General features: G+C 45.2%; 12 protein-coding genes, 1 long non-coding RNA gene and 1 other non-coding gene across 46 annotated transcripts; 4 read left to right on the top strand and 10 right to left on the bottom strand.

Annotated features, from left to right (window-relative positions):
* Nucleotides 1-83,052: 83,052 nt before the first annotated feature.
* LOC128345714 (E3 ubiquitin-protein ligase TRIM7-like) lies at nt 83,053-107,581 on the bottom strand. Its single transcript, XM_053298099.1, has 7 exons — nt 104,156-107,581; nt 102,977-103,072; nt 101,065-101,295; nt 99,863-99,885; nt 91,886-92,004; nt 89,585-89,626; nt 83,053-84,061 (listed from the first exon to the last, which is right to left on the bottom strand). The coding sequence occupies exons 1-7, from the start codon at nt 104,576-104,578 to the stop codon at nt 83,550-83,552; spliced, it is 1,446 nt and encodes a 481-aa protein (XP_053154074.1). The 5' UTR covers nt 104,579-107,581; the 3' UTR covers nt 83,053-83,549.
* Nucleotides 101,240-113,601, top strand: LOC128345716 (uncharacterized). 2 transcript variants are annotated; one of them, XM_053298102.1, is made up of 2 exons: nt 101,240-101,354; nt 111,817-113,601. In XM_053298102.1, the coding sequence occupies exon 2, from the start codon at nt 112,039-112,041 to the stop codon at nt 113,059-113,061; it is 1,023 nt and encodes a 340-aa protein (XP_053154077.1). In that variant the 5' UTR covers nt 101,240-101,354; nt 111,817-112,038; the 3' UTR covers nt 113,062-113,601. The 2 variants fall into 2 exon arrangements, with proteins under 2 accessions (XP_053154077.1, XP_053154076.1); XM_053298101.1 differs by lacking the exon at nt 101,240-101,354 and adding an exon at nt 109,476-111,603.
* LOC128348334 (U2 spliceosomal RNA) lies at nt 108,814-109,006 on the bottom strand. Its single transcript, XR_008318084.1, has one exon. It is a non-coding gene; the product is annotated as a U2 spliceosomal RNA (small nuclear RNA).
* An 8,974-nt stretch (nt 113,602-122,575) lies between the features above and the next one.
* Nucleotides 122,576-125,185, bottom strand: LOC128345715 (uncharacterized). Its single transcript, XM_053298100.1, has 2 exons — nt 124,804-125,185; nt 122,576-124,280 (listed from the first exon to the last, which is right to left on the bottom strand). The coding sequence occupies exon 2, from the start codon at nt 124,215-124,217 to the stop codon at nt 122,898-122,900; it is 1,320 nt and encodes a 439-aa protein (XP_053154075.1). The 5' UTR covers nt 124,218-124,280; nt 124,804-125,185; the 3' UTR covers nt 122,576-122,897.
* Nucleotides 125,186-130,735: 5,550 nt separating this feature from the next.
* On the bottom strand, nt 130,736-136,081 carry LOC128343948 (H-2 class I histocompatibility antigen, Q9 alpha chain-like; the record flags this gene model as incomplete). The annotated part of the gene is made up of 4 exons (XM_053293386.1): nt 130,736-130,968; nt 131,674-131,949; nt 134,091-134,357; nt 136,066-136,081. Coding segments are annotated over 4 exons (792 nt in total), but the record flags the coding sequence as incomplete, so codon positions are not given.
* A 7,906-nt stretch (nt 136,082-143,987) lies between these two features.
* LOC128341993 (zinc finger protein RFP-like) lies at nt 143,988-158,918 on the bottom strand. 5 transcript variants are annotated; one of them, XM_053288749.1, is made up of 8 exons: nt 158,763-158,918; nt 155,641-156,172; nt 154,194-154,289; nt 151,180-151,413; nt 150,528-150,547; nt 149,405-149,520; nt 147,764-147,796; nt 143,988-144,876 (listed from the first exon to the last, which is right to left on the bottom strand). In XM_053288749.1, the coding sequence occupies exons 2-8, from the start codon at nt 156,046-156,048 to the stop codon at nt 144,359-144,361; spliced, it is 1,425 nt and encodes a 474-aa protein (XP_053144724.1). In that variant the 5' UTR covers nt 156,049-156,172; nt 158,763-158,918; the 3' UTR covers nt 143,988-144,358. The 5 variants fall into 5 exon arrangements, with proteins under 5 accessions (XP_053144724.1, XP_053144725.1, XP_053144728.1 ...); XM_053288750.1 differs by having other exon boundaries at nt 151,183-151,413; XM_053288753.1 differs by having other exon boundaries at nt 155,686-156,172.
* Nucleotides 158,919-161,409: 2,491 nt separating this feature from the next.
* Nucleotides 161,410-178,265, bottom strand: LOC128342392 (E3 ubiquitin-protein ligase TRIM7-like). Of its 5 annotated transcripts, none has more exons than XM_053289651.1 (8): nt 178,111-178,265; nt 174,951-175,464; nt 173,105-173,200; nt 171,864-172,094; nt 167,146-167,168; nt 164,488-164,597; nt 162,928-162,963; nt 161,410-162,274 (listed from the first exon to the last, which is right to left on the bottom strand). In XM_053289651.1, exons 2-8 carry the CDS (start codon nt 175,365-175,367, stop codon nt 161,751-161,753), a joined length of 1,437 nt encoding a protein of 478 aa, XP_053145626.1. In that variant the 5' UTR covers nt 175,368-175,464; nt 178,111-178,265; the 3' UTR covers nt 161,410-161,750. The 5 variants fall into 5 exon arrangements, with proteins under 5 accessions (XP_053145626.1, XP_053145627.1, XP_053145628.1 ...); XM_053289652.1 differs by lacking the exon at nt 178,111-178,265 and adding an exon at nt 177,971-178,107; XM_053289653.1 differs by lacking the exon at nt 178,111-178,265 and adding an exon at nt 177,971-178,086 and having other exon boundaries at nt 174,951-175,485.
* Nucleotides 178,266-182,226: 3,961 nt separating this feature from the next.
* Nucleotides 182,227-205,216, bottom strand: LOC128347799 (E3 ubiquitin-protein ligase TRIM7-like). Of its 8 annotated transcripts, none has more exons than XM_053302929.1 (8): nt 205,047-205,216; nt 195,896-196,406; nt 193,984-194,079; nt 192,586-192,813; nt 191,454-191,476; nt 188,174-188,289; nt 185,436-185,465; nt 182,227-183,192 (listed from the first exon to the last, which is right to left on the bottom strand). In XM_053302929.1, the coding sequence occupies exons 2-8, from the start codon at nt 196,307-196,309 to the stop codon at nt 182,678-182,680; spliced, it is 1,422 nt and encodes a 473-aa protein (XP_053158904.1). In that variant the 5' UTR covers nt 196,310-196,406; nt 205,047-205,216; the 3' UTR covers nt 182,227-182,677. The 8 variants fall into 8 exon arrangements, with proteins under 8 accessions (XP_053158904.1, XP_053158898.1, XP_053158899.1 ...); XM_053302923.1 differs by having other exon boundaries at nt 185,436-185,468; nt 205,047-205,215; XM_053302924.1 differs by lacking the exon at nt 205,047-205,216 and adding an exon at nt 203,391-203,471 and having other exon boundaries at nt 185,436-185,468.
* A 4,910-nt stretch (nt 205,217-210,126) lies between these two features.
* LOC128347800 (16 kDa beta-galactoside-binding lectin-like) lies at nt 210,127-215,886 on the top strand. Of its 2 annotated transcripts, none has more exons than XM_053302931.1 (4): nt 210,127-210,280; nt 210,506-210,585; nt 213,024-213,195; nt 215,672-215,886. In XM_053302931.1, the coding sequence occupies exons 1-4, from the start codon at nt 210,272-210,274 to the stop codon at nt 215,816-215,818; spliced, it is 408 nt and encodes a 135-aa protein (XP_053158906.1). In that variant the 5' UTR covers nt 210,127-210,271; the 3' UTR covers nt 215,819-215,886. The 2 variants fall into 2 exon arrangements, with proteins under 2 accessions (XP_053158906.1, XP_053158907.1); XM_053302932.1 differs by lacking the exon at nt 210,127-210,280 and adding an exon at nt 210,296-210,402.
* Nucleotides 215,887-217,300: 1,414 nt separating this feature from the next.
* Nucleotides 217,301-245,014, bottom strand: LOC128347412 (zinc finger protein 862-like). 9 transcript variants are annotated; one of them, XR_008317557.1, is made up of 9 exons: nt 244,677-245,013; nt 241,458-241,540; nt 238,038-238,164; nt 236,460-236,549; nt 234,123-234,308; nt 233,070-233,165; nt 227,879-227,926; nt 223,994-226,514; nt 217,301-220,437 (listed from the first exon to the last, which is right to left on the bottom strand). XR_008317557.1 is itself a non-coding variant. In XM_053301988.1 (9 exons), exons 3-9 carry the CDS (start codon nt 241,521-241,523, stop codon nt 224,425-224,427), a joined length of 2,703 nt encoding a protein of 900 aa, XP_053157963.1. In that variant the 5' UTR covers nt 241,524-241,540; nt 243,879-243,971; nt 244,677-244,718; the 3' UTR covers nt 220,704-224,424. The 9 variants fall into 9 exon arrangements, 7 of the variants coding, with proteins under 7 accessions (XP_053157963.1, XP_053157962.1, XP_053157961.1 ...); XR_008317556.1 differs by lacking the exon at nt 217,301-220,437 and adding an exon at nt 220,704-221,129; XM_053301988.1 differs by lacking the exon at nt 217,301-220,437 and adding an exon at nt 243,879-243,971 and having other exon boundaries at nt 220,704-226,514; nt 244,677-244,718.
* Nucleotides 244,392-246,608, top strand: LOC128347414 (uncharacterized). Its single transcript, XR_008317558.1, has 2 exons — nt 244,392-245,094; nt 246,336-246,608. It is a non-coding gene; the product is annotated as an uncharacterized LOC128347414 (long non-coding RNA).
* Nucleotides 246,609-250,917: 4,309 nt separating this feature from the next.
* Nucleotides 250,918-263,176, bottom strand: CSNK2B (casein kinase 2 beta). 5 transcript variants are annotated; one of them, XM_053297023.1, is made up of 8 exons: nt 263,039-263,176; nt 262,310-262,409; nt 260,081-260,163; nt 259,633-259,735; nt 255,120-255,235; nt 254,762-254,837; nt 251,938-252,127; nt 250,918-251,301 (listed from the first exon to the last, which is right to left on the bottom strand). In XM_053297023.1, exons 2-8 carry the CDS (start codon nt 262,368-262,370, stop codon nt 251,211-251,213), a joined length of 720 nt encoding a protein of 239 aa, XP_053152998.1. In that variant the 5' UTR covers nt 262,371-262,409; nt 263,039-263,176; the 3' UTR covers nt 250,918-251,210. The 5 variants fall into 5 exon arrangements, with proteins under 5 accessions (XP_053152998.1, XP_053152997.1, XP_053153002.1 ...); XM_053297022.1 differs by lacking the exon at nt 263,039-263,176 and adding an exon at nt 262,827-263,008; XM_053297027.1 differs by lacking the exons at nt 262,310-262,409; nt 263,039-263,176 and adding an exon at nt 261,923-262,235.
* An 88-nt stretch (nt 263,177-263,264) lies between these two features.
* GPANK1 (G-patch domain and ankyrin repeats 1) lies at nt 263,265-271,139 on the top strand. Of its 3 annotated transcripts, none has more exons than XM_053297020.1 (3): nt 263,265-263,752; nt 266,324-266,967; nt 269,612-271,139. In XM_053297020.1, exons 2-3 carry the CDS (start codon nt 266,381-266,383, stop codon nt 270,072-270,074), a joined length of 1,050 nt encoding a protein of 349 aa, XP_053152995.1. In that variant the 5' UTR covers nt 263,265-263,752; nt 266,324-266,380; the 3' UTR covers nt 270,075-271,139. The 3 variants fall into 3 exon arrangements, with proteins under 3 accessions (XP_053152995.1, XP_053152994.1, XP_053152996.1); XM_053297019.1 differs by having other exon boundaries at nt 263,265-263,768; XM_053297021.1 differs by lacking the exon at nt 263,265-263,752 and adding an exon at nt 265,040-265,291.
* A 5,347-nt stretch (nt 271,140-276,486) lies between these two features.
* On the bottom strand, nt 276,487-279,917 carry LOC128342531 (E3 SUMO-protein ligase ZBED1-like). Of its 2 annotated transcripts, none has more exons than XM_053289910.1 (2): nt 279,898-279,917; nt 276,487-278,978 (listed from the first exon to the last, which is right to left on the bottom strand). In XM_053289910.1, the coding sequence occupies exon 2, from the start codon at nt 278,610-278,612 to the stop codon at nt 277,044-277,046; it is 1,569 nt and encodes a 522-aa protein (XP_053145885.1). In that variant the 5' UTR covers nt 278,613-278,978; nt 279,898-279,917; the 3' UTR covers nt 276,487-277,043. The 2 variants fall into 2 exon arrangements, with proteins under 2 accessions (XP_053145885.1, XP_053145884.1); XM_053289909.1 differs by lacking the exon at nt 279,898-279,917 and adding an exon at nt 279,581-279,726.
* Nucleotides 279,918-285,216: the final 5,299 nt, after the last annotated feature.

Here is a 285,216-nt window from a genome sequence, read left to right as displayed (position 1 = left end):
CCTTGGGAATTTGGCCATTCATGTCAATATAGGTGAAAACAATGCCAGAATAGGGGCCCACCAGTACAAATTATTTTTAACAGCCTCTGTCAGAATAAAATCCTCCCCTGGAGCCTTCCCCAATCTTAACTGGGTGACTAAACTGTGGATCTCCAAAGCTGACACCGGAGCCCATGCTGAAGTATCCTCAATGGCACAGTCAGGGCTTCCACAACCAGCAGCTGGGTCTTTGTATCGGTCATCAAAATATTTCTCCCAGATCCCTGGGTGAAAGTGACAGTCCAAGTGGGTTGGACTGTAGCTGGGAGAGTGCTTTGTAAGACTCCAAAACATGGCAGAATCTTTGGATCTAATGGCCTGAATGAGACTCTTCCATATAGGAAGTTGCCTTATACCAAGTCATACCATGGTCCATCTAGCTCAGAATTGTCTACACAGACTGGCAGCGGCTTCTTGCTGGCAGCAAGGTTGCAGGCAGGAGCCCTATCAGCCCTATCGGGAGAGGCCAGGGAGGAAACTTGGAACTTCTGCATGTAAGCAGGCAGGTATGTGTTCGGGAAGGGGAGCCAAGATGGCGAACGGTTAACAGCTTGACTCACAAGCTCTTGCCCCAACCTGTCCCCCCTCCTGAGCATGCCATTCAGGGGGTTGCCTCTCCCTGGGGGGGGGGGTGGAATACCTTGCAACAGCCCTGCCAAAAAGAGTCTGGCTAATGATAGCGGAGGACGCATTGGAAAGAAGAAACAAACCAAGCTCAACTCCTTTCTCCCCTTATCAGAGGCAACAGCAGGAGATACATATGCTGTGAGTACCAAGAACAGATTTATGGCTCTAGGCATGGAGGCCCCCTCCCCCTCAGACAAAGAGGCTTCTTCATGCATGCTGGCTATTAAACAAGGTGCACCCAAGCTGTCTCAGAAGGCTGCTCTTAGTAGCTCCCCAGATCAGAGAGATAGTGACCAGATACCTTCCAGCCATGCATCCTGCCCCTCATCTGATCTGATCACTCAACAACTCAGCAACATTTGCATTATCTCAGCTGAAAGCCTGATAGCCATTCTTGGCCGGATAAATTTTATTATGGAAAAACTGGACAGTCTGAGGCAGGCTTTTGACCAATTAATAGCCCAGGAACATCACGGGGTTCAAAACTCCTCGGAACGTGTTGTCACTAACCCCCGACCAACCCCTCCCTACACTTCTGTCTCCACTTCATCATGTAAGATGACACCAGGCTTCTTGGGAAATAATTGCCAAACAAACTTTCAGTGTGTGTTTCAAAACAATAAGAGTGTCCTAGAAATTCCCCACAGTGCTCGTCATAGATGAACAAACCACAAGGAGATTACTCACTCTCTGTCCTACTTCTCAAACACACAATCAGAAAACATTGACTTAATCTTGTACTTCTTTCTGCCTGCTAGCCCACACTTCAGACGGCTATTCTTAACCTTTCAAAATGAGGAACTGGTGACAAAACTGATACGCTAGCTGGGTTGCTTACTTTCTTATGGATACAAACTTACTCATGTTTTTGCAGAGCTTGTAATTAGATATCTTCTATCCGGTCGAGAGGTAATAGGCATACCATTAAACCCATTAGCTTCAAGGACAATAAATCTTCTAGCCGTGACAAAGCCAAACAAGCCTCTACCAATCTGACTGGGGAATTCCAACAGCATAAAGCCATTCAAGATGAACTAAATTGCTTTAAAAATCAACTGCTTAAAGCAAAATATAATACTAAACCCCTGTTGGCTCTAACTTTGCAATCAGGACATGGAGAGAACATCACAATTACAGATTCAGACTATGACATGGATGTTCAACTCCCAAAAGCAAACTCAAACCACTCCAGAAGAAAATTGTCAGTACATTTGGCAGATCTATATTCAAGTACTGACAGTGGTAGTGAAACGGATGAGGAAGAGGGGCCTCCCATCAAGTCTGCCATCAACTGGAGTGACTGGCCTTCAGCCCTGCAGACACCTGGCATCACAGATAATGTGAAATCTTCCCCTGACATTGCAGTCCCACCTGAGTGCCCAGGTAAAACCCACCCTGGGGGGCAAAGTGCTTATGCCCCTCAACAGCCTTCAAGAACCCTCTCTCACACCTGCAATCCTCCAAAGTTATGAAACAGGCGAGGGACCTCTGCCAGGGATCACTGCCTTGCAAGAACTGCACCTTGGAATGCTACTTGCCAGTGGTCCACATTTTGACAAGATCACTGCTCTGCTGGTTTCAGGCAGCCTGTATGAGACAGCCACCTTGGGGAAACCACCTTGAGATTGTTTTTAATGAAAGGCGGTATATAAATCTAACTACTACTACTACTACTACAATAACCTCCATGCCCCCTCCCACATCACTCCACAACTTGATGAGTCACAATCCATCTTGGATGCCCCAGAGAGTTTGTCACATCCCCAGCTCCATTTGACCCCCAGCCTGAGCCACGATCAACTGGAGGAGAAGGCTCCTTCGGGGCAGTCATCACCTCAGAAACATCAACAGGTGCATTCATCCCTGGATGTAGGCCGATTGACAGAGGTAGGGGCCCCCACATTGCCCCCATTGATCTAGCACTTCTCTGTAACCAAACAGGACACCAATACACAAAGCGTGGTTCCAAGGACTCTCCTTGACAGCAACCCCCTCTCTGACACCTCTACCACGCTAACCTCTCCAGAAGGCTTGACTGCATCACAGGGACCACCAACCCAACCTGCAGAGATTTCTTGCCAGGGAGGACCGACACTCATAGTGGTGGGTGCCCAGGAACTTGTAAGTGCTCTATCTGCTATCTCCCCTCAGGATTTGTGCCTCCCACATCAATCCTGTGTGGATCCATCGACATAGCAGGATCCCCCCACACAGCCACTACTTTACAGCGCTACACAATGACATCCAATAGACCAGCGTAAAATCGGCCTCTTATCATGGAATGTGGCTGGCTGGAATTCCTCTCTCACAGACCCCTCCTCATTTGCCATGACATTATTCTGATCCAGGAATCCTGGACAACTGGGGAATTATTACTCAGTGGATTTTACTCCTATACAATTGGAGCTGTACCTGGGGCAGGCTGTGGCAGATGCAAAGGCGGCCTGGGTGTGCTTGTTGCTGCCTCTCTATGTGCATCCTCGAAACTACTTTCACTGTTCAAGCAATATTTTATGGCAGTTTTGATTCAATCCAGCCACTGCAAACTGTTGATAATTAATATTTATCTCCCCCTGCAATGGAGGAAGCTACAGGTCAGATCACTGTGGACTGAACTTGAAAACTACGTAGCAGATCTCCTCCTTTCCATTCCTAACGCATATATGGTGATGGGTGGCAATTTAAATACTAGGCTGAGTCCTGATGACCATACTTTATACACACAACAGAGGGCTTACCCACCCAGCCTCGAGGCAGATGGGCTCCCTCTTATTCACCTTTCAGAGGACCAAAGGTCAAATTATTTGGATCTCTGCCTGAGCCTAATGACTACCAGACTTAACCTCTTCATTTTGAATGGCTCGCTTGCAAATGACCATCCTGCCGAGTTCACCTATCTGGCCGGTTCCAGAATGAGCCTGCTTGGTTACTTTATCATCTCAGAAAACCTGCTCCCTCTGATGGAGAGATTTGAGATTACCCCCAAATTTGACAGTGATCATCTCCCCATCTCGCTCCTTCTAAAACCTTCCATTCATCAGTCCCACACAGAGAACCATTATAACCCCACCATATCCTTGGCGGGAGTGGAGGAGCATATTGCCATGACAAATGGTCACCACAACTGGACCAGGCACTGAGTGAGCTACTTGCCTCTGACCACCTGCAGTGTATTCAATCATCCCTACTAATTAATTACCCTGCTTGTGAGCCTTTGGAATCCTGCAATGCCCTAGTCCAGGAATTACAGCAGCTCCTCTCTCATAAGAACTGCAAGCCACATGCACAGTGTCATCAGGCCTCTAAACATTGGTTTTATAAGGACTGTGTTAACACCAAAAAAGCCCTTGCCAATACCTATCAAGCCTATAAATCTAGTTCTGGACTGTTGGCAGCGCAGAATCTCCTTCAGCAGAAAAGACAGTACAAACTTCTGCTAGCTTGTAAAAAAAAACAACCCCAAAAAAGGCACCATGAAAGATGCCTGGATGGGTCTCATTCAGGCTGTTAGATCCAAAGATTCTGCCATGATCTGGCATCTTATGAAGCATTCCCCAAGCCACGGTCCAAATTACTTGAACTGTCATATTCATCCAGGGATCTGGGAGAAATACTTCCATGACCTATACAAAGACCCTGCTGCTCATTGCAAAAGCCCCACCTGTGTCATTGAGGATACTCCAGCATGGGCTCCGGTGTAAACTTCAGAGATCCACAGTCTAGTCACCCAATTAAGACCGGGATGACTCCAGGTGAGGACCTTATTCCACTGGAGGCTACTAAGAATAATCTGGACTGGTGGGCCCCTATCCTGGCATCGCTCTTCACCTATATTGGCACCAATGGCTTAATTCCCAAGGGCTGGGGGGTAGTGACTATTGTCCTTATATTTAAAATGGGGCAAAAAAGATGACCCCGCCAATTACAGACACACCAGTTTGCTCAATACCATTAGCAAACTTTATGCGAGACACCTATACAGGAAACTTAGGAATTGGCTGGAACAGGAAAATCTTCTTGCTGAGAAACAAGCAGACTTCAGGGAAGGGCACTGAATCTATCGCACTATCTATCTGAAGGACGCACTATTTATCAATGCCTAGTTCTACAGCACCTTATCAGGAAATACTCCTGCAGGGTGACCTCTCTCTATGTCGCCTTCATTGATCTCAAGGCAGCATTCGACTCCATTTCACGTGTCAAATTATGGGAGAAGTTGGAAGCCTCCTCCATTGACCGGTGCCTGCTATACCTTCTTCACATCCTGCATGTAGACACATCACACAAAGTGTGATGTAGCCCCCAAGGCCACCTCACATGAGCTGTTACAACTCAGAAGGGTGTCAAACAAGGATGTCTCTTGCCCCACTCTTCAATTTCTACATTAACTCTATGGTGGGCCAGCTCAGCAACCCAGATTTCCACCCTCTACAGCTCTCTGGGAGAGACATTGCCATCCTGGTATATGTGGATCATGCAGCCATCCTCTCAAGGACTCCCATCAGCCTTAGAAGAGTTCTGAGGGCCTTAAGCTGCACTGCAGGGAGGACTGCCTGGAAATCAACGATCACAAAACTAAAATTATGGCCTTCACCAGGAGGCCCAAGATTTACTCTTGGTGGATTACGGGGCATAAGATCAAGCAGGTTTCATGCTTCAAATACTTGGGAGTAGTTTTTCATTCTGGTGGCTCTAGGAAAGCTCATGGAGAACATGTGGCCTTAAATGCCCAGAGAAGTTCCTCTGCCATTCTCAAATTCCTGCAGACAAGAGGAGGCCATTATGTACCTGCAGCTCTTGAACTGTTCACAGCCAAGTCACTAGCTCAGCTCCTCTATGGTGCTCAGTTGGGCCCCTTCCGCAGCATTGTAACTCTGCAACTTGTACAATCTAAATTCCTGTGGGCAGTGCTCCAAGTATCAAGATGTGTCTCCAGTGCCACTCTACTCCTGGAGACAGGCATGATCAAGCTGGAGGCTAGGGTGTGGGTGGCTTTTCTCTGTTATTGGCTCAGACTATCCTTCTGCCCAAATTGGCCTTGCCCCCCTAACCTTACACAACAATTACCAATCTAGCTGGATTCAGACAATTGAGACAAAAATAGCTACTCTAGGCCTTTCCCCCTTGCTCAGCATGGGCTGCGATCAGGCAAAAGCAACCATAAAGCAGTGCATTAGAGACATGAGCACCAAACCAATCTCAGCAGTGCCCCAAAATTTCATATCAGTGACAGGCTCAGACATTCTGCTTCTTCAGCAGCATACCTCACCCAACTGGAGGTCCCAAACCACATAAGGGCATTCACTTTGTCTCGCTATCATGGCCTCCCTTCAGCAGTGCTAGAAGGCCATTATAGAAGGACCCCATTTGCAAAGCGATTATGCCCCTGTGACCTAGGGCAGGTCAAAACTACTGAGCATATTCTCTTCTACTGCTCGTTCTATAGAGACATTCATGCCTCCCTCATCCTTCCATTGCTAAGCAAGTATCCAGGTCATCTGAGCCAATTCTACAGCTCCTTGCTACTCTCTGACTCTAAGCCTGCCACCACATATAGCATTGCTAGGTACTGTGCGGCTGTGATCAGCTTCCATCGGCGGATAACAGGCAGTGGGTCCTATCAGCCTTAATCTGAATCTTGGTGACTCTGGGCAGGCCTTGCAATTGCTCACATGCCTCCCTTTTTACTGCTCCTTCCAACCTCGGTCTGGCTGTTTTCTCGTTTTATTACTTAGGATTTTATATATTTCTGTCTTCTCATGTATTTTAAATTTATTACATCCATTTTTATGCCCCCCCACCCTTTATGCCTTTTATGCCTTTTTATGATTTTTACATTTTCTCAAGCGTTCAGGCCCTCATGCTTTTGGTGTACTGGCTACTATTTTAGGTTTTTTTAGTCCTTCTAATATTAGTATGTACTGTTTTATTTTTAGTCCTTCTAGTATTAATATGTACTATTTTATATGTAATTACTTTTAACGTGTAACCACCCTTATACTTTATGCTGGTCTATGACTGTAATACAGATTGATTTGATTCAGGTAGGTGCTCTTCCCAGAGCAGCCCCATCCCCTAAGGGGAAATCTTACACTGCTCAAATATGTAGTCACCCACTCAACTGCAGAACAGGGTGGATCCTGCCTTTCAAGGGACATTTTATGTTTGGTACCAGAAGATCAGCTCTCCTCCAACAAAGATGTATTGGACTTCAGAGGAGTAAATTTCTCAAAAATGAGAGGATTGGTAAAAAGGAAGCTGAAAGGAAATGTCAGGAGGGTCAAATCATTCCAGAAAGCATGGGACTTGTTCAAAACCACAATAATAGACACTCCGTTGGAATTTATACCAAAAAGGAAGAAAGGTGCCACCAAGTTCAGGAGGATTCTAGCTTGGCTAACAAGTAGAGTCCAGGAAGCTATAAAAATGTAGGAGACTTCCTGCAGAAAATGGAAGATAACTCAAGTGGAAGAGAACCCAAATGAAAAGAAATAAAGAAGAAGAGAACAGAAAGGAACATAAACTCTGGCAAAAGAAATACAAGGAGACAAAAAGGGATGCAAAGAGAAAGTTTGAGGAGCATAAAACTAGAAGTGTCAAGGGGAATAACAAAAACATATTTAAATGTACCAGAAGCAGAAAACCTGCCAGGGAGGTGGTTGAACCCCTAGATGATGCAGGTGTGAAAGTGATTGTTGAGCAGGACAAGCAGATTGCAGAGAAGCTGAATGAATTCGTTGCATCTGTCTTCAGGGCTGAGGTCCACTCTGGAACACAATTTCTCAGGCTTGGAGGCTGACGAACCGGGCCAATTTGAGGAGAAAAGAGAGGATGTTCTAAACTGTCATGATAAACCATGCTCTGTACTAGGGATGTGCACGGAACCATGGAGGTGTGGTCCGGCACTGGGGGAGTGTTGCTTTAAGGGGGGGTAGTACTTACCCCTCCTGCCACTCTTCCCCCCTTGCCGCCGATGGGTGCATGCGTGGCGCCAGCTTCTACTTGCTTTGGAGCTTTGCAGCCGATGGTGGGGGCAGGGGCGGCAGGGAGGAACCCTGCTGCCCCAAAAATGTTACCTTAAAGTCAAGTGCTGGAGGGGGAAGAGCGGTGGGAGGGGTAAGTACTACCTCCCCACCCTTAAAGCGACACTCCTCCCCCCTTGCCGGACCGCCAGACCGGCCAGATTCCAGACTGCTCTGGAGGCCTTTTGCATGGCTCCGGACTGGTCCGGGCACACCACTACTCTGTACCAGGGGACTGGAAGGTAGCTAATGTAACCCTAATTTCAAAAAGGGATCTGGGGTGGTGGGGATCTGGAAAATTACAGGCCAGTTAGCTTAACTTCTGTGTCGGGTAAATTGCACAGAAGACATACTTAAGAAAACATACTTAAGGACAAAATGATTAAACTTATAGAAGAATAGGCCGTGCTGAAAGAGAACCAGCATAGCTTCTGCAATGTCAGGTCTTGCTTCAATAACCTCTTGGAATTTTTTGAGAGTGTCAACAGGTATGTGGAACCAGTTGACATGGTATACTTGAACATCCAAAATGCATTTGACAAAATTTCCCACCACAGGCTCTTGAGTAAACTTAGCAGTTATGGGGTAAGGGAAAAGTTTTATGTTTTGATTGGTTACTGGTTGAAGGACAGGAAACAGAGGGCAGGAATAAATGAACAGTTTTCACAATACAGGGAAGTAAGAAGTGGGATTCCCCAAAGATCTCTATTGGAACCAGTGCTCTTTAACTTGTTCACAAATGATAGAGAAGTTGGGGTAAGCAGTGAAATGGCCAGATTGGCAGATGTCACCAAATGGTTGAGGGTAGTGAAATCCCAAAGAGAATGTGAGGAGCTCCAAAAGTATCTCTCCAAACTGGGGGAGTGGTCCAAAAAATGGCAAATGCAGTTCAGTGCTGGCAAGTGTAAAGTGATGCATACTGGGGCCAAAAAAACCTCAACTTCACACTGATAGGGTCTGAGCTGTCAGTGACTGACCAGGAAAGAGATCTTAGGATCATGGTGGACAATTGTTGAAAATGTTGACTCAGTGCACGACAGCTGTGAAAAAAGCCAAATCCATGCTAGGGATCATTAGGAAGGGGGTTGAAAATAAAAATGCTAATATTATAATGTCCTTAAACAAATCTGTGGTTCAATCACATTTGGAGTATCGCATGCAGTTCTGTAAAGAAGGACATGGTAGAACCGGAAAAGGTGCAGAAGGCGGCAACCAAGATGATCAGAGGCCTGGAGCACCTTCCTTATGAAGCAAGGCTACAGCATCTGGGGCTTTTTAGTTTGGAAAGGAGACAACTATGGGGAGACATGATCGAGGTGTACACAATTATGCGTGGAATAGAGAAAGTGGACAGAGAGAAATTTCTCTCCCCCTCTCACAACATTAGAACCAGGTGTCATCCCATGAAAGTGAAGCCTGGGACTTTTAGGACCCAAAAAAGGAAGTACTTTTTCACACTGTGCGTAATTAACCTATGGAATTCTCTGCCATTGGAAGTGGTTATAGCCATTGGCTTAAATAGCTTTAAAAGGGGCTTAGACAAATTCACGGAGGTCTAATGGCTACTTGTCTGAGGGCTATAGGCTACCTCCAGTCTCAGAGGCAGGATGCCTCCAAATACCAGTTGCAGGGGAGCAACAGCAAGTGAGAGGGCATGCCCTCATCTCTTGCCTGTGGGCTTCTCAGAGGCATCTGGTGGGCCACTGTGTAAGACAGGATGCTGGACTAGATGGGTCTTGGGCCTGATCCAGCAGGGCTGTTCTTATGTTTTTATGTTCTTATCCTTGTTTCCAAGGATTTGTTTCACAAATGTTCATATTCACAACACCAATACACTTGAGAATACACACTTGATGATAAATTTTAGATTTATCTATCTCTGAGGGGGAACAATACCTGCCATGGCTGTACCAGATGATCCTCCAACCTGTCTGCACCTCTCATCAATCTCCAGTACAGTCTGGATAAGTGCGCAGCATGGAGGGCCTGTGCCACAGCCTGGACACTGTTGTAAATACTGTAGCTATCTTGAGACAGAATTTGCTCTATCATATCTTGAGGTAAGGTCCCCGGTGTCTCTTCCTCTGTGCATCTTATCCAGTCTTTCTCAGGCAACCCTGGCTTTGCCTCTAAGCAATGAAATGCATTCTTCTCAAACCGTCTGATGACAGAATAATTTTGGGGCGAATTGTCATATACTGTTGCTTTGTGCGTCTGGATGAAGAAAGACAAAGAACCATGAAGGAACTGAGCATCAATTAAGCTGATGAACGACCTCAAGTTGTAGTCCTCCCAAACCGTTGCAATCCACACTTTCCCCAATATTGGTTCTTTTATTTCTCCACAGTACATTAGTAGTTCAAACATGGAACGTGATCCGTCCTGGTAAACAACTACATTGATTTTTCTGTCCATGAGAAATTGCATCCTTTTGTATGGATTATAAATATCAATATCGACGAGTTCTGGGATGTATTTTGAAAAGCCGATACAAAGACCGCTCCTGATGATTACAGGGGCAAAGGTGCTCAGGAATATTTCTCCATGGTCATTTTCTGGAGCAAGAAGACCAACCCATGTCCAATTGAAATGCAGGAGTAACTTGACAATCCCCAGGTAAGGGGGTTCCTGTTTGGGGACCATCCGGTAGAAAAATGGAAACCGAATTCTATCTTTTAAAGCAGCACTGATGAAACCATAATTGACCTAGTAGGGAAAGGAAAGAATAGCAGTTTCAGGCAGAAAGGCAGAATCGTGGCTGCCTGCCTCCCTAAGTATATTTGAAAATCTCTCCTTCAAACTCCCCTCACCCTTGTCCCTTCTTTGACACTTCTCCTAGCCAATGCGGGGTCAGTCACCCCTGGCATCACAAGATTTGAATGGAAAGGAACCAATCTGGAACCAAGGGGTAATCACCAGCCAATCACTGCACAATGTAAGCCACCAATCTGAAGCTTAAGATGGTGGGATTTTTTTTTTTTTTAATCCTAACATAAAATGGAGACAGCAAGAGAGATCACCACAAAATGGAGGTCTCAGTCAATTTTTTCAGGTCTCTATTCTGGCCGGTTTGTTTTGGACTCGAATTGGGCCAGCTAGTACAAAGACTATTTGTTTTGTCCACAAATCGCCCAAAACAGGTAGATTTAAGTACAAATTGTAAAAGCCATATCATGGAACAGTGCCCGGTGAACAAACAAATTTGTGGATATCTGTTTTGAACAGTATTCGGTGGGGGGGAATGATATTATTCTTTTGCAGGAGACATGGTGCCAGGATATTTCTACCTTCTATTTGTTGGGGTTTTGCTCATATGCCCTTCCAGCTGTTAAATTCCAGCTCTGTAGGGGTGGGGGACCAGTTAGGATGGTTTGCCCTCAGAGGCTTATGGGTCCTAATGGATTTTTGATTACTCTGAGGAAGTTTCCTGCTGAGAGATTGGATGATCCTATTGATGACCTGACCTTCCTCCTTCTGGTATGAGGAGATGGGACGGGTGTTTGACACAGTTGTGCCTAGGCTGAGCCAAGCGACTCCCTGATATACAGGTGAGTTGTGGACAATGAAGCAGGCTGATAGACACCTGATTGATTGATTGATTTGATTTGATTTCTATACTGCCCTTCCCAAAATGGCTCAGGGCAGTTTACATTAAAAACAACACTAAAATCAATTAACTGTTAAAACTGAAAACTGTAAAAACAACATAAAACCATTAAGGCAATTAAAACAGTTTTTTAAACCCTGAAAACCATGCTGAACCTTTATGGTTTAAAAACAGTTTTAAAACCCTGGAAGGCCAAGCCAAACAGAAAGATCTCAAGGGTTCTCTGGAAGGCCAATAATGAATTCAAACTTCTGATTTCTGCCGAGAGTGCATTCCACAACCCAGGAGCAGCCACAGAGAAGGCCCACCTCTGCGTCATTACCAGACGAACTGGTGGCTACTGGAGACGGACCTCCTCAGATGACCTTAACGTGCGGTGGGGATCATGTAGAAGAAGAGGGTGCTCTCTAAGATAATTGGGACCTAAGCTCTTCAGGGCTTTAAAGGTAATAACCAGCACTTTGTATTTTGCCCAGAAACATATCAGCAGCCAGTGCAGCTGTTTCAAAACAGACAAAATATGGTCTCTCTGAGTTGCCCCAGAGACCAATCTGGCTGCCACATTTTGAACTAACTGAAGTTTCTGAACTACATACAAAATAGTATGTACATAGAGCGCATTACGGTAGTCACGCCTGGAGGATACCAGCGGGTGCACCACTGTTTTGAGGTCGTCCTCTTCAACGAATGACAATCCTTGAAGGATGCACCTGTCGAATCAGCTGAAGCTGATAGAAAGCACTCCTGGCCATAGCCTCCACATGAGATACCAGGGTGAGGCCTGGGTCCAGGAGTACTCCCAAGCTGCGTACCTGTTCCTTCTAAGGGAGTAGTGATGTGCCCGGACCAGCCTGTAGGCCATTCTAGAGGCATCTGGACTGGTTCGGACATGGGTGGTTCGGGGTTCAGAGGGATTGGGATGGGGGGTTCCTTTAAGGGCGAGGGAGGGTTTACTTACCCCTCCTGCCACTTTCCCCCCTCCAGTGCACGTATTCTCTTTAGTAACCGGGGAGGCAGGATACCTCCCTGCCACTTTCCCCCCTCCAGCGCGCATATTCTCTTTAGTAATCGGGACGTAATCCCTTCCCCCACTTGGCTGCAAAAGGTTGCAAGAAGCCTTTTGCACATGCGCACATTGCGCGCACTTCATGTCTCCACGACGTGCACGTGCAGCCGCACACACACGTCGCAGAGACTGTTGTGGAGCAGGCTAGGGGATGTGGGGGTGTGTGGAGTGGCTATGGTCCATAAGGATACCATTTCCCTTACCAGGGCCCCTGTGCGACAGCTGAATTATTTTAAATGTGTCTTTCTATGGCTGGCAGCTAGGGATAGATTGGGGATTCTGTTGGTGTACCATCCACCCCGCTGCCCAACTGACTCCCTAACTGAGCTGATGGAGCTGGTCTTGGAGTTGGTGTTGGAGTCACCCAGACTTTTGGTTCTGAGTGACTTCAATATCCCTTGTGAGGCTGACTTGTCTGGTGCGGCTCAGGAGTTCGTAGTGGCCATGACAACTATGGGCCTATCCCAACTAGTTTCAGAACCAACTCATGTTGCCAGCCTTGAAGGGTTTTGATATTGGTCCTGCCAGCGATTCTTTCGATGCCCTGGTGGGAACCTGGAATAGGGAATTCACCAGGGCAGTAGACATGATCGCTCCTAAGCGTCCCTTCCAATCTGCTTTAAAAGCGGCCCCTTGGTATACAGAGGAGTTACGGGGTCTGAAGCAGCAAAGTAGGCGACTGGAGCACAAGTGGAGGAGAACTCAGCTTGAATGTGACAGGACACAGCATAGAGCCCATTTGAAGGTTTATGCTGAGGCAAAAAAACAATTCTGGTCTGCGTGCATTGCTTCTGTGGGTTCGGTCTGGCAGAGCTGTCCTGGGTTGTGTCAGGAATCTGTTAGCTCAGCTAACCCAACATGATTCTATAACCCCCTTCAGCACTCCCTCTGACAGTAACCAGAAAGCAGCAGTGAAACCAAATGAAGGAAAATAAAAGGCTCACAAAGCAATTAGTCAATGGATTAAGTCCCCTGAACTGAAACTAGGTACCCCCCTCTAACACTAACTGAGTAATAAGTGGAAGGAAAAGACAAAACAAGGAATGAAACAAGCAAAGAACACAGAACAAAGAATTAGGGGAACAATGCAGGAAAGTACAGACAAGGCAAACTGGGACACAGAAATGGTTGAAATTCAAGAGCACACTATCTGCAGCCAATGAAGTTGCAAACAGCATCAGAGCAAAGAGAGACTGTTGAATATATATGGCTCAAGAGAACCAGCAGCCAATCAGGCTTCCCTGAGTCAGCACTTTGGCTTTCTTTCTTGGGATCTCCTACACCTGCATGACTCCCACTGAGCCTGCCTCTTGAGATGTTGTCTCAAGACAGGTGAAATCCCAGGCTCTTCCCCATCAGAGATCATGTCTGGCAGCTGTTGCAAATCCTCAGCTCCAGAGTCTGGTTTCTCTGCCAAATCCTGTGGCTGTGCCTCTAAGCCCTCACTAGCTGGTAAGTCGTCCTGCTCTGACTCTTCTGAGTCAGAAGCCTGAGCCATGACAGGTTGTGAGGAGTTTGATTCAGGCTCCTTCCAATTCAAACCAATCCCTGGGGGCTTTGTTCTGCTGTGATGCTTTTAGTGGGTTCTTTGCATACAAGATCTCCTGTATTTGGGCCGACTTGGACTCCACTGTTTCTGCAGAGTCTATTAAGGTGGTGTCCAGCAATCCCTCTTGCAGTATTAGATTGGATCAGCTTCAATCTGTGATGCCTGATGATGTGGACAAGCTGCTTGGGGCGGTGCAGTCTACCACTTGCTCTCTGGATCCTTGCCCGACTTGGCTGCTTTTATCTAGCAGGGAGATTGTTGGGGATGGCTTAGTTAATATCATTAACTCATCACTGAGGGAGGATATGATGCCTCCTTGTTTGAAGGAGGCAATGATTAGACCACTTCTCAAGAAGCCTTCCCTAGATCCCTCAGTGATGGACAGTTATAGCCTGGTCCAATCTTCCAATCTTCCATGGTTGGGCAAGGTGATTGAGAGAGTGGTGGCTAACCAGCTCCAGACGGTTTTGGAGGAAACCGATTATCTAGACCCATTTCAAACTGGCTTTAGAGTGGGATATGGGGTTGAGTCTGCCTTGGTCAGCCTGATGACCTTTACCAGGGAATCGACAGAGGGAGTGTAACTCTTTTGGATCTCTCAGCAGCATTCAATACCATCGACCATGGTATCCTTCTGGATCGGTTGGGGGAATTGGGGATAGGAGACACTGTTTTGCAGTGGTACTGCTCCTATCTCTCAGGCAGATTCCAGATGGTGGAGCTTGGTGACAGTTCCTCTTTAAAATGAGAGCTATTATATGGAGTCCCTCAGGGCTCCATTCTGTCACCAATGCTTTTTAATATTTACATGAAACCGCTGGGTGAGGTCATCAGGAGATTTGGTGCAGGGTGTTATCAGAGTGCTGATGACACCCAAATCTGTTTCTCATCACCATCATCATCACCATCATCAGGAAATGGCATTCACTCCCTAAATGCCTGCCTACAGGCAGTAATGGGCTGGATGAGGGATAACAAATTGAGGCTGATTCCAAGCAAGACTGAGGTGCTCATTGTGGGGGATCAGAATTTGAGGGATGAGTTAGATCTTCCTGTGCTGGATGGGGTTACACTCCCCCAGAAGGAACAGGTATGCAGCTTGGGAGTGCTCTTGGATCCAGGCCTCACCATGGTATCTCAGGTGGAGGCTATGGCCAGGAGCGCTTTCTATCAGCTTCGGCTGATTCGACAGCTGTGTCCATTCCTTGAAGAGAATGATCTCAAAACAGTGGTGCATCAGCTGGTAATCTCCAGGCTTGACTACTGCAATGCGCTCTACATGGGGCTGCCTTTGTACATAGTTCGGAAACTTCAGTTAGTTCAAAATGTGGCAGCCAGATTGGTCTCTGGGGTAACCCAGAGAGACCATATTATGCCTGTCTTAAAACAGCTGCACTGGCTGCTGATATGTTTTATGAAATACAAAGTGCTGGTTATTACCTTTAAAGCTCTGGCTTGGGTCTGGGTTACCTTAGAGAGGGCCTTCTTCTGTATGATCCCTATCACTTGTTGAGGTCATCTGGAGAGGTCCGTCTCCAGTTACCACTGGTACATCCGATGGCAACTCAGAACCTGGCTTTTTCTGTAGCTGTTCCTGGTCTATGGAATGCACTCCCGGCAGATATCTGCAATTTAGGCTCACTGTCGGCCTTTAAAAGAGCCCTAAAATCCTATTTGTTTGGCCTGGCCTTTCAAGGCTTGTAAAGTGTTGGGTTTTTTAGAAGTATTTTAACTGGTTTTTAAATGGTTTTAATCATTTTTATTTGTTTTTATATTGTTTTAAGGATTGTATTTGAATTTGATTGATTGATTGATTTGTTTTGTATACCGCCCTTCCAAAATGTCTCCGGGCGGTGCAGGCAAAGGAAGGTCTTTCTTAAGTTGGACTGTTCAGTGACAAGCTCTGCTTAAGCCCCGGTTACATGTCACTCATTATTTGGAAGCATTTTTTGATTGGGCTTATAAGGTGACTATTCTTACAGTTACAGACACTGCCTTGGTCCCATTTTTTAGATGTTTTGTTGGACCTCTGTGAAGATTACCCCTAACAAGTGACATGTAACCAGGGCTTAAGCAGAGCTTGTCACTGAACAGTCCAACTTAAGAAAGACCTTCCTTTTCCTGCAGGTTAATCCAACAGCTAGTTGCAGGTAGGGATGTGCAAACTGATTCAGGTACAAATCGATTTGTACCCTAATCTAGCTGATTTGAGTGATTAGGAGACAAAACAAATCATTCCTGTGGTCCATTGGCTAGATTTTGGTACAAATCTAATCATGCCAGGTTTGATTTGAATTGAATCAAGATTTGTATCCCTCCTATTAATTCCCCCAGATTCCCAGCTTTCATTTTTTTAAAAACAAAGCTAAGCTCTAACCCTTGTAGAAGTGGAGTTATGGAGCAAAATGTGTGGTCACTATTTTTCAAGGATTTGGTGTATAATAACTTTCCCTCAGTGAATCACTATGAGGATTCATTACACATCTTCATTTATTTTATTCATTTTGACTATTTTTTCAACAGTGCCAGCTGTCAACTGCCATGTGCCAACTATACCCCACTGCCATCCGCAAGGCAGTGAGGTACTTCAGTTTATGTTCTAGGATTTTTTTCAAGTGTTTAGGTTCTTTGGTGTCTAATAACTTTTCCTCATAATGAATCCCTGTGAGAATTCATTACACACCAAAGAGTCTAAACACCTCAAAAATTCCTAAAGTATAAACTGAGTATCCAGTGGGTTGTGGGGTAGTTGGACCTTGGTATACCCCCACCTGCAAAGCAGTGGGGTCAAAATGAACAGAAGAAATGAAGCTGTGTAATGAAGATACCAAAGAATCTAAACACTTCAAAAATACCTAAAAATTAAACTAAGTACCACAGTGTGTGGGGTGTGTGTGTGTGTGTGTGTGTGTGTAGTTGGCACATGGCAGTTAACAGTTGGCACTATCCAATGATAGCCAAAATGAACAGAAGAAACGAAGGCATATAATGAATCCTCCTAGGGATTCATTATGAAGAAAAATTATTAAACACCAAAGAATTTAAACACTTCAATATTCCTAAAAAATTAAAATGAGTACCCCACTGCCTTGCAGTTTGTGGGGTGTAGTTGACACATGGCAGTTGACAATTGGCACTGTCCAGTGACAGTCAAAATGAAGAGAATAAATGAAGATGTGCAATGAATCCTCATAGGGATTCATTATGAGGAAAAGTTATTATACACCAAATAATCCAAACACTTGAAAAATACCATATTTTACGGAGTATAAGACGCACTTTTTTCCTTGAAAAATAACTGCCCAAATTCAGCTGTGTCTTGTACTCCGGGGAGAAGTTGGAAGTTGGGCTTGTCGGGAAAGAGAGCGGGGGAGGAGGAGGAAGAAGGGCAAGCAGGGAGGATTCACTTCCCACCTCCCTTCCTCTCTCACTGGGGCCAGCCGGGAGCATCCTAGTCAGCCCACCCGCCACCCCCTTCCCCAGGCTCCCTCCGGTTGCCGCTCCGATGCTTCTGCAGTGAGGGAGGCTGCTGCCTGCCGGCGGCCGTGATGAACAACAACCAGCGGCTGCCACCGCCGCAGGTCACCAACGTGGGCTCACTGCTGCTTACCCCGCAAGAGAACAAAAGCAAGAGGACAGAGCGGGGTGCGGTGGAAGGGCTTGGAGGGGAGATGGAGGGGAGGGGAGAAGGAAAGCTCAGAGAAGGAAAACTCAGAAGGAAAGCTCAGAGAAGGAAAACTCTTAAAAACTGGATTAAATTTAAGGTGCGTCGTATAGTCCGTAGCGTCTTAGAGTCCGTAAAATACGGTAATGAATGCACATTTTGCTCCATAACTCCATTTCTACAAGGGCCAGAGCTGAGCTTTTCTTTTCTTTCTTTCTTTTTAAAATAAAGATGGGGGTCCATTTTAGGGTTAGGATATGGCAACTTCGAATCCCCATTGTTTACCATTGCGGAAATGTTCAAAAGAAAAAACTAAAAAGAATCATTAAATATCAGCCATGTGTCCTACTGCCTTGAAATTTGGGTGGTAGGTGGCACCCATGGGGGCCTATCCATCACCCAGGTTTGGTGCCCCTGGGACCTTGTTAAGTGGTCCAAATCAGTCTTGATCTGAATTGAATCAAAGCAAATACAAATTGAATCTGGGGTGATTTGGACGGGGTTGATTTGGACACAAAATAAATCAGGGATGATTTGTTTTGGGCAGAAATCAAATAAAAAATCAATTTGTGCACATCCCTAGTCTCAGGGTCATCACCACATACCAGCCACCACATACCCTTTTCTCCACAGTCACCAGCCTTCCCTGCATCACAGGCAGAATCCCACTGGGATCGAGTGCTCTGCCTCAGCCAGCCTCTCCTACCCATGGAACAGCAGAAGGATCCACACACCTTCGCGATGATTCACCACAAACCCACAAGTCTTGGACAGAGTGTTTTTGGAAAAAGAAAAAACTACGCAAACCGCAAAGAATCCACATATCTTCACCAACTGAAACTCAACACAATTCTTGTGATCCACAATTCAAACACACACCCGGATCACAAACCAGCTTGGACATACAGTGCATTTGTAAGCGGGGGAAATTAAAACACCACCATATCCCCCTTACTTCACATTTCTCACCCAGACCTTCTGATTCAGTAAACCAACTTGAATATAGTGCATTTATTTAAAAATATGTTGTTGTTTATTGGAATGGTAATAGTTAGTCCCACTTTCACTACATAAGAACATAAAAACAGCCCTGCTAGATCAGGTCCAAGGCCCATCTAGTCCAGCATCCTGTTTCACACAGTGGCCCACCAGATGCCACTGGAAGCCTACAGGCAGGAGTTGAGGGCAGGCCCTCTCTCCTGCTGTTACTCCCCTGCAACTGTTATTCATAGGCATCCTGCCTTTGAGGCTGGAGGTGGCCTATAGCCCTCAGACTAGTAGTAGCCGATGATAGACCTCTCCTCCATGAAGTTATCCAAACCCCTCTTAAAGCCATCCAGGTTGTTGGCTGTCACCACATCTTGTGGAAGAGAATTCCACAAGTTGATTATGCATTGTGTGAAAAAGTACCTCTGTTTGGTGGTCCTAAATTTCCTGGCAATCCATTTCATGGGATGACTCCTGGTTCTAGTGTCATGTGAGAGGGAGAAGAATTTCTCTCTATCCACTTTCTCCACCCCATGCATGATTTTATAGACCTCTATCATGTCTCCCCGCAGTCGTCTTTTTTCTAAACTAAAAAGCCCCAGGTGTTGTAGCCTTGCCTTATAAGAAAGGTGCTCTAGGCCCCTAATCATCTTGGTTGCCCTCTTCTGCACCTTTTCCAGTTCTAAAATGTCCTTTTTAAGATGTGGTGACTAGAATTGTACGCAGTACTCCAAGTGTGGTCGCAACATAGTTTTGAATTAGGGCATTATAAATATTAGCCGTTCTATTTTCAATCCCCTTCCTAATGATCCCTAGCATGGAATTGGCCTTTTTCACAGCTGCTGCACACTGAGTCGACACTTTCAATGATGTGGAGGACTCTATGGACAGAGATGACTCTTTCTGGCAGCTTTAATGCAGTAGACAAAGAAAAATATTAAAAATCAATGGATTGGCCAATCTGCTTCACATCAAATACACAGAGCCTTCCCACTCTGCCCCATATCTATGCTCATTATTTAAAACCTATGCAAAATCCATCCTGGAAATATACAAAGGGGCTGGAATATAACCTACACAACCCCATAGTCCTACACACGCACCTTCATGGCTTCATAGTGGATGGCTCTGAATGAGGACAGGCAGTTACACAACACTCAGGAGGCAATAGTAACAGCAACATGGCAGCAGAAGGCCCGAGAGGAGACTCTTTTAGGATCTCAAAGCAGAAGCCTGTCAGTGTCAGTAGAAGAGGCATTGCAGCAAAGATCTCATGCTGCATGGACAAGCGGCACTGGCAGGCTCTGCTAAGTACTGCTGCTAGGTCACCCCAGCAGAACTGAGAGTGGGGTGGCCCAGCAGCAGCATGCAGCCTCTGCTACTTCCCTACCTGCCTGCCTTGTGCTGGAACACATTTGATTGGCAGCCAGGGAGGAAGGTAGGCTGCTGGAGGCAGCATGCACTGTGCACACATCAGCCACCCTTGCTAAACAGCTGGTGGTTCAGTTGGGGGTGGAGGGCTCTCTGTGCAGCATGGAACCCCCCAAGTGGCTGGGAGGTGAGCCAAAGATGGGCTAGAGATAGAGGAAGGGGGAGCTTAAGGAAACTGTGATTCTGCGATGCGTGTTCGTGAGCCAGGAAAGAGTTGGTCTTGTAGTAGCAAGCATGATGTCCCCTAGCTAAGCAGGGTCTTCCCTGGTTGCTGTTTGAGCACTGTAAGATATTCCCCTTAGGGTATGGAGCTGCTCTAGGAAGAGCAGAAGGTTCCAAGTTCCCTCCCTGGCATCTCCAAGATAGGACTGAGGGAGATTCCTGCCTGCAATCTTGGAGAAGCCGCTGCCAGTCTGTGAAGACAATACTGAACTAGATAGACCAATGGTCTGACTCAGTATATAGCAGCTTCCTATGTTCCTGTGGTGGGCATTCATGACTGTCCTGGGAGAATCAGGACATTTGGCAGGTATGTATTAACCCGAAACAAAGATGACTCTGAATTTAAGACACCAATAAAACGCAGAGGTTAACTACAGGTTATACCCGCATTTACTCAAAAGGAATAGGAATCTGAATTTAAGACAGCCTCCTGGTTTCTATCATCAGAAAACATGGGCGAAACCTAGTCTTGGATTCAGGTAAACACAATATGTACGCTCATCCAACCTTCACATCTGGTAAATGCTGAGGATTGGATTGCTTCAAAAAGTCTTTTTATGCAAAGGTGGCAATAGGGAAACATAAATATGTATGTCAACCATATACATTTTGAGAGACTAAAAGTGGAATTAGATGCAGCCTGTACCGCCACCTTCCTTATCCATACCTGTGGGATTTTGTAGCTGCTCAACATCATTGAAATCTGCGTAGCAATTTCAGAGTCAGCCCCTTCAAGAACAGCCATCAGGTTATGATGTCCTCCACAACTGTAGTTTGGAACATTCTTCTGTCCAGCAGACAACAGGTTTACCATGGCATCATAGGTCATTCTTGCTTCAAAATAGTTCTCATAGATGTTGTAGCCAATAGTGATGTTGGGCAGGAGCCTAGGATTCTGGTTGATTTCATGAATGGCAAATACGAAGGGCAGGATATGAAAGAAATAATAGTTTCCAGTACTGCAACAAAAATATGTGCATCACACATGTGGATATTCTATTCAATAATATCGTGTCAAGTTCCTGCTTCTCTCAGAAATGACCTGAATCCATTATGGGTAATAGGAACCTCTGGATTTTACTCCTTGGTGTATAATAATGCTAGCTCAGATTTATGGCCGGGATCACAATAACTAATTCCATCACGATGCCCATGTTCACCCCATGATATTTTACTTTAAGGTGAATTCAATTGCCTTTTTTAAAACAAAACCTAGGGCAGATGCCCACTCTAGTGCTGGGAAAGGTGAAAAACTTAAAGTGATAGAGTTTGAAAGTTGGAAGGAACCTCAGAGATCTTGTCCAACTCTAGTCCAAGCATCCCTAACAGATGGCCGTCTAGCCCCCACTTGTGAACCACTAGGGACGCTGAACTACCCGGCAAGGTAAACTGTTCCTCTGACATACAGAACCTATACTTAGGAAATGAAAAGTCTGGACCTTCAAACTTGCACGTGCATGTCCCTCACAGTTCTCACATTCCTCTTCTATAGATAATAGAAGCAATAGCAGTATGAAATAGGGATATGCAAACCGGTTCGAAATTGAGCCAGTTTACACTTGAACAGGCTTGGTTTGTCGGCTCGACCTCAAAGCCAAACCTCTTCGGCCGGTTTGGGCTTGGTTCAAGGAGGCAGGGGGCTTACCTTAGCAATACAACTGCTAAGGGAAGATCCCACCCCCCTGAACCAGGCCTGAATTGGTTTGATTTCAAGTCACACTGGGGGCCCTGTTTGAGAGGGCAAAGCTGAACAGGCCGAGTCTGGTTTGAATCTGTTTCAGATTAGAACTGAACAGGGCAAACCAGTTTTGTCCTCATCCTTAGTATGTGAGTCCTAACAGCACTGAAGATGTGAAGACAGAGTACGTTTTCCTCCTTCCAGCAACGGAACAGAGAGGTAGAAATCTTGATCCAAGATTTCCAGGGTTCTTCATACGTATATGAGCATGTGCATGCGTGTATGTATAAATAAAACACTGAGGTAGTTCATCTAAGCTAGGCCTGAAACTCCACAGCAACAAGTGCAAACTGAAGTATATCTAGAAGATCTTCAGTGAAACAAAACCCCCTCAAATACTCATGCTGCCAAATGTGTCTGTCTAGCTTAGCATCATGTTGAATGGCTGGCAACAGTTTCAGGTTTTCAGACAATCTGTTTTACAACACACCTGGAGATGCAAGGGAATGAATCTTCAGCGCTCAACATATGTAGCAGGTGCTCCAACACTGATCTATGAGCTCATCCACAACGCAAACACAATCAGCAACCTTTGCCATCTGAATAGAGACTTACACAGAATGTAGAGAGGAAACAGTGAGTTGGCTATTTCAACTAGAAATTGCCATTTCACCCAAACCCTGTTCTGGTCAAATGGCACGAAAGGTTTAAAACAGTTGCATGAGATAAATGTTAGTGATCTATCATAATGCTTTACTATGAACATGAACCTGACCAATATCAGCATGTGAAATGGCAGGATATAGACGGTAACATTATGCTCCTGCATTCCATCCCTTGGAAAAAATAATTGCCATCCCTTGCAAATCAGGCACATACAGAAAAGGGCAATTAGAATCAGGTAATCTAGCAACAAATATGCCACCATATGATTACTTACTGTGAAATTCTGGAAAAGGGAGGATCACGAAATTTGAACTCATCACTAATAATAGGTGCTGTAGCTGTGACCTCACTGATCTGATAATCTCCTGGCTTGTAATAATTAAATGTTTTGTCTCGATAGCTTATCAGACTTAATGGGAAGTTTGCCTTCTGCATCCCACTGAGAGCATGGGGCAGCAGCAAAAGCATTAGCAACAGCAGCAGTAGCAGTAGCAGCAGTTTCATTCTGGGTATGCCTGCAATCGTAACACTGAAACACACACCCCCTATCACTGATCACAACTGCAGATCCAATGAATCAGAAAGCAAGACCTCCAACTAGCCCATAGTTACAGTGACTTTAATCCTGTAAATGAGGTCCAGCCAAAACTGGTATTAAATGTCATAGGCTGGTTGTCAAACTGGCATCATCCCTGCATGATCTCAGCCCAGCTCCTCAGTGGTGCAAGAGGCTTTAATGCATCAGCCTTTTCAGATTTAGTTCCAGAGGTTGCTTGCTGCACATTGTTTTCAGGCCTGATATTTTTATTATTGATTTCAGGAATGATCTTTGGAAGGATCCTTTGTGTTTTGTCAAAAAGTAAATCATGATTTTGATAATTATATGGGGAAATAATGACTCTTGCAACATCCTCGATGCCCCATGTGCTCCATGCGCAGGTGTGCAACTAGAGAAAACATGTTTGTCAGACTCACAAGTTCTACTCTACCAACTTTTTTGAGTCAGCAAAGGGGCAGAGCTCTGAGGCTGAACTGACTTGTAATGCAGTTTACAGGCCAAAGCTCTTCATTTTGGAATCGTACGAATGATTACATAAGAGTCAAACCACTGATCTGCAGGGGCATATCTAGGGTAGGGCAGGCAGGGCACTTGCCCCGGGTGCCACTTGAAGGGGGGCGCCATCTTTAAAAATTAAGTTTTTAAAAAATGGCCACCAAAAACAAAATGGCCACTGTGCATGCTCAAATGGCCTCTGTAAGGCCCTAGGTCATGCCAGGCCTCGCAGATGCCATTTGAGCATGCACAGCAGCCATCTTGTTTTCAGCGGCTATTTTTTAAAAACAAAATTTATTTTTAAAAATGGCCACCGCACATGCTCAAATGGTGCCTGTGAAGCCTTAGAGGCCAGTGGGGGGAGGGGGAACATTTGCAGACCCCCCCCACACACACACACACAGCCTTTAGGAAACCCCTCGAAGTGGCTACAGGTAATTTTTTTAAAAAAAATTAATATAAGTCACTGTACAGATATTCAGTTTGGCACTATGTACAGAGACTCAGGGCTTGTGAATACTGAGCTGAAGCTTATGAGCTAGGATTGTATTCATTTACTCTTACTTTGCTTCTTGTGATAAACGAGTTAAATGTGATGTCTTAATAATATGGCTATTAATGGTGAGTTTGTCTTTGAATCAGTGTGAAATCCTTAGTATTAAGGCCCACTGGGAGTTTCTTGCTCTCTTTCTCTCATTTTAACTGTCTTTCTGAAAGACTAGAATATATTCCAAGCAGTGACACAGTTTACTCTGCATATCCTTTAATTATTTTCAGAGTATCTAGGAAAAGTCAAATTCTCCATTTATTTTTAAAACTTATGTAATAGTGATGCTACAATGCATAGTAAAGAATTAGACAGGCACTTCTGTTTAGTTTTCCAAGTACACCTCCACAGAGTATTTGGGTATTTCATGAGCCCCAGCATACTGAAATTTGTAGTTTTCCAGCATTTTTTGGTCTGGCTACGTCCACTGCTAAATAGTTTTTGAAATATTAAAAGATTAACGAGCTTGACTTGTATTTTTGAGCTGATGTTATGGTAAAGTTATCTGAAAGATGGGTGTCAGATGTTTCGACAGGGGGCGCAATTTCAGTGCTTGCCCTAGGCGCTATTTTCCCTAGCTACGCCTCTGCCGGCACAGCACCGGGAAAGAGGGCTGGAGGTTTCTCTGCCGAGGGCCCAGCTGCTTCCCTGCTGCCCCACGGAGGAAAGGAAGGCAGTCTGGGAGGAAACCCCACTTCTGAGCGCGGGGGTGGGGGGATGCAGCATGGTTGCGGCACTGATAGAGTCAGTTTCCAGCGGCTGCAGCAGCTTGCAAGGCGCTATGGGCGCCGGAGACGCAAACGGCAGCAGCAGCAGCCGGCATGAGAAGTGCTTGGGGCTGCTCACCACAATGAAAGGAAGGCAGTCTGGGAGGGCCATGTGGGGTTGCTGCTGCTGCTGGGGAAACCCCGGCGCCGAGGGTAGCGGGTGTGGGGGGATGCAGCATGGCTGCGGCACTGGCAGAGTTGGTTTCCAGTGGCTGCGGTGCTAGCAAGGCGCTATGGGCGCCAGGGACGCAAACGGCAGCAGCAGCCAGCACGGGAAGAGCTTGGGGCGGTTGCTCTCCACCAAGTTTGTGTCCCTCCTGCAAGAGGCCAAGGAAGGACGGCGTGCTCGTTTTGTCTTACATAGTGTCTTACATAGTGAGTGTATCAGCAGCCGCTTTCAGGTCGAGCAGTGCTCGACCTGAAAGCGGCTGCTGATACACTCGCTGTGAGACCAAAAAGGTGGATCTATGACATCACCAATGTTTTGGAAGGGATAGATCTCATTGAAAAAAAGTCAAAAACCCAGCATCCAGTGGAAAGTTGTAGGTGCTGGCTGCAATACAAAGGAAGTTGAGATAGACTGAAATATCTTGAAGCTGAAATTGAAGATCTGGAACTAAAAGGAAAGGAGCTGGATCAGCAGAAATTGTGGCTACAGCAAAGCATAAAAAATGTGAAAGAAGACTCCTCAAACAAAAGTTGTTCATATATTACCCCATGAAGGAGTCTGTGATCTCTTTGATGTGCAGATACTGAACTACTAGATTTGATGCAGCCAGATTGCCTCATCTACTTCTAACTATATATTTGTAGACTTAATTTCATAACGAAAGTATTTAAATAATGAATGTAAAACGTGTGTAATTCACAATGCGGGGTGTGCATTTGTTTGTTCCTTTGAACAGTTTCTAAAGTCAAACTGAAGTGCATTTTTAATGCTGTGCAGGGGGCTGGTACTCTCAAACATACAATAGCTTAGTACAGTTAATTGAAAGCCCCAGTTCATTATTTGATCCATAGGAACCAAAGTTTAATAGTGCCCTTACTTGCTTCCAGTAAAGTTATCTAGACTTGCCACTTGAAACAGATTACATATACTATTTAAATCTGGCCACCTGTAAATCCAACATTCATTGCAAAAACTTGTCCCAAGTCTTAACACCGTCACTGCCAATTGTAATATGATGGACATTGCCTAAGGGATGCCACATTGTCTCAGTGGTAGCATTTTTTTTCCGGAGTGCCTTCTTTGTTGGCGCGTTGGGTTTCTCTCCCCACCCCCCACTTTTTTAGGGCTTCTGGCATTTCATGTTCCTGGATCGGGGGGGGGGGGGGGTTTACGATTTGTGGTTCATGTGCGGGGGTGCCAGTGCTTGTACATTGGCGGGATTTTTTTGGAGAGTAACTATCCACTTCAAGCTTACAGCAGATGTTAGCAGATGGTCATTACAGCAGAGTAATAATAATTCCTTCAGAACTGCATCTTGATAAGAATGAAACATTTCCACAGTGTTCTCTGAGAGTTTGATTTTCCTAACTAATAATGAGCCCCTGGTGGCGCAGTGGTAAAACTGCCGCCCTGTAACCAGAAGGTTACAAGTTCGATCCTGACCAGGGGCTCAAGGTTGACTCAGCCTTCCATCCTTCCGAGGTCGGTAAAATGAGTACCCAGAATGTTGGGGGCAATATGCTATATCATTGTAAACCGCTTAGAGAGCTCCAGCTATAGAGCGGTATATAAAATGTAAGTGCTAAGTGCTGTAAGTGCTAATATTGTTGCTGACAATCTTTGTGATGATTACAAGGTTTATAGCTTTGTATTTCTACTTCTCTGAAGTGTACTCCATACAGGGATATATGATGCAAACATGAGAAGCTGGTGCATTTTCTGTTTCTGTAGCAAAGAAATTATCATCATTATTATTATTACATTTATATCCCTCTCTTCCTCCAAGGAGCCCAGAGTGGTGTACTACACACTTAGGTTTCTCCTCACAACACCCTGTGAATTAGGTTAGGCTGAGAGAGAAGTGACTGGCCCAGAGTCACCCAGCACGTCTCATGGCTGAATGGGGATTTGAACTCGGGTCTTCCCAGTCCTAGTCCAGCACTCTAACCACTACACCACGCTGGCTCTTCAGTTCAATTCAGTTGGCATTAGCTGCACAAACAAGATGCAGGTGTCTTGGTTGCAGGACTATATGATAAGACTCCTAGGATGTAGCTTATATATGATGGAGTCCTAGGATATAGCTTATAAAAGATGGAGAAGGGCATACATGTTGGGGTAATATATGAGGCAATATTATTGTAAAATACAAGTTTTCTGAAAGATGTGTGTCCAGATGTTTGGACGCGGGGGGGGCGCAATTTCAGTGCTTGCCCTAAGCGCCGTTTTCCCTAGTTACGCCTCTGCACCTTGGGCTGGGAAATGTTACGGGGATGGAAACGGGACAAGACCCGTGCCACCCACTCCCTCTGAACTATCTGCTTCACCAGAATTTCCTGCAGCCCTTTTGCAGAGGTTCTTTGCATGTGCCTCTGGGTGGAGGCGGGCTGACGGGTGGAGGAAGGGAAGACTCCCTCGCATTCTGTATTGCAACAACGGAAGGCAAATAGGCCAGCAAGAGGTGAAGGAACTGGCTCCCCCTCTTCCCCTATGATTAATACGATTTCTCCCCTTCCCTGTGGAGCAGATTCCCCAATCCGGAAAACCTAATGTGGATATGAGCAAGAAAGGGAAAAGGAGAGAAAGCACAGGTGTCACCTTTCCATCTAGTACAGCGTTGCACCTTTGGGTTATTGCCGTTAGCGGGAAAGGAGCAGGTGGCGAGGATCAGGATAAAGCCACTGCAGAGGAATAGCCCAGAGGGAGTGGGTGGCACGGGTCTTGCCCAAGAACATTTCTTTCTACCCCCTTTGTGAAATGAATTATCCATTTGTTGATCATAAACACAGGTCAGAAATGCTTAAAATAAACTTGCACACATTCTGAGAACTTATCATTGTTGTATTCCCAACAGATAGCCCTAATCTCTAAAGTTACTTACGTTCCTGAGTGGAGATTGTCCCTCCTGTATATGGAGCACAGTCATAGCAGCACACTGGCTCTCCTTTCTTAACCACCTTGACGTATCCAGGGCGACAGCTTTCTGTACATCTGGAATGAGGCAGGGTCTATGCATAAGATCAGGAAACATTGAGCATAATGTGTTAGGAGGTATTGTCTATGGAAATGAATCATAGAGTAGACTTAACTCAGTGGTATGTAGAAATCTTCATGCACAGCTGCATGGAAGGACAACACTTTGGTATGTATATAGTTTTTAGGGGTGTGCACAAATTGATTTTTTTTTTTCATTTTGATTTGTGCCCGAATTGAAACACCCCCAATTTGTTTTGGATCTGAATCTAACACACACACACGAATCACCCCTGATTTGATTTGTACCCGATTTTTTCTGAATCTGAATCAGAATTGATTCAGATTTTTTTTAAAGGGTCCCAGGGCCAAAAGAGTGGGGGTAGTGCACAATGGTTGGAAGTTACCACCCAAATTTCAAAGAAATTGGGCAAAGGGCTGATTTTTTAAAATAATTTTTTTGAAGTTTACATGTCTTTATGATTTTTCCCATAGGGAATAATGGGGATTCTAGCAAACATATAGCTTCACGTTGGGGGCACTGGGGTGGACCAGAATGGGGTGTGGTGGGTGGTAATGTCCAATGTGTGCAAGGAGGTTACCACCCAAATTTCAAAGGAACTGGGCAAAAAGATGATTTTTTACGAAGTTAACGCTTCTTTACGATTTTTTCCCATAGGGAATAATGCAGATTTCAACAGCCTTAGTTAGAACTCCCTGGCAGGGTGGAACCAGGGTGGCCCAGGGAGGGTTGTAGTGGGTGGTAGTGCCCAATGGGTGCTAGGAAGCTACCACCTAGATTCTTGTTCTTGGGCAAGACCCATGCCACCCACTCCCTCTGGGCTATTCCTCTGCAGTGGCTTTATCCCAATCCTCGCCACCTGCTCCTTTCCCGCTAACGGCAATAACTAGATACCACCTACCACCTAGGGCTGAATTATGAAGAATTACTGAATCTATCTTTGGGGCAGATTCGGGGCAGAAAGTGGGTTTCGGGGGCAGAAGAGTGGGTTGGGTGGTAGTGCCCCAATGGGTGCCTGTCACCACACACATTTCAAAGAAATTGGTTAAAGGGTTGATTTTTAAAGAATTAATGAAATCTGTGTGTCTTTAATTTTTTCCCCTCATAGGGAATAATGGGGGGGTTCAGCAGTCCTATAACTGCACTTGGGTGGGGCACTGGGTTAACCCAGAGTGAGTGGTGATGTAGTGCACATCAGGTGCCAACCACCCTCATACCCACAAGCCCATGGGGTATTGGGTTTTGTTGTTTCTGAGGTATTCTGAGTGTAGATTCTCTGGTAGCAGATGAGATTCACTGGCTATCTATATGTTTTTATGCGAAATTAATTGATGGATGGATGGATGGATGGATGGATGGATGGATGGATGGATGGATGGATGGATTAAGTGCTGTCAAGTCGGTGTTGACTCTTAGTGACCACATAGATAGATTCTCTCCAGAATGATCTGTCTTCAGCTTGGCCTTTGAGGTCTCTCAGTAGTGCATTCATTGCTGTCATAATTGAGTCCATCCACCTTAATGCTGTCTATCTTCTTCTTCTCTTTCCTTCAACTTCCCCCAGCATTATGGACATTTCAAGGGAGCTAGATTTTCGCATAATGTGTCCAACGTACGATAGTTTGAGCCTGCTCATTTGTGCCTCGAGTGGAAATTCTGGATCGATTTGTTCTATGATCCATTTGTTTGTTTTCCTGGCTGTCCATGGTATCCTCAAAAGTCTTCTCCAGCACCAAAGTTCAAAAGCCTCAATACTTTTTCTATCTTGTTTCTTCAAAGTCCAGCTTTCACACCCATAGAGTGTCATGGGGAAAAACATTGTCTAAACTATCCTAATCTTTGTAGGTATAGACACGTCACAGCATCTAAATATCCTTTCCAAGACCTTCATTGCAACCCTACCATGTGCTAGTCTGTGACACATCTCTTAACTGCTGGATCCTTTACTCTTGATGGTCGATCCCCCAAAGCAGAAGCTATCCACCACTTCAATGTCTTAATTATCAATTCTGAGACTGGTTGCTGTACCCGTTGTCATGAGTTTAGTCTTCTTTATATTTAGTCGTAATCCCATGTTCCGCCTGGACTGTGGCTTGCTGTCCTGTGTATAGGTTTCTCATGAGAACAATGAGATCTTCTCTGATGCCCATTTTCTTAAAGATATTCCACAACTTGACATGGTTGATGCAATGGAAGGCTTTTCTGTAGCCAATGAAGTACATGACTTCTTTCTGACATTCTTTGGCTTTCTCAATTATCCAGCGTGCATCAGCAATGATATCTCTTGTTCCTCGGCCTTTTCTGAAACCATCTCAAACATCTGGCATTTCCCTTTCTACGTAGGGCTCTTATCTGCATTGGATTATCCTGAGCATATTTTGCTACCATGTGAAATAAAGGATATTGTGCGATGGTTTGCGCGATCTGTTAAGTCTCCTTTCCTTGGGTATGTAAACTGACCTCTTCCAACCTGTTGGACACTGTTTCGTTCTCCAGATTTGATGGCATAGTTTGGTTAGAGCCTTGACTGATTCTTCTTCTGTTGCCTGCCATTTTTCTGTAGCTATTCCATCAATTCCTGTAGCCCTCCAACTTGTTAATGACCCGAGTGCTAATCTAACTGCATCTTCCAGTACTAGACGTTCTTGCAAGGAAGGAATATCTTAGGAACATAGGAACATAGGAAACTGCCATATACTGAGTCAGACCATTGGTCTATCTAGCTCAGTATTGTCTTCACAGACTGGCAGCGGCTTCTCCAAGGTTGCAGGCAGGAATCTCTCTCAGCCCTATCTTGGAGAAGCCAGGGAGGGAACTTGAAACCTTCTGCTCTCCCCAGAGTGGCTTCATCCCCTGAGGGGAATATCTTGCAGTGCTCACACTTCTAGTCTCCCATTTAGATGCAACCAGGGCAGACCCTGCTTAGCTATGGGGACAAGTCATGCTTGCTACCACAAGATCAGCTCTCCTCTCTTCTAGAGTGTCTTTGATGTTGATGTCCCTGCTGTACAGATCTTCAGTATATTCCTTCCATCTCTGTTTGATCTTCTCTGAATCAGTTATTATCTGTCCTTTGGCATCCCTTAACATATCAATTCGAGGTTGGAACTTCCTTCTGAGTTCAGAGATCTTTTGGAAAACTTTTCTTGTTTTTCTGTGTCTATTTCCACCCTCAGGGTTTTTACACAAGAACATAAGAACAACCCTGTTGGATCAGGGTCAAGGAGCATCTAGTCATAGGAAACATAGGAACATAGGAAACTGCCATATACTGAGTCAGACCACTGGTCTATCTAGCTCAGTATTGTCTTCACAGACTGGCAGTGGCTTCTCCAAGGTTGCAGGCAGGAATCTCTCTCAGCCCTATCTCGGAGAAGCCAGGGAGGGAACTTGAAACCTTCTGCTCTTCCCAGAGCGGCTTCATCCCCTGAGGGGAATATCTTGCAGTGCTCACACATCAAGTCTCCCATTCATATGCAACGAGGGCAGATCCTGCTTAGCTATGGGGACAAGTCATGCTTGCTACCATAAGACCAGCTCTCCTCTCCTGTTCAGCATCCTGTTTTGCACAGCATACTGTTCAGCATCCTGTATCGCACAGTAGCCCACCAGATGCTGCTGAAAGCCACAGGCACGAGTTGAGAGCATGCCCTCTCTCTTGATGTTACTCCCCCGCAACTGGTACTCAGAGGCATCCTGCCTTTGAAGCTGGAGGTGGCCTTTAGCCCTCCGACTAGTAGCCGATGATAGACCTCTCCTCCATGAAGTAATCCAAACCCCTCTTTAAGCCATCCGGGTTGTTGGCTGTCACCACATCTTGTGGAAGAGAATTCCACAAGTGGATTATGCATTGTGTGAAAAAGTACTTCCGTTTGTTGGTCCTAGATTTCCCGGCAATCAATTTCATGGGATGACCCCTGCTTCTAGTGTTATGGGAAAGCGAGAAGAATTTCTCTCTATCCACTTTCTCCACACCATGCATGATTTTATAGACCTCGAGCATGTCTCCCCGCAGTCGTCTTTTTTCTAAACTAAAAAGCCCCAGGTGTTGTAGCCTTGCCTCATAAGAAAGGTGCTCTAGGCCCCTGATCTTCTTGGTTGCCCACTTCTGCACTTTTTCCAGTTCTACAATGTCCTTTTTTAGATGTGGTGATCAGAATTGTACGTAGTACTCCAGGTGTGGGCGCACCATAGTTTTGTATAAAGGCATTAGAATATTAGCAGTTTTATTTTCAATCCCCTTCCTAATGATAATAAATTGGGCTTTTTCACAGCTGCCGCACATTGAGTTGACACTTTCAATGAGTTCTCCACTATGACCCCAAGATCCGTCTCCTGGTCAGTCACCAACAGCTCAGATCCCATCAGCATATACTTGAAGTTGGGGTTTTTCGTCCCAGTGTGCATCACTTTACACTTGCCAACAATGAAACACATTTGCCACTTTGTTGCCCATTCACCCAGTTTGGAGAGATCCTTTTGGAGCTCCTCACAATCCGTTTTGGAGTTCACTACCCAAAAGAATTTGGTATCATCTGCAAATTTGGCCACCTCGCTGCTTACCCCTGCTTCTAGATCATTTATGAATAAATTAAAAAGCACTGGTCCCAGTACAGATCCCCGGGGGACCCCACTTCTTACTTACTTCCATTGTGAAAACTCTCCATTTATGTCTACCCTCTGTTTCCTGTTCTTCAACCAGTTAGCAATCCATACATGTACTTGTCCGCCTTATCCCATGACTGCTAAGTTTCCTCAGGAGTCTTTGATGAGGAACTTTGTCAAAAGCTTTTTGGAAGTCCAGGTAGACTATGTCAACTGGATCACCTTGATCCACACACTTGTTGACACTCTCAAAGAACTCCAAAAGTTTGGTGAGGCAAAATTTACCTTTGCAGAAGCCATGCTGGTTCACTCCCAGCAGGGCCTGTTCTTCTATTTGCTTTACAATTTTATCCTTGAGGATGCTTTCCATCAATTTGCCTGGAATGGATGTTAAGCTAACTGGCCTGTAATTTCCTGGATCTCCCCTGGATCCCTTTTTGAAAATTGGTGTTACATTTGCTACTATCTAGTCCTCCGGTACAGAGCCTGATTTCAGGGATATGTTATATATCTTAGCAAGGAGGTTGGCAATTTCACATTTGAGTTCTTTGAGGACTCTTGGACGGATGCCATCCGGCCCTGGCAATTTGTTAGTTTTCAGTGTTTCCAAACAGTTTAGAACATCATCTCTTGTCACTTCTATCTGATTCAGTTCTTTAGCCTCCATCCCCAAAAAGCCTGGTTCAGGAAAAGATATATGCTTAGTATCCTCTGCCGTGAAGACAGACGCAAGGAAATCATTGAGCTTCTCTGCAACCTCTATATCCTCCTTAATAATCCCTTTCACGACAGATGTTGTTGTAGTACTGCTCGTTGTCTCTTCTAACAGCTCTCTGAAATTCCCTATTAAGTTCCTTCCTGAGGTCTTTATCTTTCTTGACTTTGGCTTCTCTTCTCTTCTTGGCCATTTCCACCATCTGTTCTGACATCCATTTTGCTTTCTTCTGTTTTTGATCTTTGGCAGTCTCTTTTCACATTTGTCCTTAACAACTTCTTTGATTTCATTCCACAGTTCCTCAGGTTCCCTATCAATGAGGTTCAGAACTTCAAAACAGTCCCTGATGTTCTCCTTGAAAATGGTGGGTACATTTTCAAGATCATATTGTAGAAGCTGGATAGCTTTGTTTTTCCACTTCAGCTTGACTTGGAACTTGCACATGAGCATTTTGTGACCTGTTCCACAATCGGCCCTCAGCCATATCTTTACTGTTAACATTGAGCTCTTCCACCTCTTTGCACCAATAATATAGTCAATTTGATTTCTGTGTACTCCATCTGGTAATGTCCATGTGTATAGGCGCCGCTTTGGTTTTTTGAGGTATGTGTTAGCAATGAAGAGATCATTGGCTTGGCAGAAACTAGTAAGTCCTTCTCCTGCTTCATTTCTATTTCCTAGGCCATACAGTCCGACTATGTTTTCCTCCTTACCATTTCTAACTTTGGCATTCCAGTCTGCAACCACCACCAGCACATCTTGCTTGCATGTTCTGTCAGTTTCAGACATTTAATTCACTGATGCCCAAGATGTCAATCTGTAGTCGATTCGTTTCATCTTTCACTGTGTTGAGCTTTCCCATATCCATGCTTCTTACGTTCCACGTTCACATTGTAATTGTCTTTACAGCTTCAGATTTTCTTTTCCTGCATCGCAACATCAGCTGCTAGATGTCCAAAAAACTTTAATCTAACCACGGTCATAAACACAGAGATCCTCAGCTCTTCCTCAGTAGCATGTTGAGTATCATTCGACCTGAGGAGCCCATCATCCAGCACTACATTTACAATCATTCTATTTTGTCTATCCATGTGATTTTCTTGGTAAAATACAGGTGTTGTTTACCATTGCCTTCTACCGCACAGTATGAAATGATGCCTTTGTTGTTGTCACTGAAGTGATGAGAGCTAGTCTTGTGGCAGAAAGCATGACGTCCCCTTAGCAAAGCAGCGTCTGCTCTGGTTGCAAATGAATGGGAGACTAGAAGAGTGAGCACTGTAAGATATTCCCCTCAGGGGATGGAGCCGCTGCTCTGGGAAGAGCAGAAGTTTTTAAGTTCCCTCGCTGGCTTCTCCAAGATAGAGCTGAGAGAGATTCCTGCCTGTAACCTTGGAGAAGCCACAGCCAATCTGTGAAGACAATACTGAGCTAGATAGACCAATAGTTTGATTCAGTATATGGCAGTTTCCTATGTTCCTATGTTCCTAAGTGATCGTCTGCCTCCAGCATCTTCCCATGTTGCTGCTGCCCAATATAGGTCACATTTGGGTAACCCTACTGGGAGTATACCTCCTGGAGTACTTCACTCATCCTTCCCAAGAAAACACACACATACACAGCATGATTAGGCAGCCTAGTAGGACTGCGGGGGGGGGGAGTTATGCAAAATATAAGGTGCAAAATACAAGGCACTTTCTTCTGCATGATCCACATTGGACATTAGGTTCATCTGAAGAGGTCTGTCTCCAGCTGCCACCAGCTTGTTGAGTGGCAGCTCAGGATTAAGCCTTCTCTGCAGCTACTCTTTGAATGTGGAATGCACCCACCACAGAAACCTGGGGCTTAACAACATTACTGGTCTTCAAGAGAGCCCTCAAAACTCACCATTTTAGTTTGGCCTTTCAGGGTCTTTAAATTGCTTTAAATTGCTTTAATTCTTTGGTTTTTCATTCTTTGATAGTTATTTGAATTGTTTGTTAATTGTTTGTTTGTTTGTTTTTATTGTAAGCCACCCAGAGCTGCTTTTTTTTGGGGGGGGGGTTGCATTTTAAATTTTTTATTGGCTTTTACAATAGCTTTACATTCAAATTACATTCATTTATTTAATTAAGTAAATATTGGCTTCCCGCTTACCTATCTGCGTGGTTCACGTTAACTATACATATAAACCATTGCTATAATAATTCAAAACATACATACACCACATTACTACTAGATTTTACCCAACCCAACCTGCTGTTCTTACTATATTTCAAACTCTGCTGAAAAGTCCATATTAGAAAAATAGTTCTTTAAGTAAAGTTAAAATGGTTCCCAATCTTCTTTGAAACATTCCAAATTTTCATCCCTTATAACATTCCAAATTTTCATCCCATCTCAGCATATTCTAAAAATTTTATCAACCAGTCTTCTTTTGAGGGAATTTTAGTGTCTTTCCATTTCTGCACATATACTATCCTAGTCGCCGTGGTTGCATACATAAAAATGTGAACTTTCTTCTGGAGAACATTCCTTGAGTTATTCCCAGCAGGAAGGATTCTGGCCTCTTAGGAAATGTCATTAAAAAAATTTCTTCAACTCATCGTATATCATATCCCAAAAAACCTTGTCTCCAGTACATTCAAGACTGTTCTCACATTGTCTCTTAGTTGCCTTTTTGGCAAAAAAAAACCTGCTTGATCTTCATGAATAAAAGTTCTTAGTACAACCTTCATTCTTCTTGCCAAAATGGCAGCAAAAAAAATCATAATCATTATTTAACAGTGAAATTGGCCTCTAATTCTTAACTTGCATTAAATCTTGATCCGGTTTTGGCATTACTGCAATGTTGGCATATTTCCAAGACTCTGACATATTCCCCTTTTGCAGAATATCATTCATCATCCATTGCAAAGGCTGTAATAGTTGATCTTTGAAAGATTTGTAATACAAAGCTGACAGACCATTGGGCCCTAGTGCTTTATTAACTTTACTTTGGTTTATTGCTTCCTTTATTTCCATTATTGATATCAGTGGATTCATAATTTCTATATGATCAGTTGTAAGCTGTGGAATATTTTGTGTCTTCAAGAATTTATCAACTTTTATATCCTCTACTTTATTTTCTTTATATAATTCAGAGTAATATCTGAAAAAATCCCCTTTTATTTCCCTTTCATCATAGGAAAGTTCATTTTTTGTAGATATCTTGGATATGTACTTATTCTTTTTCTCGCTTCTAATTTTCCAAGGCAATAACTTGCCTGATTTGTTTGTGTATGCAAACGATTTTTGCTTCACGTATTTTAAATTCCATTCAATTTCATTTAATACCAACATAGAGATCTGTTGCTGAAGCATTTTAATAATTTGAATAGTCTCTTGCTCGTCCTTCATCCATAAGAGTTCTCTTTCTTTTTTGGAAATCTCCATCAATAATCCCACTTTTTTCAATCCCCTTTGTTTTTTAAGGTATGCATTCTGTTGTATAAAAAAACCTCTCATAACTACTTTTCCTGCATCCCAAACTATCTTATTATCCATTCGATTCAAAATAATCCTTTAACTTCCATTTAGCTTTCTCCATAATTTCAGCTTTTTTCAACAAATATTCATTCAATCTCCAATGAAAGGATGTCATTCGAGTGTTCTTCCATTTAAAGGAAACTGCATTATGATCTGAAAAAGTTCTGGGCAAAATGTTCATTCTTTTCATACATGATGTGATAAATTTAGATGTCCAGACCATGTCTATCCTTGAGTGGGATTTATATTTTTTAGAAAAATAGGTATAAACCTTTGCATTAGAATTTTTAATTCTCCACAAATCATACAAATCCATATGTTCTGCTAAATCAAAAAAAGGCTTTTGGTAACCTGCCTTCTAAATTCCTTTTGGCCATATCGGATTTTCTATCCAAAGTTGTAGAGACGAACCCATTAAAATCTCCCAGTAGAACTAAGTTAGCATTCAATAATTCAGCCATCTTCTGTTCTAAATATTTATAGAATTCTACTTTTTTTCTGGTTGGGTGCATAAATGCCAATATCCAGAATGTTTGAGCCAATTCTACAGCTCCTCGCTGCTCTCTGACGCCAAGCCTGCCATCACATATAGCATCGCCAAGTACTGTGTGGCTGCGATCAGCATTTGTTGGCGGACGGTAGGTATTGAGTCCTATCAGCCTCAATCTGATCCCTGTTGATTCAGTGTGCGCCCTACAATTGCTCACTCAGTACTGATTCAATACAAAGACTTATGCTCCTCCCTTTTTTTCCACTGCTCCTCAGGGGCGTAACTATATTAGGGCAAGGGGAGACAGTTGTCTGGGGGCCCACTGCCTTGGGGCCCCCCCCGAGGCAAGTTACATGACTGACTCCCCCAGCTGCACACCTGCCCAGGCTTCCTTCAGATATATTCATCCTCCGAAATTGATGTGAGTGTTAAGACCTGGAGCTACAAGAACAGCATGTCTTTCTTTAGTACCATTATATGACTTGCATCATCCACAATTTACAAAACCTTTTTTTAAAAAAAGATTTTGGATGATGTTCTATTGTGGCATATATATATATATGCTTTTTGTTACCACTATTCAGCCTCATTTAAGATTTCTTTACTTCATGAGCTGAGCTTAAGGGGGGGGGCATTTTAAAATCTTGTCTCTGGGCCCACTCCAACCTTGCTATGCCCCTTCTTCTCCTTATAGACTGGCTGTTATCCAGTTTTATTATTCAGGCTTTTATGTATTTCTGTCCTCTCATGTCTTTTAATCTTTTTATTCCCCCCCCCCATGCCTTTTATGTACTTTTATGACTTATACTTTTTAGGTTTTTATGTCCTCATGCTTCTGGTGTACTTTTTACCATTTTTAGTACTTTTATTTATTTGTTTGTTTGTTTGATTGATTTTTTTTTTTTTTAGTATTAATATGTACCTTAAGTACCATTCTATACGAAATCACGTTTTATCTGCTCGCACTTTTAACATGTAATCACCCTTATACTTTATGCTGGTCTATGACCGTAGTAAAGACTGATTGATTGAGGTCATCTGGAGGAGTCCGTCTCCATTTACCACTGGTATGTCTGATGGCGACTCGCAACTGGGCCTTCTCTGTAGCTGCTCCTGGCCTATAGAATGCACTCCTGGCAGATATCAGCGGTTTAGGCTCGCTGCTGGCCTTTAAGAGAGCCATACATACATACATACATACATACATACTGTACTGAAGCACAGCACCATCACCAGTATCACACATGCACAGGAATTATGGCAGTACTGCAGATATTGATGTTCCACTTGGCAGTATTTTATTTTATTTTATTTTATTTATATTTATACTCCACTCTTCCTCCAAGGAGCCCAGAGCAGTGTACATGGTTATATTTACCCTCACAACAACCCTGTGAGGTTAGGCAGAGAGAGTCACCCACTGCATTTCATGGCTGAATGGGGATTTGAACTTTGGTCTCCCCAGTCCTAGTCCAACAATCTAACCACTACACAACGCTGGCTCACAGTATGTCAGTGGATATATTAAGAATCAGGTACCGTGTTCAGTTTTCATCATTAAATGCTCCTTTGTATTTAGATCAGGTCTTAGTACAATGATGTAGCATTTGGGAAGGAAGATGCAACCCAGTAAGCCCAGACTGGAGGCCAAGATGGAGAAGACCTGCACAGCCACCATGTATTTCCCCTTGGTGCTCAGGTAGGTGGGCACAAAGGACACCCACACACTGCAAAAGACCAACATGCTGAAGGTGATCAGCTTGGCCTCGTTGAAGGATCCAGGCAGCTTCCTGGCTAGGAAAGCCATCGTGAATGAGAGGGCCGTCAGGAAGCCCATGTAGCCAAGGGCAGCATAAAACATGACTACAGATCCTTCGTTGCATTGAAGGGTGATCTGCCCAACCTGGGTGTGCATGTCAGCATCTGGAAAGGGGGGAAAGATGCCCAGCCAGAGACCACAGATGCCCACTTGGACAATGGAACAGGACAAGACAATGGAGTTGGCCAGACTCTTCCCCAGCCATTTCCTCATCCTATTCCCTGGCTTGGTGGCCATGAATGCCACCACCACAGTGATGGTTTTGGCCAACACACAAGAGACAGCAAATGAGAAGATGATGCTGAAGGCAGTTTGTCGTAGGAGGCAGGACACCTTCCGGGGCTGACCAATGAACAGAAAGGTGGACAAAAAGGAGAGCAGGAGGGAGACCAGGAGCATGTAGGAGAGGTCACGGTTGTTGGCTTTGACGACTGGAGTGTCTAAATATTTAATGAAGATTCCTAAAACAATTGCTGTGCATAATGACAAGAACAGTGCAAGGCAAGCTAAGGTGATCCCCAAAGGTTTTTCGTAGGATAGGAAAGTTACAATTTTGGGGACACATTGATCATGGTCCTTGTTTGGATGCTGATCTTCTGGACACTTCTTGCAATGGTCTGCATCTGAAAGACATAAGAGTGGTTTTAGTGCTACTAACATCTACTTTACATACATCATAATTTAATAATCCATAAACCTTTAGGTGAAGATGAAATTTAAGATGTATTATGTTTTCACTTGTGTTCCAAAAAGCAAGGAAATAGCAAGTTAAGCTCCTCCATCTTAATTCTTATTTATTTTATTTATTATTTATTTATTTATTTCTCAAATGTGTATGCTGCCCCAAATGTCCTTCTCTGGATAACTTACAATAACACAAAAAGAAGCCAAAACACAAAAGTTAAAACCTTAAAACATTTTAAAACAACAATTAAATTTAAAAGCTTGGATGAAAAGGAAAGTCTTTAATGACTTTGTAAAAGTTGTGAGATGGGAAGGCTCTTATTTCAACATGGAGTGCATTCCAGAGTCTTGGGGCAGCAGCAGAGAAGGCTGATCTCTGTGTGGTGATCAGACGAGCTAGTGGCAGCTGCAGGCAGACCTCTCTGGATGATCTCAATAGGCAATGGGGCTCATGGAGAAGAAGACTTTCTCTTAGATACCCAGGGTCTGAACTGTTTAGGGCTTTATGGGTTATAACCAGTACCTTGTATTTTGCTCGGAAACCTATCTACATCCAGTGTAACTCTTTTAGTATAAGAGTAATACTGTCTCTTTCAAATGACCCAGAGATCAACCTGGCTGTAGCATTCTGTACCAATTGCAGTTTCCAGAATATGTACAAAGGCAGCCCCACATAGAGCTCATTGCAGTAGTCATATTTGGAGGTTACCAGCTTAAGTAACACTGTTGTGAAGTTGTTCATCTCAAGAAATGGACGCAGCTGGCGTATCAGCCAAAGCTGATAAAAAGCACCTCTGGCCACTCCTCAGCCTCGGACACCAGGGAGAGGTGTGAATCCAAGAGTACTCCCAGACTACATACTTGTTCCTTCTGGGGAAATGTGACCCCATGCAGAACTGGCAGATAAAAATCATCTCATGAGTTCCACCTGCACAATAAGTTCCTCTGTCTTATCTGGATTCAGTCTAAGTTTGTTATCCCTCATCCAGTCCATTACCACCTCCAAGCAGGCATTTATGCTTGCCTTCTGCTGATGAAGTTGACATGGAGAAATAGATTTTAGTGTCATCAGCATACTGATAACACCCTGCACCAAATCTTTCCCAGCAGTTTCACATAAATGTTAAAGAACATCAAAGACAATATAGAGCCTTGCGGGATACCATACAAAAGTTCAGATTTTGAAGAACAAAGGTCTCCAAGGGACACCATCTTGAATCTGCCCAAGAGGTAGGAGTGGAACCACTGCAAAGAAGTGCCTCCCACCCCCAACACCCTCAGATGCTCCAGAAGAATACTAGGGATGTGCAAACAGGTTCAACGTCAAAAGTATTCAATGTCTAACCAGTTTGGTTCAACCATTTGCAGGGAACCGAACCATCCCCTGTTTGATTCAACCCAGGACTGAACATACACCCCTACGCAATTGCCCTCTGTGTGGGGGAGGGGTAGAGTGGGTGCCAGACTGAACTGGCCCAGTCTGATCCGGGTCCGGCCCGAACTCAAACCGAACCGGACCAGCCGGTTCTGTGCACACCCCTAAAGGATACTATGGTTGATTATATCAAAAGCTGCTGAGAGATCCAAAAGGACGGACACAGTCACACTTCCTCTGTCAATTCCCAATTGGAGATCCATCAGGCCTACTAATGCAGTCTCCACCCCATAGCCTGCCCAAAAGCCACTCTGAAATGGATTTAGATAATCAGTTTCCTCCAAGACTGCACAGATTTGGGATGTCTCCAACCAATCATGGAAGTGTGGAGACAGGCCTATAGTTGCTCAGCTCTGAGGGCTCCAATGCAGGCTTCTTCAAATAATTGTCTCCTTAAGGCAAGGAGGCATCCTGCCCTCCTTCAGATAAGCAATTATAATCTCTATCATGCCTTCTACAACAACCTCCATGCCAGTTAGTATAAACCATGTTGGACAAGGGTCAAGAGAACAGGTGGTGGTCCCACCATTCCAAACAGGAATGGTCGGACCATTCCAAGCAACGTGTCCACATCCTTGGGAGACACAAACTGGAACTGATCCAGCCTAACCACACACAAGAGGAGTTACTGGACACCCCCGCATCAAACACTGCGGTAATTTTGGGACCCAAATCTAAGTCAGCCAGAATATGAGAAATTTTATCCACAAAGTACTCTTTAAACATGTCACAGCAGGTAATAGATGGTTCCAAATTCTGGTTCTAGAGATGAGAAGTATATAGTAGCACTCTCACAACCCTGAATAACTCCGCCAGACATGAACTTGCAGACCCAATACTGGCTAAAAAGAATAGCTTTCTTGCCACCCGTATTACCAGAGCATAGGTCTTCAAATGCACTCTATGTTGTAATCTGCCAGATTCGAATCGAGTCTTCCTCCATGCATGCTCCAGTCATCTACCTTGCCACTTCGGCCCCCATGGTTCTGTATAACAACGGGCCAGTTTTGAAGCTGGTCAGAGAGTAGCCTTGGTACCAATCATGTCTAGTGTCCTGGTGAGTTTGCTGTTCCAATTCTTCACCAGGGCATTCCTCACCAGCAGAGCCAGCACTAAATCCATCCAAGGCATTTTGGAATCCTGTTGGATCCAATAACCCTCTCAGGCAGCCCATCCTAATAGGTACCTTACCCCTGCAGAGAAAGGGTGAGAGTGTGAATCCAACCTTAACCTGTTGTGGTCTGTCCATGACAATGGGGAAATAACAGGAGTCCCCACCCACGGAATGCCAGACTATTCAGATGTAAATACCAGATCAAGCACATGACCAGGGAAAGCCTGGATCAAGCACATGATCATCAAGATGTGTCAGTCCCGAGACTACTTGGGATAGGCCCATAGTTGTCATGGTCACTATGAAATCCTGAGCTGCCCTAGAAAAATTGGTCCCAAAGTGAACATTGAAGTCCACCACAATCACAAGTCTGGGGGACTCCAATGCCAACTCTGAAACCAAGTCTGTGAGCTCAGTTAGGGATTCTGTTGGGCAGTAGGGTGATTGGTACATCAACAGAAGTCCCAATCTATCGATACAATCTGTCAGTACAATCTATGAATCAATCTCTAATCTAACTTTTGCACCATATGAATTGTAAAGAGTGTGTACAATCCAATATTGTACACAGTTGGCTTGATCAATGTGGCTCTATGCCCCCACACTTTGCTTTGGTCTTCCAGCTTGACATTGAATTGGGCAGGGATGCATCCTGGCAGGAACTCAGCACCTGCAACTTTCCCAACTACAAGCTAAAGATGTTCCTGATTAATTGCTACCTGATGTATCTCGACAAGGTAAAAGGATTCCTCAAAATGCCACCTATGTTGTCCATGTTCAAGCCAGAAATTCACAAATGCTGATGCACTGTGATCAGGGCTGTTGCTATGCCCCCAAAGGATCTGGAGCTGGGTCCAGACAGTTGCTTCCCTTCTTGCTTTTCAAATGCTGGGCAGCATGCTGTTTAGCTCCTCTGCTGCCATCCTTGAGGCAACGGAGGAGGTGAGGTATCAGGCAAGGCAGCAGGGGAGAACCAGGGCACCGCCCCAAACATTGAGGCCCTGGGCCCCTGGGACCCCCTAACAATTCCACTGACTGTGATACATCCACACTGCAGTGCATCCAGTTGTTGATGAATCCACAGCATTCCACAAATGGGCTGCTACATCAATAAGCAATTAATATTTTACACTGGATGTGCATTCTCACAGCATTCAGCTAGAATCTTCAAATAACTTGCATTGGATTCAATAGGCAGTTGCAGTTCTCAAACGTTGCCCAGATTGACACAAACAACAATATTCCCAATTTTAGTCACACAACTACTGCATGACACAGTTTAAGCTGAGAGAGAGACTGTCCCAAGATGAGTTGAAAAGTGCTTTTTAAAACCTCACAGATTTCTATGAAGTGATGTTTACTCATTCTTCATGAATAGTCTTTTCCTCTGTAGGGGGAAAGGGGACCATCACCTACCTTCCTGAGTGGAGATGGTGCCTCCCTTGCATGGAGCACAAGCATAGCAGCAAACTGGCTGTCCTTCCTTAACCAGTTTCACATATCCAGGCTGACAGCTCTTCACACATCTAGAATGAGGCAGATTCTAGGCATAGATATCAGAAACAAACAAAACACATTAGCAGGTTTTGTCTGTGGAAAGGAGGCCTAGATTTGGGTAGGACCCAATAGGACCTCACATCCCTGGCCTGCTTTTTTCAAACAGTGATGCCAAGATCCTTTTGAGGGCAGAAAACAAGATGTTCTCCTTTTTATCCACAGGAATGAATTACTTATATGACATTGGGGTCATTCACACAATCGAAAACTGGGTAAGACAAGTGTCCTATCCAGGTTTGGGAGCTGTGTGTGCTCCCGATCTTTGGTTGTGTGGAAGCATACCCACAAATACTTATTGATTGCTGAGTCCTCAGCCTGTCTCTGTTGTGAGTTTCCTACCTTGGCAGAATCTCACTCATACTTCACTGCTACATCTTTACCTACTTCAAGGACAATTTCACTCAGGCGTCTGCTGCATGCTCATCTTGTGAAGCAAGGCCTTCTTCTGTTTCCAACCATTCCAGGGATCCCTCTTATTTATTTATTTACTTACTTATTTATTTACTTATTTACTTATTTATTATTTCCCTGAGCCATTTTAGGAAGGGAGGTATAGAAATCAAATAAATAAATAAATAAATAAATCATAAATCATAAGCTGATTAGAAGTCAACTGAAGTTATTCAATGAATAAAGTGGAATCAATGGTTATCCCCACCTGGTTAAACCACCTGGGCCACACAATGGCATTCTGGTCAATGGTGAACATGATCTCTGTGGAGGCCAGTCTTTCTAGACTCCCAACTTTCATGCTGGCAATGGACAGATTAGGAAATGCCACCAAGTTCACAATATCAAAGTCAGCTGCTGCCAGGTCCCCATTCTCATCAAAATAAGCTCCATTCATGATGGAACTATTGTAAAAGTGGCTCAGAAAATGATGAAGCTAGAATGATATAGCAAATTTTACATTTGGAAAAAAGCAAACCAATGTGAGGTATCTCTCCTAGGCTTGTGCACACTCGCAATGCAATTGTTTTCGCATTCATCCTGGCACTTTGACATCTCCTGACATCCACCTTCCAGTTCCATATACTGTAAGCTACCCCAGCAAAGGAGGGGACCAGACTGAAGGAGCAGAGGGGCCTAATAGAGGTTAGTTTTTGTAGCAGCTGCCAGATCAGGAGCAGGAAGGGACTGGTGGAGCCAGGGATAGTTCTTTTGCCTGAATCTCATATAAGCAGGTCTTTCTATATCGACAATGTCTTCCTTAAGGGGCAGAGTCTAGAGAATAGACCTCAGCCAACAAAAAGCTGTTATAGATGAGTCCCCCAGGCCACCTTCATATGTAATATGGACCCACAGTTCCAAACCCGCCTCCCCTTGCTCTCCCCTCTGAATTTGGACATAACAGAGAGCGTCCTCTCTGCAATGTGCAGGCTTCCTTCTTGACTGAAGGACAACCCACCCAGCCAATCATGCCAGAGTTGAGGGAGGAGCTTCCTCCTTCTAGAGAATGCACCCTGCAGTACCACATTTGAAAGTACTGCAGGGCGCATCAGATATTGGGTGATGGTGATGAAACTCAGTACAACCCGAGGGTTCAGATTGGTGTGCTAAATCTAAGCCCTCAGTTTCATTGCTGTGCCAAGCCAGAATTTCCCACATTTGGAATGTCCACTGCCCATTCAACTGTGGTTCCACCTTATGTGCAAATGTGGCACCTTTTCAACAAGAGATAACAAGGTAACAAGAATCCCATTTCACCTTAAAAAGCTAAAGAGTACTTGTTGGTGGAGGGGTTTATGAATCTCTCGAGATGCAATTTCCTCAGATATGTTCAATAGGGGTGTGCACAAAATTGGTTTGCCTGGTTCGGTTTGAGTCTGAACTGGACTCGAACTGAACCAGGCATGTTCGGTTTTGTGCCCCCAAACAGAACCCTGCTCAGGATGAATTCAAGTTGGTTCGGAGGTTCTAAAAAAAGATTTAGGATTCACCGCCGGGTTCGGAGGGTGCTGCTGTAGTCGTACATGGGTCTTTGCCACCACCACCCCCTGCCTGCAAGGCTTCTGCTACTCTTCAAAGGGCTGTTTGTCCCATTTTTGACATCCATTCACTCCCTTTCAGAATTAACATGCTCCCCAGCTTCCTGCCATACACTACCTCTGGCCTTCCTCCACTGGCAGTGGCCATTTTGGAAGCTACCGTGCATGCGCCCTGGGCCATTTGCATGGCTGGGTCATGAACCAGGCCATGCATATGGCCAGGGTGCATGTGCGGCTGCCTCCAAAATGGCCACTGCCAGTGGAGGAAGGACTGGAAGGGCCTGAAAATGGGACAAAATGGCTCTTTGAAAAGTGTCACAAGGCCAGCAGGGAGATGGGGAGAGGGCAGAAACAGCCCGCAGACGCAGCAGAACCCATGGACCCAGTTGAGAGTCCTAAAAAGAGGTGGTCAAGCTGAACCAGGCCCAGTCCAGCTCGAGAGAGGGCCCACGAAAACATCCCAGTTTGATGGTAAACCAGCTTGACCTCAAACCGGTTCGCACATCCCTAATGTTCAATATTCATGACAACACTACTTCTGAAAACTTGAAGTCTCAACCTGCTTTTGAGCAATTGATCATCATTTTAGGTGTAATTAGCTATGAGAAAAAGGAAATACCTTCCACAATAGTGTCATTTGATGTTCCAGCCTGTCTGCACCTGCCATCCTCCTCCGATTCAGTCTGGATGAGTCTGCAGCATTTAGGGCACGTGCCACAGACTGGATAGTATTGTAAATTCTATAGCTGTCTTGAGATATGAATTCTTCTACTATATCCTTGGGCAAAGTTTTCAGTATCTCTTTCTCTGTGCATCTTATTCTGCCTTTCAGAGACAATTCAGGTTTGGAATAAAAACAATGAAATCCCTTCTCCCAAAGCAGTCCGTTGACATGAATTAATGCATCATAATTTTCACATATTTTCCTTTTTTGTGTTTGAATGGAGAAGGAGAAAGAACCATGGATGTGCTGGATATAAGATGGTTTGTAAAACAACCTCAAGCTGAGGTCCTCCAAAGCTGTTGCAATCCAGACTTTCCCAACAATTTGTTTTTTACGCCTTTCAGCACTTTTAAGCAGCCATAATAGAGGAAATACAGCATGAGTATCTATGTGATAAACAATCACATTGGCTTGTCTCTGAACTAGAAAGGAACTAATGTCAAAGAACAGTGTGGTCTTATCCAGCGCTGCAACAATTAGTGAGAAGGCAACGCAAATACCATTCCTGATGAGCACAGATGCAAATGTGTTCAGGAACTGTTCCCCAAAGTCACCCTCTGGAGCCAGGAGACCGATCCATGTCCATTTGAAATGCTGCAGAAGCTTGACAATCCCCTGGTAAGGCGGGTCTTGTTTTGGGACCATCCGATAGAAAAAAGGAAACTGAGCTTTATCTTTTACAGCACTGCTACGAAAATTGTAACTGATCTAATATGGAAAAGAAGAGATGGTTGTTTGTTTTGTTTCCGAAACCAATTTTGGAGATGTATTAACCTCACATTCAGAGGCATATCTAGGGAAAATAGTGCCTAGGGCAAGCACTGAAATTGTGCCCCCTGTCCAAACATCTGACACCCATCTTTCAGAAAACTTTACCATAATATCAGCTGAAAAAAACAAATCAAGCTCGTTAAACTTTTAATATTTCAAAAACTATTTAGCAGTGGACGTAGCCAGACCAAAAAAATGCTGGAAAACTACAAATTTCAGTATGCTGGGGCTTATGAAATACCCAAATATTATGTGGAGGTGTACTTGGAAAAACTAAATAGAAGTTCCTGTCTAATTCTCTGCTATGCATTGTAGCATCACGATTACATAAGTTTCAAAAATAAATGGAGAATTTGACTTTTCCCAGATACTCTGAAAATAATTAAAGGATATGCAGAGTAAACTGTGTCACTGCTTGGAATATATTCTAGTCTTTCAGAAAGACAGTTAAAATGAGAGAAAGAAAGCAAGAAACTCCCAGTGGGCCTTAATACTAAGGATTTCACACTGATTCAAAGACAAACTCACCATTAATAGCCATATTATTAAGACATCACATTTAACTCGCTTATCACAAGACGCAAAGTAAGAGCAAATGAATACAATCCTAGCTCATAAACTTCAGCTCAGTATTCACAAGCCCTGATTCCCTGTACATAGTGCCAATCCGAATATGTGTACAGTAACTTACATTATATTACAATTTTTTTAAAAAAAAATTACCTGTAGCCACTTCGGGGGACTTCCTAAAGGCTGTGGCGGGTCTGCAAAGGTTCCCCCTCCCCCGCTGGCCTCTAGGGCCTTACAGGGACCATTTGAGCATGTGCAGTGGTCATTTTTAAAAATATTTTTTTTAAAAAATGGCCGCTGAAAACAAAATGGCCACCACATTTGCTCAAATGGCCTCTGTGAGGCCCAGCATGGCCTAGGGCTTCACAGAGGCCATTTGAGCATGCCCAGTGGCCATTTTGTTTTTGGTGGCCATTTTTTTTAGTTTTTTAATTTTAAGAAATGGCGCCCCCCTCAAGTGGTGCCCGGGGCATGTGCCCTGCCTGCCACACCCTATATACACCCCTGCTCACATTATTCTTAAGTCACAGAATGTGTGTCATTACAGACACTGGGGCTATTCCCACGAGCAGCAGAAATCAGGCTAGGATAGCCTAGCCTGATTTTTGCTGCTCGTGTAAACCACCGGATTCGCAGGTGAGCCCGGTGGCTTACAAGCGACTAGCCCGCTTCTGTAGCTTGCTCCGCAAACAGTTTTTAAAATCGTGAGTAGCCGTGCAACAGCTCTGCACCATGGCTACTCATGAGTAGACTCCCGGCCGGGAGGCTGAAAAGCAGCCTCCAGGCTCGGCAGTTTCTCCAGTATGCCCTGCGCACTTGCACAGGGCATACTGGAACTTCCGGGGGCCACGCAGCCCCCGATCCTCCCAGCCCGTGCCAGATCTGTCACGGAGCCGGCAGTCGTGTGGGCGGCCAATCCGGCCACACAGGGCTACGACCCTGCTCATCTGCGGGTCTCAATGATTGTGAGACCCGCCTCATTCTGTGTTAGTGTGTAGTGACAATGTATGACAGTATGTGTGGCAATGTATGGTCTATATGGAAGACGCCTACAGTTTATTGCTCTCACTGTACCAGCATTCAAAGTGCAACTATGTGCTTTCCTCATTGGCATGAATACTAGCCATTCAGTACTATGGGGGAATATGAAGGGACATTGATGGATGTGGCTGAACGTGATCCCTCTTACTAGCACTGTGGAGGAATGAGGCCTAAACCTTCTTGTAAATCGGATTTTATGTAAATTGCCTTGCTGTTCACTGCATTAGGAAAGACTGTGCTGGGGTCAAAGATTTGTGGGTCCTGCTCTGTAGTTTCATTTTTGAGGGAGAACAGTGACAACTAACATTTTGGAAGGAAATGAAGGTTTGATTTTATTAGTTATGTTTTTGAAAATGGAGGGGATTTAAGTTATATTGATTGGATGATTTAGAAAAGTGGGAGGGATGTTTATGTATATAAACCCTGATTTCAGCAGAGTAGTAGTACAAGTTGGAGAAACAATTTGGAGTGTTAGAAAAAGTGTCCAAAGTATAGTCCAAGTAGGAAGAAGAAAGTGCAGAACTGAAGAGTTCAAGTGAAGGAATTGCTGGCACAGTCAGAGAGAGAATCCGAGCTAGGGCTGGAAAGAGCTGTGAAATCACTGACAAAGTAAAAACTCTCTGGAGCAGGGACATTCTGCTAATGAGGCAAAGGGAGGTGAATGTTCCCTGTCCCACAGCCTCTGAGGGACCCCACCCCCCCAGGGCAGTCCTTGCCCTCTCAGTTCTGCCATGCAGCATGCCTACAAGGGAGAGCAAAGGCAGCTGCCTGCCTGCCATATCTCTCCCTGCTTCCCCGTCCATGCAGCGTGCTTGCGCAAGAGTGCAGCTTGGAGCCCAAGGCTATGGAAGGAGGGAGAGAAGCAACCTCCCCCTCGGCAGCGAAGCTTCCACCTGCCTGGCAGGCTGAGATAGCTGAGAATAATTGTTTGGATCGCTGCTGAGCTCTGCCCTGCTGTTGAGGGAAGGGTATGGTTCTATCTGCCTTCTATTGCCCAGGCTGGACATGGAGGTGGAAGAAGGCGGGAGACACTACAAAGAAGTCAGGAAAACATAAGCCCCCACCCCACCCCGCTTTTGGTTTTTTGGCAATTGTGGAGAAGAGTTTCATGTTTGTGTGGGCATGGAGAATGGAGCACCCTCATGGAGATAGGGTCTGTCTTGTGTGTTTCATTTTTTGTACATGTCTTCTCTCTGTGCTTTCAAAACTCCTGAGCTATGCACAAGGAAGGCAAGAAAAAGTAAGCCCCTGCCCCATGTTTTTGCTTTTTGCAAATTGTGTAGCTTGGACTTCAGTTTGCAAACTGTCTCTCTTCAAAGGGGGAAGGGGGAAAGTTTCATGGGGGAGGGGCGTGGAGAATGGAGCACCCTCATGGAGATTGGATCTGTCTTGTGTATGTTTCAGGGTTTTTTACCAGTGACTGTTCTCTGTGCTTGCAAAACTCCAGAACTCTGCAAATGTCATGAAAAAGCAAAATCAGCAGAAGCAGGAGGGAAGCTGGGAGAGGGTGGGGGATGCCTTATTTCCAAATACTCCATTCAGCTAAGAGTGCAAGCTATAAGAGAGAGGCATGAGGGAGCAGCTAAGCAGCTCCTGCTTTTCTGAATGGTGGGTCTTTTTCCCACCCAGCGCCCAAGTTGCATGAAAAAACAACAAAAAGAGCCCCTGGTGGCGCAGTGGTAAAACTGCCGCCCTGTAACCAGAAGGTTACAAGTTCGATCCTGACCAGGGGCTCAAGGTTGACTCAGCCTTCCATCCTTCCGAGGTCGGTAAAATGAGTACCCAGAATGTTGGGGGCAATATGCTAAATCATTGTAAACCGCTTAGAGAGCTCCGGCTATAGAGCGGTATATAAATGTAAATGTAAGTGCGAAAAAATTCCAAGGTCTCCCCCATCCTCCCTCAAAAAAATCCATCACCTTGTTTTTTTACATCTTTATATTCTTGGAAATTCAGTTGTTTAATTATTGGATCCTTTAGAGACAGAGAGGGGATGGATACAGAATTATGCAGGCTGTGGGAATATGTTAAGTTGTGCGTTGAAATGTTTCTGCTAATGCATATTTGCATGAATATACTTATTTTATATTATTACATTCTTGTGAGTTCAGTTGCTGTTTGTGCCCTCAAGAACCCACGTGTGCCATGTTGTGTGTTTGTGTGTGTGCAAGAGGGGTGGAGATTCTTGACTTCCAAGTCAGTGTACACAGGATTGCAGGGTTTTTTAAATTATTTATTTATTATTTATGATTTATTACATTTATAAACCACCCCATCCAGAGGCCCTGGGCAGTGTACAACAACTTTTAAAAAGACATAAAAACACACAGTGCTAAAAACAATATAAAAACAATTCAAAAACAATTAAAACCATTTAAAACCGATTAAAATACTTTTTAAAAACAACACTTTATAAGCCTTGGAAGGCCAGGCCAAACAAATAAGTTTTTAGGGCTCTCTTAAAGGCCGACAGTGAGCCTAAACTGCAGATATCTGCCGGGAGTGCATTCCATAGACCAGGAGCAGCTACAGAAAAGGCCTGATTCTGAGTCGCCACCAGATATACCACTGGTAACTGGAGAAGGGCCTCTCCAGATGACCTCAATGAGCTATGGGGATCATACCGAAGAAGGCGCTCTCTAAGGTAGCCTGGACCCAAGCCAGAGCTTTAAAGGTAATCACTATTTCGCCCGGAAACATATCGACAGCCTGTGCAGCTGTTTTAAGATAGGCATAATATGGTCTCTCTTGGTTACCCCAGAGACCAATCTGGCTGTTGCATTTTGAACTAACTGAAGTTTCCGAACTACATACAAAGGCAGCCCCACGTAGAGCGCATTGCAGTAGTCGAGCCTGGAGGTTACCAGCTGATGCACCACTGTTTTGAGATCATTCTCTTCAAGGTATGAACGCAGCTGTCAAATCAGCTGAAGGTGATGGAAAGCGCTCCTGGCCATAGCCTCCACCTGAGATACCATGGTGAGGTCTGGATCCAAGAGCACTCCCAAGCTGCGTACTTGTTCCTTCTCGGGGAGTGCAACCCCATCCAGCACAGGAAGATCTAATTCATCCCTTAAATTCCAATCTCCCACAGTGAGCACCTCCATCTTTCTTGGATTCAGCTTCAGTTGCAGCTTCTTGCTTGGATTTCAGCTTCAATTATAAAAGTATGTCAGCACAAAGTCTCAGGTGGTGGTGATGTTTTGAAATAAGGGTCAAGGCTTTCAAACTGATTCACTTGGTGAGAACCTTAGATAGGAAAAACTCTGAAAGAACCACATCCAAGCACTGGTTTGCAGGATTGTTTGGATGTTTTAATTGTAAACCGCCTTGAGCCATTTTGGAAGGGCGGTATAAAAATTGAATAAATAAATAATAAATAAAAATGTTAAATTAATTTGCACTGCTCTTTTAAGGCATGTTATTTTACCATGGAAAACCTCTACTGTGAAAAGCCAATATACCTAAAATGCAGCATGTAATTTCTACAAGTTGCCTTTCCCATATTTTGCAAATTGTTTTGCTGGGTTGGAGAACAACCCCCCATCATTTGGTCCATATATCTTGGAGTGGATTCAGATGACAACTTGTGTTGTCTGTTAATCTGCTGCACTATATTACATGTGTCCTTAATGTTCTTCTGCAGCAGAGACATGGTTCCAGGAGAAAGAGAGGAAGGCAGCGAGGGGCCCATTTTAAAATCTTATCTCTGGGTCCACTCCAGCCTTGTTACGCCCCTGCTCTGGAGAGCTAAAATCATTTAGAAGCAAGAAGAAGCAGTCTGGGGTTGAACTCCCAGAACTGTGAAGGAGAACAGGACCTGAGGCTGAACAAGGATAGGCCAGGTTGCTGGAAAAGCAGAGGTGACTACAGAGGACTCTGAGCTAGGGTCCAGAGACTAGGGATGCAGAGGTGGGGTGTGACTGTGAGTCCAACTTTAACCAGATGGTGGTCCATCCATGACAATGGGGAAATCCTAGGAGTCACCAGCCACGGAATACCACCCTGATCAGAGTGAAAGATCAGATCAAGCGTGTGACCTGCAATATGCGTCAGTCCCAAGACACTTTGGGATAGGCCCATAGTTGTCATGGCCACTATGAACTCCTGAGCCGTCCCAGACAAATTGGTCCCAAAGTGGACATTGAAGTCCCACAGCACCACAAGCCTGGGAGACTCCAACGCCAAACCTGAGACCTAGTCTGTCAGCTCAGTTAGGGACTCCATTGGGCAGCAGGGTGATTGGTACACCAAGAAAAGTCCCAGTCTATCTCTGATCCTCAAACTTAGATACAGACATTCAATATGGTCAGACATTTTGACAGGGACCCTGGTCAGGGAGAGGTTATTCTTATAGAACACAGCCAATCCACCTCCCTGCCCACTTCCCCACATGTGCTCCTCAACAGAGTACCATGAAGGGAGAAGCTTGGGCCAGACGCGGCTGCCAGCCTCCCCGAACCAAGTCTCTGTAATACATACCAGATTGGCTGATTATTGTGAAAAGGATAGATCTATCTGTCTGTCTGTCTATACTGCCCAAAACCTATGTCTCTGGGCGGTTTACAAAAACAAACAAACAAACAAAACAAAATTAAAAGGTTAGAACATTACAATAATTTAAAATTTAAAACAATGTTAAAAACTATTAAAAGTATCTAATTAAAAGCTTGGGTGAACAAGTGTGTCTTAACTGACTTTTAAAAAGTCGTCAGAGATGGGAGGCTCTTATTTTGGCAGGGAGCACATTCCAAAACCTTGGGGCAGCAACGGAAAAGGCCTGTACCCAAGTAGCCACCAGACAAGCCGGTGGCAACTGCAAATGAACCTCTCCTGATGATCACATTGGGCAGTGATGTTCATGGTGACAGAATAACTATGACATAACAAAGGTGGTAGTTTTTGACTGTAGCAATATCAAACATAGGTGGTCTATTAATGCCCAGCAGATAGACCAATGCGCCTTGTTTAAGTATTGGGAGTATTTGGAAGTTTCCTTCAATAAGTTCCTCACATGGAAGGCACACCTCAATGTTGTTCTAGCATAAGTACATAGGAACATATGAAGCAACTGTTCAACATTCTGTGGGGCAAATCTGAATATTTTCTACTCTAAAGGGGGCCAGTTAATAGCCCCAGCACTTAAAAAATTTCAGGAAAAGGAGATATCACTGAGGTGTATGGTATTGAGAGACCTGTGGGTGGGAAGAGAAGGTTGTTGCTCAGTTGGAAATAGTCCAGAACAACTTCCTAAGGAAGATTTTGGGCCTCCCCCAGGGCATTCCTGCTGCCTACCTATGAATGGAGGTAAGGCTACCTTCAGTCTCCATCAGAGTTCATTTAGCATTGCTAAGGTACTTCAGGAAATAAGACAGCCTCCCAGAACATCATTTAATCAAAATCATGTTATTTATATTATATGGACAGGAATCAATGACCTAAATTTCTCTCTTAAGAACATAAGAACATAAAAACAGCCTAGCTGGATCAGGCCCAAGGCCCATCTAGTCCAGCATCCTGTTTCACACAGTGGCCCACCAGATGCCATTGGAAGCCACAGGCAGGAGTTGAGGGCATGCCCTCTCCCCAGCTGTTACTCCCCTACAACTGGTACTCAGAGTATTCAATAGTTGTACTCCCTGCATTTGGTGGGGGAACCTAGATCCTGGAGCAGAGAAAACAATAGAGATTGGATCCTTGAATGGGACTCTTGTAGAGATGCTGCTGTGGTACAGTTTTCAAAGTTTATATTTTGGTACCTCTATTGTATGAAACATAGAAGTTTCTTGCAGTAACTTGTTAATTTTACTCATATATCACTGAGGAAGACTATTGCAACTTCACACTTTCCAACTATGTCCACACCATATCTCGAAGGGAGTTTCTGCAAACATCCAGTGGAACAACACCTTTGTCCTTGTGGTGCTGGTAAAGTGGAGAATGTTATCCACTATGTCTTATATTGTTCCTTCTATGATAGGCACATAGGAACACAGCCAGGCTCTGGCACATAAAGCATCAAAATGTTCTTTGTGTGTGTGTGTGCAAGGCTTTACAGGGAAAGTGGGGTTGCAGTGATTCTGTTCTGTCTTTTATCCTGTGGGTGACCATTTGTTGGATTAGCTCATAGCAGAGTGGTTAGAGTGTTGGACTAGGACTGGGAAGACCTGAGTTTGAATCCCCATTCAACCATGAAACTCACTGGTTGACTCTGGGCCAGGCATGTGTCTCTCAGCCTAACCTACCTCACAGGGTTGTTGTAAGGATAAAACTAAGCATGTATACCACTCTGAGCTCCTCAGAGGAACAGTGGGATGTGTGTGTGTGTGTGTGTGTGTGTGTGTGTGAGAGAGAGAGAGAGAGAGGCTGCATGCTCATGAATATTCTCTCTCTCTCTCTCTCTCTCACACACACACACACACACACACACACACACACACACGAGCTAAGTAGCCTATGCAACCCATGGACCAAGGGCGAACCCCCACGGCCTTCCCCAGTTGGCTGGCCCTCTCATGAGAAGATTATCCCACCAGAAGCAAGCTGGCAGTGGAGCAGAAGTTTGGTTTGGGCTGCATAGGCTACTTAGCTAAGGTGCTACATCGCAACAGCATTGTAGGTCATGGCGGACAGACACCCCAGAATTCTTCATCCTCCCTCATATACATATTCCCTCCTAGGAAGTCCTCATGTTTGCTTGCCTGAGTAACAGGAAAACAGTGCCCTCTAACACACACACCAAATTGAGCTTTTGCAAGTGTGTTTGGGTGCAGGGCTTCTTGGGAGGCTGCAGTGCCATCACTGTCAGAAGTACTGGCATGGCATGGCATTTAAAGGGCATTTAAATGTCCTTTCCATGCCAAGGGCGGGCAGAACACTCTGAAAATGCATGATCTCACTTCGCACAAACACCCTGTGAGTGTGCAATCTAAAGGGAGACCAACAGATCACACCATAGGCAGATTACTGCATGGGCAATAGAGGCAATTGCCTATGGCCAGAGATGAACCTAGGCAATTTTGGAATCTGGATCTAAAGGCTTTTGGAGGCCCCCCCTCCCCTGCAAATTAAGCATCATCATGTTCCGCTGGGGGACCATACCACCCAGGACAAACTAAAAAGGATTTGGGGGCCCCCGGGGGCTGTGGAGGCCCTAGACTTTGGCCCCGAAGTCCAGGGGTAAGAGTGCCTCTGCCTACGGTGGCAAATCTTGGGGTGGGGGAAAGTTGAATCTTTCTCTTTTAAAAAAAACTTTAAAATTGCCACTCCAGTGGGCCCACTCGCCTCCCAAATCATGTTGGACACAGGGTGCTTCCTGCCTGGACAGCAGCGGAGATGGTGACCAGAGACTTCCTCAAAGGGCTTCCTTCCTCCCAAATGGCACAGGTTGGGCCAGTAGTACACTTTCCCCTCTGGCTAGTAGTACACTTTTCCCTCCAGCTGCAATGCATGAAGCCAGCAGCCACCTCGCTCTCACCCCGTCCTCCATCCCCCACTCCTTTAGTCATCCAGGCTTTTAACTGATATTGTTTTGATTGTTTTAATGTTGTGTTTAGAATATTGTTTTAAAATTTTAAATTGTTGTGTTTTAAATTTCTTGTTTTTGTTTTTAACTAATGTTTTACTTTTGTTATTATCTTGTAAACCACCCAGAGATGTAGGTTTTGGGCGGTATAAAAATATGTTAAATAAATAAATAAAATAGTAAAGTTCATGAACCACACACAGTCCCCTTCCTTGACAGCATGCTCAGACAGGGTGGCAAGGGGGAAGTCCTCCCTTTTTTCTTCTAAAAGCCACCGCAGCGACAGAATGGGGGGCAGCAAAGGCTGCGGGGTGTGGGGGAAGAGGGGAAAGTCCCCCCTTTTACATTAGAACATGGCTGTCTGCATGGTGGAATGCCCTTCCTCTTGCCTCATGCTGAGGGGAGGGTGATTTGTCTCAGCCCCCTAGCACACGGCCCCAGAAAGCCCCTGATTGGGCCTCAGTGTCTGGGGGCAGGGCTAAGGCTGCTGCTCCTGTGGCTCCCCGCCCCAAACACTCAGTTCAGCGTTTGATTCCCCACCCTTCCTTCCCTAGGATCAGAGCGGGTCTAGAGGCTGGTCGCCCTCCTGGGGGGCCGAGTAGGAATTTTTGGCTCCCAATGCATTGGCCATGTTTTGGGCTTTTCCACCTACTCAGTTCTGCTACCCTAGCATCAATGGTTAGTTAGTTAGGTCATGGCTTGGCAGGGACGATGCAGAATGGGTGGTAAGTAGATGGGATGGAACATCGGTGAGCACCCTCGGACAGTTAAAACGAGTGATTGGTCAATCACTCCCTTGTGGTTTGTGCAGCCCATGGAGGATGATTCACCATGAAACCTGCTTCAGGCCCTTAACATACCCATGGGCTGCGCGGTCCAGATTGGTGTGAAGACCTAGAAGGATCCAGGCCCCCTTGGGGGTTGGCCATGAAGGGGAGGGAGCAGGTTTTCCACCTGCTGCCATACTGAGCCAGGGTGTGTCACCCAAGCAAGGCTCAGATGAGGACGCAGTAGTCCAAACCTGTTCATTGCTAGGCCTCGCACTGTCTTGGGGAGGGGGGATTAACCCTATCCAGTCCGCTAAACCAATTATAGTTTATCAATAAAGATGTAGCCCTTTTTACCCATTACATTGTTGTCTGTGTCTTCTTGGGGCTGGGGGCTGGGGACAATGGGGCAGCAGTGGCTTCAAGTGGGGAGAGTTGTGGTGTGGAGGGAAATTCCACCATTTACCTTAAAGAAGCATCCACTGCCACTGCACAGAGGGGTGGCGAGGGAGAGCTCCTTCCAGCTCCCCTCCTCCTTCCCAAATGAGTGCATGCCCCCATTGCAGACCATTTCGGAGAGGTCCAAATAGGGTTGCAACGGAGGCGTGCACTCATTTGGGAGGGAGGAGGGGAGCTGGAAGGAGTTCTCCCTTGCCGCCCCTCTGAGCAGCAGCAGTAGTATAGAAAGCCAGCGGCCGGGGGTGTTCAGTCCAGTGCTAAACCAAACTAGAGGGGGTCAGTTCAACAGCGGACCATCGAACCATACATCGGATAAGGCCATCAAACCAAACATCATTCACACATCCCAAGTTGCCACCAGATGTGCCGGTGGTAACTAGAGATGGACCTCTCCAGATGACCTCAACATGCAATGAGGATCATACAGAAGAAGGTGCTCTCTAAGGTAACACAGACCTAAGCCATTCAGGGCTTTAAAGATGATAACCAGCACTTTGTACTTTTCCCAGAAACATATTGGCAGCCAATGCAACTGCTTGAGAACAGGCATAATATGGTCTCTCCGGGTTACCCCAGAGACCAGTCTGGCTGCTGCATTTTGAACTAACTGAAGTGTCCAAACTCTGTACAAAGGCAGCCGCTCATTGCAATAGTCAAGCCTGGAGGTTGCCAGCTGATATCTTTAAAAATATGTATATATATTTTATTTTAGAACCCCTGAACTGGCCGCAAGCCAGCCTGGGGTGTTTGGTACGACCTCGATCTGAATCAGGCCTGCTCCAGCTTGAAGGCGAGCCATCAAGCCAGACCAGATCGATGGCAAACTGGCTTGACCTTGAGCCAGTTTGCACACCCTAATTCTCATGTCGTGCCTAACCATTAAAGGCCATTCCATGCACTTTCACAGAAAAGGGTGCAAGATTCAGGAAGGAGAGGAAGGAAATTGTAACCAAAGGAATTGCAGATGGCCACATGACAAGAGGAAAAGGAAGCTAAAGCAGCCTCACCACCAGAAGCGTACCCAGACACAGAACAGATGTCCAAGACACAGAAACAAAGTTATCAATCCAATGGTGGGGCAAGAGGATTTGTCTGCCCAAATTCTGCAGGACTGCAGAGCAGAGGGAATTGATGCAGCCAGTTCAGAACCTGAACGCAAGGTCTGCTCAGAAGTAGAGAGCTGGGACCCTCTTAAGGCAGCAAGATACAACTCATGTGTTTCAGAATCTGAAGAACGGAGGAACAGCCTCTAACACAGGGCTGCACAACTCAAATGCCCTAGTGGGCCGGAACCATCCACAATGTGGAGTGCAGGGGCCGAGATCAAATTTTTAGCACATTATTACATTAAAATTTAAATTATTATATTAGTTACTTATGCATCTATCCCCCCGTCAATGGACCCATAGTTTTAACCAAGGATAGTGGTCAGAGAATAGGTGCTGTCCTTGTGCTCAGTGAGTGGGGCCTCTAGAGTGCATGTCAGCCCCAAACAAATGCCAAGTCCTCTCCTCTCCCTAAACTGTTGTTGCTTTCAGGCTGCAATGCTAGGCATACTTACATGGGAGTAAGCCTCACTGGGCACATCATGGAGCATATTTCTGAGAACGCATGCACAGGATGGCGCTATAGGCAGTTTCCAGCTCTTGTGTTGCTGCAGGATACCTGAGGGGCCAGTAAAATAGTCTCTGCGGGCCGAATCCTGCCCCCGGGCCTTATGTTGTGCAGGCCTGCTCTAACAGAACCTCAAGAGCAATTTAAGGGCCTGCGGACCCAGCTCAGAGGGAGGAATTCCTGGATATTCATTTGTTCTGGAAGTTTGCTGAAGCCAGAAAGATCCCAACGAAAGGCCTCGGTGAAACAAAGAGCTTGTGCATTGCCAGAGGCAACAAAGAGATTACAAGGATGCAAAGGTTTGCAGCAAAGATTTTTAGTGGTGAACCTCAGCTGCAAAACCTTGTTGAAATAGAATTTTGCAGTGCATGTTGAAGGAGATTTGGATGATCATCTCTTACATGTGAGTAAAGGATGTGCTGAGAACATGTCAGCATGTCCTTGAGTGATGTAGAAATTGACATGCTCGTGATGAGGCTTCAGCCTTATCCTATGTAAAAGTGGCATGGGTCTGAGGTTCATCTGAATTAGCCCAGTATCAAAGCCAATGAGAATCAAGTTTAGTCAAGAAGGAATCAAATATTGCCTCCAGAATTTGCCTTGTATTTGAGAAAGAGTCACAGTTTGACTCAAGAGGGTGATGTAGCCAAGGAAAGAGAAAGCAATGGACTTGGCCCACCAGAAGGATGTTCCAGACAAGAGCCTTAGACCCAACACACAGACCTGTGTGAAATAGACTTTGCCTACCAGAGAGACATTCCAGAAAAGACTCTTAAGCCCAATGAAGAGACTTGTGTCTCACCAATATATTTTGCATGCAGCACGCAGAAAGATTTCTTTCTTTCAGACTCCGCTTCAGAGTGCACTTTGATGAGGTTCCTGGGTACACAGAACAACATCTGTTGTATCACCATCCATTTGACAGTTCAGTACAAACACACAGAGAAGAGAGTCTGTCCCCCCCACACACAGAGGCCTAGCACTGCCCAAAAAGCCTGAAACATTGGTCAAGCCAAATTGCTAAGTTAATTATCAGGTTGGCCCTATCCTAGGGTTATACAGAAGCCAAAAAGTGGGACTGAACCTCAGAATAATGTTTACCTTTGTGAAGGTGTTGATCCTAATGAATATATGTTCTTACCTATGCTTTGTTGCAGTCAAAGCCCAAAGAGAGTGGATTTTATCTGAAGACAAAGAACTTCCCAGGGAACTTCATTCCCACCCACCCCCGGGGCAAGGTAGACTGTCACAGTGATCTTGTGAAGAAGGTGAACTTTGGGGAATAATCCACTTACCATTGAGAAGGAGTGTTGGATTGCAATCGCAAATGAGGGGTGGGGGGATTCCTCTGTTAATGGATTCTTAGCAAATCTGGGCTACACAGGCTCAGAGCTCTTGGTTTGGGAGGACTCCCAGTGCCCCAGACAACCAGAGATTCCTGAGTTAACCCTCTCCTACCCAGGAATCTCTGGTCATGAGAACAATCTTATAGGCTTCTCTATCTCCAAACAGCCATGCAGCCCAGCTAAGTTTTTCTTATTTTAAGTAAAGTGTCTTCGATTTATGAACTATGATTCTGAGTGGTTTCTTCAGAACCCAGCTCTGCTAAAAGCGTTTAATATTCAGACCAGCTCTACACTTGAAAACCTCTTAGCGTCTTGACTTGCTCTTGCACAACTGATGGTAATTTCAAGTGTAACTATGAGGAAAAGGAAATACCTGTCATGACAGTTTCATTGATGTTCCAGCCTGCCTGCACCTGCCATCCTCCTCCTATGAAGTCTGGATGAGTGTGCAGCATTTAGTAGGGATGTGCAAACAGGCTTGAAATTGAAATTGTTCGATGCCAAATTGGTTTGGTTCGAAGATTTGAGGGTTCGACGAGACTTTTTTAAAAAAATAACTTACCCCTTCCGGGGGGCTTCTCCAAGGTGGTGGGGGGGTCCACAGAGGTTCCCACTCCCCCCGCCGGCCTTCCTTCATTTAAAAATCGTCCGGTTTCAGGCATCTTCAGTGCTTTCCGGGCATATTCCCTGGGGTGGTGGCCTTTTTGGAGGCTGCTGCACCTGCGTAGTGGGACCATGTGTGGCCTGGGTCTTAATTTTTAAGGTCCATTGAACCCCCAAACTGAACTAGGAGGGGTTCGAAGGGGTCTAAAACCAAACTGGGTAGTGCAGTTCAAGTTCAGTTTGAACTCGAACCAGGCCAGGTGGTTTAGGCCATGTGCCACAGACGGGATAGTGTTGTAAATTCTGTAACTGTCTTGAGACAGAAATCTCTCTACAGCATATTGGGAAACTGTTCAGTGTCTCTTTCTCTATGTATCTTATGCTGCCTTTGACAGACAACTCAAGATTGGAATACAAACAATTAAATCCCTTTTCCCAAAGCATCATGATGACATCAAGTAATGCATCAGAACTGTCATGTTTTGTCCTTTTTTGTGTTTGGAATGAGAAGGAGAAAGAACAATGGATGTGCTGGATATCAGCTGGTCTGTAAAACAACCTCAAGGTGAGATCCTCTAAAGCTGTTGCAATCCAGACTTTCCCAACAATTTGTTTTCCCCACCTTTCAACTAACTGCAGCAGTGTTATTAGAATAAATAGAGCATGAATATCTATGTGATAAACAATCACATTGGCTTGTCTCTGCATTAGAAACTTAACAACATCATTGTCAATGTATTTTTCCAGCACTGAGAGCCTTTTGTAGAAAGTGACACAAAGACCATTCCTGATTAGCACAGATGTGAATGTGTTCAAGAATTGTTCCCCAAAGCCACTGTTTGGAACAAGGCGACCATTCCATGATCATTTGACATGCTGCAGAACCTTGACAATACCCAGATAAGGTGGATCTTGTTTTGGGACCATCTGATAGAAAAAAGGAAACTGAGCTTTATATTTTATAGCACCACTACGAAAACTGTAACAGATCTAGTATGGAAAAGAAGAGATTGGGGTTTATTTTATTTTTGAGACCAATTTCCAAATTGGCAAATAGGATTTTGGGTCCCTTCTCTGTATGGGCTTGCATGGATGGCCTGTGTGCTTGACTGCCTGAGAGCACCTAAACCCCCTGAGCAGAAACACTAGGTTAGTTTGGGGGTTCCCAAACTGTGGTCCTCCAAATGTTACTGAACTACAATAAGTTATGGCTGGGGGTGATGGGAGTTGCAGTTCAGCTAGTAGTGCTCTTTGGACTGAATATCCAGATAGAGATCTGGTCCACTTCAGGCTTGAGTGGCCTCCAAATGCTGACCTGGGGGTCCTCCAAATGCTGAGCAGCCTGACCAGGCCATGTCAGGTGGGTGAGCCTGCCGGTGCAACTTTCACAAGCGATGGCCAGGAAAGCAGTGACGGCTGTCTGCAGTGCTGCCTGCCCTGCCCAATACAGCCAGGCTCAACATGTGTGGGGGGGGCAGGGGGCAGCCAGGATGGCAAGAAGGGTGTCGAGCCAGCAAACAGCCCAGCCACTTCCACCCAGTCATTCAACTGTGCCTGCACGCACTGTGTGCATACATGTACACATAACACCGTCACTGGTGAGAAGGGAGGCAGGAGGAGTGCAAGTCGAGGCAGTAGTAGCCGTGGACAACTCAAGCCGGCAGGCTCAGCAGCTGCGTACCAGTAGGGAGAGAGGGAGGCGGCGGCATGTGGGGAGAAGAAATGTGGCTGCAACAGAAGCAACCAGCAGGAGTAGCAGAAAACCAGGGGACTTGGAAGAAGATTTTCTTCCTACCCAGCATATTTCTCCCCCTCTTCCCCCACTGCCCCTGCCATCTGAAGAGTTTCTTTACTGTGTTTCTCCCCAACTTTGCTGGAGTGGAGGTGAGGGAGGAAGAGGGGAGATTAGAAGCCTTGAAGGACTGTTTCTTTTCCATGTGATATTTGCAATGCAGGTCAGTGGGAAGTTGCTTGTTCAGAATTAATTCTAGTAGTAGTAGTAGTAGAAGAAGAAGAAGAAGAAGAAGAAGAAGAAGACCCGTCTTTCCCTGAGCATGTTGTGTTGTTAAAAATAATACATTGCAGCTTATCTGGTGGTAGTTCCTCCAAAAGGCCTCTAGGCAATGGCGTAACTATAATAGGGCAAGGGGAGACAGTTGTCTGGGGGGGCCCTGCCTTTCGGGGGGCCCCCAGAGGCAAGTCACATGACTGACTCCCCCAGCCGTGCACCCACCCAGGCTTCCTTCAGTTGTATTCATCCTCTGAAATTGATGTGAGTGTTAAGATCTGGAGCTACCAGAACAGCATGTCTTTCTGTAGTACCATTAAATGACTAGCATTGTCCACAATTCACAAAACCTTTTAAAAAATAATTTAGGATGATGTTCTATTGTGGCATACAGGAGATACACACACACACACACACACACACACACACACACACACACATTTTACTATGCTTTTTGTTACCACTATTTAGCCTCATTTAAGATTTCTTTACTTCATGAGATGAGCTTCAGTGGGGCGGGGGGCATTTTAAAATCTTGTCTCTGGGCCCACTCCACCTTGCTACGCTCCTGCCTCTAGGTCCAGGCTCCAAAATTACCTCTGAGTTCAGCAACATCTGGAGGACCACAGGTTGGGGCCCCCTGCTCTAGAGAGATTCCTGAGCGGCCACAGAACCTCTCAATAGAAACTGTGGGGAAACAGGCACTAAAGGTTTAACACACTTTCAAGCATGTCTGCAGAGCCTTGAGTTAGAGGTTCTGCTCTGGGAGGCATGGCTTTTACCCTCTGGGAAGATTCCAAAGGGCAACTGGGGAACAGCTGTGGGGCAGTTAAGGTGAGAGTTGCAGTGGGGGTTGGAAATAATATAGGTTGTGCTATGTCACAAGCCTGGTAGGGTAGGAAGTTGTGAGGTAAAATATATCTAATGGAAAATAGAGCTCAGGCAAGGACACAGTTTGGATCTGTAGTCTTATCTTCGAGTCTGTAGACTAATAGTTTCCATCTGTAGTTGGACGTGGAGAGAAGACTGAAAGAAGTAAGCAGCACTTATTCTGACCCCTTCAGAACAGCTGAGAAAGAGATAGGCAGGCTGGCAGGCACACAGACACTGACTGACATCTTGACTCATGATGCATGTGTGCAAACAGCATCTCTGAGCATGCAACCAGACCACCTGCTGCTCCATCCGCTCCATTACAAATGCATTCTTGCATGACAGGGCCAGTGGGCACTTCTCACAGAGTGCTCCCTTGCTCTCCCAAAGTCCCCTGTCACAGCAGAAACACATCACTGAAGGCAGTGGCATGTTTCTGCTGCAACCCCAGGCTTTGGGAGCACAAGAGAGCACTCTGGGAGAAGTACCTGCTTTCTCCATTGTGCAAAAACGCACATGTAAAGGGAACTGATAGAGCTGCAGGAGTGATCTCGCCGTACCACATGCTTCATTAGTCAAAAAGTCAGTATCTATAAGCTGCCCCTCATTCTGGATTTATTTCTCAGTGAAATCTGAGAAATAATGTAACAGCTAGTCAAAGGAATATCCTGTTACGTTTTGTATACACACAGCTTCTAAGGGAACTCCTGGTCCATGGTAGAAGGAAAGATCAACTCTAGGAGGGGGAAAGAATATGTAAGGGATTAGTTGTTTACTGTTAATGCTAGAGAGGTAACTGATTTTAATAGGGTAAAAGCACTAACCTTTTATGTGATTTCAAGAAAGTGCAATGGGGGAAAACAGTATAAATAATAGTATTTAAAAAAAATAGTTGGGTTTTTTAGTAAATAGTTTTTCTTTTCTTTCTTTGAAACCTCAAGAAACATTTGTAGTAAAATCAAAATGTTAAATCAATTTTACCACCATAACTGATTGTCTCCCCTTATGCCTACAGCCATGCCCCACTAATCAAACAAGAGAGAGAAGTGAACGGTGCTCAGGAAGTGGTGCAGTGGTAAAAACAGTAAGAGGAGTAAGAGTAACAGTAAGAGTAACAGTCGTTCCTTCCTTCCTTCCGAAAGACAACATGACTACGATCTGGTCAACTAGTGAAATTACACTTGTCGAATGTCTGCCTATCATGCAACTGTTAATAGTTCTGGGTCCTCTGGCACCATCCTCCCTTCCATCGCTGGCCTCTCTTTTTCATACCTATCTTGACCTCCCTAAAGAGATTGCAATGTGGAATGAGATACAGCTTGAATCACAGTCACCACCACCACTTATTCATACCAGTGGGATTTTGTAGATGCCCAACATGCTCAACATCTGGTTAGAGATTTCAGATTCAGCCCCTTCAATCACAGCCACCAAATTATTCCTTCTTCCACAAATGTAGTTGGCAACATCCTTCTGCCCAGGAGACAGCAAGTCTAGCATGGCATCATAGGTCATTTTTGCACTGAAATAGTTCTCATAGATATTGTAGCCAAGAGTGATGTTGGGTAAGAGTCTCGGATTCTGGCTGATCTCTTGAATAGCAAACAAGAAGGGCAGGAGATGCCATGAATGCATGCCTGCAACACTGGGACAAAAATGTGTGTGTCATGTTTTGTTCTTTCATTCAATGAAAACATGTCAAGCTCTTGCTTCTTTGGCTATAAAAGCCTTCCTAGACCATTGAGATCTCAGATTGCAGAACTATCTTCATGTTAACCCAGAGCCTGAAGCTCAGTCACTGTTCCCAACATTATGGCTATGCAAGCATGTATGGATGGGAGAGTTTTTTACTACAAGGTGAAAAGCCATTTACTTTTTGAACACACAAACGTGTACTCTCCAAAGCTCCAAAGTACATCTTTGGAAAGATGGACTCTCCAAAGCTGGTGGGTGTGCATGTGTGTGCATGTGCACACATTTATTCAATTACAAATAAACACCTAAAGAGGTTCTTGAAATGAGGGACATTGTTGCAAGAGGAAGAGAAGATTGCTCTTGGTGTTTGTAAGAGAATAGATTAGTTTTCCTGCGTTGAAATGAAAGGATGAGCTTTCCTATGTAGCCAGCCAGCACAGGAAATTCAAACTAATACAATAACAAAACGTATCAATACATCAAGTACTAATAAAATGCAATACAACTGACCAATAAAAAGACACAGATATTCACTGTGTCTGTAGAGCAAACCCAGGAAGATCCCATAAAGACTTAATGCCTACATCTCACACAATTCCTCTGCCTACATCTCACACAATTCAAAACATTCAGGGCATGATAGAGCCCCTGGTGGCGCAGTGGTAAAACTGCCGCCCTGTAACCAGAAGGTTACAAGTTCGATCCTGACCAGGGGCTCAAGGTTGACTCAGCCTTCCATCCTTCCGAGGTCGGTAAAATGAGTACCCAGAATGTTGGGGGGCAATATGCTAAATCATTGTAAACCGCTTAGAGAGCTTCCAGCTATAGAGCGGTATATAAATGTAAGTGCTATTGCTATTGCTATTGCTATGTCATAACAAGATTGTGTGCTCTTGTTATTTGGGTCTAGGTTGGGGACCACACAGAAAATCTCTGCGATCTGGTTTCAGCTCTCACATATAGCATTGCCTGCACCTTGTATAGATTTCCAGTTTTCTGCTGGATTCCTGTTCTCCTACCTAACGTTGTTATGGAAGAAGAAAAAGCAATGTGCAAGAGTTATCCTACTCAAGAAGGATCATACGTTGTATATGAACTATAGAAGCTAAGACCACATGCCCTCACCTCTTGCCCGTGGGCTCCCCAGAAGCATCTGGTGGGCCACTGTGTGAAACAGGATGCTGGACTAGATGGGCCTTGGGCCTGATCCAACAGGGCTGTTCTTATGTTCACATGCATTTCACAGTTGGAATGAACTTATTTTAGTTAGTTAGTTAGTTCGTTCGTTATTTGAATTATATGCCACCCTTCCAAAAATGGCTCAAAGTGGTTTACAACCAAATAAAAACAATTAAAATCAACTTCACCCTGTCCTCGCACCAAAAATGTGTGAGCAAATAAGTATCAAAATCAATAAAACAAATCAGAATCAATAAAGCTGAAACAATAACACAGAAGTAACAAAGCAGAATAAGGTGGTGTGGCAATAAATCCGTCATTACTACTTACGCAATAAAATTAGCAGTGGGAGGCTTGAAGAAAACGTATGGTCGAAATCTCATATTTGTGGTAGATGTGACCCCACTAATCACATAGTCTCCTGGCTTGTAATGATTAAATCTGTGTCCTCGATCGCTTACCAGACTTAATGGGCATTTTGCCTTCAGGGTCCCACAGAGCACATGGGGCAGCAGCAAAAGAATTAGCAACAACAGCAGCAGTTTCATTCTGAATATCCCTGCTATAGTCAGACTCTCACACACCCTGACTGGATCAGGAGAACTCGCTAATCAGAATCCAAATCTTCCCCCAAGATCACAGCTGCAGTGACTTTACTAATGTGAATAGGATCCAGGCAGAGCTTCTAAATCTCAGCCCAGCCTCTCAAAGGTGCAGACGGTATTTATGCACCAGCCTTTTCTGGCTTGGTACAAGAACACACTATGTTGCACATGATTATGATGTTTCTATGGCTTATTTCAAAGGCGATCCTGGAAGAATCCCTTGAGTATTGGCAAGGAGAAAGAGTCAATCACCATGATTTTGATAATTATAAGGAAAGAATCAGTCTTGCAATATCCTCATCTCTCTGTATGGCTCTATGAGCAGCTACGCAGCTGGAGAAAACATGTTTGTGAAGACACACTAGAGCTACTCAGTTAAATTTGGGGGTCCGTGAGTGTGCAGGTAGCAAGGCTGAACTGGCTTGCAGTGAAGAAATATCTCCCAAAATTCAGGACAAAACTATTCTATTAGTATTTACAAAGAGGCCTTATACTGAGTCCAGCCATTTATGTAGCCCACTAGAATCTACTCCATTTCTGAGGTGGACAGCTGGCACCTCCTGGGATAAGGCATCACCAATGACAGGTCATCAGAGCAGTTCTTCCTGCTTCTTGCACTTCAAGCTCCAGCTTCTCCAGCCGCAATCTGAGGACTTTAAGCTAGAGAACACAGCTTCAGGTCTCCCAGCCCCTTACTCTAGCCCTAACCTTAACCCAACCCGTGGCCCTGGAATGTCCCGGACACCACCATAAGCAACTGGAGTTTCCTGCCTAGGTCGGGGCATATTTCCTGCCCTACTTTCTCTGACTATCACATTCCCTGTATTATGAAACTGTAAACTAATTGGATAAGCATCATATTCTGTACGTATCATGGTACCTAACAAAGTATTAGAATTCAAGTGATGTAAAAGATAATACAGTTAAATCAATATAAAGTTAAATCAATAATCGTTTCCCCCATCTGGGTAAACCTCATGGATTAATGGATGACACTCAGGTCAATGGTGAACTTAATCTCAGGGGAGACCCATCTCTCCCGACTTCTAGTATTCACTCTAGCACAGGGATTTTCAACGTTGGGTCCCCAGACGTTATTGGACTTCAACTCCCATAATCCCCAACCAAAGGCCACTGGGTCTGGGGATTATGGGAGTTGAAGTCCAATAACATCTGAGGACCCAACATTGAGAGTCCCTGCCCTAGCATTACACTTATTGGAAAATTTCCAATTTCCAGTCTCAATGTACTGTTGGGGAGCCCCTTCGTTGCGTGAGAGGGAGAGGGCTTTGGAGTGTGTGTAGAGGGGCAATTCAGATGGACACCCTTCTCACACAGTTAAAGGATGCCCTAACAGCACATCAAGACATCCTGCAGTAACATCAGAGCAGGTGTGCAATCAACATGACTCTGCCCTGCTCACCTGTAGGGTCTGGCATTCATCTGAGCCAGCCCAATGGCTGACATCCTCCTGTTTAAATTATTCAACAGAAGTTCCTTTGAAATTAATAGGACAAATTAGTCCTACTAATTTCAATAGGACTTCCGTTGCATAATTAAGGATATCAGCTAATGGACCTGATGTCCATTCCTGTGTCTCCTTCTCACTCTACAATATTTTGGAGAAGTCTAGAGTGAGAGTCCTCAGATATATGTCGCATATTGCACCCTAAAGAGTTGTGACCCCTTCACTTGACAAAGATGAAGAGAATGGATGATCTCTAACAAAGAAGAGTGGGGGGAGACCCAAGATTTTCTCTTGTGTGTCTGAGCAGGAAAATAATGTGTAATACACAGAGATACAACACAGGGTACGAGCAGAAAAATCAGCCAAAATTACTGGTAGGCACAAAAACAAGAGGTTTAATTGACAGATGATGAATCAGAAAAACAACATCTCAGTCCAAAGCAGAGATTAAAAAAAGAAGAAGAAGTCTATGCATAAGGATGATTGGCAAGCACCATTCCTTTGAAAAGTAGGAGTAAAAAGGTAATCTCCAAATATGCATCGATTGCACAATAACTTCTGGAAAATAAGACTGCACCAAATAAGTATGTTATTTGGTTATTGTTATTCGCATAAGTATGCAGCAAAAGTGTATTCATTCCATAGATAGCCAGGAATTTCAGTTAAGCATATTAATTTGAACCCAGTGGGAATCGTTATGATGAAGTACTAAACGTAAATCATTAAATCAAATTGTCCTATAGCTGTTCCAGTGCCATTCGGCATTTACTTCCCTCACTCATGGCCAGATCCTGCAAACATGTATCTGAAGGAAAGGGAAACATATCCCAATACCATCATGAACTTCTATCTATCTATCTATCTATCTTTATTTATTTATTATATAACACCTGATATATACATCTCTAGGTGGTGTACAGAATTTAAAAACAATATAAAATCCACAGGTTAAAATCCACAAAACACAATAAAAAGAGCACAAAACAATTATTAAAATAACCCTTAAAATAACCCTGCCGGGCCGGGTAGACCAGGCCTCCGGCGATCGGAGGCCCGGTCTACCCGGCCTTTTCCCGGCGGGTAGACCGGGCCTCCGGCGTCCTTTGTGGTGCACGCATGCGCGCGCGCACAAAGCGCCTTCAGTCTTCTGGAGGCCTTGCTAACGAGAGGAGCTCCGTTCGGTAGCTCCTCTCGTTTACTTCAAGCATTGGGTAAGGACACACTCGGGCGGGCGGGCGGGCAGCTGGGAGGGAGGGCTGGCTGGCGGGTGGGCGACGGCAGGGGCACCCTTAATTGTTAATCTGCTCGGGGGGGCGGCGGTAGCGGCGGCGGGGGCAGCTGGTTTCCAGCGCCCCGCTTTTAAGTTAAATACGGGTGCTGGAGGGGGCCGAAGAGGCAGGAGGGGTAAGCAAGCCCTCCCGCCCTAAAAGAAAGGGCCCCCCGTCGGTGCCGGTCCGGACTGGGCCGGACCGTGCACATCCCTACTACCTTGATTCCACACAATCACTTCTCCCTCCTCTTACCTAGCTGTTTGCTCCCATATAACCAAATATGACTTACCATGTTTTCAGTTGTGTGAACAGCCTTAATATCTGCTAAGCACCCATGACTCCAGCATGTTTTAGCACAAGAATTACCTATTGATTGCTGAGTCCTCAACCTTTCTCTGTAGTCAGTTTCCTACCTTGGCAGAATCTCACTCATACTTCACTGCTACATCCATACCCGCTTCAAGGACAGTTTCACTAAGGCCTCTACTGCATGCTCATCTTGCGAGGTAAGGCCTTCTTCTGTTTCCAACCATTCCAGGCTCCAGTTTCTCCAGCTGTCAGCACAAACAATTGACTGGAAAGACCCTGACATAGAAACTGGGACTTCCAGCTCTCAACTTCAGTGCAGTTACTCTTCCTTCTCTGCTGGCCCTGATAATCAACCGTGGATGTTGCCTGCATATCTCTGTAGAGATGTTCCATCATGCTGCTTTATTTGATCTATATGTCCTGTGTTATTGGAATGTCCACTTACTGAATAGGACAGTAAGTCTCCTTTGGGTATCATGTATCATAAGCCAATTAGAAGTCAACTGAAGTTATTCAATGAATAAAGTGGAATCAGTGGTTATCTCCACCTGGTTAAACCACCTGGGCCATACATTATCATTCTGGTCAATGGTGAACATGATCTCTGCAGAGGCCAGTCTTTCTAGACTCCCAAATTTCATGCTGGCAATGGACAGAAATGTCACCAAGTTCACAATATCAAAGTCAGCTGCTGCCAGGTCCCCATTCTCATCAAAATACTCCATTCATGATGGAACTATTGTAAAAGTGGCTCAGGAAAGGATGAAGCTAGAATGATATAGCAAATATTACCTTTGGGAAAAAGCAAACCAATGTGACGTATCTCTCCTAGGCTTGTGAACACTCACAGTGCAATTGTTTTCTCATTCATCCTGGCACTTTGACATCTCCTGACATCCACCCACCAGTTCCATATAAGCTACCACAACAAAGGAGGGAACCAAACTGAAGGCGCAGAGGGCCTAACAGAGATTAGTTTTTGTAGCAGCTGCCAGATCAGGAGCAGGAAGGGACTGGGGGAACCAGTGATAGTTCTTTTGCCTGAATCTCATATAAGCAGGTCTTTCTATATCGACAATGAGGGGCGGAGCCTAGAGAATAGACCTCAGCCAACAAAAAGCTGTTATAGAAGAGTCCCCCAGGCCGCATTCATATGTAATGTGGACCCACAGTTCCATGCCCCCCTCCCCTTGCTCTCCCGTCCGAATTTGGACATAACAGAGAGCATCCTCTCTGCAGTGTGCAGGCTTCCTTCCTGACTGAAGGACAGCCCAAGCAACCAATCATGTCAGAGCTGAGCAAGGAGCTTCCTCCCTCAACTCCGGTTCCAGAGGACGCACCCTGCAATACCACATTTGAAAGTACTGCAGGCTGAATCAGCTATTGGGTCATGGTAATGAAACTCACTACAACCTGAGGGTTCAGACTGGATTTCTAAAACTAAACCTTCAGTTTCATTGCCGTGTCGAATCGGAATTTCCCACATTTTTACTTAATGTCCATGGAACCACTGCCCATTCAACTGTGGTTCCACCTTATGTGCAAATGTGACCCCATTTCAAGAAGAGCTAACAAGATAACAAGAATCCCATTTCACCTTAGTTGGTGGAGGGGGTTATGAATCTCTCAAGATGCAATTTCCTCAGATATGTTTAATAATGGTGTGCACAAAACTAGTTTGGCCGGTTCAGTTCAAGTCTGAACTGGACTCGAACTGGACTGAGCATGTTTGGTTCTTTGCCCCTGAATTCCAGCTGGTTCAGAGGTTCTAATGTTTTTTAGGATTCACTGCCGGGAGCGGAGGGTGCTGCCACGGCCATGGAGGGATCTCGGCCATCTCCCCCTCCCCACACCAGCCTTCAGCACTCTTCAAAGGGCTGTTTGGCCCATTTTTGACATCCATACACTTCCCAGCGTCCCACCATATACTTCCTTTCTGTTCCTTCCTCCAGTGGCAGTGGCCATTTTGGAGGCCAACCTGCATGCACCCTGGTCATTTGTGTGGCCGAGACATGACCCAGGCCATGCAAATGGCCTCCAAAATGGCCACTGCTACTGGAGAAAGGAACCAAAGGGCCCCAAAATGGGCCAAAATGGCTCTTTGAAGAGCAGGAGGTCAGCAGGAGGAGGGGGAGATGGCAGAGACTCCCCGCAGCAACAGCAGCACAACCCCAGATCCAGTTGTGAGTCTGGGGAAAAAATTAAATATATTTTTTCCTTAAACCCCATATCCGGCTCCAAGCTGGCCCAGAGGGTCCAGCTAGAGGTCGAGCTGAACCAGGCCCAGTCCAGCTTCAGGGAGAGCCCTCAAAAACATCAGGATTCACTGCCGGGTTTGGAGGGTGCTGCCGTGGTCGTGGAGGGGTCTCTGCCATCTCCCCCTCCACCCACAAGCCTTCTGCCACTCTTCAAAGGGCTGTTTGGCCCACTTTTGACATCCATTCATTCCCTTTCAGTCATCACATACTACCCAGCTTCCTGCCATACACTTCCATCTTGGCCCTTCCTCCACTAGCAGAGGCAATGGTCAGACCACTACTTAAGAAGCCTTCTCTGGACCACTTAGCGATGGATAGTGACATCCTGAGGATGTGGACAAGCTGCTTGGGGTGGTGCATCCTACCACTTGTTCTCTGGATCCTTGCCTGACAATGGCTGCTCCTGTTTAGCCCACTTGCACCTCAAAGGTTCATGCATCCTACTTGAATCAGGGTGGATGACTTCATCATAAAACTATGCCACTGCAGGACTGGGAGGAATCGATAAAACCTTTCCATCTAGAGCAGGCAGGATTTTGTAAAGGACATAGCACAATAGATCACTGTGCTACCCTGAAGACCATAATTCAGAAATATTCCATCAGCCACAAAAAAACAACTTTATGTTGTGTTTATTGACCTTATGTCAGTTTTTGATTTGATGGACAGGTGCAGACTTTAGAAGAAACTTGAGAGGTCGGATATTGATAAGGTTAAGTTACTAATTGAATTACATCAAGACCAAGGTGAGAGTGGACTGACAAGGGTCTTAATCTGATTCCATTCCATTGAAGAGAGGTGTTAAACAGGGTGGCCTACTGACTCCCTTTTAATTTAATTAATGACATTGTATTGGCGATTGAATCGCAAAGTTGCTTCCCTCCTTCACTTAAAGGGTATAACATTTCAATCTTAATGTATGCCGATGATATGGCACTTTTTTCCTGTGTTGAGATTAGCTTTAGAAGAATGCTGGCTAGATTGGCTGATTATTGCAAAAAGGATAGATTTATTTATTTATTTGACATATTTATATACTGCCCAAAACTTACATCTCTGGGTGGTTTACAAAAAACAATACAAACAAAACAAAATAAAAAGGTTAAAACATCACAATAATTTAAAATTTAAAACAATGTTAAAAACTATTAAAAGAATCTAATTAAAAGCTTGGGTGAACAAGTGTGTCTTAACTGCCTTTTAAAAAGTCATCAGAGATGGGAAGCTCTTGTTTCAGCAGGGAGTGTATTCCCTTGGGGCAGCAACAGAAAAGCCTTGGGGCAGCAACAGAAAAGGCTCATCCCCGAGTAGCCACCAGACAAGCTGGTGGCAACTGCTGATGAACCTCTTCTGATGATCACAGTGGAGAGTGGTGTTCATGGTGAAGGATTAACTATGATAAAACAAAGGTGGTAGTTTTTGACAGTAGCAATATCAAACACAGGTGGTCTATTAATGCCCAACAGATAACGCCCAACTTCCTCGTTGAAGTATTTGGGAGTGTCCGTCAATAAGTTCCTTGCATGGAAGGAACACCTCAATGTTGTTCCAGAAACTCAATGTTCTGTGGGGCAAATCTGAAGTTTTTCTACTCTAAAGGGGAGTGGTTGATAGCCCCAGCACCTAAAATATTTCAGGAAAAAGCGATATCATAAATGTTGTATGATACTGAGAGATCTGGGGGTGGGATGAGAAGATTGTTACTCAGTTGGAAATATTATTATTATTATTATTATTATTATTATTATTTATTTATTTATTTTATAATCCACTCTTCCTCCAAGGAACCCAGAGCGGTGTACTACATACTGACGTTTCTCCTCACAACAACCCTGTGAAGGTTAGGCTGAGAGAGAAGTGACTGGCCCAGAGTCACCCAGCAAGTATCATGGCTGAATGGGGATTTGAACACGGGTCTCCCCGGTCCTAGTCCAGCACTCTAACCACTACACCACGCTGGCTCTTTTATACTCCAGAACAATTTCCTAAGGAAGATTTTGGGCCTCCCCAAGGGCACGCCTGCTGCCTACCTATGAATGGAGGTAGAGCTATCTTCAATCTCCATCAGAGTTCATTTAGCATTGCTAAGGTACTTCAGGAAATAAGACAACCTCCCAGAACATCATTTAGTCAAAACCTTGTTATTTATATTATATGCACAGGAATCAATGGACTAAATTTCTCTCTTATATTCAACAGTTGTACTCCCTGCCTTTGGTGGGGGAACTTAGATCTTGGAGCAGAGAAAACATTAGAGATCAGCTCCTTGAACGGGATGCTTGTAGAGATGCCGTTGTGGTACAGTTTTCAAGGTTTTTATTTTGGTACCTCTGTTGTAAGAAACACAGAAGTTTCTTGCAGCACCTTGTTAATTTTACTCTTATATCACTGAGGAAGACTTTTGCAACTTTACGGTTTACAACTTTGCCCATGCCATATCTCGAAGGGAAATTCTGCCAACTTCCAGTGTGGAACAATGCCTTTGTCCTCTTGGTGCTGGTAAAGTGGAGGATATTATCCACTATCATTCATTCATTACATTTATAAACCGCCCCATCCAGAGGCTCTGGGTGGTATACAACAACTTTTTTAAAAGACATAAAACCCACAATCCAAACACAATGCTAAGAACAATATAAAAAACAATTCAAAAAGATTAAAACCAATTAAAAGAGTTTTTAAAAAACAACAACACTTTACAAGCCTTGGAAGGCCAGGCCAAACAAATAGGTTTGTAGGGCTCTCTTAAAGGCTGGCAGCGAGCCCAAACTGTGGATATCTGCTGGGAGTGCATTCCATAGACCAGGAGCAACTACAGAAAAGGCCCGGTTCCGAGTCACCACCAAATGTACTGGTGGTAACTGGAGAGGGACGTCTCCAGATGACCTCAATAAGCAAAGGGGATCATACTGAAGGTGCTCTCTAAGGTAACCCAGACCCAAGCTGTTCAGAGTTTTAAAGGTAATAACCAGCACTTTGTATTTCACCCAGAAACATATCGGAAACCAGTGCAGCTGTTTTAAGACAGGCATAATATGGTCTCTCTGGGTTACTAACTAACTGAAGTTTCTGAACTACGTACAAAGGCAGCCCCACGTAGAGCTCATTGCAGTAGTCAAGCCTGGAGGTTACCAGCTGATGCACCACTGTTTTGAGATCGTTCTCTTCAAGCAGCTGTCGAATCAGCCGAAGCTGATAGAAAGCACTCCTGGCCATATTGTTCCTTCTAAAATAGGGACATAGGAAGCTGCCTTTCAGTATACCAAGTCAAACTATTGGTCCATCTAGCTCAACATTTTCTACACAGACTGTCAGCAGCTTCTCCTCTTTCAGTCCTATCCTGGAAATGCCAGGGAGGGAACTTGGAACCTTCTGCAAGCTCTTCCCAGAGTGGTCCCATCCTCTAAGGGGAATATCTTATAGTGCTCACACATGTAGTGTCCCATTCAAATGCAAACAAGGGTGGACCCTGCTTAGCAAAGGGGACAATTCAAGCTTGCTACCACAGCACCATTTTGTGGTAGCAAAATGTTGAGACAGTTCATAGATAAATTCAAGGGTTTGAATGTGGAATGTTTGATCTATCTTCTTACAGATGTGATGTGCTAACTTGGCAAACCCCTGCTAACTTGGCAAACCCCTGCTAACTTGGCAAAGAGCCACCTTTTAACGTGGCGATTCTCTTTATTGAGCAGGGGGAACAGTAACTGGCCCTATCCACCCCCAGCACAGTAACTCCAGTGACTGTTGCTGGTGTCTATCTTATGTTTCTTTTTTAGACTATGAGCCCTTTGGGGACAGGGATCCATCTTATTTATTTATTATTTCTCTGTGTAAACTGCTCTGAGCCATTTTTGGAAGGGTGGTATAGAAAATAAATAAATAAATAAATAAATAAATAAATAAATAAATAAATAAATAAATAATATATGTTAGTTATCAAGTTGTCACTTTTGCCTTGCTTATTGCATCTAAACTGGAGCATTGGTTTTAGCTTAACTAATGATTTATAACTGCTGAAGTAAATTTATAGTGCACTGTGTTTTGATTTAATTTTTTTTTCTTATTTTACGTTCTGTCACAACCACTGGTTATAACAATAAACAAACAAGATGATTCCAGTTGGCTAGATTCAGACATAACACAAAACTGGAGTTAAATGGGGCAGAGGTTGCAACTCCCTTACGTCCGAATTCATAAAATCAGATTGTCAAAAAAACCACACAAAAAACCACCTCTGGTTTGCCTCGCCAAACCCCAATTTGAACCTTGGGTTTTCTTTAAGGTTTGCTACTGAGAATTCTGGTTTGGCCACCAAAGCATTACATCCAATCCCAGATGCCACCATAACTGCGGTTTTGTGCTGGTTTTCAAACTGCAGTCATAGAGGCAGTGGCGCAGATGTGCCCGGGATTGTGCCTGCTCCATGCCTGCAGCGCATCTCACTGGCTGACTCTCTGAGCACCATCCCAGACCCCCGTTACCTATCCAGGTATGGAATTACCCAGCTTCAGTTGCAGCCATGTCCCATCCTAGGCTTGTCAGCCTGTCAAGTGGCAAAGTCACACAGGAGCATTCCCTCTTCCCACTCTGTCCCTTGCTCCCCCTACACAGCAAGGAGGAGGAAAGGGGGACAGGATGACAGGACGGGCACTAAGTGCTTTGCTCCCTGAGAAGGCAGTGACAGTGATGTATATTCACAAGCACAAACTCTCCGGGTAGCAACATAAGAAAGGCACTCCATCACACCAGCAGGAGGAGAACAATTTGTGGGGGGTGGATGCTTGGGGTCGAGTATAAAAGGCAGCCCCAAGCAGGGCTCCTCAAAGAGCCAAGTTTTACTTTTGTCACATAAATGTTGGGGAAGTGGGGCCCAACACCTTTCCCTTTGGGGGTTTGCGATCCCTAGATTTTCTCATGAATAAGAAGTCAAGTGTTGATGATCCCATGCTCGGTCTTCTTTTGACTAGGAACAAAGGTCATGCACAGAGTGCACAACGACAGGGGCTGTCCTTAGCAAAAACAGGGCTGGATATCAACAGCACAAAATGGTCTTTCCTCTATCAAGATGGCTCTGCTCAGGCCTTTTTGCCACCGAAAACTGAGTGCTGGCGATAACACGGTCACCAGGGTCAGCCGTGCCAGGGTCAGCACTTTTCTCCCTATATGACAATGATGGATGCTGACCCAGGGTGGACTGCACTGCATTGCAAGAGCATCCTAGGCCATGGCGGGACAGACCCCCTCCCCCAAATCCTTTGCCCTCCCTCACATATATATATCCCCTCCCAGGAAGTCCCCATTTTCCCTTCCCTGAGTAATAGGGAAATAGTGCCCCCCACACACACACACAAACACACACCCTGAAATTGTGCTTTTGTGAGACTTTTTGGGTGCAGGGCTCTTGGGGGAGCAGTAGTTCCATTGCTGTCAGAAGATGGGCTGGCATGGCATGGCATTTAAAGGGGATTATAATGCCCTTTCCATGCTGAGGGTGGGCAGACTGCTCAAAAAACGCACAATTATGCTGAGCACACACCCTTCAAGATCTTGTCCAATCGTGGCCGCTCCACTCACATGCTTGCACTTTGCCCACAGTCTGGCTGTGGGCCTTGCTGGGATAGGCCTCGGTGGTCAAGCAACAGGGAGAGGCTCCCCTCTCCTGGAACTAGCAGACCATGTTTTGACGAGTATCTGCAGTGTGATTTGCAGTTTAAAATTAAATCAGCGGATCTGCCAACCTCTGGTTTTGTGTGACTTCTGAATCCAGCCCATGTGTGTCCAGTGTTTCCTCTAACAAGGATTCCCAGATGTTGTTGACTACAACTCACGGAATCCTCAGCTGCAATGGCTTTTGCTTGGAGATTATGGGAGTTGTAGTCAACAACATCTGGGAATCCTGTTAAAGGGAACACTGTGAGGCTATTCTCACGATCGGCCAAAAGCGGGCTAAGGGAGTCTAGCCCGATTTTGGGCAAGCGTGAGAACCACGGGGCTCGCAGGAGAGCCGAGCTTCCTCAGAATGAGTAACCCACTGAAGTAGCCCTCACCTAAAACAAGGTTAACAGACCAAGCACTCCATTAGCTGCGTTTTTTTATCGTGTATTGCCGCAGCACGGCTCCACACCATGGCAACACACGAGGAGACTCCCACCAGGAGGCTGCAAGCAGCCTCCTGGGCTCAAGGGTCTCTCAGCATGCCTCACGCGGGGCATCCTGGAACTTCCAGGGGCAGAGCAGCCCCCGACCCACACCAGCTCCATGACAGAGCCGGCAGTCATGTGGGTGGCCAATCCAGCCGCCCAAGCCTGCTGCCTGGCTAAGCCCGCTCTCCCCGCTAACCCCTTTACAGTGAGTCTCACTGATCGTGAGACTTGCCTCCCTGTGTGTCACACTTTGAGAGGGAGGTGTATTTGGTCAGTCAACTAAAAAAGTAGTTTCAGGCCATTTCTGCGAGATATGGAAAACTGCTTCCAGTCGTACTTTGTCTGTCAGCCCTAGCACACATGATAAGTCTGTGTGTGCACTGTGAGCATGCATGCCTTTCTCCTCTCCTGTCACACTGACGCACCTTTCCCTAAGTGGGTGCAGGAGCAGTTCATCCTCTACACAAGCTACAAATATCTACGACGTGTACAGGAGCAGTTCAGATGAACTCCCAAGCATACACACACGAGTCTGGGAAAGAGCACAACCAAACAATCCTATGTGGGCAGGCATGGGAAAGTTCAGCTGGGAGGGCAGACCAAGCTGCCCAGCAGGCTAAATGGATGATGGGGGAAGAAGGGTGGGTGGGATGCAGTGTTAGCATTAGGAGAGCTGGTCTTGTGGTAGCAAGCATGAATTGTCCCCTTTGCTAAGCAGGGTCCACTCTGGTTTGCATCTGAATGGCAAACTACACGTGAGCACTGTAAGATGGCGATGGGGCTGCTCTGGAAAGAGCACCTGCCTGCTTGCATGCAGAAGGTTCCAAGTTCCCTCCCAGGCATCTCCAAGATAGGACTGCTGCCAGTAACCTTGGAGAAGCCTCTGCTAGTCTGTGTAGACAATACTGAGCTAGATGGACCAATGAGCTGATTCAGTATAAGGCAGCTTCCTATGTCCCTATTGGTGCATCAGAAGGCCAAAAGAAAGTGTTCATGGTACCTGCACACCACCCTACTTGCAATAACACTAGCAGACACAGTGGCTGACATACAACAGGAGGGAACATGGGCAGCTAGAGTACTGCCCATCACCCTGTCAGTATGTAAGCACTGCTGACTGGGCTGTGCTTGTTGGAGATGGAGTTCCAGTCCTGGCCCTGCTCGCCTCTACTCTATGATCCCTGCCTTGACCCCTCAGGTATTTCCTGTGGGAAGTCAGTCCTCTTCCTTTCCTCTTAGAGAGTAGATGGAAACAGAGAGAGGAAAGCTGGTCTTGTGGTAGCAAGCATGACTTGTCCCCATAGCTAAGCAGGGTCTGCCCTGGTTGCATATAAATGGGAGACTTGATGTGTGAGCACTGTAAGATATTCCCCTCAGGGGATGGAGCCGCTCTGGGAAGAGCAGAAGGTTCCAAGTTCCCTCCCTGGCTTCTCCAAGATAGGACAAGATTTTTTTATTTTTTTTAATAGGACAAGATTTTTTTATTGAACCAACAAACTACCAAAGCATACAGTACGTTGCCAAAGCACAATTATATACAAAGTGGTTGTTTGTACATGATATATCTACAAAGATTTACACACAAGGATTTGGAAACACACAAGTTATGAAGTATATGCAGGTAGTACTGTAACTCGGGGGTGGGTGATTACAAGGCACATCAGGTAATTGGGGGGGGGGTTTACGTCCGACGTCCATTTCCACAATTTGTCCCATTGCTGTTTAGAAGAGATACTCTTGTCTTTTTGCACATAACCATACAAACTTTTCCAGAAGAGATTTACTGTCTCATCTGCGTGAACCTCTTGGTTGCGTCTTCCCTCCATATTCATATGCACGAGCATTGCATAAATGACATACAAGTTTACTAACCTGATTACGAGAAGGGGAACGTTCCAATTCCCTAGTATGGGGGCACCCGTTCTGTCCCGTTTCCTTGAAGGTTTCTTTCTGGGACCTCGAAAGGAGGTTCTATCGCTCAAACCCGAGGTTAGTTCTTCCCAAGTCTGTTTTTCCAAATCAGGCCACTCTAACAGCTTGCTTACTCCCTGCCACTCTTTTGGCTACCACACACACTTTTAAGAAATGTGAGTGGGTTTCCCTGAATGTTTTGCCTAGCTCACTAGCTTTCTGTTTGCAGGCGAGAGATTCCTGCCTGCAACCTTGGAGAAGCTGCTGCCAGTCTGTGAAGACAATGCTGAGCTAGATAGACCAATGGTCTGACCCAGTATATAGCAGTTTCCTATGTTCCTATATCTCTCTCCACCTATCTATTATGTAGCCTTCAGAGAGAGCTTTCCTATCCAAAATGTACTTCAGTACTTCACCAATAAACCTATTTAGGCTTAGATTGTACAACAATCTAAAGACAATAAAATGCCCTCAAAAGAAGACTGGTTGATAAAAATTTTGGAATATGCAGAGATGGCAAAACTTACAGCACTTATAAGGGATGAAAATTTGGAATGTTTCAAAGAAGATTGGGAACCATTGTTACTTTATTTAAAGAATTTTTTTTTTAATATGGACCTTTCAGCAGGGTTTGAAATATAATAACAGCAGGTTGGGTAGGGTAAAATTGAGTAGCAATGTGGAGTATGTATGTTTTGAATTATTATAGCAATGGTTTATATGTATAGTTAACGTGAACTGCGCAGACAGGTAAGCGGGAAGTCAATATTTATTTAATGTAGTTGGATTGTAAAGTTATTCTAAAAGTCAATAAAATTTTAAAATGCAAAGATTGTACAACAATCTCCATGCGTGTTCTTTAGATAACTGCTACAACAAAACTCTGCACTCTATGCTGTAACTGGAGTGGGTAGCTTCCTTTGTTGGCACTTTGAAAAACAATTACGAACCCCAACAGTGCTGCAGGGCAGCAGTGCTTGGTATCAATGCTTTGTGAACTCAGTTGTGCAATATGATTCCCATTATTCCCAATGCAATGGACATTCACAGTGCTCTGCATTCACAGAGCACTAACAAGAAGCACTTCTGCACTGTAGAGCGGCCTCATCTGCGGTGTTTGCACGCATGCCAGGAAGTGGGCGGTGCTCCAGCCACAGTATGTCAGTCATCATTTGAACCAGCCCAGAAGGTTGGGTTTCTTGGCAGTTTACAGTATTTAGAGATAGTTTATTGGAAAGATAGGTCCCAGCTGCATTGGTCAGCTATTTAAATGTCCAAACATCCTTTCTCAAGAATAGGAGGGAAGGATTAGGACTTACCTTCCCTCCTCCACTGGGCTCCTTGTGATCATGGGGACTTGTTTCAGGCTCCTCTGCACACTTCTCACTAAACTCCTGCAAAACTCCAATGCTCTATTCGCTATGCTCTTGGGCCTTCACCTCTTATGTAGAGAGTAGGCTTCACACAGGAATGTGGCTCACAGGGATGTGGGCCCTCCCACAGTCCTAGCTGATTCCACCCCCTCCAGCCAGGGAGGAACAACTGAATGCCACAGGGCCCCCAATGCTAGCCCTGGCAAACGCTAGCCCTAGCAAGTAACAAACACACAGACAAAGACTTCTCCCTTAAAGAGAAACCAGCCCCTCAAAACCTCCCCTCCTCCTGTTAGTTAGTTTGAAGTGAGGGAAAGTCTTGATGTTGTTCTGTTTAGAAAAGCTTGCTCACCTCCTGAATCCGCTTCTGCTCTTCCCAGAGTAGGCTTCAAACTGAGTAGGCTTCACACCCAACATACCTTTTAGTAAACGCTTTAGGAAATTCCTCATTATTACACCCAGGTAGTACAATGCCAACTGGATTAAAGAAATAACTAGGTTTATGATGAAACTGATGAAAGTCTGAAGACAGGCAGAAAGCAGCAGAGACAGATATATTTGAAGCAACCACATCAGAGGTCCAGCTCTCCACAAGTTACATCTCAAAATACATGTGCATTCATTATTACTTACAGGATTATAACATTTCTGCAACTGTGCAAAAAACAAAATCAGGATTAAATCTACCTCATTAAAGGATCATCTGGATTAAGACAAATTTTGTCAATGGAAGTTCACTAGTTTGGTGTGTCACTTGCTGGATTTCCTTCAGTTGTCCTGCTCACCCACTGGATCCCTCTAACTTCAATCAGCAACTCTTCTCTTGCAAAGTGACTCAGAGCAAGTTGGCCTTCAAGAGCACAGGCATGCTCCCTGGAATGGCACACTGGTCTTTGAATGCAAGCATCTAGCTTGCTTTACAGTATTAAGAGAGCGAGATGGAAGAGACAAGGTGCCAGGATTAGCACCTACATGGACACAGAAGCTGTAATCCTGTTGTCTAGCAGGACCTGCAAGCTGGGCTTTACTTCCTCATGGACAGAGTCTGAGATGAGACTTCTTGCAAAGCCAGAAGAAGGGCTGCACAACCCAAAAGTGATCTTGCTGGAAAGCGTAAAGCAGGGTTGCTGTTTCAGCATCAAAAAATGCCACCTGACCTTTATATAGGTTCAGAAACACCCGGATCCTTTTCGGTTCCCGTTTAAAAGATAAAGGAGGATTATGAGGGGCAATGAGCACTCGGTACTGACCCTCCCACTTTCCGATGGCCCAGATTCCTTCTTCTGGAGTAAGAGGTTTGTCGTTATGCATATCAGGTTTCATTTTAGCTATGCCAACAGCCCATCCTTCCTCATTCCCCACATCTACTTCCCAGAAAGAAATATTTGGAGGCATACGGAATTTGCCCAGCACACACTGATGATGTACAAATCTCGGGTAGTTGGTGATCGTATCTTGTGGTTTGTCTCCCAAAGTTACACATTTTCGATCTTCAGATATGAGGAGCTGTGGATGAGCTGTATCTGGGTCCAGAGTCACAGTTTCTGTGGAAGAGAATAGATGGATGAGATCACATCTTTGCCAAGAATTGACATTTTAGTAATGGCTTACATCCCCTCTCCATCTATTTAGAATAATGATCCACCAAAATCAGCAACACTGACTGCCATAAAACATGGTTGTTAATCTTCTCCCTGCAGGTTTTAGACAAAATCCTCATTCTTGGGAGAGTGAGGACTCAAAAGGTTTTGGCCAAGGGCCAAGAAAATACTGACTGAGGCAACTCTCAGAAGCAGATCCTCAAAGAAGTTGGTGAAGAAAATCAGAGGCAAACAATGCTGAGCCTACTTAATACCTGCATGGGCTCCTAGCTACGACATGGTCTCCGAGGAAGATGCTCAAGGGGCTTGCTGCTTCCCAATATTTTCAGAGGAAAGAACATCCAAATGGGCAGGCCCTCCAAATTGTTTAGCTTGGGGGAATGATCAAGATAAGCCACCTGAAGAAACTTTAAATGTTCTCAATGTCTGAAGAGGGAAATAGTTTCCTCATGACACATCTTCACTGCTTGGTGGAGGCTTCCTGGACTGTCATTACTGATACGCAACCTATAGCATAATTGAGTTTCAAATCTCTTCTTCCCCTTTATGTAGTGTTCTAATAAGAGGCTAATCCCTACTCTCAATTTCTGTCTAATTATGAAAGGGCTTACGTGACCACTGTGGTTGTCTTTCTACGGCTGGTCATCTGGATTTGAATGAAGATGAACTCTCATGGCTAGTTTATAAGTACATCTTCTCAAACTATGAAATGAGATAGTATGAATTGATTCTAAAATGCAAAATCATAATTAGAAATACTGTTAAAACTCCAGGGTGGGGGGATGACACACTATTGTCTGAAGGAATAATGAATAAAACAGTGAGGTCGTGCACATGACCTCTTTTCCAGGAAGGGATGGGAGAAAGACAGGATTGCTCCTGCCTTCCCCCACACCATCCACACTGAAACCCTGCTCGCTGTACCTCTTTCGCAGATGAGTGTTGCTGCAGCAGGCAGCATGGCGGCCAGGAAAGGATGCCTGTCCTCCAGATATCCCACAATGCACTGCATGATGAGTGTGGTGCATTGGGGGAATCCCCTGTGAGTCGAATGCTCTAGATGCCCAACTCTGTGTGTGTGGGGGCTGCATGCAGCCGGAGTACACATACAACCCAGTGCCAGGGTTAAGAATGCACTTGTGCCTCTAACGGCTGGGGTAAAAAGCTGGGCTACCCCCAAGTGCAGTGCCGGGATTGGGCTCCATCCCAGCACTCCACATGAACATTCCAAGCCAAGCTGGGCTGCTAGCCTGGGTTTCATGAGAACAGCTTAACTCTAGAAACAACTGAAGTTCTTTTAAAATCAAATAAACTAGCTGGGCTGGGTGCAGAGCATCTGTGCCTCTAGATCTCTTCTCAGCTTTCTTCTCAGCACCCCCAGCCACCACATTTCTATTGCTTCCCTGGCTGGCACTTTCCTCTCGCCCCCCTGGCCGCCGCTTTCCTTTCCTCTCCCCCAGCCTCCTCTCTCCTCTCCCCCCCACCACGGCCACCACTTTCCTCTTCCCGCCCATTGGCCTGCACCTTATCTTCTCCACTGCCATTTTCCTCTCCTCTTTCCAGCAGCTTGCTCGCGAACTTTCATGAGAGCTGCCACACATGGGATTAGTGACAGTGCATTTAAAAGAGACACACAGAGAGAGAACCGCCTAGAGATCTCTATACTAGGCAGTGCAGAAATGCTATTTATTTATTTATTTATTTATTTATTTATTTATTTATTTATTGAGAGAGAGAGAGAGAGAGAGAGAGAGTGTGTGTGTGTGTGTGTGTGTGTGTGTGTGTGTGTGTGTGTGTGTGTGTGAGAGAGAGAGAGAGAGAGAGAGAGAGAGAGAGAGAGAGAGAGATTACTCCAAGCAGCCCCAGAAAACAGCCTGGCCACTGCATTCTCCACTAAATGAAAGTTTCAAATACTCTTCAAGGGCAACCCCACAAAGAATAGTCTCAACCTTTAAGACCAAGGCACAAGGGTGAGGGTAGCCATTAGGCAGATCTGCCTTTTCAAGGAAGAGTTGCTGCATGAGCTGAAGCTTCTGGCCACTGCTGCCAGCTGACCACCCAGGCTCCACACCTGCTCTTTCCATAGAAGTGCAACCCTAACTAGAACAGGAACTGGAACCTCTCCCCAACTGGTTCTCTCATGGACTACCAATACTTCTGTCTTACATGTCTCATCTGTTCTGTCATTAGGATCCCTTTAAATCTTGCTTGCTCTTCCTGGGTACATAAATAGCTTCAGCATCAACCCTCACACTTTAGAATAAATGCTTCTAGAACGTAGTTTAGATTTATTGTTCACCCCATCTCTAAGTCTGAGTGCCAGGTAAAAAATTAGAACATAATAAAAACCTCCTTGGGATCATTTTATGAAAGGCAGTATATAAATCCAACAATCAATCAATCAAAATAAATAAATAAATAAATATAAAAAATAAAATAAAATAAAATAAAATATCCCCTTAAGACACTCTTCAGACTGAGCCCCTTACATCCTGGATTTCAAAATCCTGAAGCCAAGGAGGGAGACTGTGATAAATCCCAGATTCGTTACAACACAACATTAGGCCTCATAGATAGCAACAGAGCCAGCCCTATGGTTAGGCGAAGGGGGGCAGGCTGCTTCAGTTAGCACAGAGGTTCTCAAACTCAATCTTGATTTGAAACTCAGGCTTCCGGATGTTGGTGGACTACAACTCCCATCATCCCCACTCACAATGCTGAAGTTTTTATGACAGGGGATTATGGGAGTTACAGTCCAACCACATCTGGGAACCCAGTTTGACGACAACTGAGGTAGCACATTTCAAAAGACATTAAAAGGCCAGAAGTTAGGAGCCATTTAATCAAATACGTCTTGCTTTATTTATTTTATTATTTTTTATTTTTGGTGGAGAAGATATCACTAGGCCATACATGGAACAAGGATACCCATTGAGTGAAGAAAGTAACACAAAAGTGCTGCTCCTGAAAACATTATATGTGCCTGGGGAGGTTCACATCTCCCATTTTGTTAGGTCAGTTAGAACTTACTTGGCAGAAACAAACAACTCACGATGAAGACAGAAATTGTATACATGAGAGGAACCTTCATACAAACAACTTAAAATTCAATTAAAGAAAAAACCTTTGGTGTACAAGATAATTATGAGAGTGGCAGTTCCAGCGGAGCTTAAAAAAAAAAGGACATTATGGGGCCATCTTTTTTTTTAAATTTGTAGAAATTCAACTAACCCATGAAAGCATGTGGTATGGAAGTCAGACTATCAAGAGATATTTCCCAAAGACATTGAGCCACTTTGTGATTCCCTATTTGGAGGGCCCTCCCCCCCCCAAAAGACCATTATAAAGATGTGAGGTGGGAGACCCAACTCTGGTCTTGAGGTTTCCTGTGCTTTTCAAGTTTTACTCCTCATAACTTAAAACAGTTTCCCACAGATTTGATTTTAAAAACAACCTGACACACTTGTTCTGCAGGCGATTCTGAGTGTAAATGTGCTTCTTCTAGCATGAATACTGCAAAGGCAAAGCTCTGAGTAGCCCCAAATTTGGGAGGAGGTTGGATGAAATAACAGGATAGAATGCTGCTTTACATCTCTACCCAAAATATATAGGCCCTTCTGTGCCTGTGTCATTTTTAAACCCTGCCTTCTCCCAGCAATCAAGATAGCTCCTGGACAGCCCTTCCTAATTTTCAACCAGACACACATCTGGGACTGGGGCCAACAGGGCTTGGCTCAGGCCCACAGTGTCTCATCTCGCTTTTGATCATCAACCCCTTTCATGCTCATTCTCTAAAGGAATCCAAAATGTCCTTCCCGTTTTTGAAGTCATTAATCACCAGGGCATCCTTGTTATGGCTGAAATGTTCTGGCCCTCAGTAGCACTCACGCCCCCGAGCCTGGCAGCAGGGTGGCAGTAATTGCTTACCATCCCCTCCATTATGCCCAGGCAAGAGGGCCGCCTGCCACCCCCTGCACCACTGATCATGCCCAGTAGCTGAGTCACTGTTACACACAAAGGCCGCCTGCCTCCCGCTCCAGCATGCCCAGCAGCTCGGTTGCCGCTGATTGTGAGACCCACCCATGACCCACTACCCCTCCACCATGCTCAATAGCTGGGGGGCTGGGCATGAGGCCCGTCCACTGCCTCCTCCACCATGCCTGCTGGGCCTCCACCAAGCCTGGAAGCTGAGTGCAAGGGCCTGGGTGCAAGGGCCACCCACTGCTCCTCCACCATGCTCGACAGCTGGGTAGCCACTTTGCACAAGGCCACCCACTGGCCCTCCACTGAGACCAGCAGCTGTGTTACTGCTAGGCAAAAGTGTGTGTGTGCGTGTGCGTCCACTACTCCTTCCAATGCCCGGCAGCTAGATTGCAGCTGGGCACTTGGGCTATCTCCCTCCCTTCCGCCTCCAATGAGCCTGGCACCTGGGTTGCTATAGAAAGGGAAGGGACAGAGAAAAAGAAAGTAGGGAGAAGACATTGAACTCTGTCCTGCTCCTTTTCCATTACACTCACACAGAGGACAGAGGCTCAGTCCCTGAGGAGGCAGTAATGGGGCATGCTCCAAGTTCCAGCTCAGAGCATGCCCCTCACCAGCACTGTTTCCCGTTTCTTCCAAACAAGCTCAGGACATGGGCGAGGGGCAGGCAGCCAATAGTCCAGGAAAGGGGCAGGCAGCCAGTTGCCCAGCCAACCAACAGGAGCTTGTGCCCCTTGTACCCAGTACAACCCTGATTTTTTCAGCAATACCATAAGGCTGCAGCAGATAGCAAGGCAAATATGCAAGGCCCTTCCATCAAACTGAGGACCAAGTACTTTCTGAACCCTCAACTCTGACAACTTTACCCGCCCCGCCTTTAAAAAATGTTTAAGATTGTGAGCTCCTTTGGGACAGGATTGTTAACTTTGTAAAATGCTGCAAGAACCGTTCTGAGTCTGTTGCAAAGAACAGAATATAAACCTAACAAACAAATAAATGGTGGTTTGCAGTACAAGTGGCACTCAATTCTCTAAAAACACTAAAAGTGGAACATAGGAAGCTGCCATATACTGAGTCAGACCACTGGTCCTTCTAGCTCAGTATCGTCTACACAGACTGGCAGCGGCTTCTCCAAGGTTGCAGACAGGAATCTCTCTCAGCCCTATCTTAGAAATGCAAGAGAAGGAACTTGGAACCTAGATGCTCTTCCCAGAGTGGCTCCATCCCCTAAGGCGAATATCGTACAGTGCTCACACAAAGTCTCCCATTCAAATGCAACCAGGATGGACCCTGCTTAGCTAAGGAGACAAGTCATGCTTGCTACCACAAGACCAACTCTCCTCAAGTGCTAAAAGAAGTAGCAATACACCATTCCAAAGTATCAGCTCAATACTTTTTCCAAAGTAAAAACTCCAGTGAAATGTATGTAAATAGTGAGTGAGAAGTTCCCGTACAAAGGTTTTCCCTTTAGTTCCTGAAATTTACCTTTACGTATCTGGTTCTGGTATTCAAATTTAAGGGTAGAGCCTGAGGTGGAGAAAGGAAGGAGAGATTAACATTATGACAGTATGCCTATGACAAAAATCCTCTCATATGAACAGCCCTGCTGGATCAGACCAAAGGCCTACCTAGTCCAGCATCCTGTCTCTCATAGTGGCCAAGCAGATTGTTTTATAGCTGCTTCCCTCATATACACAAAGGAAACTCATGCAGATTTAACTAAAGCTTTATTCACCAACAACTTCATTTTTCTCCTCCTTTCCCTCCCTTTTCCTTTCTGAATCCACCCTCCACATTCTCTCCAGGATCCCCACTGGGACAAACCTAAACAAAAAAACATAAAAGATACTGGATAGAACACAACACAGATGCCTCTGAGAAGCCCACAAGCAGGAGCTTTCCCAGACAGCAAGCTTTACCACAGGACTAAGAGGGGTGAAGTACTGTGAGTTAGGGGTCATTCAAATTTGCCTTTTAAAAAATGACACAAAAAGTGGGTTTTTTAACCCCTGACATAAGTTGGGCTAAGCTCCAATGAGCAATGAAAAACTCGAACTGTGCATGGAGTGCTCCTCAATAGCTTGGAGGGACTTCGACTTAAATCTGGATGATATGTGAATGCACACTTGCCCTTTCGTGGTTAAGCAAAGTAAAACTGCTATCCAGGAACACTCCAGGAGCTTTCCCAGACAGCAGGCTTGACCATGGGTTTTCTACCAGGCTTTACTTAAGAGTTCAAAGCTGCCCCCCCAAACTGGCGCAAAAAGTGGATTTCTTTTAACCCTGATATAAATTGGGTTATATATATATATATGGTATAAATATAAAACCCGAATTGTGTGCAAAGTGCTCTCTGATAGCTTACAGGGACTTCAGGGTAAATTTGGCTGATATGTGAACGCACACCTCCATTTCGTCGGAGATGTGAACTAAAAGTCGGGCGTGAAAAACTTTCAGGAGATGAAGGCAAGAGCACCTCTTGCTGTTGCTCCCCAGCAGCTGGTTTTCAGGAAGATTCTGCCTCTAAACCTGGAAGCAGCAATTAGTCATGACGACCAGAAGCCACTGGCCCTATTCAGGCATTATGTACCTGGGTATTCTGTATCCAACTGGTGGAGGCATTTTTCTGAGGAAGGCAAGCGCTGAACTTCATCAGACTTCCTCTGTGTGATTTATAACCATGAACACCTATTCTAAATCGTGCAAAGGAAGCACACCTGGGTTCAGTGCTGCTTCCTCAGGCAAATGCTGGCCACACAGTAGGTGGAGTGAATATGGAACACACTGGTGCCAGGGGATGTAGCTAGCGGGCAAAGTCCTTCTTTCCCTGTATTTGGGTACAATGTACCCAATTTGTCTAATCCCCTTTTAAAGGTGCCAGGGCTAGTGGTTGTCTACCACATTCTGTGGCAGTGATTTATTTATTTATTTATTCTATTTCTATACCGCCCTTCCAAAAATGGCTCAGGGCGGTTTACACAGAGAAATAATAAATAAATAAGATGGATCCCTGTCCCCAAAGGGCTCACAATCTAAAAAGAAACACAAGACAGACACCAGCAACAGTCACTGAAGGTACTGTGCTGGGGGTGGATAGGGCCAGTTACTCTCCCCCCTGCTAAATAAAGAGAATCACCACATTAGAAGGTGCCTTTTTGCCAAGTTAGCAGGATTTCCATAAGAAATGATATTTTCTGCGATGAAATACTTCCTTTTATCTATCCTGAATCTCATGCCAATCAGTTTCACTGGATGACCCAGGTTCTAGTTTAATGGAAGAGGAGAAAGACCTCTCTTTAGCCACTTTCTCAACACCATGTATAACTTTAAAACCTCTATCATGTTCCTCCTTAGTCATCTTTTTTCTAAACTAAACTAAAACCCCAAATATAGATTGATGCTTGATCAAACCCTTTGATCATTTAGGTTGCCCAATTCTGCACTTTTTCTGGCTCAATAATATCATTTTTGAGATGGCATGATAAGAATTGTACATTGAATTCCATGAATGGGGTTATAAACCTCTATCATGTTCCCCTTCTAGTCCCCCCACCTCACAAACACCCAATACTGAAGCTTTTCATCAGAAGGAAGGTACTACGCCCCCCTGATCACTTTGCTTGCTTTTCTACACTTTTTCCAAATGGAGGAAAAAACTCTTATGTAGACAGCATAAGGCCATTTCATTCCAACCTGATCTGAATCCCTGAGTCACACTCCCACAGATATTCCACCCTCTCCTCCTTAGGTGCCAATCTGAAATCCCAGCAAGGATATTTCCATTACCTTTTAACCAAGCCAGGTTTTTCTCCAGAATAGGATTGAATTCACTGAATTCCCAGATTTTCCATTTCAGTGCTGCAGGGAAAACCAAAGGATTCTCAAACGTCTCCTTCTGATCAAACCTAGAAAGCAAGAGATACTTACTCACCACCCATCACGTCATAAACTATCAATGCAGCACAGGGTAAAATGGCCAGAGGCAAGTGATGAAGTTAAAGACAGGTTGGTGTTCAGGTTCTGGCTGAGCCAAATCAGATGGGGGAAGGCAGTGCTGTTATCCTATCTGCCCAATTGCTCAGTTTGAGGAGCAAAAACCAAGGGTACTTCTGCATTAGGGCTCTTTTACACAGCTGAACCCTTACTCTTCATTAGTCAGTTGAAGGCACAATTATAACACTTGTTCCACACAGTACCAGATATAGAATTATATCTGATTTAATACTCAATTGAAATTGGGGTGGATCGTACCTATTTATTTATTTATTGTATTGTATTTCTATACCACCTGATATCTCTAGGCAGTGAACACATTAAAACATAACACAACACAATATAAAACAGTTAAAATTCATAAAACAGACATCTCAATAAATAAAAACACATTAAAATTTAATTTTAATTCAAAGCCTGGAAAACAGATACATCTTCAGGGTACCCCTAAAAGCAAACAGAGGAGGAGATGTTCTTATTTCAGCAGGGAGCGCATTCCAAATCCCTGGGGCAGCCACAGAGAAGGCCCGGCCCCGAGTCACCACCAAATGAGTTGGTGGAAGCTGTAACCAAACCTCTCCAGATGATCTAAATAGGAGACAGGATCTGCGACAGAGAAGGTGCTCTCTTAAATACCCTGGGCCCAAGCCATTGAGGCCTTTATAGGTAATAACCAACACTTTTTATTTCACTCGGAAACATATTGGCAGCCAGTGCCGTTCTTTCAAAATCGGTGTTATATGGTCCCTTCGGGTAAACCCAGAGACGAATCTGGCTGCCTCATTCTGTACCAATTGTAGTTTCCGAACTATATACAAAGGCAGCCCCATATAGAGTGCATTACATAGTCAAGTCTAGAGGTTACCAGCATATGTACCACTGTTTTAAGATCATTTGTCTCCAGAAACAGACATATCTGGAGTATCAATCGAAGCTGATAAAAAGCATTCCTGGCCACTGCCTCGAGAGTGTTTTGGGATCCAGGAGCACTCCCAGACTATGGACCTGATCTTTTAAGTAACCCCATCCAGAACAGGCAAATCTAAACCATCTCTTGGGTCCCAACCCCTACAGACAGTATCTCTGTCTTATTTGAATTCAACTTCAGTGTATTAGCCTTATCCAGTCCATTATCACCTCCAGGTAGGCATTTAAGGAAGTCATGCCATTTCCTGATGAAGTTGGTATGGAGAAATAAATCTGGGTGTCATCAGCATATTGATAACATCCCAGGCCAAACCTCCTGATGATCTCTCCCATCAGTTTCATGTAGATGTTAAAGAGCATTGGAAACAATATGGAGCCTTGTGGAACTTTACACTTTAGCTTGGAACCACTGTAAAACAGTGCCACCCAATCACACCTCATTCAAGCAACCCAGCAGGATACCTTGGTCAATGGTATTGAAAGCCACCAAGAGATCCAAAAGGATCAGCAGAGTCACACTACCTCTGTCGATAGTCAATTGGAAATGATCCATCAGACCAACCCAGGCAGTCTCAATCCCATAGCCCACTCAAAAGCCAGTTTGGAAAGGATCTAAATAATCTGTGTCATCCAAAACTGCTTGGAGCTGAGAAGCAACCACTGACTCAATTACCTTGCAGCCAAGGAAGATTAGAAATAGGTATGTAATTAGCCAACTCTGAGGGGTCTAATGCAGGTTTCTTCAGATAAGGTATAATAATAGCCTCCTTAAGACAAGGAGGCATCCTGCCCTCCCTCAGGGAAGCATTTATGATATTTACCAGACCCTCTCTGATAATATGACTATCAGATGAAATAAGCCAAGTTGGGCAAGGGTCAAGAGAGCAGGTGGTAGGGCGTACAGTCCGAAGCAGTCTGTCCACATCTTCAGGAACAAACTGAAAGTGATCCAATTCAATTCTATAAGAGGAGTTGCTGGACACCTCTATAGTGAACTCTGCAATAACTGTAGCATCTAGTCCAGCACAAATACAAGAGATTTTATCTGAAAAAAAGTTAGTAAAGACATCACAGCTAGTGACAGATTGTTCCAAATTCAAATTCAAGGTGGAGGAGGCATGAACTAGCCACCTCACAACCCTAGACAACTCAGCAGAACGTGAATTTGTGGAAGCAATACGGGCAGAAAAAACCCACTTCTTCGCTGCCTGCACTGCCAGAGCATAGATCTTCGAATGTGCTTTGTGTTGCATCAACAGAATCACTAACAGAGCCAGCTTGAAACCCTTCCAAGGCTTCTTGGAATCCTATTGGATCCAATAACCTTCTTGGGCGGCCCAACCTAATGGGTCCCTCACCCCTGCAGAGGTGGGTTGTGATTGTAAGTCCTACCTTAACCAGATGGTGATCCATCCATGACAGTGGGGAGATGACAAGAGTCCCCACCAATGGAACACCACCCTGATCAGAGCAGAAGACCTTCAAGCGTGCAACCCACATCATGTGTTGGCCCAGAAACCACGTGGGGTAGGCCCATAGTCGTGGTGGCACAACTTCATTTGAGAAAGATAAAAATTAAACTTTTTGTTAAGTGTTCTGCAACTCTATCTTCCAGGTCAGGATCAACCTTTATGAGGTTAGAGGCCCTCATAATAATGTAAAAAGTGCTATGGCAGTACTAATCACTCCCAAAGCACTTATAAACATGCTTGAGGAGAGTGAGCACCTATTCTATTACGAAACTAGAAAAGTTCTTGTGTTCAGCCTCTATGCTCCTTTCCTACAAGAAAATGGACAGAAGAAACTGCCCTGAATATTTAAGGACATAAAGTGTGCCTTCAGTATAAAGATAGCTTTTTGGTGGGGTCTCTTAGACCCCTGGTGCCATAAGTACATAGTACATTTAGGAACATAAGAAGTTACCATATACTGAGTCAGACCATTGGTCTATCTTGCTCAGTATTGTCTACAAAGACTGGCAGCCACTTTTCCAAGGTTGTAGGCAGGAATCTCTCTCAACTTCCAAAAAGCTTTCAACAAAGTTCCCTATCAAAGACTCTTGAGGAAACTTAGCAGATGGGATAAGGAGTACATACGTAAGTACAAACGTGGATTGCTAACTGGTTGAAGGACAGGAAACAGAGGGTAGGTATAAATGGAGAGTTCTCACAATGAACGAAAGTAAGAAGTGGGGTCCCCCAGGGATCTGTATTGAGACCAGTGCTTTTTAATTTATTCATAAGTTATCTAGAAGTAGGGTTAAGCAGCGAGGTGGCCAAATTTGCAGATGATACCAAACTCTTTGGGGTAGTGAAATCCAAAAGAGATTGCGAGGAGCTCCAAAAGGATCTCTTCAAACTGGGTGAGTGGGCAACAAAATGGCAAATGCAGTTCAATGTTGGCAAGTGTAAAGTGATGCACATTGGGTGGAAGAACCCAACTTCAAGTATATGCTGATGGGATTTAAGTTGTCGGTGACTGACTAGGAAAGGGATCTTGGGGTCGTGGTGGACAACTCATTGAAAATGTCGACTCAATGTGTGGCAGCTGTGAAAAAGGCCAATTCCATGCTAGGGATCATTAGGAAGTGGGTTGAAAATAAAACAGCTAATATTATAATACCCTTGTACAAAATGATGGTGTGGCCACACCTGGAGTACTGTCTACAATTCTGGTCACCACATCTAAAGAATGAAATTGTAGAACTGGACAAGGTGCAGAAGAGGGCAACCAAGATGATCAGGGGCCTAAAGCACCTTCCTTATGCGGCAAGGCTACAACACCTGGGGCTTTTTAGTTTAGAAAAAAAAAGATGACTGCAGGGAGACATGATAGAGGTCTATAAAATCCTGCATGGTGTGGAGAAAGTGGATATAGAGACATTCTTCTCCTTCTCACATAACACTAGATCCAGATGACTAGAACATCATCCCGTGAAACTGATTGCCACGAAATTTAGCGCCAACATACAGAAGTACGTTTTCACACAACGCATAATCAACTTGTGGAGTTCTATGCAACAAGATGAGGTGACAGCCAACAACCTGGATGGCTTTAAGAGGGGTTTGGATAACTTCATGGAGGAGAAGTCCAACAGTGGCTACTAGTTGGAGAGCTATAGGCCACCTACAGCCTCAGAAGCAGGATGCCTCTGAGTACCAGTTGCATGGGAGTAACAACCTGTAGGCTCCCAGTGGCATCTGGTGGGCCATGTGTGAAACAGTATGCTGGACTAGATGGGCCATGGGCCTGATCCAGCAGGGCTGTTCTTATGTTCTTAATCTAATCTTGGTGATGCCAGAGAGGGAACTTGGAACCTAGATGCTCTTCCCAGAGCAGTTCTATTGACCTAAGGGGAATATCTTACAGTGCTCACATGTTGTCTCTCATTCAAATGCAACCAGGGCAGACCCTGCCTAGGTAAGAGGATATGTCATGCTTACTACCACAAGACCAGCTCCCTGCAATGGGGTTTGTTGATATCCCCAAAATCCATATATGTATTTTAGTAATAAGTAAAAATGTAACTTTTAGACAATATTATGAGTGGGTGGTGGATGAAACACCACAGAGCACTTAATGAGGTTAAGGCTGATCCTGCCCTGAAAGATAGAGTTGAGATCATTGAACATGCAGGTTTATGACTTTTTCCTTCTGAAATGAGGTACAAATTCAACCAAGAGTTAACATCACCAAATACTCTTCCCTATGACAGGGGTGGAGGAAGCAGACAGTGCTGCTGACCTAATGCAATCCTACAGTGATCTCTGAGGATGTTTGTTTATTTATTTATTATTTATTTATCAAATTTGTACACCGCCCCAAACTTTCGTCTCTGGACGGTTAACAATAGCGTAAAAACAGTTAAAAACATATACAAAAAACTTTAAAACAATTTAACAATTTAAAAATAAACCAGCAATTAAAATCCAATTATTATTATTATTATTTATGAAGCTGAGAAAGCTTGGGCGAAAAGATGAGTTTTCAGGGGGGTTTTTTAATTGCCAGAGATGGGGAGGATCGTATCTCAGCAAGGAGCGCATTCCACAATCTCGGGGCAGCGACCGTTTACAAAAAGGTAAATCCCATTCAGAGTTGGAAGAGACCCTGGAGGTCTTCTCATCCAGGGACTGTAAACTGGAGGTACTTCAAAGGCTTGCTGGGGATATGCAGAGTTCTCCCACCTCTCTGTGATGCTGCACCATTATCTGCCTGCTGATCAGAAGATTCATCCCAACTTCAAGCTAATGTGTCTTCTCCAAGAGAAGAGGAGAGGGGAGGAGTGTCAAGCAGCATCCCTCCCTCCTCCACATTGGCTGGTTGCATGCTTAGGCTCAGCCCACCCCACCATCCTCAGTCTGACAGACAGTTCAGCGGAAAGGAAAATGCAGCCACTGAGCATCAGTCAGCATTTCCCTCACTGCTGAGCCTACCAGTCAGGCTGAGGGAAAGGTGGGCTGGGCCTCAGCATGTAGCCAGCCAATCATGAGGCAAGGAGGACAGAGGGGCAGGACCAGGCCAAGGAAATGTTGTGAAGCCCTGGCCACAAGGCTTCAGAAGGAGGGAGGAGAAACGGAGTGGAAACCTTCCTTGTGTGTGCTGGCAAGATTTATCTGTGGGTGTTGCAGTTCTTCCCTACTTGGCAGTCTGTCTCATAACTGTAATGTGTAAGTGTGTGTGTGTGTAGATAGATAAGGGATGCCTGAGCTGCAGCTTTCAGACAGACAAGATCGCAATTGCTTTTTAAAGGCTGAAAACTCCTGCTTTGGAACAAGCCCCTGCTCAATGAAGGAAACTGTGGCAGCATACCTGACAAATGGCCATCCAGCCTCTTGTTTGCACTTCCTGCCCTGCAAACAGCACAAACTCTGAGATGCCTCCTCTGTACCCCACGAGCCAGCAGCACGGGGCTGGCCAGGATTGGGAGGCTTGCCTGCTGTTGAAAGGCTCGCCTCATGCCGAGGCAGGCTGCTGGCTACAGCTCCCTCTCCACCACCTGACTATCAGCTGTTTGGTGAGTGGGCAGGGCTGCCAGAGGCCTCTCTGCCGGCCCCTCTGAAGCTCTCCAGTGTGCGCTGGCAGACTGCCTGGAGGCAGCAGAGAAGAAAGGAGGAAGAGTGGCCAGTGCTGGCTGCCCACCAGAGCTCTGTAGGCAGACTCTGCTCTGCCCTGCAGTCGTGTGCTAAGCCTGTGCCGTTCTTCTCCTCAGAGCCATCAATGGAAGGTATGGGATTTCTTTTTTGTGGTCCCCACCCCCCACCCCCACTTGTCTATTTATGGAATGACCTGCTATAGGCCTTTGATAATGGCACAGATGTAGGGCAGGGTGCTCTGTATATTTAATTTGAAGTGGATTGGACAATCTCTGTTGATTTTTTAAAATAATAATAATACATTTTTATTTATTCATTTTTTCAAAGCCCATTCAAAAACTCCGAGAAGTGGCTTGTTTCATGGCAGAAAATTACAAAAACCTCTGGAACTGAAGCCTCCCCTTGGACCATCATTCCGCCCTCATGGGGAGGAATCTGTCATTTGCCTTCATAAAAAGGGGGTAAAACACCCTTTTTGCCACACTCTTCAGATCTCCTGAAATGGCTTGGCATAGAGTTTTTATGGGCCTCCGAACTGGTTCGAAAGCCCAGTGGTTCGGCAGGCTCAAAGGGGGGGAACTTTAAGGATGACGTGTGCATGCGCACCAGCCAATTGTGGTCCAAGGAGGCACGGGACGGCAAGCAAGTACTCTGCTGCTCTGCCAGACCATTTTAACAGACAGCGCTGGTGGGGGAAATGTGGTGGGAGCACCCTCCCGTCCTTAAAGTTATGCCCCCCACCTTCAAACTGGCAGGCGCTGGTTCCGTACACACCAGTCTTCCAAGGAATCCATTACTCAAATCATTAGTCCAGGGGCCAGAACTATTATTGTTTTCCTTAGAAATATCACTAAATAGTTTACCATACCTTATCAAAGATTTGGTAAGAGCACTAGAGCCTAGTACATGACTTTTGGAGGCTGGATCTGCTCCATAGGTCATTAGTTGTCCATCCCTTCCCTAAAGGTGCATCCTTCACATCTTGGTTGGTTGTGCTGCTGAGTTGGTGTCGATTCCTGGCGCCCACAGAACCCTGTGGTTTTCTTTGGTAGAATATAGGAGGGGTTTAACATTGCCTCCTCCCATGCAGTATGAGATCATGCCTTTCAGCATCTTCCTATATCGCTGCTAGGGATGTGCACGAAACCGACGGGGGCTGGTTTGAAAGCAAGGCGGACACCTTTAAAGACCGAGGGGTGTGTGAACTTACTGCCCCCCAGGTGCATTTCCCCCCTAGCACTCCCTTAAAAACTGGACCAGCAGGGCAGCAGTGTACCTCCTTGCTGCCCCATCTCCTCTTTGGTCCAGAAGTGGCTGGATGTACGCATGCATGCAGCAATTCCAGACACTTCCAGACCAAAGAGGGGACAGGGTGGCAGGGAGGTACACTGCCGCCCTGCCGGTCCAGTTTTTAAGAGAGTACCAGCAGGGGGAATGCAGCTGGGGGGGGGGAGTGCACCCACCCCCATCCTTAAAGCCACCCCCGACCCCACGTTCAATCACAGGGTTCCAAACCTGTTTGGTGTTCTAATAGAATGCCGAACAAGTTCGTGCACATCCCTAATCACTGCTGCCCAGTATAGGTGTTTCCCATAGTCTGGGAATCATACCAGCAGGGATTCAAACCAACAACCTCTTGCTTGTAGGTAAGTCATTTCCCCACTGCACCATTAGGTGGCCCCTTCACATCTTACCCAAATGTTTTCCAACGTAACAATAATGTAGTGCATTAGTGGGAACTACATACCTGTGCAAGGTGCTCACAATGTCCTATGAGGAAAGGAAGCGGAAAAAGAGGGAGTTCAGTGCAGACCATTTAGGGTAGACAAACATTTCCTCGCACAATGCCAGGTTAACATGTGAAATTTGCTCCAATAAAATGCCATGACAGCCACTAGCTTATTTTAGGAACAGATTTGACAAATGTATTAAAGACAGGTTGTCAATGGGCATTAGCCATGATAATGGCTAAACAGAACCTCCAGGTTCAGAAGCAGCATACCTCAAATGCCAACAGCTGGAGACAAACAGCAGAGAAGGGCTGTAGCCTTCATGCCCTAAGGGTTGCCTTCCCAGAAGCAACACCCAGACAGTTTTAGAAACCAGATCCTGGAGTAGATGGATCTTCGGTCTGACCCAGCAGTGAATTTCTATAGAATGAATATCAAACCCTCAGATTCTGGACAGCAATGACCTCTCCTCATTACCTTGGTGAAGGACTGCCTCATATACATCACCCAAGGATTGTGCTGGGGACATATGTCAATCAAGCAGGGAGAAAATGCTCCTTGCAGTCTTCATGAGACAAGGCAGCCACACTAAGGTGAATGTTCTGAGCTATTTCTCGTGAATGCTCCTGTGCATTCAAAAGCCCAGCACCAAAAGCTGCTCTCCTTCACATATATATGTGGGCAGGGCATGTGGCAAGTTTACATTTATATCCCGCTCTTCCTCCAAGGAGCCCAGCCCAGAGCGGTGTACTACATACTTAGGTTTCTCCTCACAACAACCCTAAAGTCACCCAGCAAGTATCATGGCTGAATGGGGATTTGAACTCAGGTCTCCCCGGTCCTAGTCCAGCACTCTAACCTCTGCACCTAAGCAGGGTGTTTTTCACACAGGATGTTTAAAGCCCATTAGCTCACATCTCCTACGGAATGGAGGATATGCATTCACATATCCAGTAGATTTACCTCAAAGTACCTGCAAGCTATCGGGGAGCACCGCACACACAATTTGGGTTTTCACTGCACGTTAAGTGTGTAGCCCAAATTATATCGGGTGTAAAAAAAAAAATCATCCCAAAAAGTTTTTGGGACAACTTCAAGCTTGCAGTAAGCCTCGCAATAACCTCACAGTAAAGCCTGCTGTGTGAAGAACACCCAGGTGCTGAAAGGTACAGAGCACTCCATCTGGAGAAGGGCCAGGCTGCTCCTGTCACAGTCTTACCCCCAAGAGCTCATCGGCCACCTGCTGACATTTCTCTTCCAACTCCTGAATGGTATCATCAAGAGAAGAGAGTTCCTTTGCGAGTCTGGCCACGTGTTCGTCTCTTTTCTTCACAATCTCCTTGTCTGCCTCTTCCATCGCAGCCAACAAATAGTTCTCTTTTTCCTCCAGAAACTGGCGCATTTCCTTGAACGCCGCCACTGCCTTCTGCCTCGCTGTTTCTGCCTGTTTCTGCAACAAGCAAATGGAATGAGGGGGAAAGCAATTCTTCAAGATCAGGAATATGACAAGTAAGTTGGCATGCTGTGTGAACTTTATGGATAGGCACAAAGCTCTGACTTCTCACAGAAACTACATTCTGCATTCAATGTAGGAGGAGTTTCCCAAAGGAAGGTTCCATCATGAAGCTGCTGAACTGAAATTCATTGCAAATTTGATACTGTGGAATTCCATCTCAGTAGTAACTGGGATTGGCCATCTAATTGAAGAATTGAAATATCCTAATACTCCCAAGTATGTCACCTTAAGTGGCACATCAGGGAAATGCTTGACTAACAAGCAGAAGTGTGCTGGTTTGAATCCCTGCTGGTACTATATCTATATATATAGTACCTGCAATATGATCCTCCCCATCTCTGGCAATTTTTAAAAAACATCTGAAAACCCATCTTTTCACCCAAGCTTTCTCAGCTGTTTAAAACTGTCTGTTTTAATTTTATGGTTGATGTTAAATTGTTGAACTGTTTTAACTTTTTATGTGTATTTTAATTCTTTTATGTTAACTGCCCAGAGATGAAAGTTTGTGCAGTATATACATTTGATAAATAGACACATATACTGGGCAGCAGCGATATAGGAAGATGCTGAAAAGCATCATCTCACACTGTGTGGGAGAAGGCAATGGTAAACCCCTCCTGTATTCTACCAAAGAAAACCACAGGGGTCTTTGGACGCCAGGAGTCAAAATCGACTTTACGGCACACTTTACTTACTTTAATACTCCCAAGTAGTACAGAGTCCTTTTATACTACTCCCTGAATAGTACTATTGAATAACTTAGCCTAAATGTCAGTCGGTGTTCCTAATCTCTCTCTAGCAAGGCTATTTTATCACCTGGTCAGCTATAGGTCACACTCATTCTAAAGAGGTCTCTTCTCCATTTGTGCTCTGCATGGTAATGAAGCACACTGACCTTTGCCCCACTTTGTAAATTCATCCATACCCAATTGCTTAGGAGAACTTTCAAACCTATTTTCTAAGAAAAGAAGGCTTATGATGTTGTTGTTGTTATTATTATTAATTCAATTTCTATACCGCCCTTCCAAAAATGGCTCAGGGCAGTTTACACAGAGAAATAATAAATAAATAAGATGGATCCCTGTCCCCAAAGGGCTCACAATCTAAAAATGTCTGTGTGTGTCCCCTCTTTGGGTTTATAGTCCAATACAAACCAAATCCACAGCACACGGGACTCTGACTGCAATATTTTTTCTGATCAGTAGCCCAGATGCATACAAGTAGCCAAGAATGAAACAAAATGGCAGCCACTCAGCTACTAAAATCCCCTTTTAACTCTTGTATAGCACTGTGCTACAAGGCCAAATTTGTAAAACACGGGGGGGGGTCCCCAGGTAAGATTCACCATGTTAAAAGAAAAGGAAAAGGGGTTCCATTAGTCCCACTTAGAACTACTTGTATGCATCTGGGCTACAGATGGTTTGTGATAGTTCATGCCATAACTTATTCTTAGTCTCTAAGATGCTATAAGACAACTAGTTATTACTGAAATAAGGACCAACAAAAAACTACTACTTGGTTTCTTTAGGCAGACTGCTGAAGCAATCCATTTTAAAGATAACAAATCAGCACATGCCAAAAATCGGTTACAGCTTTTATAAATGTGACAACCTACAAGTAGGTCTTGACTTTCCTTTTCAGTGTTTGATTGATACACCAGAATCTCTTCTCTCTGCTTCCTCAGATTCTCCAGACAGGCACAAATCTGACCCTAAAAGGGAAAACAAATGTTCAGATGGGGTTAGGGAAAGAAAATGAATGATATGTTCTGTCTATCCTGTTTGTCCTTCCATAGCCCTGGAAGGGGGCTACCAAATCCATCAAACTGGAGTTGGGCCTGGACTCAGTTATTCCCTGCAGCACACAAACACCAGACACAGTATAGGAATGGTGGCAAAAAGGAAGGAAAAAGTTGGGTTGAACAAAAAGGTTAAAGATACAGAAAAGGAATAATATGAATTCCTGGACCTTGCCACCACTTTGGCTGAAGCAAGAGGCTGAACTCATGCATAAACATAACCATGTACACAACTCTGAGCTCCTTGGAGGAAAAGCAGGATATAAATGATTTTTTTAAAAAAATGCAGCCTGATGAGGAACTGAGAATTGACCAGCTCCAAACTCCAAATAACTTGGTAGACACCTGTGAGCTGCTGATGCCTGGTCCAAACATCTATTTTATGTGCAACTAATTCTCAAGTGGGATATGCAGGTTGTCATTTTAATTCTATATCCTCCATAAGAAGTGGAGGTGCTCCAAAACAGACTTTTGTGCTGGACCTCAACAACACTACTACATGGCCAGCTCCATCAGTCCTACTTAGGTGAGATGGTTAGAGTATTGGTCTATGACCAGGGAGACCAGAGTTCAAATCCATATTCAGCCATGAAACTCACAGGGTGACTCTGAGCCAGTCACTTACCACTAGACCTAACCTACCTCAAAGGGGGTGTTCTAAACATAATGATCATGTAAATTGCTATGGGCTCCTTGGAAGAAGAGTGGAATATAAAAACATGTCATAAATGAATATAAATAAAAGATACAGCAGCTTGGAGGATACAGATCCTTCAGGATCTGGTCTGGGCATATGAACTTCTCTCCAGACCAGACCTGTCCAAATGCTATGGGGCAGAGCTAGAAACCCCCAGTTCCTCCTCCTGGCCACATCTACAGCTTTAGTCCCATTTCCCCCTCCTACTCTGGCCAGAGTTCCCCCTCTCCTCTCCTTGAACCTCTCAGAATCCACGCTGGTTACTCCTCAATCTCAGGAGAACAGCGAATTCTTCCTACCTTGTACTCTTCGACAGCCTCCTCCATAGGAATCACGCTGTGATCTCGGTGCTTCCTGGATTTCTCGCACACCAGACAGAGGAAGGCCTCATCCTCCTCACAGAAGAGTTTCAGGGGTTCCTGGTGCCTCTCACAGAGTTTTCCTCCTGCTGCTTCTTGCTCTGCCTGCTCACTCAACTGCTTGGCGATTTCTGCAAGGCCGGCCAGCTGCCGATTGGGCTTGAATCTCCTCTGCTGCCCCGTCTCTTGGCAATCGGGGCAGGAGGCGGTGGCATCTAAGGAAGGCTCTGCCCATCTCTCGGCAATGCACGTGTGGCAAAAACTGTGCCCACACTCTAGGATCACCGGCTCTGTGAAAAAGTCCCGGCAAACGGAGCACGTTGCTTCATTCTGAAACTTTTCCCTCAGCCTCTCCGCAGCCATGTCTCAAACACTGCAAAGTTGCAACTGTCTCACTGTTTGCAAATAAAGTCTCAGATAGATCTCTTCAGCTCCAACATAGAAACGAAACAGTCAGCTTACAACTCCCAGCTATTATAGTTCTCCTTTTCGCTTCTTCTTTTTTCTGTTTGCACAGATGTTGTAAGCTAACTTCTCTTAAAAGTGACACACTTTCCGGAAGGTATCTCTATATAGGGCTCCAGATGGCTTAAGTTTCGGTTTCCTTTCCCCCCACCCTGCCGGGCTACACAGAGGTCGCTGGGCGGGCGGGCGGGCGGCCGCTTCCTCTGGAAAGGAAATTCCTTTCTAGAAAGGGGTGGAGTTACCAACCTCCCCCAGAATCAGAGGCGCTTCCAAATGATTCACGTTGAAAAGACGCACAGTGAAAGGTGGAAGAGGGAAAAGTGTGAAGGGGCAGCAGAGTTTATGGGTAAGGATAAGTTTTTCACAGTTTGTGAAAGCACAAACTGGCGCTCCTGGCTCCTACGCATCCTTCCAGAATTAAATCTTTGGTTTGGGGCGGTATAAAAATCCATTAAATAAATAAATAAAATAAGTTCCAGAATTGTGCTCGGCTGCTCCTCTTCCTCCTCTTCTCAGTCTCACCCCCTGCCCAAAGGCATAACTAGGGAAAATGGCGCCTAGGGCACACACTGAAATTGTGCCTCACCGCGCCCCCCTCAAAACGTCTGACACGCATCTTTCAGAAAACTTGTCTTTTACCATAATATTAGCTCACACTGCCAAAACATTGAAAACTAGCTTTCATTTCTGAACAATAATGCATTTCCCCATAGAAGCCTCAAATATAAACTTGCATAGGTGGAAAATCAAGATGAAAGCCTTGCCAGTACAAATGAACTAAAAAGGGTGGAGGGAGTTTTCCACTGCTTCTGAAGCTCTGCAGAAGCGGTTTCCCACCCCTGAATCTGCTATTGCACTACAACTCCCATCATCCACTGTCTTTTGCCATTGTGCCTGGGGATAATGGGAGTTGTAGTCCAACATCTGGGGAACAAAATTTGAGGACCCCGGTCTAGATGATGATGATGATAATAATAATAATTATTATTATTATTATTTATTATTATATAATTCGATTTCTATACCGCCCTTCCAAAAATGGCTCAGGGTGGTTTACACAGAGAAATAACAAACAAATAAGATGGAACCCTGTCCCCAAAGGGCTCACATTCTAAGAAGAAACATAAGATAGATACCAGCAACAGTCACTGGAGAGATTCTGTGCTGGGGGTGGATAGGGCCAGTTACTCTCCCCCTGCTAAATAAAGAGAATCACCACCGGTAAAAGGTGCCTCTTTGCCCAGTTAGCAGGGGTAAGACTATCAGGAAGCTCTATGTGCGTTTCTCAATCTTTAAAAATATTTAATTTAATTTAATTCAATTTAGTTATACTTTAAATCTCTCTCTCTCTCTCAAAACCACCCCCCCCCACAGTAATTATTTATCCCCAATGTCTATTTCCAACACACGCTCCCTAGAACCAGGCATAGTTCAGACTTTAATTTAAAGGAACCAACTATTTAATTTGGAAGGGAGAAAGAAGAGGGTGTGTGTGAAAAATCTAGTTTTTAAGCTAAACACACACATCAGCGCATAACACACTGGCCCATTAATAATAAACACCAGTTACTGCTTTGGGCATCATAAATTAACAGCAGTTACAGTAATTACACAATTTTTATGATGATGAATAATTTACTCAGGAAAATAGGTCTTAAAACCCTTTGACAGCAAACAGCAAGAGAAAGGATTAGAAACAGTTTGATTTGGATTGAGGGGGTGCGGTGAAGCATGCATACAGAAGCACTAAATCTAAGTGGGAGTAATCTATATTATTATTTCTCCAAGACGGGCCATGCGTGGCGATGTGGTGGGAAGGAGGCGATTGGCTGAGTTTGCAAGCAGAAGCACCTGATTGGGCAGTGGGGATTCCATATGCAGATAGGGAGAAGGAGCCTGTGAGAGCAGAAGCACCATGGTGATTGGGCAGTGGGGATTCCCTATGCAGATAAGGAGGAGGGGCCTGTGATGGTTAAGGTCAGTTGGAATGCAGCTGTTACTGGTCCGAAGATGTTCTGGATATAAAAGGATAGCAGGCAGAGGTCTGCAAAAAGACAGGTCCTGAGGGAGGAAAGAGCCCCTTCAGGAGAAGGAGGATGCCGTTGTGTAAATGAACAAAATCTTTTAACTCAGGGAAGAAGGGAGAAAAAACATGAAGGGAGGGGGAAGAAAGAGTGGAGAAGAGCAAGTGGGGGAGAGAGAAAGAGAAAAAGAAGGGAGGAAGAAGAGAGACCGAAGGAAGGGCAAGGGACGGGCCTGAGCCTGTCAGCAGCCTGACAGGGGAATGAGTGGCCATGGCGGCACTGGCAGCAAGGAAGGGTCCGGGCAACCACTGCTGCTGTTTAGGGCTACTGAGGCCATTGTAAGATGCAGGCAGGCAGGCAAGGGATGGGCCTGGGCCTGTCAGCGGCCTGAGGGGAACGAGCGGCCATGGTGGTGGCAGCAGTGAGGAACGGCCTGGTCAACCACTGCTGCTGCTCCTGGGGGGAGGAGCAGGAGCGGGGATCAGGTGAGGGTGGGGAGGTCTCTGGGGATAGGGGGCTGCAGTTTGGCCAATAGGCAGCAGCAATGCTGCAGCCATGACCAAGAAGGGTGAGGAGATGGAGGAGGAGCAGGAGTTCAGACCAGGTGAGGGTGGGAAGATCTCTGAGGTGAGGGGAGCAATCAAGTACTAACGCGCAGATGCTCTAGAGCGTGCAAGAGTTCCAGCATTGAAGCAGAGAGAAAGAATGGCGGCAGTCAGGATGCAGAGGTGGAGGGCTGGCAGGCGAAGCCCCTCCAGCCAGAAGAGGTGGGTGGACGGCGGGCGAAGCCCCGCTTGCCAGGAAGAGGAGGTGGTGGGGGGGAGAAATGATGGCAGTGGTGAGGAGGTGGGCAGACGGCAGGCAAAGCCCTACCAGCCAGGAGGAGAAGGTGGGAGGCAGTGGTGGGATGGCCTGGCCCTGGCCTGCCCAATGGGGAGAGCTGCCGGGGGGAGGGCGAGCGGGCGAGCTGCCGGGGGGAGGGCGAGCGGGCGAGCTGCCGGGGGGAGGGCGAGCGGGCGAGCTGCCGGGGGGATGTCACAGGCTCAGTACACAACTGCACAGATGCTCTGTACGGGGTCAGCTAGTTATATTATTATTGTATTACGATCATGAATATATAACATTCCTAAAGAAAAAGATCACAAAGTGGTTTATATAGTGAAAAGAAAGATAAAATTGTTCCCTGCCCCAAAGGGAACATTCGCTTTGGGGCAGGGAAACTTTTAGAACACAGCAGAGGTGGCTGGTGTGGGTGCCACTGCGGGGGGGCGGGCGGGCGGTGGGAGGCACCTTCTAAATTACTAGTTGCTTACCTCTCCTCCAGCCGCACCTGAAAGCTGTTGTGAGCAGCAGCGCACCACCCAGCACCCGCTGCGGCGGAGGATCGGTTCCTCCACTCAGTTGGCCTCCACAAATGCATGGAGGCCATTTGCTGGCCACGCAAATGGCCTCCGCCAGCTGAGTGGGGGAGCCAATGCTCCACCGCAGCAGGTGCCGGGCGGTGCGGCACTGCTCACAACAGCTTTCAGGTGTGGCGGGAGGAGAGGTAAGCACCTGGTAATTTAGAGTTGAAGGTACCCCCTGCCCGCATGGCACCTGCACCAGCCACCGCTGGAACAGCTACTTGGAAGGGACTCTGTGCCAGGTTGGATACAGAGAGGTACTCTCCTCCTACTAAATAGAAGAGAGCCCTCACTTTAAGGGGTGTCCCTTTGCCAGCCACCTAATGGTGCAGCAGGGAAATGGCTTGACTACCAAGCCAGAGGTTGCCCGTTCGAATCCCCTCTGGTATGTTTCCCAAACTATGGGAAACACCTATATTGAGCAGCAGCGATATAGGAAGGTGCTGAAAGGCATCATCTCATACTGCACAGGAGGAGGCAATGGTAAACCCCTCCTGTATTCTACCAAAGAAAACCATAGGGCTCTGTGGGCACCAGGAGTCAAGACTGACCTGAAGGCACACTTTACCTTTGTCAGTTAGTACCATGTTACATCCAAACTGAGTTTGGATATAATATAGAACTGCAGCTTAAAACACAGGGAGTTTGTTTCAGAAAACCCCTCAGTGTATAAACTTTTTTCTCATTCTATTTTTAAACCATTTTTAAAAGGTGCACCATTTCTGGAAGCACTGCAATACCAGAACAATGCTTGGTGTGGTTGGAGCAAGCTCCCAGACCAACACCCTGTTCCAAAAATCAATTTAATATGCTTAGCTCTCAATTAAAGAGCATATCAGATATTAAACTGATAAGAACAGACACTACGCATGATCTTAGCCATTAGGCCGAGAAGCGATAACTGCTATTTTCCAAAACCCACCTACCATAGTTTTTCTGAAGCCTTCGATGTCATGGTGAACCCAAAACACATGTTCCCTGTGAGTGCCCCTCTCTATGCACCACTCTCTACACATATCTGGCTATTCTGGCTAACCCCACTTGAAGTTCCAGAACGCTTTCCCTCACCGACTTTATTTCCCCCCAGAAATGCCTCATCTCCTTATTTGCATATGCTAATTACCCAGAAGATTACCCATCAAGGTAGCTACAGTCCCCCCAGCGGCCATCAGGACCTGCTCTTTTTCTTTCCTGGACGGAAAGCTCCTTTGGAGCTTTCCCAGACAGCAGCAGTGTTACCCCTAACAGGGATTCCCAGACATTGTTGACTACAACTCCCAGAATCCCCAGCCAAAGGCTGCTGCAGCTGGGGATGCTGAGAGTTGTAGTCAGCAACATCTGGGAATCCCTGTTAAGAGGGAACAGTGAATAGCAGGCTTTAGTGCAGGTTTTCTGTGAGCCTTTACTGCAAGTTGCCAAAAACAACCGATGCAAAAAGTGAATTTTTTTACCCTGGATCTAAATTGGGCTACACTCTAGCACTCCATGAAAAACCCAAATTGTGTGCAAAGTGCTCCCTGATAGCTCACAGGGACTTTGAGGTAAATTTGGCTGATATGTGAACACACACCTCCATTCCAGAGGAGGTTCGAACTAAACGTTGGGTGTGAAAAACTTCCAGGTTTCTTTCCCATTCTACTGTATTCTTCTTTAACACTCTTGAAAAGGTACACACCACATCCATGTATAGGGAGACACCTGCTACAGCCACTGGAAGCGATACTGTGCTGGGCTTAAATAGAGAGAATCGCTTTCTTGCTGCTGAATACAGGAGGGCCAGCACTTAAACATAATGCCTCTTTGCAGGGGTTTTCAGGGTTAACAATTAGGACTGGAAACTGCAACCAGCAGGGTTGCAGGCTGGCAAGAAAACTGGAAGGAGCAAAGAGTCGGATGAAGGTGCAGCATATAGCCAGCGTGGTATAGTGGTTAGAGTGCTGGACTAAGACCAGGGAAACCCGAGTTCAAATCCCCATTCAGCCATGATATTAGCTGGGAGACTCTGGGCCAGTCACTTTTCTCTCAGCCTAACCTACTTCATAGAGTTGTTGTGAGGACAAACTCAAGTATGTAGTACACCGCTCTGGGCTCCTTGGAGGAAGAGCAGGATATAAATGTAATAATTAATGTTGTTGTTGTTGTTGTTATTTCTTGGTGAGACATAACTTTATAATAATAATAACAATATGGTGAGACGTAACTTTAATAAATCTATACCGGATCAGTCGTCGCCCGGGTCAACAAGGACCACGCCAGGTGCTGGACTCCCTGGACATCTGGTGGCAAGTGGGCAACAGGACTCAGGATCTTCAGTTGAGCAACCGGGGCTGGAGACTGCAAGGTTACTGGAAGAAACGTCGCTTAACCGAAAAAAATATACGAAAAATGCCAACAAGGAAATAATGATCTGCTATTACAAGTCTAGTCCAACTAGAAGAGGTTATTTAAAAAGAATGTACCAAATTAGGAAAGAGAAGCATCCAGATACAGAAATAACAGAACAAAGGCTAGCAGACCAGAGAAGATTCATAATAAGAAATAAAGTATTCACAGAAGTTGAGCTGGAAGCAGGGTGGATAAAAATCAATGATTTTTTATTTTTTTTAATCAAAAAAATCAGATTTTTTTGATTTAAATTGGATTTTTTTATTTAAATTGGATTTTTTTTAAAATAAAATGCTTTTTGAGGAAAATATATTACCATCCAAAGGTTATTCCATCATGAAATAAAGATTAGTTTTTTAATTATGTAGAATAAGGCTGTATATGTTTAATTTTTTTGGTAAATAAATTCCATTAATCCATTCATAATGTCATGCTCTTCCAGAGGTTTTTGTAAGATTATTGGGCAGTTTCTCTGCCTACAAGATATTATCACAGATGCTTGGTTTACTTTTGCAGTTCTCAAAACTGAATTTGACTCAGCAGAGATCACATGCCTCTTCTTCACAGCAAAAATGTTATGACATGAACGGAGTTGAGAAAAAGACCTTAATCCTATTGTTCTACAAACCTATGAATACAGAATCAACCCCTTCAGTGCTAAGTTTCAAGAAATTCAGTGAAATAGAATAGAAACAATATTTTTCTGATTGTTTGGAGTGGAATAGATCTGCACAAGAAGAAAGTGAAACTAAGTGTGAGGAGGGAGGGGCAAGCAGACAAGCAGTACAAAATGAAAGTGAAACTTTCTGAGCACAATACTGCATAGCCACAGACAGACAAGTCTTTGGATCTTTTTGTGTGTATGACCTGAGGTTTATCACATTCTTTCCTTGGAGGAAAAAACCTATAATGGCAGCAGGCCGTAAAAGAGACCCAGTTTGGCAATATTTTAATGAAGTTCCTTTACCTATCGGTAAGGCAGGCATGCGTGCAAAATGCAAACACTGCAACAAAGAAATGCAAGGCCTGGTGGCCCGAATGAGGCAACATCATGAGAAGTGCTGTGATGAAGATGACCAAAGAAACACATTTGAACAGGCAGGATCTTCAGGTTGGTAAACATTTTTATTGAATCATATAATATTTCTAAAGACTGCCTTGAACTGTCATGTTTGAGCAAAATTATATTTCTTATTATTACTGCATGTTACTGTCATTTGGTACAGTTATGAAGAAAAGCAAATATTCCTTTTGGGGCAGTGCTGTGTACAATAAGCAGAAATTGTATAAACAATAAAATAACAGCATTGACTTTTTTGTTTAGGGGAATTCATGGATTCTGGAAACTATCCACCTTCAAGATCACCATCCTCCTGTTCTACAGTTTCAGAGTTATCCATCCAGGATAGTGCTTCATTAGCATCATCATCAGACACCCACAGCCACATATCACTATCACCTAAAAGAAAGAAAAAATCCTTCCCTCCTGGAACCACCATAGATAAGTTTGTGATAAAAACTAGCAGATTAGAAAAAGAGTTAATTGATGAAAAAAATTGCCCAGTTTGTTTATGCAACGAACTCTTCTTTCCGTCTGACTGAGAACCCACATTTCTTTAATATGGTTCAGTCACTGAGACCAGGATACAGTCCACCCAGCAGAGCAGATGTTGCAGGGAAACTGCTGGATAAAGTGTATGACAGAGAAATGGAGCAATGTGCAACAGCTCTGGAGGGTAGAATTGTTAACCTAAGTATTGATGGGTGGAGTAATGTCCACAATGATCCTATTGTATGTGCTTGTATAACAGCAGAAGAAGGGAAAGTCTTCCTTGCACAAACAATTGATACGTCAGGAAATGCGCACACAGCAGAATACTTACAAGAAGTGGCAGTAAAAGCTATAATAACATGTGAACAAAAATTCAAATGTCTAGTACGCAGTTTGGTCACAGACAATGCTGCAAATGTATCTAAGATGAGAAGAAATTTAGAAGAGCAGGAAGGGAATACAAAGCTAGTAACATATGGTTGCAGTGCTCATTTGCTGCACCTCTTAGCCAAAGACTTAAGTGTTCCAGAAATAAAGACTAATGTTGTTGAAATTGCTAAATACTTCCGTAACAATCACTTTGCTGCTGCAGCTCTGAAAAGGATGGGTGGAACCAAGCTAACGCTCCCACAAGATGTTAGATGGAACTCTGTGGTGGACTGTTTTGAGCAGTATATCAAGAACTGGCCTATTCTGATGACAGTTTGTGAACAAAATCGAGATAAAATAGATGGCACTGTCACGGCCAAAATCCTCAACATTGGGCTTAAGAGAAATGTTGAACATATGCTGAGCATCCTGAAACCCATCTCTGAATCTTTAAACAAAATACAGAAAAATAGCTGTTTTATTGCTGATGCTGTTGAAATTTGGAAGGAACTGAGTGAACACTTAAAAACAGAACTACACATGGACAGAATTAAATTACAAGCATTAAAAAAAAAATGGGACAAGTACTGTCTCCAGCTCATTTTTTGGCAAATATTGTCAATATCCAGTACCAGGGTCAAAACTTAAGTGCTGAGGAAGAGGAGTTAGCTATGACATGGGTATCCAGCAATCATCCATCTGTAATGCCAACTATAATAAACTTCAAAGCTAAGGGGGAACCATTCAAGAAATATATGTTTGCTGAAGATATTTTAAAGAAAGTCACACCAGTGAACTGGTGGAAGTCACTTAAGCACTTGGATTTAGAGACTGTTCAAGTAATGATTTCACTTTTAACAGCAGTAGCTTCTTCTGCAGGCGTTGAAAGAATATTCTATTCCTTTGGACTCATTCATTCTAAATTGAGAAATCGTTTGGGACCCGATAAAGCAGGAAAACTTGTTTTTCTTTTCCAGATTATGAACAAAGAAGAAGATGAAGATGATGAGTGAGCTACAGAGGACAGTATTTAAGTTTTTCATGTGTAGGCTGGGCTGACAGTCTAAGTTTCTTAAAATATATATATATTGTTTAGCCAAATAAGTTAACAAACATGGATGTTTGTTTAAGCAAATAACATATGCTGTAATGTTATTGTTTCAGTTGAATAAATCTATTTAAATTGTTATTATTAAGGTAATGATTATTTTTCTCCTTCCTAAGTACAACAGAAAAGTTGTCCAAATATGAATGATTAACCTATTAAACTGGGGATAAAAAAACTAATATGAAAAGTTGTTATTCTAAAAATCTTCATCTACTTGCATATTAAAGTTATACCAGCAAGAATTAGTCTTTATGTAGAAAACTATGATTTAAATCAAGCCTTACTGACTAGTGATTTAAATCGTGATTTAAATCGTGAATTAAATCAGTTTGATTTAAATCAAATCCACCCTGGCTGGAAGAACTGCAAAGAGCAACACAGGCTCAAGATATGGAAGAAGAATTACCACCAACTGAAGAAGAATCTAGAGAAGCTCAGAGAGGCATGTAGACGAGACCTTCAGGGATGTGATAGAGGCATCCCACTCCAAGACTGGTAGCTCCTCTGCTGTCAGGGAGAATGAGGTCTTGGGCGAGGAGGACATCGGTCTGAGGAAGAGGGAAATGCTCCTTTAGAAGGGAACCCTTCCGTGGATGATGAGCCCATATCCTCTCGCACAGGGGATACTCCTCTGGGGGGTGGGGGCCTCCTTGTAGTGGGTGATTCAATCATTAGGGGGATAGAGAGATGGGTTTGTGACCCGCGTGTTGACCGCACGGTGACTTGCCTGCCTGGTGCGAAGGTTGCGGACATTACGCAGTGTCTAAACAGGCTCCTAGGCAGTGCTGGGGAGGAGACAGCTGTCATGGTGCACGCCGGCACCAACGATGTGGGGAAATGCAGTCGGAGGTCCTGGAAGCCAAATTTAGGCTGATAGGTAGCATTTTGAAGTCCAAGACCCCCAAGGTAGCATTCTCAGAAATGCTACCTGTTCCACGCGCAAGTACAGTGAGACAGGCAGAGCTGAGGGGTTTCAATGTGTGGATGAGACGTTGGTGCCGGGAGGAGGGGTTTAGATTTGTTAGGCACTGGGACACATTTTGGGGCAAGCAAGGCCTGTACAAAAGGGACGGGCTGCACTTGAACCAAGATGGAAACAGACTGCTGGCGCTTAAAATCAAAAAGGTTGCAGAACAGCTTTTAAAATGACACCTGGGGAACAGCCGATGGGAGCTGGGCAGTATCCTGTTTGGCAAAAGTCATCCATTAAAGTGTGAGGCTGCAAAGAATTCAAATAAAACAGAAGGGGACAGAGCAGAACCGCATAAAGAGCAGACGGGAGCCTGTGCCAGCAGGTCAAAGAGTCAAAAGAATAGCATACATCAGGGGAGAGATTCAGTGTATAGGTGCTTGTATGCCAATGCCAGAAGCCTCCGAGCCAAGATGGGTGAGCTGGAGTGCTTGGTTGCTAACGCAGAAATAGACATAGTGGGCATAACAGAAACATGGTGGAACAGTGAGAACCGGTGGGACACTGTTATCCCTGGGTATAAACTCTATAGAAAGGACAGGGAGGGGCGCCTTGGAGGAGGAGTAGCACTGTATGTTAGAGAAGGGATAGAATCTAACAAGCTAGAAAACCTAAGTGGACTGGAGTCCTCCACAGAAACCCTGTGGGTGACTATACAAGGCTGGAAAGAAATCGTGCTACTGGGGACGTGCTATCGCCCTCCAGATCAAAATGCCGACAGTGACTGGGAGATGCAGGAGGAAATCAGGGAGGCGTCGAGAGGCAGGGCTGTAATTATGGGTGATTTCAACTACCCACACATAGACTGGGTAAATTCGCATTCAAGTCAGGACAAAGAGGTCAAATTTCTAGATATGCTAAATGACTGTGCCCTAGAACAGCTGGTCATGGAACCAACCAGAGAGAAGGCGACCTTGAGTGACACCCAGGACCGGGTGCGTGATGTCAGTGTCATCGACCCTTTAGGGAACAGTGACCACAGTGTCATCAAATTCAGCATACATGCGGGGAGAGAATCACCAAGGACGTCTAACACGGAAATTTTGAATTTCAGAAGAGGAAACTTCTCCAAAATGAGGAGTATGGTGAAAAGAAAGCTGAGGGGGGAAATCAGGTGAGTCACTTCGCTCCAGAATGCATGGAGTTCACTCAAAACCACAATACTAGAAGCCTAGTCAGCTTGTATACCCAAAAGGAGGAAAGGTACCACTAAGTCCAGGAGGATGCCTGCATGGCTAACGGGTACCGTCAAAGAAGCCATAAAAGGGAAGAAGACTTCCTTCCGAAATTGGAAGGCCTGTCCAAACGAAGAGAACAGAAAGGAACACAAACTCTGGCAAAAGAAATGCAAGGTGACAATAAGGGAGGCAAAAAGAGAGTTTGAGGAACATTTAGCCAAAAGTATCAAGGGGAATAACAAAAACTTCTTTAAGTACATCAGAAGCAGGAAACCTGCCAGGGAGGCAGTTGGGCCATTAGACAATGAGGGAGTGAAAGGGATTATTAAGGAGGATATGGAGGTTGCAGAGAAACTGAATGAGTTCTTTGCGTCTGTCTTCATGGCAGAGGATACTGAGCATATACCTGTTCCTGAACCAGGCTTTTTAGGAATGGAGGCCAGAGAGCTGAGTCAGATAGAAGTGACAAGGGATGATGTTCTAAACTGTCTGGAAAAACTGAAAGCCAACAAATCACCAGGGCCGGATGGCATCCATCCAAGAGTCCTCAAAGAACTCAAATGTGAAATTGCTGACCTCCTTGCTAAAATATTTAACTTATCCCTGAAATATTTAACTTATCCCTGAAATCTGGTACAATCCCTGTACCAGAGGACTGGAGAGTAGCAAATGTAACACCGATTTCCAAAATGGGATCCAGGGGCGATCCGGGAAATTACAGGCCGGTTAGCCTAACGTCCGTTCCAGGCAAATTGATGGAAAGCATCCTCAAGGATAAAATTGTAAAGCACCTAGAAGAACAGGCCCTGCTGGGAGTGAGCCAGCATGGCTTCCACAAAGGTAAATCTTGCCTCACCAACCTTTTGGACTTCTTTGAGAGTGTCAACGAGTGTGTGGATCAAGGTGATCCAGTTGACATAGTCTACCTGGACTTCCAAAAAGCTTTTGACAAAGTTCCTCATCAAAGACTCCTGAGGAAACTTAGCGGTCACGGGAAAAGGGGACAAGTGCATGTGTGGATTGCTAACTGGTTGAAAGACAGGAAACAGAGGGTAGGTATAAATGGAGAGTTTTCACAATGGAGGGAAGTAAGAAGTCGGGTCCCCCAGGGATCTGTACTGGGACCGATGCTTTTTAATTCATTCATAAATGATCTAGAAGCAGGGGTAAGCAGCGATGTGGCCAAATTTGCAGATGATACCAAACTCTTCCGGGTAGTGAAATCCAAAACGGATTGTGAACAGCTCCAAAAGGATCTCTCCAAACTGGGGGAGTGGGCGACAAAATGGCAAATGCGGTTCAGTGTTAGCAAGTGTAAAGTGATGCACATTGGGACGAAAAACCCCAACTTCAAGTATATGCTGATGGGATCCAAGCTGTCGGTGACGGACCAGGAGAGGGATCTTGGGGTCATGGTGGACAGCTCATTGAAAGTGTCGACTCAATGTGCGGCAGCGGTGAAAAAGGCCAATTCCATGCTAGGGTCATTAGAAAGGGGATTGAAAATAAAACGGCTAACATTATAATGCCATTATACAAAACTATGGTGCGACCACACTTGGAGTACTGCGTACAATTCTGGTCACCACATCTTAAGAAGGACTTTGTTGAACTGGAGAAGGCACAGAAGAGGGCAACCAAGATGATCAGGGGCCTAGAGCACCTTTCTTATGAGGCAAGACTACAACACCTGGGGCTTCTTAGTTTAGAAAAAAGACGTCTGCGGGGAGACATGATAGAGGTCTATAAAATCATGCATGGCATGGAGAAAGTGGAGAGAGAGAGATTCTTTTCCCTCACACACAACACTAGAAACAGGGGTCACTCCATGAAATTGATTGCCAGGAGGTCTAGGACCAACAAACGGAAGTACTTTTTCACACAATGTGTGATCTACTTGTGGAACTCTCTGCCACAGGATGTGGTGACAGCCAACAACCTGGATGGCTTTAAGAGGGGTTTGGATGACTTCATGGAGGAGAGGTCTATCAATGGCTACTAATCAGAGGGCTGTGGGCCACCTCCAGCCTCAAGGGCGGGGTGCCTCTGAGTACCAGTTGCAGGGGAGTAATGGCAGGAGAGAGGGCACGCCCTCAACTCCTGTTTGTGGCTTCCAGTGGCATCTGGTGGGCCACTGTGTGAAACAGGATGCTGGACTAGATGGGCCGTGGGCCTGATCCAGAGGGCTGTTCTTATGTTCTTAAGTTGCTCAGGCGCAGGTGGAAGAGGTGGTGTTGGAAATAGAGGATGCCACTGTTGCTGAACTGTTTCAAAATCAAAACCAGGCAACCTCCCCTTTGCCTTCACCTCAAAAACCCAAATGCCATTTAACAGAAAAGCAACAAGAACTAAAGCAAAAAATAATTGAGCATATGAACCAAACAACCACCAGGGTTCGACTTCCAGCTCTAAAAACAGTTGCCAAAAAACAACTAGCTCAGGCATTAAAAGATGTCAATGCTGCACTTGCAGAAATAACAACAAATAATTTGCAAGAAACAAACCAACTAATGTACAGTGCAGCAACAATAACAACACAAGAGCCCAGATATAAGATCAGTGGACCTGTAAAAAACGAAAGGAGTACATCACCTAAATGGAAGATTACATTAGAAAATAAAATCTCCAGATGCCAGTAAATTGAAAGATATGAAAGACAAGAAGCTGAAGAATGAAAACACCAAACAGTATCTGATCCAAAAATACCACCTAGATTCAAGGAGAATTAGAGAAGTCCTGGAAATAATAAAGCAGCAAATAACAGCAGTGTCAAAGAAGATTAGCAGATACGAAGCCAGAATTACACAACACAGGCAGAATCTCCAATTCCAGTCGAATCAGAGACGTTTCTACCAAAGCATAGAAGGAGAAACTGCAAGAAACATAGAAACACCAAATAAAGAAGAAACAGTGCGATTCTGGGGGGAAATTATGGGACAATCCAATAGATTATAATAAAAAAGCAGGCTGGGTGAAAGAGGTCGAAAAAAGTAACCAACAAATGCAAGTTCTAATAATAACACAAGAATTAATAAGTGAAAGAGCAAAGAAAATTAAAAATTGGACTGCACCAGGCGACGATGAACTGCATGGCTTTTGGCTTAAACACCTAACAAGCCTTCATAAACAACTATCAAAACAGTTCAATCACATTATGAAAGGCGGTGATATTGAACAATGCCCAACAACTGGGAAAACTCATCTCATAATGAAAGACCCAGCAAAAGGTGCAGTTCCAAGTAATTATAGACCGATAACCTGCCTGCCAACCATGTTCAAATTATTAACTGGAATAAAAGCAGATGAAGTAATGCAACACTTATTAACTAACAAACAGCTTCCAGTTGAATAGAAAGGAAATTGCCCGAACAGCAGAGGCACAAAACACCAGCTGCTGATTGACAAAATGATTTTAGAAAACTGCAAGAGAAGAAAAACAAATCGAAGTGTTGCATGGATTGACTACAAGAAAGCCTTCGACTCATTGCCTCACACATGGATACTAAAATGTTTAGAAACAACTGCTGTCAACAAAAACATTCAGATATTTATTTTAAAAAGCAATGAGCATGTGGAGTACACAGTTAACAATCAATGGTGAGACACTTGGACAGGTTAGCATTAGAAGAGGCATTTTCCAAGGGGACTCACTATCCCCTCTGTTGTTTGTAATCGCCATGACTCCACTTTCACAAATACTAAACAAAACAGGCCTCGGATACCAAACATCTAAAACATCAAGTCAAATAAACCATCTGCTGTACATGGACGATCTGAAGTTGTATGGAATGTCCCAGTCAGAAATCGCATCACTGCTAAACACTGTCCGTATATTCAGTGGCGATATAGCAATGGAGTTTGGACTAGACAAGTGTGCTGCATTAATAATGAACAGAGGGAAAATAAGAAAAACAGAAGGAATAGAACTGCCCAATGGAAGCAAGATCAAGAACCTGGAAGAGAAAGAACCTTATAAATACTTGGGCATTCTCCAGGCTGATAACATTGCACGCACTGAAGTTAAAAGAAAAATGGGAAGTGAATAAATCAGGAGAGTTGGAAAAATCTTAAAGTCCAAACTCAATGGTGGGAACACCATACACACTATAAACACCTGGGCTATACAGTACCTGTTATCAGATACAGTGCAGGAATGATAGACTGGACCCAGGCAGAGCTAGAGACGCTAGATCGTAAGACCAGGAAAATCATGACCATCAATCATGCTCTGCACCCCCGCAATGATGTCGATAGGCTATACCTCCCTCGCAGCTCAGGTGGAAGAGGAATGCTGCAAGTCCATCAAACAGAAGAGGAGGAGAAAAGAGGCCTTGAAGAATATATCAAGGACAGTGAAGAAGATGCACTTCAAATGGTCAATAATGAGAAACTATTAAACACCAATGAAAGAAAGCAGGCCTACAAGACAAAACAAGTCAAGAACCGAGCAGAAAAATGGAGAAATAAGCCCCTGCATGGTCAATATTTGCACAATATAAGTGGAAAATCAGACATCACCAAGACCTGGCAATGGCTTAAGAATGGCAACTTGAAGAAAGAAACAGAGGGTTTAATACTGGCTGCACAAGAACAGGCGCTAAGAACAAATGCAACAAGAGCAAAAGTCGAAAAGTCAACAACAAACAGCAAGTGCCGCCTTTGTAAAGAAGCAGATGAAACCGTGGACCACCTAATCAGCTGTTATAAAAAGATTGCACAGACTGACTACAAACAAAGGCATGACAAGGTAGCAGGGATGATACACTGGAACATCTGCAAAAAAATACAAGCTACCTGTAGCCAAAAATTGGTGGGACCATAAAATTGAAAAAGTTGTAGAAAATGAAGATGCAAAAATATTATGGGACTTCCGACTACAAACAGACAAACATCTGCCACACAGTAGACCAGATACAACTGTAGTCGAGAAGAAAGAAAAACAAGTTAAAATAATCGACATAGCAATACCAGGAGATAGCAGAACAGAAGCAAAAGAAATAGAAAAAAACCACCAAATAAAAAGATCTACAAATTGAAATTGAAAGGCTGTGGCAGAAAAAGACCAAAATAATCCCAGTGGTAATTAGCACCCTAGGTGCAATTCCAAAACAATAGAAACATTGGTAGACTTACCGTGAAGGGTTCTTTTTCTGTGTATGGGGAGGGCATCCTAACGTGACGGGTTATCAAGCTCTTCATGCTCCGAGACAGGACCAATCAAAATTCAGGTTGATCATATGTATCCAGACAGCTGTCACTCACCCCCAGTTCCAGGACTGTTGAGCACAGAAAATACAGAGAGCAAGGAGAGAGAAAATAGTCCACAAGGGATGAAGTTGTACAGTAAACAGTGACAGCAAAGAACTAAGCAACCCTGGGAGTCACCCCACCTCCCTGCATATCCATCATAAACATTCATGGGTGGGCCGGATGCCCTCCCCATAACCAGAAAAAGAACCCTTCACGGTAAGTCTACCAATGTTTCTTTTTCCTTGGTATGGGGAGGGCATCCTAACGTGACAGGATGTACCAAAGCAATCCCAAGGGCGGGAGTGAATGATTAGACAACCTGTTGCAATACCGTCCTTCCTATTGCTGCTTGAGCAGCGTGAAAAGACGGAATCTTGTAATGCCTAATGAAGGGAGACACTGATGTCCAAGTTGCCGCCTTGCAAATTTCTTCCAAGGGGGCACGAGCTGAAAAGGCCACAGAAGTGCTGGCTCTGCGAGTGGAATGGGCAGAAATGTCACGAGGAACAGGTAGGTGAAGAGACTCATAAGCAAACGATATGGCAGCTCTGATTCATCGACCCACGGAAACCTTGTACGCCTTGGTCCCTAGGGAAGATGGCTGAAAGGAAACAAAAAGGGAATCCATCTTTCTAAAGGTTTTGGATCTTTTAATATACAATCTAAGTGCCCTACGCACATACAGAGTATGCCAAGCACGGTCCTTAGGGTGAGCAGGACTAGGACAGAAGGAAGGCAATACTAAATCTTGGCTCCTATGAAAGATGGAATTAACCTTGGGTAAGAAGGTGGGATCCAACTTCAAAAACAACACGCTCCTTTTGAAAAATGCATAGCTCATCGCGCACAGAGAGGGCAGCTAGTTCAGAAACCCTTCATGCCGAGGTGATGGCCACAAGGAACAATACTTTAAAGTACAAAATTCTCAAGGGAGCTGAACGAAGAGGCTCGAACAGAGCCTTAGTAAGAGCATTTAAAACTAAATTCAAATCCCAGGAGGGAAACCTATGTACGGGAGGCAGAGCCAAGTTGCTCGCTCCCCTTAGAAAACCTCTAATATGAGGGTGCAAGGAAGATGAACCAGGCACCGCTAAATCCAGGACTGAGGACAAGGCTGAAGTTTGCCTCCTCAATGTGCTGGGATGCAGATCTTTCTCAAGATCTGCTTGAAGGAACCCCAGCACCTCTGCAACCCCCGCCAAGGATGGAACAAAGTCCTGCTTCCGCCCCCAGGAACAAAAGGCTGATCAGGTAACCTGATAAATGCGCAAAGTGGACGGCCTTCTTGACGCTATGATAGTGTCTTGCACCTGGCGGGAATAATCCCTTGGAATCTAGGGTAATGCGCTCAACCTTCATGCGTGAAGGCGTAGCCAGACCAGATCCGGATGACATAGAGGTCCTTGTGATAGTAGATCTCTCCTTAGGAGAAGAGGCCACAGCGGTTGGACTGAGAGACTCAGGAGATAAGAAAACCAGGGTCTTCGCGGCCAATAAGGAGCTATCAAAATGACTTCTGCTTCTTCTAATAGGAACTATCTTAGGAAGGAGCTCAGGATTGGAGTCAGGGGAAAGACATAAAGTAATCCCCGCGGCCAGGGAGACATGAGAGCATCTACTTCTTCTTTGTGAGGAGTTAGATATCTTGCAAAAAACCTTGGTAGTTTGGCGTTTTCCTGTGACGCGAAGAGGTCCAGTTGTGGACGACCCCACCTGTGGACAATTTCCTTGAAGATTTCCGGATGCAGGGCCCACTCTGCTGGATCCACCGTTTTGGCGGCTCAGCCAATCCGCTTGTAGATTCTCCGTGCCGCTCAGATGTTCCGCTGTCACGGAGTATAGGTGAATTTCCGCCCATGTGGATAGTAAGTCGGATTCCTGCATGAGGGGCCTTGATCTTGTGCCACCCTGGTGATTTATGTGAGCTTTTGCGGTCACGTTGTCTGTCCTTATCAGAACATGTCTCCCTATCAACAGATCACGGAACTGCAGAAGAGCTAATCGAATTGCCTTCAACTCTAGCCAGTTGATATTGTTCTCCAAATCCTTCTGAACCCACAACCCCTGCGCATGATGTGCCAGGCAGTGGGCCCCCCAACCAGAGAGGCTGGCGTCGGTCGTCACCACGATCCTCTGGGGAATTTCCAGAAGTATTTACTTTCCTATCGCCAGCGACAGTCACCAAAGGAGAGAATTCCTGACCTTCCGTGGTAAGCGAAGTTTTATCTGCTTCTTTGCCATAATGGCTTCCTGAAAAGGAAGCAAGAACCATTGAAGTGGTCTCGAATGCCACCTGGCCCAGGGCGTGCATTCTAGGCAGGCGATCACTGAGCCCATGAGTTGAGCCAGAGACATGAGGGAACCCCATTTCCTGGACAGCCATGGCCTGGTGTGTGAGGCAATCTTCTGTTGTCAGTCCGTTGGGAGAGAAACTGTGCCCAATCTCGTGTCGAAAACATCTCCCAGATGCTGGAGTACACAAGATGGGTTTAGGTGGCTCTTGGTACGGTTGATGACAAACCCGTGATCCTCTAGTATCTGGACGTCCGGATCTATGTCCTTGGAGGTTTGATGGTAGGACAGAGATCTCGCAAGCAAGCCGTCCAGATACGGGTAAACATGGATCCCCCGCAAGCGCATGTAAGCTATCACCTCCACCATGAGTTTGGTGAATACGCGAGGAGCTAAGGACAACCTGAAGGGTAGAGCCCTGTACTGGAATTGTCTCTGATTGTAAATAAACCTCAGGTATTGGCGAGAGGCAGGATGAATCGGTACATGTAAGTACGCCTCTGAAAGGTCTATCGAGGACAAGTAATTGCCCAGGTGTACGGCTGCCTTTATTGTCCTTAAAGACTCCATTCGAAATGTGCGTTTTTGCACAAACTGATTCAGTCTTTTCAAATCCAGAATCGCGCGCCAGGAGTCGTCTTTTTTTTTTCTTTCCCTTTCTTTTTTCCTTTCTTTTCTTTTCTTTTTTCTTTTTTCTTTTTGGCACCAAAAAGAGAAGAGAAAAGACACCTACACATAATTCCATCAACGGAACCAGTTCTATCGCATGGATGTCTAATAAGTGTTGGATGCTTTGGTCCATCAACAGTCTCTTGGACCTCACCTTGGGGACAGGTGTTAAGAAAAGAAAATCGGGAGGAGTTGCCACAAGGTCTATAACACAGCCGTGCTTTACTGTTCTCAACACCCATTGATCCGTGGTGCTGTGCACCCAGGCTTCTGCGAATTCCAGAAGCCTGCCCCCCACCGATATCGCGTCATTGCTTACGGTTTTGTGCGTTGACATAACCTCCAGCACGTGCTCTTCCCGATCCTCTGCCTGTTATTCCAGGGGTGACACCAGTTAGCCCTGAAGAAAGATCCACGATCATCTCTTCCTCAGTAGCTGTCTCTAAACCCTGTATTGGCAGGTCTATTGAAAGTTCTGAAGGAACGAAAGGAATTCTGGAAGGTGTTATATCCCCTGAAATTCCTCCTTGAATTACCACGCCCAACCGGCATGGTTTTCTTTTTGTCCTTTGTGTCCACTAAAATAGGATCCAAGGATTCACCAAATAACTTCCCCCCCAGAAAGGGAGTAGACGCCAAGGTGACCTTGGACTTGGCATCTGCCCTCCAATTTTTCAACCACAAACCTCTGCGAATTGCCACGCCTGCTGCCATGGCACGAGAGGCGTGCTGTATGCAGTCCAAACCAGAGTCCGCCATAAGGGCAGACGATCTGGCTAACTTATTCAAACCCTGGCGGAGTTTTAAATTCTTTTGTAGTACCAGCTTAACAAGCTCCTTAGTCCACAAAATGGAGACTCTAGCGAAAATAGAATTAGTGGCAGCTGCCCTTATGACAGTTGCAGATGCCTCATGAGCCTTACGTAGCAGATGATCCGCTTTCTCTTCCTCTGGTGTCTTAAGAAGGTCATCTCCCTCCTTGTTCACCAGAGCCCCAGTGACCAGCTGGGCCACAGGTCCATCCACCACAGGAACTGTCAAAAGAGCCATTATATCTGGAGGTAAGGCATACAATTTTTTGGGAAGGATATGGCAGGTTTAGTGGCCCCCGGCACACCCCACTGCAAACATAACATCTTTTAAAAATGGTGGAAAAGGTACAGTGACTGCTGAAATAGAGGTTGATGGAAAACCTTCCTGATCCAAGCCAGCAGCTGAAGGTGTGCCAGTCTCCTGAGACACATCCTTGATGGCCCCTTTGGCTTGAAAGGGAGTAGCAGCCAAGGTGACCTTGGACTTGGCAACTACCCGTCAATTTTTATTTTTAATTATTTATTTATTTATTTCTAACCATAACCCTCTATGCAGTGCCACCCTGGCTGCCATGGCACGAGAGGCGTGCTGTATGCAGTCCAGACCTGAGTCTGCCATAAGGGCAGAAGCTCTGGCCAATTTATTTAAACGCTGGCGGGGTTTAAGATTTTCTGGAGGTATCAGCTTAATAAGCTCTTTAGTCCACAGAATGGAGGCTCTATTGTAGCTGCTTTTTTGGGCGGCGGAGCGGGCAAAACAGGAGCCTCCCTGGCTCACAGTTGCTCCTTCTTCAGTAACATTAGCCGAAAGGCTCAAGCTCGCTGTCCCTCTAACTGAGGGAACAATCGTGGCTTCTGTGAAGGGGCCCTCCGAAAGGGAACCCTTCAACATATCCCCCATATGAGCAGGCTCCACAGTCAGAATAATACAGCCTTAATCAGAGGAAATAATCAAAATAAGCAGCTAAATGAGCGCAATTGGCGACTCCCTTCCCACCCTTGCACACAGAATAAAGGAAGGGAGAAACTGGCCTGAAATAGTCAGAGAGAGTGAAAGACGATGATAAAGGCTGTGAAGATTTTCCTCACAGCGCTAATCAAGCTCTGTCTGCGGACTGACTTAGCAGAGAAGATACCCATGCCAGACAATGCCTCTTAACGAACTCCCCCAACCAAATTAACTCACCCGGGGACGGCTGTTCGCCGCCAGGGAGTGGAGGCATATTAGACAAACTGACACCTGCAGCGGTAGACATAGCAGCAGCAGCAGCAGCAGCAGCAGAAGACAGACCCTGAGGAGGGTCGAGGACCGTGAGTGGCGTCGGCGCGCTAAACAGAACCTGAGGAGGGTCGAGGGCGGTACATGAAGTTGTTGCACTAATAGGACCCTGAGGAAGGTTGAGCACGGAGACCGCCGCTGGCGCGCTAATCGGACCCCATGGGGGGTCATTAATAGACACAGACCCTGGAAGGGTTCAGAGATCGGCATCATGCGCCCAGGTTCCCCATTGCTCTTAAAAAGAACGGCAGGGCTAGACTTGGAGAGGAGAGCTAAAATGGCCACCGCGCCTTCGGCAGTTAAATCGGCTGGGAAAGCGGAAGGTTGCTGCGCCCGAACTGCCTTCAACTGCAGTCTTATCGCTCAGTGGCGTGCTGCCAGGGGATCGTATATGCTTTTTCTTTCTGACAATGCCCTTTTCCTTTAGGTGTTTAGTTTTCTTTTTCAATTTCTTGGGCGGTGGGGCGGGCAGATTAGAAGCCTCCTGGCTCACAGTAATCTCCTCTCCTTTATCAATGGCCGTTAGGCCCAAGCTCACTGTCCCTGCCACCGAGGGAACAATTGCGGCTTCTGTGAAGGGGCCCTCCGGAAGGGAACCCTTCAACATATCCCCCATATAATCAGGCTCCATATTGCGAATAAGAGAGACCTTAACAGAGGAAATCCCAAATTATTAAAATAAAAAAGGAGAAAGGCTGTGAAATTTTTCCTCACAGCAATACTCAAGCTCTGTCTGCGGAGCGAGACAGGACTGGAACTGGGGATGAGTGACAGCTGTCTGGATACATATGATCGACCTGAATTTTGATTGGTCCTGTCTCGGAGCATGCAGAGCTTGATAACCCATCACGTTAGGATGCCCTCCCCATACCAAGGAAAAATATGGGACACTGAAACAGAGATCCCGAGATCCCGTACATGTAAACCACTTACAATTCCTTCTAGGGTGTCCCAAATAAAGTGGAATTCATTCCCCAGGAACTCACTTCCTACCACAGCCCAGCATGATGCTTCTGTGGTGTTTTTGGTTAATCCATTCCTTGGTCCAGGCCAGTGGTGGCTGGTGACTCCTGGGACTGGGTGGGCACCAGGCAGGTGGGCAGAGCCAAAGTGGGTGGCGCAGGGGTGGAGCAACAAAACAAAACAACACTACCGTAACTGCTGTGGGCATATAGGAAGTAAAAGGTAAAGTTGTGCCATCGGGTCGACTTCTGGCGACCACAGAGCCATGTGGTTTTCTTTGATAGAATACATTGCCTCCTCCCATGCAGTATGAGATGATGCCTTTCAGCATCTTCCTATATCCCTGCTGCCTGATATGGGAATCTGGGAAACATAGCAGTCGGGATTCTAACCAGCAACCTCTTGCTCCCTAGGCAAGTTACTTCCCCACTGCACCATTAGGTGGCTATGTCATTCCAAGAAACATACCTGTAAAAGCCTCTGCACTCAAAGACACCCATTTTCAGAAAGTTATAAAAACATGCCATGAGTGCATGTTTTGGCATACTTTGAAAATGGTGTTGTTGGTTGTTTTTTTAAATTTAAGAATTCTCTTATACACACAGGATGGGACTTCTCTCCCATGTGCAACACACACACACACAAGGTTCATGGGGGGTGGGGCAACATGGTAGCTTGACCAAGGGGAACAAATCACACACACACAAAACAAACAGCAAAGGGTTTACTTTCAAACAGCAAATGTTTTCCTTTCCTTTTTGGTTGGAGGGAGACCCTCAGTCAGCCAGCTACCTGGGCTCTGCAGTTCCATACAAATTCCAAGAGGGGGAGGAGCACAAAACTCCAGGAGAACCAATAGGGCTGGGAGAAAAGTTAACCCTTTCTTGGCTGTCTGTTCCTGCTGATCTCCAAGGCCTGTCTGGAGAGCTTCAGGCTTAGGTGAGGCCTATGTATAGAAGCCTGGAAGCCTGGCCCACCTGCCACTTCTTACTATTTCAGAAATGCCTAACAGAGAGTTTTAAAATATATATCGATCATTTCCCTCTCTCTTTTTACTTGTAACCCTGAATGCCTAGAAAACCATCTGTCTGGTTCTGTAGCTTTGGTGTATTTAAAAATGCTAAAAACAAACACAAAACCCACCCAAACCCTCCACAAATCAAGTTGTTATTTCCACATCGTACTAGCATGAGGGGCTTATAATTATTTCTCACATTTGCAGCTTGCTCTTTCCAGGGGCGGGAGGAGCCATGCCTATTCCGCTGTCCCGCACAAAGAAATTGGTGGGTGCAGGGAGGCGGGGATGTGGCTTGGCAGGGCCCCAGAGTGCGTAACTAGGGAGGCGAGTGTAAAAAGCTTCTAAGCTACCCCTTCTGTTTTATAAATAAAACTGTCCAAATGATGATAGGAAATATCTGCAGACTGCAACTAGGGGAAGATTAGATTCTCAATTTGTGAAATTATTATTATTATTACATTTATATCCCGCTCTTCCTCCAAGGAGCCAAGGGCAGTGCACTACATACTTGAGTTTCTCTTTCACAACAACCCTGTGAAGTAGGTTAGGCTGAGAGAGAAGTGACTGGCCCAGAGTCACCCAGCTAGTTTCATGGCTGAATGGGGATTTGAACTCGGGTCTCCTCGGTCCTAGTCCAGCACTCTAACCACTACACCACGCTGGCTCTGGAAATGATAGTTTTTAAATCATGGCAGACCTGGCAGGAAATTAGTAATTTTTGCAAGTTCATGATAATAAAAGTGCAAATAAAGCATGCATTTAGCAGGGGTGGCCCTTTCATGTGGTAGGGCAAAGTGATCGCTTCAGGTACAGACCTGAGGAGAGGGGCAGGGGGCTACTACCTACACGTTTTGTGTTGATTAGTTCCTCAAAGGTGCCCAAACACACACAATCTGACAATTACATAAACTTAACTCACATAATCTGAGGCTCAATAAACAAAATAAATGGTCTCTCAGCAAGCTCTGCTCTCAGCACACTGTCCAAGAGTGAACAAAATGGCGATTGCCCGTCTCTTCCTTCAGAAGACTAGAACAAGGACTGCCCCCAGCCACACTGATTGCTAGTCAGAGGCAGAGGGAGCTGTCAATCAATATGATGTCTTCCTGATAGGGCTATTTGAATTCAGCCCATCTTTTGACAACAAAGGCAAGCCTTGGGATTGGCTCCTGCCTTATGAACACTGTTATGTGTAACTGTTTCGTGGGCTCTTATAGGTGTTTAAGGAATTTTACTACCAGCGCCCACTATATGTCAACACTGCAGGCTTGCAAGCTACAAGCAGGGAAGTGCAGGGCTGCAGTGACTGAGTCAGTCAGACCTGAAATGGTGGCAGAGGACAGAATGGCTGACAATTATTATTGTTTTTGGACCATTTTTATTAGTTTCTTTGGACATTTGGGCCTTTTTTAAGGGATGGGCACTGCCCACCCTGCCCTAAGTGAAGAGCCTCCACTGATCCAGGCCAGCTTTTGAATGGGGATTTAGTTACTTATATTCTAGTCCCCGGGTAGAGGTGGGGCTAACAAACAGCAGCAAGAGCATGGAAAAGCAGTCTGCACTTGGCTCTCTGCACATCTATATATATATTTCTCCTGGGTGTGCCCAGGAGAAATGCGTCCCGGCAGCCCAGCTGATTGGCTGGGGTGCTGGGGCGCCTGATTGGTCCTGGCGCACCCAGGAGAACGGCGGCGGCGGCCATGGCCAGGGAGCCAGGCGGGCCCGGCCGCGGAGCCGAGGCGGCGGGCCTGGCTGGGCCCGGCGGCGGCGGCACTCCTGGGCCCGGCCACGGCGATGGGCTGGGCGGCAGCAGCAGCACCCTCGGGCCCGGCGGCCGCGGCCGCGGCATCCTCGGGCCCGGCGGCCGCGGCCGCGGCACCCTCGGGCCCGGCGGCCGTGGAGGTAAGGCAGCGGGCCCGGCGGCCGCGGAGGTAAGGCGGCGGGCCCGGCCGCAGCGCAGGCGGCGGTGGGCCCGGCCGCACTAGAGGCACAGATGCTCTGTGCCCGGGCCCACTAGTAATACCTATTTCATTAAACTCTTAATATTCCTGATTCGATTTCACTGCCTGGTCCTTGTGTGCCACAACTCCTTCTTCTGGATTCTACAGCTTCCAAAGCTTCTTCCTTTAAAAAGGCCTTGACTGACCTCATACAACAGATTCATTTTACTGCATACTTGTGTCATCCACACATAAGAACAAAACCGACAAGGTTCCATTTCTCAGTGTCCTGGGTCACTCTGCCCACCCCATTGGACATCCTTCCTCCAGCCTTCAGGGATACATCGGCTGCTATGCTCCCCCCCCAATCACACAGAGGCTTTCTGGGAATTTATTTATTTTATTTAACAAATTCCTATACTGCCCAAAACCTACATCTCTGGGCGGTTTACAATAAAACAAAATTTAAAACAAAATTTAAACATTAAAACTATTTGAAACTTAAAACAAGGTTAAAAATATTACAACAGTAAGTCTAATTAAAAGCCTGGGTGAACACATGTGTTTTAATTGACTTTTTAAAAGTTTTCAGAGATGGGGAGGTAGGCTCTTATTTCAACAGGGAGCTCATTCCAAAGTCCAGGGGCAACAACAGAAAAGGCCCTTCCTTGCTGATGAAGCCTCTGATACTGCTGAAGGGGTTCCTTTTTTGAACCCTCACCTTCCTCCTTGAGTGAAAACTCACCGCCCAGAATCTGCCACCCCCTCACTTCCCACAAAGATGACAGCCTTTGCACTTCTAAAGTCACTTAACAGATTTCTCCAAGGTCAAGTCAAGAGGTTTCAGTAGGGCATCATATTCCACATGGCAGTGGAAGTGGTTCTTCTCTCTGGGGTCAATCTCAGTGCTGAGCCGGGGCAATGAGTTCCATCTGAGTTGGGACTGACAGTCCCACGGAAGGTTTTCTCCACCCAGACAAACCCATCCTTCCTCCAGGTAGCATTAATCTCCCTGGGGTAGAAACCGTAGACCTGACAGAAGAGGGTTTCCTGGCCATTGTCATTTGCCTTGAGTTCTATGAAAACAGCAACATCATTAGATACTCTGTAAAAATGGCAAGCTAGGTGTGTACTATAGATTAAAGAAGGAAGGGACTCCACATTTTGGCATAATTTCCCTCTCTCGTCTCTCAAAATTGGGTATCCCACAACTTTAGTATATCAAAGAAATTAAAAACTCCAGAAAACAGGCTTTTACAGCATCCCCCTCACCATCTTAGTACACTGAAAATGCTCAAAGACAGTGGGCCTGTTCAGACAATACTCTTCTGGCCCACACGATTAAAAGGCTGAGGTTCCAAGAGAACACACATCCTTATGTCTTTCCTGGACATATTGACATCCTCCTTGTGTTTCCTTATCACATAGTAAGGACAATGAAAAGAAAAAACTCCAGATTTTTTTGGGGTGGGGGGTGGGGTATTTGTTTATAAATGTATATCTATATAAATTGCTTTGGGAACTTTTGTTTAAAAACGGTTTATAAATATTTGAGGTATTTGTAATGAAGAAAATATCTAGCCAGCTCTTTGACTTTCTTCCATTTTATGTGGGAAGTATCCACAATTATGTTTTTCCTTCCTCATCTGTAGACTGGTGCAATCTTAGACTTCTCCGACGTGCTGAAGAGTGGATTGGCTCTTCAGTCTGGGAACAATGAAAAGGGAGGAGGGAGCATTCGCAGAATTGCCACCCCTGCCCTTTCTGTTTCCAGACCTCACCTTTTCTCAGCAGAGTTTCATTCCCATAGTCCAAGTATTTCTGCAGCCACTCAATACAGGTCCCTTCCAGGTAGGTCTTCCAACGTTTGGCAATCTGCAGGTCAGCATTCCATTTCCTTTTGGTCAGTTGTGCCCTGATATCGGCTACCACCCAAGTGAGGATCTCTTGGTCAAAGCTGATGAAGTCCCTCCCATCATAGCCATACAGCACATATCCTCTTTTGCACCCGTCATTGCTCAGCTCGCAGCCATACATGAACTGCAGGGTGTGTAGCCCTGAAGGAGACACACAAAATCAACAGGGCAGCCGACTAAAGCAGGGTTTGCCACTTTCCCCAGCCACCTTCCCTGCAGGGTCTGATCTCTGCTACTCTGGATTTGACCTCCCATCTCCTTGAATGAGAAAAGTGATGGGGGGGGATGTGTGTGTGTGGTATGGATAGTAATAGGTAGGGTAGCAATAGGCAGCCGGTGCTACCATTAGGCCAACTAGGCAGCTGCATAGGGCACAGAGTGTAGAGTGCCAATGTGTTTGCCTAGGGCGCAAAATAGTCTGGCACCAGCCCTGCCTAAATCAGGGGTGGGCAAATTTATCCTCCAGCTGTTGTTAAACTACAACTCCAATTTTCCTATGGGAGTCCCGGCCCCCATCTTTTTATGGGACTTCCTATCTGCTGTTAAATGACAACTCCCATCTTGCAACTGGAGGGGCCAGGTTTGCCCAGCCCTTCTCTAAATCAAGAAGGCAATCTATTCTCCGAATAAGTTTGAAAATGTCGAGCAAGCTTCATTAATAAAGTAAATAAAGTAACAACATTAATTGCATTACCTACATGTATTTAATGTATAGCAAAATCCTTGCTCCCCTAATAATGTTCTCTGCCACCTCTATGCTCCACAAAACTAGTTGTTTTAGTCGCCCCGGTGTGTGAAGTGCTATTAAGAAGATATTTGATGTCCACTGGGGTTCCTTCAGGCCCAGGATGAAAAAGGCAGACCCAAGTGGCTTTCCAAAAGAGTAGCTGTCCTCTCCTTCCACTGGTCCAGCCCTTTATTCAAACTCAGTTGGCAGGAGGACGTTTTAAGGCCTCTCTCTGTCTTCTGTCTAATGCATTCCACCACTTAACTGTCCCGAGTGAAGGACACTTCATTTAGAATGAAACTTGTCCTTGGAGAGCCTCAGATTCCCTTCTCTTTTGCTTCATGTTTTTATAACCACCATCTATTCAGATCAAGGAAACCAAAGTGGAAATCCAAAGCTCAGAGCATTTCAGCATCTCTGATGTCCTTGGAGTGGAGAGGGGGAGTTGCACTGTCACAGCATTTCAAAACTGGAAAAAGATCTATTAAAAACATCTTCCCTACAGCAGTGGCAGCCAGTACAAATGAGCTGGAGGGGTGGAAAATGAGCCTCAGGTGCAGCCCATGATACTCCTGTTCTGCCCCGCTCCAGCTGCCTCTCTCCTTCTCTCATCTACCCTGCCCTCAGCCCACTGGGCTGGTGAATCGCCTGGCAGGGATTGAACCCAAACCTTGTCTTCCACCCCTCCTGCTGGTTTGTACCAGCTACCACTGCCCTGCAGTTGCAGCCAATGCTCGCTGGGTCAGGTGAGAAGAAGGCAGAGTGTGCCTTTAAGAATCTGTAAAGCTCCTGCCATCGCATGGCCAGCTGAGAAAGTAAAAAGCCTGAGAAAAGTACCCAGCATCTGTCCAGAGTGCTGAAATAGGGAGTGGGGGGGGATTCTGCTGAACCTAAGAACATAAGCACAGCTCTGCTGGATCAGGCCCAAGGCCCATCTAGTCCAGCATCCTGTTTCACACAGCGGCCCACCAGATGCCGCTGGGAGCCACAGGCAGGAGTTGAGGGCATGCCCTCTCTTCTGCTGTTGCTCCCCTGCAACTGGTACTCAGAGGCATGATACATGTTCATGACATGTACTGTTCCACCCCACTAGTCCTTCTATGGTGTGGTGGAGGCAGCTTTTATTCAACCACCCCACACACTGCCCATCAAGCTCCTGAATCAGGGCTCTCCTTATGGGAGGTGAAGGGGAGGCATCCCCGCCCCCCCATCCCCTAACCTCTCCTACTTGTCATTTGATTGGTTGCAGGGGTGGGGGTGGGGGTGCGCAGGGCCGGTGCTACCATTAGGCCAATAAGGCAGTCACCTAGGGCGCAGACCACAGAGGGGTGCAGAGTGTCAATGTGTTTGCCTAGGGCGCAAAATAGTCTGCCACTGGCCCTGGGGGTTGGTGAGCTTCTCTTCTGAGAAGAAGACCCTCCTATTTTCATCCCTCCCTTCCAGCAGCCACCTCCCCCATATTCTGTCTGGGTTCCTCTGTAAGGGAGGAAAATGGTGAGGAGAGAGAGAGAGAGAGAGAGAGTAAAACTCCATGGCCCACACAGCCTTCACTCACCTCCACTTTGGTTATAGCGATTCTGAAGAATCATCAGATACTCTCTGAAGGTTTGCTGATTGCCCCTTGAGACCTGGGTCTCAGTGTCCCAGTACTGGGGATCAAACATCACTGCTTTCTCTATCCAGAGAACTCGAGGCATCACTCTGCTGGTGTCACTGGCATACTGAACAAAAAGCTGGTCGTCCACGTACCCCACAGTGATGAACTGGGGCAGCCCCTGGCTGGGCTCTGACACTCCTGTGTAGAAATAGTGTAGGGAATGTGAGAAGGTGTAGCCTGGAGAAGACGCAAATGGAGTAGAGTTAAGAGGAATCAGCAGCTGGGGGCCTCCAGCCCTTCAAACATCATGAGATATGGAGGTCGGTCTACAAAAACATGGGGCATGACCCAGGCAGAAGAGGGGTATTTCCAAGAAATCAGAGAGAAGGGAGGAGAAAGGAGGGAGGAGGGTGTATTGGCATGTGGAATTGGGGTGAGGGAGAATTAGAGGAAGGGGCATCGCTGGGGGGGGGCATGTTCCCTCGGAGTGAGCCACCATGTTCACAGCTAGGGGAGAGGGGGCCCTTGTTTTCTCGGAGTGAGGGAGACAATGAAGAAAATAGGGATGTGTGGAGATGGGGGGCCCTCAGGAACAGGGGGGGACAGGTTCTTTGAACCCATCTGCTCAATTATAGCTACGCCCATGGGAAAAATTAAGAAAGATCCTTTGGGGTCAATGGGGGGAAAGGAACATGGGGCACAGCATGTAGAATAAAAGACAGATGGAGGAAATGAATATCTGCAGCCCCCAGGAGAAGGGGGAGAGGGAGGGAAGAAGATGAAAGGACAGACATGGGTACTATGAAGGGACTCTCAGGTGGAATGGAATGGCTGGAAACAGAGTCTGTCTCCCCAAAGCTGACATCAGATGACAATAACCATGAGTAACATTAAAAACAAATGAACAAATTCACAATCTAGTGCAGGGGTTCCCAACCTGTGGTACTCTAGAGTTGTTGCTGCTAAACTACAACTCCCATCATAAATTGTAGCAGAGGATGATGGGAGTTGTGGTTTGGCAACATCTGGAGTACCGCAGGTTGGGAACCCCTGATCTACTACTACAACTATTACAGATATTTATATACCACTTCTCAACAGAAGTTCTCAAAGAAAAGAAGAAGTTCACAGAAAAAGAAACAACTAAAATAAGATAGCTCCCTGTCCCAAAGGGCTCACAATCTGAAAAGAAACACAAGGTAGACGCCAGCAACAACCACTGGGTGCTTTCCAGATTAAACCCTACCACAGAGTCACTACGGATCTCCTAAGTGTGCTTCTGTGCTTCCTGTGTTGTGACACAGCAGTCCCTGCACTGACAGCAAGGTGCCATTCACATTTCCGATGCCTTATTTTGGATTTTACCTTTGCGTTTTACCACTACACCGTTGCAAGTCCATTGCAGAAAAATAGCTGTATTTTCCCATTGTAGAAGTTTGAGATTCTGGGGGTCAATTCCAATACGATCATCCTGCCAAGTCAATGCATTTTACCCCTGTTTAGCATGTAATCTGGAAAGCACCCTGGAGGGATGCTGTGCTGGGGTTGAGTAGGGCAGGACATGGGAGGAAATGACAGGAATCTTCCTGTCTGACTAAAAGCATTTTGGAAGGGCGGTATATAAATCAAATAAATAATAATAAATAATAATAAGATCCTGCTACATCCCCATTTATTGCTTTAAAAGAAACTAATATGAGATTCTGTATTATTAGTACTTGTTTTGTTGTAAACCGCCTAGAAAACTTGCATTTTGGGCAGTGTTAAAGTGTGTTAAACAAACAAACAAACTCTGCATATGAAGTATGCGAAAATATTATTGGTATACTTAACTCTGCATATGAAGTATGCAAAAAATTTGTTTCATTGATTGTGCTGTCAAGTCAATGTTGACTCCTGGCGACCACAGAGCCATGTCGTTTTCACAGGAGGGGTTTATCACTGGCTCCTCCCACGCAGTCTGAGATGATGCCTTTCAGCATCTTCCTGTATCGCTGCTGCCCAATATAGTACCAACAGGGATTCAAACCTGCAACCATCTGCTTGTTAGTCAAGCATTTCCCCACTGCGCCACTTAAGGTGACTGGGTAGGGGATTGCAATTCCCAACCTGGAAAATACCAGTTCATCACCTGGGGTTAATGCCACAGCAGGGCAAGAGAGAGAGGCAGCTGGAATGGGGCGGAGAAGTGCAAATGAATGGCACCTGTGACTCATTTTCCGTCATCGACACCACCACCCTGAGTCTTTCCTGAACTGATTGCCCCTGCTTCATCCTCTCACAATATCAAACCCCCACCTTTTGCCACCCACCCTCTAGGTATAGAAGAGAGAGATGGAAAGCAATGGCTATGCTGGGGTATTTCCAGAAATGGGGCTGATGTTTGCCATAAGATCCAAGGTGTCCACTTATCTCTAACAGACTCTGCCACTACGCTGACATTTCCAGCCATTATGAAGTGCAAAAGGGGGAAATGTAATAAGAGCAGCAAAGGTGTTTTCTGGCCAATACTGGGAAGAGTGCATTGCAAAAGAACAAAAATCAGTTTGTTTTTTTTAAATGACTCTGTGAGGTTTGTGCAAGGTCTTTTGCAGAAGAAAAGTGTGGCCAGAAAGAGTGGTGTGCTCAGGTACAGAAGAGAGGGGGACTGTGCAGGTGTACTCTTTGGAGCCCATACGCCACCACCTATGTAGGTAGCCACTCCTCTGCAGCATGTGCGATGGCCCAACCACACCTTTCCTCCACACACAAGCATTTCCCCTTCTGTGACTGATTTAGGGGAAAAACAGTGCCATGAAAAATCATTGGCTCACATATTGTGCAAGTCAACCTGGGCAGCTTGAGCACCACCCACACTGGTGTGTCTGCTGTGCAACACTGTCGATGGAGTTGCACAACAGGGCAGTTCAGCTCATTCAGACAGTTGAACAAACACAGTTGTCTGATGGGATGCCCATGATTTTCAATGGGTGTCCTATTGACCAGCTGTGTTTGCGCAACTTTCTGACTCAGTGGAACTGCCCTGTTGCGCAACATTGTCCACTATGGTTAAACAGCCGCAGAAGCGTGGGTGATGCTCCAATCACCCATGTTGTGCTGTGCAGTATGTGATTCATCAGTATTTCACAGACTGGTAGGCAGCTTGCAAGAAGAAGTTATGCAATGTGCAAAACATTATCTGGAATGCCCACAACATCACCCATAGGAATCAGCAATCGTGTTTGAATAAACCACTGTCTACACTCTTCAATTTCTAATTGATTTATTGGTTTAAAATTTGGTGCCAGCTGCCTCAAATATTTACAGAAAGATGGGATATACATTTTGACATACTCAAATACATAAAATTAATTATTGGCATGGGGACAACATGCTTGGCAGTGACTCACACAAAAATGAAGCATAGGATTGGGTATGTTCCTACTGCATCTCACTGGTGCTGTGGGTGTAACATTTGTGGGGCCCAAGGCTCTTTTGCAGGCACTAAAACCTTGTAAAAGCCCCATTTCCCAGTTCCTAAGCGTTTACTTTGGCGGCCCCATGAGTTAAATTATGTTTCAGAAGAGCACCACTTTGTGCAAACCTGGTGATCCTGCCCCTGTTAAGCCCAGATTTTTGTTGATTTAGCTTCAGGTATTCAGTTGGGAAGGAAATGCACTCTGTATATTCTCAAGGGATCTCTCATCTGTAGGACAGCACTGCATGTTTCGAGAATGAGCTTGAAAAGCAAGTGCCAGGGAGACCCACTTGGTAAAGTACGTTGTGCAAAATCAGTCCTCTGAGCAGGAGTGAAAACTTGTGTGTCTTCCAGCCATGGAAACCTGTAGTACGGGAGGGCGCAATGGGGTGGCATGTCTTATAGAGGCTGCTTGTGCACCTCTGTGCCGAATAAGGAGCTGGGAAGCAGAAAGAAACCAACTTCACCCTCCTGTTGATCCTTCACTAACTATGCAGTGGAACATTTGTCTCCCGCATGCCTTCTGAATCAATTTGCAGTTGTCATCATTTTGGGATAAGGAAATGTGTTCAGTTCCTAGTCACTGAATGAAGCAATTTACTACTTGAACTTCCTTGTACTTTGGACACAGGAGCAGGGGGGCGGGGAATCATCACCACTCACACCCCCTCACAAGAGTCTCCCAGCCACTCCTCCCTTCCCCATTGACACCCTGAGGCTGAAAGGAAACAGGGCTTCTGCTAGGACATAGCAAGGCTGGAGTAGGCCCTGCAACAAAAACTTTTGGGCTTTTGCTGCCCAACCAGGAATGAGTTCAGACAAATTCCCCTTGCCAGGAACCCTTGAACAATGTCACTTTAAATCCCGTTCGATTCCGGCCATCCCTGCTAATCATCTTCCCCACACACAAGATCCCTTTAGGCTGAAAATGGTCCTCACCTGACAAGCCAGGGCGAGCTCCACTCCTGGGTACCAACTAGGCCCAGAAACCACCACTTCCACTTCATTTACATATCCCCACCCTGAAAGTCAAACCACAGTCGGAGAGCCTAGCCACAAAGTCAGTGGCGTAACTATACTAGGGCAAGGGGAGACAGTTGTCTGGGGGCCACTGCCTTGGGAGGCCACCCAGAGGCAAGTCACATGACTTTACAATTCAATTCATTGAGTTGACTGGAACTTACTTGCTAGTCAAATCTGGTGCTCTCCCCAAAGCAGCCCCAACCCCAAAGGGGAATACCTTCCAGTGCTCACAATCATGTAGTCCACCGTTCAAATAGCAAGGACTCTGCTCCGCAAAGGGGGAGATTGGCAGGGGAGGGCTGTCAGACATGGAAGGGGTTAAGCATCCCTCCTCTGCAGCAGCTCACTCCTCCTTTCAAGTGCCCCACCCTGTATTACCTTAGAAGATGTAGATAGGCGGACAGGGGTTTGCCTAGAAAAACTTGCAGTTCTGCTTTTGTTCCTTGTGGAGCACATGATGGCCTTGCCTTAACCTCCGAGCGATTCAGCGTATTGAGAAAAGCAGCAACAGCAGCTCCCAATTTCACATTCACAGCAGCATTTTGGAACAATCATTGATAAACACCTTGGAAAGCAGCACCCAGCAGGAATGCAACAGAACTAAGCTGAGGGGAGGAGACTCCTGCCTGTGAAAGTGAGCAGCGTTAAAACGCTGCTTGCTTTTGCAGGCAGCCAGGGGCGTAACTGTAACAGGGCAAGGGGAGACAGTTGGCTGGGGGCCCACTGCCTTGGGGGGCCCCCCAGAGGCAAGTCACATGACTGACTCCCCAAGCCACGCACCCTTCAGTTGTATTCATCCTCTGAAACTGATGTGAGTGTTAAGACCTGGAGCTACTAGAACAGCATGTCTTTCTCTAGTACCATTAAATGACTTGCATCATCCACAATTTATAAAACCTTTTAAAAAATAAATTAGAATGATGTTCTATTGCTGAGCTTCAGTGAGTGGGGGGCCCATTTTAAAATCTTGTCTCTGGGCCCACTCCAATCTTGCTATGCCCCTGGAGATCACCATGTCTGTGTCCCTCTCTAGCAACTTTTATGTTTACCATCAGATGCAAACTAAATTCACAGCACCTGGCAAGGGCTCCTATGGGACCCATGGGTATTTTTTGCCGATCCATGTTGGTTCATGATGGTGGGCTCTCAGAAGTAGAGGCAACACCCCTTCATAACCTGTATGCTGACAACCAGATAACAAAACAAATTCATAGTACATAGGAGAGGGTCCTAGTTAAGTGAAGTCATCACTTTAAAAGAAATTAGGCTCCATTACTCTTGTAATCAAGAGTAACAAGTACTTGTAATTACTGAGAGTGGCTCCCAGGCAAGGAGCGAAGAGGTTCGAGGTGTCCAACTCTAGGGGGAAGAGAGCTGAGCCATTCTAACCTCGGCCTTGGAGCAGAATGGAGAGAAGCTCCCTTTTGCAGGAAGAATCTGAGGAAAGGTTTCCAGCCTGAGTCCAGCAGCAACAGCAAAATGAATTGCTTACTCAGACATCTGAGCCAAACTAGATAGGGTGGGTGCCAACCCCACAGCTAGGGGATGTCACAAGATGTAAAGAAACCAGGCCCCCTTCTTTGTCATTCAAACTTACCCCAGCAGGAGAGCCTGGTCCCTCCTCCTCCTTCCCTTCACCAAGGAGACCTCTCTGCTTGGATCAGGCAGCTGCCTGCACGGGAGGTCCGCCAAACCGCCACCCCAGGGTTTTCCTTCCCACACAGCCAGCAGAACCAGCACCTCTTCCTCAGGGGCCAGTAGAACAGCCCAGAGGCCCACAGACGCCGGGACCAGGCCAGAAACCCCTTCTCCCTGAGCTCCATAACCACCCAAGGGAGGGGGCGAGAGCTCAGTCATCCATCCTATCCAGTCCTGCCCGCATTCCCATCTGGCTTGTGAGTGGGGCTGCTTCAGACCAGGCTGCCACTGCACCCCCACCACAGACACAGGGGATGGTCCTCAGAGAGTAACTGTGCTATTCACCTGACCCCAGGGACCATCATAGGGGGTGACGAAGGCGCTCCAGAAGCAGGTCTCCCACTCACTCCAGCAATCACCATCGAAGCCCTCCTGACAGGGCCATTGGGTTGGGCCTCAGGCCTCCACGGGAACAGCCTCCCCATCCACTGAGCCCATTTAGACCTGGAGGATCGATCTCTATCTACTCTATTTACAGAAATGTAAAGTGGTACAGCAGGGAAATGCTTGACTAACAAGCAGACGGTTGCTGGTTCAAATCTCTGCTGGTCTGTTTCCCAGACTATGGAAACACCTATATCAGGCAGCAGTGATATAGGAAGATGCTGAAAAGCATCATCTCATACTGCATGGGATTAGGTGATAGTAGACCCCTCTTGTAGTCTACCAAAGACAACCACAGGGCTCTGTGGTCGCCAGGTGTTGACACTGACTCAAGAGCACACTTTACCTTTACATGTACTGTAACCATAGACAAATTTTGTGTGTAATTGGAAGGCTGGAGTGCCGCATGGGGGGAAAACATGACTACAGTTTGTGCCTTCAAGCACAGCTTGTAAGTATGGACACTGGTAGGTCAGTCTTTTGAGTACATTAGCAGTGGGGGCTGGACTCTTAGGGGTACTGTATGCAAGTACAGCATCCCTGCTTTTTTTGATGTCTGAATAAGGCAAGAGTTCCTTCATGGTATGTCTTCAACCATTGGTAGAGGCTTCCTGGACAGTCATTACTGATGTTAAGCCTAAAGCACGATTGTGTTTCCAATCTCTTTATTTCCTCCCTTTATGTAGTATTTTGGAATAAGGCTAATCCCTACTCTCAATTTTTGTCTAGTTATCAGTGAGCTCACATGATCAGTGTGGTTGTCTTTCTATGGCAGGTCAATCTGGATTTGAATGGAAACACTCTCATTGTTCGTTTATAAGTACAACTTCATAGTGTTTATTTTGCTTTTGGGTTTGTATTCCAATATTACTTGTACTGCAATTTTAGTATATTTTATTGTTTATTTTTATACTTATGTAGAGCCTACCATTAAGAATAGCCTCAAAGTGATTTACAACATATTAAAACAATGGAACAGTATACATTTATTTTAAAATGTATAAAGATTAAAATGAAGAGCCAGCGTGGTGTAGTAGTTAGCGTGCTGGACTAGGACTGGGGAGACCTGAGTTCAAATCCCCATTCAGCCATGATACTTGCTGGGTGACTCTGGACCAGTCACTTCTCTCTCAGCCTAACCTACTTCACAAGGTTGTTGTGAAGAGAAACCTAAGTATGTAGTATACCACTCTGGGCTCCTTGGAGGAAGAGCGGGATATAAAATGTAAAAAAACAAACAAACAAAACAATTTAAAATGCTGTTAAAACTCCATTAAAAAAACCAAACACAGGAGCGATAGAGCAAGTTTTCCTACTCTCTGGTGGCATACTTGAATGGAAAAGGCTCTAGCTTAGAAGGCAAGGTGCGGGACAGAGTCTGAGACGGGACTTCTTGCAAAACCAAAAGAAGGGTTGTGCTACCCAAAGGCGGTGGACAATTTCTTGAAAAGTGTAGAGCTGGGTTGCTGAATCAGCATCAAAAAATGCCACCTGACCTTTCAAATAGTTAAGAGACATCTGGATCCTTTTGGGTTCCCCTTTAAAAGATAGAGAAGGATTAAGAGGGGCAATGAGCACCCGGCACTGACCCTCCCATTTTCCAATGGCCCAGACTCCTGCCTCTTACTCAGGAGTAAGAGGTTTTGCTATGCCAATAGCCCATCCTTCCTCATTTCCCACATCTACATGCCAGAAACATCTGTTTACAAATACAGATGTCATCTAGCTGCCCAGCACACGTTCATGGTGCATATCTCTGCCAGCTGATAGATTTCGTGGTTTGTCTCCCAAAGTCACACATTTTCAGTCCTCAGATATAAGGAAATTAGAACATAAGAACAGCCCTGCTGGATCAGGCCCAAGGCCCATCTAGTCCAACATCCGATTTCGCACAGTGACCCACCAGATGCTGCTGGAAGCCACAGGCAGGAGTTGAAGGCGTGCCCTCTCTGGTACAGAGCCCAATTTCAGGGATAAGTTACATATTTTAGCAAGGAGGTCAGCAATTTCACATTTGAGTTCTTTGAGGACTCTTGGATGGATGCCATCCGGCCCTGGTGATTTGTTAGCTTTCAGTTTTTCCAGACACTTAAGAACATCATCCCTTGTCACTTCTATCTGACTCAGCTCTCTAGCCTCCATCCCTAAAACGCCTGGTTCAGGAACAGGTATATGCTCAGTATCCTCTGCCATGAAGACAAATGCAAAGAACTCATTCAGCTTCTCTGCAACCTCCATATCCTCAATAATCCCTTTCACTCCCTCATTGTCTAATGGTCCAACCGCCTCCCTGGCAGGTTTCCTACTTCTGATGTGCTTAAAGTTTTTATTCCCCTTGATACTTTTGGCTAAATGTTCCTCAAACTCTCTTTTTGCCTCCCTTATTGTCACCTTGTATTTCTTTTGTCAGAGTTTGTGTTCCTTGCTGTTCCAATTTCCTTCCAATTTTGGAAGGAAGTCTTCTTCCCTTTTATGGCTTCCTTGACGGTACCCGTTAGCCATGCTGGCATCCTCCTGGACTTAGTGGTACCTTTCTTCCTTTTGGGTATACAATCTAACTGGGCTTCTAGTATTGTGGTTTTGAGTAAACTCCATGCACTCTGGAGCGAAGTGACTCTCCTGATTTTCCCTTTCAGCTTTCTTTTCACCATACTCCTCATTTTGGAGAAGTTTCCTCTTCTGAAATTCAAAATGTCCGTGTTAGACTTCCTTAGTGATTCTCTCCCCGCATGTATGCTTAATTTGATGGCACTGTGGTCACTGTTCCCTAAAGGGTCAATGACACTGTCATCACGCACCAGGTCCTGGGTGTCACTCAGAATTAGATCCAAGGTTGCCTTCTCTGGTTGGTTCCATGACCAACTGTTCTAGGGCACAGTCATTTAGTGTATCTAGTAATTTGACCTCTTTGTCCTGACCTGAATGTAAATTTACCCAGTCTATGTGTGGGTAACTGAAGTCACCCATAATTACAGCCCTGCCTCTCCTTGACGCCTCCCTGATTTCCTCCTGCTACTCCCAGTCACTGTCAGCATTTTGATCCGGAGGGCGATAGCACGTCCTCAGTAGCACGTTTCCTTTCCGGCCTTGTATCGTCACCCACAGGGTTTCTGTGGAGGACTCCAGTCCACTTTTCTAGCTTGTTAGATTCTATCCCTTCTTTAACATACAGTGCTATCTCTCCTCCAAGGCGCCCCTCCCTGTCCTTTCTATAGAGTTTATACCCAGTGACCTATTTGGAGGACAGACAGAGGATCCACGGATGAGTTTTCCAGCATAAAGAGAAACACAAGTGCAGCAGGAAGATAATTTTATTTCATACTTGTTAAAAACATGTCCATATGTAACACACTGGAGAGTAAAGAGATTCTTTTTAAAAGCGAGTGGCTGGATCTGCTTACAGATCAGCTGTAGGAAGGAAATGCCCTCCTGTTTAAAATATCATCCAAATTAGCTGGATTCTAACCCCATCCCCAGATTGCCTTCTTTCAATGATTACATGGGAGGCTCGTCATTTGCTGAGGGTTTATTAAACAAGTCAGTTAACCTCGCTGAATACAGACCTCCCCCCACCTCCCAATTCACACCAGCCTCCCAGAGCTGTAGCAATTGGAGATGAATATTCTAGGGGCTGGGAACCCACGTCTTATAGTTTTGCCCTGCTTTATGGGAAGAGGGTAATGTTGGCTTTTTTGCATACCCCAAAAAAGGGGTGAAGGGGTTTTATGGGGGATACTTCCACAGAGTACATGGCTAGCGCGTACATGGTATCTGCATCAAAAAGGCACAACCACTTCTTAATACAGTTCAGAGCCATTCTGATATTCTTGGGCTCCATTCTCAGGGTGATAGGAGGGTGATTAGGGGGCTTGATCATTCTGTATGCACCTGCCCATTTCCCCAGAGCCCAGACCCCTTCCATAGGGTCAGAGAAGGCCAGGTTCTGCCTCAAAGAGTCCATTTTGGCAACCCCCACAATCCAGTCTTCCTCACTTCCTACAGCCACTTCCCAGAAGTATCTGCCAACATACAGTTTCTCCCTACCCAGCACACAGTAAAATTCTGCAGCAGTCTCAGGATTGTCAGGCAGCAGGGCTTGAGATTCTCCCCATCTCATGCTTTTATAATCTTCAGACAAGATGAGGCTGGGATGAGCCGTGGCTGGATCCAAAGTCACACTTACTGTGAGGGGGAGGAGAACGAGGAGAAAAAGAAAGATTAAGCAGAACAGCTGGGGAAGTGAACGGACATCCTGAACCTAGACACAACTGATGGTTATCTATCAATAAAGAGTGCGAGACTCACTCCACTATTAAGTTTTAACTTTTTACCATCACTGAAGTCAGTTCCATTATCCCCATGCTACAGATTGGGGGCGGGGAGAAAAGGCCAAAAGAACCACCCAGGCACTTTGCATATTACACCCTAGAACAGCAGTAAAATGCTTCAGCTTGGCAGGATCGTACTGAAAACGATCCCCAGATTCTCAAACTCCTACAATGAGAAAATACAGCTATTTTTCTGCAACGGACTTGCAACGTTATAGCACTAAATCACACAGATAAATTCCGAAGCCAGGCATCAGAAATGTGAATGGCACCTTGCTGTCAGTACAAGGCCTGCGGGGTCACAACACAGGAAGTACGGAAGCACACTTGGTAGATCTGTAGTGACATTGTGGTAAGGGTGTAATTGGAAAGCGCCCCAGTGAGCTCATGGAGGAGAGGGATTTGAGCCAGGGAACGTCAACTCACCACTCAAGCATTTAACCAAAATATTAGAAGTGGGTGATCATCACTATTTTGCAAGCAGGGGCCATTCTACCAAAGAACTTTCACTGTGAGAGCCATTTCCCGCTGTGCTAGCCTCTGCAAGTGCTACACTTTCTCCAGAATCAGCAGGCGGGGATGGGGCAGATTTCACAGAGAAACGGAGCCCTGCCAGCCCTTTAGCAGGTGTGCATGGACTGCTAAGGTGTTCTCCCTGCTAACTGAGCTAAGGGGCACCTTTTTAACATGGTGATTCTCTTTATTTAGCAGGGGGAGAGTAACTGGCCCTCTCCACCCCCAGCACAGTACCTCCAGCGACTGTTGCTGGTGTCTATCTTGTGTTTCTTTTTAGATTGTGGGCCCTTTGGGGACAGGGAGCCATCTTATTTCTCTATGTAAACTGCTTTGGAAACTTTTGTTGAAAAGTGGAATATAAATATTAGTTATTGTAAGGAAGCGTGATCCTTCTTGGCACTTTCCCCATAGAGCTCTATGGGAAAACACTAGGAAGGACTACACTTCCCAGTGTTCTATGCACATCTCCCAAGATGGCACTGGGGCTCAGGAAGGCTTCATTTCCATTAGAGTAGCAGCATCAGTGCTGGGGAAAGTGCAGCACTGCATGGTGAATACAGCTGGAAACCTTGCACTGGTCTAACGAACAATAAGCCAGGGAGATGCCCTTAGGGTTGATGGGAGCTGCCACTGGCTCCCAGGCCATGCAGTGAAGAACACTGTTACAGGCCTATAACCCAGGTTTCAGTTACAACGCTGCTAAACTGGCCAATATGTCGGAAAATGGATTTGCATTATTTCAATTCTAGAACAGAACTTTGATCTGGAGAAGTCAGTAGGTGAAGATTCTCACAGCATGGCGGGCCACCATCTGCAAATAAGGTATTTAAAGGCACAAAGAGCAAAGGTAGTAAACACTGGCAAATTATGTGCTCTGCTGCTTGGGAACATCAGGGGAGAGAAGGAAGTTGGCAGCAAGGGTGGCTCTTTCATAAGGCAGTTGCTCCAGGCAGCAGCATATTGGGGCAGCAACAGGATGGAAAGCTGGGTCCCCACTGTCACCAATGCAGCAGTTCCATGGGACGAATCTGACCCCTGTAAGCTTTGCAAGAAGCACCTCTCCCCACACTCCTTGCAGGAACAAAGAAAAGGCAGCTGTTAGCAGCCTTCCCTCCTCCCCATCCACTACACCACCTTCAAAGCTTGCAACGATTGGTTTTGAAAGGGGACTGGCATCTATCAAGGCATAATATAGTCTCTATAATATAATGACAATATAATATTGTCATAACTTCTAAAGCCCTAAATGGCTTAGGCCCTGGGTATCTAAGAGATCGTCTTCTTCATTGTGAGCCCAACCGCCCATTGAGGTCGTCCGGAGAGGTCCGTCTCCACACGGGGACAGGCTTTCTCGGTTGCTGCCCCGAGACTGTGGAATGTGCTCGCTACTGAGATACGATCCTCCCCATCTCTGACAATTTTTAGAAAGCATTTGAAAACCCACCTCTTCACCCAAGCTTTTTCTGTTCTTTAAATCTTTAAGGTTTCAATTTGTGGCTGATTTTTCAATTGTTAAATTGTTTTAAGTTTTTGTATATATTTTAACTTGTTTTATACTATTGTAAACCACCCAGAGATGAAAGTTTGGGGCGGTGTACAAATGTAATAAAATTATTATTATTATTATTATTATTAATGTAAGGCAGCACTTTGCTCTTTGCCTCTGGCACTGCAATAGTTAGGGCCACTCCTAATGGGAGAATGCAGGATTTAAGGAAACTCCTCGTATCATCTATTTAGTAAATTCCAGGGAGTTTGCTAGCAATTCCATGGCTCCTAGTACATGTTGCACCGATTATGCATACAGGTACACTAGTTAGGAGAGTTCATTAATCCTAATTTAAACTAATTCAGGACTGTTCCAACTTTGGCCTTCTGCAGGTGTTGGCCTACAGCTCCCACCATCCCTGACTACTGGCCACTGTGGTTGGGGGTTTCAAAAACAGCTGGAGCACCGAAGTTGAGCAGCCCTGAATTAATATCACCAGCAACAAGAATAGGTTGTATCAGATGGAGCATCTTCCTCAAGTCATGTTTAAGCCACAAGAGTCAAGACTCATTAAACTGTTCCTCACTGTTTTTTCCTTCTCCTCATGGTTAACCCAGGAGTGGTTCTGGAAACCCAGGATAGAGTTTGAGCTCCTACAGAATGCAAGCAGACAGCCTTTCAACAATCCCCCCCACCCTGATCTCTCCTGTGCATGAGACTCTCCATTAAAAATTACCTTCCTGAACTGGATAGTCGAATCCTGCCATCTCTGGGGAAGGAAATGGAACAGAGATTAAGCATCATATTATGGCAACAAGAACAACAGTTCCTGTTAAGCGTGTGTCTATTTTTACCTTATTTCAAATGAAGGACTAAACAGAGTTCGGCCAGACAACCTTTTTAAAAAATCAGAGCAAAAGATGGACTCTTCAAGGTCCCACCAGTGCAGGAGAAGCTACAGCTCTCAAATATCCTTTTATTAGAAGTGCTATCCATTTATTCTCTCAGTCCACCCCATTAAGTTCAACACACAGAGAGTGTGGGCCCTTAAGCAACACACACTGGGAAGCGTGTTCCTCTTGCAGTAATGAGACTTGCTAGTGGGGGGGAGTGGGGGCAGGCAGGCAGGCTGAAGCCTTGGCTTTCTCACCCTCCTCCTCCCAAATGAATTGCTGGCCAGGTTGCAGGAGTTCTGACCAGAGCCATTTCCATAATGAGCTAAAGTAGTCTTCTCAGCTACTTCTCAAAGTCCTCTCGAGTAGAGACCAAATCCCCCATTTTATTGATTCTGCTAGTATTACATGACCAGGGCTGCAGCCAGACACAATTTTGGAGCAAAAAGGGAAAAACACGGTATTCAAGCCCCATGTTTGAGTTCTGCCCCTCTTGACCTTCAAGGTATTTTGGGAATCAATACAGCCTACCTATGTCTGCTTGGGCCAATTTTGCTACTGAAAGGCTCTAAGTTTGTTTGTTTTTTAGTTGATGAACCACCCCCTTGTATGTTTGGGGAGTTCTGGGTGGTTTTTTCAGGCATCTAAGCCTGCTTTTAAAAGGCTTAAAGAGAAGGCCGTAAATGCCCATGCCTCTATACGGGGCAATTCAGAAATCTGGGGCAATTCCACTCAGTGTCACTCAAAAGCAGGAGCAACTGCTTCTTCTTCTACTACTTCTGCTGCACATCAGCCTTTGAGAACTACAACCTGGGCAGCTAAACTCTGCCCAACAGTTAGGGCCCTACAAGATGCTTTCCAGATTAACCCCTACAGCAGGGGTAAAATGCTTTGGCTTGACAGGATCGTAGTGAAAACGATCCCCAGAATCTCAAACTCCCTACAACAGGAAAATGCAGCTGCTTTTCTGCAATGGACTTGTAACATTGTAGCACTATAACACAAAGACAAAATCCAAAATAAGGCATCAGAAATGTGAACGGCACCTTCCCATCAGCGCAGGGACTGCGGTGTCACAACACAGGAAGTACAGAAGCATCCTTAGCAGATTCATAGTGACTATTGTAGGGTTTAATCTGAAAAGCACCCAAGTGACCTAGTGCCAGCAATCCCCATTATGGGACCCAACATCCAATACTATTACGACAAATATTTATATATCACTATTTTAACCAAAGGTCTCAAAGCAGTTTACACAGAAAAACAAGATGTTTCCCTGTCCCCAAAGGGCTCACTATCTAAAAGGAAATATGGTAGATGCCAGCAACAGCCAATGGAAAGATGCTGTGCTTGGGTTGGATAGGGCCAGTTGCTTTCCCCTTGCTTAATATAAAGAGAATCACAACTTCGAAAAAGGGCCTCTTTGCTCAGCTAGCAAAAGATATTTCAGTATAAAAACTGTGCAGCTATTTTTATCCCATTACCTTTGAATGTCTTTATAGTACCATCCAGATATTGACTTGTATCGTGTAATTTCCAGACCTTCCACCTCAACTCAGAAAAGTCGAGTACTGGTTTCTCAGAGTTTTCAACCTTGTACCTAGAGAGAAATGGGGATAGTTATCCACCATCTAGTCAGGAATTTCCAAGTGGAGAAAGAGAAAAGAAGAAAAAAAGAGACTAGAATTCTGGGTAGGTCCACTAAAAGCAGAGAGGAATGAGGAGGTTGCTGTTCATGCATATGTCTTAAACTACTTTGAACAAAGACAGGCCACTGATTAATCTAGATCCTGACATACATTTTGGGGTGTGCTCCAAAGTCATTCCGTTTCAGTCTTTTGTGGTGCCAGACCCCATCTAAAGAACGTATTCCAAGTCAGGATGCTGAAGTTTTAGATAAGTTCTACCCTCCTTTTCACAGCAGTCTCAAAGCAACTTACAAAATAGTATTTTAAACAAGCAATTCGAGTAAGAACTAGTCTGCCTACTTTCTAGGTGGCTGCCATCTTGAATTAGGGTGCATAGTGTCATCATAGACTATGCCATTCAGGTGTTCCTACGTGGCATGACATCTGTACCTAGTTTGGCGCACACTGTTGCAGGCACTGCAAAGTTGTTTTTTTGGGGGGGGGGGGAGGACCACACAGATGGACAGACACACAGCAAGAAGATTTCTGTGTGTCATGGAAGAATGCTTTCCAAGTGGAAAACAGGCAAAACATAACCAACGACTGCAACACAAGGACAATGAAAAACTGTATAAACAAGTTGTTCTATATAGAACTAATGGAGCCCTCTTTCTGCTTCCTTTAACATGGGGACTCAAAATCCCCTCCCACATGCTGTGAATTTGGTTTATGTAGACTAAACACAAAAGTTATTCAAAGGGGACACAAGGGCATACACACACAGCGATCTTACAACCCTTCTTTTCCTTGGTAAGGAGGCTAAAGTAGATAGATATTCTCACACAGCAAAAAGGCAGGTCCTGGATTTCTAATGCTTCCTTTTCTAAATTAACCCACACAAGAGACCTGAGCAAAGGGCTAGGCTTTGCTATCCAAGACTCACTTTTGCCGAGCAAGCTCAAAGGCAGGATCTACTTACGTTGGCAAGGTGCCTCCATCCTAGAGGAGACAAAAAGAGAAAGGGAGCTCAGCACATGCCACAAGGCTCCTGGGACCTTAGATGGGGGTGCACTCTGTCTCATAGTATCCACCTAGTGCAGCTTCACTAGCACATCACCCTGTGGCTGACACCCAGACTAAGTTACTCTTCAGTGGTCTATTGAAATGAAGCAGTCCTTTAGTAGTCCTGAGAAGTTATTATTGAGTAACTTCATCTGGATGTCAACTATTCTCTGGGATGTCTTTCTGAAGTGGCAAGAAAGCGGAGAAAGTAGCTTCCAGTCAGAGTCAACGAATGGCTGTCTGCAGACTGGAGACTCCTTAGTGGAGCTGAGGCACCACCCTGGTATTGAACACGCCCCCTGCATCTGTGCATATGCAATCAACACTATGGGCAGCAACGGGCAGGACCTTGTTTCCCAGCCGTTGGTGAGCTCCCTACGTCCAAGTGCAAGGCAGTTCAGCACAGTGGTTGGGAAATGTTGTTCTAAGCCACTACTGTGGGACCTGATCAGGACTGTAGCAAGCATAAGGTGGGGGTTAACCCTTTACCCTGGGCCTGAGTCCTAATGGAGAATGGCCTCCCCCACAACCATCTGAAGCTGCCATTGGATTGTGACAACCATCATTACCACCTGCAGGAAGTTAGTCTTAAAGTGTCGATGCTTCTCCTCCAACTCCTCAATGGCATTGTTAAGAAAGGTCAGTTCTTGAGATATTTCAAGTATGCACGCATCCCTCTTCGCCATGATTTCATTACACACTTCTGTCGTCTTTTGCTGGAAAAGTTTTGTTTGGCCCTCCAGGAATTCACAAAATGGTGGTACTCCCTTCTTAGATAACATGTCGTTATATTCTATCTCATCCTGCAGCAAGTAGGTGATAAGAGCAAATAAGAACAGCTATAGAACAGGAACCTGGTGCCCCAACGGCAAGATGCAATTATAGGAAAGGGATTTAATTTTAACATCCAAGTGCTCACAGAAAGGTTTTCAGTCGGGATTTTCCAAAATATTTTTTAGAGGACCATGCTTAGAATATCTTTTTGCAGTTGCCTTGTGAAAGATGGGCCACTCCAAACAGATCCCATTTGAATGTATTGTTATTTTAAAGTTTACACTCATATTTCCAAAATCAGTTCCCAGGGCCTTAAGACTCCTAAGAGGCCTGGACGAAGAATTTCATTTGCCTCCTACCCCTTTTCACTGCATCCTGTGTCAATGTAATTTTCTTCTTCGTAAGAGATATGCATTAATCACTGGCATACTGCATACTACTGTTAAGCACACAGTAGAATATTTATGCAACAATGCTCTTGTGCAGCATCATAAGCACAAAAAATGCACAAAGGGAGTTGCACAAGTATGACCACTGGATATAATGCCATGCAATTACATTCACACAGCTTTTGCAATTGTGCAACAATGCTTTTATGCAATTGCACAAACATCATGTTCCACCATGTGCATAACATTGCCCAGTATGTCAGGTAATCTTTTGACAAGCCATCTGCACTGGCATCAGAATTAACCCAACAGTAGCAAAATTATAAGAGCTCAATCAGTCCAAAACAGACTAACTAGGACCAGCATAGAAACTGTTGGTTGTTCTCGAGAGGTCTTCTCAATCCTTGCCTCTTCTCCCGTTTGCTCTACACAGCACAGGGAGAGGCAGTTGCTGGAGAATAAAATGCTGAACAGGTAGCTATGTTGTAGCAAATACAGAATATTGTTTTGTGGAACCTGAAGGACTAACAGATTTACTGTGAACATAAAAGCAGCCCTGCTGGATCAGGCTCAAGGCCTATCTAGTCCAGCATCCTGTTTCACACAGTGGCCCACCAGAGGTCTCTGGGGAGTTCACAGGCAAGAAGTATGCACATGCCTGCTCTCCTGCTGTTGCTCCCCTGTAACGGGCATTGAGAGGCATCATGCCTGTGAGGCTGGAGGTGACCCACAGCCACCAGACTAGTAGCCATTGATAGACTTGTCTTCCCTGAATTTGTCTAAGCCCCATTTAAAGCCATCCAAGCTGGTGGCCATCACCATATCCCACGGTAAGGAATTCCATAGATTAACTATGTACTGTGTGAAGAAGTACTTTCTCTTGTCGGTCCTAAATTTCCCAACCTTCAGTTTCATGGGGTGACTCCTGGTTCTAGTGATGTGAGGGAGGGGGAAAAATTTCACTCTGTCCACTCTCTCTACTCCACACATAATTTTATACATGCCTTCCCTTAGTCACTGCTTTACCAAGGTAAAGAGCCCCAGATGCTGTAGCCTAGCCTTATAAGGAAGGTTCTCCATGCCCCTGATCATCTTGTTTGCCCTCTTCTGCACCTGTGGCAGAAGCTTTTATGAACTAAAGCTCATTCCTTGTGGAACAAAATTCCACAAGAAATAATTGGAATCAGAAGTGATTGCAGAATTACAATTCAGACGGTCTAAATTGGCTTGCTTTTTTTTTTTTTACACCTCACAGCCAGAGGTACACCTAGGTAATTTTGGAACCTGGACCTAAAGGCCTTTGGAGCCCCCCCACCACCACCACCACCAATTAAGCATAATTATGCTCTGCTGGGTGACTACATCATCCAGGACAGATTAAAGAGGATTTGGGGGTCCCTAGGGGCTGTGGAGGCGCTGGACTTCGGCCCAGAAGTCCAGGGGTAAGAGTGCCTCTGCTCACAGCAAATGTGTGGGGTGGGGTTATTTGTGTGGCAAGTTATTTGTGTCACTACATTACTGGAATATTTTTATTATTTTTATTTTTACATTTATATCCCACTCTTCTTCCAAGGAGCCCAGAGTGGTGTACTACATACTTGATTTTCTCTTTCACAACAACCCTGTGAAGTTAAAGGCTGAGAGAGAAGTGACTGGCCCAGAGTCACCCAGCTAGTTTCATGGCTGAATGGGGATTTGAACTCGGGTCTCCCCGGTCCTAGTCCAGCACGCTGGCTCTCTGTTGAGTCCACTTAGTTTGCCGTGGGAAAGGGGGAAGTTTTAATTGTTCAGTTGTGGGAATAGCTCATTCTGCTTCCAAAACATGAAATCTAACTGGTGATACAGCTGCACCAACTACAATTTGTGTTTAAATTAGATATTTCATGGCATATCAATGACGGAGTATCAATGCATTAATACATACTCCATAGCAAAGGGAGTTTGTTATTTTCTCCACTGTTTAAGTTTTTGAACATCAACTTTGTAAGACATTTGCAGGGGGGAAACCATTGGCAATACTGCCTATCAAACTTTAGCTGTGCCAGTATGTATTCCTTGCTGGCAGAGGAGGGGAGATGGATTCATTTGCCCCATCCTCCAGCCTAGCTATCAGCCAAGATAGGAGAAGGCAATGACTTGCGAGAGCAGACACTGATTAAGTCTGCAGAACAAACAGGGCCACTATCATCCACTGAAGTCAATGGCCCAGTGAGTGAAGCATGTGGGGAAACCCAAAAGACCTCTTGATCCCGGGGTTATACTTTAACCAATTAGTTTTACTGCCTTGAATGAAAAGGTTCAATCTGATCATTTCATATTGTAGATGGAGGCCCTCCATGTACTGGGCCCAGGACAATTGCTCCCCCACCCTCACACAAGATCATGTCAATTCAGTTTGTTCACTTCCAAATGACACCTACAAGCACTCTCTGGATTTCCACTTCTGCAAGTGTTTTTTGACGCATAACCACTTCTCTTGCCCGTATTAGATTTTTCAGACAGACATACATCTGCAGCTATGAAGAAAAGCAAGACTGGTTTTAGTTGCCGGCAGCTACAGAACTGGCTGGTTAGTTAGTCATACATGAAATTGCCTCAGTTCCCTGCCTTTTCTGCATTTTTCTTCATCCTTCTCCTCCCCTAGCCTGCCCCTCCAATGCATTGTCTATCTGCGTTCCTCTGTCAGCTACCTAGCTCCTTAACTCAACGACCTGCTTGGACCTCTTCCCAATCCTTAGCCAATCGCACAAAGCTGCTCCTATGCCTAGGACCTCATGAGGCCTTAATCCTGGCCAATCTGCTAGCTTTTCCTTCTCTCACAAGAACTGGACAGTAAATATCCCTAAGTACACTGGATGTTGATAAAGATAAGCTGGTATAGTATAGTGGCAAAGAGACTGAGCTTCAGATTAGCTAGTCCCGGGTTCAAATTTCACCTCTGCCCTCAATTCACAGGCAGGCTTGGCAAGCTGCTGCTCCCTCTCAGTTTAAGCCTCCTGCTCTGCAGCTCAGAGATTACTCAATATGTTACAGCAGAGACATGCAACTCCGGCTCTCCAACTGTTGTTTAACTATAACTCCCATCCAGTGTTCCCTCTAACAGGGATCCCTGTTAGAGATGTGGTTGACTACAACTCCCATAACGCCCAGGCAAAAGTCACTGCAGATGGGGATTCTGGGAGTTGTAGTCAACAACATCTGGGAATCTCTGTTAGAGGGAACACTGCTCCCATCATCCTTAGCCACAAAAAGTAGTGGCTGGGGATGATAGGCATTGTAGTTTAAAAGCTGGAGAGCCAAGGTTGCCTACCCTTATGTTACAGCTCTCCAAGGTTTCAATCCTACCTGGAGATGCCAGGGAGTGAATCTGGAACCTTCTGAATGTAGAACAGATGCTCCATCACTGAGCTATGACCCCACCCCTAAAAAGTGCAATACACACGAGTGACCACCGAGACCTGCTTAGTAGAGTACCCTTAGACCATGTTCGGAGTTCCTAAATTCCTCAAAGCCATCATCCCATTTTAACTGACCTTGAGAGCTTCTACTTCCTTATCCCAACTTTCCAAAGATGTATTCACTTGAACACAGGGGTTCTCAAACATGGGTCCCCAGATATTATTAACTCCTATCCTTTGGCTGGGGATGATGAGAGTTGTAGTCTGGGGCCCCAATTTGAGAACCCCTGAGTAACCTGGACCTCAGGAGTAGTCAGAAAGAGGATCATAGGTCAGATCCATTGATTAGTGAGCAATCCTCCTCTTAACACTCTCCTTCAGACAGTATTCTAACCTCCCCTGCCCCGCCACCCCTTAGTTTTCAGACTAGGCACTGGTTATATCCCATTCTCGTGAACAGAGTTCCCACCCTGTATGCTTGGGCAGCTTCCTCCGCAGAAACCACGTGGTGCACCTGGTGTTCCCCAGACTGCCCACAAACTGAGCAGATGAGGACTCGATCCTGCAGACAGAAGAGCTGGCAGGGCTCCTGGTGCTCCTCACAGACTCTCGCCTCTGCTGACGATGGATCACACAGCTGTCTAGTTGATTCTGTAATGTGGGTCATGGCCATGTCTTGTTCGAAATTGACTGAGCAGGTTTTGCTTCTGCACTGAGGGCAGTCCACGTTAACCAAAGCTCCTGCCCAGTTTCGGATAAGGCAGAGGGAGCAGAAGTAGTGCCCACAGTCTAGACTGACTGGGTCTACAAAATACCCTAAGCAAATGCCACATGTTGCTTCCTCCTGGAGCTGCTTTATTGGATTGTGAGCAGCCATGGCTCAAAGACTAGTTATAAATGCTGAATCTCTAGTTCCACTGCAGCACAGCACCGATAGGCCTTGGCTGGAGAGGTCACCCACTCCCAGTCTTTAAAAGTACAGGCAAGGGGAAAGTTGCAGTCTAGAAAGAAAGAAAAAACATTGAGGACATGAGGCTCAATCCTGAGAAGAAAGCAAAACCTTTGCATCATTGTGAGCTGTGATGAGGCAAGGGAGGAGCATGGAGGAGAGACACAACAGGAGAAGGTGGGGATAGAATGCAGGGCTAGCTTCCTGCAAAAATACATACCAGAGCAGGGTCAGTATCCCTGGCCATTGTTTTAATCCTAAATATGTACATCCAGTATGTGGTTATTCATTGATGAGAAGTGGGCACTCTGCACATGCTCGAGATCTATTTCTGAATGACTTTCAGGCTCAATAGTAACAGTGAAAACTGGGGTGGGTGGGGAGGGGTGGAGCCTAAGAACATAAGAACAGCCCTGCTGGATCAGGCCCAAGGCCCATCTAGTCCAGCATCCTGTTTCACACAGTGGCCCACCAGATGCCGCCGGAAGCCACAGGCAGGAGTTGAGGGCATGCCCTCCCTCCTGCTGTCACTCCCCTGCAACTGGTACTCAGAGACATCCTGCTTTTGAGGTTGGAGGTGGCCCACAACCCTCCAACCAGTAGCTGTTGATAGACCTCTCCTCCATGAAGTTATCCAAACCCCTCCTAAAGCCATCCAGGTTGTTGGCTGTCACCACATATTGTGGAAGAGAATTCCACAAGTTGATTGATTATGCATTGTGTGAAAAAGTACTTCCGTTTGTTGGCCCTAGATTTCCCGGCAATTTCATGGGATGACCCTTGGTTCTAGTGTTATGGGAGAGGGAGAAGAATTTCTCTCTGTCCACTTTCTCCACCCCATGCATGATTTTATAGACCTCTATCATGTCTCCTCGCAGTTGTCTTTTTTCTAAACTAAAAAGCCCCAGGAGTTGTAGCCTTGCCCCATAAGAAAGGTACTCTAGGCCCCTGATCATCTTGGTTGCCCTCTTCTGCACCTTTTCCAGTTCTTCAATGTCCTTTTTTAGATGTGGTGACCAGAATTGTACGCAGTACTCCTGTCCTATCACAGTCCTACATATTTTCATTTAGACTGCAGTTATTCACAATTAACAGCCACGAATGCTGCAGGGACCATGGCCCGAACTGCTGGGCATGGAGAAAGAGCTCATGGGCAAACACTGGTTCAACCTGTGGACAAACGGTGGGCGGGTCACCTCAAGACAGGCAGGCATGGCACATAGAAGACTTTGAGCCTTTCGGGGTCAGGGAACCATCTTAATGATTTTTAATCTATATAAACAGCTTTGAAAACTTTAGTTGAAAAGCAGTATGTAAGTAGTAGGAGTGGTGGTGGTGCATTTGGCAATTTGGATAAAATCTACTTTTTAAAAGAGAGTCCCTTAGCATATATAGAGGACATTCTCTATTAATCTACACCATCATTTTTGCACACAAGGGCAGTTCCAGAAAAAGTACTTGGCCCCCTATTTCTGTTTCAGAAATCTAATAGAAGGAACACAAGCTCACCTACCCAGAAATGCTCTATACCTGCCTTCAGGTTTTTCCCCCCATTGATGCAATGTACATTACACTGCATTAGAGCCCCTGGTGGTGCAGTGGTAAAACTGCCACCCTGTAACCAGAAGGTTACAAGTTCAATCCTGACCAGGGGCTCAAGGTTGACTCATCCCTCCGAGGTCAGGAAAATGAGTACCCAGAATGCTGGGGGCAATATGCTAAATCATTGTAAACCGCTTAGAGAGCTTTGGCTATAGAGCGGTATATAAATGTAAGTGCTATTAACACTACTACGCCTAATACCGATAGCTAGAACCAAGACACAGCCCCAGAAAAGCTTCAGGGTTACACACTAGCTTGTCCAAACAAGTCCCTGAACACTAATAGGGCTCAACACAGGGTGCAGGCTGGGACACTGTAAAGTCTACCTCTAGGCTTTTCCAAGTACCCAGGCTTTGGATTTATAGTTTTAGTACTTTTAATGTTGGGTTTTAAATTTTTTAAATGATTTTAGTTGTAAGCCACCCAAAGCCACAAGTTTTGGGCAGTACAGAAATATGTTAATTTAATTAATTTAAAGTAGTCAGGACCAAAAAATGAGACACAAACAAAAAACCACCACCCAAGAAGTTCTTGTAAGAACTAGTCTGCCTACTTTCCTTTCACTATAATCCTAACTGATAATTACCAACTTCCACCTCACCTCTCTCTCTGCCTAACCTACCTCACAGGGTTGTTGTGAGGATAAACATAACCATGTACACAGCTCTGGGCTCCTTGGGGAAAGAGCAGGGTATGAAAGTAATAAAAGTAATAATAAATGGGGTGGATGACATCACCACAAAAAAACCACACCACTGAGGTGTCCTTATGTGTCCCCACAACAGTAACAAATTTGCTTCAGATCGGTGCAGGCATTGCAAACCTGATAGAAGGAATACACTAGATAGCTAGGTAATCTCACAAACGTTCGCTCCGAGTATTTTTTAAGGGAAGAAGGCTAAAAGAACTCAGCCTGCCATCCCCAAACATACAACTCCCAGATGGCTCTGACTCTGAACCAGCACACCCTGAAAAGCACTATCCCTACCAAATAAGCTGAGCCTTCCGGAGCTACAAAAGCGAAAGATACACAAACTTACCTTGTAAAAACAAATTCCATGAACCGAATGACCGCCCACCTCCCTTCGGTAGGAGATGCCGCGGCTTTTGAGTTTTGAATGCTGCAGTCCTCCTTACGTTGCCTGCCGGGCACGCCCATATAAAAGCATATTGAACGACCGTGCCGCCGCTCCGAAAAGACCCCTCGTTGCCCCCGCCCCTTTTGCTGGCCGCTGTGCGGAGCTGCCTCGCAGGTATAGTGGGTGATTGTTGTCGCTTTAGTAACGCTCCCCCACGCCCCCCCCACCCCTTTACTCTGCATGGTGAAAAGAACTTCATCTTCTTTTCCGAGAAAGAAGAGTCCACATATAAGGAAAAAATCACGACACATGCCTCATAGGGCGGGAAATGCAACTTTTTAATGTGGTTTTAGCCTTGCTCTTTTAACTTGTTACTGTCAATTTTTTGTTTTATATTGTTTTTTTTTTATTATTAATGTTGTGAGCCGACCCAAGCAGTAATGTACTGGAGGGCATACATGTTTTATTTATCTAGCACAGGGGCATAGCAAGGGCATAGCACAGCAAGGCCCAGAGACAAGATTTTAAAATGCCCCCCCTCCCCACTGAAGCTCAGCTCATGAAGTAAAGAAATCTTAAATGAGGCTGAATAGTGGTAACAAATAGCATAGTAAAATTTATTATATAGATATAGATATATAACCTATGTGCCACAATAGAACATCATCCTAAATTATTTTTTAAAGGGTTTTGTAAATTGTGGACGATGCAAGTCATTTAATGGTACTAGAGGAAGACGTGCTATTCTGGTAGCTCCAGGTCTTAACACTCACATCAATTTTGGAGGATAAATACAACTGAAGGAAGCCCGAGGGGGTGGGTGGGGGAGTCAGTCATGTGACTTGCCTCTGGGGGCACCCCAAGGCAGTGGGCACCCCAAGGTAGTGGGCCACCAGACAACTGTCTCCCCTTGCTCTATTACAGTTATGCCCCTGATCTAGCATATACCACCCACCCTAAACTTTGTCTTCTGTTTTAAATGAATACAATAAACCAGGGGCTACTTTGCTTAAACCATTTCTGCAGGTAGTACTACCTCAATAAAGACTATTCAACTGTTCCTTTGGATTATTTCCAGGATCCAGTGATCGTTCAGTAGAATTCAGGTAATATGTCTGCCAAAACTCCCAAATCTCTCTGCATATTTACTCAAAAGTAAGAAAAGGTATTGACGCTTTTGAACTTCGGTGCTAGAGAAGACTTTTGAGGATACCATGGAAAGCCAGGAAAACGAACAAATGGATCATAGAACAACTCAATCCAGGATTTTCACTCAAGGCACAAATGACCAGGCTCAAACTATCATACTTCAGACACATTATGCAAAGATCCAGCTCCCTTGAGAATGCTGGGGAAAGTTGAAGAGAAGAAGAGGACAACCAGCAGCAAGGTGGATGGACTCGATTACAATGAATGCACCACTGAGAGACCTTAACAGCCAAGTTAAAGACCGATCATCCTGGAGAGATCTATCTATGTGGTTACTAAGAGTCAACACCAACTTGATGGCACTTAATCAAAATACCACTCCTCTTAAAGCAGAGGAATGTACTTTCAGGTGGGCATAGGATTGCAACCTAAGACCCACACTTGAAAATGTGTATGCCTGACAACAATTAAGTCTATGATCTTGAGTTGATGATGGGGCAGGCCAGCTGAAGGAGCAACTAGCAACAAAATGAAGGGGGTGGGGGAGGGCCACAGGTTGAGAACCCTGCCCTGGAGGAGAAAGGGACTTCTCAGTAAAAGTATGGTGTGATCAACAGATACAGTAAACTGATGTGTGCCATGAGTGGCTCCAATTCTTTCCCTCCCATCTTCACACAAGGACAGTCCTTTCATGGACAGGCGAAGCCATCACCTCCAGTGGCAGCTCTTTGGGTCCAATCTTATTGACCCCTCAAAGTTTGGTTTTGGAAGGGGCTGGCCTCCCGCAGGGTCGTGGCAGCATTTTGTGCCTCACCTCAGGCACTGCAGGGCACTGGGTTACCTGTAGAAGAGCATCCAGTTTCCCTGTGCTGGGTGGGAGGCGGTGGTGTGTTACTGAGCAGCAGTAGTGTAAAGGGTGTGGAATTTGGGCAAGGTGAGGCTTGTCACATGGAAGAGAGAAGACTGGCCCTTTCCACCCCCAGCACAGTACCTCCAGTGACTGTTGCTGATATCTATCGTGTTTCTTTTGAGATTGTGAGCCCTTTGGGGACAGGGTTCCATCTTATTTGTTTGTTGTTTCTCTGTGTAAACTGCCCTGAGTGATTTTTGGAAGGGCGGTGAAGAAGATGAAGAGTCTCTTGTACCTTTAAGAAATGCACAGAAGAAGGAACTTCAGCCAGTGCAGCTTGTCATACAGAGGGGAAGCTGCACCTGTGGTAATTTACTCTTCTGGGCTTCTGTTAAAGGTATAGGAGACCTGGCCTCTCTCCCATATACCAATCCTAGGTTTGGATTCAAATCCTCCCTCTGCTATAATGCACACTAGATAAGCCTTGCACAGACACTGGTTCTAAGTCCAACTTCCCTCACAGAGTTAATGCAAGAATAAAGTGGGTCACACTGTGAGAAAGGGCAACATTGCATGGGTGTGTTTTTGAGCATGAAGAGACACATTAAAGCAGCAGGAAGAGAAAACTTTATTTCAAGCTCACAGAAGTTACATTCATATAAAACAGCATCTAACAAATAGCTGGGTCTGGTTAACTAATAGCTAAAAACCATGCCACAATACATGGAAGTATCCCCTACCCACTTTGGCATCCAGCCAATTTAGGCACTCAACTTCCCATAATTCAGAACTTTTCATCAGAATTTATATGCAGGCTCTCCTTTGGCATGGGACTGCTAAAACAAGTTAGTCACATTGAATAAGGCGCTTGGGGCAGGGGACAAGCCTCCTGAGTTGCAGCAAAGAATAGGAAGCTTGATTGGGGTCCAGAAACGAATGTTCAGCAAGTTTTAACTGCCTGAGGGATTGAGTTGGAGATGGCCTTTATTGCATACCCAGAAGAAGGGACGAAAAGGTTCACTAGGGACTATCACCAATGAAAGCATGTAGAGAAGGACTGCAGTGTCAGCATCAAGAAAGGATACCCGCTCTCCACCACCATTCACACACACTCTGATCCTCCTGGGACTCCCCTTTAGGGACACATCAGTAAATTCAGTAGGGCTAACAGCCCTATATTTGCCCATCCACTTTCCAAAAGCCCAGATCCCTTCCCTAGGGCCAGAGATGGCTATGCCCTCCAGATCCATGTACTCTGTGCCAACCCCCACAGCCCAGTCTTCCTCACTTCCCACATCCACTTCCCAGAAATATCTGGCAAAATAAAGCTTCTCCTTGCCCAGCACAACAGAAAGTTCCCCAGCTTGTTCCAGGTTGCCAAGCAGGCCTTCGAGTCTTCTCCATGTCATGCTTTGATGATCTTCAGAGAAGACAACTTGAGGATGAAGCCCTTCTAGGTCCAGGGTCACATTGACTTCAGGTGAGAGGGAAGCAAAGTGGGTGGGGGGAAGGAGGGAAAGATGTTAAACACAACAGTTGGGGAAATGACTTGAACCTAGACAATCAGTATTTTCTAGCAATTAATAGTGCATGAAATGCTTCTGTTTTTACAACCACAATTAATTATGTCCGTATTCTTACCCCCATATTGCTGATGCAGTGGAGGAAGGCAGAGAGGGAGAAACTATCTGGTGAGCTCACTGTAGAGGATATGTTTCAGGTTGGGACTTCCAATCCTAGGTCACAGCTCATTTGACAGTACTCAATGACACCAATACACCCCGTATCCCACAACTCCCAAATCCATGTGTAGGTCAAGGTTGCGTATGTATATGGGAGACTTGATGTGTGAGCACTGTAAGAATTTCCCCTCAGGGGATGGAGAAGAGCAGAAGGTTCCAAGTTCCCTCCATGGCATCTCCAAGATAGGGCTGACAGAGATTCCTGCCTGCAACCTTGGAGAAGCCGCTGCCAGTCTGTGTAGACAATACTGAGCTAGATGGACCAGTGGTCTGACTCACTTTACGGCAGCTTCCTATGTTCCTAATCCCAGAATGGCTCCAGTAAAGCAGAAGCAGTCAATCCAACAATCTTTCATTCTTTCTGTAACAGTTCATAATTGATTACCTTTCTCCAGCTGCAGCAATGCAGATGACATCACATCTGATGAAGGAAAAAGAACAAGAGACATAAGGCTGTAACAAAGATACCAGCCCATATGAGAACATTGTTTCCTAATTTTAAGACAAATGACATTTAATGTTCATCAGCATAGAAGTTTGAATCTGTGATCATGAGGCTGGGGCAATTCAACCTCACCGTGACCACCAAAGCACCCACCATCACAGTCAGAGTGCTTATCTCTTCAGACACTGTTCTAAGTGTGAGCGGTGCAGTCAAGATCACCAACAGGTTGGGGGTGGGATTTCCAACTAATCTGTGCCTCTGTACATGCTTACAGCAATGCTTTTTAAGAATTAAGATGGTCTGAATGGGCCTATAGTCATTCTTCTGTACTAGATCTTCAGTAGTCTATGTTACAGCATTAGACAAGACCGCAGGCAATACAGGAAAGCCATATTATTGTGCTAGGCTTCCTGTTAGCCTCTGTTGCCAGATTTGGCTTTTTAAAAGCCAAATTTTGGGTTACGGCCCATTTGACCCACGAGTATACCCCTGAGGTTTTGGCGACCCTGCGGCTCTTTAACTAGAATTTCTCAGTCTACATGCCACAAATTAACTCAAATCTTCTAGTCATGTACGCAGGAATTAACCAGCTATGTCCATCTAGGAATCAGTGAACAAGCAATTGTTTAGGCAAGTGTAGCTCAGCCAATATTGACACAAGATGTGGTGACAGCCAACAACATGGATGGCTTTAAGGGGGGTTTGGATAACTTCATGGGAGAAGAGGTCTATCAACAGCTATTAGTCTGGGGGCTACAGGCCACCTCCAGCCTCAGAGGCAGGATGCCTCTGAATACCAGTTGCAGGGGAGTAGCAGCAGGAGAAAGTGCATGCCCTCAACTCCTGCCTGTAGGCTTCCAGTGGCATCTGGTGGGCCACTGTATGAAACAGCATGCTGGACTCGATGGGCCTTGGGCCTGATCCAGCAGGGCTGTTCTTCTGTTCACACATAAAGTTTAAGTTCCAAAGGTGATTAGAATTATACAATCTGTGGCCCAGTCTGGACTCCCCACCATAATATTTAGACTGAATAACTTGATTTTTCAAAGTATCAATCAAGATCCTCCTATACCATTCCAGTATAGGCAGAGCAGCAGATGGCCTATATAGTTTAGCAGCAGTCATGAAATTGTGTTACTACTTCCAAATCTTCCTCAATGATAAAGGTAAAGTGTGTTGTCAAGTCGATTCTGACTCCTGGCGCCCACAGAACCCAGAGGCTTTTTTCGGTATAATACAGGAGGGGTTTACCATTGCCTCCTCCAATGCAGTATAAGATTATGCCTTTCAGCATCTTCCCATATCGCTGCTGCCTGATACAGTACCAGCAGGGATTCAAACCAGCAACCTTCTGCTTGTTATTCAAGCATTTCCCTGCTGTGCCACTACACCTCAATGATACCCACTAAGATTAAAAATCAACATTCATCTTTCGGTCTCATGGTCTCAAACATTTCAAGACCTTTGTAACTGCTGGTCCCCACCTCACCAGCCCATTACCTTTAAACTGATCCAAAACATCATCGAGAACATAATTTGTATCGAGGAGGTCCCAGCTCTTCCACTTCAGTTCAAAAGGAAGTGCCATTTTTCTAATTTCCTGTGTATACCTGGAGAGAAGTCGAGAATTACTCACCACCCAGTTAAGAATTCCCAAACTGAGAACAAAAAGGAGATCAAGTGAACACTGAGGTCATTCACACAATCAAAAATTGTATTCTGCCTGGGTTTGGGAGCTGTGTGCGCTCCCAATTTTTGGTTGTGTAGAAGCAAGGTAAGTCGAAAAGCTGGGTAGAAGTGATGCTGTGGTAGCAAGGTAGGAGGAAAAGCTAACCAGGTTTTCCTCCTAACTTGCTTCCACAAACCAAAAATTGGGAGCACAAACAAGTCCCACACCTGGGTAGAACACAGTATGGACTTCAAAGACTAGAAATCTGGGCAGGTGCAGAAGAGCAGCAAGCCAAAGATGTTGCTCTTGGAACATACTCATATTACTCGTATGAACCCACAACCACTTGTGCAATATATCCTGGGTGGTTATGAGCTTGAGATGGAACTCCAGAAGCACCAACTCTTGGCACTTTTTAGCCTAGTGACCAATAGGGTCATTAAAAGTAGTGCCCGTGAGGAAGGATCTCCTCTTTATTTCAGTCTTGCTGTTGTCTGTTGCTCACTGATCTGGTTTTCCCCAATTGGTAGGCTGATCTTCTCAGAGCCTATCTTCCTTTTCTTCCTCTGTCTTTGACCTTTTGCACCAACTATCCTAATGACCACTAGGGGCATTCAGAGTAGAGATAGTGAGTAAGTTTCTCCCTAACTGTTCTACCTGTCTCTACTCTATGACCCCTGATATGACTTCAGGTATTTCCTGTTGAGAGTCAGAATCCCTTTCTTTTCAGAGAGCAGATGGAAACATTTATCTATCTATCTCGCAACCCATTCATTATGTAGTTTTTTAGATTCGGATCAGGTCTGTCCTATCCAGAGTGTATTTCACCAATAAATACTCAGTATTTAGTTCTACAAGGATCTCCCTGTGTTTTCTCTAAATAGCTGCAACAACTAAACCATCCTCTGCTACCTACTCTGTGATTGGAGCGTGTGCTCTTTTCCTTAATGCTCCCTTAACTGGGAGCAAAGTTAACCACCCCCAACAGTTATGCCTCTTGTATCATTACACTGCTACTCACAATCACGCTAATAAAAAATTACAGAGATTTCCATTTTTTACCATGCTGCACTCGCAATCGTGATATATTAAAACGTGGCTTGCTAAGCAATTCCCTCCTCTTCCAGGAGGTTTTGATTTCATTAGCCACCCAGCACCCCATTTCCCAAACACAGGTGTGACCCTAACCCAGGGGTTCCTATCCCTGGGTCCTCTGCTAACTGAGCAAAGAGGCACCTTTTAAAAGTGGAGATTCTCTTCTATTTAGCAGGGGGAGAGTAACTGGCCCTATCCATCCCCAGCACAGCATCCCTCCAGTGGCTGTTGCTGGTGTCTATGTTATGTTTCTTTTTTAGATTGTGAGCCCTTTTATTTATATCTATGTAAACTACTTTGGGATCTTTTGTTGAGAGGTGGTATATTAGTATTTAATGCACACACACACACACACATGCAGCCCTACCTCTCCAAGTGGTTTGCATAATAAAATCCAAATGTGGTTGGTCTACAGCACTTATCCCCATCCGCAATGGCCAAAGGGAGCTACAATCCAAGAACGTCTGGAGCCCCAAGGCTGGGGACCCCTGCCCTGACCAATTCCTTTTTAATGATAGTCAAGGTGCAAAAGGAACATAGGAAGCCGCCTTATACCAAGCCAGACTATTGGTCCATCTAGCTCAGTATTGTCTACACAGAGTGGCCGCAGCTTCTCCCAGACCTATCTTGGAGATATCAGGGAGAGATCTTGCAATGCCAGCTCAAGGGGTTGTGGCACCCTTGACCAAAATAGACCCCTGTGCCCTAGTCATCACTGACTGCGAGTTGCTTCCCCTGCCTCCCAAGGAGACAGGGAGGGAAAGCAGTTGGGATGTGCATGGAACTGGCAATGGCTGGTTTGGCTGTGGGCATGGGTTACCTTTAAGAATTGCGGAGCGTGCTCTTACACCCATGGGTGCTGTGCTTTGAAACCTCCCCACTGCCCCCAGTGCATGGACCGGAAGTACCTGGTGTGCACGTATGACATGCACATGCGCACTGGGCACTTCGGGTCCAACATGCACGAGGGGGGCAAGGAGGTATACTGCCACCCCCGCAGGACTGTTTTTAAGCACAGTTCCAGTGGGGGAAACGCAAGCTGGGGGTAGGACCCCTGGCTCTCGCGTTTGAACGCCAGTTCCTGAACCACTTCTGTGTTCTAGGAATAGAATGCTGAACTGGTTCGTGCACACCCCCTAGAAAGCAGTTTCCATGAACTGCTGACTGGGGAGCACTGATAGCAGACAGATGTCAGAGACAGGACCCGTTCAGACCCTCTCCCTTCGCTCCCCAGTCAGTGTTTCAATGAAACAGTGGCTGGGGAGTAGAGGCGTGTGAGCTTCTAGCAGGCAAATCTGCCGGCTTGGTGAAGGAGGGGACAAGAGGGTGCCCTGGTTGTGGGCATGCCGCAGCTCCTTTCGGTGCCCATTAACCCTCGGCCAAGAAGTACTTACATTGGCAAGGCATGTCCAACATCCTAGAAAGGAGAGAAAGAAGAATCCTGCTGAATCAGATCAGAGACCTATCTATTCCAGCATCTCGTTTCCCCAGGAGTAAACCCAATTTCTGTAGAATTGGTTCCCACCCTTGACATGCCACCCCAAATCCTGCTAACTGGGCAAAGAGCCCTGGGCACACCGCTGCTAACTGGGCAAAGAGGCACCTTTTACCATGGTGATTCTCTTTATTTAGCAGAGGGAGAGTAACTGGCCCTATCCCTCCCCAGCACAGTACCTCTAGTGACTGTTGCTGGTGTTTATCTTATGTTTCTTTTTAGAATGTGAGCCCTTTGGGGACAGGGGTCCATCTTATTTGTTATTTCTCTTTGTAAACTGCCCTGAGCCATTTTTAGAAGGGCGGTATAGAAATCAAATTATTATTATTATTATTATTATTATTATTATTATTATTATTATTATATCTTCCAGGTGGACTGCTGGTCTTGTGATAGTATGCATGACTTGTCCCTTTCTTAAGCAGGGTCTGCCGTGGTAATCGACTGCAAGTGGGATGTCTCTCTTTCCCCCTTCTGACTTTGCCCCCGCAAATGAACAACTGGCTGAGCCCATTTCAACCAGCTCTCAGCAGCCTTCTCCGTTAGCTAGCTCACAAGGGAGACCCTTATCATCTGAGTCATCCCTGTGCGCTCCGTGAAGCTGCTTGGCTGCTAAAAATCCTTAATTTTCCAAAACCCAGAAAGAAATGAAAATATTCTGGTAGGGTAATTCTCGCTGCCACTCTGAGACTTCCAGAACCCAACTGTTGGACTGAATGCTTTAGTCCAGAGTCTCTCTTTAACTTGGTATTGGGCAAATACCAAAGATATACTCCCACCTTGCTAATATGCAAGAAGAAAGAAAAGCCTTTCCCTCCCATATGTTTGCCTACATGTGGAGCAAGTTGTTAATTATTAGCTGGCCAAGCTCTTTCCTTGAGACATTTTTACACCAGAGAAAATCCCCCTCCTGCTGGGATAATAACTCAGGCTTGTAACAAATAAAGAACAGCATGGCATAATGGTTAGAGTGATGGACTAGGACCAGGAAGACCTGAGTTCAAATCCCCATTGCTAACTGGATGACTCTGGGTCAGCCACTTATCTATCAGCCTATCCTACCTCACAGGGTTGTTGTAAGGATAAACATAACCATGTACATCACTCTGGGTTCCTTAGAAGAAGAGCAGGATATAAATAAATAAAAGGAAACTTTTATTTAAACACTACAGACTGGTTCTGTCTGAGGCTTTTTAGATACAGGTAAAAATACTTAGTAGGTCCAAGAATACTCTAAAAGCACCTAGGATGCTCTGGGGCAACACTTTGAAATCTTAGTTACTCGGTTGCAAAGAACAGATGCTTAGGAAAATGCAAAGCACACACACAAAGCAAAAGCTTCTCAGCTTCCTAATATTTTTGGGTTTTAATCTCTGGTTTATTTTTAAATTGTTAAATTGTTTTTAAGTTTTTGTATATGCTTTTAACTGGTTTTATGTTATTGTAAACTGCCCAGAGATGAAAGTTTGGGGCAGTGTACAAATTTAATAAAATAAAATAAAAAATTTGTAATACCCAGTCTGACTAAAACAGTTCCCTGTGCTGAGTTTGCAAATCCTACAGAGCCGTGGCTTCCCCTTTTACTTGAAAACTCACCAAAACTCCTGATGAGAATCAACCCTCCTGCAATCCTTTCTCTCAAGGATCCACAGATTCACTTTCAGGAGCTATGGACTCCAAGCTAGCTTCTGCCATGCAGGAGCACAACTCCATGACCCTCACTGCCTGTCTGTGCTGTCCTTCTCTTTCCTCCTTGTTCCCAGAAACCTCAGCAATAGCTCTCTAGTCCCACCCACCTAGTGGACTGGTTCGTCGAGCCCTGGAGTTCACCAGTCTGTCAGTCAAGAAAGGAGTTCATTTCCTATTAACTCTTTAGAGGGCGAGGAAACTGGTCATTACAGCCTTGGTTTGCATTTGGATGGGTGACTTCATGCAAGTGAGGGGGATGGGGCCATAGCTCAGTGGAAGACCATCTGCATGCTTATTATAGAAAGTTCCAGGTTCACTCCTTGGCATCTCCAGGTAGGGCTGGGAGACATACCTGCCTGAAACCCTGAAAGCCACTGCCAGTCGGATTAGACAATACCAAGTTAAGTGGATCAATGCTCCAGCTCAGTATAAGGCAGCTACCTATGTTCCCATGTCAGGCCTTACAGAAGTCGTACAGTAGAAGCATCTTTCTTAAAAAAACCAAGACTAGACATAGCTATTTCTGCTATGTCTATTCACATGTTCTCCATTTATGAATAAATAACGGAGTGGAGGCTTCCATTTTTGCAACAGAATGTCACATAGGTGAAAGGAGCTACACACTCTGACCTCTCCAGTCACAGCTCCCTACCTTCCACTGCTTGAGCTTCCTTCCTTTCTCTTAGATGAGCTCCAAAACTGGAAATGGGAAGAGCTGGAGAGAGAAGCCCATAAAGAGGCCAGACATGAACAAAGATGGCTGCCTCCAACATATCTAGTCTGGTCCTAGGATGCTATACAGTGAATAGAGTGGGTTGAATTCTGTGGAAGAGTCAGCAGCAGTGTTCCCTGTAAGAGGGATTCCCAGATTAAGTTGGCAACAACTCCCAGCATCCCTAGCTGCAGTGGCCTTTGGTTAGGGATTATGGGATTTGTAGTCAACATCTGGGAATCCCTGTTACAAGGAACACTGGTCAGTAGAACCAGGTTTAGTGCTATCTTTATCAGCATGGACATGTGGGTAAAGGGAGGACCCCTCTGAAGACCAGCACAATCTCTTGTAAGCATAAAGCAGTCCCAGCTGACAGAGAATCTATCAAAGGGTCAAGCTGGCTGTAACATTAGACTTTCAAATGATACAGTTACTTTGATAAACAGCTGAGGGGACTTGATCAGTATTGGAGCAAAGGGTGAACATAGGAAGCTTCCATATACCTGGTCAGACCATTGGTCCATCTAGCTCAGTATTGTCTACATAGACTGGCAGTGGCTTCTCCAAGGTTGTACACAGGAGTCTCTCTCAGCCCTGTCTGGAGATGCCAAGGAGGGAACTTGGAAACTCCTGCATGCAAGTGCTCTTCCCAGAGCAGCCTCATCCCCTCAGGGGAATATTTTACAGTGCTTACACACATGTAGTCTCCTATTCAAATGCAAACCAGGGCAGGCCCTGCTTAGCAAAGAGGACAATTCATGATTGCTAACACAAGAAAAACCCAATACACCAAGAGTTTTCAAACTTTGGTCTCCAGATGTTGGACTTCAACTCCCTCAGCCCCAGCCGCAATGGCCTTGAGCCACTGTGGCTGGAGATAATGGGACCTGTAGCTGAACATCTGGGGGACCCAAGTCCAGGGGCATATCTAGGGTAGGGCAGGCAGGGCACGTGCCCTGGGAGCCACTTGAAGGGGGGGTGCCATTTTTTAAAATTATAAAAAAAAAAAAAATGGCCACTACGCTTGTTCAAATGGCCTCTGTGAGGCCCTAGGCTACAGGATATTTAAAAAAAAATTAATATAATATAAGTCACTGTACACATAGTCAGTTTGGCATTATGAGCCCCTGGTGGCGCAGTGGTAAAACTGCCGCCCTGTAACCAGAAGGTTACAAGTTCGATCCTGACCAGGGGCTCAAGGTTGACTCAGCCTTCCATCCTTCCGAGGTCGGTAAAATGAGTACCCAGAATGTTGGGGGCAATATGCTAAATCATTGTAAACAGCTAAGAGAGCTTCGGCTATAGAGCGGTATATAAATGTAAGTGCTATTGCTATTGCTATTGCTATTATGTACAGAGAAACAGGCTTGTGAATACTGAGCTGAAGCTTATAAGCTAGGATTGTATTCATTTGCTCTTACTTTGCTTCTTGTGATAAGTTTTTAGATTGTGAACCCTTTGGGGACAGGGATCCATCTTATTTATTTATTTATTTATTATTTCTCTGTGTAAACCACCCTGAGCCATTTTTGGAAGGGCGGTATAGAAATTGAATGAATGAATGAATGAAGTGAGTTAAATGTGATGTCTTAATAATATGGCTATTAATGGTGAGTTTGTCTTTGAATCAGTGTGAAATCCTTAGTATTAAGGCCCACTGGGAGTTTCTTGCTCTCTTTCTCTCATTTTAACTGTCTTTCTGAAATACTAGAATATATTCCAAGCAGTGACAAGGTTTACTCTGCATATCCTTTAATTATTTTCGAGTATCTGGGAAAAGTCAAATTCTCCATTTATTTTTAAAACTTATGTAAAAGTGATGCTACAATGCATAGTAGAGAATGAGATAGGCACTTCTGTTTAGTTTTCCAACACCTCCACACAGTATTTGGGTATTTCATGAGCCCCAGCATACAGAAATTTGTAGTTTTCCAGCATTTTTTGGTCTGGCTATGTCCACTGCTAAATAGTTTTTGAAATATTAAAAGATTAATGAGCTTGACTTGTATTTTTGAGCTGATATTATGGTAAAGTTATCTGAAAGATGAGTGTCAGATGCTTGGACAGAGGGCGCAATTTCAGTGCTTGCCCTAGGCGCTATTTTCCCTAGATACGCCTCTGCCCAAGTCTGAAAACCCCTGGTGCATACGTCCCAACAAAGCCACCTCTTCTGGTTAACATACAGCCACTGGGTTACTGTGCCACAGCATTCTTACTTGCAGGAGTTGGGTCTTAGGGAGCAGACACCTTCTCTCCAGTTCCTCAGAGGCCTTTTTCAAGAAGTCCAGGTCCTTAGTGAGTTCGGCCATGAACTCCCGGCTCTTGCAGTTGACCTTGTTTTCTACGATTGTAAGCTTTTCTAGAAAGCAATCTTGGTAGCCCTCCAGAAAGTCCTGAAGATGTTTCAATTCAGACACAAAGACTTCCCTCTCATGATCCGTTTGTTTCTACAGCATGAAACAATCAACAGTGAAGGAGGGAAGATGACAGACAAACAGTTGGCGATCACAGAATCCCGGCATGTGCATGTCAGCATGCAACCACAAGTTAAGAAATTTAAAAAACAAAAACAAAACATACATTACAGAAATGCTCTCAACGGGGCATTTCCAAGAGACTTTGAGAGGGCCATGCATAGAATTTCTTTACAGCTCCCTTGGGGAACGGCCACTCCAAACAGGTCCCCTAGCACAAGGCGGACCAACAGAAGCCTTGCTGGAGCTGCTTTACATTTGCCAGAGCCGTGGGAGCCTACCAGCGCAAAACAGAAGCTGAGGCGGTGGAGCTGGTCACAGAATGGCAACTTGTACAAAAATTTGCATTGGCAGAAGGGATCTTTTGAACATCAAGCCCCCCTGATTTTTACTAGAATCTTGCTATAGGAGAGGAGAAAGGCTTTTGGGAGGGAAAGCAGAGAGAAACAAAGGGGAGAGAAAGTACACAAAACCCTGAGCACATTCACTCAGTCAGATTTCCAGTATTGGTGCAAAGGGAGGAAGACGCATGCCTCAGCTCCTGGGCACTTTCCAGATTGCACACTATCACAGTGTCGCAATGGGTCCCTTAAGTGTACGTCCGTATTGCCTGTGTTTTGAGATTGCAGCCCCTACGTTATCAGGAAGGTGCCATTCAGATTTCTGACACCTTCTTTCAGATTTTATCTTTGCGTTATAGTGCTATAATGTTGCAAGTCCATTGCGAAAAAATAGCTGTATTTGCCCATTGAAGGAGGCTTGCCCCCTTACAACAGAACTCTAATGCGGTCTGCATTTGGTGTCACAAAATGTTGCGGTTTACACCACTTTTTGCGGTGTAAGGCTCTGGAAAGTGCCCTGGAGAATGACTTCAGGAAAGCTCTGGAGTGATCAAATGTCTTCCCTTGCATTGGAGTACAGCTTTTGACTTTTTTTTTTTTTTTTACAATTTACACCCCAGTTCACTTCCCACTAACACCTACAAGCAGCTCTTGACTTTCTGTTTCTGCCTTTGCTTTTTTCAGCAGACAGTTTTTTCTGTCCATCCTTAAGTCAGCCAGGAGGCTATGTATCCGATCCTGAAAGAAAGGCACAAGTCTCTTTTAGAAGCATGCAATGGCAGAATTGGCTGCTTAGATCAATGTGTGAAGTTTCAGAAGACCCAGGAAATTGAGGCACTTTCCCCCCAAGCCTCCTTCACCACCCTGCTGTTTAGGTTCCTGCTTCATTGCCTGCTCCACACCCTCGATCTCTTACATGGACAGATATGGAGAGTGCCCCGACAATATACTGCAGCAAACCTTCTTAAATAAGGCATGGCTCCCAATTTATCTGCAAGAATTTAATATACTCTTTGAGACTGGTGGGCCACTGTGTGAAACAGGATGCTGGACTAGATGAGTCATGGGCCTGATCCAGCAGGGCTGTTCTTATGTTAAGATAGACTGCAGACTAAGCCGACTGCTATGCTGACACTCCCTCCCAGAAACCCTTTCTTTCTTCCCCTTATTGTGTTCAATCCAAGGAATGTTCTGTATAACTGAATAATACACACTACATTGTAAGCTTTCATCCCAGTAAGGATATTATACTTATAGCTGTTCTTCAAAACAGGTAATCTTACAAATTCTATTTTTGTACTACCTGTAGGTATTCACCACTCAGCTATCCTTTTCCATTTATAGCTGCACTAATGACAGAATAGCAAGTTATTCAACTCATCCAGCACAGAACAGAAATACTACACAGTTTAGGTAATTCTGATTGTGGGGTGGGCAGAGGGAGGAGACACCTGGCTTGGTTATCCAACAGTGAAAGAAAGGCACTCTGCATACATTCAGAAGCTACGTTTCTGACCGAGAAGCACCAGATATGGCCAATGCTTTGTTACTAATTTGATTTGTAATTTGTACCAGTTGCCGGGGAGTAACAGCAGGAGAAAGGGCGTGCCCTCAACCCCTGCCTGTAGGCTTCCAGTGGCATCTGGTGGGCCACTGTGCGAAACAGGATGCTGGACTAGATGGGCATCCTTGGGCCTGATGCAGCAGGGCTGTTCTTATGATTGATACAAACAATCCCTGAAGCAGGGTAGAGATGGCTCTCATGGAGGCCATGTCCAAAGCTTGCACAGGCAAGAGAAGAGTGCACAAATGTGCTGAAGCAGCCTGTACTATGCATACAAATAGAGGACACACACCATACACACACCCAAACCAACATCTCTGGCTATATGAACGGCACTTTGCCGTTTCCATCCCCAAGTCAGTGTCAATCACACCCACCCCCGCCACCAGTATGATCGCAACCAGACCCCAAGTCTAGCGAAGCAGGTGTAAGTTGCCATCCAGAAAAGCTCCAGTTGTAAGCAAGACTGCCTACCCACAAAATGCACTTTGAGAGTTATGAGTGTTTCTTCCCTCTGCCCTTTCTTTCTTTCTTTTTTAAAGTGCTGATGCTTCCACCAACACTTCTACCTTGGCTATGGTTGACAGCTTTGACTGAAGCCATGCCTGGAGGTACCCCACCCGCATTTTAAAAAATCCACAATATCAAGCCATTAAGATCTGTACAATTGCTTTCAATAATCACCCAGAGGCAGATGTTGAATGGAGCATCCAGAACAATCTTGGAGGATTGTGCTCTAGCCCTCCCCACTTTTCAAGATAACCAGTGGAGAATTATTTTAATTGTTATAATTGTTTTTAACTTTTTTGACTGTATTTGGTCAGTCAATCTTGCTGTATACTGCCATGAGAACTCAGTGGCAGTATATGTGTAATAAATAAATCAATATACAATATTTCCCATTCTCAAGCAAAGAATCTCCACCTTGTACACTTGGGCAGCTTCCTCCACAGAAACCATGTGGTGAGCCTGGTGTTTTCCAGATTGCTCACAGACCGAGCAGAGGAGGAGATTGTCCTGTTTACAGAAGAGCAGGCAAGGCTTCTGGTGCTCCTCACAGAGTCTCTCCTCTTCTGCCTCTTGCTGTGGTGTTTCACACACCTGTTTGATTATCTCTACAAAGGCAACCATCTTCCTGTTTGGCATCAGGTTTTCTGGCTGTGCTCTTCTTCCACAGCAAGGGCAGGCGGGTTCTGTGGGCATTCCTGCCCAGGTTCGGTAAATGCAGTCACTGCAGAAATGGTGTCTGCAATAAAGACTCACTGGGTTGACGAAATATCCTAAGCAAATGGAGCAGGTTGCTGCCTTCTGAAGCTGCTCCTTGGGACAGCAGGAAGCCATGGCTCAAGAACCTGAATTTAAAACTCTGGTTTTCACTTTCCTTCTTCACTGGACCTCTAATAGGCTGTGGTTGGAGACATTACAATGCTTCTCGTCTCTGCAAGCACAGAAAGAGAAGCTGCAATATGGAAAGGGGGTTATAAGCAGCAGGGTGTGAGGTCCAGCTCCCAGAAGAAAACAAAACCTTTCAAACATCTTGGAATTCCCAACCCCACATAACTGGGTAGAAGAGGCAAGCTGGGGAAACTACAGTAGAATCTGGGGGTGGAGTGTAGTGGTCCTAACCACCTGCATAAATAGTTACTGTAACAAAGCCAACAATCCAGGGGTTCCCGGCCAAATGTTGGACTACAGTTCTCATCATCCCCAGCCACACTAGCCAAAGGCTGGGAATGATGGGAGTTGTAGTCTAGCAACATCCAAGGACACAAGATCTGGGAACCCCTAGAGCAGGGGTAGGCAAACTTGGTCCTTCAATAGGTTATTGACACATAGCTTTATGCCTCAGGGTATCTGAAGAGCCAATCTGCTTTGCAGCAGATTCACAAGATGTTTAATTTGGCGGATTAAACGGACAGTTCACATAGTGTCAGCTCCTCTCCGCAATCCCTGGCAGATCTTTTTCCGGTGCATTCCCACCCGCTTGTTCTGGGTTTTTCCTCCGAACAATCATGTCACAGAGGAGGTGGTGAGAGAGCTTTTTTTGTTTTGTTAGTTTGACAGCGTTGCGGAAGAACAGCATGACGGGTTGCCAAGCAGGCGGATCAAACAGCAGAACGCTTAACCTGAGCCTGCCGATTCTGACCCAAATCTTTGCTGATTTTTAGAACAAACTTGCCTTTGTGAGTGAATGCCTTCATCATCTCATGTTCCCCTCCCCAACCCATTGCTTTCTCTGTCATGAAGAAAAATGCAGGAGAATCAGCTCAAAAGGGGGCTCAGGTTACATCAAGCTGTAGTCTCCATTCTGCATATCTAAAAACTATGTTAAGACCCACATTTTGCAATTTGTACTTGCATTTAACTCAGGAATTTCTCTCTCCCCCTCCCCTGGACTCCCTCCACAGAATTTCTCTAATCTGCTAAAAAAAAACCCGGGGGGGGGGGGGAGAACCCACTTGCAATTGCAAATACTCAGAGCAGACCATAACCAACAGCTGTCAAACTCCCCTTCACTGAGTTTTGAAAAACGCCATTCCACACATCAAGTGAAAGCGTCAGAGCATAACAGAAGCCTCGGGTTCCCTCCCCCACCAAGCCACTGGAAATAGAGAATTATTTTAAGTCAGACATAAATCAGGCTAAGCCAGAATGCGCAGCCTTGATTTGGGGGAAAACAGAGTCCTGTTTGTACTGGTTCCCGACAGCCCGAAGGGACTTTGAAGTAAAGGCAGCTGATACATGGACTCACACTCTCCATCCCGGAAGAGATTTGAACCAAAAGCCATGTGTGTAAAGTCTCCAGCTGTTGTTGAACTACAACTCTCATTATCCCTAGCCATTGTGGCAGTGAACGATGGGAGCTGTAGTTCAACAGCTAGAGGATCAAGTTTGCCAGCCCCTGCCCTACTACGAATATTTATATACTGCTTTTCAACCAGAGTTCTCAAAAGGGGTTTATATGAAAAAAAAAAAACATAAATAAGATGGCCCCCTGTCCCCAAAGGGCTCACAAATCAAAAAGAAACAGAACTGTTAACCGCCTAGAGATGAAAGTTTGGGCGGTATATAAATTTGATTTAAAAAATAAAAACAGATAAAGATATAAATAAAAACAAATAAAGATATAAGCTGGAGAGATGCTGTGCTGGGGTTGGATAGGGGCAGTTTCTCTCCCCCTGCGGAATATAAGCGATTCACCATTTTAAAAAGCTATCTCTTGGCTCAGTTAGCAGAGAACAATCCTTGCTATATTTCTAAATACATGCATTCAGAATGGAATCACTTAGGGCAGAGTTGTACAACTTCAGCCCTCCAGCTGTTGATGGACTACAGTTCCCATCATCCCCAGCTACAGTGGGCAACAATCAGGAGTGGCGGGGCGTTTCATCCAACAACAGCTAGAGGTGGGCAAAGTTGTGCAGCCCTGATTTGGGGGGGTTGCTCAAGATTGCTCCCTGACCATTATTTTTTCCGTGGCAGATTAGTATGAAATACATATTGGAATGTTTTGTAATCCATCAACTCCTTGCAATTACCACACTTCTAAATATGTATTTATCGTTAGCGATATATACCAACTTTCATGAAGTTATCTCTAGGTGGTTATGTTTAAATTCAGGCTGAGATTATTCACTAGGGCAAGTCTGGAAAGTTTGAGTTACAGCTTTTCTTCTCCTTTTTCTTTTAACAGAAATTACACCACACCATGGAATATTTTCCATAATAGTACATCAGAGTTCTTGAGCACTGAAGATATGTATCAGATACAAGGCAGAGCCCTAGTAGGTTTCAGGATAATACTTTAAGAATAAAAAAAGAGGAAAACAAATCTTATTTTCATCATCAAAGATAAGCCCATAGCACCATTCCCTCCCCACCCCCACAAGCTTACCTGGGCCAAAACAGAAAGACTTTCGCCTAACCTACCACATAAAACTCACCTGGTGTAACCTAGGATTCTGGAGAACAACAGCTCCCTTTAGAGCAACAGATATCTCTGTAAAAATATATTAAACCAGCAAGCAAAAGCAAAGCAAACAAACCCACAAGAAAAAGCTCTCTTCTCTATGAGGCACCTCACCTTATGAATGCTCAAGACCCCTCATTGCCTTCTGGCCACACCTGCATAGGAATCCTGAACTACAATTCCCAAAATGCCCTGCTCCATATGAACCCACCCACTCCTTTGCTTGCAGCCTTCAGAATGGCCTCATGGGAGTTGTAGTCTCAAGCAACACTTCACCTTCTGCTTTGCCTTGAGAAGAGTACTCTACCTGCAGTACTCTCTCTGTGGCTCTTTGTAAGGAGTGGCTGGGCCAAAACTGATTGGGCAAGATTGCTAACACCTGTGTCCCATTGAGTGTCACCTTTTCTTTCACACATTGCTTCCTCCTCTTTTGTTTTGGTAAGCTCAAACCCAGAGAGACGGGTTCAAAGAACCCAGCCGCAAGCCACGGAAGGGCTGTGCGAACCCTCTGGAGTATTTATTTCCCTTTCTCTCCCTTGCTGGAGAAGAGGAAGATAAATAAATGCAACCAGCATTAAATGCTGTCTGGGAATGAGCTCTGGAGGACTTGCACAGGCCTCCGGCAACTGGGCCACATGACATCACATGCAAGGTGGAGATCACTGGGATGCATGGCACACTTACAGTGGGGCCGCTGGGCACAGGACAGAGCCCATGATGCCACCATTCCCTGGCTCCGTCACTGCTCCAACATATCGAAACTGGAAGTGAAGAGAGCATGATGTGTACGGAGAAAGTGGGGAACCATGTGCAAATCTCAGGTGTTCAGAGGACAGGGGACAGCGGGATGGGGTGGGAAGGCATATTGTTGATGCAACGACACCTAAGATGACCTCAGCGGTGAAAATTCAGGGTGAAGCAAACTCTGAGGTAAGAATCTTGTGTGGCCGGCTCTGATCCAAACATTATCATCCGTTGTGGGGAAAGCTTGCTCATTGCTGTGCTGCTACTACTGGGGCATCACTGGAGGAAGTCACTAGGGAGCTTTCAAGGATGATCATCAGGTGTAGACTGAACATATAATGAATGAACCCTATCTGGACATAATGTTGTACGAGGGTGCAGATGTCTGCACAAAAGTACGTTTTTGTGTGAATGACTGCTCCTGCGTTCATTTTTTTTAAAAAAGGATGTGGATACAAGGCCCCTCAAAAGGCATGATACAGAGCCAAAAGCCCATTCAGACATTATGTTGAATACTCCTCTAACCTCTTCTGCACTTTTTCCAGTTCTACAGTGTCCTTCTTTAAATGTGGTGACCACAACTGTATGCAGTACTCCAAGTGTGGCTGCACAAAGTGTGGGCATTATAATATTAGCAGTTTTATTTTCAGTCCCCTTCCTAATGAGCCATAGCATGGAATTGGCCTTTTTCACAGCTGAAGCACATTGGGTCAACACTTTCAACAAGCTGTCCATCACAACCCCAAGGTCCCTCTTCTGGTCAGTCACCAACAGCTCAGATCCCATCAGTGTATACTTGAAATTGGTTTTTTTTGTCCCAATCACTTTACACTTGCCAACACTGAGCCGCATTTTCCGCTTTGTCAAGACACAAATGACCAGGCTTAAACTATCATACTTCAGACACATTATGTGAAAACTCAGCTCCCTTGAAAAGTCCATAATGCTGGGGGAAGTTGAAGAAAAGAGAAGAGGATGATCCGCGGCAAGGTGGATGGACTCTATTACAACAGCAATGAGCGCACCACTGAGAGACCTTAAAGGCCAGGTTGAAGACAGATCATCCTGGAGAGAATCTATGTTGTTGCTAAAAGTCGACACTGACTCTCACTATATTCATTTATGCAGATGTACTCAGTAATATTTGCTTTGACTTCAGTGAGTCTTACTGGCTTCATTTGGGCTCTGGAAAAGTAACTCCCACATGCATCCAACATATACCTGAAATATACAGCTAGTAATCAGCAATGTGTAAGCTACTTAATAGTGCAGCCGGGAAATGACTTGTCTAGCAAGCCAGAGGTTGGTTCAAATCCCCACCGCTATGTTTCCCAGACAATAGGAAAACACCTATCTCGGGCAGCAGCGATATAGGAAGATGTTGAAAGGTAGCATCTCATACTGCACAGGAGGCGGCAATGGTAACCCCCCCTCCCCTTATATTCTACCAAAGAAAACCACAGGGATCTGTGGTCACCAGGAGTCGACACTGACATGACTGCACACCTTTACCTTTAATCAGCGATGCATTTTTTGTGCTACTTGGTGCTAGGCTCCTGTACTGTATCATATTTATATACTGCCTGATAATGTGGATCTCTAAGCAGTGTGTGAAATTTAAAACAAATCTAAAACAGTAAACACAATTAACACAGAATAATTTTTTAAAATAATTTTGTAGAATAAAAACAATTAAACTGTTGAAAATTAATTTCAGCCAAAAGCCTGAGAAACAAGTGTGGCTTGAGGGTCTTCCTAAAAGCAATCAGAGATGGAGATACTCTTATTTTGACAGGGAGCAGAACCCAAAGCCCCCCCGGGCAGCCACAGAGAAGGCCCAGTCCCAAGTCGCCAAGCAAGCCAATGGCAAACGTTACTAGACCTTTCCAGCAGTGTTCCCTCTAATTTTTACCATCACTGAGCGGAAAGGGTTTTGTTCTAGGTGGCAGTATCAAAGCAATGTGCGCACATAATGCTCATATTTGTGTGTGTGAGAGAGGAAATTAATGCACCGTGCTTTGCGTGGTGTGCAAATTTTTTGAATCTCCCCCTGCCTTGACATTGTGCCCACAACCCAATTCCCCCTCTCCCTGGCGGGGATGCATTGTCCCGTTTCTCCCTCTTCCTGGCTGGGCCGCCACCGCCTCCCTCTCCCCTGGCCAGGCACAGCGGGCTTTGCCCCCCTTTTCAGCCTCCGAAAGCTCACTGTGCAGGGCTGCGGCAAGCTCCTCCCACCTCCCGTCCTCTCCAGCGACTGCAGAGGTTCTGCTGTCTGTTTCCGGCTTTCCAGAAGGAGCCTGTGCAGTCACTTGGGAGGAGGGGAGGTGGAAGGAGCTCACCACTGCCCCCCATCCCTCTGCACAGCGGGCTTTCAGAGGTTAACAAAAGGGGTGCCGGGAAGTGATGGCAGGCACAGCAGACGGCATGCCCGCCAGAAACTGCTGTGCAGGGGCCTGGGGGTTTGTGTGTGTGAACACCTTAGAGGGGGACAGTGCTCTTCAGAGGATCTTATTCGGCAACAGGATTCATGACATAGGCAGACCTCTCTTAAAGTATCCTGGGCCCAAGCCATTAAGGGCTTTATCAGTAATAAACAGCACTTTGTATTTCACTCGGAAACTTATTGGTAGCCAGTGCAATTCTTTCAGAATTGATGTTATACAGTCCCTTCAAGTTGTCCCAGAGACCAGTCTGGCTGCAGCATTCTGTGCCAATTGTAGTTTCTGGACTACATGCAAAGCCAGCCCCAGTAGCCAAGCCTGCAGGTTACCAGCATTTGCACCACTGTTTATGGTCATTTACCTCCAGAAATGGATGTAGCTGATGTATCAGCTGAAGCCAATAAAAAGCACTCTTGGCCACTGCCTCAACCTGAGAAACCAAGAGAGGGTTTTGGATCCAGGAGCACTCCCCCAATTCAGCTTCTATATGGTGTTGAATTGGAAGAGCACAGGTTCAAATCCCTACTCTGCCACAACACTCCCTGTGGGAACTTTAGAAAGCCACTTTCTCAGCTTTACGTACTTAACAAGGCTGTTCTGAGGATAGAACAGGACAGCAAACCTGTAGGCAACCCTGCCTTTCCTGGAGCAACATAGGAAGCTGCCTTTTACCAAAGTCAGACCATTGGTCCATTTAGCTCAGTACACTGAGTAATAGCAGCTCTCCAAAGTTGGAGGCAGGAGTCTCTCCTCCAGCTCTATCTGGAGCTTGGTCCCAAGTTCAATTATTGAACTCGGGACCTTCTGACTGCAGATGCTCTTCCACTGAGCTATGGCCCCATTCCCTAAGAGGAGTCTCTAGTCTCCCATCTAAATGCAAACCAAGATGGACCCTACTTAGCAAAGGGGACAATTCATGTTTGCTACCACAAGACCATCTTTCCTTCTCCAAGGAAGGAAGGACAAAACAAAGGAACTTAAGTTAACAGAAAGATATATGGCTATAAACAGCCAGGATACTAGAGTCTGAAGAGAAACACAAAGGTGATTTAGAAACCTTTAATTCATGTCAACATGCTAAAAACATCCTACAAACATGTTCAGAGAAATGAACAGAGGTTCCCTTTAAAAATCATCATCCAGATCAGTTCTGCTGTAAACTTACAAGACAAAACTATGTTAAATAGAAGTACCCCCTGCACTTTGGAATAGCTTCCCAAAGTAGTGATCAATAGAATTCTGCACAGGATCCCCCTGTGCACAGGGACTCCCATGGGAGGCTCCTCATTGGCTGAGTGACTGAAACAAGCAGCAGATGGCCACTCTGAAAAGAGAGATTTTGTTTAGGGTGTCACACCAACTGCCACTCTGAAATTAGCTTAGCTGATGATGATGATAGAGAATTAAAAGACCAAGTCTCAGATAGCCTGGTATCTGGAGTATTGGTGATCTGGTGGGGTGGTTTTTGGGTGGGTTTTGTTTTGTTTTTTACTACTTTAGGGAACAAGGGTGAGATGAGCCTTTTTAGGCAAGAAAAAGAAGGGGAGAAAAACATCCTCACTGGCCGTTATTGAAGTTGTAAAGAGGAGGTCCATTCTATCAGCGTCAAAGAAGGTTACCTGCCTCCCAGTGCAGTTCAGGCACACCCGGACCCTCTTGAGTTCACCCCTCAATGGCAAATGGGACATACAAGGAGGAGTCATTGCCAAATACTGTTTCCCCAGTTTTGCCACAGCCCAGATCCCCACCTTTGGATCTAGGGGAATCAGGCCCTTCCGCTTCACAGATTTTCTGGCCACCCCCAAAGCCCAGTTTTCCTTTCTTCCCACAAGGACATCCCAGAAATGTCTTCCTGAAATGAAGACCATTTTCCCTAGTACATAGCGACAATCATCAAATCGGCTGTGAACATTGGGCACATTTTGTACTCTCTCCCCCCTTCTCACACTTTTAAGATCTTCAGATATGATGAGCTGGCGATGAGCAGTGTCTGGATCCAAAGTCACGTTGGCTGGGAGGGAGAGGGAGGAGAGAGAAAATAAGGATGGTGAACACAACAGCTGCAATTGGGACTCGCATCTTGATTCTAGATGCCTTAATATTGTTATCATCTACCCTACTACTACTTACTACTATACCAGCAAGGTTCAGTATTTTTCAGGTGGAAGCTATTCTGGCAAAAACCCCAAATCCTCATAGATGAGAGCGTCATTTCCCCACAGTGCTAACCTCCACACAGTACTGCGCTCTCTCAGTTCTGGGAGGGCCCTTTAAGAGAAACAGCGCCTTCTCTTAAGAGCTCTATGAGAAAAGCGCCGGAAATGGCCACACTTCCAGGCACTCTGTGCATGCCTTCCAAGATGGTACAAGAGAGCTCCATTTCCCTTAAAGAAGCTTCCCCAGTACCGGGGATAATGTAGCACTGCACCGTGGGAATATCACTTTGGCATGGTGCTAGGGCAGGGATTCGCAACATGTGGGTCCCCAGATGTAATTGGACTTCAACTCCCATAATTCCCAACCAAAGGCCACTGGGGCTGGGGATTATGGGAGGTGAAGTCCAATTACATCTGGGGACCCACACGTTGAGAAACCCTGTGCTAGGGGGATTGTGCAGAATATTCAGCTTTGGCCAAAGCTTCAACGTTCCAACAATTTAACCATGATTCAGGGAGCTGCACTTAGGGTTGATGGGGGCCGCCACCAGCCCCTGGGCCTTACGATGAAGAACACTGATCTATACCAATTGCTAACCTGATGGTCAAACGTTTAACAGGGCAGTGAAATGGGGCCCTCCACAGACAAGGCTGGAGTCTGGACAAAGTGTGCTTCTCAACTTTAAGCAGAACATGCTTGATCTGAATGCTGCCAGATGTGGAACTGTGAGGAACATAGGAAGCTGCCTTAGACTGGGCCATCGAGCTCAGTATTGTCTGCACTGACGGGCAGGGGCTCTCCAGGACCACAGACAGGAGTCTCTCCCAGCCCTACCTGAAGATTCCAGGGATTGAAACTCAGACTTGACAAGACAAAAGACTGACAGGGCACATGATAGCACTCTACAAATACCAGAAGGCCTGTTTTGTAGGACAGAGCAGGGACTAGAGGTTTTCAAGCTGAGCCTGGATGACCATCTGGCAAAGATGCTGTAGCAGTTTCCTGCACTGAGGGGCCAGACTAGAAGACCTCCAAGGTTCCTTCCGATTCTAACCTTCTGTGGATTCCATTACTAGATGGGGTGGGCTTAACAGGAAAGGAGGTTTGGGCTGATGTGCTTAGATAAGAGCAGTTTGATAAGCAGACCCATTACCTGGGGATGGGTGGGTTCTCCCCCACCAGAGGCCTTCAAGCAGAAGCCACACAGCCATCTGCTGGGGATGTTCTAAGCCAGGGCTTCACAACTTTTGCTCTCTAGGTGTTGGACTACAATTTCCAGCATTGCCAGTGGTCAATAGTCAAGGACAACAGGAATTGCAGTCCAACAGTCACTGGAGGGCCAAAGTTGTACAGCTCTGTGCTAAGCTCTGGATTTCCTACATTAAGCGAGGGTTTTAGAAATGCCGTGTCTTATGTTTACTTGCACATAGGAATATAAGCAATTGCCTTACTCTGAGTAAGACCATTGGTCCATCTAGCTCAGTGCTGTCCACACAAACTGGCAGAGGCTTCAAGGTGGCAGGCAAGCCTATCTTGGAGATGCTAGGGAGAGCACTTGGAACCTTCTACATGCAAGTACTCTCCCCAGAGCAGCCCCATCCCCAAGGGGAATACCTTACAGTGCTCACATGTAGTCTCCCATTCAAATGAAAACCAAGGCAGACCCTGCTTAGCAAAGGGGACAATTCATGCTTGCAACCAGAAGACCAGCTCTCCTCCCATTTTTGATGAGACATATGAGTTTATAAAGGCAAATGAACACACACATCATGCCCTGAGAGGAGAAGGCAGAGGAGCCTGGTATGTTGCCACCATGCAGCTCCTGCTGTTCCAGCTGAGGTGGCCCCTCCCTCAACTGCCACTGCAAGGTGTATTGCCATAGGGTAGCCACCTTTAAACCACAACCAGCAAGGGCAGACCGGCACAGAACTTCCTCCTCAATGCCCTATCCTATTTCTCCCAGTTAACCCACACTGAATTCAGGAGTCCCGCGATAAAACTCTTGAACGCTAACGAAACACAAGCAGGCAGGCTCCTGTCAAGGTCCCACCCCTCCCCTCTGAACCTGACTCACCACTGATCCCAGATGATATTTACCTTTCTGCAGCTGCAAGCCATATTCCAGGACTTCTGAGAAAGGAAATAATATACAGCTGAAGCACTACGCAACTGTCTTCATCAACAATACCCATCCCCCCACTCCGCCTGCCCAACCGGGCGTTCTGCTTTCCGGCCAGCCACTTCCTGGCCACCCTCCACACACCCTCCCACCCGCCCCTGCCTTCTCCACCTGCCGTTGTTGTTTTGCCAGCCAGGCATCAGCCGGATGCCTCTGCTAACTCCTGGCCCGCCAGCTGGCTGCTTCCATATTCTTCCCCCCAGCGCTCCACGTCACTATCCGGCAGCTCTCCGAACTCTCACAAGAGCTGCCATGCATGGGATTAGCGACAGGTACATTTAAGAGAATTAATTATATAGAAGATAGATATGCAATGGACATCCAATATATCTTCTGACTATCAGCTTAAACAGATTCAACAAAAAAAAACTTGAGCGGCTACTCTCAAGATTCTCCTCATTAGGACTCACCCATGATAACTGCTGGCTGTGTGTGGAAAGCAATCTGGGAATGCTTCACCTTCTATGGTCAGGTAAGCTCTTTCACCCATTCTGGGGGAAAGTACTGAGACTGACTACCTAAACAGTTGGGATTACAGTCAAGGCTACTCCAGAATTTATTGTATTGGGACTCATTCTGTCAAACTGGAAACTTCTAACACACCAGAAAGAATGGCTGCTTAGAGCACTCCTTATTAAAAAAAACAGCTGATTCTGCAGCTCCAGAAAAATAAAAATCCACCAACCATAGATCAGTGGGCAGTTGACCTATTAGTGCCAGAAGCGTGTGAGAATACCTTGTTCCACAAATCTGATAAAGATCAAATGTTTCATGTAATATGGGACAATTTTCTGAACCTGTTTGAGCTTAGACCATCTTAGCTAGCATTCTTGAATATGGAGAAGATAGATAGGTTGATCTTGTGGGCCCACCTCCCTGCTTTCACATGCGTGTGCGCACAAGAGAGAATGTATGTTCACTGAAGTGTATAAATGTTTCAAAACCAAATCTTTATAAGTATACAAATTTTATTTCGATTGCTCTGTGGGAAGTATTCAAATGGGAAAGGAGGGCAAGGAAGGTTAAAAAGGGGGAAAGTCAAGTTTTAAGATATAAATCATTGTCATTTTATTGTATTGATCCTTGGTTGAATAAAAAGTTAATTTTAAAAGTTTGGGGGTGTGCACACAGGCACACCACTTTCCTTCCTGTGATTTTTATGGTAGACTGGTCATTTCTTCCCATGTGCCCAGTCTCACAATTAAGCTATCTCCTCAAACATCAGCAACGTATTAATTAATGCTCTAGGCCAAGGATTCTCAACGTTGAGTCCCCAGATGTTATTGGACTTCAACTCCCATAATCCCCAGCCCCATTGACCTTTGGTTGGGGATTATGGGAGCTGAAGTCCAATAACATCTGAGGACCCAACGTTGAGAAACCCTGCTCTAGGCAATCGTTCCCAACTGAGGGCCAACAGATGTTGCTAAACTACAACAGCCCCAGCAGCAATTTATTGTGGCTGGAGATGACAAGAGTTGTAGTTCAGCAACATCTGGAGGCTCCCAGGTTAGGAACCACTGCTCTAGGCTCAACTCAGTTATTGCAAAAGGTAGAAAGCCAACACCTTCCCTTCAGGACCACGACTGAAGTAGTAAGTGTGTTATGCTGACCAGATCACTTTGACCCATCTGACATAGTCCTGTAGCAAGGGTGGCAAACAAAAGGGAGCACCAGAAAGTGGCTCAGATGGTAGGGCTATATAAGAGTTCTCTAAAAGAGCAGATCAGATCATCCCACTTCTGCACTGTTCCACTGCAGACTGGGCTGGGGTCATGTTTTGATGATCTTCCATATAAAAGAATTCCTTGACAACAGGAAGTGAACATGTCAAAGAAAAGACATGCCAGTTCTTGGGGAAGGAATTCTGTTTTCATTATATGGAGGAGCACTGACTCATGTGAGCCTCCACCTGCACTCGGAAATGGTACAGTCCAGAAATAGGTTCTTTTCTTCATCCACTCTCTGTGAAAACCAGGCCTAAAGCAGTCTGCTCTGAAAGCCCTTTCATTTTGGATGCATTTCCCAACAGGCACTCGTTACAGACTCAAATTGGAACAATTTCTATCAGTTATATACGTCACAAACACATTCTGGACCTTGTCTTTCATCAAAAAGGCTTCAGGGCACTTTGAAACCGTGAAATACAGACATTCAACTGAATCAATACCACAAAACAGCAGAACTAGCAAGTTAAGATTACAAAGAGAAAAACTAGCATGAGATCACATACTGATTCCATATTGTACTCACCAAGCTTGCCATGGAAAGGGTGATGTGTAGAGCCACACCTTTCTCCCCAACTTAGAACTGGTGATGGAGCAAGGATAATCCCCACCCTGCAGCTATGGGGAAGATATCCCCCCCCCCCAACTCTCTAGCTCCATGCTGAAGAGAAAGCTAGAGGTGGTTATTTCAGCAAGAAGCACCAAGGCCACCCAAAATGCAAAGGAGCCTGGTCAAAAGACAGGAGCCCCAAATATCATTAGAAACACATATGGCAAATGCAATTTGAGTTGCAGGAATACTTTCCACAGTAAAGTAGAATGGTCTTCAAGGAGCACTCAATTCCCCATTCATTTGTATCAAGATACTGCTACTCCTGCTTTTGGAGGACTGTACAGCCAGTATAAAGTATTTTTAGAAAACCTATTACCTTTGAATTTAGATACAAGACATTCCAGATAGGGAGTTATGTCATACAATTCCCAGATTCTCCATATCAGCTCAGGTGAAAAAGCCTCTGGATGCTTACGCGTTTTCTGTTGAACCCTGGAGAGAAACATGGATTCAAGCAATCCAGCAGAGATCAAGAAAACAGCAAGAACATATGCACCTAGTAGGGTTGCCAACTGTCCTGCACTGTGCAGGATGTCTCGACTTTCAGCGGGGAAATGCTCGTCCTGTTCGGGACTCCTTTTCTCCAGCTTTGAGATTTTTTTTTTTTTTTTAAAATGTTTAAAGCCACCGCTGAGTGGCAGCAGAGAAGGATGGTGGTAAGAGCAGTTCCCCCGCCTCCCAAGCTATGAAGCAGGGACAGAGCCACCATTGGGCCAATGGGTTCAAAGAACCCGGGCCGCACCCAATCAGGGGCCACACCTCACACACCCCGCGTCTGACCTCAGACACGGGGGTGCTGGTTTAGCTCCCAAGTGGGGATCGCACTGCCCCTTTGGGAGCTAAATTAAGACTGGCACTGCGTTTGCAGCGCAGCCAGAAGCAGCTCTTCCATGGAAGAGCCACTCCTGCTGAGCTGCAAAAGCAGCACCAGCCTAGGTAGCTCCCGAAGGGGCCGCGCAGCCCCTTCGGGAGTTGAACTCCAACTCCCGAACAGAGCCTCAAGGCTTTGTTCGGGAGCCAGACCATGCCCCCTCCATCTGACCTCAGGCGCGGGGGGTGGGGTCAGCGGGACCACCGCCACAGCCGCACATAGGCCGCCGGCAGTCAGGCTCCGCGCCTGCTATGAAGGGAATGGCTGCTCTCTAGGACGGGGCTAGGCTGGTGGCGCGCTGGTGGGTGGTGATAGGTGTGCGCTGCTGCTGCTGAAAGCAAGCCTAGACTCTGAGAGCACTCGCTGCCATGGCCGCTGGCCACTCACTAAGTCTGACTGGGGGAGCCAGGAAGAGAGGAGCTGGGAGGGCCGGTGGGTGGAAAGCTCCATTCCTCGGCCCTGTCTGCCTCCAGACACGCATGCGCAGAAGCCAGAGATCAGCCCATCGGCCTCATTTGGAGGCAGGCAGGGCCACGGAAGGGAGTAACCAGAAGGTTACAAGTTCGATCCTGACCAGGGGCTCAAGGTTGACTCAGCCTTCCATCCTTCCGAGGTCGGTAAAATGAGTACCTAGAAATGTTGGGGGCAATATGCTAAATCATTGTAAACCGCTTAGAGAGCTCCGGCTATAGAGCGGTATATAAATGTAAGTGCTATTGCTATTTCACCCACCCAGCCAGCACCTCCCCTCCGGGCTCCTCCAATCAGACTTGGTGAGTGGTCAGCGGTGGCGAGTGCTCTCCGAGAGTCCAGGCTTGCTTTCAGTAGCAGCGCTTACCTGTCGCCATGCACCATCTGCCCCAGCCAGCCCTGGCCCCTGCCCTAGAAAGCAGCCATTCCCTTCATAGTTTGGGAGGTGGGAGAGCTGCTCTCACCTCCATCCCGCTCTGCCACCGCTCAGCGGAGGCTTTAGAAGTAAAAACACAAAAACAAGCCCCACTCCTGGGTGGCCATACCTCCCCCTCCCACCCCCGGAGTCCCTGTCCCGATTCCTGCCAACGCAGTGTTGGCAACCCGACTACCTAGATTGCAGTCCTAGGCAAGTGATTGTTTCGCTATCACACAGCTTGTGGAAGATATAGGACTTGTTTACACCTCCCTCAAGGTTTTAAGCTTTATTGCAGGTCTTTTCCTATCTCTAGCGGCAAATTTGGGTCAAACTACATGTTAAATTAAGATATGCTTCACACAGACACCTTGTTTATTTTATATATTGTGCCATTGTTATACTGCCTTTCATAAGGCATCCCAAGGTGGTTTACAAAAGTTAAAATGCAATCAAACTCCATAAAAGTCACACTTAAAAACCTTAAAATCAGTTAGAGTAAAACCATAACACAACAACAACAACAAAACCACCATAAAAAAGACAGAACAGAAGCAGGAAAGCTGAGGGACCCAGCAGCCCCTAAGGGGTAGAAGTCTTTAGTGATTGTTTTTTCAAAAGCAGCAACAGATGTCACTGAGCAGACATTCACTGGGAGAGCATTCCAGAGCTTGGGGGCAACAACAGAGAAGGCCCTGTCCTGCATACACAATTCAGTCTCTCTCAAAGTCAGCCCATGGGCAAAGACCTCTCTGACAACCTTGTTGGGCAGGCAGAAAACCTTGGGAGCAGGTGGTTCTTCAGGTATCCAGGACCCAAACCATTAAGGACTTCAAAGGTAATAACCAGCACCTTGAATTGGATCCAGAAACAAACTGGCAGCCAGTGCAGCTCTTTCAGAATAGGTGTAATATGTTCTAAATAAGCAGTCCCAGAGAGAACCCTGGCAGCTGCATTCTGCACCAACCTAAGTTTGAATATTCTTCAAGGGCAGCACCACATAAAGCACATTTCAGTAATCCAGCAATGACGTGACTAAGGTGTGGGCAACTGTGGCCAGATCTCCCTTCTTGAAATATGGACACAGCTGGCACAGTAGCCAAAGTTGTGCAAAGGCACCCCTGGCCACCACCTCCACCCGAGCATCCAAAAGCAGAGCTGGGTCCAGCAACAGCCTCAAATCACACACTTGCTACTTTTGAGTAATAGCTAGAACAGGACTGTGGTGTGTGTTGGGGAGGAGCTTTAACCCTCTACCTGTGCCAAGCCTCAGTCTAGATCAGACTGCCTTCATGACTGTTTGCCATAGAAGAGACACTCCCATTAACACCAGTGGAGTTTAAACTCTCTGCTATAACCACTTTCCTCTAACATTTTATTCTTTTCTTCTTGCTGTTTTATGTTACGGGATGTTTTTAGTGGAAAGATGGGATAAGAATTCTTAAGCTTACTTCTCTTTGCTAGTGAAGTGTTAGAAAGTAGAGGGATGCTTTCCCACCCCACCACCCACAGAAATGTAGTTCTTGTGTTGCTGTTTTAACAGCTAATGCACAAATTTACCACTTAAGATCTTTAAAGACAAGTTGTAAAAGGATTATAATTGTTGCGTTCAAAAAGCTTTCATTGTGTGACGTTACCCATGGTGCTTCTAGTACCTCCCTTTATTGCGATCATAAACAAATCCATTTTTGTCTTTTCCCAGGAATAATTCTTCAGAGCCAGGTTCCCAGAACCAAGTTGTAGCCTTCCTGCTTCCCTTTTTTCCCCTCCCACCAACCTACCTTGCCCTGGGACAAGCTCTGCTATCCTGGAATGGTCTTTGTTGTAGGGTCCACTTACCTCTGCATGATGCTGTTAGCATCCTGAAAGGACCAAGAGAAAGAAGACGGAGCTCAGTGCTTGCTGAAGCCCATCCCTCCCCTCATATACTGCATGGATATGCTCTTTGATTTCCTTGAATCCAGTTGATATCCACACAACATTAAGACTAGGAGGGGCACATCTTCACATCATGATGGTGAAGTATTGTGCAAGTTCAATATACTAGGCAAAAGAGCAGCCCCAAACCTTTAAACAGCTGTCAGCTTTACATAGGAAGCTACCACCTGCCGAATCAGGCCATTGGTTCGGGTAGTTCAGTATTATCTACTACCCTGGCCAGTGTCTCCCCAGGGTTTCAGGCAAGGAGCTTCTCTCAGCCCTACCTGGAGATGCCGGGGATTGAACGTGAAACCTTCAGGATGCTAAGAAGATGCCCCAACACTGAGCTACAGCCCCACCCTAAATCATGCCCTTCTTAGACATTCAGGGCAGCATTTATGTGGCGGGGGAGGGGCAGTTTCCATTACTTTCTCACACGACAACCCTGTGAAGTAGGTTAGACATAGACAGCAAGCATGGTTTCCTGAGAGACCAAGAGCCAGTTTGGAGCCAAGTGTTGAGTGAAAATAGGCCCACATGCCTCAACTATTCAGAAATCAGGTTGATACACAAAGCTTTTAGACATACAGCGAAGTGTTGCTTTTCACCCTATTTTTGACATCAAGGTTGGCTCAGGCCCAAGGAGGCCCTCGTCCATGGTGCACCCCACTTTGGTAATAATAATGGGGCATTGTTAGCAAGAGAAGTTAAACAATGACACTTTCTGCCAAGCACATTGTTTCCTTACTTGCATGAAGGTGGCCATTTCAGGTAATCCTCACTCCAAACCATTTACATAGGGCCATTTCATTTTATATATAGGTAGAAAGCTATGGAGACACACAAAGGAATGGTAGCACCTATGGGCTTCTGGAGTAGGGACAGCCCCCCCACCCCCGGCAAATCGAGCCATTCCCACTGAATCCAATGGGGCTTACTTCCAGATAAGTGGATATAGAAGTGAAGCTTTTGCCCACCCCCCTCAGAAAAGATCTGCTGATGCCAATGATAACAGCCTTCCCATGGAGAGAAGTCTGGGCCTAAACTTTACCCGCAGGAATTCACATGTTGGCTGCTGATTCTTCTCCTCCATATCCCGAATGGTACTGTCAACAGAGGAGAGCTCCATTAAAAGCCTGGCCATGTGCTCATTCCTTTTTTTCACAGTCTCTGCCGCCATCTCTTGCATCTTGGTCTTCAGAAAGAACTCTTGGCACGACACAAAACGGCAGAGTCCTCGGAACAGCCCCACTACTTTTTGCATGGTCGGTTGCATCAACTTGTTGCAGAGAGAAGTGGAAAGATGGGGAAAACAGCTTCAAGTCAGAAGTGCGATCATTAACAGCAGCTTTGGGATGCAAACAGTAAAGGAAAGGCACTGAACAGCACTCAACGTTCATAGAGGGGTTTTCAGATATGTAAAGCGTTTCACATAAAGGTACTCCTCAAGTTACAGACATCCGTACATACAAAGCTCCATAACATATTATGTTAAGGAAGCCCCCAACTTACCAGCACCAACCCATGAAAACAAATAAGTAGTTGCCCTGGGAAGCTCTGTGTGTGTTGTGTTAGGGACACACAAATCTTTGGGAAAGAACACAACTCGTTCGTACGCTGGGGACTTCCTGTACATTCTTAGAGCTCTCCAGATGGATTGGTTTATTCTGTGAGTAACTGTTGTCAACGCAAACCAGAGTCACTAAAGGCCATGCATATGGACTGCTTCCCCCCACCCCAACTCCCCCATGTTGTTGCATCCGCACAGGTGGCATTCACGTGAAAAGAGTGAGGGTTTTGTCTCCCTACCTTCCTTCCACCTTCCTCTCCCCCCACCTGCCCTAACCCCTGCTATCTATCCTCTCTGGAATCCCCCACTCCTTGCCCATCCCATTGCCTACATATCACTCCTTCATTCCCACCCACCTCTAAAATGCACATTTGTGGTACCCAGGAATCTTAATGTGATGCCAATAATCTCCTTTTTGTATTTTGGTGGGAGGGGGGATTATTTGCAGACATGCATGAGTATGTACTGCTGTATGTCTGCAATATTCCCCCCCATTCCAAATAAGAGAGAGAGAGAGAGACTGTTCATTTGTAGATTAATGTAGACATTTTCTTGGTCATCTCCAGCTTCTCCCAACTGTGGAACTCTCATAGAGATCATTGCATTCAGCATGGAAAGTCTTTGCTTTAGAACAGGAGAAGGCAACCTTGGCTCTCCAGCTGTTGAACTACAACTCCCATCATCCTCAGCCACAATAGGCTGGGATGATGGGAGATGTAGTTCAACAACAGCTGGAGAGGCAAGACTGCCTACTCCTGTTCCAAAGCAATCATCCAGAAGCTCCATCTTAAAACCTGTGTTACATCCTTCTTGTGAAACATTGGACTGCTGTTTGATATCTTAGTTCTACTTATCAGCTAGCCAGTAACAGACACCTACAAGCAGGCTCTGATATTCCTTTTCTGTTTTCAGTTTATGCTCCAGAATCTCTTCTCTGTTCTTCTTTAGTGTTTTAGTCAAATTTAAAAAACAACCCTAGAAGGAAGATACACATATTGTAGTTGATTAAGTACTAGAGACCTGTAGCCAAGCAATTGTGTTATTAGTTCAAGTCAATATGTGGAATCCCTCTGTTCGTTTTCTTTCCCTTTTTTCTCATGCTTTCTTCTCCAGCCCTCAAGTCCCCACCTGTCAATTGTCTTCTTCACCAGTCACCTTGCTTCCGAGATCCAAGTTTCTGGGCCTTCTTACTTCCTGGGACCTCTTCTCAGTTATCAGGCACAGAGCTCCTTCTGTTCCTAGGACGTGTATGAGGCCAAACTGACAGCTTTCTCTTCTGTCAATAAAGCTGGATTGCAAATATTCCAAGAGCTTCATGCCTGGGTAGATAGTGCATAAGCATCTTGCAATATTGCACAGTCCTATGCAAGCAGCATTAGAGGCTTTACTCCCAGTGACAATACAGAGAGAGTGCCATTGGACAAACAGAATAAAATGCTAAATCCTGCTCACAGCTATTGTGGTGGGAGTGTCCGAAGCTTTCAAAAAAGCTCCATCTCACTGGCAGCTGGTAGGGGAATGAGAAAGGGGGTGGGGAACAGTGTTCCCTCTAAGGCGTGCACACACTCACAAGTTTTTTTTATGTCTGCTCATTTAATTTTAGATCCCACTCAGGTTGAATCAGGAATGCCCCACTCTGAATATATGTGTGCACACACTGCCTTGATACTGCCATCCAGAACAAAATTCATTCTGCACACAGATGAATTTTTGTTAAGAAAAAACACTGGTGGAAAAGGAGAAGCGAGTGAGAGGGATAAAGGAAGGTTGCTACCTTCCAGTCCAGGTTTCCAAAGCATTAATCATGTTACAGGGCCATAACTATAATAGGGCAAGGGGAGACAGTTGTCTGGTGGCCCACTGCCTTGGGGGGCCCCCCAGAGGCAAGTCACATGACTGACTCCCCCAGCTGCGCACCTGCCCGGGCTTCCTTCAATTGTATCCATCCTCCGAAACTGATGTGGGTGTTAAGACCTGGAGCTACCAGAACAGCATGTCTTTCTCTAGTACGATTAAATGACTTGCATCGTCCACATTTTACAAAACCTTTTAAAAAATAATTTAGGATGGTGTTCTATTGTGGCACATAGATTTTCTCTCTCTCTAAATTTTACTATGCTTTTTGTTACCACTATTCAGCCTCATTTAAGATTTCTTTACTTCATGAGCTGAGCTTCAGGGATGGGGGTGGGCATTTTAAAATCTTGTCACTGGGCCCACTCCAACCTTGCTACGCCCCTGTCATGTTAACTGCATCTCAAGAATCAGGTGCCAGAAAAAGAACCACTCAACTGACAGCATCCTCTTCCCTTGAAAGATACCAGACTGCAAACATTTGGGGATTTTTGTTTCCCCGAGCACACTGAATGTTCATGAACATTCCATGTCAACACACCAGCTCAGCTCAACTGTGCTGCAAGCTTCACCTCCAGAAGCACAATACAATAGAGGCTACCACTGGGAGAGGAGAGCAAACTGTGCACATTGTTCTGTCTCTTCCTCACATCATGCTAAATCCCTCAAATTCTTCATCTTCCTGCAGCAGAGGTGAGGTGAACATGGAAAGCTGCCACCTTCCTGTACAGTTTTCCAGAGTATTGTTCACATTTCAGTTGTTGTGGCAAAGAAAAGCCTGTGGACTGACAGAGAGTGTCAGTAACCCTCCCTGCCTCCATTTCTAGCCTCTTCTAAATATGCAGTAAGAACTGTCCCTGCCCCAGCATTCCGCCTCTCATTTCCCCCCAAGATATGCCCTGGTTATTCCCCAACCCCATGAGCAGAGGCTACTCACCTTGAGCTCCTGGACAGCTTCCTCCGCAGGAAGCACCATGTGATCCTGGTGCTCTTTGGATGAGCAACACACTGAGCAGATCTGGGCTTGATCATTTAAGCAGTACAGGTTCAAGGGCTCCTGAGCTCCGTGCTTCTTACAGGCTTCCTCTGCTCCTGTCGCTTGCTGTGTCAGCTTTTTCATCAGTTCCACAACCTTTTTGAGCTGCCTGTTCTGAATGACACTCCTGTTCGTAACCATCTCCTTGCACTGGGGGCAGGCCCTGTTTTGGAGAAAGCTCTCCCAGCACTTGTGAAGACAGGCACGGCAGAAGTTGTGGCCACAGTCTAGAATGACTGGGTCAGTGAAATAATCCAAACAAATGGGGCACTTGACTTCCACTTGTAAATCCTTCAAGGAAAGCTCAGCTGCCATGCCCAGACAGCAAAATTTAAAGGATGGCTTTCCTTCTTCACCAGTGTACCTAAAGGCCTTGACTGGACACGCTGCAGGGAATTAATTGAGATCCAGTCTGTAGGGTGGGGAAGAGGTGAAGATTACCATCTTGCAGTGCCTACAGAAAAGCTCAGCCTTCAAAATGGTCCCCCCCCCCATGTTTCTTTCAGATTCCAAGTAGAAGGGGACAACATGAAGAGACAGGACAGCATTTAAGGATGGACCATGGCATGACTTGATTAGCAAGCCAGAGGTTGCCAATTCGAATCCCCGCTGGTATGTTTCCCAGACTATAGGAAACACCTATATCAGGCAGCAGTGATATAGGAAGATGCTGAAAGGCATCATCTCATACTGCACGGGAGATGGCAACATAGGCGTAACTATAGGGGGGCAGGGGGGGCACATGCCCCGGGCGCCACTTGGCAGGGGGCGCCAAAAAGTGCCCCCGCCGATTTGCCGGAAATTTTTATTTATTTTTTATTTTTTGCAGAGCAGTCCCCCTCCCTTGGTCCCGGCACCGCCCCCCCCCATTGGCATTGCTCATCCAGCACTGGGCGCCGCGGCGTCTTCATAGTCCAAGTCTCTGACTCTCACTCCCCGGCGCGCCCCACCGCCAGTCGCGCATGCGTCGAGAGGAGGACATGCACCAGAGCAAACTTCCTGAACAACTCCCTCTTCTGAACAACTTCCTGAATGCCCGAACCAGTTCCCCTTTTTGCTCATTCAAGTCCTTCCTCCCCTATAATCTAACCAAGTTTTAACTGAAAAGGTTCAGGGAGGGGGATATGGGGGGATGTGGAACCTTGGGTTCCACATCCCCCCATCTCTCCCTTCCTGGACTTTTTCACTATGTAATGCAAGCTAATTTAATTATATGTCATCATCAAAATGGATTAGCTGTTTCAGCCCATCAGGAAAGTCTAAACCTCCACCGATTTAATTAACCAGACTGAAAATCAGATGAACAGAGAATGTTTTAATGAAAGGTGGTATATAAATTTAACAATAAGTAAAACTATCATTAGGAGCAATTAGCGATTACTTAAACATTGGTGCTGCCAAGCAATTTGTAAATAAAACTTGAAGCCCTTTGAAAATAAGCTGGAATTAATTGTAGGTTGGGCAGGGGGTGAAAGTATATACTTCTAAACATTTATTGTTAAATTTATATACCACCTTTCATTAAAAACAACCCCAAAGTGGTTTGGTTTTAGTCATGGATTTTAATTTTAATTGCTCTTTTTGTCAATGTGATGAAGATTAGTTAAATCTGAGTGGTCTTAGGCAACCAATGTTGCATCTGAAATGCCATTTCATTTTTTATTGTCATAAATACTCTCCAACCAATTTAAATAGCAAAGGTATATATTATCGCTTTATTCAATTGCAGGGAATCTCAAAAAAGCAGGATTTGCAACTAAGGCAGTGCATATCTTCTCTAAAATGGCCCTTTTATAGTTTTTCTAACTTTGAAATCGTAACATAAAACAAAGCATAAATGCATAAATGCTTCCCCATCCATTTGAAACCTTTTCTGGTGTAAATAGCATGCGGTTTTGGAATAGGGGAGTCTTTCTTTAACAGCGGGAGAATAAGGAGTCTTTAGCACTATCACCCTAGTCCCTCGAATTACTTTGGAGTCCTTGGTTTTCATTTTGTTAAAATACAGTCACTCACAAGGGAAAGTCAGGAACAGAAGCAGGGCATGAGGGAGGGGCATCATAATCATAATAATCATCATTGCATCATAATTCTAATGTTTGAGATACAAGCCAACTTCACAGGGTTGTTGTGAGGAAAAACCTAAGTATGTAGTGCATTTTGAAATTTTTGGTAATTTTGGTAATTTTTTAAATTTTTAAAATAAAAGTTTTCTGAAACATGTATGTCAGTCAGATGTATGTTGGGGGGGCGGCGGGGGGGACGCGGCGGGGGGGGCGCAATTACAGTGCTTGCCCCGGGTGCCGTTTTCCCTAGTTACGCCTCTGGATGGCAATAGTAAACCCCTCCTGTGTTCTACCAAAACCAGCCACAGGGCTCTGTGGTCGCCAGGAGTTGACACTGACTCAACAGCACATTTTACAGGGCAATAATGACTTGCCTCATAAGGTACTAGCCCACCAAGTCTGGCTATTGCTACAGATTCAGTCTTCGATATCCAGAATGTGGCTGCTCAGTGGTGAGCAACAGGCACTCTGCCGGCTCCTTTCTAAAACTAAAACTACTAGAACTACTTCCAGGCATTGCAAATGCAAACAGAAAGGTGCTCTTACTTAATCCCCAGGGACACTGAAAATGTCAACATCAGGACCGGCCTGTCCACTAGGCAAGCTAGGTGGTCATCCAGAAGAGTACCACGTGGGGAGGGAAACCATCAGCCTGGATCACATACCATCCTGTGAGCCAAAAGTATAGTGCCTTGGGGCACAGGCACTTGCCTGCCGCCCCGCCACTGACAACTGCAGCAACAAGGAGGATGAGACAAGCATTCAGCAGGGGTGAAAGGCACTGTCACTCACCCACTTTGCCCACAAGCAGGTGCATCTCACCATCCTAGTGAGTGGGTAAGTGGGTGAACAAGCTGGCACTCCCCATCCCCATTGCCCACCAACCCTCCTTGCTTGCTGCCTCTGCTGCTCCTGCTATGGAGCCAGCCTGCTGCAGCACATTAAAATGGCTAGTGGGCTCGCCATGGCACATTATAATGACAGAGCTGAGTCATACAGTAATGTCATTATAATGTGCTACAGCACACCAGCTGTCCCGGATGTGGCAGGCAGAGATGTTGGAAGTGAAGGACTCTGTGCTGACTCGTGTCTCAGTGACAGAGGGGGACAGACTAGTGAGTCAGAGGGCTAGAGAGGTCAAGACATTGGTCATCCCTTCTCTACTACTCTGACACTATCCCTTGATATGTAGATTGCTATTCTTTCTTAGGGACTTACTTACTTCCAGCCACTTCCTACTTCTCTTTCCTTCCTTCCCTTCCTTCTCCCTTGCAACATGCAAGCTCCTCTCTCCCTACACCATGTGTGCAGAGATGCATCCATGTGCATCCAGCTAGCTAGCTAGATTAGAGATCCTATCTCTCCACTTTACTATCTAGAATGGAGTTCACTAATAAATACTCCTTATATTGATTGGAAACTATGAACTGGCTCCAAGATATTTTACTCTCAGCATACACGCACGCCTGGGCAGACTCCACTGTGTTGTGCCTCTGTGCACTCTGCTATATTAGAAGGGTAGCTCTTCAGAGAGAATTCCAAACAAGAGGCACAGCAGCAAGGAGAGCAAGTAGGTAGCTGGGAAGGTGATGGGGACTGCCTGCTCAGATGATGGGAGGCACCCGCCTGCGTGGGTGAAGGTGACAGGGGCACTAGAAATCTTTGGGCCAGCCCTGATTAACATGGACATCAACTGCTAGTGGGAACAGACTTCAATGCATCCAGTACAAGCAGGAATAATTACTATATTTCTTAATATCCAGATTCAGTAGCAGCTCACCTTAGTGAGCAGGAGAGGGAGCACCAAATGAGGCCTAACTGCCTCTGTGATCTGGCTGCTCTGTTGTGCCTCCAGGCTAGCGGTTCTTCAGGTAGAACTGGGCAGACTGGGCAATGATTAGCCAACCTACCTGCTGAATGGCCACCCTGCAGGCAGTGCAACCCTCCTGAATGCCAGGTTGGGGCAGAATGGGAGAAAAAGGCACAATGAAACGGCCAGAAACAAGAACCACTACAGAACAGTTTGTTAAGGGGCAACTAAAAAATATTATTTTTCGTATTTATTATTATTAGTTGCACCTCATTTGCACCACTATCACCACCGTCCAGCTAATTACTACTGTTCGGATGCATTTCTGGTTCTTCATTAGTACTAACAAAATACACTTGGAAAGTTGGACAATATCTACAGGTTTTTTAAAAATCAGAACTACCACCCTACACAGGTCAAGAGGCTACGATTGACACTGCTGTATATCACCACTATTGCACCGGTAGTACAAACCAAAAGCAACTCCCCCACTCAAGACCGCAAACCCCACCCCCAAACGTAGGCTCTAGTATTGAAAATAAGTTTTAAAGCTGTGCTGTAAGTCAAATGAACCCCTACAAGACCTCTTGCTAACCTTCAGTATAGTTCCACTGTATAGATTAACCCATCAATGGGGAGAGGAGGGCTGTGTGCCACATTATATCAATTTTAGAATAGGAAGGGCCATTGGTGGTTGGGGATGTACCCTCGCCCAAACAAAATTAACAAATGCACTTGTTATGAAGGAAAACTTATAGCCTAATCCCCTACCGCCCCCCCATTCCCAAGGAAAAATACACAGGCTGACTGCAACAGCCTTTGTATATTTTTTCACACACACACCCAGTGGCTGATTGCCACAGCTTGTGCATTTAAAAACAGCAACAACAACTTTTCTTCCTCAGGTGGTGGGCAATGCTTAGGGGACCCCTCAAACTATCAGAAGACAGGATAGCTTGACTGGCACCTTTTCTGACCAATCATGAAAGAGAGGAGGCGGCTATAGCAGCAGGGAGAAGCGATTGAAGAACGCTCCCTTCTCTTCAGAGAAAATGGCTCTCTTTTTTCTGATTAAGCCAGAAGTTTTCCTTCTTAACAAGTACATTTGATTGCTCCTCTCTTGCCCTTACTGACTGACTGTTCCTGTCTAGTGGGGTTTTCTTCTCTTCTGCATCCTGATTCCCCACCGCCAGCTACCCCTTTTCCATTCTGTTTTCCAGTGGGGTTTTCCTTTTTTTGCTTTCCTAACCCACTCCATCTACCCCTTTTCCCTACTATTGTTCAGAGAGGTTCTGTTTTTTCTTGCAAACCCCCACCCAATACCCAGAGGCGTATCTAGGGAAAACAGCGCCTAGGGCAAACACTGAAATTGCACCCCCTGTCCAAGCATCCTTTAGCAGTGGACTTAGCCAGACCAAAAAATGCTGGGAAACTACAAATTTCAGTATGCGGGGGCTCATGAAATACCCAAATACTATGTGGAGGTGTACTTGGAAAACGAAACAGAAGTGCCTGTCTAATTCTCTACTATGCATCGCAGCATCACTATTACATAAGTTTTAAAAATAAATGGAGAATTTGACTTTTCCCAGATACTCTGTAAATAATTAAAGGATATGCAGAGTAAACTGTGTCACTGCTTGGAGTATATTCTAGTCTTTCAGAAAGACAGTTAAAATGAGAGAAAGAGAGCAAGAAACTCCCAGGGGACCTTAATATTAAGGATTTCACACTGATTCAAAGACAAACTCACCATTAATAGCCATATTAGCAAGACATCACATTTAACTCACTTATCACAAGAAGCAAAGTAAGAGCAAATGAATACAATCCTAGCTCATAAGCGTCAGCTCAGTATTCACAAGCCCTGATTCTCTGTACATAGTGCCAATCAGAATATGTGTACAGTGTCTTATAATATAATAATATAATATAATATAATATAATATAATATAATATAATATAATATAATATAATATAATATAATATAATATAATATAATATTTTTTTACCTGTAGCCCCTTTGGGGGGCTTCCTAAAGGCTGGGGGGGGTTTGCAAAGCTTCCCCCTCACCCCGCTGGCCTCTAGGGCCTCACAGGGACCATTTGAGCATGTGCGGTAGCCATTTTTAAAAATAATCTTTTTTTTTTTTTAAGGCCACTGAAAACAAAATGGCCACTGCACATGCTCAAATGGCCTCTGCAAGGCCTGGCATGACCTAGGGCCTCACAGAGGCCATTTGAGCATGCATAGTGCCCATTTTGTTTTTGGCAGCTATTTTTAATTTTTTTTTTAATTTTACAAAATGGCGCCCCCCTTCAGGTGGCACCTGGGGCACGTGCCTTGCCTGCCCTTGCCTAGATACGCCCCTGCCAATACCTCTTCTCTTGCCTGACTGATAGTATTTCTGTGTGGAGATCTTGCTGTGTGTTTGCTCAGAGACTCAGGCTTGCCAGCCCACCCAGCTGCGAGCAGTTGTGCCCATCAGCCTGCTGTAGAAGAGTGTTTGCACTGACCTTAAATAGGGCAATTTATGTTCTCAAAGTGGGGGGAAGCCCCCAAGGGATTAATAACTGGGCTGTACTATACTGAATGACAAGAATGTTGCCCACTGAAAACAGTGGGTGTTTCCTGAAGGTCCATTGGAAATACTAGGACCCATGATGAATACCAAGTAACATGCCTGCCTCTGTAGAAATAAATGCCCTAATTTTTAGTATATCTTTTCATAACAAGGAGATAGTATAACAGCAAAATAAGGTATATAAAACAGTAAAAATCAAGGGTAACATAAAAGAGATCCAGCAATTATTGCATAACAAAGATTATGACCTGTATCTGGAGAAATTAGGAGTCTGCCTTATACCGAGTCAGACCATTGGTCCACCTAGCTCAGTATTGTCTACACAGACTGGCAGCAGCTTCTATAAGGTTGCAGGCAGGAAACTTTCTCAGTCCTATCTTGGAGATGCCAGGGAGGGAACCTGAACCTTCTGCATGATGCTTTTCCCAGAGCGGCCCCATCCCCTGAGGGAAATATCCTATAGTGTTCACACAGCAAGTCTCCATTTCACATGCAACCAGGGCAGATCCTTGTTTAGCAAAGGGGGAAAGTCATGCTTGCTAACCAGAGGTGCTCTTACCCCTTGACTTGGAGACTAAAGTCCAGGGCCTCCAAGGCCCCTGGGGCCCCCCCAATCCTCTTTAGTCTGTCCTGGGTGGTGTGGGCACCCAATGAGCATGATGATGTTTAATTGGGGCAGGGGGAGATCCCAAAGGCCTTTAAGTCCAGGCTGCAAAATTACCTGGGTACAACTCTGTTGCTACCACAAGACCAACCCTCTGCTCCACTCCAGTGACCAGCAACCACGCTAGGAAGAGCTCTCAGTGTATCATGAAGTACCAGCTCAAAGCACCCACCCAGCCTTACCAAGCAAAGCTAAACGAACAAACAAAGAACTTGGCTACCCCTCACTCAAAAAGCAGATGCAAAGTAGGACCTTAGGATTGTTCTACTCACACCAACCAGTCCACAGCTAGCACAAGAGAACCTGCAAAGCGCCTTCTCTTATGGGATTCAAAAGTCCTCCCACTAGTCCCAGCCACGCCCTTTTAAGATGACTTAACTACAAAAGCCGAGACCTGACTCACTCCTCTGCCACCACTGACTTCGCTTTCAGCCGCATGGATACTACTCTTTTCCCCTTCCCCTTGGCAACGCCGTTCTTTTTGCGAGACTCCATCTCCAGACCCAACAGCTTTCTACAAGAGGGTGGCTCCACCGAGACTGTTCGGACCAGATAATCGCTCTATCCAACGGAGTTGCGCCTTCACTTTCACTTTCGCTAGCTCCAGCCTGCCTGACTGGAAGTTTGCTCCGTAGAAACTTGCAGGGGGCAGCACACCTGCTAGTGACACGCGTGGAAGAGAGTTTCTTTCCGACTCTCGGAAGCGTAGGGGCAGAAATCGGGGGTCTCTCGTCAGTAGACTGTAGGTTCAATGTCTGCCAACACCCACTGCACATATTATACTCAAATGTCCCACTAAGTTCAATGGGACTTATTCCCAAGTAAGGAGATAGAAGATTGCTGTCTAGCTTGCTCCCGTCGCCCATCCTCAGCGCTCAACAACAAGGGCTGTTTAGCGAAACGTCTGTCCACTACCGAGAGTCACTAGCAGGGTTCAGATAGAAAGCAAGCCTGAGGAGCAACTCTACGCTTCAAATTTTTGCAGGGAAAGGAAAGGCACATTTTGGGGGAGAAAATCTGTTTTGAGAACTGAAAATGAGTTATTAGATATGGCATTCAGTAAAATGAGAAGGAAAGTCCTCAAGTCCTAGGAGGAATCTGTACCCCAGATCACTGGATCAGTGCAGTGATGTCAGCAGCAACAGACTCTCCAGGTCAAGAGTGGAGAGAATAGGGACATGTCCACTCACCCAAGAGGCACAGTCTCATCCGACATAGATTGAACAGGTAGCCTGTTCAAACTACTTCGCCTTATGGAATTACTCTTGTGTAAATTTACCATAATTGTAAATCCATTACATTTAATATCCATTCAATGTGTAAAATTTATTGTATAGAAAGAAAATTTATTCCATAGGCTAGGCAGGGCCCATTACTGTGGCCCTGTTTTCAGTCAGACAATAGCACTGCAGGCAGCATCTGCTTCCAGGTATAGCACAGCCACTCAGCTCTCAAAGCTGTTTACATAGAGAAATAAAATGGTCCTCTGTGCCCAAAGGGCTCACAATCTAAAAAGCAGCATAGACATCACCAGCAACAACGACTGGTGGGTTGCTGTGCTGGGGCTGGACAGGGCCAGATTGGACAGGCTCTAACCCTGCTGAATAGAAGAGAATCACTTTAAAAGGGGCCCCTTTGCTCAGTTAGCAAGCGTATGTGGTTGTGTGTGAGGTGCTGAACACATATGCATCCTGGGATTCATGTGAGCAGGTTTTTTTATTCTGGTTTTGCTCATGTTGATGTCTCAGTGAGAAATATAAATAGGTTTTAAAAACCTACTCACATACGGAAAACAGTTCTTTAACTGCATTAAGATCCCTTAGAAATAGGTTTAATGCATATCCCAAATTGAATGGGTCTTTTTTTTTTTAACCACAAACATACAATATGCAAATTTATTCACAAGTAACCTTCAATGAGACTCTTACCTGTTCCTCCTGGGATGTGTTAGAGAATCTCCCCCAAGTGACTTGCAACTATCCATATGCTTTTAACTTCCACATGAAATATCATATTACCAGGTAGATCATTTTTGCACCACCTAGTGCAGGGATAGGTAAGCTTTGCCACTCCAACTGTTCTTGAACTATCACTGCCATCCTCCCTATCCACCATTTATTGCAGCCGGGGATGATGGGAGTAGTAGTCTAACAACAGCTGGAGTGCCAAAAATTGCCAACTCCTGCTGGAGTGCCAAGCTCCTGAACAAATGAAAGTGGAAGGGGGAAACGATTGACCAGCATCCCCTGAAATCCATGTTCAAAGTAGGAGGAAAAAGCCAGTGAGATGCTTTCATCTCAAATTGGGCCAAATTACAGGCCACTGTGGCTGGGGATGATGGGAGTTCTAATCCAACAGCTAGGGTGCTGAAATTGTGCCACCTGGTCCTAAACAAACATCAAACTGCTTTGAGTAGCAACAGTTGTCCTTTGAAGATACCAGCAGTACCATGCCCTAGTGCAGGGGTAGTCAACATGTGGCTCTCCAGATGTTGCTGAACTACAACGCCCATCATCCCCAGCTGTAATAAATTGTGCCTGAGGTGATGGGAGTTATAGCTCAGCAACATCAGGGAAGCCACATGTCTGCCCTTGACCTAGCACAATGCAATGTGTACTAGAGCAGGCAAGCTTCCTAAGTAGTTATGGAAAATGCACCAAGTTCTTTTTTGTCTTACATTCTAGGGGAAGCAACTGAGAGGGGGTTCTGTTCAATAGAGGCAGATGCCTGCCAGATAAAAGAGGGCCTCACCTCCCATCAGCACTGCATTGTGCCTCGGTAGCTGGAGGTGGGGTGTTGTGTGTGTGTGTGTTTTTAAAGGAATATATTTGAAGATATAATAGAACACACAACTTTATTTTTTTGGAAATAATTTGCATTTTTGTTTTACAAGAACTAAAATTGATTTTTATTTTCTTTAACATAGAAAGGTTATTGTAAAGGTAAAGTGTGCAATCAGGTCAATTTCAACTCCTGGCACCCACAGAGCCCTTAGTAGTATACAGGAGGGGTTTGCCATTGCCATTACCCACACAGTATGAGATGATGCCTTTCAGCATCTTCCTATATCACTGCTGCCCAGTATAGGTGTTTCCCATCGTCTTGGAAACATACCAGCAGGGATTTGAACCAGCAACCACTGGCTTGCTAATCAAGCACTTCCCCGCTGCACCACTTAAGGTGACAAAAGGTGATTGTACTTGCTAACAAAGCAAATCCTTAATACAATTAAACAACATGTTTTAACTGCAAACACTTGTCTCTCCTTCAGTCATCTAGGTGTAACATTTGCAAACAATACATCATCCCCACTTACAAGGGTTTCCTTCTCTTCATTCCTGGGAATAGAACAGATTGGTTCTTTAGCCAAAAACTGGGCTTCCGGGTGGTGGAGACTGATCTCCAAGACTAAAGCTCCCATTTAATCCATCTCAACCATTTGCCTGTAGGGGGTGGCCTGCAGTAGCCATCTTTCTATTTGTGTGCTGCTTGCAGACTCCAGTGCTCCTTCCTCAATGGCAGGGAAAAGGTGCAAGCTGGCAGGAATAGGAGTGTGCATATTTTGGATGGCAATGCTCTCTGTGGCTTGCTTGAATTTGGGTTTTAGCTCAATTATGCTTGCTAACTACCTCCTAAACTGCATATGGAATTCTTTTCTACAGCATTCATAAATTTCTGTGTCTCCTCCATATTAACCCGATGCAGAGCAGCACCCTCTTTAGCAAGCTTGGCCATCCACTCAGAAACTCTGGCTGCTAGCTTTCCCCATGTGCAGGACGAGGTAGGGATGGCAGAAATTGTGCCCACAGTTTAGAATAAATGGGTCATTGAAGTATTCCAGGGAGATGGGACAAATAATTGTGTCTTTGAAGCCTATGAAGCCGTTCATTTGAAGCCGTTCACATCTCCGATGCCTTCTTTCGGATTTTATTCTTGCATTTTAGCCCTACAATGTTGCATGTGTGTTGCAAACAAAAAAAATAAAAATAGCGGCACTGTCCCATTATTGGAGGGTTGCACAAGCTATTTCCGTTTTCAAAACAATCCTGCCAAACCAAAGCATTTTACTGTTGAACAGTGTGCAATCTGGAAAGGGCCCTGTGAGGGAAGTTCCGTGAGCCCTGTCTGTAGCTATATATTAAAATATGTCCCCATATTTAGACTAATCACACTAGGGGTCTTTTGACTTTAATTCAGTGGCTGTTTCTATGCATTTTGTCATTAATGACAAAATGCAGGGGAGGGGCGGTGCTTGCGAAGCCCACAGTTGAAATGGAAAACAGCACTGACTCTGAACAGCCATCCATTGCTGATCCATTATACTTCTGGATTAGCTGAACACCTTCCTCCTCTCACAGATTCCGCTGCTTTCTTGGCTATAGCCAACTCTCCTCCAAACGCGATACCCAGAGAGAAAAATGAATGAAAAGATTAAACTAGTCCCAACGGGGGGAAGCAACCTTTTGCCTCTTCCTCCTGCCGCCCGTTGTTCGGAAGACCTCGCTGTCCCTTTCTGCCACTTCAATACACTGAGAGAGGCGTCCAACTCCTGTGGTGTGTCCTCCCTGGTGAGCCCAAAGCACACAGGGAGTGTGTCAGGAGTGAAGATTTCTCAGGGGACCTATTGCGTTAGCCTCATCGCTCTACCCGCTTCTCGAATCAAACATGCTCTTGCGGGTGCTTCCAGAAGGAAAGCACAACCTCTCTTCAACGGACGACGACTGCAGCGGGCTCACCGCTTACAACAGCACGAGGCGAAACCGGAAAAAACGTAAGGGGGGGGGCGACAGTATTCTGAAAATACAGAAGTGCCTCGTCTGTGATTGGCCAGGCCAGCTGAGCCCCGTACTCTTCGAGGGTTTCCTCGCCCAATCAGGAAGAAAGGGGTGGTAAAACTCACCTCTCTCAGCCACTACCCACGCGACGGGGTGGAGGACTCGACGATACACGGAAGGGGAGAGACTGATTTTGTGGAGTGTGTTTTCGGAGTTAGGATATTTGCGTTTATTTTATATACCGTCACTTCCAGAGGGGCAGCCATGCTAATATGTGGCAGTAAAGGCAGCAAGGACAATTGTGGCACCTCTGGGTGGCTCCTGACTCAGAGAGGGGGGCAAGCACCCCCTCAGCAAGTAGTTCCCCACCCCGCCTTTCTGTTTCAGAAATCTACCATGTGGGACAAAGCTCGCCGGCCTAGAAATGCACTTTGCCCCTTCTGTGTCACCCCCGCCGTTCATCTCCCCCCGGCCCCTGGTACTGCTACTGCTCTCAAAGCTGAGCCAGGCAGCTGTGTTGCTGTTGGGCAGGAGACCAGGGTCCCCAGGCACCAAATAGCCAGGGTCACAGAACAACTCCCTTCCCCTTCTTTTTGCATGCAAATAAAAGGAAGGGACAGAGTGGAAGAGAAAACTGAGAGAAGCACTCCGATCTATTCCTCTCCCTTTCTTCCTCCCCCTCCATCATCATCATCATCATCATCATCATCATCATCATCCTGCTTTTCAATTAAAAAAGTTATCAAAGTATTTTACACAGGGGGGAAATTGCTGTTACACGAATCTGCTGGTTTTTCTTTTAGGAACATTGGAAGCTGCCTTATACAGAGTCAGACTATTTGTCCATCCATCTAACTCATTATTGTCTACCCAGAGACTGGCAGCGGCTTCTCCAAGGTTGCAGCAGGAGTCTCTCTCAGCCCTATCTTGGAGATGCCAGGAAAGGAACTTGGAACCGTCTGCAATGCAAGCATACAGGTGCTTTTCCCGGAGCAGCCCCATCCCCTGAGGGGAACATCTCTCAGTACTCACATATAGTCTCCCATTCAAATACAAACCAGGGCAGACCCTGATTAGCAAAGGGGAACAATTTCATAGTAAACAATTCATGCTTACTACCACAGGACCAGCTCTCCACTCACATTCTCCTCCCATGCTCCTATGCAGAAAGTGCATTGGAGCAAGGAGGACCTAGCCAAATTGTGTTTCCATGATTATGATTTTGCAAGCTAATACAATATCTCAGACTGGACATCAGGTCTCATGCTCCCATGGCATGAACATCATGGTCTCCTCAATTTTTGGAGTTCAGCTGCAGCTGTCACACCTATAATTATCCTGTAAACCAAAAGGTTTTTTGCTTTAACAGAATATCTCCACTATTTTAAAACTTCAGTTTGACAGTAAATTTTCACTTGTGCTCTAAAAAGTGTGGAATTGCAAGTGAAGATGATTACCTTAACGTCTGCATAACGCAATCAGTAAAAAATGTGTATAGTCTTGGATATTATGTTGTCTTTTCAAATGAGGCTCTGTGCACCCATACTTTGCCCTGGTTTTTCAGCTCAACAATGGGCTGGGGAGGGATGTGCCATTCAATGCATGCAGTTTCCCCAGTCACTTCCTAGAGATGTGCTTAATGAATTTCTGCCTGGTGGGTCTCTAAAAGGCACAGTGCATCCCCAAATGTGACATGTATATTAAATGTTCAGCTAGAAAATCAGATTAAGGAAGTTGTACTTTCTCCAATTTGTAGTAACATGCACACATCTGTGACTCTGTACGTTATATACACCCAGCCTGTAATCAATTTTTATTGAACAGGAAGTTATTTTGTTGTTCCTTGCAAGATCTGTTTACATACGAATATGAATACAATGGATATTTATATACCACTTTTCAACAAAAGTCCCCAAAGCAGTTTACAAATGAATGAATGAATGAATGAATGAATGAATGAATAAGATGGCTCCCTGTCCTCATAAAGGCTCACAATCTAAAAAAGATACATAAGACAGACACCATCAACAGCCCCTGGAGGGGTGCTGTGCTGGGACTGGATAGGGCCAGTTGTTCTCTCCCTGCTAAATAAAAAGAATCACCACTTTTAAAAGGTGCCTCTTTGCTCAGTTAGCAAGGACACACCCACTAGCAACCTCACTGATGAAAGATAATTCCTCACATGCAGAGATCTGGAGTTCAATTATCAGCCCCATTATCTTTTGATTGATTGGCAATCAGGATTTTATCACTCATTGGCTGATAGGAAGAAACAGATTTTCCTGAGAGCTATTTAAGGCTTAGAGGCGGATGAAGCTAATAATTATCAGATAGGTTTGGTGGGTTATGTACAGGTGGTTTATAAAGACTGCACAACAATGGTATTGGTAAGTTGTGTGGTTTACTTCTTGTATGGTTAGTGCCCAGAAGTGGGAAACATCTGGGAAGATATCTTTTGCTGAGTCAGATCATGGGTCTTTAATTGGTCAATATTGCCCACACTGAGGAGGTGGAGTCTTTGAAGTCTCAAACTGGGGTCTTTCCCAGACCTATTTAGAGTTCTGTTCCTCACTAAAATGGGAAACTCTGATCTACCTGTCTCTTTCTTCTAGCAATTGGTTGCCTCTTGTCTGAAGATAAAATCAGGTGAATGTATTGGAGTGAAAGGCAAGGTGATGGCAGAGGCCAAAAGGTTTGTATCAATGTGGGTTTTGTGGGAGTGGTATTTGCCCAAGCTTGGTACTTGCTCTACAGAAGGTGTAGCCTATTGGTTCTGATCCTGGGTAGTCTCCAGTTGCTGAACTGTGACTCCCATCATCCCCAGCTACAACTTGTTATGGAGATTATGGAAGTTGTAGTTCAACAATATCTGGAGCCCCGCAGGTTGGGAACCACTGGGATAACCAATTTGAGGCTCTTTAGCTGTTGAACTACATCTCCTATTGTCCCTAGCTACAGTGGTGGTTGTGGTGGGGATGATGGGAGTTGTAGTCCAGCTGGAAAGTCTCAGTTTGGTTAACCTTGCTTAAGAAACTAAAAAACTATATTAAATACTATAGGTCACAATAGGCTAACTCCAAGGGGTGGTGGGACTCTTCTCCCACCCACTGGACTAGAACTCTACAACAAAGTGCTGGACAATAGTTATAGTATATTCCAGTCCTACTGCTTGAATGCATTTTTAAAGGGCCTCTCTTGCTTAAAGAAGTCTCATCCACTCACCCCGAACAAGCAGCAGAAGCTGGTGCAGCCAGGTGGGTAGGAGGCTCCTTGCCCTCCCAGGAGCCAAGCCAATCCCTTGGCTTCTGTTCTAGCCAGGAACTGGGTGAGACTGTGTGTGTGTGTGGTCATCTCAGCTGGTCTGATACTGATATCTCTCCCCACCTCGGCCTTTCTTGCTGCATGAGCAGGAAGACAAAACTAGCCCAGAAAGCAGAAGACTGGAAGCTTTGAGCTAATCCAAAGAGACAGTATCTTCTAATGACTGATTCAGGGATGTGGCTATCATGGGTATTGAAAAAAATAAGATTTCCTTGACCTGAAGAAAGCTGTAGGCAGATCTGCCTCTTGTCACACAGTTTATTCATTAATACCTTACCTCTATAACCACTTAATTTAGGGCAAAATCTCATGCCTTTAATGTTATCTGCCACCCCATTGCTTCCCAAACTAGTTCTAGAGCTGCCCCTTGGCCTCTTGAGTTCAGATGTATATTAATGTTGTGACACTATGGCAGATAGGGAGAGTTTGGCAAGTCTTGTGTCTTTCTGCACAACCTGTGGTATAGTGCTGCAGAGATGCAAACCTGATGCTGCTTTTCCATCAGGGTCTCAGTAGAAACACAAAGTTCTGTTTTCTAAATGGAAATATGATGATCTTGCTATGCTGACAGCTTGTTACATAATTAAATATTGAACTACAATTGAACTTATTACCCTCTTCTGCCTGTCTTCTGTTACAAGGAGTATCCTCAACCCTTTGTGGTTGACAATCCATAAAAGACCACATTGTTCAAACTTTGTAGGATTAGGAAACTATCCTTGACTTGTAACAGAACCCCTCCCCTCAGATATTGCATCTGTTTAAGTAGGGTGTGGTTGTTAGGGTAGGTGTGACTATAGGGATTGTTATGGAGAACAACAGAACTTCTTAATTTGACTACACCACTGCACAGAACCAAAACATCCAGCTTAACAGGCATGGTGTCTGCCAAGGAATCTGGAAATGGTAACTTTCTGAGGGGATGGTAGGTCTTCTATCAGCCTTCTCATATGTCCTGGCTGAGTTGCAATTTCCAGAATTCCACAGAGGGAATCCATGATATCTGAATGGACTGCAGTTCATGGTGTATGTGAGGAGGAGCACTAGAGACTTGTGCAAAAAAAGGCAGTCATTTAAATGGACTGAGGATTCTTGTCCTGCAGTCCTCTGTTAGACACCTGATATGAAAGGAGGCCAGAATGAGGCTTTAGATGGTGGGCCAAGGCTGTGGAACCAAGTCACATGCCATAAAGGGTTTCCAAACCTTGGGCACTTACAAGAGTGGCGATTGCGGGACTCTCTTCCAAATTCGCCACACTCCTATAAGCTAACCAAGTTTTCAAGTTAACATCTATATGCAGCAGATACTCTGAATGGACAACTCTGAATACTTATCCAGCAGTGTTGTAGCACTTTTTTCATCTGTGCGCAGAACGAGTTTTGTTCTGGGCAGCAGTATCAAGGCAGTGTGTGGGCACGTGCAATCGGAGTGGGACCTTCCTGATTCAACCTGAGTGGGATCTAAAATTGAGCGGACATAAAAAAATGTGTGAGTGTGCACACCTTGGAGGGAACACTGTTTCCTGGCAGCCCTACATCTATCATAACTGCATAAACTTCCCCAAATCTTGGCAACAGTGACTTCCTCGTGCTAGTATGCACAGCATGCTGCAGCCTAGACATGAAAGTCCTCTCTTTACTTAACTCTCCAGAGGAGTGTAGTGCTAGGAAAAATAAAGTTACCTTAGTTCTGCAGAAGCCATGTATGTTCTGGAACAAGAGTCTGGGGTGGGGGTGGGGGGCAGCCAAGGAAGGCGGCTGTCCATCTGGGCTAAACTGATATGTTTCATTGAAGTTTGTTCATTCTAGCTTTGCCTTCAACTTGGGACAAGATGCTTCTAATCTGATCATCCACTTCAACCCTCGCTTTAAGTATCATAGAGACACCCGGACCATTGTGTGCAATTCCAAATTGGATGGAAAGTGGGGTGAGGAGATGTGGGAGTCAGAGTTTCCCTTCCAGCAAGGAGAAGAGGCCAAGGTGAGTGAGGGGGGCCCATTGCAGGGGAGAAGGGCTGGGATTAAACAAAACTGAGGGGCATCTCTTGCAGGGGAAACCTTATTTTCCCTGTTTGTGTGGGGGAGGTAATTATGTACTTGCAGATGAGGATAATCTGACACGGCAAAGTCCATCCTGTCTAGCTAATGCTGTCTCTAGTTAGTCTTCATGTGACTGGTCAATCTTGCCTGCAACATCTTGAGTGGGAAGTTTGCATTCTTTGAATGCAAAAGTATCCTGTCTCCATTGCAGGGATATTCTAGTCAGAAGCAATAGTTGCCTTCCAAATGCATTCAATGGCTTTATCTAAGGCAGCTACTCCCACTGGCTAGAATATCCTTGTGGCAGTGAGTTCTATAGAAAATTGCATTAGAAATGGTTTCTCTTAGACCGGAACCTAGTGCCAGCCTAGTAATAGACAATGAATCTTCCTTTTTCCTAAAAAGTAATGTCTGCTAGTGGTCAGTGGGGAAAGGATTAGGCTCAGCCATGCAGAAATACCTTGAGCAAAGTTCTGCTCAAACAGAACTTCTCAAAGGGGCTTACATAGGTTTTTTTTTTTAAAGTTGGGTTGACTGCTAAACATGCCCACTGTGCGTGCATGCATGCACACTTTCAAACTGATGGTAGGAATAGGAGATCAGTCCTGCAGTCCAAATCTTCTTTCTAACCTACTTAGCACTACTTAAGAACATCCCTGCTGGATTGGGTTCAAGGCAACTAAGACCTTAGGTTTGCTTCAGGACAAGTTCACTGAAGAACTCTATGAACAAATTATTTGATTTGGTTCAACTCTCTGATCTATACTCTGCCTGTCTGTTAGGGACAATGGGGAACTCAAGGTGGCAAAAACGTTTTTAAAAATTCTAGCAACAAATAGACCATGTTATACAAGCCCAGAGGCTTTCCTAAAATACCATGTTCTTGCTGAGCACCCAAAAGGCAACAGTGAGGTGGTGAACATGACCCTCTTGAGGGAATTCCACAACTTAGCTGCTGCAGTAAGAGTACCCCCTTTGCCACCTGCCATTCCGCAGATAGCAGGGACTCCCATCAGTGGTGACTATGATTATTTATTTGATTTCTATGCCACCTTTCCAAAAATTGCTCAGGGCTGTTTACATTAAAATAAACAATTAAAATCAAACCCTCCTGATTAAATTAAAACCTTCCATATTGAAATGTTGGTGATGCAGCTCCTAATGGCGTTGACTCTTGGCACCAGCAACCCTATTGACCATTAGGGGTAGAGACAGTGAGCAAGGGAATCCCCTCCACTCCACACATTCACTCCACCACCTTTTTGATAGTCTCAGGTTACATTATCTTGCCTGGAGAGAATTCTCTCCTCCTTCCTGTATGTAGCTAGCAGCAAGGCAGTAGCCTTCTTTATCTCTCTCTGATGGATTTCCTAAATGAACTACTTTATTTAGAAGTTGATTAGCAGTGCCCTCCCCACCTGTGTACTTCTGCTGCAGGTGGGATAGGTAAAGAAATCTCTCCTCCAAGCTCTCTGACATGAAGTGCATAATTGTTAGTGTATACTTGTAAAAAGCCACCTAAAGGTGCAGCAGGAAATGACTTGCCTAGCAAGCACAAGGTTGACAGTTCAAATCCCCACAGATACCTATATTGGGCAGCAGTGATATAGGAAGATGCTGAAAGGCATCATCTCATCCTGCATGGGAGGAGGCAATGGTAAACCCCTCCTGTATTCTACCAAAGACAACCACAGGGCTCTGTGGTCGCCAGGAGCAGACACCAACTTGATGGCACACTTTTACTTTACTTCATACTTGTAAAAGAATCATAAGTAGAACATAGAAGCAGACTCCTTCATCACTTTCTCCAAAGAGGTATAGTTTTGACTTTTTGTGAGATACTTTGAGTGCCATTTCAGTGGGCAGAAAGGTGAGGTATACAATCTGGGCTAAACAAAACTATACTCCTAAGAAGCTTTGGCTTGGTTCTAAAATCTGGTGGTCTGCATCCTCTGAATTCAAACTTTGCTGTAGCTGCTTCTCTACTATGCTTGTTTTTGTTTGTTTTTTTAAAAAGGCTCAGATCAGTGTTGCATTCTAGAGGCAACAGTGGGGAGACTTCAAGTTCAGGGCATTAGGTACTTTTCAAAGAAGGTTAAATACCCTTAACTGCCTTGATGGACGTGCAGCTATGGAATTTTGGCCCTGGGGAGATCCAATAGGTTCCCCCTCTCCTTGCTTTGGATGAGTTTTGAAACAAGCAAATACTTGTTGAACGGGTAATCTGTGTTATGCTGGCTTTATTACTGTAACCAATCAGTAGCACTAATTTAAAAGTGACATACAACTATGGAAAACCAGGATGGAAACTACCCACTATTCTATCAGGTAAAATCATAGTAAATCCATTCATGCTAGTCAAGGTGGTAGAACTTGGCAATATGTAAATCCTCAGAAGCCACTAACTTCCTTCACAGATCGAAATCTCATTTGATGCCAAAGAGGTGACAGTGAAGTGTCTTGAAGATCTGAATCTTAAGTTTCCAAACCGGCTGGGACTGGAAGGCGTGAACTACCTCTCTGTAGAGGGTGATTTTGAGGTCCACTCCCTCAAGTTCAAATAACTCCTGTTCTTGTCATGACTCCAACAATAACTTGCACAAATAAAAACCAAAACATTCTTCACAATTAAGTTTGTCTTTGTTTCAAGTTCTATTGTACAAACTGCTCTAGATCTTCTCCTTGCTTGAACACTGTAGCCTTGTTCATGTTACCTATTCTTATTATTTGTATACTGCCCCAAACATCCATCTCTGGGCTGCAGCCAGTGTCGTTCTTTTAATATAGGAGTAATATGGTCTCTCCAAGATGAGCCAGAGACCATTCTTTACTAACTATAGTTTCTGGACTATGTACAAAGGCAGCCCCACAGAGCACATTGCAGTAATCAAAACTGGATGTTACCAGCATATGTACCACTAGTCTGAGCCTGAGGTTGTTATCTCAACTAGTGGATGCAGCTGGAGGTTTATGCCTTATACCTTGGGTACCTAAAGAGTAAATCTGCTTTGCAGCAGATTCGCAAGATGTTTACTTCATAAACTAAATTGATAGTTTACATAGCTGTGGGCTCCTCCTGCACTCCCTGTGATCTTTCTCCTATGTGCATTCCCACTGTTTCACCCCCCCCTTCAAAAGCTGCTGGAAATACAGGGTTTTTAAAAAGCTTTGGGTACCATATAATTGCTAAGAGATCTTGAAGCTTTTAAAGAGCCCATACCTCTCTGCCCATACTTTGGGCTAAGCCAGAATGCCCAGCCTCACTTGGGGGCGGGGGACAGAGTCATGTCTGTACTGGTCCATGATACGTCGGGGTAAATACAACTAATATGTGGACTGGCACACTCCAATCTGGAGTGGATTTGAATTAAAAGCCATGTGTGTAAAGCCTCCTGGCATATCAGCCAAAGCTAAAAGAAAGCACCTCTAGCCACAGCCTTAACCTTAGACACCAAGGAGAGGTTTGGATCCAGAAACACACTCGGCCCATGTACCGGTTGCTTCTGGGAACTGTTGCCCCATCCTGGTCTCCTGACCCCACACGTCATTGAGTTGGTGTCAACTCCTGGCAACCACAGAGCCCTGTGGTTGTCTCTGGTAGACTACAGGAGGGGTTCACCATTGCCATCTCCTGCACAGTATGAGATGATGCCTTTCAGCATCTTCCTATATCACTGCTGCCCAATATAGGTGTTTCCCATAGTCTGGGAAACATACCAGTGGGGAGTACCTCCATCTTATTTTATTTTTGATTCAGTCTATTAGTTATCCCCCATCCAGCCCATTACTGCCCCAGGCAGGCATTTAGGGAGGTTATGCCTTCTGATGTTGACAAGGAGAAAAAGATAACACCCTGTACCAGATCTCCTAATCTCTCAAAGCAGTTTAATGTAGGTGTTAGATGCAGGGGTGGGGAACCTTGGCCCTCTAGCTGTTTTTGAACTACAACTCCCACCATCCCTAGCCATTGTGGCTGGGGATGATGGGAGTTGTAGTTCAAAAACAGCTGCAGGGCCAAGGTTCCCCACCCCTGTAGAGCAATAGACTGTATGGAGCCCTGGGGGGCACCATATAAAAGTTCACGTTTTGAAGAACATCAGTCTCCAAGAAACACCATCTGGAATCTGTCCAAGAGATAGGAGCAGAACCAATACAAAGCAATGCCTCCCACTCCCAACCCACTCAGACAGTCCAGAAGGATATTATGGTCAATATCAAAAGCTACCGAGAGATCCAAAAGGACCAACAGTCACACTCCCTGTCACTTCCCTGTTAAAGATCACCCATCAGGCCAACAAAGACAGCCTCAATCCCGTAGCCTGCCCCAAAACTTGTTTGAAATGAGGTCTAAATAATTAGTTCAATCAGTTGCACAATCTGCATGCAGCATAAACACTTCTGTACACATGTTCAGAGCATGTGTAGCAACACCAGGTGTTTGAGGTGACCTGCACCCAATTTTAAAAACACATATATAGTTATCCACACTAATATGTAATATTATGATGACACCTTGATAACCATTAGCTATGTGAAAACAAACTATGTAACCAATTACCAATTATATGGACCAATGGTCTGACTCAGTAGAAGGCAGCTTCCTATATTCCTATGGGAATGTGCTGAGGTAGTAGAACACACTATCATTTCAGACTGCTGGCATGGAACCCCACTTTTGAAATTCCAAGATGCTGGATTTTGCTAGATACCAAAGTCTATGTTTGCACAGTATAATTACAGAACCTGCATAGCTTTGGCCCACATTTCAGTCCATATTTCATGGTACAGTCACATCTTTGTTGATTTCTATGCCAGCCTAACACAAAAGTGCACACATTTTTAGCAACATTTTATCAGCTGTTCTGCATCTACTTACCAATACATCACCAGGTCACTGAATCAGCAAGGTCTGACCCCTTGCCATTCCAAATGCTCAGTGTTAAAAAGGTTCCATTCTGTAATCAGGGCTATGCATAGATTTTTACATGCAAATTTTTTATGCTAAACATGGGCAAAAAATAAAAAATATAAATATAAAAACAAATTTTGTTCCCACCCCCGACTACTGAACAATACAACCAGTTCAAGTTAAGCAAAATTGCATAAATGGGAAGAAACAGGGAATACACAGAAAACTTTCAGCCTCCCTCTGCCTTCTGAGATATCAGCAGGTGTTACTCATAAAACTTCCAAGCTTTATAGCCATTTTAAAAAACCACACACACTTTTTCTTTATTTCCCGCCTTTGCACTGGTGGTAACGCTAAACAATAAAACTGATAGCTATGCAAGTTTTTTTAAAAAAATCAATACACAAAGTAGAACCATCAAAAATACAAATACTGAAAGATCACAAAATCAGTAAGCACACTAACAGGCAGAAGCAGCAATAGCAGAAAACTAAAGCAGAAGCGGCAGGGTCAAGACAAAGTCATGATAATTTAAAGGGTAGTTTATTTTTTAAAATATTAAAAGTGTTCCCTATATTACAAGTATAGGGACACTTGCCATTCTAAAAACAAGACATTGCTTGCTTAGCAAACAAATGCAAATAGCCACGTTGCTTAAAAGGAATCATGCTGAAACAAGGAAGCTGCTCGTTGAGTATCCCTGATGAGGGCACTCTGTATTAACACCAGTGCCACAACAGAGAACTCTTTGTCTTAGACCCTTGCTAACCTCAACCCCCTTGGGCAAGAGATCTCAAACTTGGATCCTCTGGGGATGATGGGAGTTCTAGTCCAACAACGTCTGGGGATCCTATTTTGAGAACCCCCGCCCTAGGGGTTAGAACCTGGATCTAGGCTTAGTGGGCCAGGCCAAGGCCTGTCTAGTCCAGCATCCTCTTTCCCACAATGGGCATCCAAATGGAAGCTCACGGGCAGCAAAGGCTTCCCTGCAACTGCCATTGCCTCCCTGCAACTGCCATTGCCTCCCTGCAACTGCCATCCAGAGGCATACAGCCTTTGAACCAGTGGTAGCATATAGCCAAGACTAGTAACCACTGATAGATTTCTCCTTCATGAATTTGCCTAATCCTAAACTTGTGGCCATCACCACATCTTGTGGCAGTCATTCCATAGCCTAATTATGAGCAGTGTGAATAAGTACTTCCTTTTGTACGTCTTAAGTCTCCTCCAAACGAATCAGTGTCACTGGACAACGCCTGGTTCTAGTGTTGTATAGGAGGGGAAAACATCTCTTTATGCACTTGTTTGCACCATGCATAGTTTTATAAACTTTAATCATGAACACATCAATGCCCCCCTCCCATTAAGTCACATTTTTTCTAAATATAGGCACCACACATTAGTGTTTCCTCACAAGGAAGGAGATGCAACCAGCTCACGGATAATTTCAGTAGTCCTCCTCTGCATCTTTTGCAGTTCTACAATATTCTTTTAGAGGAGAGCTGGTCTTGAGGTAGCAAGCATGACTTGTCCCCTTAGCTAAGCAGGATCTGCCCTGGTTGCATATGAATGGGAGACTACATGTGTGAGCACTGTAAGATATTCCCCTTGGGGGATGAAGCCGCTCTGGGAAGAGCATCTAAGTTCCAAGTTCCCTCCCTAGCATCTCCAACAAAGGGCTGAGAGAGATTCCTGCCTGCAACCTTGGAGAAGCCACTGCCAGTCTGTGAAGACAATACTGAGCTAGATAGACCAATGGTCTGACTCAGTATATGGCAGCTTCCTATGTTCCTAGATGCAACCAGCATCATGCATGGTATTCCAGATGTGGCTCTACCACAGATTTGTGCAAGGCCATTATAATTTTTGCAGTTTTATTTTCAATCCCTTCCTTAATGATCCCACAGCAGAGTTCTACGCAAGTCTCTCCCCCACAGGTTCTGTGGAACTAACTGGGAATCTGCTCTGATTTACACTGCTTTAACATATACATATGAAATCGCCTTGTACAGATCCTTGGTCCATGCTGCCCAGAACGGAAATCCTCAGATCTGCACTACAACTCAAACAGCTCCTGCATTCTCTTCATGGTGGTCAGGCTGACAGTGCAACTAGGCAACCCCTGTGGTGTTACTCTTGGTTTTCCTGGCTTTTGCCTGAGCACTTCAAGTTTCCCTTGGGGCTTGTGGAAGGGAAAGAGGGAGAAAGATCAAGTGCTGGTATTGAAGGCAACCAAAATTTCCAGTTGGACTGCCAATGTAGCTGCACGCTTCTCTGAAAAGGGGGAGATCGAGAAGGAGAAAATAAGAGGGTTTTGAGCCTTCAACACCCCCCCCCCACATCATCCTGGATTAAAGGGTTGACTCAAGATAACCCACCATTTCTCCTAAGCCAGCTCCTTAATTCAGAATTGGGTTGAAGAACTCAATTTCGGTATTGAAGGCAACCAAGTGAATTCTTGCTTGTGCCCCTTCACCCACCCTTAAAAAAATAAACCAAGCAAGACATGTTGCTGCACAAACACAGAAACACATGAAAGGCCAAATGTCCAGGCTCCTGGTTTGCACTTTACTCACTCTCAACAGAAAGGAAGCATTAATTAAAAAACAAACAAACAAACAAACCCCTAGAATTGTCACCTGGTTAAAACGTATCCTAGTCAGTTATTCATATGTGTTTTTTCAACTGCTGAATTGGTTCAATCTACAGAAGTTTGCTTATAAATAAAAATACTTCTGAAGGGGAGGAACAGCAGGAGAGAGGGCACGCCCTCAGCTCCTGCCTGTGGCTTCCAGCGGCATCTGGTGGGCCACTGTGCAAAACAGGATGGTGGACTAGATGGGCCTTGGGCCTGATCCAGCAAGGCTGTTCTTATGTTCTTAAGGGGTAGGACATGCTTTCCAGCTTTTCAGATGATGCAGACATGTATAGCCCCAAGTGCCATCCCCAAAGAGGCATTTCCTTGTCTGTGTGAGAAAAAGAAGGGGGGGGGGATAATTGCCTCCTATAATCATCATCATCTTCATTTGTTAGATGCCCCATAGCAAATTGTTCTCTGGGTGGCTCACAACACAGGATTAAAACATACAATAAATACACATAACACATTAAATCATAACAGACAAAAAGGGAGAAAAGAAAATATAATACAACGCAGTTTAAAAGTTCATTTTAAAGTTAGTTAAAAATAAAAACCAAATCATATCTGAATATCAGAATTTAAAAGGCCTGGGTGAACAAAAAGGTCTCTACCTGCTGTCTAAAAGAACAAAGTGATGAAGCCAAGTGAACCTCACTGGGGAGGCTATTCTATAAACAGAGTGCAACCACCTAAAAGTCCTGTTAGATGGTGCCTGCAGTGCCACCTGCAGTTTTTTTTTGGTAAGTTCCTGTGTTAAAAATTAACTAACAACTTGCAGAAAGTCCTGGGTTCAATCCCTGGCACCTCCAGTTCAAAGGAACTTGGGTAGCAGAATTGAAGAGATACCTTTGCCTGAAACCCAAGGGAGCAGCTGCCGGAGTAAACAATCCTGGGCTAGATGGCCTCAGCATAAGGCAGCATCATATCTTCAACACGTTTTAAAAATCTACTGCCCAATTAAATGCATTTTTTAAAAAAGTCAGATTATTTTTAAATAGATTACTCTAACCAGTTGACTAAGCATTGCAGCTCATTGGCCATTCAATCATATTTCCACCAAGATGGGGCTCAATTTGTACTAGCTGCCCTTAAGTTATTTACAGCTAAAGTCTGCTCTCAATTGCTTTATGGGTCACAGTTGGGCCCGTATACTAACTGCACTCCACTAGAGATAGTTCAGACAAAGTTTCTGAGATCTATTCTACAGATCCCTAGATGTGTTCCCAATGTAACATTGAGGATGGAAACTGGCATGCCTAAGATGGAAGCCCGGATGTGGTTTTCCATTCTCAGCTTCTGGTTGAGATTGTCTTTCTTTTCTACAGGCCTTGCTCACTTAATTTTTATTGATAAATTTAATTCTAGTTGGAAGCAGTCAATATCTCGCCAAATAAGTTTATATGGCTTTAGCCTGGATGGTCTATTAGAAATGGGTTTTTGTCACGCAAGACTGATATTAAAGCAGCGGATCTATGATATGGAAATGCAGACTGATCGATCTTTAATCTCTAAAGAAGTTTTCCTAGGTTTACAAATGTATAATACTAAACCTGCGAATTACCTGGGTAAGATTACTATCACTAAATATCGCAGGATGTTTACACTGGCCAGGTTTAATGTGCTACCTTCAGCTGAATTAGAAGGTAAATTTAGAGGGATCCCAAAAGAACAGAGACTATGTCCTTGTGGCTCTGGAGAACAGGAGTCTATCTTCCATATCTTACTCCGCTGTCTTTTTTATAGGGACTTACGAACTTGTTATATTTCCTCCTTACTGACTGATTTCCCAGGGCATACAGATGCATTTTACGTCAACTATCTGCTCTCAGATCAGAAGGTGGAAGTAACATTTAAAGTTGCTAAGTTCTGTGAGGCAGCTAAGAAGGCTAGACAACAGATGGTAAATCAGATTATGCTAACGGGAAATTGCTGATTAGGATGAGTCCATGTTCCTGATTATATTATGTATATATTATTACTTTATTACGTGTATTATTATGTATGTAAATTTTGGTCTATGACCGTAAATAAACATGACTGACTGACTGACATTGCAGCTCTGGTTAAAACCCTGAGCTGGGTTAAGTATCAGGTGATGGGGGAAACAGGGGGAACAGTAAAAATAAACATAGGGCTAGAGAGCTCTCCCTGTTATTCAGCAGCTCCCTCCCCTGGAAAATATTAGTTTCATAACTAACATTTATCCCCAGACAAGTCCTTAGCACTTTAACCAGATTTGCCAACTGAGGCTCTTTCCAGACTGAGGCAAAACACGGCACAACATGAAGAGTTTGCACACAAGAAGGAAACGGGAGTTTATTCCCCCTCCTCCACATGTTCCTGAAGGACCCTGCAGGCGGTTTATGGCAGCAGAGGCCGTACTTGATTTCTTCAGCTTTTCTGACCAGCTCTTCCTTCCCATGAAAAATCCGCTCCTTTCCCCCATTCACCAGAAAAGCACTAATCAAAAGGAAAGGGCTGTGTAAGGAGATGTACACAAGCAGAGTGCTTTGGAGAGTGAGGGAGCGGAGATCGTCATAGAAACCATGCATGGAAAGTTCGGGACAGTAATTCAAATAGTGGCAGGTGGAGACAGTTGGACCAGTTAGGACAGAAGGAGGAGCTGAGCGCAAGAGCTCCTGTGTGAGACTGTTCAGGGTGATTTTGTAAGAAATCTTGGTAGTTTATTGTTCAGAGTCTGTAAGAGGCCAGTAGTGAACCGGAGGAGTTCTCCGAGTGTGGAGTTTAAAGCCTGAGTGGGATTCATCTGAGGGAATGTTGTCCAGGGGCAAAATTCCACATTAAAGACGTGAAGTCTGGGTCATTACACCAAGTTCCACAAACAAAGTAAAATACACCCGTCCTAAGTTATTTGGCATACCTAAGAGCTACATATAAAAAGAAGGATAAAACTCTATGTTGTATTTAACAGCTGTCTGAAAAACAGCAACATTGCGATGGAGTCCATGTACCCTGCCTAGCAGAGTTTGTTTCCATCACATGTATGTAAATAATAAACTTTTTATTGTTTTTACATTTTAAGCTTTGTTTCTTTTTAATGCACTGAACACTTATGCCTATCCTGTGCTTGCAAAGCTACCTAATCATGGAGAGATATTCACTGAGGGCATTGTAACAAACATTAACATATGGTGGCAGCATAAGGAAGTAAGAAAACCTAATAATTACCCTGAATGTGGTGATTTAACCGGTTTAAAAAACAAAACACATCCTGGAATTGGGTGGCCCCAGGTGGAATCCTGACAGTTGTTCATGGAAAGCAATCGCTGGCCAGTAAGTGACACTGGCAGAAATCACACGAGGTCTCTGCTGCCCATCTGAACAACCTCTGAGATCACCCTGGGAAAGACTCTTCAAGCCTGCAGAAACATGTGGAGGATAAATAAGCATGCCCTTGCTTTCAATTTGCATGTAAGCTCTTCAGGTCGCAGTTTTTTGCTGTGTGGAGGGACCCCAAGTCCTCAAGGCAGGGATCATGTCACTAGTGCATTTTGTGCAGCACTTCAGACACAGATGGTGTTAAATGTTTAGTGTTAGCAACTTTCCTGGCTCCATGCTATATCAAATTAATGATGCACTTGATGACAGCAGTAAAATGGTTAACAGCGCCGGCCTGAGGACGTTAAGTACCAGTGCTCAATTGCAGGCAGCGGGTCATACTCTGGTACTGCCACCCCATTAACAGCCACCATCATGAGAGAGTTCGCCACTTCATTGGAGAGCTTCAATCGCTCATATGTTCTTATTAGGTTCATAACAACAAACCCCCGCTTGCAACTTGCAGCAGAAAAGCGCAGACATGCCGAGACTGATGCAAGTTTGCTCAACAAAGAAAACTTCTGACCCTCAGCAATAACCTTCTTGCACAAAACAGAAAAGGAAAGGTTCTTTGCTGTGTTTTTAAGTTCAAACCATTCATCCAGCATCTTCTCCTCACTGTAATTTGACAGGGTAGTGCATTCAAACTGTTTAGCCAAAGAAAGAATCTCAACCGTTCCAAAGCTGGCAAGATGACCACTATCAGGCCAAGATGTGGTATCAAATACTTCCATGTTTTTTAATAACTGTAGTGATTTTTCTGTGTCAAATCTTTGGTGCAGGTATTCTGCCCCTCTCAGAATAATTTTTGCTCGGTCAATTTGAAATCGGCACTCTTCCACCTCTACCAGATCCAAGGAGATGCCATGGAAGCAGCCATACTTCACATTTTCATCAAACTCTTCCTCTTTGGGTCCCGGCTGCTGGAGAAGATTTTGTAGTGCAAGGTATGTGCTTTCTAGGGTGTCATTCACCTGGCTGAGTAACACGTTTTCTTTTTGGAACACTTCTGAGAGGGGCTTGTAAATATTAAGAAAATCTATCAAGAAGTGGGCAAATTTTACAAAATGGAAACTTCGCATAAACGTCAGCATTCCTTTGGCTTTTTGTCCTTCATGGCCACTGTATTTCGACAGGCGCTCAAGGTGATTCACAACAGCAGGCAAGTTTTCGAGAAGAGCACTTAAGGTTTGCCTCTTGCTGATGACCCACCTCACACTGTTTGATTCCATTAACTTCACAACCTTCTGGCCTAGCCAAGAAGCCATGGCCTGCAGCTCTTGCAGCCTTTCGGGAGAGGACTGGTAAAATTTGAACATAGCCCTGATGTGCTTTTCACAACTCTTCACAAAGTCAACGTCTCTGCAGCAGGCATCAATGACTGCAAACTGAAATTTTGGAGTAACACAATGGGCTGAGGACAGCTGAGGGATGACCTCTTGGAACTTTGCAATGAGGCCGCTCTTATACTCCACTATATTGGCTGCACCCCCTGTCCCTAGACCCACAACCCATCCAGGCTGCCTAAATGGGATCTGCAGCTCATCCAAGGCTGAAACAGTTGTGGCAAAACAGGCATCCACTGTTTCATCAGGCAGCGACGCCAAACAGATATAGGATTCCTTCACTTCCGCTATTTTTATATACCGAATATAAATTGCTACACATGGCTGATCTGAGGAATCTGTAAAACCATCCAAAAGAATGCTAATGCAGGGCGACTGACGTATGTAGTCAAGAATTTCCTTCCGAAGCGTGTCTGCGATGCACTTGATGAAGAGAGTGCATGCTACTCTGTTTCTGTACCTAGGTATGATGGGAGCTCCCATGACCTGCAAGAGGTCTAAAGCTTTCTCGTAATCGTTCAGTGGTTTTGAATGGTAAGCGATGTCGTAAGCTGCACTAAAAAGGTGCTCCATGTTTTTCAACACATAGCTGGACATCTTGGTCATGCGCTCGGCCACTGGAGCACCATCAGGGTCTTCCTTTGCTGTTAATGCTCTGACACAAAGGTTATGGGCATTGCTCTTGTCGTGATGCTTGAGAGTTTCCACTTTGAATGGTCCGGTGTATCCAGTGACTAATTTGGAAACCGGACCATGAACAGGTGGCTTTTCCTTGCACACAGCACAGTACAGAGTGGTCTGACTTTTGTCAGCCTCCAGCCATGGAAACTGAGAAAACCAAGATTTCTGAATAGATCGGGGCCCTACAGTCTTTCTTCCTATGCCGGCTGCACCCAGTTCTCTTCCACAACTGTCTGGATATAGGGTCGGAGGCCATGGTTCTGTTGGAGGACACAAGGAAATAGCATAGTTGTCCATCGAATCGTGATTGTCTAGGTCTTCCACCATTTCAACCTTGATTATTCCTTTTGAGACAAATGAAAACAACAGGGTTGGTTGGGTCATGTCATTTTGCTCTGTGCCTTGCCATTGCTTGGGCCTTGGGGGGCTCCTATGCCTGCTCTTTCCTACTCACAGCAACTGTGTGATGCCACCTTTTTGCAATAATTATGTTTGGTATGAGATAGTGGCTTCCTTCCATAGGCTCTCCAACGGTGGCCCTTCCACTGTTTTTGGACTGCAGCTCCCATCAACCCCAGACACAATGGCCAATAGCCAGGAATGATGGGAGTTGTAGGCCAACATTTGTAGGAGGGTCATAGTTTGAGACCCATACTCTAGACCAGCAGTGTTCAAATGCAGCCCTCCAGCTGTTTTTGGCCTACAACTCTCATCACCTACCAGCCACAGTGGCCAGTAGCCAGGGATGATGGGAGTTGTATGCCAGAAACAGCTGGAGGGCTGCAGTTAGACACCCCTCCTCTAGACCATCTTTGTCAGGTGCTGGCTCCTGTGTGACCAGAATGCACTTAAAGGCAAAGGCTCTCAAGGAAGGCCAGTGGAGTAGTACAGCTTCCCGTTTTTCTGTGTTGCTTTGGCAGTCTCTCTTGGGCATCTATAGGCTCCTAATCTGAATGGCTGGGGGCCCCGTGTCAGGGGTGGCCTCAGTCCTAGCATATTGCTGCCAGTGATAAAGGACCACTTTCAACCAAGGTTCATTTAGCTCTGCCTGTCCTGCCTTGGATTCCCATCACCCCTTGCTTTCTACCTACGAATTGTATCTAGTGGATACATGCCACTAGATACTGGCATGTATCCCTACCCAACTATTATAATTACCAAGGCATCTGCCAAGACCATCATAGCCAGGAAGGGTCCACTGCTGACTCCCTGCTATTGCTCTTCACTGCTATCACCAATTGCCCATCCTCTTGAGCAGGCAACCAGCAATAGCTCCTTCTTGCTGCTATCACCTGGTTACTTGCCAGCGCTTTGGCCAGGAAAGCAGATGCTTTCTAAGGAGGAAGAACAGTCATCCCCAAAGGTAGTGGTGCTGTAAAGGAATCACTGAGAGCATCTTACTGAGGGCCCCTGAAAACCTGCTATTACCTCACCCTGAAAATTGCTCCCACATAAATCCAACTGTCTTGGCCTAGCTGTCTGCCTTAGGCCTGAGCCAAGCTTCAATTATGGCTAGTCGGGCTTTTATAAACATAAAAAACCAATAGGTACAAAGTTCAGTGACAATGCTTCCTCCTCAGCACAATACATCACTGAGTGCCCACAATGTCCAAGGAACTGAGTTAATTGCTACTACATTCTCACAAGCTACTGGGAAACAAATCCATGTGGGCAAAGGTCCCGGAGCAAATCAATTTAAGGCACTCACCTCCGAGAAAGTTTGGCTGAGGCACTGCAACTCCTGGCACTTGGCAATCTGAATCGATAAAAACAGAGTCTGTTTTTCAAAATCTTATCTGGAAAGAAGGGCAGATGTTTCTGCTTATAGACTCAAACATGCATTTAGAGTCCTCTCTGGTACTTAGAAGAGAAACCCCAGAGGTTGCTGGCTCTTCAGCAGACATTTGCCTTCTGAGGTGTGGCTAACGGTGATGTCTGAAAGATCTTTTCAGTCATTGTGCCCCTGCAAGTGCCAACCCCGCACCTCACCCACATAAACACACTTTGCAGAAATGCAGTGCAGGAGCCAAGGTGGACATACCTGTAGCACTGGATCTCTCTCTATGAGCTCCACCCCTTTCCAAGCAAACTGAGGAGAGGAGAGCTGGTCTTGTGGTAGCAAGCATGACTTGTCCCCATAGCTAAGCAGGGTCTGCCCTGGTTGCATATGAATGGGAGACTTGATGTGTGAGCACTGCAAGATATTCCCCTCAGGGGATGGAGCCGCTCTGGGAAGAGCAGAAGGTTCCAAGTTCCCTCCCTGGCAGCATCTCCAAGATAGGGCTGAGAGAGATTCCTGCCTGCAACCTTGGAGAAGCTGCTGCCAGTCCATGTAGACAATACTGAGCTAGACAGACCAATGGTCTGACTCAGTATATTTATTTATTTATTCATTTATTCATTCATTCATTCGATTTCTATACCGCCCTTCCAAAAATGGCTCAGGGCGGTTTACACAGATAAATAATAAACAAATAAGATGGCTCCCTGTCCCCAAAGGGCTCACAATCTAAAAAGAAACATAAAAGAGACACCAGCAACAGTCACTGGAAGTACTGTGCTGGGGGTGGATAGGGCCAGTTACTCTCCCCTTGCTAAATAAAGAGAATCACCACATTAAAAGGTGCCTCTTTGCCAAGTTAGCCAGGGTTATATGGCAGTTTCCTATGTTCCTAACTGTCCTTCTTGTCTGTAGGAGTATGTTTCCTCGAAGAGCAATTGGAAGAGGCATGTTCCACCACCCCTGAGTTTGACTGGGGGTGTTTAAATAAAAATGTAGTTATCTGGCTGCACTTTGTACATTCCCTCCAGGCGTCTTAACATTGGCAGCACTGATGAGGGCTTTGCCCATGCCTTTGTGATGCCTGTATCAGAACAAGAAGCATCAGGAATGCAGCAGAATTTGAAGCATTTGGTGTTTTTACAAAGTCATTTGCAGGGTCATCTATTGGAGGAATAGGTTCCTTAATCATGAGCCCTAGTGTGTCTGCTTTTGCCATTTCCATGATCTGTAGACTGTCATTGTGCAAATCTTGTGAAGTCTCTGCTGGCTTCTCCACTACGATTGCCTTGTGTGGTACTGGCTCTGATGGAATGTCTGTTTCTCCTTCAGTGATGGCTGCAGTAGCTCCAGTCCTGTCAATCACCTTTTAAAGCCCAAGGAACCACCCTCCAGGTGGGATTCCTAAGGGAGGGGCTTTAGAATGGAGTGTGGCATTTAAACTAGAGTGGTATATAGGGACGGACAGGGCTAGAGAGTGGATCTCTAGAGAGACAGGGTCTGTTGGGTTCCAGGAACTGGTGGGGTTCCAAGGAGGGACTGGGTCGGACAGGACCTGTGTCTATAGGTGATGGGCAATCCAATGGTGGCTACCTCAGTCAAATTTTTAATCCATCTGTCCATGCACACTGTGTAGAACATCTGCCAGTGGGTGAAATCTGTGTGTCACAAATCTTACATCATACCATATATACACTGTAGCCAAGCCTTGCTATTGTTGTTATAGAAACCACTACACGTGTGGAGACCTGCTTTGGCAGAGAAAAACCTTTAATTGTCTTATTTAATCATATTTCTATACCACCTGATATGTACATCTCTAGGAGATGTACAAAATTTAAAATATTTAAAGTTACAAATTAACTTCTGTAATGTAGCTTATTGTAAAGCAGCTTATATACAGCTGCTTGTACATAAATAAACTTGATTTCATTTTATTCTTTATTTGATTTTTGTTTTATTTAGAACTTCATCCTGCGTCTAGTGCATTAAACGTTCTCCTCACGCAGCCCTCAGCTACACTAGTAGGGGTTGTCAGGATAAAAACCAAAGCAGAAAGAGCTTGGTGGTGGCAGCAAAGACTAGATAAAGAGAAGTTGAAAGAAAGAAATATTTCTCGGTAATAGAGGTCCACATAGGTTTAAGGTTGTTAACCACTCTAGTTTTGAGTACAGACCCCCCACTCACTAGCAGTGTCCCAGGCTGACGAGTAGGGTACTGCTCATCACACTCCCCTTCTGTCTCAGGAGAAGAAGTCACTAGACTTCTCACCTGTATCTTCCTCTGCTGCTGACAGCTGCACATTACCTGGAGCAGGACCTGATGGAGGGTGTTGCTGCTGCTTGTTCTCAACTCCAGAGGTTATAGGAGCTGGCTCCATCAATCTGTTCACCACTGTGGACATCAATGTCAAGGTTGCTGTAACCATCAGAGCTGGTTCTTTAAACGCAGATGATATTTGAGTGGTTTGCACAGACAGTAGCAGGAAAGGCATTTGCAGTAGACAGGCAGGTGGAAACAACATCCCTCAACAGCCTTTTGGGTAGTTGCTGTGTTGCTGTCTGGCCAAGAAACCCCCAAAACCTTTCTTTTCCCTTTTATTTTTGAATATTGGGTTTTAGGGGGGTTTAGAATTTTTAATGTTTTAAATGATTTTAATTGTTAAGTGATTTGATGTTTTAAATTTTAATTGTAAACCGCCCTGAGACACATGTTTTGGGCAGTATAGAAATGTAAAAATAAAATAAAATAAAATAAAATAAAAATCATCACCACCACCAACCCTGGTGGTTGCATCACATTTAAGTGTATAGGTGGAGACTTTCCACCACACATGACTTGTGCCTAAGTGAGCCCATTCTCATCTTGTCAGCACAGAAATTAGAGATGTGCACGGAACCGGCTGGCCCGATTCGAGGCCAGATCGGCCACGAACCCAATCGGGACAGTTTGGTCTGGCACCCCTTCAACCCCCCCCCAGTTCAGTTTGGGGGTACACAATCTTAAAATTCTGTTAAAAATTTGTTAAACATGGCCGCCAGGTGAAGGCCAAAAACTGGCCGAAGAGCACCCAAACCAGGCGAGGGGGTGATTTAGAAGGGTGATTTAGAATGTGGGGGGGGGACCCTCCTTGGACCACTACCACCCCCGCCGCCTCCAGGAATTCCCCCGAGGGGAGTAAAAGGTAAATAAAAAATAAATACTTTTTAAAAACAGAGTTTTAAGATCGCAAACCCCCCAAACTTGGGGGGGGGGGTTTGTTTCGGTCTGGGTCCGAACCAAACTGGGGGTGGGGGGTTGGTTCGACCCCGAACCGGTTTGCACATCCCTAATAGAAATAGTCCTCCACTGATTGGCTGCAGTCCACTGTTCGTAGGATACTTTGAAGACTATGACTGCCCTCTAAAGGTTTTTGACAGGAATTGCATGCACTGAGAATATTACCGATAGAACCCCTTTGCATCCCTTTAAGTACAGCAGACAATGTCTGTGGGGAGGGCCCCAAGGTGCCCGTCATGCTGGCGACCCTGTTGCATAAATCAAAGATAAACTGGGTGAGACAGATGGAGTTCTGGGTCTCTCCCTCATCTCCTTGTCTTCTAATGTATACTCTGACACCGTGTCTGGGAACTCTTTCCAAGACTTCAGACCAATCACAATCTTCTATTTCGATGATCATATGGTTTCTTTCCGCGGTCTCTCCAGGAGCATTGTCTATCAATGTCACAGCTAATGACAATACTGGTGATTTATTATGAAATATCTTGGGCTTTTTGTGCTTGTGTGTCACTTTAACCGTAGGCTTTGAGTCAGTCATAGCAGCAGCACTCTTTTCGCTCTTTCTTGGTGCACTCCAATTTGCTGTGCTCTCGAGTTCTTTTCCTGGCATCCCCCAATGCCAAGGATGTGCTGTGCCTCAGTGGAGTGCAGGACTTATCAGCATTTTCTATGGGCAGTTGAGACTTCCGACTTGCTAGCTCTGACTTGCCCACCTGCATGTTCTCCTCCAGAAGTTGCTCTGGGGGCTTGGGTACTCCCAATCCCATAGAAATCATTAGTGTTGACACTGTCAGTGTCATGGAGCCTGTGTTGTACTTTGCTGATACAGAAAGCAACTGGGTTGCTTTCTAGAAAACAATGAGAAGAGCGTAAGAACAGGATGAAGAAAGTTAGGGGAACGACCAAAGCAAACACTGGGGCTGGCAAGAAGTGAGCCAGCTAGTGGATTTAACAGAAAAAATAACTTATATGGTTACAGAAACCAGGATTTGGTGGACAGAGGGCTAGGTCATAAAGCGCAGCTCTGAACATGAGAGTGCCCGAATCTTTTGTGTTTGAAAATCCCTGGCAAATATTGCAGGAATGAACATTGTGATTCTCACACAGACATGTTAAACAAAGCTTGTGTCTGTCAGAAGTTGAAAACTTTGCTTTGCACTCTGTGCACCTCTTAAAGGACTTTCTGGCACTTGTGAATAATTCACTTTATTTCTTGAATGCAAATGAATCTCTCTCTCTCTCTCTCTCTCTCTCTCTCTCTCTCTCTCTCTCTCTCTCTGCCTCTCTTATGTAAATCCCCCAACAGGGGAAAGGAGCTCAAGAAGAGTGAAGCTCCCTTGATCCACTCAGCTGGGCAGTAAAAAAAGAAATGAAAGTGGGACATACCAATGGCTGCAATTCAACGGAAGCAGCGCCCACGTGTAGGCAATGTTGGTGCCTTGCCAGGAGCTCTGGGGTGTCCCGAGATCTCGACTGTGCATTCCATTATGTATGCATTCCAGGAGGATCATGATAAGAATCACAAGGTTCCCTGTCCCAAAGGGCTCACTATCTAATAATCACACACACACACACACACACACACACACACACACACACACACACGCCACCAGCAACAGCCACTAAAAATATACTAAGAATATACTGAAGATCAACAGTTGTTCTCTCCCTGCTAAATATAAGTGAATAGTTGGTGGGAAAGAGTCACTTTGTTAGCAGGGGTCATGAGGTAGTTTAGTTTTACTGGTTTGTGTTAGGTTTTTTACACATTTGTGTTAGCTGCCTTGTTGAAAAGCAGGATACACATGCATAACATGAATAAATACAAGGAAGCAGCTACCTTGAGGCTCTTGTTCTCCTGGCTGGTTCTGGTGCAAAGCCAACTCTTTGAAGGGAAGGCTCTCTTGGAATAACTGAGAGTTTGGCACAAGGTGTTCTGCAGAGAAACAAATACATGCATATACTGGATGGGGCTCAACGGCTCACATGTGTCTGCTTTGCTCCATTTTGGGAGCAGAGAAAGTAGACAAGTTTGTTGCTCGAGGTGGAGGGAAGAACATGCAGCAGCAATGACGCAGAGAGGCCCAGAACTGCTGCTGCTGCTGCATGCAAGCTCCGTCCACGCTGTCTCACTTGCCGAGCAATGGTGCACTACAGGTCAGCCAGGGAGAAGAGGGGTAGCATTGGGGCCAGTAAGTTGGGGATGAGGCTAACAAAAGAGATGGGATCAGCAAAAAAAAAAAGGCATGGGGCGGTGGCAGTGGAGGTGAGCCAATAGCAGCAGGCAGGAGGGGTGACTCCTGGGGCAAGGCAAGGTATCCACACTCACCGCCCTGTGGCGCACTCACAACCTAAGGCCTCATCTGGCCTCATGGGGGAGCTGCCCCTAACACAGGGCACCGACCAACCATGAAAAGGAGTTGTATTGCAAGATCTTTCTCTCTGTTCATAAACCCAAATCAAAATTAAAAGATAGCAGTCCTCAATTGCATGAAACAATGGTTAGGTAGTTAAGATTATTGTTTGCCCATATTTGGCCACACACCTGCATCCAAAGGGTGGTGAAAGTTTCCCTGCCATTTTGCAGGAAGCTGATTGTGATGCTGAAAGGCATCATCACATACTGCACAGGAAGAGGCAGTGGTAAACCCCTCCAGTATTCTACCATAGCTCTATGGTTGCCAGAATTCAACACCAACTCAACAGCACACTTTACCTAATTGTGAACAGCATTTTCAGTAGTAATGTCCCCATTGTTTACAAAGTGCATTAAGACACATATTGTGCACACATGCATGCACGCACGCACACTCACACTCACTAGGATTACCCATAACTTAATGGGCCCTCCCCTCCACCATTTGCTAGTTGCTTAGGAATCATGTTTGCTCACTCATATGGGTTTTTTGATGCAGGGTGAGATTCTTCCTCAGGGCAAAGCTTCTCCTGCATTCTGGGCATTCATAAGGTTTCTCTCCCGTGTGGGTCCTCATGTGTCCAATAAGAGCATATTTGGAAGAGACTGTTTTCCCACACAGGAGGCAAGTTGCTTTTTTCTTCACTGGTTTTTTGTCACCTGCTAGGGGAAAAAAGAGGAACAAGGAATGACCCCCCTCTAAGGCCCCGATGGAAACCTGCATGTATGCTGGAGAGGGAGCACCCACAACTCAGAGAAAGAAAAACTCTGTAGGAGGAGGTGATGGCCTTATTCGTATTTGTATTCTTAACAAATCAAAACAAACAGAAGAAGTGAGTGCTCCCTCACTTGCATGGTAAAAGTTCTCAAAGTGGGCAAAGAGTAGGAAGTTGTGTTGCTTGCCATTAACGGCACCACATGGACAGTCCAAAAGGCAACAGAATACTGAAACCATGATTCAGGCAGCATTCATCTGGATCCATTGGCAGCCATTCCATCTAGGACTTTTCCACACATGACTTTTAGCTCGCATCTCCTTCGGAATGGAGAGTGGAGTTCACGTATCAGCCAAAGTCGCAGTGGGCTATCAGGGACCAGTTCACACATGATTCTGGTTTTCCCAAGTTAAGGCTGCACAATTTTAGCTTAGAATTGCAATTCTAGCTTAGCACCAATTCTGTCTGGGGTTTAAAAAAAAATCCTTTATTTGCAGCAGCTTTAGAAAAAACACCAAAAACCCAAGGTTTCTGGTATATTCCAACACTTCTCTGCAGTGTGTGGAGGGGCCATTGCCAATAATTTGGCTTTTTTCAAAACTTGCACTTCTGTGTGTGTTTTTAAATTTTTGCTGGGTGGGCTTGCAGAACACCAAGTGTCATCAGAGGGTGCTGCTTGGCAACTTGGCTCACCGATCTTCTGCAAGGCTAAATGAAGGGGAGTTTGACAGTTGTGTTCCTTATTGTCTCCTCTTTTGAGTGATTTGCAATTGTGAGTGCTTGGCAGGGTGGGGTTGTGACAGATTGCAGGGGAGGGAGAAATTCCTGAGTTAAAGCAAGCACAAATGGGAGTGCAAAATGTGGGCGTCTTCTGCTCTTCTGAGCCTCCATGCTTTCTGGCCCTCTAACTAAAGAGGGAGGGGGACATGAAGTGATAAGAGGCAGTCACGAAGGCATTACAAAAATCAGCAAAGATTTGGGTCAGATTCGGCAGATTCAAGTTAAGCGTTCTGTTTTGACTAGTCAATCTTACGGAGCACCAACTGTCAAACTAACAAAATAACAATAATGAGGAGGAGGAGGATGGTCTCTCGCCACCTTCTCCTCTGGGATGTGAATGGTTGAAGAAAAAACCTGGAGCAAGCTGGAAAAGGATCTGCAGGGAATTCAGAGAGGAGTCGACCCTATGTGAACGGTCCATTTAATCCCCCAAATTAAACAGCTGTGAATCTGCTGCAAAGCAGATTTGTTCTTCGGACACCCCACAGCATGAAGCCATGTCTGGAAAATTTCCTGTCTGCAGCAGAGCGAGGAACTTGAATTTAAAAAAATTGCAATCCACTTTGGAAATGCAGGTTAAAAAAAAGCATAAAAATCTATTTCATGATCACAGCTGGAATGCTAGCTGGAGAACGGGGGAAGGAGTGGGGTGGGGGAGAGGATTTTCCAAGCAACAAAATCTTTTGTGATTGGAGTGCTTGGGAAATGCAGTCTCTCAACAACAGAAACACTACCTCAAGAAACATGCATTTGTTGCAATGATCTGGAAGGGCCAAAGCTAGAAAATGGGGAAGGGGAAGTGTGTAGGGAAAGCCCTGTGACCAACATATGCCTTTGCTTGCCCCACACAGAAGTTCTGGACATGGGGTAAAATAAAGAAGCTGACTGGTTGTACTGATTCCATGAATTTGATAGGTGATGGGGCTGATAGATGCTCAGTGGTACAGCATCTGCTCTGCATACAGAAGATCTCAGGTTCAATCCCTGGCATCTCCAGGTAGGGCTGGGAAAAACTCCTGCCTGAAACCCTGGAAATCCACTGCCCATCAATACAGACAACACTGAGCTGGATGGACCAATGGTCTGACTCAGTAGAAGGTAGCTTCCTGTGTTTAGGCTTTGCTTTAACATCTCTGCATGGAACTAGTGGCCGGCCTGGACCAAGAGATATAAAGGAATCTGATCCACTGGTCTGGACTGAGTCCTGATGCACAGATGACTGAGCAGGGGTTCTCTCAGGCTGCTTTCAGGGAACAGGAGGGTCACTTGGAATCCTATCCCCATTTTAATTACCAAGTTGATTTCCCCAGTCCCTTACCTTTGATTGCTGTTCCTCCTGGATCTTGAACCCAAGGCTCTGCTCCTTGCTCAAGCCAGAAGATCAGTGCAGGTTTGGTAACTGGAACGCCTGCTCGAGAGAGGTCAGAAACAGAGAGGATAAGGGTCGGGGTGGGTGGGTTGCTCAATGGGTACAAAGAATACTGATTCCTACCCAACCTTTTATTACCCTGGAAGTTCTGGAAAGAAAGGAAATCTCATCTATGCAACTTATGTGGGTAAGCCCCTATCCTTTCCTTTACAAACACTCACAAATATGTATGTCTATTAACTTTGCATAAGTGACTTTGGTTATAATCCAGATAATATTAATTCATCCTCAACTAACCATGTAAGCCGGTCATACAGTAATAATTTACAGAATAATCTCTCTCTCAGAACTACAGTATCCAGGGTCACCAAGTGAAAACATTCATGAAAACTATAACTCACTTTGGGAATGCATTGCCATCGGATGGCCATTAAGCTTGGAGCAGGAATTCTCAAATTTGGGTCCTCGGACATTGTGAACTACAACTTCCATCTTCCCCAATCATGAAGGCCATTGTGTTTGGGGATGGTGGGAGTTGTTGGCTACAACTCCCAGAATCCCCAGCTGCAATGGCTTTTGCTTGAGGATTCTGGAGTTGTAGTCAACAACATCTGGGAATCCCTGTTAGAGAGAACACTCCTGGGGACCCAAATTTAAGAAACCCTGCTTAGACTTTTTTTTAAAAAAAGTAAGATTGATACTAAGAATCTGATTAACCTACTAGTAACTATTTATTTATTTATATTCTTCAATTTCTGTACCGCCTTTCATAAAACATCCCAAGGCAGCTTACAAAAATTAAAATACAATAAAACTCCATAAAAATCAGAATAAAATGTTAAAATCAATTAACAACCACATCCATAACACACCAAAAAACAACCATTAAAAAGATAGACAGAACAGCAGAGGAGTGCCTGGCAGCTCCTAAGGAGTAAAAGCATGAACAGATTAAAATGTCTTTAGTTGTTTTCTAAAAGCAGCCCACAGATTTCAAGCAGACACTCACTGGTACAGCTGGCAAAAGATTTCAAATTGTCCCGGTTCAGCTCTCTGAACCTGTGAACTGTGGAGCACTCTAGCTCCTTACAGCTGGTTTGTCATCTTGACAAATAAGTCATTTTGCAGAAGCCCAACAATAAATCTGGGCGATTACATATACTATTATGTAATGTCAAGTCAATCTTTATTACGATCTTTGATCAGAGCTCAAGAATTAATTATTATATATAGACATACCAAATCAAGCATTTATTGCCTTGGCCACATATCACAGCAGAACCATACACAGATCAACAAAACCGATATGCAAAACACAAATAATTAGAGACATAAGAGGAAAAAATAATTGGCTGAGCTATTGTGATGTCATAGAATGTTGAAAGTGTGATGTGGACTGCTCACTGAGGAACAGGTTAAGTTAGAAGCTATGGGCCTAGTAACATGACATAACCCACAAGGTGGTAGGAGATACCCTGGCACTTCAAAGCTTCCTAGTTTCCTACAGTCTGGGGAACAGCCTCTTACCCAGGGAGGCCACATTCTCATAGTTCTCCTGCATGACTTCCCTATACAATGCTTTGTGTTCTGGATCCAGCAGATCCCATTGTCCCTTGGTGAAATAGACAGCCACATCCTCAAAGGTCACCTGCCCCTGAAAGAGAAGAAACAACCACTCAATTTCAGCTGTGCCAAAAATCTTCTCAAGAGAGAAGAAAAACCACTCCTCTCCTCGAGAAAAAGGGTTTCCTGGTCAAATAGACTGCATTTTTCAGATTGGAGGATGCTGTTTTGAATGTTCCCTTTCATTAAAAACACTGTACAGCACAGCAGGCAAAGGACTGGGTTGTAAGTTACCTCTGTATGTGTCGATTTGTCATTTGCTGTGAGAATTTTACATGGAGGAGCATTCAAAAACCAGTAGAGAGCATCTAAACCAGTACTCTGCAAGATCTTCTGCTTAGACGGTGGGGGAGGGGGGGTCCCAATCCACCTTCTTTTCTCCAGCCCCATGCCACTCCCCCAATATGTTCCTGAGAGTTGAGGGACCCTCTCAAATCTCTTCTTTCCCCCTTGTGTGAGCAGAATAACTTCCACTCAAGCATTACTAGTTTAGATGTGCTCAGTAATCCCTGTCATCTGAAATGTATGACCCATTCTACCTTCTGGTTAAAATTCATGTGTAGAACTAATCCATATCTCCACAGAATTCAAGCTCTTATGTTAGACATGTTCTGGAGTGCCCCATTCCTTCAGTTTTTGGACATGTTCATCCTTTGCACACTGAACGGTAAAGCGGAAAGTTTCTGGTTCAAATTTCACCTCTGCCATGATCATACTAAGAGGCCTTAGGCAAGCCACTAGTTCCTCACCAATACAGGGATGATAATAATTATTATATTTATTTGATTGATTGATTGATATACCACCCTTCCAAAAATGGTTCAGGGCAGTTTACATCAAAATAAAAACAAACAAAAACAAAATGATAAAAAGAGCATAAAACCAATTAACAGTTAAAACATTTTAACAGTTAAAAACCCTGGAGGATCAGGCCAAACATTTACAACAGTTTAAAAACTCTAGAAGGCCAGGACAAATAGATAGGTTTTAAGGGCTGTTATGAAGGCCAATAATGAACTCAGATTACGGATTTCTGCCAGGGGCGCATTCCACAGTCCAGGAGCAGCTATAGAGAAGGCCTGCCTTTGAGACACCACCAGACGAACTGGTGGTAACTGGAGATGGATCTCCTCAGATGACTTTAACGTGCAGTCGGGATCATGCAGAAGAAGGAGCTCTCTAAGATAACCCGGACCTAAGCCATTCAGGGCTTTGAAGTAATAACCAACACTTTGTATTTTGCCTGGAAACATATCGGCAGCCAGTGTAACTGTTTCAAAACAGGCATAATATGGTCTCTCTGGATTACCCCAGAGACCAATCTGGCTGCCACATTTTGAACTGAAGTTTCCAAACTACGTACAAAGGCAGCCCCATGCAGAGCGCATTGCAGTAGTAAAGCCTGGAGGTTAGCAGCTGATGCACCACTGTTTTGAGATCTTCTTCAAGGAATGGGGGCAGCTGTCGAATCAGCTGAAGCTGATAGAAAGCACTCCTGGCTATGGCCTCCACCTGAGATACCAAGGTGAGGCTTGGGTCCAGGAGTACTCACTCCCAAGCTGTGCACCTGCTCCTTCTGGGAGTGTAACCCCATCCAGCACAAGAAGATCTAACTCATCACTCAGATTCTGAGCCCCTACAATAACCACCTCTGTCTTGTTTGGATTCATCTTCAATTTGTTATCCAATTTGTCATCCCTCATCCAGCCCATTACTGCCTGTAGGTAGGCATTTAGAGAAAGAGTGCCATTTCCTGATGGTGAAGATGAAAAGGAGAAATAGATTTGGGTGTCAACAGCATACTGGTAACACCCAGCACCACATCTCCTGATGACCTCTCCCTTTCATGTAGGTATTAAAAAGCATTGGTGACAGAATTCCCACCAGCCTTCCCTCAAAGGCGTGTGCACACACTCATACATTTTTAAATGTCCACTCAGTTCATTTTAAATCCCGCTCAGATTTAATCAGGAAGGTCCCACTCTGAATGCATATGTGCACACACTGCATTGATACTGCTGCCCAAAACAAAACTCATTCCGCACACAGATGAAAACAAGTTGTTCTAATAAGAACTAATCAGCCTACTTTCCTTTCACTGTCTTGACATCTGAACTAAATTTTGTACAAATCAAAGTCCATAAGTTAGATCTCTTGTGCCTCAAGTGTTCATGTGTCTGCCATCTTGGATCAGGGTGGATGACATCATTACAAAGTGCCCCATTGAGGTGTCCCTGTGTGTCACTCACTACAGCTGTTCCAAATTTGGTTCAAATCAGTTAGACAGTCCACAAGTTAGCCCACTTGTGCCTCAAACATTCACACAACCGCCATCTTGAATTGGAGTTGATATCATCATACACTACACTATTGGGGCATCCCTATGTGTCTCTACAACTGTAGCAAATTTGGTTCAGATCGGTTAAGCAGTTCACAAGTTAGCCCACTTGCGCCTCAAAACTTTACGCATCTGCCATCTTGGATCAGGGTGGATGACACCATCACAAACTACGCCGTTAAGGTGTCCCTATGTGTCCCTACAATTGTACCCAGTTTGGTTCATATTGGTCCAGGCATTGCAAAGTTGGTGGCAAGGAGACACACGGATGGACACACACGGTCACACACACAGAATGTCGGGTGGTCTCATAAGACTACTGGAATGTAGGCTAAAAATTAGAGAGAACACCTATTCTCACCTACCTTACAGGGTGAGAATTACAAGATCATGTACATGATTTGCAAGTCCCAGGTTAAGTAGTAACTGCAGCAAGAATGAATTATTATTATGACAAATCTACAGCTGGGGGAATGGGAATCGGGCCGTAACTCCGTGGTAGAGCACATGAAAAGTCCCCGGTTCAATTCCTGACATCTTCAGATAGGCTTGGGGTAGATCTCTGCCTGAAATCCTGGAGAGCTTCTGTCAGAATGAACAATACTGAGCTAGATGGACCAATGGTCTGACTCAGTAGAAGGCAGCTTCATACAGATGTTCATTAGCCCTCTAAACTGCTGTTTGCTATGCAGTGTTTGCTATGCAAAGGAAGGGGAGAATGATAGGAGCCAAATTACAATGAGGCGTGATGGATGCCCTCCAGAGAGGAATTAAAAAAATATATAAATATCATTAAGAACATGAAATAAATATCATTAAGTACAGGTGTATTTAAGAGGGCTTCACATAAGCCTAGGAGAGGGAAGCACTGCCTGCTAAGAGTGCAAGGAAAAGTGACCAATTCTTGACCCTGGTCATGTGACAAGTAGGAGTTTCTCTCATACGCCCTACAAAAAAACCAGTAGCAGTCCTCTGATGTTTCACACCTGGGCAGACTCTGCTGTAACATTATCCCTTGGCCAAGGAGGATATGTTGACATTGACTGAAACATGGAGCACAATTCAGAGCCTGTGTGGAAACAAAATATAGGAAAGAGTTTAGATTGCATTTTTCCTGAAGTTGCATCTTCCTTCAAAATAGCTGAAGCTGGTAGGATATATTGTGTGTTGTCCTGAGCAACCTATGAGCATCTGCTTTGCTTGCAGGAGGTCCCAGTCCCTGGCCTGTCCAGGAAGGGCTGGGAGAAACCTCTGCCTGGAATCTTGGAGAAGCACAAGCCATCTAAGCTAGTGGCCATTACCACATCTTGTGGCAGTGAATTCCATAAATTACTGCACTGTGCAAAAAAAATGTTTGCATTATTTTTAATAAGTGACTTTATTTTGTCACTTATGCAGTGACTTTATTTTGTCACTCCTGAATCTCCTGCTAGATGAGCTTCACTGGCTGATTACAGGTTTTAGTATTATGAGGAAAAGAAAAGTCTCTCTATGATCACTCTCTCCACACCACGCAAAATTTATAAACCTCTATCACATTCCCCATTAGCCATCTTTCTTTTTGCTGAATGAAAACATTCTAAATGCTTTAGCCTTTCCCTGCAGGGATGATGTTCCACCCTGCCTCCCAACATTTTCATTGCCCTTTTCGGCACCTTTCCCACCTGTATGACTTTTTTGGGATGGGGTGATCAGACCCATACACAGTAATTTGGCTGTACCATAGACTGTGGCCACAACATAGGGTCAACTTTGAGGTCAGTCCTCCAACACTTAGCGGACACAATTACTGATCCAAATTTTAAAAGACACACAATTGAGCGGCCAAATTCACACGTAACACAGAACAGCCGCACCCTCCCTCCCACCACTCTCCAATTTGAATGTGGGCGTACTGGAGAGCTGTCTTTCTGCAGTAAGAAAGGCTGCGGAGAGCTGGCTGTGTGGACTTCCTTCTTGACAGAAGGACAGCCCACACAGCCAATTGGGCCAAAGTGAGGGAGGAGCTTCCTCCCTCAACTTCAGTGTCATGGGGCCAAAACTGTGATGCCAGCGTTCAGATGCAACATTGGCACTGCAAAACTGGAGTTAAGGGCAGCAAAACTCCACTCTGACCAAAGGTAAAGAGTGGAGTTTGGGGAGGGAAACCACATGTCCCTTTTCACCCTTAACTTCCATTTGCAGAATTCGGATGTGTGGTTTCGGAAACCGGTGGTGAAGGGACCTCCAGTTTCCTATTACATCCGAATTCAGCTAGCTGCTACTTTGGAAAGGACCAAACTTCCAATTAGATCCAGAGCTCAGGCAGACTCCTGTTCTCACAGCATCCCAGGAGAACCACCACCTGTCCTAACTATGCAACAATACTTCTATTATAATATGTTATTGTATACATTATATAACATTACTTTTATTTCTGGCACTATGTCGTAGGGAGGGCCTGTTTGTGCTGATATATATGTAAGACTGCATGGAAGACACTTACATGTATGAATGCATGAGCTACTCACATGTATATCATCCCCAATGAAAATCAATGGGTAGCATTCATAGAGCTGCACTGGTTAAATAGGCACCAGGGCAAGGCAGCAGTCCCACCCCCACCCCCGAAGCTTTCCAAGCTCCCAAAAACACACTGCCAAAGGTTGGGGGACCTGGAAAGCATAAGGGGAACTGCTAGCAGATGCACTACCCTCCTCATGGTTTCCAGATATTCCCCCATCCCCCTGCAGTCCCCCACATTACATCCCATTACTAAAGGTACTCAGTCTGCCCCTCAGCCACAGGTCTTTTGAAGGGCTCAGGGAGCTTTGGTAGGGAGGCAATGAAGAAGGTGTCATGCTGGCACATACTACTAGGGATGTGCATGTAGTGTTTTGTGCATCTCAGGACAGCAGAGAACGGAAGCTTTAGGAGGTGGCACGCAGGTCCCTACCTGTTCCTCCGCTGCCCCCACTGCCCCCCCCCCCACTGCCCCACCGTGGAGCTGTCCGTTCTAAAAAAACCCTGTTCCCAGCAGCAGGCGAGCGGGCAGGCATCAGCATGCACATGGTGTCTGCACATGCCTGGGCACCATTTGTGTGGTCAGCTATACACAGCATACATGTTGGGAGAGAAAATGTCACTCATGGAAATCTAGTCTTGGTTTTGTTTGTTGTTGTTGTTTAAATGTTAGTTAATGAGTTTATTCTGTATATTAAACAGTACATAACCTGAGGGTACAGATTTTTTGTTTTGTTTTGGAGGACACATCTGTCACTTGACCCTGATGGCTACTGAACCTGCACATTCAGAGACAGTATAGGACACTTACTGCATGGGAGATGGCTATGGTAAACCTTCTCCAAAGAAAACCATAGGGCTCTGTGGGCACCAGGAGTCAAAATCGACTTGACAGCACACTTTACCTTATGACACTGAACAACCGTTGGTAGGGGGCAACATTGGCGAAGAATTACTGTATCGCCTTCATGCCCTGCTTGTGGGCTTCCAGTTAGCCACTGAAGGAAGCAGAATGAGAGACTCAGTTAGCTTTTGCTCTGGTCCACCTGGGGTCCTCTTATGTTTTCAAAACGACTGGAGAATATTCCAAATCAATATTATTCTGCAACCTCTTTCAAGCACCGACTATAAATTGCTAATAAAAAGTTTCCAACGATGTTCAAAAGTTAAGTTCTTATGTAAGCCTCCAATCCTTCTACAAAACACCATTTCACATAGCAAATTGTTTCAGAGATTTCATCTCCAGATCTGAATGACACAAAAACGGCTCACAAGCTTCTGAAAAAGCGCTAACTAGCAGCTCATCCAAAAGTGACGTTCTGCATGCACGATCACTTTTGGAGAAAGGTTCGCGGGAGAGGGGAAGAGGACCCGGATTCCCTCTTCAATCCTCTCCTTCCCCGAACCATACTCTTCTCTTTACTCAGTTCTCTTCCTCCCCAAATCTTCCTTTATTCTTTCACAATCCCTTCGTCTGCTATGTCTCATCCTTCCAGAAAGACAAAATAATTTTGAAAATCAGCCACAACGCACAAAAACCTGGAGTCGATTCCACCGCAGTCCCAATAGCAAAAATACTTCAGCTAAAAGTAAACCCTCCTTCCGCATCTACACTCCATTTCTCCCCAAGCCCGACTCCGAGGAGGAAACACACAGACATCCCCCCACCCTGCTATTGCATCCTCTTCGAGCGCCCTTCTTGCCTGCAACTCTAGGACCTTCAGCAAAATCCGAATACTGCTCCGGCGCATTTCCTGCTGTTACAGTGATCCCAGGAGTCTCCAAAGCAGGGAATCCTCCTCTATCGGAGGAAAACTCCCCGCTTGCCTTTGTGGCATCATCAACCCATTCCATGGTCTCTCTCGGTCCTCATCAGAGCAACTAAAAAACTCTTAGTGATTCTATTGGCCGCGAATCTCGGAGGGGTGCTGGGAATCGTAGTCCTCGTCTCCTTTTCTCCGGTCTCATTGGAGGCGCCACAGCAACCAACCTGCTACTGACGAATTCAGGGATTTGTAGTCACTCACTGAGGCTCCACCCTTCTTTCCACGGGTCTGATTCCATTCAATGGGAAGGTGCTAGTTGGCACCCTGGCTGTGTAGATTTTTGCCGAAGGGAAAGGTAAGGGGCTGTCAGGACCCGTGAGATTAGTGTTTAAAATATATAGATGTTACAACAAACAATATGTTTGTGAACCTTTGATTTGTTTTAAACCCTTTACTTACTTATTACGTTCCCACACCAAATTAAATCCTAAATTTGGGTTTCTAACACTAACTTTGGTATTGCACCCCAGTGTTAACGTGGGAAACAGACATAGCTGAAACAGTTTTAAAGTTCCAAACCAAATAAAATACCTTATTCTTGTACAATTGCTTCAGTGGTTTCTTATTCATTACAAGGTAGGGTCAAACACGTAGGCAATTGTCCCCACCGCATGCAAAACAAGTGGCAATGCACTTTTTTTTTTAACACCACTACATGCTCAGGGAAAGCGGGGAACTTTTTGTTTCTTTGCAAAGAAGAAATTCTGAAGAAGTTATTTCCCACTGACCTGGACCTACCATATTTGGCATGGACAGTCCTGTTACTTAAATTAGGTGTATCTTTGCTGCAGTGGGCCTGGGCTGAGCCAGCCCCCCACCCCCAATGCCCCACTGGAGACTGGGGGTGGTGTCCCACCAACCTGCAGGGGGTGGCTGTGTGTGCTACTCTGAAGGTGGATGCCGACCTCCTGTTATGCGGGGCAGGGGGCGCAGTTAAGGCCTACCTGCAGCCAACCCGCACTGCCTGCCTCCATGGTTGGGCCTAGCCTAGCGCAGGCAAGCCCAGGGGCGTAACTACTATTAGGCAAGGGGAGGCAGCTGCCTGGGGGCCCCCCCCGCCTCGAGTTACAAAACGCCCCATGCACCACAGTTACAAAAAGCAAGATAAATCTAAATTAGTGTTTCAACCATAAGGTGACAGGGAATTTAATCTGTGTATGTAAAAGAATTCTTGTCGGTTTAGCCATCTCACTACATCAACGTTACAATATCTGAATTTTTGTTTCTTATCTTGCTTTTTGTAACTGTGGTACCCTAATTAACCGTGATGATTGCCAGACAATGGCAGATTAGGAGGTTCAACAGCTGTGAATTATTGAGAGAGTTATAAAACTGGAGTGAGAGAGTTTGGTCAGTTTATTTAAGCTGGCTTGATAAGACTGGGTGTCAAGTTTGATAACAGCTTGTGAACCGTTGCACCTTTTGGGTAATTATCTTTGTTGGTTACATATTAATTTTATTATGTTGTATATATGTTTTCTCTCATGTTGTACTAATATTGTCTTTTATGTATGGTTTGTGCTTTGTATCTATAAGGACTCTTTCTTACTCCCTTGGAGAAATATAAGAACGTTTGGAAACAACTTACACTCCCTTTGGAGGAATTGAAGAAATACTTTTAGAGGATATTATGAAGAACTCCATTTAGCAGATGGAAAGTTTATCACGTTCATGCACTTCTGAGGAAGCTCATTTGTGAAACAAGGACTTATTGCAAAACCTTGTCAATTCAGTTGTTTATGTACATACAGTGATTCTTATATTAAGTGATTTATGTAATTGAGTGATTAATGAAGTTACATTAATCGGTGTCTTTTGCTGTGTGTATATTTCTTGCATTGGGTGGTATATTTTTTTCTTTGTTACTTTGAGGGGGAGGCAGTCGGCTGCGGGCGGGCGGGCTGCAGGCAAGCCCACTTGGCCCTGAGCTCTACCCCAGCTGTGTGCAACCAAATGGCAGGCAGGTGGGCCACGGACTGGCTGCAGCCATCCTCAGAATAGTGAGCTTGGCCACCCACCGCAGCCGGTGGCGCAACCACTCCCAGCCTGTGGTGGGACATTTGGGGGTCCCCCTGGTGTTGAAGACCAGACTTCCACCTGGAAGTCAGATCCAAAGGGCGCCTTTGCTGTATACCACCTCTTATACTTTGAACTGAACTGGTATTCAAACTCAGGTACCTCTGAGTGCCAGTTGCAGGGGAGTAACAGCAAGAGAGAGGACATGCCCTCCTGCTGTAGGCTTCCAGTGGCATCTGGTGGGCCACTGTGTGAAACAGGCTGCTGGACTAGATGGGCCTTTGGCTTGATCCAGCAGGGCTGTTCTTATGACCTGTTGGGATTTCCCCCCTCTTTTTTAACATCATCTGCTTAGCAGCAAGGGTAGAGGCAGTAGCTTTTTTCACATAATAGTTATGGAGAGTAAAGCTCTCTCTGTTCTCAGCCAGTTCCTTTGCTCCATTAGAATTTCACATTGGGGCAGTACAAGAAATAGAAGGCAGGATCAATAGGGGAAGGTAATTATCTTCTCCATTATTATCAACAAAACCAGGTCATTAGAATTCACAAAGCTGGACTACAATCGGATTTAACTGGGAAATAAAAATTGACTGGTCTTATTGCTTCCCAATCCATTGGATGCTGCAGCCCTAGGAACAATCATTTGAAAGTTCTAAATATTTGTATTAATTAAATTTGTGCTATGTCATTTGTGGACACGAGTATTGGAAAGAGCAGAAGCTGCAAGTGAATCTGCTGTAAGGAACTACCTTATATCAGACTTTGGTCTGCCCCAGTATGGTTTATCCTGATTTGGAACAGCACTCTTGTGACTTCTTAGCTGTGTTTTTGGAAATCTTTAAGAGATTCTAGCAATCAAGCCTGGGATCATATGAATGAAGAAGACTATGCTATGGCCCCTCTCCAATCCTGGCAAAAATAAAATCAGTGGGTGAGGGACAGTTACTAGTGGTGTGCATGGAACCACGCGATGCAGTCCAGCACTGAGGGGGGGTCTACCTTTAAGGGCAGGGGGGTAGAACTTACCCCTGCCGCCGCTCTTCCCCCTCCGGCGCTGTGTTTTAAATTGAAGTTTCGGGGCAGCAGCGTTCCTCCCTGCCGCCCCTGCCCCCGTCGTTGCCCGGAAGAAGCAGTAATACAAGCACGCATGCGCGCATCGCGGCGCATGCGTGCCTGTCACCGCCGTGCGTGTGCGCGCTGCATATGTCACATGCACGCTGCGTGTGACATATGCGGCACGCGCGCACTGCGCGCATGCATGCTTGTATTACTGCTTCTTCCGGGCAACGACGGGGGCAGGGGCAGCAGGGAGGAACGCTGCCGCCCCGAAACTTCAATTTAAAACACAGCGCCGGAGGGGGAAGAGCGGTGGGAGGGGTAAGTTCTTACCCCCCGCCCTTAAAGGTAGACCCCCCCCCTCAGTGCCGGACCCCCGGACTGGTCCGTTTCCGAACCAGTTCGGAGGCCTCCAACATGGCCTCCGAACCGGTTTGTGCACATCCCTAACAGTTACAAGAGATTTGAAACCTGACAGCCATTTGGATTCTGTTCTGTTGTTCACATACTGTACATACACTTTTCTTTGAGGAATATCATAGCTAAGCATGAAGTTCAAAATACTCATGCCACACATCTGTGTGAGTATCCTGTAATGTTTTTCAGCTGTGCAATTTACATGTCCTATGCTAGACCTGGATTGGGTGCCAGCCCAAAAATTTAAGAACCAGACAATGGACACTTGACAAAATTACCAGACTTCTTGACATTTGGTGTCATTGGTGGTAAATGGGCTTCTCTTTATCCCCTTTAACATACTTAGAACAGAAACAAGGCTACCCAGGACAAAAAAAAAAAGAGTTTAACTCTGCCTCTGCACACATGCCTTTCCTAGCCCCTGCCTCCCCTCCCTGTGCTGGATTGTAACTGAGATCGACAGCACTGCTTCTTACTTTGCAGGCTCTAGGGAAATCGGCCAGCTAAGAAATTACAGTGCACCTCACTGACATTCTGGTGCACAGAGCGATGGTGAGGCTGGGAGAAAGTTGCACCCTAGTCCTACTACCCATCCCGACATGGCATGAGATAGCAGTGCCAGTTCTAACCTTGTTGGAGCACCTGCTGGGAAGTAAGGAAGCTTGCCAGATACAAGTCATCTACACACTTTGCTGTCATAATCTGATAAGCAGTGGGAAGCAGGGTATGAAAAACATCAGGGGAAGGGATTGTATATGGCCCACAGGCCAGTAGTTGGCCATCCCTGGCCTTGACCTTCAAGGTTTATCATCCCTGCTCCATCCTCATCATGCTGCCCCGTAGTGTTTTTTTTAATGGCCACTGCATGTAAGGAACCATAGTAGTGTTCTACATGTGGCATCATTAAGATATGAAGCCAACACTAGGAGCATTAGGGGTAGTGAGTGAGCTGGAGGTGGGAAAGAACAAAGACATTGTAGGCTACTGGCAGACTATCAGTGGATCTCATCTATCCTGTGTACTGCCCCTTGAATATGAAGGGCTACTAGATTCTGCATTCACAGCTGCTTCTCAGTAAATCAAGATCTCACGAATAGAGTGGGTGAGAGATAATCAAACTCCAACACAAGGAGGACTCCCCTCACAAGAGTACCTCTTAATTCACATTTTCTTCAACCCTCAAAACCACTCTCAAAACCAAGCTGCTCCTGAGAGTTAGGAAACTCTCAGGAATGGCATGGGATGCCAAGCAGGAGGCTGTAGAAAGGGTGGGGGGGAAATCTTGTACATGGTGCTTGTACATGGTTTCTGGGGATTTCCCCCCTCCCTGCAGCCTTCTGTGTCACATCCCATGCCATTACCAAGAGTCCCCTGACCTTCAGGAGGAGCTTTTCATGGGCAAGAGGGTGGGTGCAGTGGGAAGGAGGATGGGAAAGATCCCTTATGCTTGCACCATCATGCAAGAATCAAGTCTGGATCCAACCCAGTGTATTTTTAAAGCTTGAACCTAATGAAGATTGCTTCAAAACTAAAGTACAGTTTTCCAAACACAGTACTTCTCCAACTCATGAGTTCAAAAACCTACTTGAAGATAGTTAATAAAGAGTTAACATAAAGGTTTCCCCACATTTCATTCTGAGAGGAGCACAGAACAAATGTAATGTTATCTACCCAGCCTACCAGATATATTCAAAGCCCCCAATTTGCAATATATTTGCTTGAAGTGGTTTTCACTGAGTGAAAGTGTCGACTCAGTGCATGGCAGCTGTGAAAGGCAAATTCCATGCTAGAGGTCATTAGGAAGGGGATTGAAAATAAAAAGGCTAACATTATAATGCCCTCATACAAATCTATGGTGTGGCCACATTCGGAGTACTGCATACAGTTCTGTACACTGTATCCTAAGGAGGACATTGTAGAACCGGAAAAGGTGCAGAAGAGGGCAACCAAGATGACCAATGGCCTGGAGCATCCTTATGAGGCAAGCCTACAATATCTGGGGCTTTTTAGTTTGGAAAAGAGGCGACTATGAGGAGACACAATAGGAGGTGTATAAAATTATGCATAGCATGGAGTGGGCAGAGACATCCCCCCCCCCCCACTCTCAACGCTAGAACCAGGGGTCATCCCATGAAATTGAAGGCCAAGAAATGTTGGACCGAACAAGAACAAGTACTTTTTCACACCACACATGATCTATATAATTCTCTGCCACGGGATGTGATGATGGCCACTAGCTTGGACGGCTTTAAAAGGGGCTTAGACAAATTCATGGAGGACAGGTCTATCACTGTCTACTAGTCCGATGGCTAAAGGCAACCTTCAGCCTCAGAGGCAAGATGCCTCTAAATACCAGTTGTAGGGGAGCAACAGCAGGAGAGAGGGCATGCACATACCTCTTGCCTGTGGGCTTCTCAGAGGCATCTAGTGGGCCACTGTGTGAAACAGAATGCTGGACTAGATAGGTCTTGGGCCTGATCCAGCAGGGCTAGTCTTATGTTCTTATTTCGCGTGTGATCAGATTAATACATGTGTCTTCTCTTCTTTAATGTGTTCTCTTTTCTCCCACGCCTTCTTCCCATTATCCCATCTTCTCTTTCAGAACAAGGAAAAGGTCACATTCTCATCCTTTACATTTTTTAATGTATTTTATTTTTAAAAAAGAAAAAAAAGTCCCACAAAATCATGACATTCAAGTTGGTTACTGAATTTGTTTGTCACAGTCTGTGTTTCTGGGAATTAACAGAAATTGTTTATTAATTTAAACCACACATCAGAAATGAGACTAAAAATCAGGCTGGAAGGTGACAAAGATTCCACAGGGGATGTCACCAAAATCAGAGTATGAGCAGCCCTGACTGGGGGGGGGGGGCGATAGAGGGAGTAATCAGTGAAGGACCCTGGGCACCTGGACGTAGAAGATCAACGGATAGTTTTGACTGGGCTCTTGAAATTGCTGGCGGCCTGAAGCTGCAGTTGGTAAGCCATAGGGTGGATCTTGAAACCATAAAGTCTGGAATGAAAAAAATGAAGAGTTGAACTTGGGGAAGGAAGGAGAGAGAGAGAGGGAGAGAGGGAGAGAGGGGGAGCCAAAGACAGCCAAAAATGTCAGAGATATATCCTAACTCCTTTCAGGTTCAAGAGAAAAGAACATCTGCAAATGGGCATATGCTGGTGGGGTATCTCTCCATTCCAGCATTGGAAGGGGATGCCAATGAGCTTAGAAAGAAGGCTTGAGAGTGGTCCTGGACTAGTCAAAGGTTTAATCCTTTAAAGGATTCATTAGCCAAAGGACTGAACCATTCTTGGCTGAAACATTTATTTGTGTGTGTAGCAAAAATAAGTGGTGAAACCATGCTGAATGTGTCTGGTCCCAAAAGAGCTTGACTGGAGAGAATCTGGCCCCTGGACTCAAGCAGTTGGCCATCCCTGCTCTAGAAAGAGGGGTAAAGAAAATCACATGGCTTGATCAGTGTTGTCACTGATACATTTGCCTATATAGATGAAACATAAATATAAATCTCCATGTGGAATAAACTGAAACAAGTACCCAATGAAACAACAGAGAAAACATGGATCTAGGTGGCTCAACTTCAGATGGAAGAAGACTAAATCCATGTTTCCCAAACACATTTTGGGAAGGACTTACCTGGGCACAAACTGGTTGGCTGGCCGCTTCGGTCGGTACTCAGGGTGCACCATAAACAGCATGTGGGGGAAGCCAGTCCCAAAGTAAGCACCATCTGTGTGATGGTGGCGGGAAGATTTGGGGGTGTAGACATCCATGCACTTGGGGCAGTACAACTTGACCATTGCCTCGCCTGGTATATCAGACAAGCCTAAGAGTAAAGGATGCAAAAAGTTACATGAGGCTGTTCAAAGTTAAGCAAAAAGCCAGGTGCTACAGCTTCTAAGATCAAACCCCTCTCCCCCAGCATAGCTTTTGCACCACCAATAATCCAGCAGGGTGCAAAAGAATTTAATACAAGGAAATTCCGCTGTGTAATCCCGAAACAGCCATACTCAAGATCTACCCTTATTCCAATTATCTTCTAGACCCATTTCACACTGGCTTTAGAGTGGACTATGGGGTTGAGATGGCCTCAGTTGGCCTGATAGATGACCTATGGCAGGGAATTGACAGAAGGAGTGTGACTCTGCTGGTTCTTTTGGATCTCTCAGCGGCTTTTGATACCATTGACCATAGTATCCTTCTGGATCTCCAGAGGGATTTGGGGATAGGAGGCACTGTTTTGCAGTGGTTCCACTCCTATGTCTCAGGTAGATTTCAGATGGTGGCACTTGGTGACAGAGCCCTGGTGGACTTCAATATGGAGTCCCACAGGGCTCCATTCTGTCGCCAATGCTTTTTAACATGTACATGAAACAGCTGGGTGGGGTCATCAGGGGATTTGGTGCTGGGTGTGATCAATATGCTGATGACACCCAAATCTATTTCAATCAATATCAGGACATTTCATTAGCCCCTTAAATGCCTGCATACAGGCAGTAATGGGCTGGATAAGGGATAATAAACTTAGGCTGAATCCAAGCAAGACGGTGGTGCTAATTGTTGGGGGTCATAATCTGCAAGACGGGATATAACTTCCTGCTCTGGATGGGGTTACACATTCCCCAGAAAAAAAAGGTTCATAGCCTGGGAGTGCTCTTGGACTCGGGTCTCGGAAGAAGCTCATATTCCCTCTGTTAGAGCAATTTCCAGGAAGAGCTGGCTCCTTTTATTTGAATTTCTGTCTTGAGGATCAAAATAACAAAGTTACCAAGGTGGTGGTGAAATTCTTTTATGTTGCTATTAGACTAAGATCTTGTTTAATGTCTAGTACATAGGAGCTATTGCTTTGTCCTGTTTATTATGTATTATATTATTGTTCGCATATTGTGTTTGTAATCTTGTTTTTATCTTTGTATGTTCTCTGTATGGCCTACGGCTGTAATAAATTGATTGGCTGACTCAGGTCTCTCCCTGGTGCCTCAGGTTGAGGCTGTGGCCATGAGCGCTTTTTACCAGCTGTGACTGATTCGACAACTCCACCCATTTAAGGAGAATGTCCTGAAAACAGTGCTGCACCCACTGGTAGCCTCTAGGTAGGACTACTGCAATGCAATCTATTTAGGGCTGCCTTTGTATGTAGTTTGGAAACTTCAAAATGCAGCAGCCAGATTGGTCTCTGCGGTATCCTGGAGAGACCACATTATGCCTGTTCTCAAACAGTTGCACTGGCTGTTAATATGTTTCCAGGCAAAGTACAAAGCACTGGTTATCTATAAAGCCCTGAATTGCCTAGGTTCAGGATACCAGAGGGAGTTTCTTTCTCTACAGGATCCCCACTGCTCACTGAGATCATCAGGAGCGGTCCGTCTTCAGGTGCCACCGGTTCATCTGGTGGCAACCTGGGATAGGGCCTTCTCTGTTGTCACCCCTAGGTTGTGTGGATCACGCTCCCCATGGATATAAGAGGATTGTCTTCCTTGGAAGCTTTCAGGAGAGCCTTAAAGACCTATCTTTTTAGCCTGACTTTTAATGATATCTAATTTTAATCGGTTTTTGATTTTAATTCTTATGTATGTTTAGCCTACTTTCCAGTAGGTTTATGAGATCACCCAGCATTTTGTGTGTCCATGAGTCCCCCCCATCAACTTCACAACATCTGGACCAATATGAACCAAATTGGGTTCAGTTGTAGGGACACCTCAGGACACCTCAATGGCATAGTTTGTGATGATGTCATCTACCCCAATCCAAGAGGGGTTACAGATGGCAAGGGGGTTACAGATGGCAGACATGTACAGTTTTGAGGCAAAAATGAGCTAACTTGTGAACTGCCTAACCAATTTGAAACAAATTGGCTACAGCTGTGGGGACACATGGGAAAAAGTCAATGCCATAGTTTGTGATGATGCCATCAACCTCGATCCAAGATGGCAGATGTGTGAACTTTTGAGGAGTAAGTACATTAACTTGAGGACTGTAACCGATTTGAACCAAATTTGGAACAGTTGTAGTGAGTGACACACAGGGACACCTCAATGATGTAGTTTGTAATGATGTATTCAACCCTGATCCAAGATGGTAGACACGTGAACATTTGAGGTGCAAGTGATCTAACTTGTGGACCTCGCTTTGAACCAAACTTAGTCCAGTTGTAGAGACAGTGAAAGGAAAGTAGACAGATTAGTTCTCACTATAATAACTTGTTTTATTTTAGTGTAAACCACTCTGAGCTTCTTTAGGGAGGGTGGTATATAAATCAAAGTAATAAATAAAAATAAATAATCAATATTCCTCTCTCCAAGGAAATGAGAATCTTACCTGTTCTTCCTGAGCTTCTCTAGCCACAAGATCCTTCCTGAACCACCCAGGAATTCTGGCATGTAGTTTCCCCAGCTTTAAAACATCACTGATTGGCTCCCAAACCACCATCCAGCTCCCAACCACCCACTCACTCACTCACCAATGGGCAGCATAGGCTGGTTCTCACAATAAACTCGAGGACAGTAGCCAAAGTCTCCTTGTTGGTATTTCTCAAGCTAGGAATAACAAACAAACAAAGAGTAATCAATGAAAACTAGGATCTTTCTACTTAATGGAAAATAACTCCAAACTAGAATTAGTTGGCTCAAGAGGTAATCAAGGAAACACCTAAGGAATGCCACAGCTGATATAACACTGGCCAATTCATATTCAAGAGAATATTGTGGTATGAGATTGATGGGTCATTCCCTTCTCAGGTTCACATCTGGGAGTGGCTGCCTCAGAGCATTAAAGAGTAAGTTACAGGATGGTTCCTTACACAAAACACAGAACCTCACCATTTGGGCAATGCCACGGTTTGTGAGGATGTAGCGGGCATGAATGAGCCCATAGAGCATCTCAGCTGCCTGTTCAATCAAGTCACTCTGGTTAGGATTGTCCTCGAGCTCCTCGTCTGCAAGAGGAGAGAAAGAAAGTCAAGAGTCCATTTAAAAAAAAGAGGATCAGATAGCTTTAGAGAGATGACTATTTCAGCAACAGGGGCACTGACAGAAAGAAAGGAAGGAAGGATGTAATTTGTTCTAGTCCACTGTGATACTGGAAATAAATAGCTTCTCAAACCACAGCATACCAAAAGGCTGATATTGCACATATACATATATAACACTGTTGTGCTCTGTTCCTACCTCCCCAAATTGTAATTGTATTCTACAGTATCACTACAATAAATTGTAGTTGGGGATGATGGAAGTTGTGGTTCAGCAACATCTGGAGGATCACAGGTTGAGAATCCCTGTTCTACAGTATTACTCAGTGATACTATATTTGACAGTTGTGCCAGATTTATAGTATATCTGACAAACAAGTAGATGTCAGAAACTTCTTTAAATCTTATATCGTGTTCAAAACACCTAACTTCTGACAAGCCTGTACTCAGTATCCTAAAAACACACAATTAGAACTGGAAAGAGTGAGGTTACTGTGGTGATTGGAAGAGATTCTAATTTGCATATCCCTGTCTGATTAGAGCAAGTTGGGATGACAGCCTGTCTTGTGGATGCCTTCCTATACTGTGGGAGAAAAACACTCAAAAGCTAAGAAGTGACCAGTAATTAGGGTTCAAAAGGGAGATTTTCTCTCCTCCACCCTAACTAACTTATAGAAGAGAGTCAAAGAAGCAATCTGATAGAAAAGCTGAACCCTGTTGTGAAGCTGGCAGAACCACAACTGAGTTCTGCCAGCTAAGACAGTGCTGGGGAGGAATCACCTGTCGTGGTGTACATCAGCACCAACTAATTCTGAAAATGAAGTCGGGAGGTCCTGGAAGCCAAATTTAAACTACTAGGGAGCATATCGAAGTTCAGGACCCCCAAGATAACATTCTCAGAAATGCTACCTGTTCCACAAACAGGGCCAGCAAAACAGGTGGACCTGAGAGGTCTCAATGCGTGGATGAGATGGCGGTGCCGGGAGGAGAAATTTGGATTTATTAGGCACTGGGACACCTTTTGGCACAAGATGAGCCTGTGCAAAAGGGACAGGCTCCCCTTGAACCAAGATGGAACCAGACCGCTGGAACTTAAAATAAAAAGAGGTTGCAGAGCAGCTTTTAAAGTGACACCTGGGGGATAGCCGACAGGAGTTGGGCAGTATCCAGTTCCGCAAATGCCATCCCTTAAGGTGCAAGGGTGTAAATGCTTCAGATAAAACAAAGGGACAGAGCAGAACCAGATAAAGAGCAGACAGAAGGATGTGCTAGCTGGTCAAAGGGATCAAATGTCCAAAAGAAAGATAGCATACACCAGGTAAGAGATTCAGCATATATGTCAGGCCTGCACAACATCCGACCCATGAGGCCTTTCTTCTTGGCTCGCAGGGCCATTTCCCTCCTGGATCAGCTGCCCCTAATTGTCTGTCTGAGGTGTGCTCTGCGGCTGTTCTCCCTCTGGTCTCATCACCCACTCATACCCACCAGAGCTTATGTTGGAGAAGGAAAAGAGAGCTGTCATTGGAGGATGACGTGTGCGGGGGTGGGCCTGGGCGGCCACTGGGCCTGCAGCAGTGTGTGCAAGTGAACTCCCCTCTCAGCTCAGTCAAGGCCTGGTTCCTGCTGCAGACGAGCCAAGTGACCACTGAGGGGCAGGGGCTGCCCTGAGCCATGGCCGTTGGAAGAGATGCTCCCCCACTTGGCGTTGCCCCTGCCAGCACCAAACAGTGGATGAACCTCCGGCGAGACCAGGGCCCTGTCTGGCTGCTCCCATCACCATGGGCAGGGAGAACAAGGCAGAGAGCCAGCAAGGCCCAGTAGATTGTGCCAACCAAGTCACCACTCATGTCACCCATTCAGCCATGAAACTAGCTGGGTGACTCTGGGCCAGTCACTTCTCTCTCAACCTAACCTACTTCACAGGGTTGTTGTGAGGAGAAACCTAAGTATGTAGTACACTGCTCTGGGCTCATTGGAGAAAGAGCGGGATATAAAATGTAAAAATAAAAATAAATAAAAAGTTGGACACATGCAGGGTGTGTGGGCAGCACATCCAGAGCTGGCAGTCCAGGCTCCTGCCTTGCCTCCACTCACTGTGCATGTGCTATCTGCCCCCTCTGCATTGCTACTTCATGCTGCCCCCTGATGACAATGCTCCAGCCTCTGCTGGCCCCTTCTGCGGCCATCTCCACGCTGCCCTTGCTGCTGCGGACGCGGTGGGAACGATAAGGTGGCGAAAACCTCAAAGTTTACCTCCATGGGGTGAGCTGCACAGCACCGAAGCTCATAGCACTGGAATGTTTGGGGGTGGGGTGGAGAACCATGGTCACTTTTCCATCCAGCTTCGGGCCCCAGAAGAGTAGCTGTGATAAACGGCTAAAGATAAAGAGTCCTGTGTAGCATTTCATTCTCCAAAAGAGAAACGCTCAGGCAAAAGCTTGCCTGGATATTTCTCTTTGTCATGGGAACCCTTTCCCAACCTAATTCAGTAAGGGATGTATGGTGGCCGTTGGAAGAGAGGGGAACGTTTGCGGGGGGAACCTATGGAGGGCTATAGTCTCTGCTCTTATAAGTTTACAAGATTTTCAGAATTTTATCTTTCAGATTGCACAGAGTCGAGTGTCACTGTTTGAAAAAGTTCCTGAATCTCTTTCAGGGAGCATGTACACCCTCATTTCCAGGAAGCTCCCGGCCGTGAAAGCCGCAGAGGGGCTCGGGAGGGAAGTAAGTAGGTGGTGCTCAGGAGCCAGGGGAGACAAGCAGCAGTGCCTCTGCCACCGCAGCAGCTGCGCACCACTGCTCCTGCTGTTGGCCCATGGGAGTTGGGGGGAGGGGCGGATGAGTGGGTGGCAAGACCAGAGGAATTGAGCAGCCGCAGTGCGCACCTCAGGTAAACAATTAGTGGTGGCTGAACCTTGAGGGAAATGGCCCTGCGGTAGCTGGGTGGTAGCAGAGGGAGAGTAATCCATTTTATTGTTTTGTACATATTTTATTTATTTATTTTATTAGAATGAATTTTAATTTATTTTATTTTCACTTAAAATTAATCTTGGTCTGCCAGAACGTCAAAAGTTAAATTTTAATTTGATGTAATTAATTAATTGATAAATGTTACTTTAATAATCAGCATCCTAAAAATTGGCCCCCACATGCCATGTCACAGTCAGTTTTGGCCCACCAGGGCATTTGAGTTGTGCACCCAGTTACAGGTGCTTATTTATTAAACTTCTATTCTGCCCAAACTTTCATCTCTGGGCAGTTATATGCCAATGCCAGAAGCCTCCGAGCTAAGATGGGTGAGTTGGAATGCTTGGTTGCTAATTAAAACATAGATATTGCAGGCATAACGAAAACATGGTAGAACAGCGAGAACCAATGAGACACTTATTCCTGGATATAAACTCTATAGAACGGACAGGAAAGCTTCTCAGAGGCATCTGGTGGGCCACTGTGTGAAACAGGATGCTGGACTAGATGGGCCTTGGGCCTAATCCAGCAGAGCTGTTCTCTTGGAAGGATCCTCTCTCAATTTTAAAAAGTTTATGTCAAAAGACATGGCCCTGTCTGCAAAACAAGTGGGAAGAGTGGGAAAGTAGATATTAGGAAAATTTTCCAAACTCTATGACAGTCTGCCTTGTGCGGTGGTAGACTCTCCTTCACTGGGGACTTTCAAACAGAAGCTGGACAGCCATCTGTCAGTGATGCTATAGCAGTTTCCTGCACGGAGCAAGAGAGTGAACTAGAAGACTTCCAACTCTAAATTTCTTATGATTTGATGAGTAACCTGCGTCAGAATATCCTTGTTTATTGAGGGGAAATGTAATGACACCATTTGTAGCATTTCTTGAATATTCTTTCTTGCTCCTAAAAACGCCTCAAAACCTCTCGACTAATTCCAGACACATTAATGCCAATAATCAGAGACAGCACTTGATGAGATGTCTGAAAGCTGTGCACATTATCATCATTTTAATAGGAGAAATTAACTAGTCTTGTTTTGGGCATTTTAATAAGAAATTGTCTCTAATCAATGACCCCTGAAACAGCCAGACCGTCAGAGTACTTCTCTTTATGAAGCCAGTTAAACAGAAGGTACTGTTAAGAACATATTGTGCTTCTCATGCCATTTACATTATTATCACACAACAGGATACTTGAAGACTAGCCATCCCAAGATACAAAAGTGTAGGAGACATTCTAGGCTGATATAAATTCCTCACAAGAGTTGCCCTGTGGCCACTGACAATGTTCTAACTCCTTAGCTCCTGACTGTGTATGCCTGTGCCCATTTCCAAATCTCCACTCCCCTATGTCAAAGTATCCAAGAGATTATCAGTTTCAGCACACAGAGCAGTGTCCCTCACCTGGTTCCAAATCCAAGATCATATCCAAGGCTTGACGATAATGGGGAACCTGTTCATTGAGACCAGTCAAATTGAACTTGTCCTGGATATAATCTTCATCCACCTAGATAAAAGATACAAAATACTGGAACCCAGGATCACCACAGTCGGTCATCCTTATTTCTCAAACCCCCTTAATCCACTTGCCTCCCAAGAAATTCTACCAAGTATCTTCCTTCCTAAAAAATCTCAGTATCTTTTAACAACATGTCACTAACCTGCAAGGCTGCCACCTTCCAGTACACTCAGGAGACATTGTTCAAAGCCAGCTCCCTCCCAGTTGCATACCCTTGGCTTAAGTGCGCACACATACACAGCCATCCTCCTAAATAACTCAAAATTCCAGGCTTTCAGCCCCTCATCAGCAAACCCATCTTGCACTTTTAGTGAGCCCTTCTTCCCAACTCACCTCACAGAAGAACTCATTACCACGCAAGCCACAGAACCAGGAAATCCAAGATACTTCCTCCGAGCTACTCATCTTCCCGTCCTCTAGAAACAGAGAGGGATATCAGTATCCACAGAGCTTTACCACCACTCACCCACCCCTTCAGCATAAGTAGAAAATAATTATTTTGTGTACTATTCAAGAAACACTTCCCTCGCAAAGCAGTCCTTGTAATTTTCAAGCAATTCACCCCCACCCCCTTTCCCCAAATCCGGCGTCTGCACATAGTAACTCGTGGTAGAAGAACAATTCATAAACCTTTCCCTTGTACTTGGAATACTTCCTCCTTATAAGCACTTGGATCAACTGCATAACAGTTTAACCTCTTTCAGTACTCGGCCCCTTCACACAAAACTCTTCTTCCTCTCATTTCTTCACCCTGACACAGAACCCACATATCCTCCCTTAATCCTGCAGAGACAGTTCCATTTATGGGGAACTCCTCCCCTCTACTTTCCGAAAAACAGCTCCCGAGATCCGCACCCCAATAACTCACCCCAGGGGGCTAAATTGCCTCAAGGAGAGGAACACGGGGTGCCAATAAGCTCTGGACCTATAAGGCCTCTGCCCGGTTCAACCGCGCACGCGCTACTCTCACCGATGAAACGGCATCATGGGATTGTAGTACTTCAGGAAAAGGACGAAGCGAACGAAAAAGAAAAGAGGAACTACAACTCCTAGAGTGCAACGACGGAGGAAACTATAACAACGCGTAGTACCGCGAAGCTCACTGGGATGTGTAGTCCAAAAGACCTTTTTAAGCCCCGAAAGATTGAGATAGAAAAGATATACGTACTTCAGAACTCTTAACTGCCCAAGTCTCACTAATAATTGCTAACCACAGAATTTCTACCACTATGAGGCTAACCCGGTGAGAAACCACAATGCATCATGGAACATGTAGTTCACACACTATTTAGACTTTAAAAAGACAAGAGGGAACTATGATCATGAATGACAGTCCGAAGCCGTGTTTATCACATTACCCGCCTTATTGTCGGAATAGTAGTCCGGAGCTCCGAGAAACCTGATTTGCACGGGAAAGCAATTCCATTTAAAAACAAAAACAAAAAACAAAAAAAACTACCCCAGTAAAATAAAATGCCAAAGCCCCCTATCACATTGACCCACTCGTAAATAAAACCGCGCTGATTAGCAGTGGCGGCGCCAGAAGAAGGAAAAACCTGAGAGGAGGGGCATAGAAGGGGCAAAGTGCATTGGGCGAGCTGTGTCCCACCACATTTCTGAGACAGAAATAGGGGCTTCGCCTCAGTCCAGCCATCCTTGCTGCATGGCTCTTCCCGATTTTCTTTTGAGTCAGAAACTGCTTTCGTTACACATGAACGAAAACGGGCTCACGGGGAAAGCGGTGACAGAGATAGGAAGCTCCACCGCGCTACTAGGGTGCACACAGAGGGAAAGCTTGAGAAGTAACTCCTGCGGGGAGGGGATGGGAAAGACGCTTTGGGGTGGATATATGGGTTATTGGGTTTGGTGGGGTAATAAAGTAAAGGGGGGAACTCTTGAAATGTTTAGGGGGAATCTCTACCCCCGATAAAGAGCGTCATGGAATGGAGAAGAAAAAAACAGACAGAATTGTTAGAGGACTCGACAGCAACCAAATTATATAAGGCAGAGTAATTGTCCCCACAGAACCAGCAGGAAAGTGGAGAGGAGATTAATTGGATACAACGAAGTAAGAGGTGCAGTGCCTGAATAACTGGAGAAGAGAGTGGGGGGTGGGGAGAGAGAGGGGGCTAATGAAAACGGCAGCCCACCCAGTTTTAGCCCACCCCAGATCACCTTCTAAAAACACTAGTCAAGGGGGGCTGGACTGCCTGCTCTCTCACAGCATGATGGCGAAACTGACACACTGGGCTGCGGGTGCCAGTGCATAACAGGCAAGCAGATCCACGGATGTTATGTACTGTATTTCATTCCATTCCTCAAAGAAGCTCAGCAGGGAGGTCTACATGGTTTTCTCCCTCTCCCCGCCCCTGCTTTATCCTCACAACAACCCTGTGAGGTAGGTCAGGCCAAGAGAGAAGGACTGGCCCAAGGTCACACACTGGGTGTGTTTCACAGCCGAGCAGGGATTTGAACCTGGGTCTCCTCAGCCCTCGCCTGACATCCTAAACCCTTCCATCTAATGCTGCTGACCAAGTGACCTCCCTGTCCCAGTTAGGTTACCATCCCTGATGCTGGTGCTGCTTCGCCGGCTCATTCGGTCTGTGGTGCCACTTCTCAACATGGCGGATGTAATTAGGTTTGCTTAATTAATTAGCCATGCCTGTTTAATGGAAAAGGTAAATTACAGATAAGTGAAAATGAATAATGAGAAATGAACATGTAATATGACTAACATTTAGGTCACTCAGGCCCTTTCTTGCCAATGATGCATAACTTCTCTTATGATTTACTTCTCTATAATTAATAGCTAATTACACCAGAGTTAAAAGGTGTTCCATTAATTTTAGATAATTTAAAAAATCATCATATTTGGATGTACTCTATTGTTTTGTTTTACCTCATGTCTACTACGTAGGAAAAAAAGGGGGTGGGGGAATCAGAGCATAACTTTTTCTTATACTAATCTCTAGGCTATGTACTACTCAACCAGCAAAGGGTAAAGATATATTCTTGTAAGACACTTTGAAAATAAGTAAAAATAATTTTAAGAATACTTGTTACTTAGGTATTATCTTACAATATTAGTGGGACATAGTGTTGATTTTTTTAACTGCCCAGCGCTGTTTTAACTGATGTATCCCCGATAAAAAGCCTTCACTACAGAGAGAGATGAGGAGGCGCCATGACAAAAATAATGGTAATTGGCATGCAAATAACGTTAACGGTCACACTGGAAAAGGCGGGAGTGAGCACGAGGAGAAAACAATAAGCACCGGGGCAACGACGCACCTCTACCTCACCATCACGTGCGAAGCCCCCTGTGGACAGAATGCGCATGCGCCTCCTTCCCAACGGGCAAAAGATAACTTCCCAGGAAGAGCATTTTACTTGTTATCACCATTGAATCACGAACCGTGCACAATGCGCATATGCGGCAAAGCTCCAGACACGTCCAAACTCACGAGACAATAATCGTAAACACGATACATAGATTAATACTTAAGAAAGATATTGTAATTATCAATGTGTTAAATAAATTAAATGAATAAAAATTTAAATTTAAAAAATTAAAACCATAATTAAACTTCTCTCAATAACAAATGAAACCAACATGCATTTTACAATGGTCTTAAAGGTCGCCTCTTGCGACCACAGAGATTTAAAAGAAAAACTACAATTAAAAAAAGCCAAATCGGGCAACATTTCCGTTACAAAAAAATCGAAAGCGGCGGTTAGCCATATTTTTCTGTGGACCCTGAATGGCGCCCTTCTATCCTTCCGTATCTCTATGGTGAAACCTCCAAGTATTTGACGTGGGAGCTTCATAAAACCAATTCGATGTTTAACCCGGAAGCTGCGGCACAGGCGTAGCTTTCTATGACGCATGCGCACCTTGGTGTGTGGCTTTCCTTACTTCAGAGGAGCTTCTTGTTTTTCTCCCCTTGTGGAATTCTTGCTGTTTAATCGTCTATGATAAAATGGAGCTTTGGAGGTTTATGGATGGTAAGGAGAGGCTCGTGTGAGTAACTTTTGTACTTAACTACTTCAGGGCTTAGGGACGAGCAGGGCCCCTTTGTCAGGGGAAGGGCGAAGAGGTTCTTCAACCAATGTTCTCCACCCAGAGAATTTAACCACTTTTCAAAACTCCTGTTCCCCCCGCAGCACTTCCCTTGGAGTTGTCTGCTTTGCCGTATTTTTGCTAATCTGTTCCCAAGGATACCTTCCTCCCTGGGGTATTGCCCACCCCTTCCCACCTTCTGTGTAATTCCTTTTATCTGTAATTTGTTCAATTGTTCCTGAATGTTTCTTTTTTTCTTCCTCTGCTGCTTCTTCAGACAAACAAAACCCATATCTTACCCCCTTTGGGTCCCAATTAATTCTACTTCCAGCCAATATTTGGAATAGAAAGCAGAACTGGGACAGAAGACACTAATAGGCCTCCAAACCTTTTTAGTGGGGGGACTGGGACTGTGGTACATGTGTTTGTAGTTCTACTGTTAAGAGACTGCATTGAAAACAAGCAAAGTTACTTTGGTCATCTTAAGCAAGCTATTATTTTTCAATCTCAGTCTTTGATTTGCAATATGGTGATGTGACTGATCTGCCTTAAACTGTTGTTATAAAGTATCAAAATAATGTATGTCATGTATTTTGAACACTGGGCAGTCTGCTTCTGTGTGTCAGGAGTAATTCAGCAGGACTTTGTCTCAAGCATGCATGGGATTCTAGTCCTAAACAGTTCTATAACACTACTAATTTTTAAGTATTTATGTGTGTATAATTTTTACCCCACTTCTGGCCCACAGCTCTCTGAAGTGGCTAATGTTTATAAAAACATGAAAGAATAATAATCAAATAGTGATAACACTGCAGCAATACAAACATAAAACAAAAACTCTGCTTTGATTTACTTAGCAAAAAAGAATTGTGTAGCATGAATGTATTCTGCATTGGCTTGGTTTCAGCATCTTGAGGATCTTCTCAGCCTTCATTTAAACAATAACAACTTAGTTTCTAGCCCTCTTGCTAACACACATTTCAGAATGTATAGGTGAAGTCTCTTCAGAATTGGGCTAAGCATGATTTGGGGGTGGGTGGGTCAGAAAGCAACACTTCTAAATGCTCTCTGTATAGCTCTTTGCTTCTCATTCCCAACAGAAGAACTTCCCAGGAGAATAAGCACATATGTTCAAATTTAGTATATGTTATTGGGTTACAAGGTTCAGTTCTTCTTGATTGTAGATGTCCACTTCAGAATATATAGGCCAGTGATTGACATTATTTTTCAAGCAGGGAGCAAAAACAAAAAACACCAGTGTGAGAGCCATTTCCTGCTGTGCTGAATTTCACAAAGAGCTACACTTTTCTCAGTGCTGGGAGGGCTCTTACGAGAGATGAAGCCCCTGCATAAGAGCTCTGGGGAAAGTGCTAGGAAGGGCTACACTTCCCAGCATGCCTTTCAAAATGGTGGAAGATCTCAACGAGGGCTCAGTTTCCTTTAAAAGAGCTCTACCTGCACTTGGCAAAACATCACACAGCATGGTAAGAATGTTTGTCTCCACATGGTGCTGCAGGGCTGTGCAGAGTATTTGGTTTTGGTGGAGCTTCTCTCAGGTTCAATAAACAATTAGTCTGGGGACCACACTTAGGGTTGATGGAGGCCCCAGGATCCCTGGGTCTTAACATGAAGAACACTGGTATAGGCATTATATTGTGCTGTTGAGTTGGTGTCAGCTCCTAGCAATCACATTCCATGTGATTTTCTTGGTAGAATACAGGAGCAGTTTACCAGTGTCTTCTCCCGTGCAGAATGAGATGATGCCTTTCAGCACCGTCCTATATCACTGCTGCCCAATATAGGTGACTACTAGGCACAGTCTGGGAAGCACGCTGGCGGGGATTTGAACTAACAGCCTCTCGCGCTCTAGGCAAGCTGGTTCCCCGCTGTGCTATCACATATATATTGTGCAATATATATAGGCATTATGTATTGCACTAAAAAAACCCCAAAGCCCTACATACAGAAAGCCCTGAAATTATGCAGAAAGGAAAGTAGAATTCTATGACTCTTCAAAAATAAGCATACTGTGTGCATACATACAGAGTATTCTATTTTGCATGATTTATTTTGATTTTGTCAGTTATAGGGATAGGTAAAGAGATATGCAGGGCACTTCTGTGTTTACCCTCTGTTTGTATTTCCTGTTTTTAATTATTGCAAACTTGTTTTCATTGTTGGAGGCCATCTTAGGGTCTGTGTGATGAGACAACTTAAAAATGCAATAAATAAACCATAAGGGGTAGAAATTTTTTTAAATATAAAATAAATGAAAGTTAAGATTCTGCACCCAACCCTAAATTATTATAATTATTAATTTGTTTAGATAGCCATCTATGTGCAGGGTGCTTTACAAATAACTAGTTGGGTCCTGCCCAAAGGACCTCTAAAAAGGATGCTCTAAAAATAGTACAGTACATGCATTTCTATGCTCCCACAGAATTGTAACCTTGACCATACGGTAGTAAAGCATGGATCTTGCTAATTATATGTAAATCTCTGACTTGACTCAACAGGCTGAGAAGCCCAGGGTTGTAGTGCTTGCTTTGTAGCCAGCACTGCCATACTTCATCATGAACCGTGGTCCACAACTGATCACCTTCACTCGTGCCCAGGAGGAATCAGATCTCTGGAGAGATGGACATGTCCAGAAAAAAAGCTGCAGAGGATCCCTTATTGCTGCCCAGGAAGAAGGCAACACAGCTGGGGAGGCAGCTCGCACCTTCTATGAGAACCTGCTGGCTTCTGGTGATTTTGAGAGATCCTTGCAGAGGAAGCGAAAGGTGCCTTATGCACATCAACCAGCACAAGAGGCTCCTCGCACTCAGAGCCACCAAGGAGAGACAGACACCCGCAAAGGGAATCAGCTCTTGAAAGCTGCCCAAGATGGCAATCTGAAGTCTCTGCGGACGCTGGTAGAGAAGGAAGGGTGTGATGTGAATTATAGAGATAGTTATTATTGGACAGCTACAATGTGTGCTGCTTATGCTGGATGTGGAGAGGCTGTGAGGTATCTTCTAAGCCATGGTGCTGCCTGGATCGGGGTTTGTGAGATGCAAGGCCGGGATGCTATGGATTTGGCAGAGGAAGCAGGACATCAAGAGGTGGTGGATGTCTTACAGGAAAGCGAAAGGCCCCGGGTGAAGGAGGAGTCTTCCAGGTGAGCTTTCTTGTTTCTGTGAGTTTAACTAATTACCCTCTGTGTGGATTTACTTTTGACATTGTCTTGCACTATTGCATAGACCCAGGGTGTCCTAACAAAATGGAGAATATCCTATCAAAGTTTTTTTTAAAAAGACTATCCTCTGCTCTGGTTTCTACTTGCTCCTACTGAATGGTTAGGAATTAGATCAAAATGCCATCTGGTCATGCCTTGCTGTAAAGCAGGACCATTAATGCAGGAGTTCCCAACCCGAGATTTGAGTTTCCCTAACATTTTTTAAATTTCCCCCTCATTTGCATTCATTAATTTGTTTATCAAAAAAATACTGTACACCTTTTCCTGATGCCCTAAACACATTGTGATCTGATTTAGCATGTTGTTTGACCCATTTATAGTTAGCAGCAGCAGCATAATAATAATAATAATAATAGACTCATTAGCCACCCCATAACAAATTGTTCTCTGGGTGGCTCACAACATTAAAACGTCCAATAAAAACATGTGACACATCAAATCACAACACACACACACACACACACACTGTAAAAACTTGTGTTTTGAAATCCATTTTTAAAAGCTTGAGTGAACAGAAAGGTCTTCACGTGGCATCTAAAAGAACAAAAAAGTGATGGTGCCAGTTGGCCCTCATTGGGGAAGCTGTTCCATAAACAACTTACTCTGTCATATTAATTTCCCCTCACTGTATCTCAGAAGCTTTTCAAGTGGCTAAGTAGACATTTTAGAACTAGAACATTTTCTGTCAGGAAACTTACCATCCCATATCTCTGTTTCCAGCCTTGGGTCCAAAGCTAGGAACCCCTGCATTAATCTACCAGTCTTTATTACCCCATATCCAGACCTCAGTGGACCACAAGTAAGGAGAAGGTGTTTGCAGGCCAAAATAGATCCAGGTACTTGAAGCAACTGATGGCTAACTGGTTGTAGCCTTTAATATCCTCTCCAATCCTTCCTATCCCCACCTCTTAAAACAATGGTAGACAAATTCTGGAGTCTATAGATGAAATCTTTGAAATTGCCTGAATAATCAGTCCCCACAGGTTTTGTCCTTTATAAATAGATAGGCCTATTTTCCCACCTTTCACAGCCAGTTGTGTAAAAGCATTGGATTCTTCTGTAGGGTTAGTCAGGAAGGTGTCTATTGTATTTCTGTTGCTTTGCTTAATCTGTCCATGGGCCATCTAGTTCAGCATTTGTCTCCAGCAGAAGCCACATTTCTCTCGGACACCATAATTAGGGCATGATGGAAATAATCATGATGTTTGTTCCTGGCATCTGTTTTTGGAGGTATTTACATGGAGGTTTCATTCAATGTTCTCTCTAAATATATATCTGTGTGCAGAATGAGGTTTCTTCTGGGTGGCGGTATCAAGTCACTGTGTGCACACATGCATTCAGAGTGGGACCTTCCAGATTCCATCTGACCAGGATCTAAAATTAACTGAGCGTATATTAAAAAATGTGTAAGCATGCACACGCCTTAGAGGGAACCCTGGTTCCATTTAGTGGTGATGTGGGGCAGAAAACATTCAGTTTCTAAAAATCTATAGTGTTTTACAAAATCAATAACTAATGAATCAATACAATACCAGTCAAACTGGATAGTTTAGAAGTTGTAATTGTTTTTTTCAGATGACATTCATAGGAAATATATACAGCTTTGGGGACATGATAAATTTTAATAAATAAACAATTTTTAAGTGCCTTCAGTTTCCTCCCATGTCTTAAAATGTTTACCATTATTCCAATAAACATAATTTCCAAATAAAGCTTTGAATGTATTTGAATGTTAATACTTACACTACATTAAGTTTGTGGGTTTTTTTAGTTTTTTCCCCTAATCAAATATTTATTTTTTCCTCAAGCTTATTAAATATAAGTCAAATATGTTAAATCGGATCCCAATTGATCTAAGGTACAGGAGGGGTTGCCTGGGGGAAAATCCAGAAAACCCACATGACTGCCATTTAGCAATAGCAATAGCACTTACATTTATATACCGCTCTATAGCCGGAGCTCTCTAAGCGGTTTACAATGAGTTAGCAATAGTTAGTATAGCCACCTAATGGCTCAGCGGGGAAATGCTTGACTAACAAGCAAGAGGTTGCCGGTTCAAATCCCCACTGGTACACCTATATCGGGCAGCAGCGATATAGGAAGATGCTGAAAGGCATAATCTCATACTGCGCAGGAGGAGGCAATGGTAAACCCCTCCTGTATTCTACCAAAGAAAACCACAGGACTCTGTGGTCACCAGGAGTCAAAACTGACTCGACGGCACACTTTCCTTTTACTTAAGACAGTACTGTGCTCTCTTTTTCACATGGATGCGCACACACACTTTATGTACGGAAATGCATCTATTTAAATGTTCCCACATACATTCCACACATGTTGAATCAAGATAGAGTCCTCTATACTAGACGAAGGTAAACTGATAAAGGGATGGTAAGATCCTCTAGTAATATTTACACGGGGGGGGGGAACTATTCAAGAACAATAGATAGGTACTTCTGTTTTTCAAAGGGAGTGTGTACTTCTGCAAATTTGTCGCCTGATAAATGCTTTGAGAGTTACTCAAGTCAGCCTGACTTTGCTTAATCAATTTACCTTCTTTATGCAGTTTACAGGTGCCAACTGAGAGAAAATACTGTGCCGTGTGCCAGACACACTACAGCGAGGACACTGTGGCTCTCCATGAACGCTCCACTGCCCACCTTTTCAGTCGGCGTGACCCACTTCCCCCCACTCGCTACCACATTCCCGAGAACAATGTGGGCTTCCAACTGATGGTCAAAGGTGGCTGGGACCAGGAAGCTGGCTTGGGGCCTGAGGGCACTGGCCGCAAATTCCCTATCCAGACTGTCCTCAAGCGAGATCAGAAGGGCCTGGGCTTCTGCAGCAATCTCAAACCCAAGGTTACCCACTTTGATGCCAATGACCCCAGTGCTGTGGAGCAACCCAGAGATCAGCGACCCAGGGTGGAACGAGCAGCAACAGTGGGGAAACGGGAGGCCCGGCGTAGAGAGGCCAAGGCTAAAGCCTGGGAACGCAACCTTCGTACTTACATGAATATTGACTTTTGAACTCTTACTAGACAATTAGAACCATGTTGCCTACATAACCAGCTGACTGTCTGTTTTTTGCCAAATTGGAGGCATGGAAGTGGACTGGGGAAGAGGGAAGTCAAATCATGGAAGGAAGCAAAAGGCTCCTTCCTCGTTGTGGCCAATAACCAGGAAGGGAACCAGAGTGAAAAATCATCCTGTGCGCCTTTTACAGTAAGGTGGGCTTATAGATGTAGCTTTAAACATGGATCTGTAGATAAGATGGAAAAGTGCGTGGTCAGGGGTAGTCTTGCAACATCTTAAATCCAGAAAAATCAACTTGACTCTCACATATGTTGAACTAAGTTGTAATGTTTGCAACAGTCCTAGGACTTTTGTAAACAGGTCAGAGGTAGTGAGGGAAATGGGGAGCTGCTTCCAAGTGAAGCATTAGGCCTGTGTCCATTTTGTCATCTCTCCTGCATTGCTAGGCCAGCTAACAAATAAAATGATTCTATTCAGTCCACAGAGTTGTTGGAAACATATCTCAAGGAGACCCAGTTAAAGCTCAACTTGAGTTCTGCTCGTGCATTAAAGTATGCAGTTCAATGCAATGTATACACAGATTGCTGATTTTATTTATTGATTGCACAGTGGGTAGCATCCAATGTACTGCTGACCCAACATACACCAGTGCAAAGCAGCTTCTCCACCCCCTCCTCCCAGCTGGTACTCTGAGCTTCCGGAACAGCTGTTGCTGAAAGTTGGGGGGTCTTCAGTGCTGGCATGGGATGCAGTACAAAGGGATGCAGGGGAAGAGAGGGGTACCTGGAAGTCATGAAGGGAACTGCTAGAGGATGCACTGCTCGGCTTGTGGTTTAGAGTTGTCACGTCCAGTGCCATATCCCATGCTATTTCTGAAGATCTCCCAATGCTCAGCAATGGCTTTTGTGGGTGCTCAGGGAACTCTAGTAAGGAGGAGGAGGGTACAAGAAAAATGCCTTGTCCTGATGCCAGTTGTGTTGGCAGTAGTTCAGTGTGCATTGTAAAAAATTAAAATACTATTATTGGAAAACTTGATGTTAATAAAGCATTGGAAGACTTTTTGATTTCCCCCAATATTATATACTACCCCTCTTATTCTACAAACAACTCCCTAATTCCCTGGCTTCCTGCAGGTTAACATTTTATATAATTATCACCTTTTCTTACTTCTGCTTGTTCCCTTTTTCTCTGTGCTTTGTATTTCTCTGTACATTCTATTTGTTCATCATAAGAACAGCCCTGCTGGATCAGGACCAAGAACTATCTAGTCCAGTATCCTGTTTCACACAGTGGCCCACCAGATGCCTTTGGGAAGTCCACAGGCAAGAGCTCAGGGCATGCCCGCTCTCTTGCTGTTGCTCCCCTGCAACTGGTATTTAGAGGCATCTTGCCTCTGAGGCTGGTGGCAGCCTATAGTCCTCAGACTAGTAGCCATTGATATACCTGTCCTCCATTGATATACCTGTCCTCCATACAGTGGGGTAGCCTTGACCCGATAGGGGAGGTTCATTCCTGGGCAGATGGAGCCCAATAATCAGCCCAGACGAGAGGACTTACAATCAAAGCTTTATTATGCTCTTAAGTAGCATAGGTACTGCTGGCTCGCGCTCAGAGCAGGACAAAGGAACATACAGAAAGCAACACATTTATAGTCAAAAGTATTCTTCAAAATGCAGCTGCATAGCAATCTCATCATCATGACTGGCCAAGGTTAGGGAATGTGTGCAGACTGCCAGCCAGCCTTATCTTTCAGCACTAGCGGGTTACCTTGACTTTAAGGAAAGGGGAAAGTACCAGTAAACAGTTCTGAGAACTTTTCTCTTCTTGCAAAGCCTTGAGCTTAGTTAAACATAATGGTGTTGCCTATTGTCAAGCTGTGCACTTCTATATCTAATTTGCCATCCAAGCTAGTGGCCATCACCACATCCCATGGCAGGGAATTCCATAGATTAATTATGCACTGTGTGAAAAAGTACTTCCTCTTGTCGGTCCTAAACTTCCTGGCCATTAATTTCATGGGATGACCCCTGGTTCTAGTGTTGTGAGAAAGGGAGAAAAATTTCTCTGTCCACTTTCTACTCCATGTGTAATTTTATACACATTGATCATGTCTCCCCATTGTCACCTCTTTTCCAAACTAAAAAGCCCCAGATACTGTAGCTTTGCCTCATAAGGAAGGTGCTCCAGGCCCCTGATTATCTTGTTTGCCCTCTTCTGCACTTTTTCCATTTCTTCAATGTCCTCCTTAAAATACGGTGATCAGAACTGTACACAGTACTCCAAATGTGACTACATCATAGATTTGTATAAGGGCATTATATTATTACATTTATTTTCAATCTCCTTCCTAATGATCCCTAGCATGGAATTTGCCTTTTTCACAGCTGCTGAGTCAACACTTTCAACAAGCTGTCGACTAAGACCCCAAGATCGCTCTCCTGGTCAGTCACTGACAGCTCAGACTCCAGTGTACATGTGAAGTTGGGGTGCTTTTTTACCCCAATATGCATCACTTTACACTTGTTTACATTGAACTGCATTTGCCATTTTGTCGTCCACTCACCCAGTTGGGAGAGAACCTTTTGAAGCGCCTCACGATCTGTTGTGGATTTCACTACCCTAAGTAGTTTAGTCTCATCAGCAAATGTGGCCATAGTGCTGGTAACCCCAACTTCTAGATCTTGTATGAACAAATTAAAGAGCACTAGTCCCAGTACTGCTCCCTGGTGCACCCCACTTCTTGGGGCACCTCCATTGTGAAAACATTATTCCTACCCTCTGCTTCCTGTCCTTCCACCAGTTATCAATCCACGCATGAAACTGTCCCCTTATCCCATGGCTAAGCTTACTCAAGAGCCTTTGGTGGTGAGCCTTGTCAACATGCCTGTTGACATTCCTGTTGACATTCTCAAAGAACTCCAAAGGTTTAATGAGGCAATCCTTGCCCTTCCAGAAGCCATGCTGGTTCTCCTTTAGCACGGCCTGTTCTATATGTTTAACAATTTTGTCCTTAAGTATGCTTTCCTTCAATTTACCCAGCACAGACGTTAAGCTAACCAGTCTGTAATTTCTTGGATCCCTTTTTGAAAATCAGAATTACATTAGCTATTTTCCAGTCCCAGTACAGAGCCTGATTGTAGGGACAAATTACATATTTTTGCTAGGAGATAAGCAATTTCACATTTGAGTTCCTTCAGAACACTTGGGTGGATGCCATCTGGCCTTCGCAATTTGTGAATGTTCAGTTTTTCAAGACAGTTTATCCTCTTTCGTCTCCTCAAATTGGCCCAGTTCTTCAACCTTCAAGCCTGAGAAGCTCAATTCTGGAGCAGGTATATGGTCACTGCCATGAAGACTGATGCAGAGAAGCTGAATGAGTTATTTGCAATCTCCTAATCCTCCTCAATATCTTTCACACCCTTACCATCAAAGGGTCCAACTGCCTCCCTGGCAGGTTTCCTACTTCTGATATATTTAAAGAAGTTTCTGTTATTTCCCTTGACACGTCTAGTTATATGCAAACTCTCTTTTTGCATCTCTTGTCTCCTTGCATTTCTTTTGCCAGAGTTTATGTTCCTTCCTGCTCTCTTCATTTGGGCAGGACTTCCGTTTTCTGAAGAAAGTCTTCTTCCCTTTTATAGCTTCCCTGACTCTACTTGTTAGCCATGCTGGTGTCCTCCTGAATTTGGTGGTACCTTTTCTCCTCCTTGGTATACATTCCAACTGAGCTTCTATATAATTCTTCTAAAAGTACCTGTAGCTAATCCCATGTGTGGCAGCTCTTGCTAGAGCTCGCGAGCAAGCTGCCAATTAGCGACGGGGACAGCCAGGGGGAAGGAAATGGCAGCAGCGGTAGCAGCCAGCCAGATGGCCAAAAAAAAAAAATGCCGGACAGAAAGTGGCGGCAGCAGGGGCGGGGAGGAGAAGAAGAAGCTGGTGGCTGGCCAGCCAGAAAACGGCTGGCGGGTGGGCGAAGAAGCCAGTGGCTGGCCAGTCAGCCAGCATGTGGCAGGGGCAGGTGGCAAGAAGGCAGCCTGTGGGCGAAGAAGCCGCCAGCCAGAAAGCGGTAGGGGAGGGAGAAAGAAAAAGGCAGCGACGGGCGGGTGGGCCAGCCCAGCTAGTAGTTATGGTTTTAAATACATTTTATGCTTTCTAGAATGATTTGACCCTCCTGACTTTCCCTTTCAGCTTCCTCTTCACCATTCCCCTCATTTTTGCGACATTTCCTCTTCTGAAGTCCAGTGCATCTATGTTGGACTTGGTTGGCAATGCTCCACTTGCATATAAGCTGAATTTGATCACACTATGTTCACTGTTCCTCAATGGTTCTAAAGCTCTGACATTTCACACCAGGTCCTGGGCACCATTCAGGATTAAGTCCAAGGTAGTCTACTCTCTGGTTGGTTCCATGACCGACTGTTCAAAGACACGGTCATTTGGTTGGTTGGTAAGGGAGGACAGCTGGTTGGAGCACCATGATTCATGGAGCGGCGGCAAGGAGCAGGTATTCATCTGCTCTCCGTTTTAAAGGTGCAGGAGATGTATTACAAATTGCACTTCAAATCATGATTCATGCACATCCCATGTGAGAGTAACTGAAACCGCCCATTATTACAGCTTTGTCTCTTTGATGCCTCTCTGATTTGCTTTCCCAATTCCAGGTCACTTGCAACATTTTGATCCAGAGGGCAATAGCACGTCCTTAGTAACAAATTTCCTTTCAGTCCTCATATTGTCACCCGTAATGATTCTGTGGAGGATTCTGGTCTTCCTGGGTTTTCTAGCTTGTTGGATTATATCCCTTAATATATAGTGCTACTCCACCCACAGTCCTTCCCTCCCTGTCCTTTCTGTAGAATTTGTGTCTAGGGATGTGTCCCACTGGTTCTCACCATTCCACCAGGTTTCTGTTATGCCCACTCTATCTATGTTTTCATTGGCAGCCAAGCACTCCAGCTTGCCCATCTCGGCTCAGAGGCTTCTTGCATTGGTATATAAGCATCTATAGGCCAAGTCTCTTATCTGGCGCTGGCATGTGCTATCTCCCTTACTATCATTTGAAACAGCTGTCATGTGTTCCTATCTGCTCTACTCCTGGTTCTACTCTGTACCCTGCTGGTTTATCTGAAAGGTTTACACCCTTGCACTACAGAGTATTTTGCTTGCCGAACCAGATACCACCCAGTTCCTGTCGGCAATCCCCCAGGTGTCATTTTAAGAGCTGCTCTGTGACCTTTTTGATTTTAAGTGCCAGCAGTCTGGTTCCATCTTGGTTCAAGGGGAGCCCATTGCTTTTGTACAGGGTTTCCTTGCCCTAAAATGTATCCCTGTGGCTAACAAATATAAACCCCTTCTCTAGGCACCACCATCTCATCCATGCCTTGAGTCCCCTCAGCTCCACCTGTCTCGCTGCCCCTGCATGTGGAAGAAGTGCCCTGGGAGTTCATGACTTCAGTATGCTACCTAGTGGCCTAAATTTGGCTTCCAGGACCTCCTGACTACATTTCCTAACATCGTTGGTGCCAATGTGCACCACGACAGCCAACTCTTCCCCAGCACTGCCTAACAGCTTCTCTAGACGCTGTGTGACATCCACAACCTTGGCAGCAGGCGGGCAAGTCACCGTGCAGTCTACACACTGGTCACAAAACCATCTCTTTATGCCCCTAACAACTGGATCACCCATCACAAGGAGGCCCCCAACCCCTGGAGGAGTATCCTCTGTGCAAGAGGTTATAGGTGCATCACCCAAGGAAGGGATCCCTTCAAAAAGAGCATTACCTTCCTCCTCAGACTGATGTCCTCCTTCCCCGAGGCCTTCATTCTCCATGACAGCAGAGGAGCTATCAGCGTGGGAATGGGATGTCTCTATCACATCCCTGAGGGTCTCATCCACACAGCTCTCTGCCTTCTTGAGCTTCTCCAGGTCAGCCACCTTGGCTTCAAGGGAACAAATTTGTTCCCTGTGAGCCAGGAGCTCTTTGCACTGAGCACACACCCACGACATCTGCCCCTTAGGCAGATAGCCATACATGCGACATTCTGAGCAATATACTGGGAAGCAGCCCCTCCCCTGCTGGCATTCTACCTTCATAACTGGTTTTATTGGCTATTTAGACTATATGAGCCTTGTTTACTTGTTAGTATCTGGAACCTTAACAACAGGGGTGCAGTTGGCTAGTCCAACAGGGCCCATCTTCCCCATCCCCACCAAGGCTAGATGGTAACATGTGCCAGGACTTCCCTTTGCAGCAGTTTTGGCGGCTTCTCAGAGCACTGCTTTTCCCTTTGGCACCACTGCAGGCAGCTCACGGAGACACAGGGTTCCAATCGAGGAGATTCCCCAACAATAAATCCCACTTCATCATCAATTAGGAAAAAAACATCTCCACAGCTCCAATCCTATTGCAAAAAGTCCACTTTTATTTCCATTCACATTATGCTGCATCAATTGTACTGCTGACTCTAAGAAAAAAAAATATGCTCCCTCTACAACTAAGTAAACAAACTAAACTGTTCTAACAACCCCTTCCTTATTAGGGTGGAGGGGAAGTGTCCACAGTCCTGCTTGGTGGAAAAAAACAAAAAAACAAAACATGGTCCAATTTCAAAACATCATTTTACACTGAAGTGAACCCCCGCCGATTGTTCAGTCTTTCTTAGAGAGAAGGAAACTAAGATATAGCACATCTAGCATATGAGCAAAAGCAGATCTGAGACTAGTACTTCCCCTTTACTTCCACCAAGCATGTGTAGGGCTCCACCCTAACACTCCCTAATCAGATAAACAAAACAATTATTTATATTATAAAATGGACATAAAGTGAAAAAGGTAGGGTTTTCTTCTTTCCCCTGTCAGAGCTGCACTCTGAATGGTGTGTGTTTGTGAATGTTTTTTGGTGTTATGGAAATGTAACAAAAATCAGCACTAGAGTTGCATGATATTGCATAATTTTCAGCGTACTACTGATTTTTGTTCAAAAATATTAGCATGTTCACATGCTCTGGTGCCAGTCTGGCACGCAGATGATTAACAGTAAGGCTAACATTTGAACACACACACTCTGTGGGCACAAATGATGCCGGAATGCACAGATAACCCTTTGCCAGTTTTGCAAGCCTTGGAAAACGCTGTGCATTGACCTTCCACCACTCCAGTGGACTGCACTTTAATGAAGGACAGGGCTCCCTAAAGTACTTTTCCACTTCATTCTCTACAGCATTCCTCTCATATTCCTGCTTGGTATAATCTTCTCCTAAAAGCATCATTATAGCCTCAGTTTCACGTCTTTTTTTCGCTGCTGGTTCCGGCTCATCCGATTCAGTTGTCATCTTCACCACTGGTTCTGGCTCATCCAGTTCAGTTCTCATCTGCTCCATCGCAGTATTCCGAGGCAGTTCTTCTATTTCTACCATTGATGCCAGTTGCAGAAGTTTCGATTTAGCAGTAATCTGGATGACAGGCAAAAGAAACTGCAAGTGTTTATGGCGCGGATCTAACAAGGAGGCAATCAGTGCAGGTTTGGCAGTGATGGCAGGATTGTTGGGTTGCAGGTGATGCTCCAAAAAGCGATGAAGAGCAGTCTTGAAATAAGCAACTTTTCTATTTTTAACAGGAGTTTCACTTTGGAGGTGCTTTTGGAGAAGACTGTTGCAAACTGGGTAAATGTTTGAAATGGAAACAGACAGTTCATCAGACATGGCAGCTGTAGCACACTTTAAGGAGGAAAGTACTGGAAGGATCTCTTCAATTAATTGCCAGTGCTCCTCTTGCAGCTGAAGCATTTGGGCATCAGACTGGTTTGTGACACAGCTATCTGAAAGCACACCCGTTACAGCTGACCTTTGCTCACAGAGCCTTTCAAACATGTCATATACAGAATCCCAGTGAGTTTTACATAACTGGATCAGACGGTGTTGCTTTAGCTGAAGCTGTGTTTGTTTTCTTTCTAATGCTTCTGCAGCCACAGTGCTGCGGTGGAAATGTGAAACCAGCCGATTTGCAGCTGCAACAATATGATCCACACCACTAGCAGAAAAGCCATCATTTATGGCTTGCTGCAAAGAATCAGCAAAACAACAAACAGATTCCCAGGTCACTGCCCTTTCCAACACATCGAGGGACATCTTGCTTGCATTATCGTGTACACAAGCCAAGACACGGCCAGCCAGACCCCATCTTTCCGCTGTACTGTTCAACTTTTCAGCAAGGTTTTCTGCTGTGTCTCGTTCTGCCATACTTTCTGTGTGCAGAACTGCAGACTGAAGCTCCCAGTCTTCAATATAATAGCAAGTAACAGTCATGTAGCATTCGGTGCTTAATGCTGTCCAGCAGTCAGTGGCGAGGACTACTTGGACAGCGTTTTCCAATTTTTCCTGGAGGGACTTCACAGACTGTTCATAGCACTTCTCTAGTTGTGAAGTTATGGTCTGCCTCTCAGGCACACAGTATTCAGGTTTTACAAAACTCATCAGGGCACGGAAACCAGTTCCCTCAATGACACTTACAGGCAGCATGTCTGTTGTGATCATGGCGCAGAGCAGCTCGTTTAGTTTTTTAGCACATTGTGTGTTGTTGCTTCTTGAATTTCCAGAAGCAATGCATCCTACCGGTGTTTGAGTTTTGGCTCCTTTTCCGTATGACAGGTCACAGGAATGCTTCTGTTTCAAGTGGCTCAATACTTCTGCTCTCTGCTACACAATTCACATTTAACAGTGTCATCTGTTATCCTTGTAAAATATTTCCAGACATCGCTCCTTTTTTGTCGCTCCATCTTCCCAGTGACTGAATGGGATACAGTTTGGACATGACTGTTAGGAGAAGCCAAGCTAAACTGCTGACTGGCTGAGCCACTGCCACCCAGGGAAAGCTGATTTAAAACTTTGTTAGCTGGTTGCCTGGGGGTAAAAGGAAAAGAAGTTTCACATAGTGTACTGGCAAATTGTATTTATCAGTGTCTAGAGATACGACTATGAATATTTATATACCACTTTTCAGCAAAAGTTCTCAAAGTGGTTTACATAGATATAAATAAATAAAGATGGCTCCCTGTCCCCAAAAGGGCTCACAATCTGAGAAGAAGAAAAAGAAACATAAGATAGACACCAGCAACAGCCACTGGAGAGATGCTGTGCTGGGGATGGATAGGGCCAGTTACTCTGCCCCAGCTAAATAAAGAGAATCACCACTTTTAAAAGGTGCCTCTTTTACTTCGTTAGCAGATACCAATTTAATTTTTAGATTAATCTCTTAATAGCTGTATTTTGGAACCACACCACCATTCAGTGGAGACTGTTCACAGAAGCAAAGGATTCACTTTCAACCTATGAACTTAAACTCTTGGGAGTAAATCCACGGGTGCCACGTGTCCAGGAATGGCCTGGGAAGTTCAGGATGTAGGGAAAGTGTGGTCTTGGATTTGAAATATCCAGGAAACCGAGTGAGAAAATTGCTTATTTTACCTATTTTTATTTTTACCTATTACCTATTGCAATTTTACCTATTTTTCTGGTGCTTTTCTCCAGGCATTGTAGCTACATAACATGGCATCAATGTTTAAGAGCCCTATATTCTTAGCCTTTCTCTGGCATAGTGCTGACAACTGGCTCGGTTGGCGGCTCCTCCTCCTCCTCCTCTCCTCCTCCTCCTCCGGATCATCTTGAGTCAGCAAGGATGGTGGGGGCTGTGAAGTACTATATAGGGTTTTAGCTGGATATATCTGGATTTAGCTGTGAAGTACTATATAGGGACAGAGCTCGCTGGTAATATTGTTGGGGTCCCACTTCTCTCTAACACATTAATTGCTTGATAAAGCACCTGCAGTCTTGAGAGGGCCCCTCTGAGGTAACAGGAAGTCTCTCCTGTGTGGAGTTGGGGCGCAGGGGCGCCGCGCGGGTAGGACGCACCGGGAATATGCCCTGTGGGCCAGTCCAAGCCTGGAATGCTACAGGGTGGAAGCGTGTGAAATATGTTGGAGGTCCAGCTCCAGATGGCATTGAACCTTTCCACCAGTAAGCCTAATGACCACTAGCATTGGGAGTAGAGACAGTTAGGGTCTCCTTCTCTTTCCTGTTTATCTCTGCCTCTGATCCCTCTATTGATAGAATGTACTCAGGAACTTCCTGGGAGTGACTTCCTTCTTCCCAGAATGCTTCTAGCTTTCTCTCTGAGCACCATGGTTCTATACATCTCTCTCTGACCAACATGTAGCCAGAAGTTAGATATAGGTCCTTCCCTATTATCATGTACTTCTGAATAAAGTAGATTAGTTTAACCATACATTAATCTCCATGCTTATCATTTACAAGCTGTTGCCCCTGAGACCCTGTTACCTTCTGCTGTAATGAGAGTGAGCTATCTCCTGAAATACTCTGCTATATAAGTAATTACCCCTCAACAAAACAGCTGCCTAGCTTCACTGTTTAGCACTTTCTCTAATCACACGGGGTGGGGGGCGCAGAGAAGCGCAGGGTTTCACAATGTGTGCCTGCCTACTCCCACCTTTTTTATGTCCAGAAATTCTGATGAATGTGGCAGGCAACCCTAAGTAAACACCACTGAATGCAGTGGGACTTCCAAACGAGCAAGCATAGGATTGTGATCAGTGTTCCCTCTAAGGCGTGTGCATACACTCACACGGGTTTTTTTGTTTTTTTAAAATTTTACATTTATATCCCGCTCTTCCTCCAAGGAGCCCAGAGCGGTGTACTACATACTTGAGTTTCTCTTTCACCCTGTGAAGTAGGTTAGGCTGAGAGAGAAGTGACTGGCCCAGAGTCACCCAGCTAGTTTCATGGCTGAATGGGGATTTTGAACTCGGGTCTCCCCGGTCCTAGTCCAGTACTCTAACCACTACACCATGCTGGCTCGTCCACTCAGTTAATTTTAGATCCCACTCAGGATTAATCAGGAAGGCCTCACTCTGAATGTATGTGCGCACACACTGCCTTGATACTGCTGCCCAAAACAAAACTCATTCTGCACACAGATGAAAAAAATTAGAGAATAACAAGTGTTTGCTTATTTCTGGTGGGTTTTATGGTTTTAATGCCACCCCCATTAAGACCATTTGGTAGCATCCAGACTAGACTAGACACAACTAAGCACTTCCTATTACTTAAAAAAAATAATAATCAATGAGACAAGTTTGCCATGATTAGGTTAGTCTGGATGCTATGTATTGAGTTTCACCTTCTAGAAATCAGTTCAACATTTTGTTAATATGCAAGCAGCCAGGGGGGGAAAGAGATGAAGTTTTATTCGTGTGTGTAAGCTCAGGGTAGGTTTTATAAACCTACTCAGAGCTTTTGATCTTGGTCTGCTACAACCAACTTGCTCCCGAGGGCAGAACTAGAACCAATGGGTTGGAATTACCTACTGCAATTCCTTGCCATTGCAAGGAAGCAGGTTAAGGCTAGACTTTAGGAGTGACTTCTTAACTGTAGGAGCTGTTCAACAGTAGAACAGGCTGCCTCATGCAGTGATAGCTCCCCTTCACTGGAGATCTTCAAACAGAGGTTAGGTGGTCATCTGTCAGGAATGCTGTGGCATTTTCCTGCACCAAGCAGGGGGTCGGCCTAGAAGACCTCTGAGGTCCCTTCCAACTCTAACATTCTATTATTCTAACTAAAGAACAGATCTTTGAACTTCAGTCAAGGTTGGCATGTAAATCAGAGAACCTGTTTTGGAGCAGCCAGACTCTCATAGTTCCTTACCAAAATGAGTGATAACTCACGTGATGTTGCCAATGCTATCATATCAAAATATGATTTACATATGCTCTGTAGCAACAGTGTGGAACGGATGTTTGCTTACCTATTATAACTAATGTGCATATTAAAAACAACTTGCACATTAAAGATATTAACTGCTGCAAGATTGGTTAAAGCAAGTAAATGGAAGCTTGCTCTCCTCCCCCACTTGGGATGATTGGTTGGTTAAAATGTGGGATCTTTTAGTTATGGTTAAATTGACTAATTTTATTCAACTACAGGAAGGTAGAAAACAATATGATAATTTTGTATTGAATTGGAATCTTATCAGTTTCTGGAACAAGAAGATAATCAATCTTTTATTTATATAAAAATATTTAATTTAGTGTAAATTTAATATTGTTGACATGTCATTGTACTCTTTTGTTTTCTCTATTTGCTAATGAATGATATTTATATTCCTGACTAATGATAAATATTTGTGTTTATATCTGGAAAATATACAATAATTAATGTGCATACTTGGAGCACTAGCTTCTTGTAAGCAAACTTCTATTCTACACTTGTTATGGAAAACTTCATAACTAACTTCAAGAGACTTTAGAACAGCTGGAAGCAGGTGACTGATGTGATCAAAGAAACAAGAACACTTCATTTCCCAACTTTAAAAAAAAGAAAGAAAAGGTATTACCAGTACCAAAGTCCATTAATCTTAAAGGGTAAATGGTGAACCATTTAGTGTTTTAACACCCCAGTTTCTACTAATGTCCCATTAGAGTCCACTTGCCTGGTATATTCCAGCAAAAGATTCTCTTCCCTTCTTGCAGGTCTCTTGCCTGTTGGAGAAAACAGAAGATGATGATAGATGGAACACCCTGTGCAACGAAGTATGGGACATGTCTAACAGGATACGAAACTCTTACAAGAAAGTTCACATCATTACAAACCTTCATCCACTTGCCTCTTCTTACTAAGGAACCATAAGTCAAAGAGTACAGGATGTGTTGTAGATGTAAATGCTGAAGGTCCCAGTTGAGCATATAAAGCTGCCTTATATCAAGTCAGACTATTAGTCTCCCTAGCACATGGGTGTATTGCCTATTGGGCAAACAGGGACAAATGTTCCTGGGCCCAGGGGGTCAGGGGCCCCCCAAGCAGATTGCCCCTGCCCCTGGCCAAGCCGCAGAGGCAGCCGCTGTGGCTGGCCGGCTTCTCCACTAGCCTTTCTGGCTGAAATGTGTGGCTGCCTCCCCTGCCCCACCACCGCTAGTTGTGTTGGCGGCGGGGGGGGGGGGGGGGAGTGAGCTGTGGTGGGTGCTCTGGCCAGCCAGCTGGCCTCTCTGCCAGTCCTTCTGCCCAAACTGTGCACTGAAATGTGCAGGTGTGCAGTTTGAGTGGAAAGGCCGGCAGAGAGGCCAGCCGGCTGGTCAGAGCACTTGCCGCTGCTTGGCTCACACCCCCCTGGCCAACAAAATGGCAGTGGGGCAGGACTGGCAGCCTCACAGTTTGGCCGGAGAGATGGGTGGAGAAGCCGGCCCGCTACTACCGCCACTTAGCTCACATACACACACACACGGCCAACACAAATAATGTCAGCGGGGCAGGGACGGTGAGATTTTGTTGCCCACCCCTTGCATCTGACATCAGACACAGGGGGCATGGCTTAGCGGGGTGGGGGCGTGCACACTTTGTGCATGATGGGGAGGCCCTCTAATCAGATTTGGTCCCCTGGCCCGCAGGGGTCTTGCTACGCCCCTGCCCTAGCACCTCAATGTCGACTTGAACTGACAGCAGATCCCATAGATTTCAGGTAGGGATCTCTCAGTCCTACCTGGAAGTGCCAGGATTTGAACCTGGGCCCATTTGCATGCAAAGCAAGTGCTCAACCACTTAACGATGGCCCCTCTCCAGCTCAGTCCCTGGAACTTCCTGTTAAAAGATCAGAAAGTAGGTCTGGCAAAGGACTTCCTCTGCTTTCAAGTAAGTTAGATAGCAGCAACTGCAGGCGGACCTGTAAACCTTAATAAGCAATGGGGCTCATGCAGAAAAAGTGTCAGTGTGGTCTAGTGGTTAGAGTGATGGACTAGGGAGACCCAAGTTCAAATCCCTATGCAGTCATGAAACACACTGAGTAACTCTGGGCCGGTCATTTCTCTCTCAGCCTAACCTACCTCACAGGGTAGTTGTGGGGCTAAACATAACCATGTACACTACTCTGGTCTCTTTGGGGGAAAGAACAGAATATAAATGTAAAAACAAAACATGTAATTACCAGCACTTTGTATGTCATCCCAAAACATATTGGCAGTCAGTGTAATACTTTTAAAACAGGAGTGATGTAGTCTCTCCAAGTTGTCCTGGAGGCCAACCTGGCTGCCGGAGTTTGAACTAAATGAAGTTTCCATACTAGATACAAAGGTAGCCCTACCTACATAAAGCGCATTACAGCAGTCAAGCCTAGAAGTTACCAGCATATGCACAATCATTTTAAAGTCACTCTCTTCCAGAAATAGATGCAGCCGATGTATCTGCATTAGCACCCGAATTTAGCATCTGAGGCATGCAAAAGAGGTTCAACATCCATCCTAGTTATTTGGAAACAAGTGTTTTGGTTTCCTTATGCAGCCATTGGCGAATGTAGTCAAGCAGTCCTGCACAGAACTTCTCCTGGGTGACAGGAAGTTAAACATGAATAAATGTGAAGAACAGAGAGTTGTTCCGAGGAAGTGTCACACACATGGGTTTGCAGAGGGGCAGGGGTTATCACAAACAGTTTTGTCAGTCAGTCCACACAATGGGGGTTTCTAGCCTATGTGCATATGTAATCCCCATAAGCTAGGGGTAACTTGGTTTAGACCTGTGGACGTTGCATAGGAGGAATAGACTGCCTATGCTTCAAAGAAATTCTAGAGCAGGGCTGCACAACTTTGGCCCTCCATCTGTTGGACGCCTGATCATTGGCCACTGTAGTGGGGGTGGGGTGGGGTGGGGTGGGGGGTGATGGAAACTAAACCAACAACAGCTAGAGGGTTGGAGTAATGCAACCCTGGAAGGTGGATCATCAGTGTATATTTAGCCTTTAACACCTTGATTAAAGTGAGAATGTATTACATATATAGACAACACATTAGCAAGCAGGCATGTGCCCGAAATGTTTCGGAGGCCATTATGAAGGCCTCCGAAACGTTTCAGCACTGGGGGCGGTTTCAGCGTTTTGGCGCCGGCAGGGGTAGCGCTTTAAGGGTGGGGGAGGATGTACTACCCCTCCTGCCGCATTTCCCCAGCCGGCGTGTTGTTTTTTATTAAGCCCCTCGGGGCAGCAGCGGTCCTCCCTGCCACCCCGTTTGCCTCGTCGGCCAGAAGTGGCCAGAAGTCACGAGTGCGCATGCGCCTGTTGCGTGCGCCTGCTGCGTGCACGCGCACA

The sequence above is a fragment of the Hemicordylus capensis genome, chromosome 2 (genome assembly GCF_027244095.1).
Source record: "Hemicordylus capensis ecotype Gifberg chromosome 2, rHemCap1.1.pri, whole genome shotgun sequence".
Taxonomy (NCBI): Eukaryota; Metazoa; Chordata; class Lepidosauria; order Squamata; family Cordylidae; genus Hemicordylus; species Hemicordylus capensis.
The sequence above is the reverse complement of the archived record's forward strand: the minus strand, read 5'-3'. Positions and strand labels throughout refer to the sequence as shown.

Excerpts from the sequence above, each read along its gene's own strand:
- LOC128342392 (XM_053289651.1), bottom strand. The coding sequence starts at position 175,367 with ATGGCTTCCTGCTGTCCCAAGGAGCAGCTTCAGAAGGCAGCAACCTGC. Across the intron at positions 173,201-174,950 it reads AAGCTGCCCAAGTGTACAAG|GATCGGATACATAGCCTCCT; the intron begins GTGGAGATTCTT and ends CCTTTCTTTCAG. Across the intron at positions 162,964-164,487 it reads TGTTTTGGATCAGTTTAAAG|ATGTGATGTCATCTGCATTG; the intron begins GTAATGGGCTGG and ends TTCCTTCATCAG.
- GPANK1 (XM_053297020.1), top strand. The coding sequence starts at position 266,381 with ATGAACCGTGGTCCACAACTGATCACCTTCACTCGTGCCCAGGAGGAA. Across the intron at positions 266,968-269,611 it reads GTGAAGGAGGAGTCTTCCAG|TTTACAGGTGCCAACTGAGA; the intron begins GTGAGCTTTCTT and ends TTCTTTATGCAG.
- LOC128347800 (XM_053302931.1), top strand. Across the intron at positions 210,586-213,023 it reads GTGATGGCAGAGGCCAAAAG|CTTTGCCTTCAACTTGGGAC; the intron begins GTTTGTATCAAT and ends TGTTCATTCTAG. Across the intron at positions 213,196-215,671 it reads AGCAAGGAGAAGAGGCCAAG|ATCGAAATCTCATTTGATGC; the intron begins GTGAGTGAGGGG and ends CTTCCTTCACAG.
- LOC128345714 (XM_053298099.1), bottom strand. The coding sequence starts at position 104,578 with ATGGCTGCGGAGAGGCTGAGGGAAAAGTTTCAGAATGAAGCAACGTGC. Across the intron at positions 103,073-104,155 it reads AGGCTGTCGAAGAGTACAAG|GGTCAGATTTGTGCCTGTCT; the intron begins GTAGGAAGAATT and ends TTTCCCTTTTAG. Across the intron at positions 101,296-102,976 it reads AGGAAAGTCAAGACCTACTT|AAACAGGCAGAAACAGCGAG; the intron begins GTAGGTTGTCAC and ends TGCTTGTTGCAG.
- LOC128341993 (XM_053288749.1), bottom strand. The coding sequence starts at position 156,048 with ATGGCTGCTCACAATCCAATAAAGCAGCTCCAGGAGGAAGCAACATGT. Across the intron at positions 147,797-149,404 it reads TACTATAAAGACATTCAAAG|AGATGGCAGGATTCGACTAT; the intron begins GTAATGGGATAA and ends TTCCTTCCCCAG. Across the intron at positions 144,877-147,763 it reads CGACTATCCAGTTCAGGAAG|TAAGTGTGACTTTGGATCCA; the intron begins GTAATTTTTAAT and ends TCCCCCTCACAG.
- LOC128347799 (XM_053302923.1), bottom strand. The coding sequence starts at position 196,309 with ATGGCAGCTGAGCTTTCCTTGAAGGATTTACAAGTGGAAGTCAAGTGC. Across the intron at positions 191,477-192,585 it reads CAACATGTGAATTCCTGCGG|GATGCTAACAGCATCATGCA; the intron begins GTAAAGTTTAGG and ends TGGTCCTTTCAG. Across the intron at positions 183,193-185,435 it reads TGGCTTGCAGCTGCAGAAAG|CCAACGTGACTTTGGATCCA; the intron begins GTAAATATCATC and ends TCTCCCTCCCAG.
- LOC128345715 (XM_053298100.1), bottom strand. The coding sequence starts at position 124,217 with ATGTCAACGCACAAAACCGTAAGCAATGACGCGATATCGGTGGGGGGC.
- LOC128345716 (XM_053298102.1), top strand. The coding sequence starts at position 112,039 with ATGAAAAAAATTGCCCAGTTTGTTTATGCAACGAACTCTTCTTTCCGT.
- CSNK2B (XM_053297023.1), bottom strand. The coding sequence starts at position 262,370 with ATGTTGAGAAGTGGCACCACAGACCGAATGAGCCGGCGAAGCAGCACC. Across the intron at positions 260,164-262,309 it reads CAGCACCAGCATCAGGGATG|AGGACGGGAAGATGAGTAGC; the intron begins GTAACCTAACTG and ends CTCTGTTTCTAG. Across the intron at positions 259,736-260,080 it reads GTAATGAGTTCTTCTGTGAG|GTGGATGAAGATTATATCCA; the intron begins GTGAGTTGGGAA and ends TCTTTTATCTAG.
- LOC128342531 (XM_053289910.1), bottom strand. The coding sequence starts at position 278,612 with ATGATCACAACAGACATGCTGCCTGTAAGTGTCATTGAGGGAACTGGT.
- LOC128347412 (XM_053301986.1), bottom strand. The coding sequence starts at position 244,827 with ATGGAATGGGTTGATGATGCCACAAAGGCAAGCGGGGAGTTTTCCTCC. Across the intron at positions 236,550-238,037 it reads TGAGAATGTGGCCTCCCTGG|GCGTTCCAGTTACCAAACCT; the intron begins GTAAGAGGCTGT and ends TCTCTCGAGCAG. Across the intron at positions 226,515-227,878 it reads TCAGCCAAACTTTCTCGGAG|GAATAATCAAGGTTGAAATG; the intron begins GTGAGTGCCTTA and ends TTGTCTCAAAAG.